The sequence below is a fragment of the Bubalus kerabau genome, chromosome 17 (assembly GCF_029407905.1).
Source record: "Bubalus kerabau isolate K-KA32 ecotype Philippines breed swamp buffalo chromosome 17, PCC_UOA_SB_1v2, whole genome shotgun sequence".
NCBI lineage: Eukaryota > Metazoa > Chordata > Mammalia > Artiodactyla > Bovidae > Bubalus > Bubalus kerabau.
The window spans coordinates 47,797,789-48,037,078 of NC_073640.1; the positions used below are offsets into that span (position 1 = coordinate 47,797,789).

General features: G+C 43.3%; 4 protein-coding genes, 2 non-coding genes and 2 pseudogenes across 15 annotated transcripts; 7 read left to right on the plus strand and 1 right to left on the minus strand.

The window, feature by feature from the left end:
- The first annotated feature begins 4,954 nt into the window (after positions 1-4,954).
- Positions 4,955-58,821, plus strand: LSM14A (LSM14A mRNA processing body assembly factor). Of its 7 annotated transcripts, XR_008704470.1 has the most exons (12): positions 4,956-5,254; positions 29,356-29,519; positions 31,767-31,896; positions 40,694-40,816; positions 45,172-45,348; positions 45,635-45,700; positions 49,870-50,052; positions 50,161-50,332; positions 51,452-51,683; positions 55,675-55,711; positions 56,673-56,729; positions 57,735-58,821. XR_008704470.1 is itself a non-coding variant. In XM_055553839.1 (11 exons), exons 1-10 carry the CDS (start codon positions 5,134-5,136, stop codon positions 55,699-55,701), a joined length of 1,395 nt encoding a protein of 464 aa, XP_055409814.1. In that variant the 5' UTR covers positions 4,956-5,133; the 3' UTR covers positions 55,702-55,711; positions 57,735-58,821. The 7 variants fall into 7 exon arrangements, 6 of the variants coding, with proteins under 6 accessions (XP_055409817.1, XP_055409819.1, XP_055409814.1 ...); XM_055553839.1 differs by lacking the exon at positions 56,673-56,729; XM_055553841.1 differs by lacking the exon at positions 55,675-55,711.
- LOC129632667 (uncharacterized) lies at positions 47,147-47,242 on the plus strand (annotated as a pseudogene).
- Positions 58,822-61,130: 2,309 nt separating the features above from the next.
- LOC129630624 (T-box transcription factor T-like) lies at positions 61,131-70,549 on the plus strand (annotated as a pseudogene).
- A 16,828-nt stretch (positions 70,550-87,377) lies between these two features.
- GARRE1 (granule associated Rac and RHOG effector 1) lies at positions 87,378-174,878 on the plus strand. 4 transcript variants are annotated; one of them, XM_055551891.1, is made up of 14 exons: positions 87,378-87,564; positions 119,396-120,683; positions 147,556-147,765; positions 151,951-152,091; positions 152,308-152,403; positions 152,528-152,689; positions 155,332-155,490; positions 158,230-158,327; positions 162,145-162,270; positions 163,388-164,421; positions 168,318-168,483; positions 169,220-169,357; positions 171,729-171,807; positions 172,298-174,878. In XM_055551891.1, exons 2-14 carry the CDS (start codon positions 120,189-120,191, stop codon positions 172,607-172,609), a joined length of 3,216 nt encoding a protein of 1,071 aa, XP_055407866.1. In that variant the 5' UTR covers positions 87,378-87,564; positions 119,396-120,188; the 3' UTR covers positions 172,610-174,878. The 4 variants fall into 4 exon arrangements, with proteins under 4 accessions (XP_055407866.1, XP_055407869.1, XP_055407868.1 ...); XM_055551894.1 differs by lacking the exon at positions 87,378-87,564 and adding an exon at positions 94,713-95,040; XM_055551893.1 differs by lacking the exon at positions 87,378-87,564 and adding an exon at positions 95,200-95,272.
- On the plus strand, positions 90,638-90,709 carry TRNAR-GCG (transfer RNA arginine (anticodon GCG)). The gene has a single exon. It is a non-coding gene; the product is annotated as a tRNA-Arg (tRNA).
- On the minus strand, positions 129,039-129,111 carry TRNAG-UCC (transfer RNA glycine (anticodon UCC)). Its single transcript has one exon. It is a non-coding gene; the product is annotated as a tRNA-Gly (tRNA).
- Positions 174,879-182,886: 8,008 nt separating the features above from the next.
- On the plus strand, positions 182,887-210,831 carry GPI (glucose-6-phosphate isomerase). Its single transcript, XM_055551895.1, has 18 exons — positions 182,887-183,080; positions 184,071-184,161; positions 184,497-184,565; positions 185,992-186,111; positions 192,632-192,715; positions 192,841-192,987; positions 193,723-193,794; positions 194,256-194,300; positions 195,653-195,706; positions 205,653-205,713; positions 206,366-206,409; positions 206,524-206,676; positions 207,506-207,635; positions 207,789-207,865; positions 209,726-209,854; positions 210,070-210,145; positions 210,239-210,305; positions 210,423-210,831. Exons 1-18 carry the CDS (start codon positions 182,959-182,961, stop codon positions 210,553-210,555), a joined length of 1,674 nt encoding a protein of 557 aa, XP_055407870.1. The 5' UTR covers positions 182,887-182,958; the 3' UTR covers positions 210,556-210,831.
- A 4,992-nt stretch (positions 210,832-215,823) lies between these two features.
- On the plus strand, positions 215,824-234,451 carry PDCD2L (programmed cell death 2 like). Its single transcript, XM_055551896.1, has 7 exons — positions 215,824-215,993; positions 216,108-216,274; positions 216,421-216,481; positions 217,353-217,726; positions 218,603-218,713; positions 224,601-224,749; positions 234,278-234,451. Exons 1-7 carry the CDS (start codon positions 215,886-215,888, stop codon positions 234,406-234,408), a joined length of 1,101 nt encoding a protein of 366 aa, XP_055407871.1. The 5' UTR covers positions 215,824-215,885; the 3' UTR covers positions 234,409-234,451.
- Positions 234,452-239,290: the final 4,839 nt, after the last annotated feature.

Below are 239,290 nucleotides of genomic sequence, written 5' to 3' on the forward strand. Positions count from 1 at the left end.
AGTATTCTCTTATGTGTAACTGATTCACTTTACTGTATACCTTAAATTAACAGGTTAGTTTTGCAAATCAACTATACGGAATTTTATATATATATATATATATACATAAATATATATATATATATACATTCTCTTATACACCTGTGTCCATTTGCCATGTAACTTTAAAGAGTCATAAAACGAGGAGACATATTTTTTATTATGATACAATTCACATACCATAAAATTCACTTTTTCAAGTGTATAAGTTAGAATTTTCATAATGTAGTGTAACTACCACCACTAATAATTCCAGACATTTTCATCACCCCACAGAGAAACTATTAGCAGTCACTCTCCTTTCCTAGACCCCAGCCATAACCCCTAGCCCCTAGCAACCACTAATTCATTAATCTATTTTATGTCTCTATGGGTTTTCCTACTCTGAGCATTTCATATCAATGGAATCATATGATATGTGGCTTTTGTGTCTGATTTCTTTCATTTAGCATAACAGTTTTAAGGTTCACCCATGTTGTAGCATGTACCAGTACTTCATTCCTTTCTATGGCTCTAATATCCTATTGAATGGGTATATGTATTTTGTTTACCCATGTATTAGTTAATAGACATTTAGGTTGTTTCCACTCTATTGTAAATAACACTGCTATAAACATCCACATATAAGTTTTTTGTAGGATACATATTTTCAGTTATCATGGTTATAGACCCAGGATTGGAACAGTGGCATCATATGGTAACTATGTTCAACTTTTCAAGGAACTGTCAAACTTTGCTGAACAGGATGCACTACTTAACATTCCCACCAGCACCGTATGAGGGGTCCAATTTTTCCACAACCTTACTAACATTTGTTCTTGTCCACCTTTATAATTACTAGCCATCCTAGAAGGTATGAATTGGCATCTCACTGTGGCTTTGATTTGCATTTCCCTAAAGATCAATGGTGTTAAACATCTTTTTCTGTGCTTTTTTTTGGTCATTTGTATATCTTCTTTGGAGAAATGTCTATACAAATCCTTTACATATTTTTTAACATTTACTTTTTATTGAAGTATAGTTGATTTACAATGTTGTGCTAATTTCAGCTGTATAACAAAGTGATACATACATATATATACATTCTTTTTTAATATTGTGTTCCATGATAGTTTACAAATTTTAATCTGGAAATTTGTTTTTCAATTGAATGTGTTATAATTTCTGTTAGTTGTAAGAGTTGTTTACATATTCTTTATATATCCTGAATCTCTTATCAGATCTATGATTTGCAAATAGTCTCTCCCATTCTGTGAATGTTTGAAGCACAAAAATTAATTTTTATGAAATCTAATTTACCTATTTTTCTTTGATTGTTTGAGCTTTTTGTGGCATAGCCAAGAAATCACTGCCTAATCCAGATCAAGAAGATTTACCCCAATGTTTTCTTCTACGACAGTCGTCTTCAACATTTTTGGCACCGTGGATCAGTTCCTGGAAGACAACTTTTCATAGACTAGGAAGGGGGAAGAGATGGTTTGGGGATGGTTCAAGTGCATTACATTTATTGTGCTCTTATTTCCAATCTAATGATGCCACTGATATGACAGGATGTACCCATCCACAATCCAGAGGTTGGGGACCCCTGTTCTAAGAATTTTATAGTTTTAGCTCTTATGTTAAGGTCTTTGATTTATTCTAATTTTTATCTATACTGTGAAAGTGATTTTGAATCTTGTTTGTCAAATGGAGATAGAATAAAGAGCCTTTCATATCAAACAGGAGACAAAGGAATGGTTAGAGGTGGGAGAGTGACATGTTATGTTCTGAGAAGCAATGAATTCAGCATGGCCAGAGCCTAAGGCATGTAGAGAATATGTTGGGAGTTGCAACAAATAACCGTGGGCACACCAAAAGCCAGTGAGGTGCAGGAACCTTGTTTCTCCCATATTCTCCATTACCCAATTCCCAGCGTCACAAAGCAAACACAAATATAAGTTAAAACAAAACAAAACAAAACAAAACAGTGTGCCAGCTAGAAACATAACTTTGGACAAGCCTCCCGTGTTTTTCATCTCCTCTTCCAACCTGACTGTCTCTCCAATGTAGAAATTCTAGACTTTCTATTGTTGAAAACATTAAATGGAGAGGTGTTTTGTTTTGTTTTTTTTTCTGTAGGCCAGCAGACATAATTGATGGCTCTTAAGCAGGGGAGCAACATGGGACTTGGGTTTTCAGAAACAATGGTAGTGAAAGGTGCTACTTTCTCAGTCTTTTTCTAGTACCGAAGTTAGAGATTCACATGCATAATACACTATGGGCTATCACACTGATCAGCTGCACTTATGCACAGTTCCTGGTGCCCAAGGGTGCAGGAAGCCATGAACTGCAAACATAAAATAGAATCAGCAAGATTGGTGATTGACTGGGTACAGCCAGATAAGGATTCTGATTTCAAGACTGGACACCTGAGTGAGTCCTGGGGCCAATGATAAGGACAGAGAGCATGGTTAAAGGGCAGGTTTATTTGGGGGAATGGAGTAGATGCATATATTTTTGAACATGTTGAGTTGGAAGTGCCTGAGGGACACCCAAGCATCTGTATCTAGTAAGTAGGTACTAGTGTGACCCTGGAAGTCAAGAGATTTGGAATGAAGATGTAAATTTGGGAATTAGTTAATATATGAAAAAGGATGAGATCACTCAGGAAGCATGGAAGATAATCTAGGTCCCAGGCCTGGAAGTGGGAGGAAATAAGAGTTCAGCTCCTTGGCAGGAATCTTGTACTGAAGCAGGTATTTCACTCTTCCTTTGAAGCTACTGTGAACCAGACCCAACACAGCTGTTAGTCTTCTGTACTGCTTCCCTCTCTGTTTCTTGCCAGGCTTCTCACCATTTGTTCACTCAGCTCACCAAACATCCTACCTACGCTCTGCTTTCATCCAACTTCATCCAACTTACTGAAAAGCTGCTCTGTTCCAGGCTCTGTTCTAGGTTCTGATCATATAGTAGTGACCAGAGTAACATCCCTATCTCAAAATGTTTAGATTCTAGTGAAGGGGATAGACAGACCCAATAAACATACTAGAGAGAGATGGGACTTCCTTGGTGGCTCAGCAGTAAAGAACCCACTTGCAGTGCAGGAGACATGGGTTCAATCCCTGGGTCAGGAAGATCCTCTGAAGAAGAAAATGGCAACTGACTCCATTATTCTTGCCTGGGAAATTTCATGGACAGAGGAGCCTGGTGAGCTATAGTTCACAGGGACACAAAAGATTGGACACACTGAGCGACTAAACAATTAGAGGAAGATAAACTATGAATAAAAAGAAAGCAGAGCAAGGGTATGTAGTGTAATTCAGGTGGTATCATTATAAACAGGACAATAAAGAGTCATCTGCAGAAGAACATTTGAGTAGAGATCTGAATGAAGCAGGCAAGTTTGAGGTGAAAAGGGGATGGCTAGAACAGAATGGTGAAGCAAGGAAACAAGGGACTAAATCATGTATGTCTCTATAGGGCAAAGTAAGGAGTCTAGCTAGCTCTCATTCTGTGTGACATGAGTTCACTGGGGAGAGGAGTATTGAGTAGAGGCGGGATACAATCTACCTTCGATCTTAGCAAGATCCCTCTGGCTGCTGTGTTGAGAATTAGGGGGACAAAAGCAGAGGTAGAAGGGTCTTCTAGGAGGATGTTTCAATAATTCTGGGTGGTTTGTTGTAGGGCAGGGGTGGAGATGGTGAGAAATGATCAGATTCAGGATATAGTCTATAGTTGAAAAGGACAGAATTTTGTAGTCAGAACAGATAAAGGCCTGAGCGTGAGAAGTCCCACTATTACAAGGATGAACTGTTGAGTGCCAAGATTAGGTTTAGGGGGGAAATCTTCAGACACACAAACTTGCCAATTAGGAATTCAACTAAAGATGCTAAAGAGGCTGTGGATGTCCCCTGACACATAAGTAAACAAACGATTTGGCAGCTATTAAGCCATCAGCCACTGCAGTCACCCCCAACTGTGAACCCTGAGGGGATTCAGGATGGAGAAAAGGTTTACTAACGTTAGATAGTTAAGGAAATGATTTCAATGAGCCCAGACTCTAACTTCTTCCCATACACAGAAAAGTGTTGAATTCATTAACTTGAGATGTATGGTTTTTCTTTAAGAGTAATGTTTTGATGTTAAACTACCTGGGTTTGTTGGTTTTGCTATTTTTCAAAAACTCCTATATATCCTGGCTTCTCCCTTACTTCTTCCGAGCAGTCCCTCAGAGCTGAGAGGCTATCTCCAGATTTAAGTCCCCACCAAACCCCCCCCCCCCTCCCCGGAAGAAAGCACAATTCTCACGCTTAGGTTGAGTGGTTTTTTTTTGTTTTTTTTTTTTTTTTAAGTTAACAATGCTATGGCTTAAATGAATCCCGAGTTCACAGAACTGAACAAAACTGCAGACAGCAGGGTTTGGTCTCTGTGCAATGGCACTGAAAGCAATGAGAACCATTTGAAAGGTCTGGACAGAATCCCACTTCTAGAAGCAGCGAAGGGGAGTAGAGGGGAGACTCGCTGGGTGACAGATGCTGTAATGATGGCTCCATGAGGGGAGCAGTTGCTTCCAGAGGAAAATGACCAGGTCTCAGAGGTGCTCACCAAGAGCTTCGAGGCACGTTGGAACTTTCTAGCTTGAAGGATCCGCTTTTGCAATGAAACCGGACTCAGGACAGGTTACAAAGGGTCTGGAAATGGTGTGGGCCACAGCGGAGCCAGCCCACAGTATCCTTACATTCCGAAGCCCTGGCCTCTCCCTGATCTCCTCTTAGGCCTCGGGGAACGACAGCGACAGACCAGGCCAAGCGGCACTGCTAGGACTGCCGAGGGAACGAAGGAGCCCTAAGCCACCGGCCGCCAGGCGAATCTCGCGAGACCTCGGCCTCCCCGTCCAGCATGCCCCGCGCCGCCGCCGCTGCAGCCGCCGCCGCCGCCGCGCCGCGGCTTGAGGGCGGGAGGCTGGGGGAGGGTAGCGGAGCCGGCGCTGCCGCCATGTTGGGTCTGAGGCGGCTGCTGTAGGCGCCGACGGAGCAAGTGGGCGAGCAGAACGGCCACAGCGGCGTGGGATCTGCCTCTCTGCGAGCGGCCGGGAGCGGCGGCGGCGGCGGCGCCATGAGCGGGGGCACCCCTTACATCGGCAGCAAGATCAGCCTTATCTCCAAGGCGGAGATCCGCTACGAGGGCATCCTCTACACTATCGACACCGAGAACTCTACCGTAGCTCTCGCCAAAGGTATGCCGGGGTGGGCCTCGGGGTGGGAAGCCGGGCCGAGCGTTCGGGGCTGCGCCGAGCTCTCGGCTCGCGACCTTCTGGCTCCCTCCCCGCTCCACCGTCCTCCTTGGGGTGCCGCTCCCCTCCCTCCGTCCGGGCCCCGGCGTCGCGGGCCGGGCCGGGCCGCGGCCTCCCCGGGGCTCTCAGGGTTCCGCCTTCGATCCGGTGACTAAGGACCGCGGCCGGGTCGGGCGGGGCAGCCCTGAAGTCCGAGAACGGGCCGAAGAACACGGAGATACGCGTCTTCCAACTCCAAAATTCGGTGGTTCTGTCTTCTTAACTACCAAACAAAGCCTGAGTATTCAAAGAATTTTTCCGCCCAGCCTGAGTTTAAAGCGCTGATTTGCTGATTTTCCAGCACCCATTTTCTCGCGTTTTTTATTTCAATTCGTTGCATATTCCTCAGGTGAACTTTAAGTAATGTGCCCCAAGTTTGGGTTTGTCCTGCGACGCAGACGGCCTCGAAATGCCATTGGTACCTGGAGCAGATCACATCCCTCTTGTCTCCTGTGTGGTATTTACCTGTTAAACCGGAATCCTTCTCCAAACCAGTTGTGCAACTATCTCTTTCAAATGTTTGCTGCTCTCCTTTCGGCCTTGTTTTTGGAAATCCGGTGGGAAGAAGGGTGCCAGCTTTTTCCGGGTCCCTTGTTCCCAGGGCAGATCTAAGTGGTCAGTGGGCGCTGACCGACCCCGGTGGAGGCACTCTGGGTCCGAGAGTTCTGGGGTCGGGGAGGAAGGTGTCCACCCCAAAGTACGTACCATCGCCCAGTCTTGTGGGTTTTGTTTCCGTTCACAAGTCTGGGTTTTTGTTCCGCCAGGAAACCAGGAAGAAAATAAACTGTAGCTCCTGATCTTAAACCTCTCAAGTTCTGGAACATATAGGAGAGGGAAGCAAGATAACTAAGGTCATTTTCGCAGCACATCTGGGAGAGTTATAGAAAGAATAGCATGGTAAGGAGAGAAGTCCGGCGATAGGAAGAAAATTTTCTAAATCTATTTTTAAGAAAAAGATTAGTCTTTGACCGATAGGAGAGGCATTTCGCGGTATCACGCAAGTATTTAAAGATACTTTTTGGATTCCCTGGTACATCCTTTTTAAAACACTCTTGTTGGGACAGATTTTCTATCTAGGTAGGGAGTCTTTAAATTATTTTCTCTTAATTTTCTTTCCTCTCCTCTCCCACCCGTCCCTCCACCCACCCGCGTGCATATTTAGCTGTATAGTTTTAATTTTTATGGTTTTGTGGAATTGTGAAAAGGGCCCTCTAAAGTTTTTGATGAGAGCCACATACAAGCTGAAAATAGTATTTCTCATTAAAGTGATTTAATAGTTTTTTTTTTTTAAAAAAGCATTGTTTGGCCCAATCTGACTGAAGATTTCTTGCCAGATTAGTGACTTCTCAGTGAGTTGACTGTGGTACCTTTACTTCTTACAAAGAAAATAACCTAAGCATTTTTAAGATTTCTAATGTATTCGTCTTTTTAAAAACAAAAACCTATAAGTACGTTCTTTTATGCAAGAACCTAAAAACATCTATATAGCAATGAAAAGGTTTTTTTAATCATTGATTTAATTTATGTCTGTTCTCATGGCTTTGATATGTAATCCCACGTACGTAATATATTCTTTTTTTCTAAAGAAATTTGAGTTGTTGATATAACAGAGGTTTGGGAATTGTGTTTGCAAAAATTGGAGTTACCAAATGTGGATATTATTCTACTTGGCAGTTTCTAATCTAAAACTGCTTTGTAACTGTGCAGTCAACAACCAGGCACTTATTTCAGATTTCAGAATTAGAAGTGGGATGTTTGGTGTTAAGATTTTAGAATTTATGTGATTTGCTGAGTAATTTGATATCTGAAATTCCACCTTTTTAAAAATTTGGATGAAGAGTGGCAGTCTACCCAATGAAACCAAAGGTTTATTCATGGATTTTAGACTACAGTGTGTCTAGAATACAGTATGTATTTGGATTTAGAGATCCTTGCTAACTCTTTTTAAACTATGAATTGAGTTATCTCTAACATTCTTAGAATTCTATTTAGGACGTAAATCCTTTTCCCCTTTAGAGAGAGGTGTTTTTTTTTTTTTCCCCTCAGTGTGAAATATAACCACACATGTTATAAAGATACGTGGATAAAAATGAAATATTTTTAAACAAAGGTTCTTTAACTACCACCCAGGGAAAGACTGGCTTTGCCAACATCCCACAAGCCTCCCACTCCTGCATCTTCCCATCAACAACTGCTGCCTTCTTAAGCTAGATATAAATGTTATTCTGACATTGATCGTTTTATCACTTAAGTTACATCTCTGAATGATAAGAGTTTTGTCCCTGTTTGAACTTTATATAAATGGAATCATGTTGCATATATTTATTTTGGCTTTTGTTGTGACATAGTATTCCGTCATGCATGTAACTTGTTTATTTCTCCAGTTGCTTTGGATATTCTGAAGCTATTCAAATTGTTTACAGTTTTGGGCAATTATGAACAATAACTTTGTGTTTGAGTTTACTGATACATGTTTATGTAATTTTCTTTATGCTCTGTACTTTGAATTGCAGGATCCTGGGGAGTATGTCTTTATTAGATCATGAAAAACTGTTTTCCAAAGTAGTTGTTTACTAATTTTTATTTCAGTTATTAGTAAAGTATATGAGAGTTATAGTTGTTCCACATCTCTCACCAACAGTAATACTTGTAACTGCCACTTTCATCAGGTGTTTTAGTTCTGTCCAATCTGGTAGGTATGTATTTGTACCTGGTTTTAATCTTCCTGATTACTAGTGAGGTAAACACCTTTTCATATCTTGGTCATTTGGATTTCATCTTCCATGAAGTGCCTTTGAAATCTTTTGCCCATTTTCCTGTTGAAATGCATGCTGCTGTTGTTTTTCTTGAGTTCAGTATCATAATATGAATCCTTTGCTGGATATATCTGTTGCAAGTATCTTTTCTCATTTAATGGTTTCTTTTGGTGTATAGAAGTTCTTCCTTCTATTGTAAATATGTTACCACTCTTTTCCATTGTGACTAATGTTTCTTGTCCTTTTTTTTTTCTTTTAAAGGAGCTTTTCCCTACCCAAGGATCATGGACTTACTTTGATTATCTTATCAAAACTTTTCTGTTTTGCCTTTTCACATTTAGGCCTATGATGCCCCTGTAATTGCTTTTGTGTATGTTGTGAGGTATTTAAATCTTTACATTTAGTAAGGAAGTCACTTGGCTTATATGGTCCAGATTATAATTTAGTTTCTTTACTTGGATATTACTTATAATTTAAATCCATCCGAAACTATAAAATACTCTTGATATTTTGGGCTAGCTCTGTTTAATGTAGTATATAATTAGGATGACCATATGGCCTGTTTTGCCCTGGTGGAAAGTCCTTGTTTGTGCCTGTTATTTTGGCGAAATTGTTAAAACATCCTTTTTCTCTCTTGAAAATCTTGCAGTTTGGATAATAAATTGTATGGTCCCACTGTATGTAGTCAAAAGCCCAATGCCAGAGGTACTGCCAAATAGGTGTTACCTTTTATTTTCTGCTAGAGATTTCACAGACTAGCTTTAGTTCTATAAAAGTGAAATTGAGATAGGTTTGATGAACTTTGATACATTGGAATCTTCTAAATCAATGTCAGGAAGTTTTAAGGGCAAGTAAGGAAGAATTTAATGTCAGTATAAGTATGTTAATAGATAATCTGGATTGTTGTTTGTTTCTTGAGGTCTTTATCACGGGTCTGAGTTTTTTTTCTTCTAGTACTGATCATGACCTACATGTAATCATCTTTGTTTATTTGCATGTGTTTACTGTCTGAGCCCCTGGGATGAACAGATATTTATTAAATGAATGAATAAATGAAAATTATTTAGCATTTTAGTTCATTAATCTTATAAAAGTCTCTTGGGGATATCTCTAAGTATTTGCAGTTGTATCGCTTTAAAATTAAAATACATAAAGTATGTTCCCTCCACCAACAGTAAGAAATTTTGGAGAATGGGAATATAAGAGAATAAAATCTTTTTTTTTTTTTTGGCTGTGCTGGGTCTTTTTGTGCACGGGCTTTCTCTAGTTGCTGTGAACAGTACTGCATGGGCTTCTCATTGCAGTAGCTTCTCTTGTTGCAGAGCACAGGCTCTAGGTGCATGGGCTTCAGTAGGTGCAGCTCACAGGCTCCAGAGCACAGGCTCAGTAGTTGTGGCATATGGGCTTGGTTGCTCTGTGACATGTGGAATCTTCCCAAACCAGGCAGATTCTTATCCACTGTACCACCAGAGAAGTCCAGGATAAAATCTTAAGACATGCATGATATAAATGACATTGTTGGGGAGACAGAGTTTTTCACCTTATGGCTCAAGCTTAATTATAATTTTCATTTAAAATTTAAAGAAGAATCAATTCAGAATGTTTGAGGGAGCTGCAAAGTGATGATGTGCATCAGTAGTTTGTAGGATACTTCCAATTGTATATGCACTTGTATTTGTGAATATGACACCCAAACACATAATAGATCCTGGATACCAAGAGATTCCTCACAGAATGGAAACTTTGTAAAGGCAAGGATTTTGTCTCATTCATTGCTCTGTCCTCAGCAGCTGGAATAGTGCCAGGCACAGAGCAGACCCTTGGCAAATATTTGAATAAATGAAAGGAAACATAGCTTTTGAAGGTTTCTCATTGTGGGAATCTCAAAGTTGGAGGAAACTTACATATCCTATAAGCATTATATATGTGGATTTTAAAAGTATTTAAGTAAAATAGACTCATTTCAGTTCAGTCACTCAGTCATGACTCTGCGACCCCATGGACTGCAGTATGCCAGTTACCTGTCCGTCACCAGCTCCTGGTGCTTGCTCAGACTAATGTCCATTGAGTTGGTGATGCCATCCAACCATCTTATCCTCTGTCGTCCCCTTCTTCTACCTTTAGTCTTTCCCAGAGTAAGGGTCTTTTCCAGTGAGTCAGTTCTTTGCATCAGGTGGTCAAAATAGACTAAATAGACAAAAGTGAGTAAAATTCTTATCTAACATGCATTTAGTTAACTGTACCTGGTTAATAAACCCTTAAAATGAAAATCATGTTGCCATTGAATTAGGAAAAGAGACTTTGTGAGGAAGAATGATTATATAAGCCAGCTGCTTTTAAAACAAACAGTTTGTTCTTAAAGAATCAAGTGATTGGTGGAGGAATATAAAAGTGGGTAAGTTGGTGGGTAAGTGGGTAATGGATTATATTGCCCATTGGCGTAGCTTACTCACCTCTTGATTGTTAATTATCCACATAGTCATAAACTCCAGAGAGAGTGGGAGAGCTTGTGTTGGATGAAATGCCTGTGAAGTGCTTTATTGATTTCTTGCCTTCTCTTTGATTTGGGGATCTGAATCTAGCAATTCACAAAATCACTACTTAGGAACAGCAAAGATCTAGTGAAACTTAATGCTGCAGTTTCTTTTGGTTGCCCTATTTAGTGAGATTGCCAGAACTTGGAGCCTTGGAAACAGTTTGTTGTTGTTGCATAGTCCTCAGAAATTCTTGGTAATTCTGAGAGTCTCAGGTCAGGTGCCAGAAACTAACTGTACATTTTCCAGTAGAGTAAGAAAAGCCATGGCTTTCTTTTTCTTTCTTTCTTTCTTTTTTTATATTTATTTCTTTTGTTTGGTTGCACCAGGATCTTCAGTCTTCTTTGCAGTCTGTGGGGTCTTTAGTTGTGGCATGTGGGATCTAGTTCCCTAACCACGAGTCAAACCCAGGCCCCCTGCATTGGGCGCTCAGGGAAGCCACTGGACCATCAGGAATGTCCCAAGACATGACTATCTGAATTGGAAGTAAAGAAAACAATATAAAGCCTGAGGAAAATAATAATAGAAGAAGAGAAATAGTTAGAGTAAAGAGATCTTACCTGTGTGACACATAGCAAGAGTTTTGTATTTAACTCAGTGCCAAAGTAGTAATAGCAGTAACTGTAGATGGTTTAACTTGAATTTATTACTCCATGATAGAAGGTGCTCTCTATAGGAGCAATTTACCTTTTATTTTCTCTGTGATACTTTAAAGTAGTACTTCAGTTAGCTATTTTAAAAACTGGATATCAATGAAGTAAAATTTTTAATGAATCAAGTGTGAGTTAGTCTGTGAAGTATTTTACTCACAAAGATTTATTCTAGTGTTGTGGAGTGTTTGTTTTTGGAAGCAAATGTGACCTAAAAGGCCAGTTGGAAAACTTAGTAGTGTCCGTGGACAAGTAATTTAATCTCAGCTTTAACTTCATATTTTAAGTAAGGATAGTGACGTGCATCTTTCAGAGTCATTCTCAGAATTAAATGAGATAATACCAGAAGTATTGTAATAACTAGTTTGTTACAGTGCTTACTAGAGTAGCTTTCTCATTGTTATTTCCAACCACTATCTCCATCTTTGTCTAGGCAACCCATCTCCCGGAGAAGGCAATGGTAACCCACTCCAGTACTCTTGCCTGGAAAATCCCATGGACGGAGGAGCCTGGTAGGCTGCAGTCCATGGGGTCGCTAGGAGTGGGACATGACTGAGCGACTTCACTTTCACTTTTCACTTTCATGCATTGGAGAAGGAAATGGCAACCCACTCCTGTGTTCTTGCCTGGAGACTCTCAGAGACGGGGGAGCCTGGTGGGCTGCTGTCTGGGGTCGCACAGAGTTGGACACGACTAAAGTGACTTAGCAGCAGCAGCAGTAGCAGCAGCAACCCATCTCCATCAGTCATTCAGATCTACTGTAGCCTACAGTCTGTTGATCTTACTACCTTTCATTGACCCACACACTCCTTATAACTTTACCCCCTGTTTTAATTCCATGAGGAGTTGTTACAGTCAGAATGGAGCTTATACTGTCAACCCTCTTCCTCCTCCCACTTTCTGTACAAACCTCACAGCCCTGATTATATCAGCATAGACATGCTGGCCAGTTTCACTGTACATTTATGTTCACTAAGCCCAGAAGTCATGGTTACTTCCCATATATTGTATGTCCTTAGTCCATTCATTCCGGTTTTGTACATGACCATTCCATTCCTTGTTTTCCTCAGACTTCTATCATCTCTTCCCCCATCTTCACTTTCAGCCTGTGAACCTTGCTTCTTCTTTATTTGAGGAGAGAATAGCAAACAGAAGAGAATTTTGCTCAACTTATCCCACATGTGCCCAGTAACCTGCATCTGTCCCAAACCTCTCCTTTTCTTTGTTTAGATAAAGTGTTCTCTCCTAAGGTCACCCATGCATTTGTGCAGTAGGTTTCATCCCCTCTTAATGATTCAAGGACATTGCTCCAACAGCCTCTCCTGCATATTCAGTTTCTCCTTCTCTACCAGACCTTTCCTGTCTACTCACAGATACGCTGTTATTTCACCCATGTTAAAAACAGCAGCAGCAACAACAACAAAAACACTGCTATTCGTAACGCAGTTACTCTTTTCTATCTACTGCCCCCTCTCTCTCCTTCCCTTTACACCAAAGCTCCTTGAAGAAGTTGTCTATGTCAAGGTTGCTGGAGATTTCCACATTGCCAACTTCAGTGGCTGGTTCTTATCCTCAGTCTACTTGACTGATCAGCAATGTACTGCTCAGTCGATCTCATCTGCTTCTAACCGTTTTTTCACTTGATGTGATCCTAGTTTTCTCTTAGACCTCACTGTCTCCTTTTTGATTCTTCAACTCCTAATCCTCTCATTGTTGGAGGATGCCAGGGCTTAGTTCACATCTTCACTCTCTTATTCTCTTTCTTTTTTCTTTTGTGTTGTTTACAGATTATTTCCTTGTTTTATCATGTGCACTCTTCTCTTGATTTCATTCTGAATTTCATGACTTCAGATGCTGTCTATAGATTATTGTCTCCATCCTGCACCCCTCCTGCAGACTCCTGATTTGTGTATCCATCGGCTTCCTTAATATTTCCACCTGGAGGGATGTCTGCTAGGCACCTCCCATTCAATATGTCCCAAACCTATTTCTTCATCTAGTCCTTTCCTTCTAATTGAATGACAATTTATTCTTTTAGTTGGTTAAGATAAAAAGATCTTTGAGTCATCCTTAAATTTATCTCACGTACTGTGATTCTGATCTTGTCAACTAATTCCAAGATATATGCAGAATTTTACTTCTTACCACCTCTGCTACTTTACTACTTTGCATTATTTCTGTCCAGTCTATTCAAAGACATTCAGGGGTTCCTGTTTCTTGTTTACCATGTTGACTTCTTAGTTGGTTCTTTTCCCCTCAGTTTTGCATAAGTGCATCTTTGTCATTAAAAAAAAAGGTGGGATGTGTGGGTGGCAAATTTTCTTAGTGAATCTATGTTGTTCTTGATTGCTTGATGACTGGCTATATTATTATGAATTCAGATTGTTTTTTCATATGGACATTTTGAATTATTGGATTATTGTATTCTAACATTCTGGTGTTGCTGATACCAATTTGATTCTCACTTTTCTCTCTGGAAGTTCTTGGAGTTTCGAAATGTTGCCACACTGGAGTGTGTTTTTCCTGAGTGTTTTCACTGGGCCTTGTAAATCTGAAGACTCAAGTTTCTTTAACCTAGTAAATTTGCTCTCTTTGTCCAACTCTCAGATTAGTTTCTCTTTCACTCCTGTGTTTTTTGTTTTATTTTTGAACTCCTATTGGATAAACTTATTTTTAATTAATTAATTTGCTTTTAAAAATATTTTTATATCTCTGTTGGTTCTATCTTTGGGAGATTAAAATACAAAACCAACCATAAGGAAGAATACCCAACAAAGCAGCTTAGAGGGTTGAGGCTAAATTTAGACTGCAAATTGGACATGCTTTTCCTTTTTCTTCCTGTTTATAAGTCTTAACTGAAACTAAATGAGAAGGCATTTTTTTAAAACACATAAACCCATAAAAGAGAAAGTAGAATTGGAAAGGGGACAACAGCAACAAAATTTTGAAGGGTGAAAAAAAAGTTTTTGTCTTTTGAGTTTGAATGTCTTAGCAGAATTCAGCTGCAGACTAAGGAGGCAGTGGGTAAAGCCAAGAAGTAAACCTGATTTGTACCCAAAGTCCTAAAAGTCTCAGGAATTGGCATCATCATATGCAGTGAAAACAAGGACTGTAGTAATTGGGTGAAGATAGAGGTCAGAACTGGAAGATTAACTTGAAATTTGTTTCAACAGTGGTCAGATTTCCAAAGCCTCTTTTGCATTTCCCACATCTGGATGGATAGCTACTTTTCTCCTATCCTGGTACTCTGGGGAGGTTAAACTAGAGATTCTGGAGAAACCTCAGCACATTTAGGAGCAGAGGTACCTACCACACCAAAGACAGCATGGAGCACAGGCAGCATAAGGGAAGCTTACACATGCCTGGGGCTTATTACATCCATTCAGGAGAATTGCTGAGTACCTTTTATGACTACATGTTAGACACTGTGCTATATGCTAGGAAACCAAAGAGCCAGAGACAAGGTTCTTGAGGACCCAGCAGCTAAGGTAGGGCCTGACAGAGAGTCACAGTTAGCCACAGGAAGAGGATGTCTAGGAAAAAGTGTCCAGTCCTAGGTCATGGAGAGTTTTGCAGTCTTTTGGGAAAGTGAACCAAAGTCACAAAGGAAAGAGAACCAACAGCTCTGGAAGGTCCCAATGAAAATGTGTCAAATAACAGACTCCAGCCCCTTCCTCCCCTTTTATTTTTCTTCCCCTGCTACATTTATCTTAGTTTATTCAGTTTGTCATTTGAATAGCACAATAACAAGTCTTGAGTTTTCTTGGTGGGTTGTAAAGTGAAAGTGAAAGTCGCTCAGGTGTGTCCAACTCTCTCTGACCCCATGGACTGTGCAGTCCATGGAATTCTCCAGGTCAGAATACTGGAGTGGGTAGCTGTTCCCTCCTCCAGGGGATCTTCCCAACCCAGAGATCAAACCCATGTCTCCTACATTGCAGGTGGATTCTTTACCAACTGAGCTATCAGGTGGATTGTAAGGATCCCTGGAAAGTTTTTAGCCAATGAAGTGATTTGTCAGAGTCCAGCTGTAGGATTTTGTGCTGACAGCATTGTGCAAAAATTGTGAGTGAGGGACAATTTGAGCTGACAGTATTGAATGATAGTACCTATAATGATTCCTATCCACCAAAATTAGGAAAGGAGCAAGAGGGAATCACATTTATCCTTCTAGATGCTACTTGAGCATCCTCACCCCTTCAAAGCCTTCCCCAGTTACCCTAGTCAGAAACTATATTGCATCTTCTGTGTTTGCAGTTTATCTTCTGTTTTTTTTGTGTGCTTAGCAAACTTTTCTTATTTTTCGCTATAGACTATTTTTCAACATCTTTCCCTCCTTGTGTCCTTTGTGCTTAACAAATTAACTGTTGATAATATGAAGGATTATTATTTCTGAAGTCTCCTTCATCAGAAAATGTGTGGTTGAACTTGACGTTTTATAGGAAAGGACACTATGATAAATGAAGATGGTATGTATTGAGGACATTTTATTTTCTCAGATTAGTAAGTATTAATAAGTAATAATAAGTATTAATAATTAATAAGTATTTACTTTTGCTGTCCTATGCTTTACAGAACTGTTTCAGGATCTCTCCTGTTGCCATTTCAAAAAAGTCCTATTTTTGTGTTTTGCATTACTGCTGCTGCTGTTTTGTATCACCATCTAAATTATCAAAGTGCCTTTTTGTTTTATAATTCTTTCTTCTTGGCACTCTTTCTAAATTCTTAGGCTACTCATTATTTTCTTGTACTCAATCTGAAATGCTAATGGTTGAACAAAGAAAGGTATGTCTTGAGTAAATCTGCACATATTAATAATCCACTGGGAGGAAGCAAGTGAAGTTGCAGGGTCTCAAATCTATAATCATGGAAGGTGACATTGGGCTGAAAGAAATGTAGAAGTCTTTCTTCCCCCAAAACTGTGAGAAAGAGGGGAGAAAATGAGTGAAGATAAGAAATGTATTAATGAAAAGGACGAGATTATTTGGAGTCATTTTAGTCAAAGAGGAGTTTACTTTCACTTTTAGAATTAAGTGATAAAGGAGTTGGTTTTAAGAATATGTTTGAAAAGGTGAGAGGAAAGTTATCTGGGCCATGAACTCGGTTATCTTAGAGTCACCAGTGACTGGCATGTGACGCTGAGGAGATTGAGAATACTGCAGAGAGGTCAATAGTAAAGTCACTGTTGGGGAGGACAGGTCTGAAGTACGTACAAGAAAGGATTACAGAGGCTGGAGACAGATGGTTTTATTTAGCGCAGTATTAGACCCTAACAGAAAGTAGTGTGGATACAGGTGAAGAATGGACCAAAGCAGAGACTACAAGGTGTGCCAAAAGTGGAGGTTTGCAGTTACAAGCTGTGACGTGATTTCAAAGAGCAGCCCTGTGGAATCTTATATTTTAAATCTCCCCACCCAAGTTAAAAAAAAAAACCTGGAGCCCACTTACCACTATCCTGCTCTCAGGGTCTGTGGGTACTGTGTTGTAGAAGAGATAGTTTGATAAATGAAGATCTTTTAATATTTAATTAAACCTTGTGTTAAACCCTTATATAACAGCTTATTCCAAATATGTAGTATCTCAAATAGTTTCAGCAAGAGTTTGTATAGCATACTGGATATGCACTAAGAACTGTACTTAAAGATAAATGTAAGGAAAATAGAAATACCAAGTAGAGCTTTTTGTTTGTTTGGTTTTAGATTTATTTCTTTTACCTTAGCTGTTGTGATGGGTCTTTGTTGTTACACATAGACTTTCTCTAGTTGCGATGAGCGGAGGCTATTCTCTTGTGGAGCATGGACTCTGAGCATATGGGCTTAGTTGCTCCATGGCATGTGGGATCTTCCCGGATCAGGGATTGAACTGGTGTCCCTTGCATTGTAAGGCAGATTCATAACCACTGGACCACCAGGGAAGCCCCCAAATGTAGCTTTTCAGCACTTCCCCCCAACCCCCATTTGATGCTTATATGCTGGGGTTTTTTTTTAATCCATGTGCTATACTTTCTGTTTTCCCATCCTATTGATGTCCAGCTGTTATTTCTTTTTGCTGTAAATAGTCATTTTCCCATTTTATTCTAAGTAGGTTTATTGTGTAGTTTAATTCAATTCCTTTGGTATTCAACAGTGCTCAGTAATTTTGGAAATAGCTTACTTAATAGCTTTTTCCACTCTGAAATTTATTCAAGAAATATTCAAATGTCAGCACTATTTAGGGCGCTGTGTTAGCTACTTGTGTTAATTGCAAGGATACAAATCTTTGTCCTGAAGATCTTTCGATTTTAAAAGAGGTCACTATATACGGTGGTAGAATGCTGTATGATTTTTAAAGGAAGAATATGTTACCAGCACCTGGCAATCACTGGTGGAGTTGTGTGATGGCTAGTGTTAGGTCACTTTGCCGGGGCCACTGTGAGCTTAGTTGTGCAGGCATTCCGACTTTTTGCGACCCCAGGGACTGTAGCCCGCCAGGCTCCTCTGTCCATGGGGATTCTCCAGGCAAGAATACTAGAGTGGGTTGCCATGCCCTCCTCCAGGGAATCTTCCCAACCCAGGGATCGAACCCAGGTCTCCCACATTGCGGATGGATTCTTTACCCTCTGAGCCATAAGGGAAGCCCACTCATAGCCAGGCCACAGTGCCCAGATATTTGGTCAGATATTCTGGATGTTTCTGAAGGTTTGTTTGTTTTTTTTTAAACCAGATTAATATTTAAATTATTGTACTTTAAGTAAAGCATCTTTGCTCCCCCATGATGTGGGATGTGGGTGGGCCTCATCCAGTCAGGTTGAAGGTCCTAATAGAACAAAGACTGACCTCCTCCGAGCCAGGAGGAAAGAATTCTACCACCAAACCACCTTTGGACTCAAACTGCAACTCTTCTCCAGGTCTCCAGCCTGCTGGCCTAATCTGTACATTTTGGATTTTCATATGAGCCAATTTCTTAAATCTCTCTGTGTCTATATATGTGCATTCTGTTGGTTCTGTTTCTCTGCAGAACTATGATGAATATAAGTAGTATCTAAGCTGAAATTTAGGATAGGTCACGTGTGGAGAGGCACTTTGGTGGAGGACAGAAAACGGTCTGTGTATGGAGAATGATGAGCTTGGTTTGAACTCACATTTGGTTAAGTGATTGGGACCAGGTCTTGCAATTGATACTTGAGAGGAGTTTTACTTTTAAGACTACTTCATAAATGTTATTATGGATTTCTATCTGAACTTAGTTTCCCAACTTATTTTTGGACATTTCTTGAATAATCAACCTTTTGTTTATTGCTCTCACATTTTAGTATTCAGAAGACTTGTTTTTCTTATTTATCAATCAGTATCAGAGTCTAATTTATAATTTTTAGTTTGTGTCCAAAAGTTAAGGCTTTTGGGAAATATTAGTGTTATTTTGATGGTCCCAGCTACATTTAACTATGGATATATTTATCATATTTAAACTTAACAAAGCTTTGGTATTTTATAATGGAGTTACTGTATTGGGAATTTGGTCACTACAGCTCTTCCCTCTTGTTGTGTACTTTGACTATATGTGTGGGTATTAAGGGTCTTCCCCTGGTGGCCAAGTGGTAAAGAACCCGCCTACTAATGCAGGAGAAATGAGTTCTAATTTTGCGTCGGGAAGATCCCCTGGAAAAGGAAAATGGCATCCCATTCTAGAATTCTTACCTAGGAAATCCTGTGGACAGAGGAGCCTGGCCGGCTGCAGTCCATAGGGACACAGTTCAGTGACTGAGTATGCACATACGTGGGTATTAATACACTGTGAACCAAGTTTGACATTAGTGTATGTTTGAGTTTGCCATGATGTAAAGATAGAGTGGCTCAGACGGTGAAGAGTCTGCCTACAACACGGGAGACCTGGGTTCGATCCCTGGGTCAGGAAGATCCCCTGGAGAAGGAAATGGCTACCCATTCCTGGAAAATCCCATGGATGGAGGAGCCTGGTAGGCTACAGTCCATGGGGTCACAAAGACACGACTGAGCAAATTCACTTCAGCTTCAGAGATAGAGATATTTTAGATAAATGATTTTGCCAGAACTTTGACCTTATTTCTTTTTTTATTAAAAAAAAAGTATCATCGGATGCATTTCTATTAATAAATCTTTGCTATTTGTAGCCAGAAGTAGGGAATTGATTATATTCTTTTAAGACTAATGCAGGAAAAAAAAAAAAAAGACTAATGCAGGAAAAAATACTTTCCCTACTTCCACTCTTTTGAAAGGTAGCCTAAAATGTGGACTTTTCTATTTTGGAAAATAAGAAAAACTAGAATACTTACTAAAGCAATGTAACAATGTGAAGTTAAGAGTATAGAGGACAACTACTCCTAGTTTCAGCATTATATTCCAACTATTACTGTCATTTTGTGTTTTCTCTTACTGCTGTATTTGTAGTGGGGCGTGTGTGTGTGTTTCGTTTTTGTTTTTTGCCTCACCTCAAGGCATGTGGGACCTTAGTTCCTGGGAGACCAGGAATGGAACCTATACCCCTGCAGTGGAAGTGCCGGACTGCCAGGGAAGTCCCTGTGTGTGTTATTGAAGTAAAATTCAAATAACATAAAATTAACCATCATAAAATGTATGATTTAATCTAGTCACAGTGTTGTGTAACCATCAGTTTAGTCGCTCAGTTGTCCAACTCTTTGAGACCCAATGGACTGCAGCACACCAGGCCTCCCTGTCCATTGCTAACTCCCAGAGTTTACTCAAATTCATGTCCATTGAGTTAGTGATGCGATCCAACCATCTCATCCTCTGTCGTCCCCTTCTTTTCCTGCCTTCAATCTTTCCCAGCATCAGGGTCTTTTCCAGAAGACAAGTCAGCTCTTCTCATCAGGTGGCCAAAGTATTGGAGCTTCAATATCAGTTCTTCCAATGAATATTCAGGGCTGATTTCCTTTAGGATTGAATAGTTTGATCTCCTTGCTGTCCAGGGGACTCGCAGGAGTCTTCTCCAACCCCATAGTTAAAAAGCATTAATTTTTCGGTGCTCAGCTTTATGGTCCAACTCTCACATCCATACATGACTACTGGAAAAATAATACCTTTGACTAGATGGACCTTTGTCGGCAAGGTAATGTCTCTGCTTTTTAGTATGCTGACTAGGTTGGTCATAGCTTTTCTTCCAAGGAGTAAGCATCTTTTAATTGCATGGCTGCAGTCACCATCTGCGGTGATTTTGGAGCCCAAGAAAATAAAGTCTGTCACTGTTTCCCCATCTATTTGCCATGAAGTGATGAGACCGGATTCCATGATCTTCATTTTTTGAATGTTTTAAGCCAGCTTTTTCACTTTCCTCTTTCACTTTCCTTAAGAGGCTCTTTAGTTCCTCTTCACTTTCTGCTGTAAGGGTGGTGTAATCTGTGTATCTGTAATCTGTGTATTGATATTTTTCCCTACAGTCTTGATTCCAGCTTGTGCTTCATCCAGTCCAGCGTTTCTCATGATGTACTCTGCATATAAGGTAAATAAACAAGGTGACAGTATACAGCCTTAACATACTCCTTTCCTAATTTGGAACCGGTCCATTGTTTCATGTCCAGTTCTAACTGTTGCTTCTTGACCTGCATACAGATTTCTCAGGAGGCAGGTCAGGTGGTCTGGTATTCCCATCTCTTGAAGAATTTTCCACAGTTTGTTGTGATCCACACAGTCAGGCTTTGGCATAGTCAATAAAGCAGAAGTAGATGTTTTTCTGGAATTCTCTTGCTTTTTCTGTGATCCAACGGATGTTGGCCTTTTCCTCTGCCTTTTCTAAATCATCTTGGACATCTGAAAGTTCATGGTTCATATACTGTTGAAGACTTGCTTGGAGAATTTTGAGCATTACTTTGCTAACATGTGAGATGAGTGCAATTATACTGTAGTCTGAGCACTCTTTGACATTGCCTTTCTTTGGGATTGGAATGAAAACTGACCTTTTCCAGTCCTGTGGCCACTGCTGAGTTTTCCAAATTTGCTGGCATATTGAGTGCAGCACTTTCACAACATCATCTTTTAGGATTTGAAATAGCTCAGCTGGAATTCCATCACTCCCACTAGCTTTGTTCATAGGAATGCTTCCTAAGACCCACTTGACTTCACATTCCAGGATGTCTGGCTGTAGGTGAGTGATCACTTCATCTTGGTTATCTGGGTCATGAAGATCTTTTTTTGTGTAGTTCTTCTGTGTTCTGCCCACAGTTTGAAGGACACTAACTTTAATTTCTCATTTCCCCTTCCCCAGCCCCTGGTGGCCACTAATCTGCTTTCTATTTCAGTGGATTTTCTGACTCCAGATAAATGGAATCATAATATGAGATCTTTTGTGATGGACTTCTTTTACTTACTGTGTTTTTAAGATTCATCATATTGTAGTGTATTTCAGAATTTAATTCCTTTTTATGGCTAAATAGTGTTCCATTATACCAGATACATTGGGGGCTTCCCTGGTTGCTCAGATGGTATAGAATGTGCCTGCAATGCAGGAGAGCTGGGTTCAACCCCTGGGTCAGGTAGGTCCCCTGGACAAGGAAATGGCACCCACTCCAGTATTCTTGCCTAGAGAACTCCATAGACAGAGGAGCCTGGTGATCTACAGTCCATGGGGTCACAAAGTGTTGGACACGACTGAGCGACAAACACACTCTGTATTCTTGCCGCTTCTTATTAATATCTCTGTTCCTGTTAGATCCATACCATTCCTGTCCTTTATTGTGCCCATCTTTGCATTAAATGTTGCCTTGTTATCTCTTATTTTCTTGAAGAGATCTCTAGTGTTTTCCTCTATTTCTTTGCATTGATTGCTGAGGAAGCCTTTCTTATCTCTTCTTGCTGTTCTTTTGAAATCTGTATTCAGATGGTTATATCTTTCCTTTTCTCCTTTGCCTTTTGCTTCTCTTTTCTCAGCTATTTGTAAGCCCTCTTCAGACAACCATTTTGCTTTTTTGCATTTCTTCTTCGTGGGGATGGTTTTGGTCACCGCCTCCTGTTGCTGCTGCTACTGCTAAGTCACTTCAGTCGTGTCCGACTCTGTGCGACCCCATAGACGGCAGCCCACCAGGCTTCCCCGTCCCTGGGATTCTCCAGGCAAGAACACTGGAGTGGGTTGCCATTTCCTTCTCCAATGCATGAAAGTGAAAAGTGAAAGTGAAGTCGCTCAGTTGTGTCCGACTTGTAGCGACCCCATGGACTGCAGCCTACCAGGCTCCTCCATCCATGGATTTTCCAGGCAAGAGTACTGGAGTGGGGTGCCATTGCCTTCTCCCACTGTGTTACAAACCTCCATCCCTAGTTCCTGGGTGATGCTCTGATATCACCCAGGAAATTCCAAGAGATTTAGGAGCTCTGTGTCAGAAACCAGGGTCAAAGACCAAACATTAGAACATAAGATGCCCTTACTACATTTATCTTTTAAGAAATTACAGAAATTTTGGAGCTCTGGTCAGAAGCTAGAGATGAGAACCTATTTATATGGGCTTCCTTGGTGGCTCAGATGGTAAAGCGCCTGTCTGCAATGCGGGAGACCTGGGTTTGATCCCTGGGTTGGGAAGATCCCCTGGAGAAAGAAATGGCAGCCCACTCCAGTAGTCTTGCTGGAAAACCCCATGGACAGAGGAGCCTGGTAGGCTACAGTCCATGGGGTCACTAAGAGTCGGACACGACTGAGTGACTTCACTTTCACTCTGGTGGCTCAGATGGTTAAAAATCTGCCTGCAGTGCAGGAGACCCATCTTCAATCCCTGGGTTGGGAAGGTCCCCTGGAGAAGAGAATGGCTACCCACTCCAGTATTCTTGCCTGGAGAATTCCATGTATAGAGGTTTAATCTCCTTGCAGTCCAAGGGACTTTCAGGAGTCTACTCCATGATAGCCAGCATCATCATGTTCAGTGGTGAAAGACAGAAAACATTCCCCTAGGAACAGAAACAGGACAAGGTTGTCCACTTCCACCACTGTTACACAGCAATGTATTAGAAGGCCTAGCCAGCACAGTTAGTCAGAGGGACTATACTGTCATGAAGTATAGTCCCTTTGATGTACTGTTTGATTCAGTCTGCCAGTATTTTGTTGAGGATTTTTGTGTCTGTATTCTTAAGAGATTTTCATGTAGTTTTCTTACGGTAACTTTGTCTAACCTTGGTATCAAGATAATGCTGGCCTCATAGCATGTGTCAGGAAATATTCCTTTTTCTTCTGTTTTTTGGAGGAGTTTGAATAGGATTGATGTTAATTCTTAAAATGTTTAGTAAAATTCAGCAGTGAAACTTGGTATCACCAGTGAAGTATGGTCCTGGTTCTTTGGAGGGTTTTGACTACCAGCCCAGTCTCTTGTTGTACTTGTTAAAGATCTGTTGAGATTTTCTGTTTCTTCTTGAGTCAGTTTTGGTTATTTGTATATTTCTGGAAATTTTTCTTTTTTGTCTAGATTATCTATTTTGTTGGCATACAGTTGTTCATAGTATTCTCCTATGAGTTTTTTAGTCTGTGTAAGATTGGTAGTAATGTTCTTGCTTTCATTTGACTTCAGTTATTTACATTTCCCCATCTTTTTCCTTTGTCTAGACTAGAATCCCAGGGACAGGGGAGCCTGGTGCGCTGCCGTCTGTGGGGTCGCACAGAGTTGGACACGACTGAAGCAACTTAGCAGCAGCAGACTAGCTAAAGTTTTGTCTATTTTGTTGATATTTTCAAAGAACCAACTTTTGGTTTTAATGATTCTGTGTCTCTGTTTGCTGTGTTGTTTATCTTGGGTTGAATTCAGTATTATTATTTCCTTCTTTCTGCTGGATTTGGGCTTAGTTTGCTCTTTTTCTGATTTCTTTCTTCTTTTTGTTCTTTCTTTGAGTGCACCGGGTTTTAGTTGCAGCACTCGGTTTCTTCGATCTTTAGTTGCGGCATGCAAACTCTTAGTTGTGGCCTATAGGTTATAGTTCCCTGACCAGGGATCAAACCTGGGCCCCCTGCATTGAGGGCACAGAGTCTTAGCCACTGGACCACAGGCAAATTCCTCTAGTTTCTTAATAGATGGTTTGAGATTTTTAAAATATAGCATTTATAATTATAAATTTCTTTCTTGAGTATGGCATTCTTTATATCACCTAATATTGGCAGGTGGTGTTTTCTTTTTCATTTGTCTTCAAGTTTTTTCTTTATTTTTTAATTGAAGGTTGATTGCTTTACAGAATTTTGTTGTTTTCTGTCAAACCTCAACATGAATCAGCCATACAAATTTTTTCTTAATTTCCCTAGTGGTATCTTTTTTGTCTTATTGGTTCTTTATGAGTCAGTTGTTTAATTTCCAAATACTTGTGATTTTCTAATTTCTCTTCTATTACTACTTTCTAGCCTCATTTCCATTTTAGTTGGAGTGGATACTTGATAAAATTCAATCCTTTTCATTTATTGAGAGTTGGTTTGGCCTAAAATTTGGTCTGTTGTGAAGAATGTTCTATGTGCAATGTAAAGTAATGTGCATTCTGCTGTTGTTGAGGGGGAGAAAAGATATTCTAAATCTTTTAAATGCCTTCTCCAGTGCTACTGAGGAAGTCAGTTTTGCCCTGCCCTTGAGGGTTAAAACAATGGTCAGCCTCTCTGGCTGGCTTCTCAGTGAATTTTTAGGTAGATCGTAGCACACAACCCTAAATTTTTGGAGGACAATATCCCTGTTCCCCACATGGCACTAGCAAGCTAGCCAGGAACATGGGCTACTGTCCCCATAGCTGCCTTTTACAGAGATGGGAGATGATGAATGGTAATAGCTAGCCACTCTGCAAAATGCCAGAATTCACCAAAAGTTAGCAACCTCTTTCTTCATTAGATGCTCACTTGGATTCTACAGGCATCTGATTAGACTCCATAATTCCAAAATGGTTTGTTCAGATCTTTTGCCAGCCCAGTAGTTGTTTGGGTGGGGGGACCATTCCTGGATCTTCTTACTCCACCATCTTGCATGATGCCCCTCATGCCTGTGTATTTATTTTAAATAGTTGTAATCTTTTGAAATTAATAGTTTTATAATCTGCCTCATGCATAGCATGTTTAATGTTGTATGTTTACCTAACTTTTTGATGTTACAAATAATATAGCAGTCTATTTTGGAAAAAAAAAAATGTGGACAGAGTTGTAGATTCTGAGTAAGAAATTACGTTTAATAAATCATGTTATATTTTGACCTTAAGTACCTTTTCACCATCACTTGCCCAGTAACTTCCAAACCGACCTTGTGCTTCCTTTTTCATTTTATCTTCCAAGTCACAGAAGGAAAAATACTGGAGAATGGTGGTTGCTAGGGGTAGGAGAAAAAGATGCGTTGTGGTTCAATGGGCAAAAAGTTTTCAATTAAGCAAGGTGATAAAGTTGTAGAGCTCTGCTGTAATTTTGTTTGTAATTAACAATACTGTGATGTACATTTAAAATTTTGTTAAGAGGGTAGCTCTCCTGTGGTGTATTCTTACCACAGTGAATCTGATGGGCTGGAGTCCATGGGGTTGCAAAAGAGTTGGACATGACTTAGCAACTAAACAACAGCAGTGTGATTAAGAAAAATCGGGAATTCCCTGGTAGTCCAGTGGTTAGGACTTGGCGCTTTCAATGCTGAGGCCTGGGTCCAATCAATGCTTAGAGAACTAAGATGCTGCAAGCCGGGTGATTCGACCAAAAAGAAAAAGAATTGAATTAATAGATAACATTAACAAAATTGCTGCTGAAGTATACCTAACAATGGAGTTGTCTGCCAGTTTGAAAGGGAAAAAAAGTAAGGTAGCATGATGGAAGAAAGTATAACAAAGAGCTGAGTCTGCTACTTGGAGGCAAGGAAAGGGTGCCTCAGGATCAGGAAGAACCACACAGAAAGGACTGGTTACTGAGCCAGGAGGAAACTTGGGGTGAGTGGGAATCATATACTGTTCCTACGTGGTTTTCTATGTTTAGCCACTGCTCCCTAAAATACAATAAATAAAATAAAATAGCACATTAAAATAAATTAGGGATGAAACAATGTGATTTCTGACTGTACTGACATAATTCCCTTATTAGCCAGTTGCACATGAGCTAATTCATGTATTAAAATTATTTGTAGCAGAATAGTACTGGTAATTTTCTACTTTTTCTGTTCTTGTCCTGCTTTCTCTTTCTGCTCTTAGCATCCAGGTTTCAGCCTTCACTACCTCTCATTTGTTCTGTTATCTTCCAGACATGTATACCCTTCTGATTGCTGTTCTAATTAAGTTATTCTTTATAATACTACAAGAACTGTCTTGAAAACATTAAATCTGATCAGATAGTCTCTATCATTAGAACCTGTTTCTCAAACTCTTAGTATGTGCAAATCATTCTTCATGGTGTCTGTTGCCATAATTTTTTGCTTTGACTCTCTTGCTGTATGATAGAGATTTTCTTCATACCATATTTTGTAAAGTATGCTTTTAATTTTCAACTCTATTGTGGGCTATTTTTAGGACTGCAGATAACAAATTTTTAAGCCAAAGTATGTGAATTTATCAACTTCCCCCAAACTTTTATTAGGTAACTCCTTACTGTAAAAGTTGAGAGTATTCATTTATGAATTTCCTTTCATGTTTCCTTTGCTTCTTATTTTCATCTCCCAATTTTTGTGAGAATAGAGTGTGAAATAGATACCATCTTAACAGCCCATGGACGGAGAAGCCTGGTAGGCTACAGTCCATGGGGTGGCAAAGAGTCAGACAGGACTGAGCAACATCACTTAACTTTTCTAACACTTTGTAACTTTGTAGTCTTTTTCAGAACTATTAAATTTACATTCTATCCTAGCACCTTCAGTGGTAAAGAATCCGCCTGCCTATGAAGGAGTCATGGGTTCTATCCCTGAGTGGGGAATGGAGTAGGAAATGGCAACCACTCCAGTATTCTTTCTTGGAAAATTATATGGACAAAGGAACCTGGCAGGCATGGGGTCGCAAAGCGCTGGACACAACTGAGTGACTGAACGTGCATGCACACTAGCACCTTGGTAAATTGTCACATACAGTAATGTGTTTAAATTATTTTATTGTCCATCTCTTTATTTTTTAATGCCATTGTCTCTGTGAGTTCTTTATTTTGATGTAGCAAAGGATAAGTCTGTATTGGCTTATAGTGCACTAAAGTTCTTTTTTTTTTTTTTTTTTTTTTTTCTGGAAATACAGTGAAACTTTCTCATCATATTTAGGTCCTTATGTCAGGAAATTTGTTATCTTTAGTTGCATTTTGTCTTACTTGTTCTGTTGTCTTTCTCATAGACTGTTCTTGTTGTTAGGTTTATTCTGCAGCTATATTTGTCTTACCTCTTTTTTCTTTCTTTAACTCTATGTGTTTTCAGTATGTGAGTTTTATTTTTCTTAAGAATATAAAGCAGTTCTTTCTGAAATTTTCTTGTTTCATCTTTCTTTTGGATATATGGATATCATTTGAATGGTTTTGTTATGCTTTGGATAGCCTAATAGAGCTTCTCTTTGGTTTTATAGATGGAAGACCTTTAACCCCACCCCACCTGCCGGCAGCTTCAGGATGAGCTGATTTGTTACCTTGGAGGTCTGGGACTTTATAAAACTTTGTATGGTGGTAATAGTGCTGGTGCTGAGTTTAGGAGTGAGATTGATCCACTTGTAATTTTCCTAGCTTTCTTTTTGGTTAAAGGACAGAATGTAAAACCATGTCTGTTACTTCTGCCCTGATACAGTATTGTTTGGCCACCAGAGAGGGAGGGGAGCTTCAGCTCTGACATTCTACATCTTTTCCTTTATCACATCTGTGTCCCCATCCATCAAGTTGGAGTATGCCTGGGAAAATTTCTCAGCATGCTATATATGGATACTGGAGTTGGCCTTCCAGAGTGGACTAACTCAAAAAATATCTGCATGATACTTTTTAATAAAGTTTTATGGCATAGGTTTGAGGTATTTTCTTGGTTTAGGGGTATTTTAACTTTTTAATTTTCTTTAGTTATAGTGCGGAATAGTCATCTGCAAACCTACAGATGCCATCATCTTTTCCTGAAAGTCTCATAAGTACCTCAAAAAATTTTTAGGATAAAAAAAGGCATTTAAGCTGAAATATGTATCTTCAGTCTAGCTATGGATAAGTTCTGCAGAAAAATATAAAACTTTGCACAGTGTTAAGGGATTTGCTTCCTCTATGATACTCTTTAAATGAATAATATCTGATATGGCAAACTTTCTTATTTGGAGCTTCTGTGGGGATGTCAACATTTTCAGAAGTCTCCTCAGATAGTGAACCTGAAACTGTAGTATTGATAAGAAACTCTTGAGGAATTGATTTAAAATATAGATATAGATTTCTGTATCCTCTTCACAGAAAATCTGAGTCAGTGGATTTCAGAATCTTTTTTTTTTTAGCTAGTTTACCCTGAAACAGCTGGTCACAGTTCAACTTTGAATAATGCCACCCTGAGTGTTAGAATAGTCAGATTTAATTACGAGGTAGATATTTTAGGTAACTAGGGCATTTCAGGCTGTCCCACGGAGCCGAGTAGATGACAGAGGCTTTACTTGGTTTCTAGAGGACGTACTACTAACCAAGGAAGATATTCTTTTCATTGTCTTATCTTAAACCTGAACCTCAATTTCCCAGACTTTGGGATTTTTGTAGATTGGGAAAATCTTCACTCAGTGAAGATTCACTATACACACACACACACACGCGTGCACGCGCGCGCGTGCGCAACATACAAGTTGCCAGTTTTTTTATTTTGCTAAATGGGGACATTAAAAATAAATCAACAATGAAAGGGCTTTTTTTTAGCACCTCTTACCACAACCACCAAAGATATAAGTCAGTGACAATGTAGAAAGAACACAATACTTTCTAATACAATATTCATAATACTGATAGTCTTTTAAATTGATTACATGTAACTCTATGCAAAACCCACTTTCTTTTCCACTTTTAAAAAAAATTTACTTTAGCAATAAATTAATGAATACTTTCTCATGGAAGGCGTTTAAGGACTGCTCCTTAGTACTGGAAACAGTGCACTGTAAGAGGTGCTACCTGAATACGGTGAGTAGACACCTGTCTCATATCCTCTGTTTTCTTACCAGTTCGCTCCTTTGGTACAGAAGACAGACCAACAGATCGTCCAATACCACCTCGAGATGAAGTCTTTGAATACATAATTTTCCGTGGGAGTGATATTAAAGACCTTACTGTTTGTGAGCCACCAAAACCACAATGTTCTTTGCCTCAGGACCCAGCTATTGTTCAGGTAACATTGTAAATCTGTCTTGGAGTACAAATAAATTTCATACACATAACTAGCCTTGGATTTTACCTCCTTGTTTTAGTCTTTTAAATTTTCTCTATTGAACATTCATGTAGCTTATTACCATTTTCTAGCTACCTAGATACCCAGAATACCTGGGTAATGTTCTCATCCAGGTTTCTCTCTTTAGATGATAAATCGGAACTAAAGAAAGTAAGAAATAGCTGAGGGATTTTTCTTTTTTTTTTTCTTTTTCTTTGGCTGCGCTACACAGCATGTGGAATCTTAGTTCCCATGTGGAAGCCTGGAATCTTAACCACTGGATCACCAGAGAAACCCAGGAATTAATTTTTATCATAAGAATTCTCTGACTGCAGCAACAAAGTAGCTAATGTTTATTGAGTTCTGAGTTTATGAGAAGCACTGTTAAAAGCACTGCACATATAATAAGGCAAACCTCACAACACTCTCTGAGCTTGGTACTATAGTTATTCTCTTTTTTATAAGTGAGGAAATTCAATTAGAGCCATAATTTGAACAGACCCAGGCATTCTGGCTCCAGAATCCAGGATCCATTCCACTATATTATTCACATATATTCTATTATTATATATTCTATTATTCATACGTGGTTCATTTTACAAACCAGGGTGATAGTGGCTACTCTTAGGTATGTTACTAGGTTTAATGAGAAAAATGCTGAATCACGTTATATGTTTGTATAGTGTACATGGAGTGTTATATAGTCAGCACAAACACAAAAGGATTTTAACATATACAGATATATTATTCGATTCTGTAATAAAGTATTAAAAAGAAGATCCTAAGGCTTCTCATTAAGAGAAATTTCAAAATTTGTGTATTAAAAACAGAAACGTGATGTCTAATAGATTGCAAATTATGAGTTAAAGAGGATGTTCATTATAGTACCCGTTTATATGTTAATTGGAAATACATAGAAACTCTGGATTTCTACTATAGCAGCAGCACAGGAGACAGGTTAACATAAGAGTATTTTTAGTTGTGGGCATAACTGATTAAAAGCTTTGTTGCCCCCATGTGACTTTCCTCCTGAATCCATTTTCTTTCCAACTTTTTTTCTATCAGAAGTCTTTGGTAATTTGCACTAAATTATGCTTGTTGGCTTTTTTAACTTACTCTTTTATGCTGAGAGTGATAAAAATCTTAGTTTTTCACAAAACTGATTGTTAAAAACACACTAAATGTATATGCATTATCGTGCAGGGAATGTACATTCCAGCTTTTAAAAGGATATACCTAATGAACGCTCCTAAAGAAAATATTAAGTGCTGTGTAAAATTAAAATGGGAGGTGGGGGGGAGAAAAAGTACCTTTTAACATTTATTTACTGTTTTTTCTGAATACAAAATAAGCTTTTTATTAAGAAATGGCTGGGTCCATGGTGGTCCAGTGGCTTAGACTTCACACTCCCAGGTCAGGGGGCTTGAGTTCGATCCCTGGTCAGGGAACTAGATCCTACATACCGCAATGAAGATCCTACATGCCACAACTGAAGATCCCTGAGAAAATGTAAACTTCTTAAATGAAGGGAGAAAAGACATGTTCTCGTGTAAATAGTTGCCTGCACTGAACAGGGGATCTTCTCCAGGCACTCTCCCCGACTCAGGGATCAAGTCTGGGTCTGGGTCTCCTGTGTTGCAGGCCGATTCTTTACTGTCTGAGCCACCAGGGAAGCCCCAGCATAATAATAACTATATTTAAAGTATAAATAGTAAATGATTTTGTATGGGATAGTTTGTTTCTGCATCTCTTTCCTGTAAATGTAATATTACACCTCTAACGATTGAAAAGAGTAAAATCAAAAGTGAAATATCTTATGTATGTCAGCACAAGACTGAAACTTAGTACTGTTGATACAACCAAATTTGATTTTTCTCATATTCTTTCTTTAAACAAAGTTCATTTACTTACTCAGGTAACTTTGGTTCTTTCCTAAATCTGCTCTAAAATGAAACCTAAAAGAGGAGTTCATTGTAGAAAAAAGTATTTATAAATCACATTAAGTATAATTGACAAATAAAATCAAATATTGCAGTCAGATTATTCAACTGTTATAACATTAAGTGCATGTTGCAAGTTGTTATAACTGCTTCTGTGTCTAGTAATTGTAATTTAATAGTTTTCTTTAAACTGTAAATATGCAAATTTATTTCCATTATGTACATATTGTTTAGAGCCTGATAAATTAACCCATAGTCTTTTCTTCAGTCTTCACTAGGTTCATCTACTTCTTCATTCCAGTCAGTGGGCTCCTATGGACCTTTTGGCAGGATGCCAACGTACAGTCAGTTCAGTCCAAGTTCATTAGTTGGGCAGCAGTTTGGGGCTGTTGGTGTTGGTATGTTGTGTTTTTTTCCTTTCTTTCTTTTTTTAATTTTCCTGTCTTTATCATAAAGATATATAAAACCTTCCACAAGTTTTCAGACATTGTTTGATTTTCCTTTTGTAACCTGTTATTTTGAAGATTTTGGTCCTTAATGATTAGTGGTTCTATAAAGGCCATCTCTTAGAATAGTAACTTTTTAAAATCTAGGTATATCCAATTACCAAATTTTATTGAATATTATTTTAAATTTACACAAGATATAGCCATTTAAAATAAACTTTTTTTTCCAATAGGATGGGTTTTCAGAAAGGGAAATGGAGATAATTCTGTTGTTAAGGAATAGTAAACAACACTGTGGGCTTCCCTGGTGTCTTAGTCGTAAAAGAGTCCACCTACAATGCAGGAGACATGTGTTCAATCCCTGGACTGGGAAGATCCCCTGGAGAAGGGAATGGCTACCCACTCCAGTATTCTTGCCTAGAGGATTTCATGGACAGAAGAGCCTGGCGTGCTACAGTCCTTCGCATAGAGTTGAACAGAACTGAGCAACTAACATACACAACACTATAAGAAAATATAGACAGGCTAGGCTAATAACAGTCCTACTTGTGACTAGAAGACAAAGGCTCTCATGTACAACTAGATATAATTAGGTGAACTTTTTTGTGTTTTTGTAGCTGTGCATTTTACCTTTTAAGTATACCTTTATTGATTTCATTGAAATAATCACTTATCAGTTTATTTCACTGAATCACAAATCCAGTTTTCAAGTTTATCTTGAAACTCATTAGTATATTAATAGATTTTATTAATTAAGTAAACTTCTACACTGATATTTTACACTCTTAAAAGAAGAAATACAACTCTTAGAAAACATGACTTAGGGTTTATAATTGGTAGTGGTATTGGTGGTGTTCATTTTGAAACTATTTTTTGTATGTATAATAGGATAAGGCATATGAATAATATATTGATGTTGATAAATGGTATTTTTACCTTGGAGAAGGGAGATACACATATTGAATGGGGAAAGGTAAAGAACAGTGTTGTGGTAGTGAATGTGAATTGGAGGTATAGGTGTGAACTCATTTTTTAAAAACTGATTATTTCCTGATTCTGTTCATAGAAAAGGCCTAGAAGCAATGATACCCAGTAGCAAAGGACATGTGTAGACCCAGTTCTTGCTTTCTAAATACTTTTCCCCACTAAATGGAATCTAGGCCCCTTTTAAAAAGAAGAAAAAGGAAACTTTTTTTTAAGTAAAATAACACTACCTAAGAAATATAAGGAATGGTGGATATAGAAAATCACCGTTGTTCATCTCTAGTGAAATAATTAGCAGGGATTAGCAGTGGATGCTAAAATCATTGGGTGAATGAGGTTGAAACAGGATATTAAAATAATCTTAAAGTATCATCACACAGTTTACTTGTTAATTATAAAGGGAGAAGATGTACCTTTATAATGGAGAAATCTGATGGTCAGTCACCATCTTAATTAATTCATCAAGTTTGGTATTGCCATAATTATTGATTATATGTCTTCTGGTGTGATGATACATGGGAGAGGTGTAAACAACTTTACTTCTGGGCATTCTTGCTAAAACTGCAGACTCTAACATTGAAGAAACTGACATACATTTTCAGAAGGTCAAGTTTTTCAAAGGATTCAGTGTTATGAAGAAGAGAGGGAGCAGGGCTGTTTTAGACTTGGGAAGACTGAAGAAACATAGCATCCAAATGTAATATATGGTCAGATCCCAAGTTTTAGGAAAAGCTGATAATAAAGAATGTTTTAGGGACTAGTGAGGAACTTTGAGTGAGGACTAAATGTAGGATGATGTTCATTTTCTTAGATGTGGTAATCGTATTGTGGTTAACCATATAGGAGAATATGTTTTAGGGAGATGACTTTAGTACTGAAGGGTGAAGAGTCAGATTGATTATGGCATATGTAGGTGAAAAGAGAAGTCTGTATATCACAGTATGAAGAAATGAAAAAAATGGGATAGGCGTGGTGAGAAGTTAGTAGTTGGTGAGCTAGGTGAGGAATATACTGATATTCAGTGTACTCCCTTTTTTTGACACAAGTTTGACATTTTTCAAGTTTATATATTTTTGTTGGGGGTGGTAGTTCTTTCATCTCTAATCAGAATTTAAATGTTTAATTACTTCTTGGATAGGTGAAATAACTTTGGTCTATGTACCTCCTAATCGTACTTAAGGAAAGATCAATGTTAACTTATCCATGTTAAATCAAGGTATACCCTATGTTAGTTATGACTATTAGAATCCTATTCTGAGGATTCAAAATAAGGGACAGTTGCAAATTATTTTATCCTTTTGAGATTCCTTTCACTAAGTTGAATAGTTAGCTAACGTCTGGATTGTTGTACTTACCTTCTACATTACTGTGAAGTTGCATGACAGTATTTATAAAAGTATTTGAAACAGGGTCTAACACAAAATGTCTGCATAGTAAATGCTGCTTTTGCTATTCCTCACATCCTGCTCCTCTGATCAGAGTATTTTGTGGTGGTGAAATACATTAATATATTCCTTATAAATACTTTTATCTAATTTTTATATTGGGGTTTGCTGGTTTAGTGTTCTTTGAATGTCAAAACATAGGTTTTACTTGTGTTTTCCATATGAATAGACTAGCTTTTGCAGTAGCAAATTATTTTTGATTGTTTGATTTCCATACTGGTAGAATTATTTGTGGAGTGGCTAATTAAAGAACTATGTATAGTATTTAGAAATAGTTAAATGAGGAGGAGGAAAACTGTAGCATTGATTAAGGTGGCAGATGTTCTTTAGAAACAGAATTAACTCAGATACAGTTTGTGTTGATACAAATTAAGCCAGATTTTAATCTAAGCCTCTTGTTTTCATTCTGTGCCTAGTATTCTGATGTAAAGAGGACGTTTAAATAAATTGGGATTACTCTACTGCTGTTTGGGGGAATTTTTTCCATTTTAATTTTCATATATTATCATCTTTTTATAGTTTTATTTGCAGTTTATATCATGAAGGATTAGTATCTTTAATATCTAAAGAGCTTCTGAAAATAAAGATCTACAACCCAACAGAAAAATAGATAAAGATTAGGAATTAACTTTGCCTTTTTTAGAAAAAAATACAGATGGCCTTTAAACATGGAAAGATGCTTAAATCTTGCTTATGGTGAGATAATTAAATCAGCACCACAACACCATTTCTCATTATCAATTTGACAGAAACCCAGAAATTTGCATATATTCTGTTTTGTCACAATTGTGAGGAAACAGATACTCTCATACTTTGAAAGGAATGATGCAGTGCATAGAATTAAAACGTTTTTTTAAGCTGACACTCAGATTATTCTTATGTGCAAAGATTAGGTCACTACTACCGTTAATTCATAGGCCTCTAGGAAAAATTAATTATCGCAATGAACTGAAGCAGCAAACAGCCATGGCGTGCTTTCTCTCACACTACTCTTGTGGGCAAGAGGAGGTATATTGCCTGAACAGTCAGGCAAATGAATACATTTTAGCTGCTTAAATAATCAAATCATATTGGACAGTGATTCTCTTAGGTCTCTAGTGTTTTGTACAGATTAATTTTTAATCACTGAGTTTAATGAACACTTAACTTGCTTATGAACTTTATAAAGTTAGTATAAACCAGGAGAGTGTTTCATGCATTAAGAATGACAGACTAAGGATTATTAAAGATCTACTTTGGAATTCCCTGGCAGTCCAGTAGTTAGGACTTTGTGTTTGCACTGCAGGGGACCCATCATGGTTGGGGGAAACTAAGATCCCATATGACGTGTGATGTGGCGAAAAATAAATAAAAGACCTACTTCAGTAATGTGTAAAGGAATTGAACATTCCGGTTAAAAGGCAGAGATCATCAAACTGAATTTTTAAAAAAAGACCCTGTTAGGTTCTAATGAGATGGATGAAACTGGAGCCTATTATACAGAGCGAAGTAAGTCAGAAAGAAAAACACCAATAGAGTATATTAACGCATATATATGAAATTTAGAAAGGTAGTAACGATGACCCTAAATGCGAGACAGCGAAAGAGACACAGACGTAAAGAACAGAGTTTTGGACTCTGTGGGAGAAGGCAAGGGTGGGATGATTTGAGAGAATACCATTGAAACATGTATATTATCATATGTGAAATAGATCGCCAGTCAGGTTCGATGCATGAAACGGTGCTCAGGGCTGGTGCAGTGGGATGACCCTGAGGGATGGGATGGGGAGGGAGGGAGGGTCAGGATAGGGAACACATGTACACCCATAGCTGATTCGTGTGAATGTATGTCAAAAACCACCACAATATTGTAAAGTAATTAGCCTCCAATTAAAATAAATTTTTTAAAAAGACCCTGTTATATGATAAGAAAAGTATGTTAGAAAAATTAACGTCAGACAACACTGCTTAAAGGTCAGAAGTACTGCCAAGGATACAGAAGGATTCTTTATAACAGTACAGTGGACAGTTCATCAGAAAGCTGTGACAATCCTAAATGTGTATGTGACTTTTATAAAGTAATACACCAACACCAACAATTGCAGAATATATATTCTTTTCATGGAGAAGGAAATGGCAACCCACTCTAGTATTCTTGCCTAGAGAATCCCATGGACAGAGGAGCCTGGTGGGCTGCCATCCATGGGGTCGCACAGAGTTGGACACGACTGAAGCGACTTAGCATGCATGCATGCGTTAGAGAAGGAAATGGCAACCCACTCTGTCCCTGGAGAGTCCCAGGGACAGAGGAGCCTGGTGGGCTGCTGTCTATGGGATCGCAGATTTGGACACGACTGAAGTGACTTAGCAGCAGCAGCAGATTCTTTTTAAGTAAGTATGGATCAATCAATGGGATAAATCAAATCTTGGTCTATAAAAGAAGTTACATTAAATTCAGAAAGATTGAAATCATGATATTTTCTTAAACCACAAAGAAGTTAAGTTTGGAGTTAATAATAAAGATAACTTGAAAAAATATACAAATAATTAGAAGTTGAACAAACATAAAAATCATTAATGAATTAAAGAAGAAATCACAGGAGAAATTAGAAGATATTTTAAAATATAATGATCATAAACCACAACATATCAAAATTTTTGAGTGGAGCTTAAGCATTGCTTAGCTCATACCTTTAAACACATATATAAGAAAACAAAAATATTTTAAAATCAGTGCTCTAAGCTACCAGTTTATTAAGAATGGTAAAACAAAAAAAGGAAAGAAAATTAGCCCAAAAGTACTAGAAAGAAGAAAAAAATTAAAACAGAAAGGAAATAGAAACTAAAAAAAAAAAAAAAAGTATGTCTATATATAATATCAATAAAGCCAGAAATTGGCTTTTAAAAAAACTTCATAAAATTAATAATCCTCTAGCAAAACTAAACAAGGGGGAGAAACTCAAATACTGATATCAAGAGTGAAAGAGTAGACATCACTGTAGATCCTAAAAGGATAATGTGAAGATACTGTGAACAACTTGATGTCAACAAACTTGTCATTTTAGATGAAATTGCCAAATTTCTTGAAACTTCAACTTGCCTAAACCAATACAAGAGAAAGTATAATCTCACTAGCACTCTGTTAAAGAAGTTGAAACTGTTAATTTAAAATCTTCCATAAAGAAAATTCTAGACTGTTTGCTTTACTGGTAAATTCTGCCATTTAGGGAAGAAATAATTTTACCAATCTTTCAAACTCTTTGAGAGAATAAAGGAGAAGAACACTTCCTAACCAGGTAATGAAGGCAAGATAAGATACCAAAATGTAAGTGAAATTATTACAAGAAAATAAAATTACAGCTAATTTCCATGAACATACATATAAAAATCCTCAGTGTAGTCTTATCAGTGGAAGTCAGCAATTCATAAGAAGGTTAGTACATAATGACAAAGTTTATCTCAGGAATGCAAAGATGTTATAACATTTGAAAATCATTGGTAATTTACCACATTAACAGAATGAAGCAGAAAAGCTGCAATCCCAAAAGATATAGAGGAAGTGTTCAATAAAATTTGATACTCATTTATCAACAAGTAAGGAATAGGAGGGAATTTACTCATTTGATCAGTGAAATGAAAAGCTTGCATACATAATAGTGGGATAATGAAAAGCTTGCATACATAATGTGGGATAATGAAGGCTGTTCCCTTAAGGTAAGGAATAAAGTAAAAGCAGAATTGTATCTTATTTCATGTAGTGTTCTTCTAGAGGTCCTAGTCAGTCCAACAAGGCAAGAAAAAAATAAAAGATTCAGAGATTGGAAAGGCAGAACTAAAAATGTCATTATCAGAAGGTGACATGATTCTGTGTATAGAAAATGCAAAGGAATATTAAAACCACTAGAATGAGTAAGTGAATTTAACATGGTAAGGGACACATGGTAAGCACACAAAAATCAACCAGATTTTTATATTCGGAATAGGCAGGTTGAAAAACTATGGCCTGTGGACCAAATCTTGCCAGCCTCCTGTTTTATTAGAATACAGCCATACCCATTTATTTGCATGTTGTGGCTACTTTTACACTACAGGTGCAGAGTTGTATAGTTGTAATAGATCATGTGGCCTGAAAAGCCTAGAATATTTTATTTACCATCTGACAAATTATAAAATTTGCTGATCTAGAACAGGTTATTGGTAAATGAAATATAAAATACAGTGCAGCTTATAATAGCATCAGTAACACCAGATACCCAGGAATGAATATAAAAAAAGATATTTAAAAGCCTCTGTACTAGTGGTTCTCAGTAGAGGGAAGTTCATTTCATCCCCGTCCCTCAGGAGACGTGTGATAATGTTTGATGACATTTTGGCTGTCACAACTTGGGTGCTACTACTATCCAGTGGACAGAGGCCAGGGTGCTACTTAACATCCTATCATGCACGGGACAGCCCTCAAAACAAAAGATTGTCTGGCCCACCGTGTCAGTAGTGCTGATGCTGGGAAACTGCTGTTCAATGAAAATGACAAAACATTGCTGAGAGAGATTACAAATCTACATAAATCCATGCTAAGGGGTTAAAAGATTCAGTATTTTTATGGTGACACTGTTCCTCCAAATTACAAATTTACAGGTTTAACATAATCTTAGTAAAAATCCCATCACACTTTAAAAAATAGAAATTAACACATTGATCCTAATATTTGTATGAAAATACAAACTATAATAACCAATACACTCTGGAAGAAAGAGGAAGTTTGAAGTATATGCTGTTTCAAGATTCAAGACAGGGAATGATCAGTACAACAATAGACAAACACAGGTAGAGAATAGAGGGTTTAGAAATAGACCTATTTAAGTGCTGACTTAAGACAAAGATGCCAGTGCAGTTCAGTGGAAAGGAGGAAATCTTTCCAACAGATAATGTTGCAGCAGCTGGGTATCTATTTGGAAAAAATTAACATTGATCCCTCCCTAACCCTATGCATAAAAGGTAATTTGAGATAAATCAGTAGCAGAATTGGCATGAAGGAGGTGGGTGTTGTACGACCAAGAACTCAGAAAAGAGATGGAGAATATAGAAGAGTTTTCTAACCAGAGGGCAAGGAGTAGGAGGTTGAGTCCGGTGAGAAAACAGCAGGGTGGAGGTTGAATACGCATCATCAGAGTAGTCTATATCTTGGTCATTACCTAGAAATGCTAGGGATGATGGACTCAGCATTCTACAGAACTATTGAGAGCACTAGTCTCAACATTTCTGGGCATGTTGTGGGAGATTATCCTAGGCCTCTCCTTAGCTGACTGGGGCCACAGCCTGAATGGATTACAACTCTTAAGGAATCCCATTCATTCTTACCGTCTGAGGTGCTGTGATAAGTTCTGCTGCCCCGTTTTAAGAGGGATATGAACAACTAGAATTCATTAAATTAGGGAGAAGTCAGAGGCAAGGCTTAAAGAATATGTGAAGGTAAGTAATGGTTGAAGGAACTAGAGTTGCTTAGCTTGAAAATAAGATGTGAGGGACATGTTCATAATGTTCAAGTAATTTAAAAGCAGGTAATTAAACTTCTGTTGTGGAGTAGACATGAAAACAATGAGGGAAGGGGTAGACAGATTGGCGGGCGGTGGGGGCGATTGCTTATAAACTAAAGCAGATAGAGGTGGGTAAGGAGGACTGTTGAAAACCTATGTAGATTAAATATTAAGAGATCACAGCATGTGGAAAGTGATTGATTCATAAATTCTGAGGAAATGTAGAGAAGATTGACATAACCTAATATAGCAAAGAATTGAGTCCTTTTGAGGGATTTTTTTCTTCTTCATATTATCTGAGCTTTTTGTGGTTGCTTTAGGCAGAACATAGCCCCACAATACTGTCCTGAGGAGAAACATTAAAATGGACTGGAGTCCATTGTCCATTGGAAATGCTGGAAAAGCTATTTGTAGACCTGTCTGCTGATTTGGCTATTTATACAGATACTTGGTTTTGAAATAATTGAACCTTCATGTTAGTGTTGAATATACCATTTCTGCTACTTCTCTATCTGATGTGCATTCTGCTGTCCTACCTGCATAACTGCTCAGGACAGTATTGCATATGTTACAAAAATCGTTTCCAAAGAAGCTGGAGTACATATGGGCTTGCTTTTATATGTATATACTGCCAAAATTTTCTCAAAATTATTTTTTGATTCAGTTTCATTAATTTCTAGTATTACTAACTTGCTCAAGTGTTATGGGGAAGGACAGTTATCATCACTAACATGTTATATTACTTTATATAATAGAAAGGTTTAAAAAAAATTTTTTTTATTTTCATTAAAATTTTTTTTCTTAAAGCCGGAAGCTCCTTGACATCCTTTGGAACAGAAGCATCAAGCAGCAGTGCCCTCTCCCAAAGTAGTGCGGTTGGTTCTGCCTTTACACAGGATTCAAGAGCTCTAAAAACACAGCTATCTCAAGGTAAGCTGTTTTTTCCTTCAAAAATTTCCATTCTAAATTTCTGTGGTGGTTTTTGTCTTTCTTTGAATGGAAGAGCTTTTGCAGCTTGTGAATCACGTGTATAATTTCTATTTAGCTCTTTTTAAATTGTCATCCAAATAAGTACATTATTGAATGACTTCCACTGTTCAGACTTTTCACAATTCTTAGATCATAAAATGAAAACGGTGAACACTGTTTGAATTTTTTTTTTTTCCTAACAAAGCGATTATATTACTTGTATATGGTGGTTGAGTCACTAAGTCATGTCTGACTCTTGTGATCCCATGGACTGAAACCCACCAGGCTTCTCCATCCATGGGATTTTCCAGGCAAGAATACTGGAGTGGGTTGCCATTTCCTTCTCTATGGGATCTTCCTGACCCAGGGATCTAACCCGAGTCTCCTGCATAGCGGGCAGATTCTTTACTGGCTGAGCAACCAGGGAAGCCATATATAATATGTACTTGTATACAATACTTAAATATTATAGGTTAGTCTCAGACTCACCACTGAGGATGAATTCTCTATGAATTTGAAATAGTAGCTGAGGAAACAAGCTGTTCCTTATGCTGTTGCATCTTTCCTAGCATCCTCATAATCTAGAACAGTGGCTTTCAGTTTGGCCACCTAGAACCAAATCATCTAATCTGGAATGCTTCTTTAAAATGTAGATCCTGAGAACTGATACATAAGAATCCTGGGAGCTTGGAGATCTGCATTTTAATAAACTTCTTAAAGGATCCTGTTTCATTTGTTTTTAATTTTGTTTTTCTACCAGCCAGTCTCATAACCTTCAGTGATTCTAAGATTCCTTTTCTTTATCTGCTGCTAAAGTAGATGATACTGGCCCATAGCTTTATATGGATATTTACTTTCAAATAAAACAATGTAAAGTCATTTCAGAAATACCCTGTAATCAGGACAATATTTTCAAAAACTCTTCAGGGTAAAATCAAGCCAGTGCTAAACATAATCCTGTGTATCTCACTTTAGATATTTTGAAATAGTTGTAGTTACTTTTATTCATATTAACTTAAAATAACTTAATTTTTAATTTGTTAACATTCTGAAGATTTCTTGTAAGTATTAATAAATTAGAAATAGACTAAGTGTACTGTATAGCACAGGGAACTATTTAATATCCTGTGATAAACCATAATAGAAAAAAAGCATGAAAAAAGAATGTGTGTGTATGTATATAACTGAATCATTTTGCTTTACAGTAGAAATTAAACAACTTTGCGAGTACTTCAATAAAATAAATCTTTAAAGAAAGAGTTACACTCAGCATAGGAAGAAAATAAAAATACTCAATTTCACTACCCAGAAATAACATATTTATTTGCAGATTTTAACATAAGATTTCCTTCTGAGAGAAAATATTTAATCTTTTTAAGCATTAATTTTCTGTGCTATAAAATAGGACTTACTGATAAAGTAACAGACTTATTGTAAGGGTTAATTTTTTTAAAATGTGTGTAGTGCCCTTCACATAATACCTGACAGGGAACGTGCTCAGTAGATGTTAGTGGTCTTAATTAATAACTAGCATTAACCTTAATATTGAAGCACCAGAAAGATTCTTATTAAAATCATAATAACTCTGCATCTCATTGCTACTCAGCATTGTTCTGGAACTTTTAGCTGTGTCAGGAAAAAGAAAGAAATATGAATACTAGAATTAGCATTATTTGTTGATGCTAACTTTCTTCTTGGAATTGAGAATTCACTGAAAAACCTAAAACTAATAAGGGACTTCAATTAGAGGTAAAATGTAGAGAATAAGTACAAAAATCAATAGATGTCCTAAAACCTAACCCACTGATTATTAATGGGGATAAAAGAAGATGTTCACAATGATGAGAAATAGAAATTATATAGAAAATATATAATAAATATGACCAGCCTCTGATGAAAGAAAGTGTAATAGAGAGACATAAAAGAAGTTACCTATAATCAGAAAAGCATATCTTATCTCTAAATACAAAGATTTAGTTTTAGAAAGACTTTACTTCTTATAATAACTTTACTGTACTTTGTAAGAGAACCTAATAAAATACATACACAGACTGTCTTAAAAGCATGCAAATATACCTAGACATGTTTTAAAAATAAAAGTAATGAGATAGGGCTTACCTCTTAATAAAGTATACATAAAATAAGCAGTGCAGGAATAAATTTAGAGATGAATGGAGCAAAAGTCAGAAATACATCCAAGTATAAATAAGTAATTAATATATGATAAGGATGCTATTTTTAAATTAATGGAGAAAGACTTGTTGTCCAGTAAATGATGTTGTTAACAGATAACTGTCTGATCATTTGGAAAGTTAACTCCAGAATTCTTCCCTCATACTTCAGAGTAAGTTTTAAATAGATTAAAATGTTTTTTAAAAAAAAAATTTACAAGAAACAGAGGAGGCCTGGGGTTCTGCATTTTAATTTCACCAACTAAATTTCTGAAATTTATCAAATTTTAACACCTAGAATTTTCTTGCAACTGGGAAGATAAGAATGAAGGTAACTAGAGGGAGTGTGTGTATAATAAGAGCTTTTGAGTTTTATGTTTGCATGTATGCTAAGTTGCTTCAGTTGTATCTAACTCTGCGACCCTATGGACTGTATAGCCTACCAGGCTCCTCTGTCTATGGGATTCTCCAGACAAGAAGACTAGAGTAGATTGCTATGCCCTTCTCTAGGGGATCTTCCCAACCTAGGGATTGAACCCCATGTCTCTTAAATCTCCTGCATTGGCAGGCGGGTTTTTTATCACTAGCACCACCTGAGAAGCCCCTATATAAGATCATTTAATGGACTATCATAAAATTACCTATAAACAGGGACTTCCCTGGTGGTCCAGTAGTTAAGCATCCGTATAACATTGCAGGGCACACAGGTTCAATCCCTGGTCAGGAAACTAGGATCCCACATGCTGTGGAGCAGCTAAGCCCTTGAGCTACAGGAGTCTGTGCCACAAGGTCCCACATGACACGTTGAAGATCCTGCATGCCTCAGCTAAGACCTGATGTGACTAAATAAACAGAGATTAAAGATAGAATTACCTAAATAACAAGCTTTTCAAAAAACATAACACTTGTTCAGTAAATAAATCACCTTTATTTTAACAAATAAATACTTCTATAAGGTGGTAAATAATTACAGAAATTTTTCTCTTAGGTCCAAACTTACATAAACTTGCACCATGATTTCCCATTATAATTAATGGGAAAATTACAGTGTTTCTGTTAATGGCAGACTGAACTGTGACATTAATGAAATGCTAGAAATAGTGACACACATTTGTTGTTGCATACTTTAGATAACCATGAACCAGGGGAGGATACTGATAAATAATCCCTGAAGCACCTGCTGCACAACAACCAGTGTGCTGTCAGCACTCAGCCAGGTCACCAGTTTGGAGCCTGTGCATAATAGCACAGGTAGATAGTAACATTTGCAGCATATTTGGGATTTTTTTTTCTTTTACATAAAAGTGAGCATAATTTTTTAAAGCAAAACCTATTTTGCTACAATATCATGGGATGTGAGAGCACCTTGAGCAGAGATTTACAGCAAATATAGGGGACAAAAGCATGATGGGAGCACCCAGTGTTACATTCTTCTGTTCATACTGTGACCAGGCTCTGACTTCATAAAAGGAAAAATGGAATTTGTAAGTACCAAACCCATATTAAGCCAAAACTTGCCTAGAGATCATTCAGATAGCAAAGATTGAGTATAGTTATTGTGTAATTATCTGAAGGTTTTATTTGTTGCTGGTCTTTTAGTATTAATTACCCAAGCCCCTAAGGTATTGAAGAACTTCATTGTACTTTCTAATTCTTTACTTCCTTTATAATACTTACAGATATAAGTGTATCACTTTAGATATATCTTCAGAAAACACTAAAAAAGTTAAAGCCTCTGAAAATGATGACTAAAGTGTCAGTATAATCTTGTGATTGTGGTTGTTAGGGAAAGCCTACATCTGATTTGCCTAAATGCTCTTTGATAATATTCATGGGGAATTTTGTTCCATCAGCAAAAGTTAAACCTTATTCTACTAAGTAGAAATACAGATTCAGTTTTCACAGTTTTTTGTTTGTTTGTGTGGGATTTATTTTTACTTTTCTTTTTCTTCTTTTTTTTTACAGTAGTTAAGTGAACAGCCCACTAAAGATAATTTTAAGTTCTGGTCTAATGAGTAGATGGATTCAAATTATGCAAAGGATTTGAATTGGTGGAAATAAAGCTCTAGATGTTTTTTTAGGGTCTAGATTATTTTGAAACCCCCAAAGGTTAGGGTAGTTTCTTATCTTTTGGTTACGTTTTAGGTCGTTCAAGCCCTCAGTTAGACCCTTTGAGAAAAAGCCCAACCATGGAACAAGCAGTACAGACCGCCTCGGCTCACTTACCTGCTCCAGCACCTGTTGGGAGAAGGAGCCCTGTATCAACCAGGCCTTTACCATCTACCAGCCAAAAACCAATAGAGAATCAAGAGCACAGGCGAGGTAGAACTTTAGCTGTTTACTATTTCTTGATTGACCGGTCAGCATCTTCCATTCAACTTATTTTCATTAAAAAGATATACTTTATGTGAAATGATCCTAGAAGGTTTAAACTGAACTTGAGAGAATGTTCGTTCAGTCTTTGAAATTCTACTCAAAGTAGTGATGGTGGTGGGGTTATATGGATTTTTGGTTTTGTTCTGGGTTTGTTTGTTTTTCCATTTCTGACTTTCCAGAAGTTTTTGATTATGTGTCCCAAGTTGACTGTCACTTTCTGTATATTCTATAGCTGAAGTACATAAAGTCTCAAGACCAGAAAATGAGCAACTCAGAAATGATAGCAAGAGACAAATAGGTAAGTTGTTACTTGGATCTGAAAGTCTAATCCTATGCTTTTCAATTAAACATTTGAAATGTATGATGTGTAATTACTATTTTTAAAAAAGAACAGCAAGGTTTGGTAGCTATACAGGAGTAGCACCGGAGAGTTTCATTGTGTTACCTTGATTATGGTGCTGGTGCTGTGGATCTGTGTATGTAGCAAGAGGTCATAAAACTGTACGTAAAGACATACCAAAAAATGAGTACATGCAAAACTATTGAGATCTGACTATGAGATCTTAGTGTAGTTAATTATATTGTGCCAGTGTCCTCGTTTTTCCCAGTTTTTGATAATGTACAATAGATAATCAAGATGTTACTGTTGGAGGGTAAGCTGGGTGATGGGCACTCTGTACTACTTTTTTCATTTTTTAATCTAATTATTTCAAAAGATTTTTTTTTAAATCATCATTACGTGGAATAAAACCTACTTGTTGGTAAGCAATTGTCTTTTAATATATTCTTAAATATCTGCTAGTGAGATTTGTGTACTTTTATTTTTATATTTTATATTGTTTAATGGCTTTCTCTTTTGTACTGTCTTTTGTATTTTTTTTATGTTTTTGTATTAGTTTCATGTTAGCATTATAAAATTGCTTTCTTTGTTTTTTATTTTCTTTGTTTTTCTTTGCTTTTAAAAATGGAATCGGGAATTCACTGATGGTCCATGGGTTAGAACTTGGCGCTTTCACTGCCATGGCCTGGATTCAGTCCCTCTTCTGGGAACTAAAATCCTACAAGCCACATGGCGCAGCCAAAAAGAAAAGAAAAAAGAATGGAATCATTGGAAACTATGTTCAATATCCTATGATAAACCATAATGGAAAAGAATATGAAAAAGACTATAATATATATATATATGTATATGAATCACTAGCAGAAATGAACATAGCATTGTAAATCAACTATACTTAAATAAAATAAATTTAAAAAAAAAATGAAATTATCTATACCTTAAAAATTTGAGTTTTCTCATTAAAATTAAGTCCTCCTTTTTTTTTTTAATTATTCAAGAAGTTTAACATTTTTTTATAATTATCAACTTAATACTTGTAAACTTGATCTTTTTGGTAATCTGTAACATACCCCAAATCCATCTATTTTTTTATTTTCATATTCATTAGCAGAGAATAAATTATGATTTAAAACTCTTCCAAGTTAAAAAAGAAAGGCATTGTGTGATCAACTTAATTACATAATAATTGGGAGATGATCTTTAAGTTTAGCAAGCTAGAAAACACTGTATTTCTTCTGTACATTTTCATATGTGTTTTTATTTATGCTGTGTGCCATAGAATTAACAGAGGTTAGGGTTTGGTTTTACTGTTTCACTTTTTTTTTAATTTGCAAAAATTAAAGAACTCTCTTCTCAAGATAAAATAATTGATATGCTTCCATCATTCAAAAATCATGTAAAGTAGTGTTCACTTTGGCAACACATACACTAATATTGGAACAATTAGCATGGCTTCTGCACAAGGATAACATGCAAATTCATGAAGATTTCATATTTTAATATAAAGGGAATGTGTGTGTCTATCTGAATCACTTTGCTATATACCAGAAACTAATAAAACATTGTGAATCAACTATACTTCAGTTACTAAAATAAATAGGGAATTCCCTGGCAGTCCAATGGTTAGGACTCTGCACTCTGACTGCCACAGACCCAAGTTCAATCCCTGCTCAGGGAACTGGTCCCACAAGCCATGTAGCACAGCCAAATAAGCAAGCAAATAAATAAATCATGTCAAACAATAAATAAATAAAAGTATCTTTAGCTACCTTTCAAAATTTAAAACATAAATATCATGCTGTACTTGCTGGCTTGTAGCCAAGACATTTTCAGTAGTAAAGCTGAATATTTAAACATCCTGCCTGTCCAGATTTAAGTGTCTGGCTAATACTGCTATGGGTTTTTGTGGTTTGTTTTCTCAAACTTGGACAATTGCAAAGTTTTATTTAGAGACTAGTGAGCACAGATGGTGACTGCAGCCATGAAATGAAAAGATGCTTACCCCTTGGAAGGAAAGTTATGACCAACCTAGATAGCATATTGAAAAGCAGAGACATTACTTTGCCAACAAAGGTCCATCTAGTCAAGGTTATGGTTTTTCCTGTGGTCATGTATGGATGTGAGAGTTGGACTGTGAAGAAAGCTGAGCGCCGAAGAATTGATGCTTTTGAACTGTGGTGTTGGAGAAGACTCTTGAGAGTCCCTTGGACTGCAAGGAGATCCAACCAGTCCATTCTGAAGGAGATCAGCCCTGGGATTTCTTTGGAAGGAATGATGCTAAAGCTGAAACTCCAGTACTTTGGCCACCTTGTGTGAAGAGCTGACTCATTGGAAATGACCCTGATGCTGGGAGGGATTGGGGGCAGGAGGAGAAGGGGATGACAGAGGATGAGATGGCTGGATGGCATCACTGACTCGATGGACATGAGTCTGAGTGAACTCCGGGAGTTGGTGATGGACAGGGAGGCCTGGCGTGCTGCGATTCATGGGGTCAGTCACAAAGAGTCGGACACGACTGAACAACTGAACTGAACTGAGCACAGAGATGTCTATTACTGTGTAGTCATTATGTGTTAAACATTTCACATAATTATAATCATTGAGTTCATCCTGCTTTATGCTCTATATTTTTCTGTTGAAAGTGAAAAAACTGAAAGTCACTCAGCCATGTCCAACTCTTTGTGACCCCGTGGACTATAGCCCACCAGACTCCTCTGTCCTTAGTATTTTCCAGGCAAGAATACTGAAATGGGTAGTCATTCCCTTCTCCAGGGGATCTTCCCAACCCAGGGATCAAACCCAGGTTTTCTGCACTGCAGGCAGAGTCTTTACCTTCTAAGCCACCAGGGGAGCCCATATTTTTCTGTTAACTCATCAAATACTATTCCGTGTTTCTCTTATAATTTTTTTTTTTCTTAATTGTTCCTCTTATTTAGATTCTCAAGTTTTCACTGTAATTTATGCTACTTTGGTATTGCTTTACCATGCCTCATAAATCTTGTTATTGTATTAAATTGTAGAGAAAGAATAGATACAGGAAGACTTGACTAATATGGATCTATTTAGAGAGAGACAGTAAAGGTGAAGCAGGAAGTGGTTGGAAGGGTTGAGATCTGGTGCTTCTTGTCTTTTGAGTTCTCTTGCAGTTTGTGCTAATGTGCTCATTTATTTTTCTCCCTATAAATCTTGGTTTCTATGATCCTTTGCATAAAAGGCTTCCTAAGTTTTGAGAACCCAGTATAAATTTGACACTTCATAGGTATTAGGGATATAAGCAGAACAAAGTAATGTAGTGCAGAAATCTCCCGAATTGTTTGATTGTATACTGTATCAGCCCTAACTTAAATGGTGGAGAATCTACCTGTAATGTGGGAGACCCAGGTTTAATCACTGGGTCGGGAAGATCCCCTCAAGAAGTAAATGGCAACCCACCCCAGTATTCTTGCCTGGAGAACCCCATGGACAGAGGAGCCTGGCAGACTACAGTCCATGGGGTCGCAAGAGCCAGACACGACTTAGCAACTAAACCACTACTACCATACTGTATCTGCAGCATGTTTGAATACAGACCCCATAGGAATAAATTTCATTAGGGACATTTATAAATTTCATATTTATAAATTTTATGTGCACTCTTCTCAGTCTAGGGAGGCTTCCCTGGTAGCTCAGCTGGTAAAGAATCCTCCAGCAGTGAAGGAGACCCCAGTTTGATTCCTGGGTCAGGAAAATCCACTGGGAAGGGATAGGCTTCCCACTCCAGCATTCTTGGGCTTCCCAGGTAGCTCAGCTGGTAAAGAATTTGCCTGCAGTGTGGGAGACCTGTGTTCGATCCTTGGGTTGGGAAGATCCCCTGGAGAAGGGAACAACTACCCACTCCATTATTCTGGCCTGGAGAATTCCATGATGGTATAGTCCACAGAGTTGGCTGTGACTGAGTGACTTTCACTTTCTTTCACTTTCTTCTCAGTCTACTATGTATTAAATATTTGTGAAACTTCATCTCTTTTTTATATTAAAAAATACAAATATAGTCAGGTACATAGAGACTTATAAGCATTTCTGTTGTTGACCATAAAGACCATAATAATAGCTTCTGCTTTAAACCAGCTTATTCTTTATTAATATAGTTCCAGGTGCTCCTTCAGCTCCAAGGAGAGGGCGTGGGGGTCATCGAGGTGGCAGAGGAAGATTTGGTATTCGACGAGATGGTCCAATGAAATTTGAGAAAGATTTTGACTTTGAAAGTGCAAATGCACAATTTAACAAGGAGGAAATTGACAGAGAGTTTCATAATAAACTTAAATTGAAAGGTGAGTTTTTATTTTTCTCCTCAGAGAATACTCTTTTCTGACCATGTGAATTATGGTTATTTAGGCCAAATCTTGACTTATATGGTATGTACTTTTTTTTTTTATTAGAAGATAAACTTGAGAAACAGGAGAAGCCTGTCAATGGTGAAGATAAAGGAGACTCAGGAGTTGATACTCAAAACAGTGAAGGAAATGCAGATGAAGAAGATCCACTTGGACCTAATTGCTATTATGACAAAACTAAATCCTTCTTTGATAATATTTCTTGTGATGATAATAGGTACAGTCTTTTAAGCTGCTCTTATGCAATTAGGAGGTTGAAGTGTGAAGTGATTCCAGATAAATTCACAAAGTGTCATGAATACTTAAAAGTCCCTAGGGACTTCCCTGATGGTCCAGTGGTTAAGGATCCATGCTTCCCACTGGGCACGGATTTGATCCCTGCTTGGAGAACTAAGATCCTACTTGCTGTGTGGTGCAACCCCCCAAAAAAATCTAATGACTACAATTTTTTAATGTTTTGATAAAAGAAAATAACTTATACTAAAAGTTTAAATGATATTACTTTTGGAAAAGAAGAAATAATCATATATTTTTGTTTGGGGATGCGTTCACATTCGAAAATTAGTAATTAAAATAGAAGCATTCATCTAACATCTAAACACCTTTTACTTTACCCCTCTACAGTGTAGTTCAGTTGAAGTTTGCTGATGTAGTAAAACTCTGCTCTATTGCAGTAAATATGAATCCAGAAAACTGGTTGATTAGAGGACTCAGCATAACAAAGTTGCAGAGTTTCTGCTGCCTGGCTCAGGCTGTCCTTCTGCTGCATTTTGGTGCCCCCCAGTGGTGGTTGTCCGCTTCAGTTTAAACGTGGATGGCGATGGTGCTGAATCTGATTGGGCTGTAGGCCAGCAGCAGTGATTCAGAAGCTTTAGGCATCAGGTCCAGAGGTTGGACCAGGAGCCTAGTAGGATCTTGGGAATCAACCCTTTATCTCCTCCCATACTGAGGCAGGGTTTCCTTTCCCTTTCTTCCTTTGAGGCTGATTGGAGGGTAGAGTCAACTGCCAGTCCATTTATTGAGGCTATTCAGTTTCTTTGTATCATCAGCTGCATTTGCAATAAACAATGCCAGTCATACTTTCACATGAAGTGTAACAGAATATAATAGGAACATATTGCTATGGACAGCTTGTGATGACTTAGATTAGATACTTTTGTGGGGTTTTTTGTTGTTGTTGTTTATGATTTTTTTGATGCTTAGAAATTATTTAGCCTCAATTTGGAAATTAAGTGCTACATAGTCTTGCTGGCAAATGTTCTTTAAAAGTTGATACACTACAAAAAAAAAAAAAAACAAAACTTGATATACTAAAGATTATTTGTCCTCATAATAGAGAACGGAGACCAACCTGGGCTGAAGAGAGAAGATTAAATGCAGAAACATTTGGAATCCCGCTTCGTCCAAACCGTGGCCGTGGAGGGTACAGAGGCAGAGGGGGTCTTGGTTTCCGTGGTGGCCGAGGGCGTGGCAGTGGCCGAGGCGGTGCCTTCCCCACTCCTCGAGGATTTCGTGGTGGATTCAGAGGAGGTCGTGGGGGCAGGGAGTTTGCAGATTTTGAGTATAGGGTAAGTGTTATTACATGCTTTGGGGTTGGCTTGCAGTTGGATGAAACTCAAAATGTTTTAAATTTTTATCTATTGGGAGTAAGTATTTCTAGGACATCTGTGTAACTTCCATTTGATTTTGCAGTGGAGGGTATACTTGATTATGATATTTATATAATTTTAAGGAACAGTAACTTCTTGGCTAATGGATCTAATTTTTTAAACTATTTTCAATTGGAGGAAGTGAGAGAAATATATTTTTATCTTCTGTTATAGAACCATTGTTTCAGATTTCATGGACTGGTGAAATTTCTTCCAAAAAACTATTAGAGACTGACTTAATTTCTTTTTCTTAAAAAGTTTTGTTGTTGAAGGCACAGGGGATCGCTAAAAGATATTACACAATACAAAAAAAGACCATATTATATCACCTTTATTTCATGTTACAAAGTATGCTTTAATACCAAAAGAATCTAGGAAGAACATATTCCAGAATGGAAGGCAAACCTGTGCATTTAATATAGCTAATGTAGTATTTTGTGTGTACAAATGAGGAAATGGGTAAAGAGATATTAAATAACTTGCCCAAGGTTAGCTAATAAGTGATGATGCTGGATCTTGAACCTAGTACATTTGTTCGTCAGTCCATGATCTTAATTAGTTTTGTGGAAAACTCAACTACATTTTCCCTGGTTTTTTATTTTACCATGGTCTTAAAAATATCATATTGGCATATGGAAACTGCTGCTTGCAATTTCTAATTTACAATTTTAGTTTCTGGTGTATAGCAAAGTCATTCAGTTATATATACACACACACATATACACAGTCTTTTTCATATTTTTTTCCATTATGGTTTATTATAGGATATTGAATATAGTTTTCTGTGCTATACAGTAGGACCTTGTATAAAAAAATATATGTATAATGTATTTAAAGGAGTCTCTAAGTCAATGTTACTATCCTAGTTATTGACTTTAGGGATAGTGGAGAGGAAAGTATATAATGAAAGAAAGGATGAAAATCCCATCATAAAGAAGTCTATTAGGAATTACAGAAAGCAGCTAGAAACTTAAAGACCCACTATCAGGAATTTCACTCTTATATATTTAAAACTGGTCATTGTTGAAGTCCCTCTTGAAGGATCATTAATTGTGGCGTTTGGATCTGTTCTGTTATTTTTAATGCCTTTGATACTGTGTCATCACAGCCAAGACTGCTGAAAATTAGCCTCAGATCATTAGGTCAGGACATCCAGCCATGGTAGATGCAGCCTGATGTATCTGCAGGACTTTTGACTTCCAAAATAGCCATTCCAACTTGGAGACTGTCTTAGGAACCACGGAATGCTTCTTACTTGCCACTATTACTCCTCTTGAGGTTGCCAGTGACCTTTTGCTTACCGAATTCAATAGCTTTTTCACAAATATTTGCCCTTCATTACTCTGCAATATTTGACACTGATAACTACCCACCCAACCTGGAATCTTCTTCCTGGGTATTTTTTTTCCCCCATAAATACTTTTGATATTTTTCTCATTATAAAAATTAAGTATGTTCCTCACCACATCCTATAAGGTACTTCATGATCTGCTTGCTTCTCCAGGTCAGAAGTCTAGTACTTTCTCTATATCTTGTTGCTGGTGGGACTGCAAGCTGTTTCTGTCATCCATTCCACCACAGATATACAGACGTTGTTCTTGTTTAATGCCAAGCTTATTCCTGTCTCACCTTTTTACCCATTCCTTCTGCCTGCAGTGTTCAGTTTGCTCTATCGAGTTCATGTTTGTACTCTTGTGTAGGCTTGATCTCTCTCTCTGTCTTCCTCCCTCTCTCCTCTCCTGCAGAGATTTCCCCCTCCCCTCTCTGAGCTGATCTATTCATAGCTTCTAATCAGTTTTTCAACTTGGACCTTGGACCTTGACCTACATATTTCTCTGTTTACTTGCATTGTGTCCTGTGATCAGCTTACACTTAACCTTCCTCAGAATGACCTCATCATCTTCTCACTTTCCCATCATATCAGTTTGGTGTTCTTTTGGTCACACTGGTGGTGGAGTATCCATGTCCACGTCACCACATTCATTCCTTTGAGCTATTTCTGCCAATTACCATAGTAACCCACTGATGGCTCTTCAGACCTTCAGCCTGTCTTTACCTCACTTGAAGCATATCAGCTACCTGTTGAAGAACCTATGGCAGCTCCTTGTTGAAGACCACATTGAGTCAGCTTGGTTTGAGAAAAGTGAAAGTGAAGTCGCTCAGTTGTGTCCGACTCTTTGCGACCCAGTGGACTGTAGCCCACCATGTGCCTCTGTCCAAGGGATTTTCCAGGCAAGAGTACTGGAGTGGGTTGCCATTTCCTTCTCCAGAGGATCTTCCCGACCCAGGGATCGAACCCAGGTGTCTCGCATTGTAAGCAAGGTGCTTTACCATCTGAGCCACCAGGGAAGTCCATGGTTTGAGAAAAAATACATTTAAATCAGACCGTGATCCTGATGAGAATGTTTGTAATCTTTGCCAGTATGGCATCGATATAAGTTGTTCAACCTATCAGGCCCTCAGTTTTGACATTTGTGGGTAGAGAGTTAAACAGATTTATTTCAGATACACTTTTTAAAGACCATTAAAGTCTCAAGAGTTGGAAAACATCTGAAAGATGTGACCTCCTGGCCAACCCAAACGCCTCTTCTGTTGGTATCCCCTGTAGGGACTGGGAACTTACTACTGTTTCTAAGAGCATCCATTCCACCTCAAGAGTGCTCTTAATTATTAGAATTTCACAGACACATGGAATTTGAATGAAAATCTTTTCCCCTCTATTGTCAACCTATTAGTTTAAATCTACATACAGAATACATACTCTTCTTCATGATGATTTTTCATATATTTGAAAAAAAAATAATAGCTGTCATGTTATCTTTAAGACTGGACCATTACTTCGCTTTATCTGAACAGTAACAACACACTGTGTGCATGGTATATCCGTTTATTAATGCCAGCCTTCTTTTTAAGGCCGAGTCTCACTGTTCAGCTCTCTTGAGCTTTTAATTAAAACTTCTATCATATATATTGCAGAATTAGAATGCATTTAGGGGTTGTCTGCATCAGTCTTTTTTTTTTTTTGGCTCTGCTGGGTCTTGGTTTCTGTGCATGGGCCTTCTCCACTTGTGGCAAGCAGGGGGCTGCTCCCTAGTTGTGGTGCTGTGATGTGCAGGTTTCTCATTGCCGTGGTTTCTCCTGTTGCAGAACCCAGACTATAGAGCACACGGACTTCAGTAGTTGCAGCTCACAGGCTTAGCTGTCCCGCAGCATGTGGGGTCTTCCCAGACAGGGACTGGACCCTTGTCCTCTGCATTGGCAGACATATTCTTAACCACTGGACCACCAGGGAAGTCCTGCATTTGTCTTTATCCATACTGGGATATCCCTGATGGATAGTTCAACCTCTGCTTGGGTGTTTCAAGGAGTGAAACCTGAGTGGACCTTAGGCTGATGATCAGAAGGTTCTAACATGACATTCACTGCTTGCTCTTTCTACCCTATGAGAGTCCCACTTGCTATACCCAGCCCCATTTCTTATCACCCTTTAAACTCTAATTCAAATAGGTTAACTCTTGATCATCTCTTAAACGGTTGCTTGATTACAACTAAACTTCATTCATTGACCAAATATATTGAATTTCTAGGATATGCCAAGCTCTGTGCTAGACATTGGTGGTAACAAAACACTTGGAGCCTTGATATTAGATTCCCGTGGAAAGACAGACAGAGCTGAAAGTCAGGGGTTTCCTTTCGGTCTTGCCCAAGGTTTGCTGTGTCCTTAAAAGTTTCTCTTCCTTCCACTTCTGATTTCTTTCTTTTCTGACCTCCCATGGCATCTGCTTCCGTCACCACACATTTTACGTATACCCGTATTCCCTGTTTCAGGTGTTTTGTTTTGTTCTGCATCACCAACTAGATGGGACCTCTTGGCATTAGTGAATATGTATTTTACTTTTCTTTCCACCAGAACGCCTATGCCAGCGTGGAGCCATAGTGAGCTTGAAGTAAGTACTTAGCGTGATTAGCGTGATTCCTTGATTAGGAATAAGTTACATCAGCCTTCAGTGAGGCTGAAGGTCCATCAGTGTGGGTACCCATTGATTGTTCATTCCAAAGTTAAATGATCCTTCTTCTGTCTACCACTAGATCCTAGACCTTCTCAGCAGCGTATTCGTTCCAAATCATACCGTCTGGCACCTTTAAAAGTGGAAATAGTGAGAGACCAGTATTACATAAAGGAGATCTATCTTCAAAGGATTAAACATGTTCTGAAACATCTAGTATTTCTCAGAGATGAAGTGCAATGACATTTGCAGCAGCCTTCATGTAGTGGGTTAGCTTTTTTCTTTATGCTTCACTGACATAAAAAATATAAGTAGGTATGGTTGTTTAATGCAAACGTGGGTAAAGATGGAATCATAGGTTTTTTGTTTTTTAAGGATTCCTCAGAAATACCAGTCAAACTAGAACCTCTCTCCCACCCTCCTCCCAGTAAATAGTTAGGAAGCCAGGAACCCAGAGGAGTTAACTTCCTTGATCTAGATACAAGCTAATCAAGCCAAAATTCACTCCTCGACTTCTGAGTTTTCCTTAAGGATAGTGTTAGAAACATAAACTTATGGTGAGTTTGGTCCTGTAGTGCTTTTTCTTTTCTTTACTTTTTGGGAGTGGAAGATGAGGCTGGGCATAATAAGAGAGTAGCCCACTATTATTTTATATGCTGCTGCTAGGGAAGTTGAGTCACCATGGTGGGTGAGATAGGTTGCCTTCCACTTGAGTCTTATGTTCTTCACAGAGGGTCCAGAGGCAAGTATCTGAAATGACTCAGCATAGTACTTTCTCTCTCCCTTGCCCCTTTTATTTTCTCCTTTCCTTCCTGCTACCTCTCTGTCTCCCCCTCCTTCTGCCTCCTTCCTCCCTCTTTTCTTCTGTTCCTTGCTTTCTTTTTTTTTTTTCACCTTTCAGAAAACCACAGCATTTCAACCCTAAAAGGTCTGGATTGATCATACAGCTTTCTGAAAGGTAAAAAAAAAATAAAAAATGGGGGCATGTGAAATTTGGCCTTGGTGGGGACAACAGGATCGTCTTCAGCAGCTTGCATTCTGCATCAACTAATCCCATGCTGTTTGTATTCTAACTTAATAACATTGTACAAATGGTTTTTCTATATGCAGATAAAGTTTTTCACAAAGTGTGTGTTTCTAACAGTCAGGGTAAGAATCGGCAGTAAAAATCAGGCACGTGGTAGCAGCTATTCCTGAGGAAAAGAGAAGCCATTCCCTTGGCTCTGTGTACAGGCCTTTGGTTTAGAATTAATCTCACTGGAAAACTAGAGGCTCCTTGAGAATTTTATTGCTTTCTTCTCCCTGGTTAGTTTTTAAAAAAAAAAAAATTCACAAACAGTGCTCTGGTTTTCAGAACTTAATTTCATATTTAAAATAATAATATTTAATATTTATTTAATCATATTTAATATTTCATATTTATTTCATATTTTCATAAAAGTTGTCCTTTTAAAATGTATTTTTCAAATCATTGGCTTTCTCCCCGCATGAAACTTCGAAGAAAAATGTTATTTTTCCAGCTGATATTTTATTGCTTAGTAAAGATATCAGAGACTTAGGTATTTTATTAATCTTCTTCCAGTATATGTTGTCAGTTGTATTTGATGAGTTTGACTACTATGTTCAAGGCTTAATTATTTTTTGAAATTATTAGGACAGCACCAAAGGTAGTAGGGCATACCTCTGTTTTAACCGGGGAGCCTTCTTGCTCGGACAGCACCACTGCTTTAACCTCTATTAACTGGAAAATACAGTTAGCAGTAATGAGCTACTGCGGAGTGTGTAAGGTGTCAAAAGTGTTTCCTGGAAATCAGTGAAACAAATTTATACGTGAAAGTTAAGAGGAGGGTGAATTTAAAGGTAATGAAAAATATACTTAAGCAAATTAGAGAGAAATACTTATTAATAAACCCCAGTAGTTTGAAACATGAGCTAATTTTTTTTTTTTTTTTTTCCTTTTTAGAAAGACAACAAAGTTGCTGCATAGTCTACAAACAAGTTTTTGGAAATAGATGGATTTCTAGTTCTTCGTGGTCCTGAGAATTGGTTTCAGTCTTTGAGAACAATGAAGACGTGAAGTTGCTGTATATTTGTCACCAGCACTGGGTTTTTGTTTGTTTGTTTTTCTGCTTAATTTCAGAGATACAATGCAGTTACTTTTGGGGGTGGGGGGAAGGCTCATCTTAAAAAATGAGCATTAATTATATTTGGAATAGCAGAAGGTTAAGTAATTTCTTATGTATAGTTAAACTAAAGCAGTACTCCAGTGAAACTTATAAGTATTTTTTCATCACTGAAAGGATTTTCTTATCACTAAATTGTATTTGGCGATTCCTGCAAGTTACCTGCAGATAGGGCCGTGATACTGTGTTTTGAGCCACAGAAGGGTGTGTGTGTGTATGTGTGTATGTGTCTGTCTGTATCTTTTCTTTGCTTTTTTCTTTTTTTTCTTTCTTTCTTTTTTGGAAATCCTGTAATATCCCTTTTGAGGTAGCTTATTTCATCAATTAATTAGGGTGCTGGATGGTAGAGACTTTTGTCAGTCAACTATGTACACACAGTAAATACTGTTTCTTAGGCAAAGGTAACTTTTTATAGAGTTGTAAAATTCCATTATATTCCATTGCCAAAGAAACATTAAGAACTTTGTATAGCTGTATAAAAAGCAACTAATTTTTTAAAGAATAAACATTTTAAAGTCAGCAAACATACTGTGTCCTTGCAGAAGTTGATGTGCTGAGGAGCAGAACTGTGGGTGGGTCTTTTTTCATAGCTTTTCAGGCTTAAGATTGTTGATTTGATTTTTTTTTTTTAATATTTGGAACATAAATGAAGATTTGATACATTCATTATCTAAAAAGGATAAATTACTCATGCTTGTTGTAAGAAGTTTATTTTGTAGCAAATGGCATATCACAGGATTTATCCAAATAATAGATATTTTCAGTATACAAATGTAAATAATCATAGATAAGAATGTATTAGCTGTATTTTCAAATAAGTATCCCCCCTTTTTTAAGACAATAAAACTAGGTGTCAATTAACCTGTTCTTCCTGATATGCCTGGAATTTTGTTGTGATACCTTGACTCATTCCATTATATTTCAAGAGGATTCAGAGTGTTAGAAATTATTTTGGCAACCTATGAGATACCATAACACTGGTCCTTCGGCCTGTGACCCACAGATGACTCAGTATAGAGTTCATTGCTAATGATAAATTATTAGTACATCTTTTTTCTATTTTAAGCTATAGTTGCGGGTGGGGGGGTGGAATCTGGCCACTTTTGTGTTTTATGAAGGCCATGGAATAAAGGGATCCAAAGATTTAAATATTTTTATCTATTTTGATTTTTGTTAACTTTCTCCTTAAAATAATCAGTAGTGGTAAAGATACAAAAAACTGCACTGTAGGAGAATTGAAATATTTAAAGGTGGTTGATATTTTTAATTTTAATTTTATATTTTTTGTATGGCTCTACAAGAAAATGTTTTGTGATTCAGTTTCAGTATCGAGGTCCAGCTCTCGGCAGCCATAGTGTAGATGATATCGTTTAATACTGTTTGCTTGCATGTTAACAACAGTCTTTTGGAGGACCCACCAATCATGATATTGAACACATTTCCGAGACATTCGGAACATCAAAGCAAGTGCTACGGCAATACCTGTGTAGACTGTCGGAGATATCCTGGGCTACTTTGAAGAAAAAAGAAAAACTGTAAATACCAATTCTACACGCTCTGAAAGTATGAATTCATGCATTTTGCCAAGCCCTCTGGGTCATTGACTAGGGCGTTTGGTACCCCAATAATAACTGGCAGCATGGCATACCTGCAGTGCACCTTACAATATTAAAGCAGATTTTTATTCTGAGACAGAATAAAATTATTCAATAAAAAATGTTCGTCAAAGTTCTTTCTCTTTAAACACTAATATTATCCTTACAATAGAAAGAAATACAGTATAAGGCATCTTTAACATGTAAGGGTTTATATTCCTTAAAATTAGCAAAATTAATTTCTCTTTTCCTAGGATTTATATATTGTCGTAGGTGTTTAGGTAAAGCTAGAAGCCTTCTCTCCCCCTCTTAGCATGCAGCCAGCTCCTTAGTTACAATCCATGACATGAGGAAATTAAGCCAGCCAGATACAGGCCAAACTGGCAACCTCAGGCTAGAATGCATACTCTATAGGCAGGCAGGTGCAAAAGAGGGAAAAGGGGAGGGCTGATTCCTCCGAACTTGTCTTTGGTGAGACCATTTCTCCCTCCAAAAGCACAACTGGATGTGAGGGCTAGCAAGAGAGGTCAGGAATGTTCATTCAGCTCACTGGCTCTTAATCTGGGGTGACCTGACATTGGGGAACATTTAGAAATGTGAAAGCAGATGTTCTGGTTATCACAATGAATGATTTGAGACACCACTGACATTGAAAGAGTAAGGGCCAGGATGGTGAATGTCCTGTGCTCTGCTGGAAGGTGCCCCTTAATCAGTTATCCAGTCCAGAGTGCAGCAGTGTCCTTTGTATCTAGAGAAATACTAAAGTCCCTCTGCGTGGAAAGGCAATGAGTGGGGAATCCCCCTGCCCCCAGATTTAAAAAAAAACTTCACTAAAGAATCTATATGATATGTGAAAGGAAAAGAACCTTACTTCCAGGAATACTGTTGGCATGTTGGAAACTGATTATCACATAGGAGTTACCAATTCATCCTCTTCTCCATCAGTCGTTCATAAATTGCCTACCAGAATCAGCTGAGGAGCGTTTTTTTAAAGTACAAATTCCCATGCCCCACACTTGGTGTGTCTGATTGTAAAGTTCTGCTGTGAAAACTGGCAACCTTAAATCCCACGGTACTTCTGATGAGCCAGGTTTAGAAAGCCAATTTTAAAACATCGCAGCTGGTTCATCTAATCTAGCCCCCTCTGTGTTAGGGGCCTTGGTGAGGTTTCCATATAGAACTATTTTTTTTAATCATTTCTCTATCATTCCAGATTCAGTATATCTAAATTGTGGCTCCATCATGAAGAGTGGGAAAGAACTAAGTGGTAGAGGGGGTGTGTGTCTGCAGGACAGAATCTAGGGGGAAACTGAAAGATGGAGACTTGTTTCTTCCAGTGTTCAGCTGCTTTGAGTACTGAGGCTCAGTTCCCAGCATGTAGGAAATGAGTGTGTGGTGGTGTTTCTGTGTGTCAGTTTTATGTGGCTTTCGTTCCTGTCTCCATGGGTTGTCCACCTGAAAGAAAAGCTGCTCTTTGCGCAAAACCCTGTGGTTGTAGCTCACATCTATCTAATCGTGTCTGGATTCAGTGTTGCAGGATCTCCCTGCCCTGTTAGTTCAGAGACTAAGCTGGTTTAAACCATGACAGTGGGGAGAGTGTCACAGTATAATGAAGGTGAGTGAACTTTCAGAGGAGCTCAAATGTCACCAATTTGCTTAATTCACCTGTTTTGACTGATTTTAGAAGATGACAGGTATTAGTACAATGGGAATCCAGCTTAGGGAAGTAGCACCATTAATCTCTGAATCTGGGTGTGCTAATGGGGCTTTGCACAGAGCAGGCTGCCCTAGCTTCTCCCAGGATAGACACTGGGACAACTTCTTGGCCTAGGAGCTAGTCAGGCAAGGGACCCAAAGGAGAGTGTACCTCTGAGCGGCAGTCTCAGAGACCAGCAGCCACCAGTCGGTCAGCTCCTGTGTACACTGGGAAGCTACAGATGGAGGACCCAGGCCCTGATCTTGGGGCTTCCCAGCCTCCTGAGGAGGACTGATGCAGAGGTTTGTATCCTGTTTTTCAGGGCCAGGGTTGGTAAAAGCAAGTTTGTGGTTTTTGAGACATTCATAAATTTGACCCCAAGAGCACGTAGTGAGACTTTGAATCTAATGTGGTTTCTGTTCTCCATGATGGTGCTGAGCTATGAGCCAGTGATATGGGTGTTCTTTAAATTCCAGCTTGGTTCCTATTTAACAGACTTGGCTGACTGATGAAAGTGTTTTCAGGTTTAGCTCATAAACATGTCAAAATCAACCTGAACACACTGGTGTCCATATTGTGGTTTGTAAAGAAAGCAGCCCTGTGAGGCCAAAGCACATTTCACTTCAGTAATAAGGCTTTCTTAGAGTGACTCATAGTCTAGGCGCACAGAAACAACTCAGAGAGGCCAGCAAGGAGCTCATGACCCAGAAAGTCTTGGGTTCACCTCCAGACTTGAAGAGCAGTTTGGGAGTGGAAGGGCAGAGAGGAGAGAATTCCAGCTTGAGGAAGTGGGAGAAGCCTGGGTCCAGGCGAGATTGAAATGAATTCCAATGAATGATTTACAGTTGTTGCAGGACAGAGGACAGGAACATGTTTACTGGATGTCTGGAGTGTGCTTCTGTAATCCTGGTTCTCATTTAATCCTGATAATCCTCTGGAGCTAGCCCTACACAGGATTGTTGATGAGAATGCAAATCCCTGCATTGCAGTCCAGGATTTTGCTTGTGCTGAAATTGTTTTGTAATTTTTTTTTTAATGGGTTAGTTGGGTGGCAGTTATCCCTTACTCCATTCCCCAGTGTTTAAGTTAATAGCATTTCTTTGTCCCCAAATGGAGCTTTGCAGATTGTGGTCTACAAAGGAATGAGGTGTAGTTTCATTTTTGTAAAAGTAATACATTGTAAAAAGGATATGAGCCATATGGAAGATGGTTTATAAAAAGATAAAAGAAGAAAGAAAATCTACAGTTCCACCATTCAGTGCTGACCATTGATAACACTATTTGGCTGTATATTCCAGGCAGCATTGTTCTGTACAGGCGTGTGCTTTTCACAAAAATAGATTGATAGTATTCATACTATTGTGAAACTTGTTTTTTTTTTTTGACGTCGTGTATTGAGTAGCACTGCTTTGTGTTAAAGTATGGTGTGTACACAGACAAGTACACGTATCATAATTACCTATATAAACACTACCCAGAAGCCCATGACAGCTCCTTCCAGTAGCTCCCACCCCCTCAAGGGTAACCACTAACCTAAATTTTAACAACGTAGATTGCTTTTGCTTGTGCCTGTTACTTATAATAATGGAATTATGCCATGTATACTCTTTTGTCCTTAGCTCAACATTGTATTTGTGAGATTCATCCATTTTGTTGTGCTTGGCTGTGCACTCTGCATTTTCGTTGCAATGTAATATTCCATTGTGTTATGAAACAATGGTTTTATCCATTCTACTGTTGATAGCATATTTGGGTCATTTCTAGCTTTTGGCTGTTAAAATAATGCTGGCACTGTTTTTTTCCTCCTCAAGAGAAGCTGAAGTTGGAGAGGGGGAGAGGAACCCTGACTTACACCACTTAAGGACTTGGACTGCTGTGAAGGATAGTAGTGTCCAGCTATGGTGCCACTCCACAAGTGCGCTCCTGCGAGGAATTTGTAACTTAAGAATAAAGTACCAGAAACCCTGGTGTGCTATAGATGTAGACATTGGTGTGTCCATTAGAGCAGATGCAGGGTTACTCCTCCTCTGCGGGCCTAGCCTTTGTTCCCCAAGGACACTGCTCTACCCACCACCCTTCCCAGTGGCAGCACCAGAGTAGTCCTTGCCCTGCAAACCAATGTTCAGGATGTGGACTCCATGTCCTTCCTCCCTCCCTTCCTGGTAAAACCCCTGCTTACTTTGTTGAGGCTTATGTGATCCTCTCACTCTCCTGGTTACCTGATAACTACTGTCTTAAAAAAAAAAATTATTCCTGTCTTTCTCTTCCTCTACACTTGCATTCTTCCAAGTGAATTCATCTGTGTGGTTTACCCATCTATGTTGGGAGTTCCCAGGATCATCATACTCAAGGACTGTCATTCTTTGGGCAAAATTAAAGAAAAAGCAAAATTAAAAAGGTGCAATGCAAAATTAAGGAAAAGGTATATGGGCAAAGTCTGGAGCAAACCAGGCTCAGACTTTCAGAGGGTGTCACAAAGGATGTATCAATACCTGATTCCCCAAGCAACAAATTGTTCCAACCTATATGGAATGTTTTTTTTATCAAGGAACCCCGCTCAGCAACTGAGGGCTCAGGGTTTTGATTGGGGTCTGGTTATGTAGGCACCTTCCGTGTGGCACATACTAAAATCCAAGACTCGAAAGCGTAAGTAAACACATTGATTGTGCAAACAGTTTAGGCATCTTGAGCCACTCTTATCCGTGTTGGGAACGATGGAAACCCTCCTCAAATCCTAGTTTCCAGGTGTCAACCAGGGCCGAACTTATAAGCCGTCTTTATAAAGGACAGTAGTTAGCCTTGCTGTGTTAACTCTTGTGGAGCCACCCCACACCCTAGTTCCTATTCCTTATCCTGAGACCTTTTCTTCTCATCTCCTCCCATCCAAACCTGTACACACACCTGGACCTTGTCCATCAGTCTCAACTGTGTCATCTCTGAATCATGGATTTAGACACCTCACACTTGGCTCTTCCAACTGACTTGCTCAAGAATTAATAATTACACACAGAGTGACCTAACCACTCCTTTGCTCAGTAACCGCTTTCAGCTTGGTTGGTGCAGACCTCCAGGTCAGGAGTCCTTCTACCTCGGTTGGATTCACTAGCTTCCATCTTTTGCTTTCCCGTTTCCCATTTCCAACTAGCCTAGACTCCTTGAACCATCATTCTCTTACAAACCTTAAACTCCTGTGCTCTTCTGAACTTTATGTGTTCTTGCCTAGAGAAACTTCAAGCCCAAAAACAGCCACCCGCCCACGTGGTCAATATTCACTGAGAGGGTTGTGTCCTGTGGAAGAGAATCACAGGTGAATGTGTTAGTACCACAATAAACCTGACTGCTCTCTCCTGGGCCCTCAACACTGCCAGTAAAACATGCTGCTGCTGCTGCTAAGTCGCTTCAGTCGTGTCTGACTCTATGCGACCCCAGAGACGGCAGCCCACCAGGCTCCCCCGTCCCTGGGATTCTCCAGGCAAGAACACTGGAGTAGGTTGCCATTTCCTTCTCCAATGCATGAAAGTGAAAAGTGAAAGTGAAGTCACTCAGTCGTGTCTGACTCACGACCCCATGGACTGGAGCCTACCAGGCTCTTCCGTCCATGGGATTTTCTAGGCAAAAGTACTGGAGTGGGGTGCCATTGCCTTCTCCGGTAAAACATATTACTATTCTGCAATTACCTCTCTAGTTAGCAAATGGTCCTGTTAAATACATTTCAGAAAACTAGAAGACTGCTGGATGGAAACTGCCTCAGGCACTTAAACCATACTCTACACTAAGCTCGTGTGCACCGAGCCTTATCCTGGTTGTCCTCTAAAAACAGAAAAGATCACGGATCAAAAAACTGCTTGTGTTCTGTCTCCCTCACTCCCACCATTCCCATTCCCAGACTTAACATTATTGAGTTACCTCTCTGCCTATATTCATCTTCCTTAAGGATCCTTCCCATTCACATTTAATTATTATGCCAGCATATTCTGTGGCATAAGTAAGTGAAGTCGTTCAGTTGTGTCCGACTCTTTGTGACCCCATGGACTGTAGCCTACCAGGCTCCTCTGTCCATGGGATTTTCCAGGCAATAGTACTGGAGTGGATTGCCATTTCCTTCTCTAGGGGATCTTCCCAACCCAGGGATCGAACCCGGGTCTTCCGCATTGTAGACAGACACTTGACCGTCTGAGCCAACAGGGAAGTCCTATTATATGGCATATTCATATGTTAATATTCATATGTTTATATATACAGGCATAATGGAGATATTGTGGGTTCAGATCCACACGCCAGTAAAGCAAATATTACAATAAAGTGAGACAAATATTTTTTCTTTCCTAGTATATATAAAGTTAGATTTACACTGTACTTTTGTCTATTAAATGTGCGGTGATAGCATTGTGCCTAAAAAACAATGTACATTACCTTTATTTTTAAAATAGTACTGTTGGAAAAATGGCCCTGATAGATTTTCTAGGTGCAGGGTTGCCACAGAACTTTCAATTTGTAGAAAAGGCAGTATCTGCAAAACAATAAACAAAGTATACATATAGTAACTATGTAGCATTTATTATGTTACAAGCTTCTTTGTTAAGAAAATTATCCTTGAATCCTACATCCTTCCAGTTCCTACTTAGAGCTCTTAACTGTCTGAGGCCTCATCTCCCTTTCACTTCTTAACCCACCTTGTTCCACTCCGGTGCACCACTAAAACAGTTCTTGGTCACTAATGATCTCCAGTGAGCCTTTCGACGTTTTCCTTTCTTACTTGCTTTGCAGAACCATTCCATACCGTCCACTTCTTCCTTCTGAAAATACTCTTGTCTTCCTGGCTGCCATACTCACCTGGTTTTCTTTCCACCCCTCTAGCTGTTGCTCCTCAGTCCCTAAATCTGATTCTACAGTCACCCCATTTTGAAATAATAGTGTTCCTCAGGGTTCGACTTTAGCTTTTTTTCTATTCTCCCTGCCACTCCCTGTCCTCCCTCCAACACACACACACACTACCACAAATTATTCAGTGGAGTTTCCCACATTTGGGGAAATCACAGGGGTAGCACATCCAGGAAAGCCTTACCCTGGGAAAACCACCTTTGTGATCCTGCTAGCTAAGGTCACTTGTTTTTTGGTGGGGGTGGGGGGGTGGTGGGAAGGGAGAGGGTGCTTATCTATATGGAGTTATTCTCATATTCACTTATCTAGCACTGATCTTTTCTAAGTCTGGATCTGACCCTTTTTTTTGGGGGGGAGGGGGGAGGTTGGCTGCTCCACTTGCAGAATCTTAGTTCCCCAACCAGGCTCACCACAGTAAAAGTACTGAGTCCTAACCACTGGACCACCAGGGACATCCCTGAGTCTCACTTCCTGATTTTGTCATTAAAGGTCTTATAGTAGCCTCTCGAATGTAACGTTTCCAAAACTAAAGTGATGGATTTTTTCCTTTTTGGCTGGCCACTCAGCTTTTGGGGTAGTAGTTCCCTGAGCCTTCAGCATTGACAGCACTGAGTCTTGACCACCAGACCACCAGGGAATTCCCATTCCCTCTGCTTTTCTTCCAGTGTTCTTGGTCTAGTATGTAGCAACACCATCTACTAACCCAACTGAGCTGCAAATGTGAAAGTCACCTTTGACACTCCATTTCCTACAGTTTTACACCAGCTTCATGCCTGTTAGCAAGTTCTATCAATTCTACTTTCTAAATACATCTAATGTCTCTTATTTTTAAAATGTTTTATGTTGATCAGAGATATGTGTAGACGTGTTTTAATTTAAATGCCTCAGAGGGCTTATAATGAAAGCCCTCAGTCATACTGTCATCCCTTCCTACGTAGGCTTTTGGTTTTAGTTTTACTGATTTTCTATGGAAAACAGAAAGCTATTCAAGAAATCTTTACCAAGCCTTTATATGCAAGGGGTATAGTTCATTGGCAGGGTAAGCAACAGTGAACAAAATAAAACAAGCCCTTCTTGGAGCTTGTGTTCTGGGAGGAGACAAATAATTAAATTTGTAGTCTGTTAAGAAGATGCTTAAGGGAAAATTCCCTGGCAGTCTAGTGGTTAGGACTCAGCGCACTTTCACTTCAGGGGCCCAGCTTCAATCCTTGGTCAATGACCTGGAATCCTGAAAACCAAATGGCATGACCAAAAAAGATGCTGAAACTCTATGGAGAAAAAACCACGAAGGGAGGACAAGATAGGGTGTATAGGTGGGAGGGGGGGGGGGGGTTGCTACTTCAATTTAAAATAGGTTAGGGAAGCTGACATTTGATAAATGACTCAAGAAGCTGATTGGATGTTCAAGCAGAGGAAATGTTAGCTGCAAAGACCCTGAAGCAAGAGTGAACCTATTATGGCTGGAGTAGTGAGGGAGGGGCTTCCCTGGTAGCTCAGCTGGTAAAGAATCCTCCTGTATTGCAGGAGATCCAGGTTCAATTCCTGGGTTGGGAAGATCCCCTGGAGAAGGGATAGGTTACACACTCCAGTATTAATGGGCTTCCCTGGTGGCTCAGATGGTAAAGAATCCTCCTGCAATGCAGGAGGCCTGGGTTTGATCCCTGGGTTGGGAAGATCCCCTGGAGGAGGGCATGGCAACCCACTCCAGTATTCTTGCCTGGAGAATCCCCATGGACAGAGGAGCCTGGCAGGCTACAGTCCATGGGGTCGAAAAGAGTTGGACACGATTGAGTGACTATGAACATCGAAGCACAGAGTAAGGGAGGAGAGGCTTGTGGGATATGAGGTTAGAGTCAGTGGAGTCTTGATAGGGAAGGAATAGTGGAGTCCACTCTAATCATTGACATTTGGTCCCAGATGGGAAGCAATTGTAGGGTTTTGAATAGAAAGAAGAGTGACAATCTGACTTACATTTAAAAAGCATTGGGAAATTCCCTGGTGGTCCAGTGGTTAGGAGTCAGCACTTTCGGTGCTGGGGCCTGGGTTCCTTGGGGAACTAAGATCCCACAAGCCATGTGGTGTGGCCAAAAAAAAGCACTTCTACTACAATGGTCAGTGAATCTCGTCCATGTGTATGTCTTTGGATTTTAAATAAATAAACAATAAAAACATCTGACTGCTGTGTTGAGAATAAATTAGTAGGAAGGCCATGTAGGAAACCAGCACAGTAACCCAGAGTGGTTCTCCCTGCCCTCTGACAGTTGGAACATGCGGCCTAGACTTCCAGTGGCAGAGATCTATAGTTTGGGGACCTGTTTGGTCTCCTCAGTGGACTGTTCCTCTGGTGGAGGCTTCACAATATCGCTTCTTTTTTTTATGTTATGGTTTTTTTGGCGGAGAGTTATGTGGCATCTTTTAGCTCCCCAACCAGGGATCAAACCCACACCCCCTGCATTGGAAGGTGAAGTCTTAACCCATGGACCACCAGGAAAGGCCCCGGCTGAGGCTTTAATGTATGCATTCAAACAGTTCAAAAATAACTTAAATAGAATTTCCAATTGCAATCTGCTTCCTTTTTCTCAGTGTCACTCAGGCCTTCAAGTTGCCCTCTTCACATGCAACCAGGTTGTTTCCAAGTTTTGCTAGTCCAAGCAGTGTTGGAATGAGTCATTTAACAAAAAGGTGAATGTATCTGTAAGATTAATAACCAAGATTCTGGATAATAGGAGACATGACTTCATAATTCTAATATTCCCGTGTCCTTTTTGATAGAGATTATAGCAATTTACATTCAGCTGGTTTTTCAGGATGTGTATTACCTTATATGGGCTTCCCTTGTGGCTCAGCTGGTAAAGAATCCGCCTGCAATGTGGGAGACCTGGGTTCAATCCCTGGATTGGGAAGATCCCCTGGAGAAGGGAAAGGCTACCCACTCCAGAATTCTGGCCTGGAGAATTCCATGGACTGTATAGTTCATGGGGTTGCAAAAAGACAGACACAACTGAGCCACTTTCACTTTGACTTTGACCACACAGACCTTTGTCGGCAATTCAAGTGGAATAAACTTCTCCCCCACCCCTTCCCTCGCCACCGCATCCCTCCACCCACCCGCACCCCCCAACCCCCGCCCAGATATCTCTCCTCGCCATCCACCTGGGTCTGGGACCCGGGAGGCCCCTCTTGTTGAAAAAGTGGCCGCCTACTGAGGTGAAGGTGGCTCTCCTCTCAAATAGCCAAGTCAGGGCTTGGGGGGTGGTGGGGAGGGGGCAGGTAAGAGGATGAGCTCCCCAACAACGAGAGCAGGGGAAGAGCCTGCAGTACCCCGTGGACCATCTGCTGAGCTGTAGAGAGCGAGTAGCAGGCAGGCAGCGAGAAGGTGGCCCCAGGGAGCGCGAGCTGTGCCTGGGCCTAGAGGAGAGCTAGCTGGGGCTGCGCTTCAAGGACCTTACCAACGAGATGATGGTGACCATGAGCTGCAGGAGGGTGTTCCCGGTACTGAAGGTGAACGTGTCCGGCCGGGACCCCAATGCTGTGTATTCCTTCCTGCTGGACTTCCAATCGCTTGAAGTACCTGAACCAAGAGCGGGTACCACGGGGCAAGCCTGAGCCACAGATGCCCAGCTGCGTCTACATCCACCCTGACTTTCCCAACTTCAGGGCACACGGGTTGAAGGTGCCTGTCTCCTTCAGCAAAGTCAAGTTCACCAACAAGCTCAATGGAGGGGACTAGATCGTGTTAAACACTGCTCCCCAGGAGACCCAGTTCATGGCAGTGAGCACTTACCAAAATGAGGAGCTAGCAGCTCTTAAAATTTACTACAGCCCATTTGCAAAAGCTTTCCTTGATGCAAGGGAAAGAAGTGATCACAAAGATATGATGGAAAAACCTGGAGCCAGATATGATGGAAAAACCAGCCATCTGAATGCTGGCTGATTCCTGGAACCAGCACCCTGTGTCACCTGCCACCCTCCACCCTCAGTTCAGCGCCCTCCCCTCACAGCCTTTCACGCACGGCTGTGAAAGGTACCTGGCCCTGAGGAACCACCATCCAGGAGACCCCTACCCCAGCCCTTACGCAGCAGAACAATTCTCGAACACTTCCTGACAATTCATCTGCATGTCCATGCTCCAACCCATGACAACTGTCCAGCCTTGGAATGCCTGCCCACACCAGCATGCTCCCCATGGGTCCCAATGCTGGTCCTCCTATGGGCTCCAGCCAGTACGCCAGCCTGTGGTCTGTGAACAACGGCACGGTCACCCTGGGCGCCCAGGTGTGCCCAGCGGGCTGAGAGCCCAGTTCTTTCCTAGGCTTCTCTGCTCACTGCCTCCCTCACCCACGTGGTCTCGGCACCCTCCTCCTAGGGGTTCCCGCTGTACAAAGGAGCTGCCACAGCCAGAGACATTGCCAACAGCCAGTAGGATGCCCCAGCCCGCCTCCTGGCCTTGTGGATGCCCGTGTTGCCTCCGTTGATGTGAACCAGAGCCTGTGTCTTTAAGGACACAATGACTCTGCTGTGGCAGCAAGTGTTCATTTGATTGGCAGTCTCCCGGGGCGAGGGAAGGAAACGAGGCCTGTTAACCCTCCCTTTAAATAAGAGGAAGATACATCTGCTGCTGCTGCTGCTGCTGCTGAGTCGCTTCAGTCGTGTCCGATTCTGTGTGACCCCAGAGACGGCAGCCCACCAGGCTCCCCCGTCCCTGGGATTCTCCAGGCAAGACCACTGGAGTGGATTGCCATTTCCTTCTCCAATGCATGAAAGTGAAAAATGAAATTGAAGTCGCTCAGTTGAGTCCGACTCCTAGCGACCCCATGGACTGTAGCCCACCAGGCTCCTCCGTCCATGGGATTTTCCAGGCAAGAGACATCTTCTGCTATTTACCTTATTTCATCCTCCGTGGCTGCAGTGCTGTCCTGGGTCCTTTATGTGCTGCAGGTGAATCCGGGTGTGAAAGCCATGCAGGCGGCCTCACTCACCAGGATTCACAGTAGCAGTGACTTTCTAGCAGCCAGAAACTCTGTTTTGCTTACAATGCGTAGATGACTCTGGCATATCAGAATTTGTAAACTCCCCCGTCATACTCCAATGAGATTAAAAAAACACACTTTTAATTCTCCTCCCTGTGGCTTTCAAGTAGTTTTTAGACTCCTTTTATGGCAGGGATCACAGTCAGAGTTCAGCTGTGAGAGAATCAAATCGTAGTTGGGGACAGCAGATTGTAGTTGAAAGGACACTGTCCAGCTCTGTCCACTAGAATGTGTTGAATTTGACCATATGTAGCTAATCTTTTGTATTGCTAAACCTACAACTGTTCATATTTTTCTTTTGCCAAACTAGCCAATCAGCAGAAAGCATCTTCTGTAAAATAAAACCAATGTAAAAAAAAAAAAAGTTAAATGGATTATCTTTTTTCTGAATTTCCACCAGTTTCTTAGGATCATCTATATTATATTATTTTTAAATTTTATTTATTTTTATTTTTGGCTGTGCTGGGTCCTGGTTCCTGTGCAGGCTTCTCTCGAGTTTCAGAGAGCAGGGTAGTCTTCACTGCACTGCACGGGCTTCTCTTGTTGCAGAGCACAGGCTGGAGGATGCACAGGCTTCAGTAGTTGCAACATGTAGGCTCAGTAGTTGAGACTTCCCAGTGGCTCAGTAGCTGTGGTGCATGGACTAAGTTGCTCTGTGGCATGTGGGATCTTCCTGGATCAGGGATCACCCACGGCTCCTGCATTGGCAGGCAGATTCTTTAGCACTGAGCCACCAGGGAAGCCCAGACCATCTCCATTTTAATTTGCTTCCTGACTGGACCTTGCCTTTTTTTAACTTCTGGATTGTTTTTCCTTTACATTTTTCACATTTAATATATACAGAAGGATATTTGACCTGTAACATGAATAAATGAACCTGTCACTTATTATTTTTAAAATATAAAAATATAAAAATCATTCTCAGCTCAATTGCTGACTGTTCATCTAACATGCAGCAGTGCTAAGTCTGATGCCAATTTAATTTTTTTTTTCCATGATAGGTGATGTGTTTTTTCCTCTTTGGGGGTTGGGGTGGTGGTGCAGGGCACAATTTGTGGGGGTACCCCAACCAGAGATTGAATCCAGGTCACAGAAGTGAAAGCACTGAATCCTAACCACTAGACCACCAGGGAATTCCCATGTAGACCCTTTTGACTTAAAGATTTGTATCTTTCCTTTAGCTCTTTCTCTTTCTACTTCTTAGATAATATCTTTGATGCCACCCACTCTGTTCTTTCACTAAATCTCCCTCTTACTCAAATGTAAAAGCTGTCAAGTCAAACTTTTGTGTTTCTTAGGTATTTTTACCAGGATTGTTAATCTTGGTAGTACACTTCCTGTAGTAGACTTTATCCAAATATCTGAGAATTCTTTCTTACCTCTCACTGGTAGGAAGCAGAAGAGTTGCCTTGGAGCTCTGGGTGTCACCAGGATTTGTCATCTGACAAATGCTCTAAGGTGTATCTTTATCGTGAAAGTTAGATCATAAAGAAGGCTGAGCACTGTAGAATTGATGCTTTCGAACTGTGGTGCTGGAGAAGACTCTTGAGAGTCCCTTGGACAGCAAGGACATCAAACCAGTCAATCCTAAAGGAAATCAACCCTGAATATTCATTGGAAGGTCTGATGCTGAAGCTGAAGCCCCAATACTTTGGATGTGAAGAACCAACTCATTGGAAAAGACCCTGATTCTGGAAAAGATTAAAGGCAGGAGGAGAAGGGGGCAATAGAGGATGAGATGGTTGGATGGCATCGTTGATTCAATGGACATGAGTTTGAGCAAATTCCAGGAGACAGTGAAGGACAGGGAAGCCTGGTGTGCTGGAGTCCATGGGGTTTCAAAGAGTCGGACACAACTGAGCAGCTGAACAACAATGAACAACAACAAATACTTCCAGGTGTATCTTTATTGTTGAGGTCTCTGAATTCCCAAGGGCTTCATTCAGCGGTGCCAGTGATTTCAGATCCACAAATACTCTGTACCTGCAGAAAAGAATCTTCCTTTGATTGTTTGTTTTTCCTAGGAGTGTGTTGTCTAATTGTAGGTCACTTTAAAAGCATTAAGAAACAAAATTGTTCACTGCTTGTTGTGCAGACACACCCTAGGTTAGTTTTCCTGTTTTCAAACCCCCTTCTCATGCTTGCCCTCTGTCTTACCTGCTGCTTCAGAGTCTGAAGCATTTCAGAGTTTCAGGCAAGCAGCTCCTCCTGCACAACAGCAACCCTGGGGTATGGTGTCCGCATTCTTTTGTTCCTCCCTGGGTCACCGTACTTCTTTCATCTGTTCTAATCAGTCCAGAAATTTGTTGAAACATACCTCACGGAATCCTCCCTGCCCCATTATATTTATATTCTAAATATTATTTTAGTCATTTACTGACTATTTAGTGTAGTCTTAAAGGTTGCTGTTGTTCAGTCGATAAGTCATATCCGACTCTTTGTGACCCCATGGACTACAACACACCAGGCTTCCCTGTCCTTTACCATCTCCTGGAGTCTCTTCAAACTCATGTCCATTGAGTTGGTGATGCCATCCAACTACCTCATTTCTGTTGCCCGCTTCTCCTCCTGCCCTCAATCTTTCCCAGCATCAGTCTTTTCCAATGAGTCAGTTCTTTGCAGCAGGTGGCCAAAGCATTGGAGCTTCAGCTTCAGCATCAGTCTTTCCAATGAATATGCAGAGTTGGTTTCCATTAGCATAGACTGGTTTGATGTCCTTGCTGTCAAAGGGACTCTCGAGAGTCTTCTCCAGCACCACAATTCGAAAGCATCAATTGTAGTCTTAAAGGAAAAAGAAGGTAAACGTTTGCAGTTGGTAACTCTGTCTGCCTCTACTCTAGTGTGAAACACTGTCAACTCTTGCCTGTATGACTTTAATAACCTCTTCGTTGGCCACCCTCCATCCATACTGTACCCCTGCCATTCATTTTCTATGCAGTAAGCAGGATGAGCTTTTGGGAATACAAGTCTGATTGCCAGATTATATCACATGTCTTAGAGAAGGCATCTAATATGAAGGCCTCAAGAGACTGTCCTACTGGAAATCATATCACTGCAGCCGAGGTCTCTAATGGATGTGATCATGGTGTCAAACAGCCAGACCCATGCTACTCGCAAGAGCCAGCAAATGAGCAGGGCTTCTGTCTCCCCAAGGTCTCAGTCCTGGTCTAGACCTCTGAGTCACAGATCTAAAAATAAGTTTCGGGGCTGAGAGCTAGCAGGGCAGGAGCACACCTCTGCTTCTGTGGCTAGCTGGTGTTTGGCAGGAGTGAGTCCACGTCCAGCACTGCTACTGCTCCAGACAGCCTGGAGATCTGGCTCAACTCTGGGAAGAACTAGGCATTGGAGCTGCTCAAAACCTGGCACTGGGTTTATCTGTAGCTGTGTATGATCAGAATCTCACGGCTGTCCTCTGCAAGTATCTAAAGGGCTTCTTGACAAAGCAAGAAATGTCAACCTTGTCCATATTTACTATAACCACTCCTGGGTATATTCCTGGGTCAGATGCCTCTCAATGTCTGATTTCCAGGACTGTCTTTTTTTTGTTGGGTTTTTTTTTTTTTTTTTTTTTTTTTTTTTTTGTACTGTGCAGTATGCAGGATCTTAGTTCTCCATGCCTAAGGGGATCAAACCCTTGCCTCCTGCAGTGAAAGCATGGATTCTTAACCACTGGACCACCAGGAAAGTCCCATCCCAGACAGTCAATGGGTTTGCTCTGCAGCTTTCATCATCCCAGGTTGTGACTTAACACTCAAAACATACCTCATGTCTGGGCCAGCTTACTTTTTCCTTCCAGCTGCTCCTTGGTTTAAATCTGGAAATCCTGGAGTCTTCAGACTTCCACTGAGCTGAGATAGACCACTATCCTGGTGTCTATTCCTAGTACTGTCAGAAGATAGCTGCTTTTTCTTTTCCCAGAAATAGAAAGGAGCTGTCAGACACGCTCATTTTTGCATTATTCCAGTTAAAACTTACCTTGTTCACACTTAAGAGGCTGGGAAGTATAGAATCAAGTGTTAGTGAGTGCAAGTAATGTCTGTAACAGCCAGCTACAGATGACTTGGCAATGCTGAGCCCACAGAGACCATTGGTGGAAAGGCTGGCAGTATCCCAAAACTGCTGGCATGAGCCCCCGTTTACCTAATGAACAGGCTGACATCTTTTCACAAGTTACCCTCTCTCTACCCCTGTGAGCAAATGGGCTGTGCACACAGTCTTCTGCTTTTCAAAACGGAAGAGGAAATTTTAAAAACTCAAAAAATTGGAAATAGTTGGGAACTTCTTAGTTTAATAAAAGATACAAAAAATGTACACCAGCGGGGATTTCCTTGGTGGTCCAGTGGCTAAGACTCCAAGCTCCCAGTGCAGGGGCCCTGCATTCAGTCCCTGGTCAGGGAACTAGATCCTGCGTGCTGCAACAAGATTCCACACACTGCAATGGAGATCAAAGATCCTTCGTGCTGCAACTCAGAGCAACCAAATAAAATATAAATGTATTTTTTTAATGTACATCAGCATTACATATAATAGTGAAAAGCTGAACACTCCTCCTGTGACTGGTATCCATTACCATCACTTATATTCAGCATTGCATTGGCTGTCCTAGCTAGAATGAAGAAGAAAGGTATTCATATAAAGATTGGGGGAAAGAGAAAATAATTATTTTTAACATGACACAGTGAGATATGCATAAAATCCAAACCTATCTACAAACTGCTCCCATAAGTGAATTATCAGCATCTGCAAAAATCACTTGTTTCTATGTAATTGGAAAATGAAAATTTAAAATATTATCATTTATAATAGTACTAAAAAACCAAATGTCTAGCATTCTAATGAAAGATGTGCAATACCTCTACACAGGAAACTACAAAACATTTCTGAGAAAAAATAAGGGCATGTTTTCAGAACCTTGGAGTGGGTGAAGAGGACATAAAAAGTGATAACCATGAAAGAGAAACTGGACTTCATTAAGACTAAAAACATGTTTTATCAAAAGATGTCAAAAGAGTGAAAATGAAAGCCACAGCCCAGGAGAAGATACTTGCTTTATGTAATATTAGTCCACCTGCCAATGCAGGAGACACAGATTCGATCCCTGGTCCAGGAAGATCCCACATGCTGTGGAGCAACTAAGCAGGTATACCACAGCTACTGAGACTGTGCTCCAGAGCCCGAGAGCCACAACTGCTGAGCCCACAGTGCCCTAGAGTCTATGCTCAGCAAGAGAAGCCATGACCATGAGAAGCCCTCACACCACAACCAGAGAGCAGCCCCCACTAACTAGAGAAAAGAATGAGCAGCAATGAAGACCCAGCAGAGCCCAAAAAAATAAAATTTGGGAAAGAAAAAAAAACCACAGTGAGGGACTTGCCTGGTGGTCCAGTAGTTAGGACTTAGCACTTTCACTGCTGGGGCCTGGGTTTAATCCCTGGTTGAGGAACTAAGATCTTGGAAGTTGTACGGCCAGCCAAAATAGAATTAAATGCACAATGAGATGCCATTCAAACCACCACAAGAGTGAATTAAACATTTACATATATGCTGCTGCTAAGTCGCTTCAGTCGTGTCCGACTCTGTGCGACCCCAGAGACGGCAGCCCACCAGGCTCCCCCGTCCCTAGGATTCTCCAGGCAAGAACACTGGAGTGGGTTGCCATTTCCTTCTCCAATGCATGAAAGTGAAAAGTGAAAGTGAAGTTGCTCAGTTGTGTCCAACTCTTAGCGACCCCATGGACTGCAGCCCACCAGGCTCCTCCATCCATGGGATTTTCCAGGCAAGAGTACTGGAGTGGGTTGCCATTGCCTTCTCCAATTTATATATATAAATATATGTATATTTAATTTATTTTTGGTTGTACTGGGTCTCCATTGCTGCTTCATGGCTGCTAGGGCTTTCTCTAGTTTCAGTGAGCTGGGGCTACCTTTTGTTGTGGTGCATAAACTCATTGTGGTGGCTTCTCTTGCTGTGGAGCACAGGTTCTAGGCACAAGGCCTCTGTAGTTGTGATTCAAGGGCTCAATAATTGCAGTGCACGGGCTTAGTTGCTCTACAGCATATGGAACCTTCCCAGACCAGAGATCGAACCTGTGTCCCCTGCATTGACAGGCAGATTCTTATCCACTCTATCACCAAGGAAGTCTGACATAAACTTTCTTTAAAAGATGTAATGTCAAGTGTTGGTGAGGACATGGAGAAACTGGGACTTTCACACTTTAATGGTAGAAGGGTAAATCAGTACAACCATTTTGAAAAACAAAGGAGCAGGATATGTTAAAACTAAATATGAAAAAATAAAAAGCTATATTTGTATATTTATGACCAGCAGTTTCACTGTTGGGTATATTCCCCATAGAAATTATTGGCTTATGTCCACCAAAAGACATGTAAGAATGTCATAGTACAAGTCATAATAGCCAAAACCTGGAAATAAATGTCTAACAACAGTAGAATGAACAAATAATGGTATACAATAGAATACAGTGAAAAAAATAAGAACTTGCTTTATGCAACATAAATCTCACAGATGGTATGAGTGAAAGAAACCAAATACAGAAAAGTATATACTGTACAGTTACATACATCTATATAAAGCTCATAAAAAAGCAAAACTAACTTATGATGATGGAGTTTAGTAGTTACATTTGGAGGAGGTAGGGCTTGCTAATGTATTTATATCTTGGCTAGAGTGATGGGTACAGAACATAAGTGAAAATTTGAACTGTGCTCTTAAGATTTGTGTACTTTATATAAATTAAATATCATTAAGATTTGTGTACTTTATATAAATTAAATATCATTATAAACACTAAACTTCCCTAGTGGTCCGGTGGCTAAGACTCTGCGCTCCCAATGCAGGGTACCTGGGTTCAATCCCTGATCAGAGAACTAGATCCCACATGTCACAACTAAGACCCAGCACAGCCAAATAAATAATTTTTTAAAATGCTATATGGAAGGGGACCTTAGATTCTCTCTATTGCTCTGCCCTCTGAGGTCAAATCAGACCCCTGAGTGCCTTGCTGACTCCCTCTGCTTCTGCCCTCACCGCCCCAGTGCTATGGAAACACAAATTTTTACAACTCTCCAGTGACTTCCAGTTTCTCTTAAGAAAGTGTTCCATCCTTCCCAAGCTGTCTTACATGATCTAGTCCCTGGAGAACTAGCCTTAGCTTTCCCTTAGTGCCAGATTCCAAAATGAGCCAAATTCCAAAGGCCTTTGCAGTTCCTTTCACCTGGAGGTCTCTTTCCCAACTAATTGTGTCTCATTCTTCAAATGTCAGTTTAAATATTACGTTTTCAGGGATGCCTTCCAGGTCCTTCCAGAATGTGTTAAGGTCTCCTTGACTACTTTTCTTCACCGCAATGTGTCCTCACTGTGCTTGAAGGTTTATTTTTATCTTCATCTTCAACATTTTTGCTTGTGGGGAAGGATTGCTTTTGTCTTATTTGCCACTCCATCCCCAGTACCCGGCACTGTGCCTGGCCTGTGGTAGGTGCTTAGAAACTTGTTGAATAAAGGAGCAAGTGACTTCACGAATGCCCGCCATTTGCTGTATGCAGCGCCAAGTGCTGCAGCTACAGTTGAATATGAGATGAATATCACCCAAGCTCACAGTTCAGGAGGGGCAAAACATAACTGCTTTGGGAGGTAAATACTATGACTGGGAAAACAGAGAGCTTTGGATTTCAGAGAAGGCTTCCTAGAGGCTTCCTTGAGGTCATGCTTTCAAACAACTTAAAGAGCCCCACAACTAGCGGCCTGTTCTGGGAGGGGACCAAGCTTGTGACAGATTCTGGACACATGGTTGTCTTGGATCTGCCTATACCTAGGCTCCCCAGGTGGTGCTAGTGGTAAAGAAGCTGCCTGCCAATGCAGGTTAGTTGTAACAGATGCAGGTTCGATCCCTGGGTCAGAAAGACCCCCTGGAGGAGGGCATAGCAACCCACTCCACTATTCATGCCTGGAAAATCCCATGGACAGAGGAGCCTGGTGGGCTACAGTCCATGGTGTCGCACAGAGCTGGACGTGACTGAAGCAACCTAGCAAGCACGCACGTGCCTGTGCAAAAGTGGAAACCGCTCAACATTGTCCATTTGATGAGATCACAGAATTTTTGAGAAGTAATCCCATTTCTTCTTACTGATCTAATAGGCTTTATGTGAGATAAAGTTTTACTTTCAGGGTTTCTCCATATATATTTAAGGCGAACTGGCTCCCTTTCAATAAGTCCAATCTCTTTTTCTGGATGGGTAGGAAGGCTGCATGGTTCAGGTTATGGAATCTAAGTTCCCCAACCAGGAATCAAACCCTGGCCCCAGCAGTGAAACAGCCAAGTCCCTAACCATCAGGGAATTCCCTCAATGATTCTTACAAGTCAAAGGTGGCTTTTAGTTTCATCAGCTTCTTCTGAGAGCCTCATTGTAATCTCAGAACTGGATAGAGCTTCCCAGACTCATTTGTTGCAGTGTAGAGTGAGCATAGTTCATTATTTTGCACTGTAACAGCAATGTTTCATGGTCGTGAAATCATTATAGGTTAAGAGCCAAATTTTAGTTTATAAACTCAGCCTTTTCTCAAATATTTCTAGTAACTTGGCTTCAAAGTGGTATTTGGTTCTGCCCAGTTTTGCCCCTAAATGGAAACATGAATATTTGGCAGCTGTGTGGGTTAAGGTTAAGGTTAGGCACAACACTGCTGAGCAGTGAGAAAAACCAAGAAAACCGGAGCTCTGGGCCCTCAGCCCATCTCCCTGTGGAGTGAGTGGGGGAAAAGCCCTTTGGCTGTTCAGCGCTCACACACGCTGCTCCCTGACCTAGCTGAATACCTGGTGCCCCACATTCCACACTGGAGGCATCCAGCTGTCTGATCATGGGAGTCTGGTGTGTGTGGTCCTACCATCCAGCACCTACATCAAACTTGAGTCCATCTCTTGGGTGGGACCCAGGCTCTGTGACCAGTGCCCAGGGTTGCTCAAGTCATCATTGGCACCAGAAACTCAGCTAGTGGCGGCTTTACTGTCCCTGCTTGCTAGAAATTGAAGACCCAATTGACATGCCCTAAATGAACTGTAACTGGAGGGTGTGTGTGCTTACTAAGCTGATTCAGCCGTGTCTGGCTCTTTGTGACCCCATGGACTGTACCAGCCAGTCTCCTTTGTCCATGAGATTCTCCAGGCAGGAATACTGGAGTGGGTTGCCATGCCCTCCTCCAGGGGATCTTCCCGACTTAGGGATCGAACCTGCGTGTCTTATGTCTCCTGCATTGACAGGCATGTTCTTTACCACTGGCACCACCTGGGAAGCTGCAACTAGAGGGCAACCACATGTAAAAAAAATCTGAATGGAGACCTAAACAAGTTCAGAGTTGTTGAGTTGGAAGACTTTGGCATTACATGTTGAAGAAATGAGGGGACTTCCCTGGTGGTCTAATGGATGTCTCCATACTCCCAACGTAGGGGCCTGGGTTTGATTCCTGGTCAGGGAACTAGGCAATGGCACCCCACTCCAGTACTCTTGCCTGGAAAATCCCATGGACGGAGGAGCCTGGTGGGCTGCAGTCCATGGGGTCGCTAGGAGTTGGACACGACTGAGCGACTTCACTTTCACTTTTCACTTTCATGCATTGGAGAAGGAAATGGCAACCCACTCCAGTGTTCTTGCCTGGAGAATCCTAGGGATGGGGGAGCCTGGTGGGCTGCCATCTCTGGGGTCGCACAGAGTTGGACACGACTGAAGCGACTTAGCAGCAGCAGCAGCAGCAGCAGGGAACTAGATCCCACATGCCATGACTAAGAGTTTGCATGCCACAACTAAAGATCCCGCGTGCTGCAACTAAGAGCCGGCAAAGCCAAATAGATAAATAAATAAAAATAAATATTGAAAAAAGAAAGAAAGAAATGGAGGAAACAACCTCCTTGAGCACCCTGAGGTGCTCCTTCCCACTGAGCCCAGAGGGAGCAGACAAGTTGCAGGGTGGGAGCTTGTAAGTTACTCCCAAGCATCAGGACTGTTGCCAAGGACAGCCATTCTAGTGGTCACAGTGCTCTTTTTGTTTTGACTAATAAATCCCCTCTTGTTTCAGTGACAATGAGCTGTGGTTATTACATCTTGATAAAAAGGAGAGTCTACCCGCATTCAGGACAGGGGACCGAGTTCTGGTTTCTTCAACCACAACTTCAACATCTGGGGGACTCAGGACCCTCAATCTTGGCCCCCTTGTAGATTTACAAATTTGGCCCCCTTGTAGATTTACAAACCACATGTATGAGGGAATTCTCATACATATAATTGCTCAGAACTCCCAAGTTTTCAAGTTTGAACTCATCATAAGGCCACAGAATCAACTCTGCAAATGACCCTCCTGCAGTTCTTGAAGCACATCTTTCTTGTTTATTCTTATATTTATTTATTGTTAATTGATTGATGATTGCTTTACAATATTGGTTTAATTTTTGCCATACATCAACATGAATGAGCTATAGGTGTACATATGTCCCCTCCCACTTGAACCTCTCTCCCACCTCCCACCCTTTCCCACCCCTCTAGGTTGTTACAGAGCCCCAGTTTGAGTTCCCTAAGTCTTACAGCAAATTCCTACTGGCTGTCTGTTTTACATATGGTAGTGTATATGCTTCCATGCTACTGAGACCACATCTTTCTGGATCAAGACCACAGCATGGATCTTCTGAGCTAGGGTGGTGCCCATCGGCAGGTCCACATACCAGAACCTGAGGAGAGACGGACCTTGGCTGTCAGCATCGAATGGACTGGAGCTGCCCCTGGTTTTCAGGATAACTTGACCTCAAGGCTGTGCAGACCTTCTATCTCCATCAGCATCTTGCCTGGTTTCCTCTTCAGCACATCTTTTCTTCCTTTCCTGGTCCTAAGTCCTTGGACCCCTGGAAGTCTATGAGTTCTGGAAAATATTCACTGCCATTGTGCAGACCTTCACAGCTGATGACTGTGGTGGGCATAGCCTCTAGGGTGGCCCCTAGGGCATTCAGCAGCTACCCCTCCCTCACCCCACGCACATCCAGCCACCTCTGCTTCACCAAGCCCAGGAGAGCCCTCAAGGAGTCCCCCAGCAGCTCCTCCTGCCTATGTAGTACCAGGCATCCTCTCCTGGCTGCAAGGGGAAGGGACTGGACTCCTGGGGTCCAGCCCACCCATCAGGGATCTCCTAGGCTCCTGGCCAGCCCCAGACACTCAGAATGATCAAAGGCAACCTGGGGTCTGAGAGATGGGGGTGAGACAAGATGGCTCAACCTGGCAAGGGCCTCTTGGCCACAGCCCAGTCATTTCCAGCCAGCAGGGGTGGGGGGCAGGGGGGATGGAGAAAGAACAGCAGGATGTTCAAATGATTATAGGGGAAAGGGAGGGGTGCCGAGTGACTTCCTCAGCGAGACAATCTGGAGACTGGGGGAGAAGTTTCCCTTTTGGCACATGACCCATGGAGCCCTCAGCCCCTTTCCTGCCTGGTCCACACCACCCAACAGACTGGGGCTGGCCTCGCCACAGCCTCTCTCTCTGTGCCCAGCAGTCAGCCAGTTGCTCTGTGCCCAGAACGTCTGGCCAACCCTCTTCAGACTGGCTCCCAAATCCATGGATTCTTGGATGCCAATACCATTCCTGGGGCTCACAGCCAATCTTGCAACTTTCACATTCTGCCCAAGGGAGACCAAGAAGGTGAAGGAGGAAAATTACTCTCCAAACTCAACCCCACAGCCCCTGCCCACTGTGCCCCCGTCCCCTACCCAACCACTGCCACCAAGAACACTTGGCTGTGAAAACTCCTTCCTTGCAGGATCTTCTTTCAGACATGCCCACTAAAACCAACATGTAAGAGCCCAGCCTGGAAACTCTGGCTTAGACTGCACAAACAGCTCACAAACCAACAGTAATAACTTTGACTGCTTAAGAAAATCAGTTCTCTAATCTCTTCTGAGCCCCTTTCTGTGGGATGCTCCTATTCTGCAGCTCTTCTGATGTTAGGAATGTGGAACCCTCAGGAAAGCTACACTGAGCAAATCAGCGTTGTTTTTCTCAACAAGAGGAGGCATCTCAGGTCAAGGCCAAGGTGCATCTCTGGCCCATCTCACTGATGCAGGGCTCTTCAGCCACTTGAGGGGCTCCTAACATCCTGTTCTTCTCACGCCTCCCAGAGAACAACCTCTGAAGCTCTCTTCCCTTCCATAGGGTATGGCTCCAACTCTACCTCTAAATCAATACACAGGAGGGTGAGTGGATTCAGGGAGAGGTCTTGTTTCCTGGCCTGGGCCTTTTTGACTTCCTGAGTGGCAAACTCAGGTGTTTGTCTGGTGGTCTCTGAGGCACCCATCCCCCTGTGCATGCTGAGGCTCTAACCATAGACCTCTCTGCAGAGCTGGAGGATCACAGCTTTGGTCCCCGAGGATGTGGGGGCTCCAGGAGGGTCCAGCCTCCACCTCTAGACTTGTGGGCTCCATCCTCTTTTCTTGGCACTCTGCTGCAACGGAGCTTGGAATAAAGGGGTGACATGAAGTGACTCTTGAGAGTCCCTCAGATAGCAAGGAGATCAAACCTGTCAATCCTAAAGGAAATTGACCCTGAATGTTCATTGGAAGGATGGATCCCGAAGCTGAAGCTCCAGTACTTTGGCCACCTGAAGCGAAAGCCGACTCACTGGAAAAAACCTGGATGCTGGGAAAGGTTGAAGGCAAAACGAGAAGGGGGTGGCAGAGGATGAGATGGTTAGATACTATAGCATTACCGACTCAAAGGACATGAATTTGAGCAAACTCCAGAAGACAGTGAAGGACAGAGGAGTCTGGCATGCTGCAGTCCATGAGGTCACAAAAAGTGGGACATAAAACTGAACGATAACAACAATGAAGTGATAAATGTCTCAAACCTGTGTGGTGGGTCCATGGGTGTTTTTTCCCTTTCTCTCTATATCTGTGTGTGTTGGACGAATGAAAATAAGTATCATACCCTCTAGGAGGTACGTATGATAGATAGGTGTGCTCACAAAGCAGAGTTGATATTTCCACAATACAAAATGTCTTCAGGTAAGCCTGGGAGATCCAAGATAGCCTGATGCTCAGAGCACCCCAGAGGCCACCAAAGGATCCCCACGATTGGTAGTGTCCATACCAATAAGAAGTGTAGGCATGGCTGAATGGGTCTCTGGAAACTCCTGGCGCAGGACTGAAGTCTAGAGAAAGGCCCAGATGGTGCCAGGCATGAGTGGTTTCCAGGCTGTTACTCTGGGACCGCGAGTGAAGTAAGAAACAGTGGCTGGGTGTGTGGGTCAGAGCTTACCGGAGGAGCCCCTTTAAAGCCCCATCCAGTATTTGCCAGGTGCCTTTAGGCATAACCACTGGAGGCTTTGGGGGTCTGTAGTAGAAGTTAGGAGGAAAATGGGAGCTAGGAGAACGTTCAAGCAAGAAATGGGCTTATCCTGAGACTGCAGGGGCCACATTTGGCTCACTCAGAAGCCAGGCACCATTGGGACTTCCCCGGAGGTCCAGTGGTTAAGATCCCTTGCTTCCACTACAGCCACCATCATCTCTGACTCCTTTTCCAGCCTACATAGGTGTGGTGACACCAGCACCCAGGGACACTTCCTCCAACTTTGCTGTCCTGCATCACATCCCCTCTCCTGTAGCTTGAGTTCCACAGCCCATTATGTCAGTAACACTGGCTCCTCTCTCTGTTACTCAGGACCCAGGTGGATCCTTGTTCGTCTTCTTCGCTTTTACCTGAAAACTGCTGCGACAAGTCACTTAAATAGGAAAGAAGGCTCTGTCCACCTGAAATAGGCCCTCAGTACAATTTAGAAATTCTACCACCTTTTTCCTTTCCGCTTTCAGACCTTTTTCACTCTCCTCATACCTCTGTCCCTAGGCTCCCCTCATGCTTTACTGCAGACTGAGGTAAGCCCATGGCCAAGCATTTTAGAACCCCTCCAGCCTTTTCAGAACCTCACAAGATGAATCACATCATCTTTCTACTGTATACTCAGCCTCTTTCTGTCAACCAGACTTTTCTCTCTGACACTGATACATGTTTAAGTTTCTCCACCTTAAAAAACAAACCATGGACTTCCTTGGTGGTCCAGTGGTAAAGAATCCATCTGCCAATGCAGGGGACACAGGTTCGATCCCTGGTCTGGGAAGATTCCACATGCCATGGGGCAGCCAAGCCCATGTTCCACAACTACTAAAGCCCACGCACCCTAGAGCCTGTGCTTTGCAAGAGAAGCCACCACAATGAGAAATCCATACACCACAACTAGAGAGTAGCCCCAGCTCACCACAAGAGAAAGCTACATGCAGTGATGAAGACCCAGCACAGCCATAAATAAATAAATATATTTCCTCAATCTACACTCACTTTTAGCTGCATTAGCCCCCTAAGGCCCAGTGACATCTCCAGCTCTCATCTAAGCTCCAGAGTTCCACCTCAACTGCCTACTCAGTGTGTCCTCTTTCACATGATATCATGCTCACAAGGGCACTCATGACCTTTTTACTCTCTTCCTCACTTCCAAATGTGGTCTTCAGGAGCTTCCCTGCACTGAGTGTTACCACTTCCATGGCTCATCCCAGAGACCCAGGAGAGCTTTAGGATTCCCTTCTCTTTCTGATCCTCCATGTCTAGTTCACCACTGACTGTATTCCCCGTTGGCACTCCCACAGTATGTGAATGACTTTCAGAGAGTCACGGACTCACTAAAGTAAGAAGGCGATCTATTGGAGTAAAGGAAGAAAATATTAGAACTTGAGACTTATCTTTCAAAACTTTTTATGTATGTTTCATAACATAAGCAGCATATTAGTAGTGTATCACATCTATATAAGTTGTAAGTAAATAAAGCTGCACAATATTCAAATGTTTTCAAGAACAAAAAAAATGTGCAGGTCCTGGTCTAAACGAGGATCACCTTTTGCAAAAAAAAAAAAAGGAAATAGACTCCTTACTGATCTCCACATCCATCCAACTAGCTTGGTAAAATATACATAAAATGCACCGTTTTAATCATGTTTAAGTGACCGCTTTGTGGCATTAAGTACATTCACACTGTTGTGCAATCACCACCACATCCATCTGCAGAACTTTCTCCTCTTCCCAACCCACAATTCTGTATGTATTTATTTATTGGCTGCACCATCCAGCGTGTGGGATCTTGTTATCCAAATAGGGAATGAACCCACACCCCCACATTGGAAGCATGGAGTCAACCCTAACTGGATCATTTAGGGAAGTCCCTCTCTGTACCCATTAATTACAAACTCTGAATGCTCGAATGCTCCCCTCCTCCCAGTCCCTGTCAACTACCATTCTACTCTCTGTCTCTATGAACTTGACTATTCTAGGTACCTCATTTAATTGGAATTATAGAATATTTGTCCTTTTGTGATTGGCTTCTTTCACTTAGCATAATGTCTTCAGTTTATCCTTTTGCAGCATGTGTCAGAATTCCCTTCCTTTTTAAGGCTAAATAATAGTCCATTGAATGGATATACCTCATTTTGTTTATCCAGTTCATGCATTGAGGGACATTGGGTTGCTTCCAGCTTTTTGACTTTTATGAATAATGTTGCTATTAACATGGGCATACAAATCTATGTCCACTCTTGCCTCTCCTCTCTAGTCCTTCTCCACAATATAGCCCAAGTAATCCTTTTAAACCCACAAGTATGGCCAAATCACCCCTTGCTCTCAAGTAAAATTTTCTCATCATCTTGGTTTCTTGAACACAAAGCCACTGAAAACACCTGCCGTTACTTCTGCAATAATATCCTTTCCTCCCTGCTTCTTCAAACCTCCCCACCTGAGGACCTTAACTCCTGCTTTTGTCCTGAGGGAAGAATCCTCTGGTCACTCTCCTTCACTAGGTCTGGGGACTCCCTCCCTCATCAACTTTCCTCTCCTAGCCCTTGTCTCATTTGGCACTGTATCATCAAGCGCATCTATAACAATTATTATGTTTCCATCGCTGGAGAATAAACGTATGAGGGAGAGGGCACTATCCAGTTCCTACAGCGCCTGCCAAGACCAGGCAGCTATTTCTCAGTAATTAATTTTAACAATAAATCTGTGTGGACTCAGCTGACCCCTCCCGCCCGGAGGCCAAGTCACAGTAGAGAAACTGGGTGGCTCTGGCCTCCGGTCCTCGAGCCCACCCTGGCTCTCCCGTCCTCGAGCCCACCCTGGCTCTCCCATTTGGAGGTCGGGACGGAGGTGCAGGGCCGCTCGCGTCCCCCGCTCGCGCAGCGCGTTGCGAGAGGGGGGTCGGCTCCCAGCCTCTGGGTCCTCAGCCACCCTGCGTCCGCCCGGGGCGGGGGCGGGGCCGGCTCGGAGACGTCACTTCCGGTGTACACAGCCGGTCCGGGCGGTGCGCAGGGGGCCGGGGCGCGTCGCAGGTGAGGAGCGGGCACGAGCAGGCGCTGCCTGGTTCTGGATGGCGGGCGGGCGGGCTCACCCACCGCGGGGCGGGAGGGCGGTGGGCCGCTGCCGGGGCTGGCGACTGGATGAGCTCGCGGGGCGTCGCTCCCGCTCGGGGCCTCAGGGCTCAGGGCCGTCGGCTCCCGCCCCTTGCCTGTCCGCTGTGGAGGACGCCGGGCTCAGGGGGAGCTGGCTGGGCGGACGGAAGCCTGGAGAGGCCTCGCGTTTCGTGCTTGGGACTGGGGGCGCGGCCGGGACCCCGCGGATACGGGACATGAGGGGCCGGGAGCGCTCCCTTGGGCTACCGGGGCCGGGGAGGTCGAGCTGGCCCCGGGACCCGCTCCCGGAAACCCCTCCGAGGAGTCCGCGGAGGGACCTCGGCCTATGGGTCTCGGGGTCCGTGGGGACTGCCTAGGGACGCGGCCCTCACGCCGCCCTGCGGCTGCCGGTCGGCTGAGCTCACCTTCCCCGCCGGGGCCGGGCCGGGCCGGGCCCCGAGGAACACGATTTTCCGGCCCCGCTGAGCCCGTTGGCGCAGTCGGGCCCGGGGAGGTTGCGCGGGGACCCCGAGAGGGCCGGGGCTGAGGATGAAGGATCTAAGCCCGAGGGGCGAGCGTAGGGTCAGGGGTGTGTCTTCCTGCTCTGCTCGGTGCGAGGAAAGACGCTTGCCTGGTTGGCATGATAAGAATTTTATTTATTCTCCTCACAAATTTTGCCAGATGGAATACTTAGCTTTGAGGGGAGAGGCCCTAATTTGAAAATAGCTTGTTTCCGCCCCTCACTCCCATTATAAAAGCAATTCATTCTCCTTTCTTCTCGCTCAAGACTACACAAAGTTTTGTGACAGTACTTTTTAAAGTGACTGTCATCATGCAACCTACCACTCAGTGATAGCCATTGCTAAGATTTTGTTGATACCAATAAATACATGTATTATCACTTTTATGGACTTCATAATATACCTTTGTATATCACAATTTAACCAAGTCCTACTAATGAACATATAAGGTGCTTCCATTTCGTCATGGGATAGATGATTCTGCCACAGGATTTGTCTGATGGTTCTTATAGCATAAGTTAACAAATAAGGTCAAAGGTAACATTCATTTTAAAAATGCATAGTATTATTTTTCTTTCGTTGACGCTTCCAGAATTATTCTCCATTCCAGTATTTATAACATACATCCATCTTTGCTTCTCATTTCATGGTTTTATTTTGTTTTTCTTTTAGCTATTTAATTTACTTAAAATAGAGTTTTGGTTTAAGATATGAAAAATTTCCCAAATACCTTCCCAATTTTATTGAATAAGCTATGATTGCCATTGTATCATGTTTTACACCAAAAGTTCTAAGTATGTGTTTGTAAAGGACTCCTTACAGACTTGATATTTAGATTTTGTGTATGCTTTTTCAAAATTCCATTCACAGTATCTTTTGTAAAAATTATTTTTCCTTAAAAGCCCAGGGAGTATTTAATGTTTGAATTTTTTTTTTTAATTTTTGTTTTTTGAGAAAGTTTAGTTACTACTGTTTCATTTGCTTTCTTATTGACAAGATAACAAACTCCATATGAAGAGTTCAGGTTTGTTGTGGCAACTTTTCCGTCTGGCATTTGAGATTCTAATCTTCCTCTATTTTTGCACACGAATACGTAGGTTAGCATTGGAGACCAAGATAGAAAAGTTCTCAGATTCCCTTGGCAAGCCTAGATTTTTCTATCTAAAATTATCCCTGGATTTTTGGAAGACAGCATGTTTTAAGCATCCTCTTTAAAATTTTTTAAACAAGTTGCACATGATTCAGCTGAAAATTTTGCTAAATGTTTATTCTGTTGCTAATCTGAAGCCTAATATACCAGGAGCTTTTTGTCACGGAAATCTAACAAGTCTATAGGAAAATTACTGTTTCTGAGAGTTAGTGGACTGGGACATCACATGAGTTGAGTGTCCACTCTCTTCCCTCCTGTGACTTTCTGCTTAGTGGAAAATGATGACCTTCCAAGGTGGACAGAGAATGTTGGTTTGAATAAGGAATTGCTTTTTTGGAGTTACAGAAAAAGTGAGATCCCATTTTCTCTTAGTATAAGTTCACTGAAAGCCTGGATGTGTCAGGGGTTGTGCTTCAAATGTCTTTATTTATACTGAGTCCATTCTCCTGATGGTCCCTTAATGGATAGACACAGTGGCTGCTGCTTTCTCATTTCCCTTGACCATAAGTATTTGGCATGGTGAGCCACACTTTCTTGCTGTTGTGAACCTCCTCTTGGTTGGCCTTCTTGATGCTATCTTAACTTTGTGACTGTGCTTTCTCATTTGTCTTTGCTTCTCTTCTTCTTCCCACATCTGCCTGGGAGCATTTTGTATTTTTGTTGTTGTTCAGTCACTAAGTTGTGTCTGACTCTTTGCGACCCCATGGACCGTAGCACACCAGGCTTCTCTGTCCTTTATGGTCTCCCAGAGTTTGCTCAGATTCTTGTCCATTGAGTCAGTGATGCTATTTAATCATCTCGTCCTCTACTGCCCCCTTCTCCTTTTGCCTTCAGTCTTTCCCAGCATCAGGGTTTAGGCATTTTCTAAGGCTTAGCTTAATACCTCTACCTCTGTCCCTCAGCGCACGCTCCTTCTCACTCATCCCGTATGTGACTTCTAGGTAGAGACCCATTTCATCCCTTCACCCTGTTTCCACTTGGTGACCCCAACTCAGACTTTGCTGCAAGTAATTTCTTTCTCTCCCTCTAACTGACCCCTGCACATGTTCCTGAGGCCATACTTTCTTCAGGTGAGGGAGCCCTTCACTGCTTCCCAAGGTGGCTTGTCCTTTGTGACTCTCAAGTCCTTACCAGTTGACTTATTACAACTCTTCTCCTTGCTTGATTTGGGTTGTATTTGCCATTTGCTTTCTATTCCTTACAGTTTGATGTAAACTTGTACCTTTGCTCTAAGAGACTTCAGACATAATATGATCCTACTCTGAATTAGAAAAGCGAGACCCAGTGAATTTAGTCATGAATTTAGTTAGCTCACGTTTACCGAGTATTTACAGTGTAGGCTTCCCTGGTCGCTCAGACGGTAAAGCATCTGCCTGCGATGCAGGAGACCCAGGTTCGATTCCTGGGTTGGGAATATCCCCTGGAGAAGGAAATGGCAATCCACTCCAGCACTCTTGCCTGGAAAATCCCATGGACAGAGGAGCCTGATAAGCTACAGTCCATGGGGTCGCAAAGAGTCAGACACGACTGAGCGACTTCGCTTCACTTCACAGTGTAGGCCAGTTACTGTACTGGAAGATTGGAATACAGAGCTGGAAGGAATGGCCTAGGTAAGAAAACCAGATAAGCAATTTCATCAAGTATCGCAAGTGCCTAGAAGCAGGAGACAGGTTTTAGAGATCTTGTCTGTCATATTCACTGCTGCTGTCTCCACAGCCTGAAGCACAGTGTTTCCAGAGGGATTATTTGTTGATTGAATCAATGATCATCTGAGATTGAAATCAGAATGAATGTTACATCAATTATCTATAGAAAAAATACAAGGCAAGAAAAGTTTGTAAATGTAGGTTTGAGAATTTCAGGGAAAACTTTCAAGTTCAATGAGAATGACCCAGCTATAACCCTTAGAAGGCATGATTGGAATGTGTTTGTGGCCAGATGCTTAAACTCAATGTTGTATCCTCAGAAGAAAGACTGGGACTCTGGAAGGAGAAGTTTCGGAAGATATCTTTGGAAATTGGGTTGGTGGGTCCAAGACAAGAATCGACTTATGTGTTTGTAGTACCGTCGGGGGACCCTGGTTGCAGGAGCTGTGTGCAGTCCTCCTCTGGGCCTTTGCACTTCCAAACAGATGGGTACATCTCTGTTGATACCTCTAGTGGACTCTAGTAGGAAGAATCTTTCCTTTGCTGCCATGATCCAAAAACCCTTTGATTAGAACATGACTTTACATGGAGATTGCCTGTTGAGAGTGTTCTTCATCCTGACTGTTTGGTCAGATTCTGGTCTGTTTCCCCATCCGAGAAATGGGGTAATAATAACACCTTCCTCTTTGGCCCCCGGTAAGTGCTCAGTATTAGCTCTTTTCAGTATTTATGGAGTTTGTAACTGGCCTTCAGGGCTTCCCTGATAGCTCAGTTGGTAAAGAATCTGCCTGCAATGCAGGAGACCCTGGTTCGATTCCTGGGTCGGGAAGATCTGGTGCAGATGGGATAGGCTACCCACTCCAGTATTCTTGGACTTCCCTTGTGACTCAGCTGGTAAAGAATCTGCCTGCAGTGTGGAAGACCTGGGTTCAATCCCTGGATTGGAAAGGTCCCTGGAGAAGGGAAAGGCTACCCACTCCAGCATTCTGGCCTGGAGAATTCCATGGACTGTATAGTGTATGGAGTCACAAAGAATTGGACATGACTGAGCAACTTTGACTTTCACTTCTGTGGTTAATACATCAGTCATCTTTGAGCTTAGATAGCCTGAATCAGTCCCCCTGAACCTACTTGTTCCTGAGTGCACTGACAAAGCTGAGAGCCAGAAGGTGGGAAGTCATGACAGATGTGCTCTTCCCAGACTGCTTATTCAAAGAATTCAGCCTCAGTTGTCAAGGAAGACTTCTAGGGGAAGCTGGTCTTGAGCTGAATACTGTGGGAAGTAGTGAGTTCATCTCCACCAGAAGGGGAGCGGGCTTTTAGGCAGGATCATGACAGCTACAGAGGTGTGGAGCTGAGCGACCTTGAGGTATGTGACTTGAAGGAGATTTAGGGTGAAGGGTGGATAGACCTGAATAGGGGAGTAGAGGGAAATGAGACTGGCAAGTGGGGCCAGCTTTTGAAGATATAGTTCATAACAGTCTCTAGCTTTTGCATCCAGTGTTGTGTCTATCCCTTAGCCTCACTGTGCCAGCCAGGTGTCATGTGAAGTGCTTTGCATATATTACCTTGTTTGCTCCTCATAATAATCCTGTGATGTAGGTATTTAATGTTAAAGAGAAATGACATGTCAGATATCACCTACAGGATCTCTGCCCCTCGATTCAGCCTGCGTGTTGCTATAAGGCTAACCCTTGGTATCTGCTATGCACTTAAAAGCCTTTTGTGGCTCCTGTTTCCTAATAAAGTCCAAGGTCACAAGATTTTCTGACTTCATAAAAACATCTTGGGTTAAAGTGTGAAAATATCTATGTCCTAGTAGTGAATCAAAACAGCATAGGTGCAGAATGCATCAAGCACAGAGAAATATCATCTCAGTGAAAAAGGCAAGATGCAAGACAATGTGTATATGTGCCCATTTGTGTAAAAAAAAGAGAGAGAGGGTACTCATGAAACAGATTTCTAAGAGCAGGAAGACAGTTCTTGAATGATAGAAAAGGAACAGTGATTGCCATTGGAATGAGGCTCCAGAAATTGAGGTTGGTAGACTGACCTCGCTTTTTCTTGCATACTCTTTTGTACAATATGATTTTTTCAATGATGTATTGTCAATTAAAAATTAGTAGGGGGACTTCCCTGGCAGTCCATTGGTTAAGATTTTGTACTTCCACTGTAAGGCTTCCCAGGTGGCTTAGTGGTAGAGAACCCGACTGCCAGTGCAGGAGACACAAGAGATGCGGGTTTGATGCCTAGGTCGAGAAGAGTCCCTGGAGTAGGAAATGGCAACCTATTCCCAGTATTCTTGCCTGAAAAATTCCATGGACAGAGGAGCCTGGCAGGCTACAGTCCATGGGGCTGCAAAGAATTGGACACAGCTGAGTGACTGAGCATGCACGCACGCTTCCAACGTAGGGGGCACAGGTTCTATCCTTGGTCCAAGAACTAAGATCCTACAGGCTGCATGGCACAGCCAAAAGAAAAAAAAAAAAGAATTAAAAGCTAAATGTCCGTTGTACACAGCAGTCATTTAGACAGGGAATGTAGCGTAGAGGTTAAGGGCAAGGACTGTATCCAGACTGCTTGAGTTTGCATCCTGCCTCTACTACTTAATTAGTCACTAACCTCTAAGCCTCTCTTTACCTCAATTTACCCTTTCTGAAAAGGGCGAAAGTAATAGTGCCTACCTCCTGGTGTTATAGTGAGGCTTAAAGGAGTTGTTATTTGTGAAGTCCTTAGAACAGTTCCTGACAGGTGTGGGTTTCTGGTGGTGGTGGTCGTGGTGTGGCCCTGTGTTGTGCACCAAAGTGATTGTGAAGATCTGTCCAGTCTGGCTCTGTGTGTCCACAATTCATCTGCAAAGGCTCCATGGGAACTAAAGGGGCCGGAGATGGTTTCATCGAAACAGTGGATCTTAAATATTGGTAACTTCTAGGAAAAGTGAAAGGAGAGACAAGGACACAAAGTGGCTTGTTCTGGGGGTGATATGTGTCTGAGGTGGACTGAGGCAGAGAAATGAGGCAGGAAAGAGCTTTGAGGGAGCCTGAAATTGGGGTATATTAATGCCATGGCCAGTCACTGTTCTTAATATATATAAAATAATGATATGATTTATGATAATGACAGTTTGGGCTTGATGAAATGTGGTAGCTCTACCTTGATCTTTCACATGATTGTGGGGTGTTCCTGTGTAATTTTTTTTAATGAACCCCTTAATGCAGTACATGTGGGTTAGTTCCAGGTTGGTGCTTGTAGTCAGTGCTGCCAGTGGGCATCCTGGATATAGGCCTCTACATTTCCTGGGTCTGTTTCTAGGATTCATTCCTAGATGGTGTTGATTTTTTTTTCTTTTTTAAACTATTTTGACTGTGTTCCTTGTGTCTAGGCCACCATCAGATATATGCTTTTTCAAATTGGTAGTTGCAGAAAATCATAATGTGAAAGATTGATTTTGAGTGTGCAATTAAAGCTAGGTAGGTATTACCTGAAAAAAATTCAGATTTTCTTAACTGAAAATGATTTGGGGATTAGGTGCCAGTGAGATGGTCATTATGACTGGCGAACCTACAAATAACCTCAGTCTTCTGCTACCCAACTCCCAGATCCCAGAGGGGGATGTGTGTGCCTGAGAACAGGTAGAGGAAGCTGGCTTGGCTCCCAGCCTTGAGAGCTGCAGTCTGGTAACCTAGGCAGGGAGAGGGGAAAGTGGTTCCTCTCACCAGGGACAAGGATCTGTCGTCTTTTTTTTTTTTTTTTCATTTATTTATCTGTATTTTTGGCTGCACTGGGTCTTTGTTGCTGTGTGCAGCCTTCTCTAGCTGAGGCGAACTGGGGCTACTCTCTGTTGTGGTGTGAGGGCTTCTCGTTGTGGTGCCTTCTCTTGTTACGGAACATGGGCTCGAGGCTCAGGGGCTCTAGTAGTTGTGGCTTGTGGGCCCTAGAGCACAGGTTCAGTAATTGGTGCTCAGGCTTCATTGTTCCACAGCATGTGGAATCTTCCCGGACTAGGAATTGAACCTGTGTCCCAACACTGACAGGCGGACTTCTCTTCACTGCGCAACCAGGGAAGTCCTCAAGGACCTATCTTGTTCCCCATCTTAAGGTAGGAGAGAAGGCACCTATGCTTAAGTTGCTTTGTGATGTACTTTATAATGCAAGGTGATTCGTTCCTTAGCACTGCCCCTGTTCTTTCTCTAGTTTGGGGCTGAAAGAGGAGGGAGTGGTCAGCAGGGAAGTGGGAGGGCCTGGTTTCCTTCCCCTCTGGAGAACACAGGGCAGCACCGCTTTCAGTTTCTTGCCAGGACTTTGGGAGTTGAGGCCAGAGCTGCAAGAAGGTAAAAAATATTTATGAAAGTTATTATAACTATGTGGGGGTGGGGGTGAAGGGGAGTTTGTATTTTTAATGATAGCAGGCCAGAATGAAGTATTTTAAAAAAAAGATAAAATGCTGCCCTCTGACTGGTCTGTGGCCTGTTTCAAAGCAGTAGCTTCCATTTATTGAGTGCTGTCCTTTATGGACTGAATCCTCACTGAAGTCCTGAAGAAACTGAGGCACAGGAGTTCAGTAATTTGCATAAGATCTTGGGTTAGTAAATATCATTTATTCAGCTGATAGTTACTAAGAGCAGGATTTCATATCCAGGTCAATCTGTCTCCCAAAGCCATAACTGTTTCCATGAAATCGCTCAATGTTGGAGCATCTTACCCCGCAAATTAAGAATATGAGCCACTGCAGTCCTCCTCCAAGGGCTGTCTTGCCTGCTTCGGAAAGAAGTGGGGGTGAGATGAGGAGGAGGCTCCTTGAATGTCCTCACTGCTAAATATTTGACTTGCTGGAATGTTTGCGGAGAAGAATGAGGTCCTGAGCTATAACTCTGATTTACTGGGGTTTTTTGAGAGACGGGAAGGCTTGCTGGGTGTAAAAACTGGAGGCTTTGTTCCCAGTCCAAAGGATGGAACTTCTATTATATCCATCGATAAAATTTTTCATGGGTACCTTAAATTTTCAGAAATTATCCTGAATCTGAAGTGTATTTATCTAAAATTTATATAGTTCCACTCTGTAGTAAGAGAAATAGTTTCCATATTACAGTTTGATTTACACATTTGTACGTAAGCTTCTTGATAAATACTTGTTTTTCCCCATTGGAGGTTAATTTTGGATAGGTTCCACAGTGCAAGTTGTTAAGAATGAGTAGCGCTATAGAACTTTAAGTTTTCTTAAATGACTTTCTAATGGATACATAAATTTGGAAACTTTGGACTAGACTTAACCAGAGCTGAGTAGATCAAAGCCTTTTCGTGTTCTAACACACTGAAACAAAAACTGAAGGTTTTTAATAGGTCTAGGTTAAAAAAATATATTTTTTAACAAATCGGATTTGAAAAATTACATCAGTATTTTGTAACTTTTAATTTAATGATTTACTTTAAAGTTATTGTCTCTCCTTGATTTATGGTCGAATTTCCATCAGCAGCGTAGTTTGTTGTCATGAATGTCTTCATAGTGCTTGGGTGCATTTTAATTGGTTCAAGACCATTTCAGTTTATAGATTAAAAACTTTGTTTTCCTGAGTAAACTTTTTCAGATGTTTAGGAGCCAACTTTGTTCACCTTTTGGAGATGTGGGGTAGTTTTTTACAGATAAACCTCTTGGCAAGACTCTGACTTCCCTTGCACACCCTGCCCCCCCCCCCCCCCCCCCCCCCCCCCGCCCATTTCCTTTTCTTTTGGAGATTTCTGTTCAATAGAGATTTTTTTTTTTTTTGACTCAGAGCATTTCTCTAATATAATTCAAAAGTTCTAATATTTGTTTGTTTCTTTGGTCCTACCTCGCGGCTCACAGGGACCCGCACCATGGGCAGTGGCAGCAGAGTCCTCACTGCTGGACCACCAGGGTCCTGGCCTGTTTTGTTTTTAACCTGTGTTATTCTGAAGCTAAATTTCAACTCTGTTGCCTTTGTGGTTAGAAAATTTGTTTTTTCTACTGTAACTGAAATTATCAGTTATTCATAGATTACTGAGTATAAACGCTTTTTGACAATCTGCTAATGCTAACTTGCTTTGTTTTTGTGGAGGATGTCATATTTTGTGATGATAAATTGTTTTAGAGCAGGTGTCAGCACAAGGGGCAGTCAGGTGTCACCCCGTGGAAGCAGTGTTACGCCCTTAGACCAGAATCCCCTTGACACCAGCCCTGTTGACCTTGGCATCCTAGGTGCCTAGAGTATTCAGGCACAACTTACAGGGTTGAGCCATGCTAGAGGACACAGGTGTAGAAGTATCTTTAACTATGATAGATTCTAGCTATGATTAGAAATTTTTAGAATTATATGAATAGAATTTTTATTTAATTAAATTTTTTCTGCCTGCTTGAGTTTTCATACCTCAGTATGATTTTAATTTTTTTTTTGTTTTGGCTGCTCCAAGCTGCATATTTAGTAGGGTTTTTTCCTGTCTACTAGCGTTTTCATACCTCAGTATAGGAAAGCTTGGACTGCAGATTTTGTCAACAAGTCAGTTATTTAGTAACTTTTTGTTTTGTTTTGGCTGTACAAAGCTGTATATTTAGTAGGGTTTTTTTTCCTGTCTACTTGAGTTTTCATACAGGAAAGCATGGGCTTTAGATTTTGTCAGCCAGTCAGTTATTTAGTAACTTTTTGTTTTGTTTTGTTTTGGTTTCACCACTGAGCATGCAGTATCTTAGTGCCCCAACCAAGGATCTAGAACCAGTGCCCCCTGCAGTGGAAGCACAGAGCCTTAACCACTGGGCAACCAAGGAAGTCCCTGTCTTAATAGCAGTTTTAGTAGCCACTTCTTGACCAGGAAAAATATAGTTTAATCTTGGCATCCTTAAAAATTTTTTCATTGACTTTTTTTTAAAACTCTGATATAACTTCAATGTTTCAGGAGTTGTTGCACGATTCTTTAAACTAACATGGGTTGTATTTCTTGGAAACTTTCTGTATAAACTAGGGCCCAATTTTGCATGTAATTTTCTTTGGGAGCAGTCTCCCGGGCACAGGAGTAGTCTGGGCTTGGTGGACCCCTAAGTGTCACTTCCTTTCCCCTGGTGTTGGCTCTCCATGTCTCCCTTTCCGTTTCCATGTTTTAATGATACCCTCCCTGCTCAGTGATTTGTGTTCAGGAAGCTAGGCAGTGATTACTTTTGTTTCTGCTTTGTGAATTTCCTCCCCCACTTCCTATTTTTACTGAGCAACTACAGGAAGTGAGGCGTCTCCTGGCTGGCAGCTGCTAAGTCCTGATTTTAGGTGGCAGAGAGCAAGGCTTTAGGGCTTAAAAAAAAAAAAAAAATTAGTTAATTTATTTATGCTTATTCTTTGACCTTACCACATGGCATGTGGAACTTCCCTGACCAGGAGTTGAAACTGTTCCCTGCAATGGAAGCACGGGGTCTTAACCCCTGGACCATCAGGGAAGTCCAAGGCTTTTAGGGCTTTTAAAAAAATAAAGAAAGCATTTTCTTTATTTTTTTAAGCTTGTTTTTTGGCCGCATCTTGAGGCATGCGGGATCTTAGTTCCCAGACCAGGAATCTAACCTGCATCCCCTGCAGTGGAAGTGCAAAGTCTTGACCACTAGATCACCAGAGAAGTCCCTTAAAGCATGTTCCACCTTTGTCCACAGGAATCATAGAAACACACTCTTATGATTGGGTGATTGGGTTGAGATGATGACATGTCCTCCTCAGCCTGGGGTTGAGGAAAACTGGGTACTCCTCAACTGGAGGGCAGAGCTTTTGGAAAGTGGTTAAGGGTTTTTTCCAGTAATAACACTGGGACATAGTAGCCCTGTGGAGAAGCAGCTGTTGTGGGTGGACAGTGTGGCAGGAGCCAAGGGTGAGTGGAAGGGACCTGTTGCAAGTGAGGCTGGAGGGGGTGATTCTGGACTGGGGGCAGGGGGCCTCAATTGGCAGGTTTGCAGTGAAGTGAGGAGTCCCATATGCTCTGGGATCTTTGACAAGGCCTCAGCCTCTACAGTGCTCTCCTTCCTCCCAAGTCCCAGCATTTGATTTCTCAACCAGGTATTTAGCATTTACTGCCTCTCTTCCAGTGATACCTTAAATGTATCTACTGTGGCTTAACTTCTGGGAGAAGTTTGTATCATCTTCCCAGAAAGAAATAACTTATACATTAGGTACCTGAACATGGAAGGACTTGTTTAGCAGGGTTGCTCAGTAGCAGTACTGTTGACCTTTTGGGTGGATTATTCTTTGTCTTTAGGTGGACAGGGGGCTGTCCTGGGCATTGCAGGATGTTTAGCAGCATTCCTGGCCTTACCCACTAGCACTTTCTCAGTTGTAACAACCAAAAAATGTTTCCAGACATTGCAGAATGTCCCCTGGGTGGATGTCTGTGTTTGTGAGTGAGTGAGAGTGTGTTTGTATGTTTGTATGTATAGCCTTGTCTTCACTTGTTGAGAGCCACTATGCTAAAGATTGAGTGCTGACTTACTAAATTTTGTGAAATGGGATAAAATAGAATGTTTGGTCCCTTGGGATTGGGGCTATTAGTTTTATTCCAGTATCTGATATTCTTACGCATTTTTAGCTTGCTACTTAGATTTTGCTATTGTCTATTTATTATGCTTTCACTGAAAGGTCTTGGGGCCTGAGCATCTGGAGGCTTGGCTTCTAGTCCTCATAGAAGATACTCTTTATTGGCCTTAAATGCTTGCTCCTGAAGACTAGTTCTTTGGAAGCTGAACAGTGTAAGGGAGAGAGCAAGAGGCATTTAGGATGTAACAGAAACAGTAGCCAACATTTATGCAGTGCTTGTGCAGACCAGCTGACCAGGATTGAACTGTGAACTGTGGGGAGCACAATTGGCAGGATGAATGCTGTAAGAGACTGTAAGGAAAGGGAACAGGATAGGGACCACCTGGGCTAACACATGTAGGGTTGATATCAAGGCAGTAAATATACAGGAGGGAGACCAAGGGATGGAAGGATGACTAGGATGTCTTGTGAGTCTAGTCCCAGGAGTGTTGAATTTGGGTCATCAGCAATGCATATGGGTATGATCTCCTAAAGAGAAACAACTTTTCTCTTTTTTCATCTCTCCTGCTCAACTTCCTGCCGGTTCCTGTCAAGAATCCTATAGCATGAAACCATCTCCTAAGGATAATAAACAATGTCTCAGTCTAGATAATTGACAGAGGTAGAGTAATGTAGTGATGGAGAACCCTGCTGCTAGTGGCAGGCCCCCCTGGGTGAAAACCAGCTCTTTGGGGACTATTTACCTCACCAATGTAGCAGGACCCCAAAGACCTCACTCAGCTTCTTGTCTTACCTCACAGGGTAATTAGGTAACAAGTGTGAAGTGTGTAGCACAGTGCTTGCTACTTAGTGTCCATTCAGTTAAGGTCAGTTGTTTTTCTTTTACAGTTCTAATGAATCTAAATGAAATTATGTATCCAAAGCTCTGGGTGTAATGCTTGACACATTGTAGTCACTTAATGATCAGTTTTATTGAGGAGAACTTGGGTAAACATGCCATTTTGTCAGCTTTTTTTTTTCTTTTTCAAGTGGACTCTTTTATCTAGCACTTAGCTTACTGCCTTTGTGGCTATGAATGCTGTATAGAAATAGCCATTAAATACATACTGAGGATGAACTAATTATTCAGCAAATAGCTGTTGAATGTTTACGAGGTGCTTAGCACCCTTGAATGTCTTGAATGCACTCAGTGATCTTTGTTGGAGGTGGCAGAGAAGCACAGGGGAAGCTGGCAGTTGTGATGCAGTACATCACTGTGCAGCAAAGATGATGCTACGACAGGGCTGAAAACAGGATGTTATGGTTGCACATGCATTTGCTCCTAACCTCAGGCTTTGTCAAGGTGTCTTCCCAAAGGAAGTGATGTGTCAGACATCCAGAAGGAGTGAAAGTAAGCCAGGAGAGCTTTCCATGCAGAAGGAGCCCAGTGGGTAGATGGTGAGAGGAAAAACGGCACAGGTGCGAACTAGGCAGAAATGGGGTGGGGGAGGTGGGAGAAAGATGGGAAGGTAATGGAGAGCCGTAATCGGTTTTAAGCAGGAGAGTGGTGTGATTAATCACACAGCAACCAGAGAGGAGCAGTCCAGGCATTTGGAAGATCACTCACGAGGCTCCTCTATAATTCAGGCAGGAGATAAAGATAGAACTTTGGATTGGCAATGAAAATAGAAAAGACTTGTAAAATGTTAAGAGAACAGAACGAACATGACTAAATGATTAATTGAATGTAACTCCAGGTTTCTGGCTTGTTCATGTAGGTTAATAGTGATGCCATTCACCAAGACAGGGAAGGAATATGGAAAGACTGGGGAGAGTTGGTTCTGGACATTTGATTCAAAGACCTGTGCACTAGGCCGTTGAATATTTGGAATATGGAGCACAAGAGAAAGACGGGCTCGAGAGATGGATTTGGGGATCCTCCCAGTGAGAATTTGTTGATCTTAGGAACAGACAGGGCATAACAGAGCTCTGTGGAACCACAGCATTTCAGCTCTGTCAGTGACTCAGAGAGGTGACTGAGAATGGCCAGAGGGGCAGGAGGAGAGCACGGAGAACTAGCATCTTTGTCTATCACTCATTTTAATGTGACAGCAGAAGGTGAGCCAAAAAAAGTAGAGTCCTAAGGAGAGAGCGAGAGAGACCTAAGAACTGGGTCTTCTGGACATTTTCTCTTGTCTGAATAGATACTTTACATTTGTGAATGTTGGGAATAAAATTCTTCAAAGCATTTTTCTGGAATGCATTTCTAAATATGGCTTGTGTCATTCTGACTGACCAAAAAAAAAAAAAAAAATCACCATGGAAATGGTTGGACTTGGAACTTCATGGACAATAACTTCACTTACCTCCCTAATTTCCTGTGAGTGTCCCCACATTATCAAGAGTGGGTATTTAGATTTACATTGTTGTGGACTGGAGAGGACAGAGATTTTTCTGTCTGTTTTCTCTGAAGGAGTTGTTTTTGGAGTCATCATCTTTATGTTAAATAACAGCTTTATTAAAATGTAAGTTACACTCCATCAGTTCACTCACTTAAAGTGTATCATTCAATGATTTTTAGTATATTCATAGTTATTACAACTACCACCACAATTTCAGAATGTTTTCATCACTCCACAAAGGCTGGAAAAAAAAAAAGAAACCCTGTGCTCATTAGCAGTCATTCGTTGTTTTTCCCAGTCACCCTAGCCCTAGGCAACCATTAATCAAACTTTCTGTTTCAGTGGATTTGCCTGTTCTGGACACTGCATATTAATGGGATCATGCAATTTGTGAACTTTTTCTGGCTTCTTTCACTTAGTGTAATGTTTTTAAGACTCATCCATGCTGTTTTATGTATCAGTACTTCATTTCTGGGTTTGTTTTTTTTTTTTTTTTTTGGCTGTTTGGCATGGCTGGTGGGATCTTAGTTCCCCAACCAGGGGTTGAAAACCAGGCCCCAGCAGTGAAAGCACCAAAATCCTAACTGCTGGACCACCAGGGAATTCTCATGCTTCGTTCCTTTCATGCCTGAAGAATATTATTCCTTTGCATGGCTATATGCCACTAAGTCGTTACACATTTGGGTTGTTTCTGCTTTGCACTATTATGAATAATACTGCTCTGGACCTTCATGTACAGGTTTTTGTGTAGACATATGTCTTTCATTTTTCTTGGGTATATACATAGTTGTGGAATTATTTGGTCTTATGGTAATTCTATGTTTAATCTTTTGAGGTACTGCCAGACTGTTTTCCAAAGTGTCTGCACCATTTTATATTCCCATAGATTCTAGCTTCTTCACATCCTTGCCAACACTTGTGTTGACTGTATTTTTATCATAGTCATCCTAGCTGTGAAGTGATATCTCATGGCTTTGATTTGCATTTCCCTGATAGCTAATGATGTTAACCATTTTTCCATTGCTTGTTGGTAATTTGTATATCTTCTTCAAAGGGTTCATCTATTTTTGATCATCGGTTTGGACAAGGTAGATGAAGTTGTAAAACCTGATACTGTAAAAGAACAGAAATGAGGGAAAAGCATGCGTGTGTGTGTGTGTGTGGTAAAAGATGCTATAAACAGAAAAAGATGAAGGACGGGCTCCCCAGAGAAATAACTAGCACTCTTTACCCATCTCAGGCATGAGCTTGAGAAACAGGGTGCTTGATGATCCTGTTATGTAGCTGTGACTTTACTTCCAAAGTAAAGCCTCTACCATGGTCTCTACCTTCCGCACATCACTTTGTCTTAAGACTACAGGTATTGCAACCACTGCCAAGTTTCTGTAGATCTATGGTCTGACAAGTAGAGAGGTTGCCACATGGATTAATAGTTTCGTCTATATTGAAGTGTGTATCAGAATTTGCTTCCTTCTTAAATTGAATAATATTCCATTATATATATGATTATACCACATTTTGTGTATCCATTCATCCATTGATGGACATTTGGCTTGTTTCAGCCTTTTTGCTATTATGCATAATTCTGCTATAAACATTGGTATACAAATATCTGTTTGAGTTCCTGCTTTCATTTTTTTTCTGTATATACCCAGGAGTAGAATTGTTGGATCATATGGTAATTAGTTATTAATGTACGTTTAATTTTTTGAGGAACTGCCATCCTGTTTTCCAAAGCGACTATACCATTTTACATTTCTACCAGCAATGAACAGGGCTTCAGCTTCTATATCCTTGCCAACATGTTGTTTTCTGTGTTATTTTTTCTTTTTATAGTAGTCTTTCTAATGCATATGAACTGGTATTCATTTTGGTTTTGCTTTGCATTTCCCTAATGATTGGTGATGTTGAGTATTCGTTCATGTGTTTATTGATCATTTGTTTATTTCTTTGACAAATGTCTATTCACGTCCTTTGCCCATTTGACAATTGTTTTGTTTGCGTGTATGTTTTTGAGTTGTATGAGTTCTTTTTATATTCTGGATTTTAATTCCTTTTCAGATATATGGTTTACAAATATTTTCTCACATTCTTTGGGTTATCTTTTTACCCAAAGTTATCTCTGCCAGTTGTGTCCTTTGATGTAGAGAAGTTTTAATTTTGATGAAGTAAAATTAGTCTAGTTTTTCTTTTGTTGCCTGTGCTTTTGATGTCATATGCAAGAAATAATTGCCAAGTTCAAACTCACTGATTTTTATATATTTAGGGAATTTTACTCCAAAAGAGTTTTTCTTTCAATTCTTAGATTCTACCACTTTTGGCCATTAATAGAGCTTAATTTTCAGGTTGACTTCGAGTCCTAGGACATGGGCTGGTAGTATTAAATGGGTTCCCTAATTTCTGGCCAGATAAGAATTCCTGGGCTTATCTTTTAGTTTTTGACCCTAGATCTAGAATCAGCAATTCCTTTCTTTTTTAAAAAAATCATTTATTATTTATCTCTGGTTGCATTAGGTCTTCATTGCTACGCATGGGCTTTTCTCTAGTTGCTGGCCAGTGGGGGCTACTCTTCATCGGAGTGCAGGGGCTTCTCATGCAATGGCTTCTCTTGTGGCGCACAGGCTCTAGGCACATGGGCTTCAGTAGTTGTGGCCCACGGGCCTGGGTGCCCCATGGCATGTGAAATCTTCCTGGACCAGGGATCCAATGTGTGTCCCCTGCATTGGCATCCACTGTACCACCAGGAAGTCCCAAGAATCAGCCGTTTCTATAAGGAGTTCTCATTCTAGTTCGTGGGAGGAAATGGTATTAAGGGAGATAATTGCAACTGGGATATGAATTTAGGTCTTTTCAGTAAAGTAAATGTGTACTTTTTAGAAAGAAAAAGATAAATCATGATTCAAATTTAATAGAAGGATTAAAAGACTTTTATTTCTTTGGTTTTATATTTGTCTCTCTTCTCCTTTGTTGACCAGAGAGATATGGTCAAGATCCTGTTTTAATTTGAAATAACCCTTCTCTGTACCACTAATAGGAGTTGGCTGATTCAGTGGCCAGGAGTGAGAAATATGGAGGAGACCAGGTAGATGAAGCTATTTCCCACTCCTGACTGTTCCTGCTGATTCAAAGCTGGACATTTATCCAGATCTTCCTGGAGGAGGGCTCTGCTTTTCCACCTGCCTTTGGCTTTACGTGTTCTGTGAAATGTCTAGCTCTGCTCTGGTTTATCTTGTCGTACAGTTTCCTCTGCTTCCTCTCTGTCTTCTAGAAAGTGATCAGCACTTAAATAGACTGTATCTCTCAGCTGTTCTTATCACTGTTATGTTGATTCCCTTGTGAATATCTTTACTGTTATGTCTTTGGGATTTGAGCAGTGTGGGCAGGTAAGTACATGTGCCTGTTTTATTTAGCCTGTCATCTTGAAATGAAGCTACTTTGTGCCATACCGTTTCTGACAATGCGTGCTGAGTGCTGCATGCGTGCTAAGTCACTTCAGTGGTGTCTGACTCTGTGTGACCCTGTGGACTGTAGCCTGCCAGGTTTCTCTGTCCATGAGATTCTCCAGGCAAGAATACTGGAGTGGAATGCCATGCCCTCCTCCAGGGGATCTTTCCAACCCGGGGATCGAACCTGAGTCTCTTCTGTCTCCTGCACTGGCAGGAGGGTTCTTTATCACAAGTGCCACCTGGGAAGCCCCATTTCTGACAGTAGGACTGTTTTTCACTCCTTTTTCTCTATTGGCTTAATGACTGAAATGGATTTTAAATTGTTCTCTGTGTTCACAGATAATAGCTCTCACATCATTGAAACGTGACGCCAGCCACCCTAGAATACAGAGATTTCCACTCAGTTAAGGAATTGGGTGACTTTATAAGACCTTTCTTGTCAGTAACTTTTTCTCAGACAAGCAGAATAATAAGGCCTACTTATTTTCACTTATTGGAATGATGATAATAGGATCATCAAACATTTAATGGTTAATAGGTGCCAGACATTATTCTACATGCTTTCTATGTATAAACTCATTTAACTCAATAACAGTAGTTATGGTTATTATCCCTATTTTACAGACGATGAAACTGAGGCACAGAGAGGTTAAGGAACTTGCCCAAGGTCACATAGCTGGTTAGTGGCAGAGCCAGGATCCCACCCAGTTAGTCTGCCCCAAGGCCACTGTTTTCCACTACATTCTCTGAAGGAAAGGTCTTCATGTTTTCTCTGGATGACCACTTTTTTTAAATGTTATCAGTTATGGGTATAAGAAAACCCTTTTTAAAAAAATTTGTTTATTTTTAATTGGAGGATTATTGCTATACAATATTGTTTTGGTTTCTGCCATAAGGAAAACCCTTTTATACTTAGCTTTTGTCTAGTTTCAGCCTGTTCTTTGTTATTGGTTGAATTACAAATTGCTGCTGACTTTGATTACAGAAAGGAATGTTTTAAAAGATGTAGTTAGGTCTGAGTTCAATTTTAATTTATTGAGAGTTTTTGCAGATTATTGTAGTGTTGAAAAGATGTGACATCTACTAAAATGTCCTTTCCTACTATGTGTTTGAGAGTCTTAGGCAGCATTAAAACTTATGACTACAACACAAATCTTACAAGTCTTGGCTGCAGCTAACTTCTGAGGTCTTTCACAATGCATATTTATTTCCATGTAGCATGAATAGTGGATTCATAAATGGTGAATATTTTCCCAGTGAAAATTCTTTTCAAGAAAATACGGAGCAGAAATGTCCTTAAATGGATTGAACATATTTTAGCCCTTCAGGGAGATAAATAGAGGGGGAAAGCTTTCAAAAAACAGCAAGACAAGCACTGAGAATACTTTAAAAAAGGAAGGGATGTATCCCCATGCTTACATACATGTTTGTGTGCATTTTAACCTTCTTTTGGCTTTACTGGGTCTTTGTTGCTGCATGTGGCCTTTCTCTATTTGTGATGTACAGGGGCTACTCTTTGATACTGTACATGGGTTTTTCATTGCAGTGGCTTCTCTTGTTGTGGAGCACAGGCTCTAGGCGCCCGGGCTTTAGTAGTTGTGGCACACGAGCTTAGTTGCTCCATGGCATGTGGAATCTTCCTGGACTAGGGATCGAACCTATGTCTGTTGCATTGGCAGTTGGATTCTTATTCACAGTGTCAACAGGGAAGTTCCTTTTTAATTTACAGAAATGTTTGATCTTGTGCAACAGTAGAACAGATAACACAATGAACCTCATGCGTGCCTATCACCGAGCTTCCAGCAACATTTTGTGAAGGGCTCTTATGATGACTGCCATGATGATGACTCCTGAGATGCGTGTCACCACCTTCTTTGCATATTGCTTCTGGCAAAGTCCCATTGCAAATGATAGGACTTGAATGGTATTTCAATTCCATGATACTTCCTTGAATTCAACACTGTCTAGTTTTGATTACAGCAAAGATCAGCACAGGAACACCAGATCTATTAAGAATAAGTAGAAGCCAATTTTTATTTTCTTAATGGTCTTGTTTGTTCTGTCTCGTGAAGAACCCCAACCTTAACTGTGACTAAAATGGTTTTGTTAGAAGCAGTTATGATATAAGCAGACGTTTTCATTGAATTGTCCAGCCAGCCCCTTGATTCTAATATATAGAATCATTTATCACATGGAGGTGGAAGTCCCTTTCTGGGTTTTTGAATGAATAGGAATGTTGATGAAATACACAAGTCGCCGTAAGTAGTGTTTATATAGTCTGCATCTTCAGATGTCCTCATCCTTGTGACTTTCAGTAGGTTTTCAGCTGACCAGTTTTGTTCTCAAATTATAGTATATGTCTAGAACCACTTGAGAATCTTGTAAAAAATGCATATATTTTTCTGCTCCTAATCCCAAAGATAGATTCTTTAGATTTGGATTGTACCCCAGGAATCAGCATATTAACAGTCATTCCATTAAGAGGGATATTCTAATTCTAATGTCAGAGAAGGAAGTCCTTAAGCTATGGTTGGCTTTTTCCTTTCAACCTAGTCCAGCGAGGTTAATGTTAATATGGGATCTTATCAAAAATTGCTTAAAATTTTCCATTCTTTTTTTTTTTTGCCATTCTTAATAACATGTTCAATGGGCATTATAACCACTCCTTGAACACTGATGTGACATATAGACAGCCTTATGCTAATACAGATGCATCTTTGGTCTTTTTTTTTCTCTTGGCTGGGCTGGGGCTTTGTTGCTGCACATGGGCTTTCTCTAGTTATGATGGGCAGGGACTGCTTTCTAGTTGTGGTGAGCAGGCTTTTCTCATTGCGGTGGTTTCTCTTGTTGGGGAGCAGGGGCTCTAGGGCGCATGGCTTCAGTAGTTTCTGTGCATGGGCTTAGTTGCTCCTCGGCATGTGGGATCTTCCTGAACCAGGGATCGAACCCGTGTCCCCTGCCTTGGCACGTGGAGTCTTAACCTCTGGACTACTAGGGAAGTCCTGCACCTTTGGTCTTTAACAATTCAATTATGATGCTCATGACCTGAGGACCACACCTCAAGAATATAGGCACACAGGCTGTGATATGGATTCAGAGGGTCCAATATGGAGATTCCCTGGTGCTTCAGTGATTAGGGACCCCGTGCTTCCCCTGTAGGGGACACAGGTTCAATCTTGGTCGGGGAACTAAGATCCCACAAGCCAAATGGCATGGCCAACGAACAACCAACAAACAAAAAGTAAGCAAAAATAAAAAATCACTAAGGGTCCAGTATGTATTTCTCTCTGGTTCCCTGGAATGTGTTAACTTGAGCCTTTGTCCTCCCCTGTTTGGTATCTGCTGGACCAACCCTAGATGCAGTTTTGATGATGTCACCTGCTGCCTCCAGCTCTATGTAGCCTTCTTCTGTAGGGAAGGGAAGGGAAGCACGGAGAGTGTGAACGGCAGGTGGTTCTTCACCTGGGACTCCAAATCCAAAACTGAAGGAAAACTCTGGTGTTTTGGATACATGTTTGACTATGGAGTGTTTTGTCATCAGTTTCTAAAAGGCATCTGTGACCTTTCCCTCCCCACCTCCTTCTACTCCCCCACTCTGCATACATACACACAACAGAGAGCCGTGTCCTAGAGCAGCCTATGTGAGAGTCACCTGGCCTCTAGACAGCAGTTGTAGGGACACCAAATTGCAAAACAGTCTCTACTCTGTGGAATCAGAATTGCTCTTGATCATCTGGTAAAAACTGCAAGCCACAGCTGTGCTGGGTGGCCAACTGTGGCCAGCTGTATTGCTTAACTAATATTCCATGTGTCCCCCTACATTTCCCAGTTTATCTTGCAGTTACATTAGCACATGTGACTAATTCTGACCAAAGGGAAGTGACGTGTGCCACTTACGTTGGGAAGTGATGTGTGCCACTTACACTGGGGGGCAGTGAAGAGTGGTATGGGTTTCTTTTCTTGTGCGAAGGTGACTGTGGAAAGTACAAGTTCCAGTGATGTCCCTACAAGCTGAAGGGCTGCCAGACCCTCATTGAATGTTATGTGAGCAAGAAATAAATCATCTTAGGTTAGGCCACTCCTTTCAGGATTTGTTCCTGTAGCATAGCTTAACAAGGATAGTGCTGAGTAGAACACTTCCATATGCATTTAGAGTTCTGGCAATAAAGATGTAGGTACTGTGCAGTCTAGTGCAGGACATTTAGTACCTTGAGATCTTTTTCCTTCATCTGAATTGAAAGGTATCCCTGGAAAACTTTTTTTTTTTTGGTTGTGGCATGCAGCATCTTAGTTCCCCGACCAGGGATCGAACCCATGCCCCCTGCATTGGGAGCTTGGAATCTTTTTTTTTAATGTAGATTTTGTCACCTTAAAAAATTATTTATTTATTTATTTTTGGTTGTCCTGAGACTTTGTTGCTGCGCGGGCTTTTCTCTAGTTGTGGAGAGTGGGAGCTGCTCTCCAGCTGTGATACACAGGCTTCTCATGACAGTGGCTTCTCTTGTTGAGGAGCACAGGCTCTAGGGCACATGGGCTTAGCAGTTGTGTCTCCTGGGCTCTAGAGCACAGGCTCAGTAGTTGTGGTGCAGAGGCTTTGTTGCTCCAAGGCGTGTGGGATCTTCCTGGATCAAGGATCAAACCCACATCTCCTGCATTGGCATGTGGATTCTTTATCACAGCCACCAGGGAAGTCCTGAGCTTGGAGTCTTAATCACTGGACTGCAAGGGAAGTCCCCCAAACTTATTTTTTATTATGTACCTTTTGCTGTTAAATGAGAAGTTACATAGGGAAAATAACAGCCTTGTTGAGATATAATTCACATACCATATGTGTTATAGTATATTCAGAGTTGTTCAACAGTCAAACTGTCTAACTTCAAAGCCTTGTTATTACCCTGAAAAGAAACCCTGTACTCATTAGCAGTGACTCTCCATTCCATAAATCTACTTGTTTCTGTGGATCTTCCTATTCTAGGCATTACATATCAGTCAGGGTATATAATACATAGCTTCTTGTGTCTGGCTTCTCTTGCACTTAGTACAGTGTTTTCAAAATCTGTCCATGTTTTATAATAGCATGTATCAGTACTTCATTCCTTTATATGTGCATAATACATATTTAATGTTCCATTGTATATGCCACATTTTGTTTATTCATGCATCAGTTGATAAGAGATTTGTGTTGTTTCTCTTTTTTTTTTTGATTATTTTGAATAATTCTGCTGTGAACATCAATGTGTAGGTTTTTGTGTGAATTTATGTTTTTCCTCTCTTGAATATATACATTGGAGTGGAATTGCTGGGTCATGTGGTAACACTGTAGTTATTTTGAGGAGCTGCCAAACTGTTTCCCAAAGTGCTATACTTTTTACAATCCTACAAGGAATGTATGAGGGTTCCAGTTTCTCTACATTCTCACCAACACTTGTTATTGTGTGTCTTTTTGATTGAAGTAATCATCTTTGATGAAGCAGCTATATGCAAACCAGTCAGTGAGATATTAATGTATATTTTAACTTGTTAAGTTGTTCTTTAAGCAGTTGTAATATCTACTGGCATTTTTATAAAAATATTCACCATGAACTTAGCACTAAAATAAAAAGTGTAATGAATAATAACAATTTCTCTGCTTGTTTAGTGTTTACAAATTTTATTTTTAAAATAATGGATTCTAGAAGGGGGAAAAAGGGAGTAGGTGATTCTCCAAATGTAATTGTTGTCTCTCTTTTTAAAAAATTAATTTATTTCTTGGCTCTGCTGGGTCTCCGTGGCTTTTCTTGGATTTTCTCTATTTGTGGCAAGTCGGGGATCTCTAGTTGTGATGCTCGGGCTTCTCATTGTGGTGGCTTCTCCTGTTGTGGAGCACAGGCTCTAGGCACGTGGGCTTAAGCAGTTGTGGCACACAGACTCCGTATTTGCAGCTCACGGGCCCTAGAGCATGGATTCAGTATTTGTGGTGCATGGGCTTATTTGCTTTGCAGCATGGGAATTTTCCTGGACCAGGAATCAAACTTGTGTCCCCTGCACTGTAAATGGATTCTTACCCACTGCACCACCAGGCAAGTCTATACTTGTTCTCTTAAAGCATAAATTTGTCTCTATAAATTATGTACTTCTAATTTGTCAGATGGATTATACCTTAAATATATAAGCTTGAGCCTTTTAAAATCACAATGAAATCCTGAAAGGTTGTCCATAATGAAGTAGTTGAATTGTTACATTAAATATATCCTGGGGTTCACTACTTAAAGGAGCTTCTATGTATCTTTTAAGATGGTCAGTAACCCTCTGATTATTTGTTTCATAGATTGATGTTTTTGTTTATTTTTAAGAAGAGGAGTACCCCATTATGTTGGAAATACAAGTGTTTGAAGTAGTATTATGTACATAGTTGATCCTCACATAGATGCTCACAAATCTCAGATCCTGTGTTTGCAGATTAGCTTAGTGGCTACAATTTATTTGCAACATAAAATAAATACTTGCAGAGCTCTTGTGGTCAGTTGTAGACATGTGCAAAGTGGCAAAAAATTTGAATTGCCCAACATGCACACCCCCAGATGGGGTTGAACAGGGTGACGGTCTGCCTTCTCATTTCAGCTCTCAGACTATAAACAAGTATTCTTTTCATAGTCTCTTTAGTGCCACGTTTTTTGCATTTTTATACTTTGTGTTGGCAGTTTCACTGTTTAAAATGGCCCCTAAGTATATTGCTGAAGTGCTCTCTAGTGTTCCTAAGTCCAGGAAGGCTGTGATGTACCTAACAGAGAAAATCCATGTGTTTGATGAGCTTGATTAGGTATGAGTTACAGTGCTATTGCCTGTGAGTTCAGTGTTAATGAATGAACAATATATGTTAACTAAGGTATCTGTAAATAGAAACATAAGACAAGGTTATATGTTAATTGGTTGGTGACAATGTTTTCACCAGACATTTATGGGATCTTAACTTTGCATGTATGTCTTCTAAGAGCACTGATTTAATATTTGCTAGTTCAATGTTCATAGCAACCTTACATAACTACAGAGTCAACTGTACGTAGTGAGTTGTTCTCTTGTTGCTTTCAAGAGTCTCTCTTTAGCTTTCGGCATTGCATTATAATGTGTCTACACTGAATTCTTTTTTTAGTTTATCCTACTTGGAGTTTGTTGAGCTTCATAAATGTATAGATTCATGTGCTTTTCATCAAATTTGAGAAATTTGGGAACTTTATTTCTTCAAATTCAGACTTAAATTGAAGAAAGTAGGGAAAAACCATTAGACCATTCAGGTATGGTCTAAATCAAATTCCTTATAATTATACTGTGGAAGTGACAAGTAGATTCAAGGGATTAGATCTGATAGACAGAGTGCCTGAAGAACTATGGACATAGGTTTGTGACATTGTACAGGAGGCAGTGATCAAGACCATCCCCAAGAAAAATAAATGCAAAACAGTTGTCTGAGGAGGCCTTACAAATAGCTGAAAAAAGAAGAGAAGCTAAAGGCAAAGGAGAAAAGGAAAGATATACCCATTTGAATGCAGAGTTCCAAAGAATAGCAAGGAGAGATAAGAAAGCCTTCCTCAGTGATCAATGCAAAGAAATAGAAGAAAACAATAGAATAGGAAAGACTAGAGATCTCTTCAAGAAAATTAGAGACACCAAGGGAACAAACATTTCATGCAAAAATGGGCACAATAAAGGACAGAAATGGTATGGACCTAACAGAAGCAGAAGATAGTAAGAAGAGGTGGCAAGAATACACAGAAGTATATAAAAAAGACCTTCATGACCCAGATAATCACAATGGTGTGATCACCCACCTAGAGCCAGACATCCTGGAATGGGAAGTCAAGTGGGTCTTAGGAAGCATCATTACAAAGAAAGCCAGTGGAGGTGATGGGATTCCAGTTGAGCTATTTCAAATCCTAAAAGATGATGCTGTGAAAGTGCTGCACTCAATATGCCAGCAAATTTGGAAAACTCATCAGTAGCCACAGGACTGGAAAAGGTGAGTTTTCATTCCAATCCCAAAGAAAAGCAATGCCAAAGAATGCTCAAACTACCGCACAATTGCACTCATCTCACACGCTAGCAAAGTAATGCTCAAAATTCTCCAAGCCAAGCTTCAACAGTATGTGAACTGTGAACTTGCAGATGTTCAAGCCGGATTTAGAAAAGGCAGAGGAACCAGAGATCACATTGCCAGCATCCATTAGGTCATAGAAAAAGCAAGAGAGTTCCAACAAAACATCTGCTTTATTGACTACGCCAAAGCCTTTGACTGTGTGGATCACAACAAACTGTGGAAAATTCTGAAAGAGATGGGAATACACGACCACCTTACCTCCTTCCTGAGAAATCTGTGTATGCAGGTCAAGAAGTAACAGTTAGAACTAACTGGTCATGGAACAACGGACTGGTGTCAAATCGGGAAAGGAGTACATCAAGGCTATATATTGTCACCCTGCTTATTTAACTTATATGCAGAGTACATCATGAGAAACACTGGGCTGGATGAAGCACAAGCTGGAATCAAGATTCCCAGGAGAAATATCAATAACCTCATACATGCAGATGACACCACCCTTATGGCAGAAAGTGAAGAAGAACTAAAGAGCCTCTTGATGAAAGTGAAACAGGAGAGTGAAAAAGCTGGCTTAAAACTCAACATTCAGAAAACTAAGATCATGGCATCCGCTCCCATCACTTTGTGGCAAATAGATGGGGAAACCATGGAAACAGTGAGAGATTTTATTTGGGGGCTCCAAAATCACTTCAGACAGTGACTGCAACCATGAAATTAAAAGATGCTTGCTCCTTGGAAGAAAAGCTATGACCAACCTAGACAGCATATTGAAAAGCAGAGCCATTACTTTGCCAACAAAGGTCTATCTAGTCAAAACTATGGTTTTTCCAGTAGTCCTGTCTGGATGTGAGAGTTGGACTATAAAGAAAGCTGAGCACCGAAGAATTGATACTTTTGAACTGTGATGTTGGAGAAGACTCTTGAGAGTCCCTTGGACTGCAAGGAGATCAAATCAGTCAATCCTAAAGGAAATCAGTCCTGAATATTCGTTGGAAGGACTGATGCTGAAGCTGAAACTCCAATATTTTGGCCACCTGATGCAAAGAACTTATTGGAAAAGACCCTGATGCAGGGAAAGATTGAAGGCAGGAGGAGAAGGGCATGACAGGATGAGATGGTTGGATGGCATCACCGACTTGATGGACATGAGTTTGAGCAAGCTCTGGGAGTTGGTGATGGACAGGGAAGCCTGCAGTCCACAGAGTCGCAGAGAGTCAGACACGACTGAGCGCCTGAACTGAACTGATTTCTTCAAATATTTTTTTTTGTGCCTTTCTCCCTCTCTTCTTCTGTGATGCTGGTATTCTTGGTGGTGTCCCACAGTCTCTGAGACTTTTTTCTTCCTGTTTCTCAGTCTAGATAATCTTAATTGGTTAATCTTTAATTTCACTGATTCCTGTTTACATCTGCTGTTGAGCCCTTAATTTTTTTATATCAGTTATTATATTTTTCAACTCCAGAATTTGTTTGGTTCTGTTTTTTTTTTAGTATCTCTTTTATTAGTATTCTGAATTTGCTGAGACATCATTCTCATATTTTTCTTTAATTCTTTTTTCCTTTTTAATGATTTTTTTTAAACTTGAAGTATAGTTGTGCAACCATCACTACCATCTAATTCTAGAATGTCTTTATCATCTCAAAAAAAAAAAAAAAAAGCTGTATTAATTGATAACCACTCCCCATTACCTTCCTCTCCTTAGGTCCTGGCAACTACTGATCTACTTTTTTCTGTCTCTCTGCATTTGATTTATATGACTGTTTCGTGTCAGTGGAATCTCAGATTATCTGGCCTTCTATCTCTGGCTTCTTTCTCTTACCATAATGTCTTCGAGGTTCAGTCACACTGTAGCATTTATCAGTGTGCTCAGTCACTGAGTTGTGGCCAACTCTTTGCAACCCCATGAACTGTAGCCTGCCAGGGTCCTCTGTCCATGGAATTTTCCAGGCAAGAATACTGGAGTGGGTTGCCATTTCCTTCTCTAAGCATTTATCAATGTTTCATTCATTTTTTATGGTTGAATAATATCCATTGTATGGCTGTACTACATTTTGTTTATTCATTCTTCAGTTGATAGACTTGGGTTGTTCCACTTTTGGGCTATTGTGAATAATGATGCTATGGACATTCATGTGTAATTTTTTTTTTTTTTTAATGAACTGATGTTTTTCAGTATTCTTGGGTATATGCTTAAGAGTGGAATTGCCTGGTCTCAGTGGCAACTCTCTGTTTAACGTTTTGAGGCACTGCCAAACTGTTTTTCGCAGTTGCAGCATCATTTCACATTCTCACCAGCAACTTAGGAGGGTTCCGGTTTCTCCACATTCTCACCCACACTTATTTTCTGTTTTGTTTTTTGCTTGTTTTTACTGTAGTCATGCTAGCATGTGTGAAGTGATATCTTACTGTGATTTATTTGTTTTTCCCTAGTGACTATCCATGTTGGGCATTATTTCATTTGGTTATTGGCTAGTTGTATGTCTTTCAGGAAGCATCTGTTCATATAATTTGCCCACATTTTACTAGGTTATTTGTCTTTTTAAAAAAAAAATTTAAAGTTCTTATTATATTCTGGATACTAGACCCTTAACAGATACATGATTTTCCATTATTTTTGCCCATGCTGTGGGTTGTATTTTCACCTTGGTAGTAACCTTTGATACACAAATATTTTTAGTTTTGATGAAGTCCAGTTTATCTATTTTTTCTTTTATTGTTTGTGTTTTAAGATGTCATGTCCAAGAAACCATCACCTAATCTAAGATCACAAAAATTTGCACCTATATTTTCTTTTAAGAGCTTTAAAATTTTTAGTTCTAACATTGAGGTCTTTGATCCATTTTGAGTTGCTTTTTGTTTATAATATAAGAGAGGGGTTCTTATTCATATTTTTTTTTTTTTTGCATGAGGATATCTAGTTGTCCCATTATCATTTATTGAAAAGACTGTTCTTTCTCAACTGAATGGTTTTGCACCCTTGTCTAAAATTAGCTGAGCATAGGTGTCTAGATTTATTCCAAACTCTCAATCGCATTCCATTTACATATATGTCTTTCCTTATGCTAGAGCTCTGCTGCCTTTATTACTGTAGCTTTACACCTAGGTTTCCAAATTAGGAAGTGTGAGTCCTCTGACGTCTTGTTTTCAGTACTTGGTAGGTCTTGGGTCTCTTGCACTTCCGTATGCATTTTAGGATCAACTTGCCTATTTCTGTGGAAAAGGTTCAAATTTTGATAGAGACTGCATTGAATTTGCAGATGAATTTGGTGAAGTAGTATATTTAAGCATTACCAGTTTTATTTACAAAAACTTTGAAAGCATGTAAAGGGGAAAAAGTTTAATGTTTATGATGTTTATTAAAAAATTAAGTGAGTGTGTGGGCCTTACTTGACCTTCTTGAATCATCTGGCAGAGGAATGGGGGTGGACTCTCAGAGCGAGGAGCACCAGTGTGCAACACACAACAAAGAAGGCTGTTCCTTAGGACTTTTCAAGACTCACTGTGGCCAGTTCAAGGTGATAGTTTTCCTTCACAGAGCACAGTTTCTATGTGAGCAGCCTTCGATCCTTCAGCACTCCTGCTGAGTGTTTCTCTTGTCCTTCTGAATTTGTACAGCCACATTGGTAACAGTGGAACACTTGAGTAGGGATAGATATGATTGCCTTATTGTATGTAATTAATTTGAAAAATGAACATTTGGGAACATATTTCTTACATATAGCTGTTTGATATCTCATTTCTTGAAAAGTTTATGAGAGTTTTTAAGAGTCAAAATTCTCTTGAACACAGAGCTACAAATGGTGCTAGTTTAATTGGATTTATATGCTAGCTGGGTTAGGCTTGTACTTTTAGAGTATGTGTTTGTATTCACAACACTTTTCTCATCTCTTGCTCTTATAACCTGTCTACCTTCCTGGGTTCCTAATGAAATTGTAGAATCATAAAGAAGGCATGGTAATTGGCTATAATGAATGAAAAGGTGGTGGTTGTTTAGTCACTCAATCATGTCTGATTCTGTGACCCCATGAACTGCAGCACACCAGGCTTCCGTGTCCTCCACTGTCTCCTGAAATTTGCTCAAACTCATGTGCATTGAATCGGTGATGTCATGGTATGACATATTTATTTTTATCTACCATAAAAGCAAAGTGGAAAGAAAGAAAATCTAGTTATCAATAAGTAGTTCAGTTCAGTCGCTCAGTCGTGTCTGACTCTTTGCAATCCCATGAATCGCAGCACGCCAGGCCTCCCTGTCCATCACCAACTCCCGGAGTTCACTCAGACTCACGTCCATCAAGTCAGTGATGCCATCCAGCTATCTCATCCTCTGTCGTCCCCTTCTCCTCCTGCCCCCGATCCCTCCCAGCATCAGAGTCTTTTCCAATGAGTCAATTCTTCGCATGAGGTAGCCAAAGTACTGGAGTTTCAGCTTTAGCATCATTCCCTCTAAAGAAATCCCAGGGCTGATCTCCTTCAGAATGGACTGGTTGGATCTCCTTGCAGTCCAAGGGACTCTCAAGAGTCTTCTCCAACACCACAGTTCAAAAGCATCAATTCTTCGGCGCTCAGCCTTCTTCACAGTCCAACTCTCACATCCATACATGACCACTGGAAAAACCATAACCTTGACTAGATGGACCTTTGTTGGCAAAGTAATGTCCCTGCTTTTGAATATGCTATCTAGGTTGGTCATAACTTTCCTTCCAAGGAGTAAACGTCTTTTAATTTCATGGCTGCAGTCACCATCTGCAGTGATTTTGGAGCCCAGAAAAATAAAGGCTGACACTGTTTCCACTGTTTCCCCATCTATTTCCCATAAAGTGATGGGACCAGATGCCATGATCTTCGTTTTCTGAATGTTGAGCTTTAAGCCAACTTTTTCACTCTCCTCTTGCACTTTTCATCAAGAGGCTCTTTAGTTCCTCTTCACTTTCTGCCATAAGGGTGGTGTCATCTGCATATCTGAGGTTATTGATATTTCTCCCGGCAATCTTGATTCCAGCTTGTGCTTCTTCCAGCCCAGCATTTCTCATGATGTACTCTGCATAGAAGTTAAATAAGCAGGGTGACAATATACAGCCTTGACGTACCAAGCTATATACAGACATCATGTAGACTACATATGTCATTCAATAAAATATATTTGAACTATTTTTGTTTGAGAGAGCAGATCATTAAGGCAAGTGTAAACCTAACGAGCTGTGGAGGAAGAATCACACTGCTTCACTATTGTAGGTTCAGAAATGACAACCAGAGATATTTAGACCTTGCTTTTTGCACCTATCCAGAGCCAGGGGTTGTGTAGAAGCCTCCCCAGGGTGTAGGAACTAGCACAGCCTCCTAGACTTTCCTTTGATCATCTAGAGGGGAAATTGGTACTGGATGAGGATGAGAAGCAAACCTGCCAGCCACTCACTTCTCCAGGCTCTGTCTTTCTGATGCTGCACTTCGGCCAACCTGGGTATCCTGAACAGACCTAAAGTCATCCTGCTTCAGGGTCTTTGCTGTGGTAGTCCTTTCACCTGATGAGCCCTGGCCATCACTCTTGCACTTATCAAAACCTGGCGTACAATCATGGCCTACCTCCTTAAGGTAGAGTAACATTTTCTTCATAACAACCTTGATTTCTCAGTGTTTTGCTCATCACTCCATTTCCCAATCCCCCTTAAGGTTTTGTGAGTGCTGTACTTGTCAACAGTCCCAGTCCGGTACTCTCCTAATCCTCTTGTGGATTTGTGAGCTCTTTGAGGAAAAAACAAGGGAATGCCAAACACAAACATTAGTCCAGGCCCCGCGAGATGTGTCACTTGTCAGCATGAACTTTGAAGCGGTTTGTGTGGAATCAAACTTTTTTGTTGTGTTATTTTTGTACTACAACTTGAGGAATTTTCTAACCATCATCATATCGTAGTTCTACTCTTTTATAACGTTTCTTATTCATTTGGAGCCCATCTTTGTGGATGATAGCATTTCAGGAGTTAATGTTCCAGAATTACTCACTGTCCTATAACTCTCCTAATTCTATCTTATTTTCCCCCCTCACAGGAAATGACTTAGAAGCCTTACAAGTACATCTGTGCATTCTTGCTTCAGACTTTACAATTGAGGGCCAACCCAGTCTGGAAGCACCTCTTATTAATGTTACAAGGAAACCGCTACCTCAGCAAACAAAAGGAAAGAAGAAGACTTATAATAACAAATGCCATTTTTTTGAAGAAAAAAAATTTGTTTTCAGAAAATATTAAAGGAAATTTGGAAATTTTTCGCATTTAGAAGAAGCTTTACAGGTAAATGGATTTGGCAGGCAGGCTCTGTCAAAATTCTTCAGATTTGATCTTCCTTCCTAAGGACTTAGTGTGAAGTGATTCTGTACTGCTTTTTAAATTGCTGTTGATCAGCTTGTGGGTTTTTGGGTTCTAACTTTTCTGGTATATTGAAGATACATTATATTACATTTTTTAAAGTTAAGTTATTTTTCTGCCATTGTAAATACAAGTATCAAAATATTCTTGCAAAGCAGTTCTCAGTAAACATTTTTCTCAGCAACCATATCTTTTTATTAAGAGGGTGGAATGCTAACAGTTCTTATATAGCATTTTGGACACACTTATTTTTTGTCAGAGGTCCTGCCTCCTCTGAAAATATTAACTATATAAACTTCTTGTCCTTTTCACGTCGACATTGGATCACATGGTCACCTGCCTCATGGAAATGCCTTTTTTAAAACTTAGATTTGCAGAACTCCACTATTTTTATACCTAGCCACGGTTTTAGGAAGAAAAAAAAAGGAATTGGAACCCTGACCCTCTCCCGGTCACTGGGACGGTCCCCTTCCCGCATGTATTGCTGCAGTGCCCAGGACAGTAAAATGGACTACAAGCGGCGCTTCCTGCTTGGCGGGTCCAAGCAGAAGGTGCAGCAGCACCAGCAGTACCCAATGCCCGAGCTGGGCCGAGCACTGAGTGCTCCCCTGGCATCTACGGCCACTACCACCCCGCTGGGCAGTCTGACCGCTGCAGGCAGCTGCCACCACGCCATGCCCCACTCCACTCCCATTGCCGACATCCAGCAGGGCATCTCCAAGTACCTGGACGCCCTCAACGTCTTCTGCCGTGCCAGTACTTTCCTCACAGATCTCTTCAGCACTGTGTTCAGGAACTCTCACTACTCCAAGGCAGCCATGCAGCTCAAAGATGTGCAGGAGCACGTCATGGAAGCAGCCAGTCGGCTGACTTCAGCCATCAAGCCCGAGATTGCCAAGATGCTGATGGAACTTAGTGCTGGAGCTGCGAACTTGACAGATCAGAAGGAATTCAGTCTCCAGGACATTGAGGTAGAGTATCTTCTCTGTCATACTTGGGTTGTAAAGTGTATTCCAGAGGTAAGTGAGAATGTTGTTTTTGTTTTTTCTCAAATCACTGAAATGATGGTCTTCGTCCTCTTTCCATTGATACTCTGTTCTTGTGAAAAAAAATTTTTTTTGCATGCCAGGTTTTGAATTGCTTTCATTTAAAATTAAGTAGGATAAAAGATTATTAAATGAATCAGCCTAGATTTTCTTTAAATTTTCAACTTGGAACTTAACTTCCAAGTAACATGCTGTTAAAGTACACAGTGATGTGATGTGACGTGATAGTCACTCGGTCGTGTCCGACTCTTGCGACCCCATGGATTGTAGACTGCCAGGCTCCTCTGTCCGTGGGATCTCCCAGGCAAGGATACTGGAGTGGGTTGCCATTCCCTTCTCCAGGGGATAAAGTACACAGTAGGGACTGAGAATTCTAAATGTGATTATAAAGATTTATTTGTGAATTGTCATTATATAGACCCGTTGGTTTAATGTAGCAAGTTCTACACATGTTTACAGGATAAAGGTATTTTTCCAGTTCTGAATTTACAGTTGTTCATATTAGGATACATTTGATTCTTATTCAGGACATTTCTTAGGTCTTTGGTAGTCAAAATGAAATATTCTCCCTTTTTCAGGGCTTTAGATTATAAAATTGGAATATGAATTTCTTTCAGAACAAAGGTGATGTTTTTCCTTCCTTCATTTAGAAAATAATTGTTAAACTGTCATCTGGTAAATTCGCTTCACTGCTAGATTTTTAAAATTATTTTTAGTTGCTCCGAGAGTTCTTCTGAGTTTGATTTTTCCGTGTGTCCTTGTACATTTTAGCAACACATCAGAGGTTAGGTTTCTGAATGCTAGGAGGGAGAATGTTTTTTCAGCATCCCGGGGTTGTATTTGATTTTCGGAAATCACCAGTCTTCTGAACCAAATCTGATGATTGCAGTGGCTGAATAAGCTAATTTATAATGTTGCGGGTTTGGGGGGAACAAAAGCTAAGCTATTAAGTGTTATGACTCACTTTTATTGCGTTTAAAAGGCATATTGTGATTTGGAAAGCATATCCAAGAGGAATTTTTCTGTTTTATTTTTGGCTGTGCTGGGTCTTCATTGCTGCACAGGTTTTCTCCAGCTGTGGCGAGTGGGGGCTGCTCTCTAGTTGCAGTGCGCTGGCTTCTCATTTCAGTGTCTTCTCTTGTCGTGGAGCGTGGGCTCTAGGCGTGTGGGCTAAGTAGTTGTGGCACATGGACTTAGTTACTCCACGGCATGCGAGATCTTTCTGGACCTAGGGATCAAACGCATGTCTCCTGCATTGTGGATGCTTAACCACTGAACCACTGGGAAAGTCCTCCAAGAGGAATTTAAAATTATTTTTGAGAAGAAATAATAGTCTTGGTTTAAATCAGGCATTAGGCATCTTCAGATTTTTTCTGTAGAGGGCAAATAGTAAATTATAGGCTGCGTGGGCCACATTTGTCTCTGTCACTAATTCTTTGTTTTTTGGGTTTTTTAAAAATAACCCTTTAAAAATGTGATAACCAGTTTTCCCTTTTAGACTTGTCTATTGGACTCGATTTGGCCTATTGCTGAATCTGCTGGTATAAATGTATACGTGTGTAATATCTTCCTTGGGTCATTCTGTTTTGAACCTATCCAAATATATTTTTATTTTCTGATTTTTTTCCTATGGTCATGGCATATATTCAGAGAAAGCATGATTTTGAAGTGTTTTTAAAAGTGGCTTGGCAAAGTTTAAAGTATTTTTTAATATTATACATGTAAATCATATATAAAGCATATTTTTAAAAAAATTGTACTTCTCAAAAGAAACTCAAGCAGTAAAATTTAACACTACTGCTCGACTCTCCCATCTCATTCCTTTTCCCAGAAGAGACCACTGTTAACTGGGTTGGTGTGTGCCATTCCAGACTACTGTGTATACATGCACAGATACACAGCTGTGACTTTTGTTTGTTTTATGTGAAGAACCAAGTTCAGCTCCCCGTGAGCTTAATTGCTGCTGGGCAGAGATGTGGCAAGAGAGCACTTAGAGACTCTGCCTTGTCTGAAACAGTTGAACAGGCCCAGACTGTTACAGCTATCATCCTAGAATGGCACAACCATCATTAGCTTTATTTAGAATTTCAGTCAAGAGTGGTTTGAAAAATGAGGCCAAAGCCTCTTATTTTAACATGAACAGTACTGAGCTGTTCTTCAGGCCGTGCCTCCAAGTGCTGGAGGAGACAGAGCTAGGCCTCCAGGGCCACTTCCCCTCTGACCCAATGGGCCAGTGCCCTTGTTCCCCAGGACAGGACAACTAGAGAAGGATGAACTAACCCTGAGGACTTGGAGTTCAGTAATCCACTGGGTGCAGTGGCACTTAGCCGGTCCCTTCTGCTTTTCTGGGACCAGTGTGGACCATCTGAGCTGAGAAAGGGAAGTATTTCTTGATGTGGTTTGGAATTTTGGCTTGACTTTCCCCATTGAAATGTGATTAGGATAGCTGGAACACTACTATGTTTTTGTGTATAATGGGCTAAACAGGCTTTCAGAGTCTAAACTGGAAACTAAGTGCTGTTGATAGGTTTTAGAATCTATGCTTGTATTCTGGGTTTCAAACTGCTGACTTAAAAGTAAATCCTAAAATGTGATTGCCAAATGTAGGCCTGCAGACTTAACATTTTGCTCTTTCCACAGAACAGTATTTGTTGTTTCTGGAATTTATGTACTGCCGTGGTCCCTCTCTCTCAGGATATTCACCAGTTCAAATGGAATAGTTAGGCATTTTTTCCCCTTTGTTGGCTTTTAAAGATTTTATCAGCAAGGCCCAGAGACGCTCTTTAGCATTCATCCTTGGGGAAAGAATCTGTGGTCTAACATCAATGAACTTGACTGACTAGGCAAGGACCTGTGCTTGGCAGCTGAGTCTAGGACTGTGGTTGAAGAAAGCCCTGAATTCAGTGCTCAAATGCTTGACCGTTTCAAACCTGAGATAGAGTACTAGTTCCACTGTCCCACCCCTTGAGGGGGCGAAAACATGCTTCTGATGCTCCCTGAGTTAAAGTCAGGTTTGGGATATGCTCACTGATTGACAGACCCTGCTGCCTGTGTCTAGGACCTGCAGTTGCTGACTGTGTGCTCTGGGGCAGGCAGGGTGTACATGAGTCCTGTCCTGTCTGTATTCATTAGTGACTCTGCCCCTTACTTCAGGTGGTTCACCCTCATAATCTCACTGTTAGAGAAGTAAGTTGTGAGTATTAACTAGTGCTCTTGACACTGCTTATTATGGGGCATAGAATCAGAAAATGTGGGTTTAGAAAATGACTCTGCTTCTTATTATCTGTGTGATGTCAAGCAAATCTTCTAACATCTGTAAGCCTCAGTTTGCCCATCTGTAAAATGGAATTACCACCCACCTTCACAAGAGTTCTTGTGAAGATCAGAAGCAATCAGTGTGTGAAATACTGTACCAAGTTGGTTGTCATCCCATGTTATTATTGCTTCCAGCATGGCCTGAAAGGTGCTATTAGCCCTTCTCTGGAGTACAGAGCACAATTATGTACAGAGCCAGCATCAGAAAGGAATGTACAGCAGGTTGTTCTTCTCACCAGGACACTTTTAGGTGGAAAAAGTTGCCACTCCTAGGACATTTGCTTTATTTGTTTCTTTCCTGGTTCCTTAGGCAGGCCACCTCCCTTTCCCTTCTGCGTTATTGTCTCTTTGGGTGTTATAAGATCACAATAGTATTACCTTGCTTGATGTAAAAACTGTTAGGATCTTTTCAGCATAAAAGCCCTTAGGGACCTCTTCTACCAGTAGTCACTGCTCTATTACCTTGTAACTAGAATTCCCAGGTGGTGCAGTGGTAAAGAACCCACTTTGCCAGCGCAGGAGACGCAAGAGATGCAGATTCGATCCCTGGGTTGGGAAGATCCCCTGGAGTAGGAAAGGGCTAGCCACTCCAGTATTCTTGCCTGGAAAATTCCATGGACAGAGGAGCCTGTCGGGCTACAGTCCATGGGGTTGCAAAAGAGTCAGATATGACTGAGCAACTGAGCATGCATAGAATGGGGACACTCAGGGAAGGGAATGGAGAGGGATGTGGGACACTTGCAGTAGCTAGGAATTTTTGAACAAGCCAGTTGACAGTTCAGGTGGGATTTCCTCCCCCCTCTGGATTTATAGAAAATGTAGAGTTTACTTTGTATATGAACTGGAATGTTGTCTAAAATGAGAAATATGATCTTAATCAAGTGCTCCATGGGGATTCCTTTGTGTAAGTCTCGAACTATCCAGCCAAAACGAATTCAGGAAAAATATGGTTTCCCGCATTGAATTTGTTCATCATATAAAGCTTTGACATCCCACAGCATTTTTTACAGATAGACCACATGAGACCTGCTGTCTTTATCTTTTCGAGTCTAGGGGCATCTCCATTGGTGTGTTAATTCCAATGTTCCTGTTAAAGGCCAGGCTACATGAGTTGTGGCTGTGAGTTCTCTTTGGTTTTGTCTACCTCAGTTTTATTTGTCCTAAAAATTTGGTATCCTAACTGATACTGAGCCTTAGACTCATTTGCAAGCAAAACATGTAGTTCATATTAAAGAAGTATAGGCAATCCCCTAACTAGGTTTTCTATTTATTAGAAAGTCACAAATGTTAACTTCTTTTTACAAACATCTGTCACTCGTTTTAAATGAAATTACTTTTTCAGTGCAAATATATAAGTGAAAGAAGGAAACTGACTTGTAGTTCATGTGTTCATTACACAGGTATTTATATTGCACACTTTCTTTGTGCCAGGCACAGAGGAAGCAGCGGCGAACAAGACAGAAGTGCCTCCTTTCATGCAGATGGATGAGGACTGTGATCTTAGACACTTGGTTAGAAAAGGCATCAGTGAGAATGTGATATTTGAGAAAGAAACTGGGGGAGATGAAAAAGCAGGCCTTGATGATAGCCAGGAAAAGAGGGTTCTGGGGAGAGGGAACAAAGCTCCTGAGGCAGGAGCAAACCTGAGTGTGTGAAGAGCAGTGAGGGTCTGTCGTGGCTGAAACAGTGAGTGAAACGGACACGAGGGGTGAGGTCAGACAGGTAAAGAGGTCATCCTCTGCAGGGAGGATGAGAGAAGGGCAGCAAGACGAAGTGATGACACCTCTCGCTTTGCTTTCTTCACCACTTGGGAGCTCTGGGGCTCTGGTTTCACAATGGGGCCTCAGCATTGATACGGGGTTCCCAAGAGTTGTATGCCTTTAAAGGGACATATTTTATATCTTCCAGCATTTTTAGTAACTTTCCAAGTACAGTATCCCTCAGCATCTGCAGGAGGTTGGTTCTAGAACCCCCTGTACAGAAATCTGAAGATTCTCAAGTCCCTTATATGAAATGGCATAATATTTATATAGAACCTACACACATTCCCATGTGTAAATTAAATAATCTCTAGATTATTTATAAAACTTAATACACTTTAAATGCAGTGTTAATAGTTGTTAAATTCAGTGTAAATGCTATCTAATAGTTGCCTGCATGGCAGATTCAAGTTTTGCTTTTTGGAACTTTCTGGAGTATTTTCCCCTGAATATTTTTGACCTGTAGTTGGTTGAATCTGCACACGTGGAACTTGCAAATCAGAGGACCCCCTGTATCACCATATTATAAATAGACTTTAAATCAAGTCTTTATGTTATTGCACCTTGGCTTTCAGTTCTGTGCATTGACAGATATCTTTTCTATACTGTGTACCTATGAATCTGATTGAAATAATTTATTTGTGATCACTGACTGACTCTTAAGGACCTTTATTCAGGCATTTTAACATTTATTTTGGATAGATGTATGCCAGAAATGCTGCAGAGCAATGGTAATGGAAAATATTAGAAGCTGGTTTCAAAATGTGATTTTCATTAACCCTAATGGAATTAAATTTGCATAGTGTTTTTTTTTTTCTTTTTTTTTTGCCTAAAGGTAAAATTCAGTGTTACTTCTTTCTTGTTTCGTTTAGTTGACCTTTCATAACAGATTATGGAGTAAATGTTTCCTAACTATATATGCCAAATGAAAATTCAAATTTCTGGTATTAATCAGAAACTCAAATTCATTTTATAAAAAAATTATATAAATCCAGTTTTCAGGCTGTTAATTTCTGTCACTCTTCTTGGCTGTTCTTTTAACCAACTGAATCTGTTATCTAAATTGTCTTCAGATTTTAACTATTAGGAGAAGCTGTAATTAATTAGTCAGTTGAAATTTGGGTGATTGTGCAAAATTTCACTGTGAACAACAAATAAGATTTCCTGCCTTCCCAGCCCATCTTTATGGGTAGAAGCCCCTGGGGCCAGAGGATATCAGCCACTCTGGAGGGACTGGACCCTTTGATTTATTAAGAAGTGCTGTGCACAAAAGAGACACAGATGTAAAGAACAGACTTTTGGACCATGTGGGAGAAGGTGAGAGTGGGATGATTTGAGAGATAGCATTGAAACATGTATATTATCATATGTGAAACAGATCGTCAGTCCAGGTTCGATGCATGAGACGGGGTGCTCAGGGCTGGTGCACTGGGATGACCCTGAGGGATGGGATGGGAAGAGGTGGGAGGGGGGTTCAGGGGGGTCCACACATATACACCCATGGTGGATTCATGTGAATGTATGGCAAAAACCACCACAATATTGTAAAGTAATTAGCCTTCAATTAAAAAAAAAAAGAAAACTCAGTGCCAACAAGAATAAATAAAAGGACGGAAAAAGATGGAAAAAAAAAAAAAAGTGCAGCCCACTCATTATTCTGAAAATTGCTAATTAAAAGGAGAAAAATGAGGAATTAAGCAAATTTCCTGCTTCTCCACTACAGACATTTTTCAGGGTAACCAAATGTAGCCCTAGTGGATGAGGGAAGTTTTCTTCTATTTAGAAGACTCTGAGTACTCTCCTGTGTAGAAAAGATGATACGATTAGAAAACTCACCATTTTGCAGACCATAATGAATTAATTGACTCAGGTGGTGGTCAACAATGTAAGATAAAATCATTTGATAAAAGGCTGCTGGAGAGGAATCAGGCTTTTCTCAGCCAAATCCATTGGTCAACCTCAGCATCACTGAATCAGAGGCAGCCATGTGGTTGTGTCTCCTAATGAGAACTATACAGCACTCCCAGAATGCAGTCTTGTACTTATCCGTCTTTCTGCCGTATCCTGGGGTGGGAAGGACCTTGAAATAATCTAATCAAGCCTCTAGAAGGAATTACCACTCTACAGGAAATGTGGGGTGTGGTGGCACAAGTTATATAACACCACAAGGGAGCAGTCACAATCAGACAAATCCAGAAAATGGCATATTTTATAGGCAGTTGACCTGATTGGTTCAGCAAGTCTAGTAGCATGAAGAAAAATTCAGTAGAGAATTAAGAGATACAAATTAAAAGAGAATTGAGATAAAACAACCAAATAAAATGAGTTTTTTGGAGTTGAAATTCAAACCAAAAAATAAAAAAGATTTTTTTTGGCTATACCACATAGCTGATGGGATTTTAGTTCCTCAACCCCGGGTCCTCAGCAGTGAAAGCATGGAGTCCTAAGGACTGGACCACCAGGGAATTCCCCCCAAAAAGACATTTTTAAAAATAAGTTGGGAACTTTGAACATGTATTGGGTCCTGGTTGATTGGGATTTGCTCCAAAACATTCCAGCAGAATAAGGTAGAGTTGGGGAGAAGGATGAAAAAAAACACGGCAAAATGTTTTGAGTTGTTGAAGCTTTTTGATGGGTACATGGGGTGGGGGGTTGTTATACTCTGTTTTTGTGTGCCTGGAAAATCCCAGGGACGGGGGAGCCTGGTGGGCTGCCGTCTATGGGGTCGCACAGAGTCGGACACGACTGAAGTGACTTAGCAGTAGACGTTTTCCAAGTTTAAAAAAAAGGGAGAGAGAAACTTATGACCACATGACAGGAGTAATGTATCAGGAACACCCAATAAATAATTCCATTTCATGGAGTGATTTGTTCATACAAAGTGGTCTTCTAACAGGAACGGAAGTATTTAGGAAAACTCCTGTGTTCTGTCTACTCATAGAATACTCCTCTGGCACTCTGGTCCTAAGTTTGTTGTTGGGGGGTTTTCCTATACAAAGCAATTTGGGATCAGTTCTAACACATTTATATATAAATATATATACATACGTATATATATTTAAATATATATCTCTTTCTTTCTTTATTCATTTGGCTGCACTGGGTCTTAGTTGCCACATTTGGAATCTTTGATCTTCACTGCAGCATGTGGAATCTTTTTTAGTTGCAGCTTGCAAACTCTTAGTTGCGGGCATGTGGGATCTAGTTCCCTGACCAGGAATCGAACCTGGGACCTTTGCATTGGAAGCACAAAGTTTTAGCCACCAAACCACCAGGGAAGCCCCAGTTCTAACACTTTTTCCTGGAGTTAGCATCAGATCCCACAGTTAATGGCTCAGTCCCACAAGATTCCCCCTACCCCCTCACTTAGATACCAGTTACAAGTCCAGGGAGTTACCTGTGTTTCTTAACAACTGGCTATAAATCAAAAGATTTCCATGACCCCTTCCACAGATTTGATTAATTTGTTAGAACAGCTCACAGAACTCAGAAAAAAACATTTCTGAGAAATGTTTTTTCATCTCAGAAAAAAACTCAATTATAAAAGGATGTAACTTAAGAACAGCCAGATGAAAGATATGCATAAGGCAGAGTTTGTGGTAAGTGGTGTGAGCTTCCATGCCCTTTCCAGGCCTGCTACCCTCCCAGCACCTGCACATGGTCTTTATTCCAGAATCTTTCTGAACCCCATCCTTTGGGCGTTTCCAAACCTTCATTTCACAGGTGTGGTTGATTCAGTTTTGGTTGTTGGTGATTGATTCTCTCTCCAGCCTCTTCCCTCCTCCAGAGGGGTTGGGCTGAAAGTTTCAAACTTGGTTCCCCTGGCAACCAGCCCCTATCCTTAGGGACTTTCCAAAAGTCACCTCGTTAACACAAACTCAGGTATGGTTGAAAGATGTTTATTATGAATAACAAAAGATACTTTCTCTCTCTTATTCACTTAGAAAATTCCAAGGGTTTTAGGAGCTGTGTGCCAGGAACCATGGGAAAAGACCAAAATACATATTTATTATTAATCACAGTATCACAGAGAGTATTATTGAGTAAGGTATAGTGATGAGAAAAAAGGCAAGTGCTTTTCAGAAAAAAATGAAGGAAATAAAAGTGAATCAAGGAAGAAAATGATGAGAATAGAGGAAAGATACCTCTGAAGGCAGGACCCCAGCAGCAAGGAGGAGTCGAGGAAAGAATGCTGTGCTTGCAATTTTGGTGACTAAAATGGCAGTGTTGCTTTCTTTTAGGAGACTATAATTTAATATTTCATAGTTACTAAAAAGTCATAGTTACTAAAAAGACAAGATGGCAGAGGAATAGGAAGGGGAGACCACTTTCTCCCCCACAAATTCATCAAAAGATCATTTGAATGCAGAGCAACTTCCACAAAACAACTTCTGAACACTGGCAGAGGACACCACACACCCAGAAAGATAGCCCGTTCTCTTCGAAAGGAGGTAGGACAAAATATAAAAGACAAAAAGAGAGATGAGTTAGGGATGAAGCCCTGTCCTGGGGAGGGAATGGTGAAGGAGGAGAAGTTTCCACACAGTAGGAAACCCTCTCACAGGCAGGTCTGTGGGGAGTTTTGGAATCTCAGGAGGCAACGTAACTGGGAGAAAAAAAAAAAAAGAAAACCACAGAATACAAGTCTAACCACTACTGCAGAAAAGAGAACTTTCCTGGAAAGGCTCTAACCTAACAACCTAACCTGGCCTGGCCTGCTCACAGAACAAAGGATTGAACAATACCAAAGGAGAGCTAGCTGTGTACCGGCCCCTCCCCGCCCGGAGGCAGAGAGGCAGGCTTGGGACAGCCAGAGCCGGAAAGTAAGGGGCTGCTACAGTCTCAACCCCAGAGATACATCTTCTGCCAGGAGGGTCACAGCCTGAGATCAGCTCTCTAGAGGAGACACATGCGGTGCACTCAGGAAACCAGGTGGCCGGGACTGGGGAGGTGATTAAGACACTTACCTGGGACAGTATGCTTGACAAGCACTTAGTCATCTGAGCTGCTTAGATCTGGGAAGGGCGCAAAACACACACCCAACCCACAGAGACTGAGCCAGAACTGTGTCTGAGTGTCTCCTGTGGAGATACAGGTACTTTTTGAAGGTCATCATTATCTTCATTACCTCCACCATAGTTTGGCCTCAGGTCAAGCAACAGGGAGGGAACACAGCGCCTTCCTGCTGCTCTCCCATCAGGAAGAGCAGTGGCCTGCCGCAGGGGCTCTGGGTGCAGCAGACCTGGGTAATGGCGTAAGCCCTCTTGGAGGAGGTTGCTATTAACCCCACCATAGAACCACCAGAATTTCCACAGGACTGGGGAAACCGACTCTCGGAGGGTACAAACAAAACCTTGTGCACACCAGGATCCAGGAGAAAGGAGCAGTGACCCCACAAGAAACTGACCCAGACATGCCCATGAGTGTCCAAGAATCTCTGGCGGAAGCGTGGGTTGGTGGTGACCTGCTGCTGGGTCGGAGGCACTGAGTGTAGCAGGGCATGGATGGGACCTTTGAAGGTCATCATTATCTTCATTACCTCCACCGTAGTTTGGCCTCAGGTCAAACAACAGGGAGGGAACATAGCCCTGCCCATCAACAGAAAATTGGATTAAAGATTTACTGAGCATGGCCCCGCCCACCAGTACAAGACCCAGTTTCCCCTCAGTCAGTCTCTCCCTTCAGGAAGCTTCCATAAGCCTCTTATCCTTATCCATCAGAGAGCAGACAGAATGAAAACCACAATCACAGAAAACTAACCAAACTGATCACATGGACCACAGCCTTGTCTAACTCAATGTAACTATGAGCCATGCCATGTAAGGCCACCCAAGATGGACGGGTCATGGACAGGTCACGTTTCTGACAAAACGTGGTCCACTGGAGAAGAGAATGGCAAGCCACTTCAGTATTCTTGCCTTGAGAACCCCATGAATAGTATGAAAAGGCAAAAAGGTATGACATTGAAAGATGAACTCACCAGGTTGGTAGGTGCCCAATATGCTACTGGAGAAAGAATGGAGAAATAACTCCAGAAAGAATGAAGAGATGGAACCAAGGCAAAAACAACACCTAGTTGTGGATGTGACGGGTGATGAAAGTAAAGTCCAATGCTGTAAAGAGCAATATTGCATAGGAACCTGGAATGTTAGGTCCATGTATCAAGGCAAATTGGAAGTGGTCAAACAGGAGATGGCAGAGTGAACATTGACATTTTAGGAATCAATGTACTAAAATGGGATGGAATGGGTGAATTTAATTCAGATGACCATTATTTATATCTATTATTGTGGGCAAGAATCCCTTAGAAGAAATGGAGTAGCCATCATAGTCAACAAAAGAGTTGAAAATACAGTACTTGGATGCAATCTCAAAAACGGTAGAATGATCTCTGTTCATTTCCAAGGCAAACCATTCAATATCACAGTAATCCAAGTCTATGCCCCAACCAGTAATGCCGAAAAAAACTGAAGTTGAACGGTTCTGTGAAGACCTACAAGATCTTCCTAGAACTAACACCCAAAAAAGATGTCCTTCTCATCATAGGGGACTGGAATGCAAAAGTAGGAAGTCAAGAAACACTTGGAGTAACAAGAAAATTTGGCCTTGGAGTACAGAATGAAGCAGGGCAAAGGCTAATAGAGTTCTGCCAAGAGAACGCACTGGTCATAGCAAACACCCTCTTCCCAAACACAAGAGAAGACTCTACACATGAACATCACCAGATGGTCAATACTGAAATCAGATTGATTATATTCTTTGCAGCCAAAGATGGAGAAGCTCTATACAGTTAGTAGAAACAAGACCAGACCAGGAGACTCTACACATGGACATCACCAGATGGTCAACACCGAAATCAGATTGATTATATTCTTTGCAGCCAAAGATGTAGAAGCTCTATACAGTCAGCAAAAACAAGACAAGGAGCCAACTGTGACTCAGATCATGAACTCCTTATTGCCAAATTCAGACTTAAATTGAAGAAAGTAGGGAAAACCACTAGACCATACAGGTATGACCTAAATCAAATCCCTTATGATTATACAGTGGAAGTAAGAAATAGATTTAAGGGCCTAGATCTGATAGATACAGTGCCTGATGAACTATGGAATGAGGTTCGAGACATTGTACAGGAGACAGGGATCAAGACCATCCCCATGGAAAAGAAATGCAAAAAAGGCAAAATGGCTGTCTGGGGAGGCCTTACAAATAGCCGTGAAAAGAAGAGAAGGGAAAAGCAAAGGAGAAAAGGAAAGATATAAGCATCTGAATGCAGAGTTCCAAAGAATAGCAAGAAGAGATAAGAAAGCCTTCTTCAGCGATCAATGCAAAGAAATAGAGGAAAACAACAGAATGGGAAAGACTAGAGATCTCTTCAAGAAAATTAGAGATACCAAGGGAACATTTCATGCAAAGATGGGCACAATAAAGGACAGAAATGGTATGGACCTAACAGAAGCAGAAGATATTAAGAAGAGATGGCAAGAATACACAGAAGAACTGTACAAAAAAGATCTTCACGACCCAGATAATCAGGATGGTGTGATCACTGACCTAGAGCCAGACATCCTGGAATGTGAAGTCAAGTGGGCCTTAGAAAGCATCACTATGAAAAAAAAAAAAAAAAAAAAAGCATCACTACGAACAAAGTTAGTGGAGGTGATGGAATTTCAGTTGAGTTATTTCAAATCCTGAAAGATGATGCTGTGAAAGTGCTGTACTCAATATGCCAGCAAATTTGGAAAACTCATCAGTGGCCACAGGACTGGACAAGGTCAGTTTTCATTCCAATCCCAAAGAAAGGCAATGCCAAAGAATGCTCAAACTACCGCACAATTGCACTCATCTCACACGCTAGTAAAGTAATGCTCAAAATTCTCCAAGCCAGGCTTCAGCAATATGTGAACCGTGAACTTCCTGATGTTCAAGCTGGTTTTAGAAAAGGCAGAGGAACCAGAGATCAAATTGCCAATATCCGCTGGATCATGGAAAAAGCAAGAGAGTTCCAGAAAAACATCTATTTCTGCTCTTATTGACTATGCCAAAGCCTTTGACTGTGTGGATCACAATAAACTGTGGAAAATTCTTCAAGAGATGGGAATACCAGACCACCTGATCTGCTTCTTGAGAAATCTGTATGCAGGTCAGGAAGCAACAGTTAGAACTGGACATGGAACAACAGATTTGTTCCAAATAGGAAAAGCAGTTCATCAAGGCTATATATTGTCACCCTGCTTATTTAACTTCTATGCAGAGTACATCATGAGAAATGCTGGACTGGAAGAAACACAAGCTGGAATCAAGATTGCCGGGAGAAATATCAATAACCTCAGATATGCAGATGACATCACCCTTACGGCAGAAAGTGAAGAGGAACTCAAAAGCCTCTTGATGAAAGTGAAAGTGGAGAGTGAAAAAGTTGGCTTAAAGCTCAACATTCAGAAAACGAAGATCATGGCATCCGGTCCCATCCCTTCATGGGAAGTAGATGGAGAAACAGTGGAAACAGTGTCAGACTTTATTTTTCTGGGCTCCAAAATCACTGCAGATGGTGACTGCAGCCATGAAATTAAAAGATGCTTACTCCTTGGAAGGAAAGTTATGACCAACCTAGATAGCATATTCAAAAGCAGAGACATTACTTTGCCAACAAAGGTCCGTCTAGTGAAGGCTATGGTTTTTCCAGTGGTCATGTATGGATGTGAGAGTTGGACTGTGAAGAAAGCTGAGTGCCAAAGAATTGATGCCTTTGAACTGTGGTGTTGGAGAAGACTCTTGAGAGTCCCTTGGACTGCAAGGAGATCCAACCAGTCCATTCTGAAGGAGATCAGCCCTGGGATTTCTTTGGAAGGAATGATGCTAAAGCTGAAACTCCAGTACTTTGGCCACCTCATGCGAAGAGTTGACTCATTGGAAAAGACTCTGATGCTGGGAGGGATCGGGGGCAGGAGGAGAAGGGGACGACAGAGGATGAGATGGCTGGATGGCATCACTGACTCGATGGACCTGAGTCTGAGTGAACTCCGGGAGTTGGTGATGGACAGGGAGGCCTGGCGTGCTGCGATTCATGGGGTCGCAAAGAGTCAGACATGACTGAGCGACTGAACTGAACTGTGGCTCAGATCATGAACTCCTTATTGCCAAATTCAGACTTAAATTGATGAAAGTAGGAAAAACCACTACACCATTCAGGTATGACCTAAATCAAATCCCTTATGATTATACAGTGAAAGTGAGAAATAGATTCAAGGGATTAGAACTGATAGAGTGCCTGAAGAACTATGGATGGAGGTTCATGACATTGTACAGGAGACAGTGATCAACACCATCCCCAAGAAAAATAAATGCTAAAAGGTAAAATGGTTGTCTGAAGAGGCCTTACAAATAGCTGTGAAGAGAAGAGAAGTGAAAGGCAAAGGAGAAAAGGAAAGATATACCCATTTGAATGCAGAGTTCCAAAGAATAGCAAGGAGAGATAAGAAAGCCTTCCTCAGTGATCAATGCAAAGAAATAGAGGAAAACAATAGAATGGGAAAGACTAGAGATCTCTTCAAGAAAATTAGAGACACCAAGGGAACATTTCATGCAAAGATGGGCACAATAAAGGACAGAAATGGTGTGGACCTAAAAGAAGCAGAAGATATTAAGAAGAGGTGGCAAGAATACACAGGAGAAGTATACAAAAAAGACCTTCATGACCCAGATAATCACAATGGTGTGATCACCCACCTAGAGCCAGACATTCTGGAATGGGAAGTCAAGTGGGCCTTAGGAAGCATCACTACAAAGAAAGCCAGTGGAGGTGATGGAATTCCAGTTGAGCTATTTCAAATCCTAAAAGATGATGTTGTGAAAGTGCTGCACTGAATGTGCCAGTAAATTTGGAAAACTCATCAGTAGCCACAGGACTGGACAAGGTCAATTTTCATTCCAACCCCAAAGAAAGGCAATGCCAAAGAATGTTCAAACTACCGCACAATTGCACTCATCTCACATGCTAGTAAAGTAATGCTCAAAATTCTCCAAGCCAAGCTTCAACAGTACATGAACTGTGAACTTCCAAATGTTCAAGCTGGATTTAGAAAAGGTAGAGGAACCAGAGATCAAATTGCCAACATCCATTGGATCATCGAAAAAGCAAGAGAGTTCCAGAAAAACATCTATTTCTGCTTTATTGACTATGCCAAAGCCTTTGACTGTGTGGATCACAACAAACTGTGGAAAAGTCCTTAAGAGATGGGAATACTAGACCACCTGACCTACCTTTTGAGAAATCTGTATGCAGGTCAGGAAGCAACGGTTAGAACTGGACATGGAACAATAGACTTGTTCCAAATCGGGAAAGGAGTACATCAAGGCTGTATATTGTCACCCTGCTTATTTAACTTATATGCAGAGTACATCATGAGACACTTTGGGCTGGATGAAGCACAAACTGGAATAAAGATTGCTGACAGAACTATCAGTAACCTCAGATAATGCAGAATACACCACCGTTAATGGCAGAAAGCCAAGAAGAACTAAAGAGCCTCTTGATGAAAGTGAAAGAGGAGAGTGAAAAAGTTGGTTTAAAACTCGACATTCAGAAAACTAGGATCATGGCATCTGGTCCCATCACTTCATGACAAATAGATGGGGGAACAATGGAAACAGTGACAGACTTTATTTTGGGGGGCTCCAAAATCACTGCAGATGGTGACTGCAGCCATTAAAAGATGCTTGCTCCTTGGAAGAAATGCTTTGACCAACCTAGACAGCATATTAAAAAGCAGAGACATTACTTTGCCAACAAAGGTCCATCTAGTCAAAGCTATGAGTTTTCCAGTGGTCATGTATGAATGTGAGAGTTGGACTATAAAGAAAGCTGAGCACCGAAGAATTGATGCTTTTGAACTGTGGTGTTTTGTTGGAGAAGACTCTTGAGAGTCCCTAGGACTGCAAGGAGATCCAACCAGTCCATCCTAAAGGAAATCAGTCCTGAATATTCATTGGAAGGACTGATGCTGAAGCTGAAACTCCAGTACCTTGGCCACCTGATGCCAAGAACTGACTCATTTGAAAAGTCCGTGATGCTGGGAAAGACTGAAGGCAGGAGGAGAAGGGGACAACAGAGGATGAGATGATTGGGTGGCATCACTGACTCAATGGACATGAGTTTGAGTAAATTCTGGCAGTTTGTGATGGACAGGGTGGCCTGGTTTGAACTGAGGTGAGTGTTTGAACTGAACTGAAATGAGTACTGTTCATGTTCCCATTTTATTGATGAGATGGGTGTGGAGTGGTTAAACAACTTTTTAAAAGTTTCATGGCAGATTCAGACTTTAGACACAGACAATCTGATTCTGTAGAGTACTAATTCTTGACTGTAGCTCTGTACTGCCTCTCAGCAAAACAATGGATTGACCCCATGAACTGAAGAAAGTTAGCTCTCTTTCTCTCTGGTCATGACTGGATACAGGGGCTCACACAGTGCTAAACAGACCCGGACTGTCGCCATGCCAGAGTTACCAACACCTCTTCTCTCCCGGGTTCTGACAAAAGTTCTGGAACTCAATCTGATTGGCTTGACTTGGGTCACTTGCCTGTCCTTGGGCCCGGTGGGCAAAAAGGTTAAACTAACACACCGACTGGTCAGGCCTGACTATGTGTCCACTTTTGGTCCTGGGGTACCTCCAGGCTGAGAGCGCAGGCGGAGCAGTTCCTTGATGGCTGCTTCCAAAGCCACGGGACTAGATGTTGGAGAGGCCACGCTGCAGGTTCCAGGTGGAGCATGTCAGAGGATGTGATGGGGAACATATTTATGACCCTGGAAACACCTGCTGAATTGTTTTTTTTTCAGGATTTTAGTAGTTTATTATGTCTTCTATGAAGCCTTCAGTTATGTGTCTTAGTAAAATTTCATAATTTCCATTCTAGTGGCTGTGTATATTTTTAGCATTCTTAACTAATCTTTATTTAGTTGCTACCGTGAATGAAATCTTATCTATTTATTTTTTGGCTATGCTGGCTCTTTGTTAGTGTGCGGGCTTTTCTCTAGTTGTGAGTTGGGGCTACTCTCTAGTTGTGGTATGCGGGCTTCTCGTTGCAGTGGTTTCTCTTGTCGTGGAGTATGGGCTCTAGGGTTCTCGAGTTCAGTAGTTGGGGTGTGTGGGCTTGATTGTAGTGGTGCTTGGGCATGTGAGATCTTCCTGGACCCAGGGATTGAACCAGTGTCTTCTGCATTGGAAGGCAGATTCTTTACCACTGAGCCACCAGGGAAGCCCAGGATGAAATTTAATTTGAAAGTTTTTTTCTGTAACATAGGAACACCCTTGATTTTTTTATTTAATTTTTGTCTTATCTCCTGCTCTGTGGCTGGACTCAATAATTCTGATGTTTCATTTGGTTTATTTGGGGTTTTTTGGTATATGTGATCATGTCATCTATATATATCTTCTCCCTTCCAGTAGTTATATATCTTGTTGCATTGAGCATAGGTTTTACTTTTACTTTTTGGCCACGCCACATGGCTTGTCAAATCTTCTCTGACCAGGGACTGAACCCAGTACGTGGCAGTGAAAGCCCAGAAATCCTAACCACCAGACCACCAGGGAACTCTCTGTCTATCAGCATAGATTTTAATATATAAAACAATGAGCTTTAAGAATGAGCATCTTTTTTTTTTTTTTTTTTAAGAATGAGCATCTTTGTTTTGGTCCTCATATTAATGAGAATTCTTTGGATGTATTACTGTTGATTATTAGTTTTAATAAATTAGTTTTATTTTGTATGTGATGCATACTTATGGCAAAAAATACAAACATTTCTGAATGCCATAAGTTCACTTTTCCAAAGGTCATGCTTCTGTCTTCCAACTCCATCCCAGTCCCAGGTAGAACAACTATTAACTGTTTCTTGTATCTGGGCAGAAAACCACAAGTAGATACACATACACAAACATACAGGGAAAATACACCTTTCTAGGCCCTTATATATACCCTTAATTCCCTCAATAGCATACTTGTTAGTTACAATATTGGTTCTCGGTTTGAAAGAATAAGCCTACAGTTCCAAAGCATGACATGTTATACCTGATTCTTCATTCTGGGCAAGTGTGTCACTCACAGAAAGGCCTTGCATGGTTTACAGCCTTTCTTTCTCCAGAAGAGTCATTATCTCCCCCTGGCCTGTTGGGGATATCACCCTCAAAGTAAGCTCGAGGTTGCAGCTGGTGTCCGTGGGTTGGCTGCAGAAGAGCTGTCCAGGGAAAGAAAGCAGGAAGAGTTCAGGGGTAATAACATTTGCACATGGATGCTGCCATGATGTCTTGCCCTCAGCTCTTCAGTCAACATGCTGCTCTTGGACTAGATTGGTGTTTTTATGTGGAGAGTAACAACTGCTTTTTTTCTTCTTTCAACAAATATGTACAGAAAGATTGCTGTGTGCCAGGCATTGAGAATGTGACTGGGAGCAAAACAAAAGACCCCATCCACATTCAGCTTAACTCCTAGGTAGGGAAACAGACAAAAAATAAATGGCCCATACAAACATAATGTCAGGTAGTGAGAGGCACTATGAAGAAAAAGAATGAAGAAGAAAGACCTCTCTGAGGATGAAACACTGAGCAATGTCTGTCTGAGAGATAGAAGGATGCTCCAGGTAGGATAGTGGTTCATTTGCAAATAGGGTCAGAGTGGGCCTCCTTCAAAGGACACTTGACATTGTCTAAAAGTCCAGTGCGTAGGACTTGGTGCTTTCACTGCTGGGCCCTGGGTTTGATCCGTGGTTGGGGAATTAAGGTTCCACAATGTGGAATTTTGCATGGTACAGCCAAAAAAATAAATAACCAACTCTGGAGGGTTTTTTGTTTGCTTTTGTTTTTTTTAGGAATATCGTTCTTGGAAATAGGACTAGACTTCCCAACCTCCCTTAGCTAGGAGTGGTCACTTGAGTAAGTTCTGATTCATGAAGATGTAACTGGAGGTTTTGGAGGAGACTGTGAGGAAGTTTCCTTAGAGGGAAAAAGGGTGCTCCCTTTTCCTTGCTCCCCCCAGTTTTTTACTGTCTAGAATGCAGGAAAAATGGCTGAAGGTCATTTAATTATTTAGAACTGTGAGGTTATATAAGTATGTAAGTCTTGTGTGAGGATGAAGAGCAGAAAGATGGGAACTGGGCTCCCTGTGATACCCAGGAACCTCATCCTAGCTCTGGACTGCCAAACCCTAGATTTATTTTCACCTTTGTTGTTCACATGGCTAAGTTGTGTTGGACTCTCTGCAGCCCAATGGAGTGCAGCACACCAGGCTTCTCTGTCCTCCACTATCTCTGGGAGTTTGCTCAAATTCATGTCCATTGAATCAGTGTTGCTATTTAACCATCTCTTCCTCTTTTGCCCGCTTCTCCTCCTGCCCTCAGTCTTGCCCAGCATCAGGGTCTTTTCCAGTGAGTTTGTTCTTCGCATCTTGTGGTCAAAGTATTGGAGCTTTGGCTTCAGCAACAGTCCTTCCAATGAATATTCAGGGCTGATTTCCTTTAAGATTGGCTGGTTTGATCTCCTTGCTGATTTTCATCATAGAAAGAAGTAAACATGGATCTTATGTAAGCCACTGCATTTGTTGTTGTTGTGTGTAGATAAATCCTAATTGAAAGGAAGCAGGAAGATCGGGTAAGAGGCTTTTACAGTAATCCAAGCAGGAGATGACTGTAGCTTGGAATAGAATGGTAGCAGAGGGGGTGACTAGAAGCAGTTTACTCTTTTTTAGTGTGGTAAACTATACATAGCATAAATGTTGCCATCTTAACAGTTTTGAAGCATACAGTGGCATTAAGTACATTAATATTTTTTGCGGCCATCGACCACTGTCCACCTCCAAAACTTCATCTTCCCAAGCTGAATCTCTGCCCACTGAGCAATAACTGCCCCTCCTTCGTCTACCGTAATTGACATGGACTTAGTTCCTGTCACTGGCCTTTCACTGTTTCATGTCCTGGATGATAGTTTATAATTATACTTATTAGTTATATAAAGATGTATAGTAGTGTAGCTAAAATATAAAACTTCCTATGTGTGTTGCATGGTAATAAATTTTGATATATTTTATTTTGGAAAGCAGACTGTAAAACAACATATGAAAGTGAAAGTTGCTCAGTTGTGTCCGACCCTTTGCGACCCAATGGACTATACAGTCCATGGAATTCTCCAGGTCAGAATACTGGAGTGGGTAGCCTTTCCCTTGTCTGGGGATCTTCCCAAACCAAGGATTGAACCCAGGACTCCCGCATTGCAGGGGGATTCTTTACCAGCTCAGCCACCGGAAAAACCCAAGAATACTGGAATGGGTAGCCTATCCCTTCTCCAGCAGATCTTCCCAATCCCAGGAATTGAACTGGGGTTTCCTGCATTGCAGGCAGATTCTTTACCAACTAGCTATCAGGGAAACCCCAAAACAACATATAAAATGATCTAATTTGGAAAAAAAAGAAAGTTTCAAATGTAGGCTGTTTTATAGGCTGTTTTGCAACAGCAAAACATGTAATCAGTGGTTATATCTATTTAGTAATATCTGACACTGTTTCTTTATTGAGCTGATCTTTTCCTCTTAATTTATTTGCAGTGAATATGTATTACTGGTATAAAAGTTTCTGTGAATCACAGTGCTTGAAGCAGTTTAGAAACTATGTCTAATGATATTGTTACCAGCAGTAAAGCAGCGTGTCAGGGGCAGAATGTAATCTTGTCTGAATGATTAACATTTGCTGTTGGCTCATCCATCCTTGGGCATGTGTTAGCTTTCTCTCCTCCCTAGTTCTTTCTCCTGTACATAGCATGGCAGCTTCTTTGTGCTCTGGGTTGATACCAACTGCAAAGAGATTATTGTTTTGTTAATTGCTTTAAAAAACAAAAAGTTTAAATACTCACTGTTAATCAGTTTTTAGGTCAGACTATACATCTTAGTTTCAGTGAGCTTGGTTTTTACATTTTCATACTGTAATTTAATCTCCATTAAGTACTTTCCATAGTCCAGGCATGGTCTGCTGCATTCTCTATTTCTCTGGAGACACATTTAGGTTCTTATATCACATTCCGGTCTGTTGGTTAGGTCATTATGTAATAACTGTGGAATTATCATAAGGACAAAAGATTGAGAACACTTGGAACCAACTGTAATGTTTAAGGTACAAGTAAGTTTTGAAGAGAAAGAAATGATTGAATGACCTAGGAATTTCTAATAAAAGCCGCCAATCCGGATTGACTTCATTTCATTCATTCTTGACTTTTAAACTGATGAGAAATAAATACCAGAACCCAAATGTTTGACACTATGGCATATGCAGCATTTCTACTTGTTCTTCACTTTGCAGGGATATGAGAAAGACGATTTGTTCAGTGAGTTTGAGTAGAAAATGAATTTAGACATTGTGTATATCGATGTGAAGATCACAGGGTGTGTCACAGATGGGGTGGACTTGGGCAGTCTGTAATTTCAACATGTGGGGCTATAGTAAGGGCTGAGTAAGGCCATGGCCCTGGAAGAGGAGTAACTAAAAATTTGAAAATATTCTAGGAAGGTAGAATTGACTTTGGTGGTGTAGAAGGGGTGGTCTTTTGGGGGCTCAAAACAGGGTGACCTAAAACTAAAATCTGTTTTAATTAATAAAATAGAAAGATCACTGAAAAGAAAAGGTTTCCTGGTTTTATCCATAAAGATAACCCCCTATATAGGTCCATTTATAGAGACATGGGAAAGTGAACATGTACCTTTTTCTTCTGTCATCAGCAATTCCCAGAAAATAAGGTTTTATTTCAGTAGATGCTCAATGGCTGTTTACAATCCAGAATGCTTCATGGATATTTGGAAGCAGTAGTGGCAAGGTCACTTATTGTCTATATTCAGGAGTTGGGCTTTTATGAGGAATTTAAGTCATACCAAAATATTCCTCTCTCTCTCTCTCTCTCTTTTCTTCCTTCTTTTTTTAAAGCTGTGCTGCTGCATGATGTGTGGCATCTTAGTTCCCCAACCAGGGATCAAACCCACACTTCCTGCAGTGGAAGTAGAGAGTCCCAACCACTAGACTGCCAGGGAAGTCCCCAAGATGTTTCTCTTAATGCAACTCTGATAATAGCCTTATATTGCCCCCAATTCCATCCAGTTGGGATGCCTTGAGATGAATGTGTGTGTGTGTGTGTGTGTGTGTGTGTGTGTGTTTTAATTCAGATGCCAAGGGTAAGATTAAGTCTGATTGCTTTCTTCATAATTTTTGAATGAGACTGATGGGCTGAAGGCCCAAATAGATGTTTTGGGGCTTGGAATTCCTTAAGAGGTAAGAGAAGTTGTTCCTTTTCCCAAGCTCCATGTGCCCTCTCCCATTTTATTGCTGTTTGCAGCCAGTCTTAGCTGTTGTCTGCTAGGCAAATCATGAACTTCAAGACTCACGCCACCCCAAAGTGCCAGAGGCACTTGTAAAATTTGTTGCAGTCCCTTTCCCACTATCAGAGAAGACTGAGCCATGCCTCTCAGTCTTTGTTCATCAGGGTTCCTGCACAGCGGTCCCCTCCCCTTCGTGATATCCTTAGCTACTGTTGTGACTACCTCCTGGATCTTGTCATATGAAAATAGCACAGTCTGGTGGTTAGAACAGTTTTTGGAGTTAGACTCAGTGTCAGATCTCTACTGCACCACTTATTACCTGCTTGACATTGGAGCAAGGTTCTTTCTCTCTCTCAGCCTCGGTATAGTTATCTGTAAAATGGATGAATTGCTCTCACCCCACAGCTTTGCTTCACTTCATTTAAAGTTCTTGGTATGGGTTAAACATTCAGTAAATGGTAGCTCTTGATTGACATGGACTTCTGGAGCTCCAGTGACTTTTAATCTCACTGACCACTCATTTGTCCTTCAGCTTGCTACACATGTTCTGCATCTTCATGGGATCCCATAATCCAGAAAATGGTCTCCTTGTGGAAGAGAAAGTTGAGACCCCCCCTTGTCCGGTGGTTAAGACTCTGCACTTCCAATGCAGGGGCCATGGGTTCAGTTCCTGGTCGGGGAACTAAATTCCCACATGCTGCTCTGCCAATATATAAGTAAATAGATGCAACTTTAAAAATAAAATTAAAGAGAAAGTAACTGTCCTAGGCCCTTGGGTCACATGCTTTCAGATTCATAACTTTAGAGTCTCTATTGCTTTCCAGGTTTCTCAGGAAGACCCCAAGGACTGGCACATCCCTGGGTCAGGGAGGATGGAGCCTGTGACAGGAAGGAAACTGGGCTAAGACAGGAGATATTGTAGAGAAAAGGTGGGCAGAGGCAGGCTGGAGGTTGAGCTCTGTCCTCCCTCCAGAGAATACACTTGTTACTTAGGTACACTTGTAGAATACATATTCTTTAGATAGCTTTTCCAAGATCCAGGGTAACCGTCGTTTTGATTGGCTTTTTAGTGAATTGTTTACAACACAAATATTTTATTACAACCATAATTTGGGCTCCATACCTCATAAGTAGGGGGAGGGAGATGCTGAGGTCTTGTTTTTGCCACTTCTTATACATAAGGAAGAAATTTAAGTTAGACCTCTCATCCAGGGTCAAGCATGTGAGAAGTGGTGGTGGCAACACTCCGAATGTCCCCCTTCTAAAACTGACCACCATCTCTCCCCATTCACTCCTGCAGCAGCGACGTCCTCTTTCCACCATTCTGCCCTCAACAGCAAGAGGACCCTCCCCAGCCCCCAGCTTGCCATCAGCAGCATTATCAGAGTGTCCTCTTCTGGGCCCAGGACGCTCAGGCCTTCAGAGGCCGTTCTAGAACTTCCCTTCAGAAGGGATGGATGGAGTACTCCCACTGTTCCTGTGCTCTTGTCCTCAGAGAGCCTTTTCCTTCCCACCTTGCCCCTCAGTGTTCCTTCTCCAGTAGCCCCTGCCTTTGCGCATCTACTTACTGTCCTCCACCGTTAGAAGGTAACCCTCAGAAGGACAGTGACTTGTTCACTGTATTTCTTGTAGTATCCTCTAGCTTTTTTTGTGCTTTGTACATACCACACACTTACATATTACACATTTGTTGAAAGAATGAATGACTCAGTTGTATCTGTCAGAAGCTGAAAGAATGTGAGCCCAGAGCGGATGGCACAGGGCACGTCACTGCTCCCTCCTCCCCTCTCAGCTGCAGCCTGCCAAGAGGCCAAGGAAGGAGGAGGAGGAAGAGTTTGTGTGCCTGGGGACTCGGATTCAGGCCTCCTCTGGGTTTGCTCTGTGTGGAGTTTCAGAACACCGCGTCATTCTGGCCTGAGCCGGTTAAGGGTGAGCGTCTGCCATGGGTCTGGTTTCAGTGTTGCCGGCACACAGCTGTCTCCAGGCGTGTAGATCTTGTTGAGGGCAAGGTGCACGCTGGCTAAGGGCATAGACACTTGAGTCAAGTGAGCCCTCTGCCAAATTCAGTTTGTGTCCCCTCAAAAAAGTTTCATAACCTTTCTGTGCCTTAGTCTTATTGTTTGTGAAATGGGAATGACCTCACATGGTTGTTCCTAGGATTGAATGACAGCATCCATGCGAAATCTTTAGCGCAAGTGAGGTGCATGCTGAGTGTTCAAGCTGGCTGATACTGTGTACAGTGCTAATTAAATCCTGTTTTTTCTGTTTGTGTCACAAGTTCCAGGTTGCTAGGTCTGTTTACTCTGCGTGGCTCACTCTGCCCATCTCTGATGAGAAAGAGCTTTGAGGGAGTAAGTGGAAACCCAGGAGGTTTGGGTGGGAATTCAGCCTGTTTTTCTGATTGTTCCCTGTAGACAGAGGATGCTATGATGTGAGATGTCTGTGTTTGTTTTAGTTTTGTCCTGGTGATTTCCACAGGGGAAAATAATTCAGAGGGAGTAAGTGTCACCACTGGGAACTTGCCTGACTCTCTTTCTCCAGGAGGAAGAACTCTGCCTCGTGCGGGTAGGAAAGGGCAGCATCTGAACTGTGCGCTGGGAGGTGAGAGCTCCAAGGAGGGGCCTTATTTCTGCCCGCCTCACAGGACAGTACCAGGCCAAAGTGTGGGCACTGGGGTTGAGTTGTAGTTGCTTGTAACCGCAGTGGGAACCGTCACCATGCCCCCGGGCAGTGCCCAATGCTGGTGACTGGTGGGCCCACTTTGCTGTCCTCCAGTGGGATAAATTACAAACTCAGTAAGTAATTTTTTGTTAGTAAACCACTCTATAGGCCGATGAAATATGAAATACTTTCCATTAAAAATGTTTTGCGGGACTTCCCTGGCAGCCTTGTGGTTTAATACTCTGTGCTTCCAATGCAAGGGTCATAGGTTCAGTCCCTGGTTGGGAAACTAAGATCCCACATGCCACATGGCATGGCCAATTTTTTGAATGTTATTAGGCATGTAAAAAAGTTACAATAAAGTTTTGTTGTTATTGTCAAATTTGGTATGGATAAAACTGTAAAAGATTAGGGAAAATGTCAGTAATCTGAAAAGTGTCTGTTCAAGTTGCTTTGCAAGTAGCAAATTCTTATCTCCTTTAAAGAAAAAAGAAATAGGAAATTGTAGAGAATACCTTGTAGCTGCAGTTAACACAAGAAAGCAAACAGAGAACAACAAACAGTACGGAGAATAGCTTTTGCCAGTGCCAGAGGTTGGCAGATAAAGGCACATTTGTATCTTTTGGTGGTGGTATGTTGTAGGAGAAGGCAGTGGCACCCCACTCCAGTACTCTTGCCTGGAAAATCCCATGGATGGAGGAACCTGATAGGCTGCAGTCCATGGGGTCGCTAAGAGTCAGACACAACTGAGTGACTTCACTTTGACTTTTCACTTTCATGCACTGGAGAAGGAAATGGCAACCCACTCCAGTGTTCTTGCCTGGAGAATCCCAGGGACGGGGCAGCCTGGTGGGCTGCCGTGTCTGGGGTCACGCAGAGTCGGACACGACTGAAGCGACTTAGCAGCAGCAGCAGCAGCATGTTGTATGTTTTTAGTACACATATTTTTATAATTATATATTAATAGTATACATTAACATAGCATTATGTATTTAGTAGCTTATAAAGTAAATTTTCTGCTTTAATGGACTATTGTATTAATCAATCAGCTATACTAATATGTATTAGGCAAGTGGTTTTCTCCTGATCTGACACATGGATGTACCAGTATGTTTTGTTAACTCTGAGAAGACAGGTCTGTCAGCTTTGTTTCATAAGACTGGAAATATGACATACAGCTATGGTAATAACTATGTAATTACTATGTTAATAACACTGTTACTAAAACAACCTGTATCTTTGGATTCCATTTCCAATGGAATATGTTCTTATAGTCAAACTGACCGTTCAGGTTTCTAATCATCTGGCTTTTCTTCTGCCTTCTGAATACTGTGTGGAGAGAACTGGAATTGTGGCTTGCTGTGATTCCACTGGAGCTCACAGACAGTCAGGGTTGGTGTGAACAAGAATCCAGATGAGGAGAGTAGAGGACGGGAGTGAGGGAGGCGAGGTGGGAAGTGGGGAGGTCCATTCAAACTTTGAGGCTGGTAACTTGGTTATAATGTTTTGACTTCTAGGCACCGGACCACCCAGGTCCAAATGTGAGAACAAAGGCAGATCCTTCTAAATAAAGCATGGTGACTTTGTAACTTCCGTGTGATTTCAGAATTCCAGTTAATTGTTACCTCTACTCAAATTGATAGTTGAGAAGTTATTGCAGTAATGCAGTAGCAACCCACAACCTGAAAGTCCCTGACTCTCTTGTCTTCACAGGTGTTGGGACGATGCTTCTTGACAGTGGTGCAGGTCCATTTCCAGTTTTTGACCCAGGCGTTACAGAAGGTACAGCCCGTGGCTCACTCTTGCTTTACTGAAGTTGTTGTGCCAGAAAAAAAGAACAGCAGCAGTGGCGGCGGCTTATCTGGCACGGGCCACACATCCGAACTGGAGGAAGCTGTGCGGTCCTGGCGAGGGGCTGCTGAGGTAATCCTGACTCCCGGGAGATGAGTGCCCTTTGTTCACATAGGAGAGGCTCCAGAGGGCCTTTGCCTGTTGGTTCTTTAAAAGGGCCTTTTTATTTAGAAGTGTGAGTTTTCAACTGCTGTCATTAGATTGTTGATTCATTTAACCGTGAATGCCTTTGTAAGTGCTCACTCTACACCAGGCATGCACCAGGTACTGGCAAGACAGCCTCTACTCACAGCCTCCTAGGAGAAAGGGCTTTACAAAAGCAGGGTTGAGGAGAGGCCTTTGACAAGAAGTGCAGCAAAGTTTCTAGGAAAGGGACCAGGGCGAAGAGGCTGGAGGGCAAGTGGAGTAAGCAGTCAGCTAGGTAGCTAGGTGGGGATGTAGTCAGCAATGACACTTCTTGTTGGTATTTTAATACTCCTTTGTTTCTGAGGCCGGAAGAAAAGCCTTGCAAGTCAGCATTTTAACTAGAATTTACTGTTCCATTTCACAGAGTAAAAGAGAATTTATATTATAATATTTAGTTTGACTCATAACCTCAATTAAATTGGCAAACTATTTGATTTTGTTTTAGAAATCTCTAATCAAATTTGTAAACATCTTTCAACATTTTAACATTATATGTTCTGTTGTTTACTTAGTTCAGTATTATGATGTTCCGTTGCATTGTTATTTATTCTCAATTTCTTTTCGCTGTGTTGGTCCCTTTCATTTTAAAGATTCTCCTCTGCTTTCTTGGTGTTTATCGGAGCAGCCTTGCAGTGCTAACTGGGGGCTGAGTGCAGGAGTGGTACCTGCTGACTTCATTGCAGGTGGCTGGGCAGTGGGGTCCACACCTTTGTATTCTCACCCTACGGCCCTCTGTGCCCTCCTGGCTGCAGTCTCCTGATCACGCTGCTCACACTCTACACCCTTTGTACCTGACTCAAGGTCTTCTCTACCCAACCTGTGGGTATCATTCATGCTGAGAGCCCAGCCCAAGTGAGCAGCCTTCTGGTGCTCCTGTGACCTGGCCTTGACCTTTTCCTTCACCCACTTCTGTCTGCCCTGGCTTTCTGCCTTCCTTACTTTGCTTTCAACCAGTGACCCTGCCCCCTACACATTGAGAAAACAGAATGTACCTAGCAGCAGCCCCTCTTCTCCATTTCCACCCAGATGACACACCTCTCCCATTCAGACCCTCTCCTGTTCCTTCCTCTTGGTTCCAGCAGAGGAGGCGCCCTCCCGGCCTGTGCAGAGTCTGCCTCTCTCCACCCTGCCCCCGCCCTCAGGGCTTCTGTGCTGGGACCCTAGGTTTTGTCTCCCACCTCCTCAGCATGTTCCCACCAGTACACAAATAGGCTTACAAATAAATATCCTCCATGCTCTGCCCTGTTTCTCTGCTCTTTTCATAGCCAGCTTCTTGGAAGAATTGTTTGCCTCACCTTTGATTCACGCTAAAAAAAATTACTATTATCAGATATTTCAAGCATATAGGAAATGTCACATACATAACCATCTATCTTCCTTTTAGCTTTGTCAAGTGAATCTTCACTTTTTGCCACACTTGCTTCATACTTTTTATTTTTAACAGAAAATGCAGTTGAGTTCCCTTTATACTTCTCCACTGTCTTATTCATATTCCTTTCTCTCTAGAGATAACCTCTTTTGATTTTGGAGTGTGACTCCTATGCATATTTTTATAGTTTTATTCTGTATGTATGTATCCATATGTGTATTGTTTTGCACAATATGAAGCTTTATATATAACGGGCATCATTCAGCTCACTAAAATCTGGCTTCCACTTCTCCACCAGAACATGCCTTGTCTTGTCAAGGTCACTGGTGCCTTCGGTGTTGCCAGAAACATTGGCAGAAATCCAAGGATCCCATTGACTCCATTTAGCAGCTCACAGCGACTTGGGCCCTGGAAATCCTCTCTCCTTATGAAGAACCAGCTGCTCTTAGTTACCCTCTTACCTCCTAGGATAGCCTCCCCAACCACTTTGCTATCTTCTCTTCAATATAACTTATGATTGTGAGTTCCTCAAGGCTCAGGTCTACGTGTCCTTTTCCCTGAAGGGCCTCCATTTAGTCTTGGAACTTTAGAAACCGCTTGTGTGCTGGGGCCATGGAGCGTGTGTGCCCAGTGCCCTTCTGTGTGGTCTCAGGCCCCTGTGTTCAGCTGCTGTCCTCCTCAGGTCTTCAGATGGCTCAGCCCTTGGCCTTCCCACATACACCTGTTCCTCTTCAAAGCGTCCCTACGCTAGCAAGTAGCGCCCTCTCACACTGGGTCCCTTGTGCAAGAAACCTGACATTTATCCTCCAGTTTGTCTGTCACAACTGCATCCAGTCCACACGAAAGCCCCGCAGACCCTGCCTCCAGAATACTATTGTAGACCTGTCCCTTCATTCTGTGTCCACCATCACTGACTTATTTCAGGGGATCATTACTCTCCCCTGACATCTTCAGAGGCTGGGCCTGCTTCTCCCTTTCCTGTCTTGCTGTCCCTCATCTCTCTCTCTTTCCTTAGGGTAAGGGGTAGACCTGTCCCATGACCTGCCTAGTCACACATAGTCTGGCTCCTGCCTCCCCACCAGCCGCCTCTGGTCACTCTCCCCGCTCCCTGGGTTCTAGTTCCTGTGCCTACATCTCTGCCTGTCCGCTCCACTCCCTGACCCTGCACTGCTGTTGACTGCCTCCTCCTCTTTAAATGCAGGCTAGATGATGATTTCTCAGTTTCTTGGGTGCTCCCTGTCACAGTTCTTTATTTCCCTTGGGATGTGTTTTTCCATTTTATATTTTTTAAATGTTTTATTTGCTTGCCTTTTCAACCTATGAAGCTGTCAGCTCCAAGATTATAGGGACCAGGATTGGTGCTCCACTGTCTATCCAGTGACTCCTCTTAACGTAAGACCTCCTTGTGAGGTCTTACATATTTTGACTAAATGAAGAGTTCTAGAAAGAGAGTCAAATGGTTTTAAACTGTGGGACTATTAGGGTACAGGGAGTGATTGGTCTTCATATAGAATTTGTGAAGCTTTGGAAATCTATGACATTACAGCTGCTTAATTTCCTTTAGTCTTGCAATGTTGGTAAATGTTATAACTCCATTAACCTAGAAGAACAAAAATTAACTGTTTAAAAATGTTATTTGTTGCACAAGTATTATTGCAATAAAAATAGATGTTGAAAAAATTGAAAGACAGTTCATCCTGAATCCTTCCTTACATCTAATAAGTCGAATATATATTTTTCTATATTCTCTAGTCCTGATCCATATGTATAGATAACTAGCATTTCATCACAAGACACAGATGAGTCTTCTGTTTTTCTGTCTTATGTCCTTATGTCTTCTTGTTTTTCTGTCTTATATATTTATTCTTGTTGTTTAGTTGCTAAGTCATGTCCAGCCCTTTGTGACTCCATGACTGTAGCCCACCAGGCTTGTCTGTCCATGGAATTTCCCAGTCAAGAATACTGCAGTGGATTGCCATTTCCTTCTCTAGGGGATCTTCCCAACCCAGGAACTGAACCTGTGTCTCCTGCTTAGTAAAGGCAGATTCTTTACCACTGAGCCACCTGGGAGGTTCAATGTACTCTTCATAAACATATATTTAATGACTAAACAATAAGTATTTCATTTTTCTGTGAGGATTTCAAAAGTTCTGTTTTTCCTTTAATGTTACAATGTAGTTTTTTTCCTACTGGTGAGGTTTATTTACTTTGGTGTATAGGACCACTCAACCAAATAGATATATTTTTTAATTTTGGAAACTTCAAGGGCCAATATACTATGATATCTATCTTTTTAAAGCAGAGAAACTTAAAATGTGATTAATATAACAGGTAGGTAAGTCTTTTTCGTTTTTTTTTTTTTTTTTTTTTATTGTGCCGTGAGGCTTGTGGGATCTTCGTTCCCAGACCAGGGGTTGAACCCAGGCCCTCAGCAGTGACAGTGTCAAATCCTAACCACTGGACCACCAGGGAATTCCCAGGGGTTTCTTAAATAAGGTAGTGCTATGTCAGGTTTGTTTTCTCATCAGTGCTTGGTTTAGTCTTTCAGAATTTCTGGCTGCTCTCCTTACAATAGAGATAATCCAGAATGACTAATGCTTAAATAGTTTCTTGCTTTATTTTAATGGTTTCTTTTTTTTTTTTAAATTTTGCTAGTATCTGTAACATCTTTGTTTACCTACCAGTCATTATTTCTGTTGCAGGCAACATCTAGACTGAGAGAAAGAGGCTGTGATGGCCGCCTGGCAGGAATTGAAGTTCAGCAGCTCTTCTGTTCTCAAAGTGCAGCAATTCCCGAGCACCAGCTGAAAGAACTGAACATAAAAATTGACAGTGCTCTGCAAGTACGTTTTTCAAAACTAGCACATTAATATCTGAGGAATGAAAACAAGGGGAGGAGTTAAAGTTTTGATGTTGAACCAGTTGGAAAGAGTAATAGGATAGTAGTTAGCCTCATGTCTTTTAATAATTATAGAAATTTACGATTTCTATTTTCACTGGACTTTGTCAGTTTAGAATCTACTATGTAATCTTGATTCCTAAAAACAATTTCTTTGCAGGCATATAAAATAGCTCTGGAAAGCTTAGGTCACTGTGAATACGCAATGAAAGCTGGTTTCCACCTGAATCCAAAGGCAATAGAAGCCAGTTTGCAGGTACGTTACTCTGCCTGGTGGTTCCGGTGAGCTGTGGTGTGGCAGTCACGCCGTCCGCATGAGCCAGTCGTCTTGAGAGCTGAGCCGTGGGTCACCTCTCTTGTCCTCTCTGACCATTTTCTAGGGCTGCTGCAGCGAGGCAGAGGCGCAGCAGACGGGGCGGAGGCAGACCCCGCCGCAGCCCATGCAGTGTGAGCTCCCCACTGTGCCCGTGCAGATAGGATCAAGCTTCCTGAAGGGGGTCTCCTTCAATGAGTCGGCCGCCGACAACCTGAAACTCAAGACGGTAGCTTCCCACGGGGTTCCTCCAACCCGGCTGTGAACTTGAAATTAGAGTTCTTAAGGACACCTGACGGCTTGTAAAGAATCTGGATTAAAAAGCAAAACTGAAGTGAAGACAGGAGGCATTGACCTTCCTCAGTAAACTGTTGTCTAAAAGCAGACTAGAGTGACGTTCCTCCACACACACATTTGATAGGTCTTGATTGAGCAACCGTTAGTACCAGGCTAGGAGGTTTGACAGCCCCCTAGGTTGTGATAGTAACCCAGCACGAGGGGGCCTCAGCTAGAGGATTAGGGATGTGACCCTTGAGAAGAGGACTTACTGCAGAGAAAGACCTGAAGAATATGTGTGGGGGTGAGGCTGGGGCTGTGAAACAGCCAGGAAGTAAGAGCCGTTCTAAGAGCTGAAGGCCTTCCTTAGAGCTGAAGCGGGGTGTCCTCTGGCTATCTAGTACAGTCCCTAGTAGGATTTGGATTTAATTGTCCTGAAATGAGGGCTGGGCTCTTCTAGTTTGTAAAAGTTGTCCAGGTGATTCTAACGTGTAGTCAGACCTGAGAGTGTAGAACAAGGGGAGACATGGCACTGACCAAGGCTGGAGAAGCAGCCCAGGGAGATGGAAAGCCCCCAGTTTGAGGCTGGTGCCCCACCCTGGTAGGTCACGTGATTAGGTTGGCATTTCTGAAAGATCTCCCTGGCTTCAGGATAGACTTTTGGCTGGAAGGAGAGCAGCACTGAAGGCTTTTGGCCATGGCCCCATCTGGTGATGATGGGAGGCAAGTGGAAGGATTCAGGAGCAACCTGCTGCTGCTGCTGCTGCTGCTGCTAAGTCGCTTCAGTCGTGTCCGACTCTGTGCGACCCCAGAGACGGGGCAGCCCATTAGGCTGCCCCGTCCCTGGGATTCTCCAAGCAAAAACACTGGAGTGGGTTGCCATTTCCTTCTCCAATGCATGAAAGTGAAAAGTCAAAGTGAAGGTGCTCAGTCGTGTCCGACTCCTAGCGACCCCATGGACTGCAGCTTACCAGGCTCCTCCATCCATGGGATTTTCCAGGCAAGAGTACTGGAGTGGGGTGCCATCGCCTTCTCCGCAGGAGCAACCTAGAGGTTGTAATAAGCAGGACTCCATGATTAACTGGCTATGAGGGGGGGGAAGGGAGATGAGGCCCAAGTTTCTGGCTTGGATAGCAGTTTTGGTGCTGCTTATTAAGGCTTGGCGATAGTTGTCAAAAATACATTTTTGTACATGATTTTAAGATTGCTTTTGGAATGTCCAAGTGGAGCCATCCAGCAGGCAATTGGATGTATGGGTCTAGAGCTCTGAGGTGGGATCAGGCCTGGGTCCTCACAGACAGATGGTCTCTGGAGCCAGAAGAGAGGCTGGGGGAATCCAGGAAGTGTGTGGAAGGGGTTCAAGGAAACTTTGGCATTTAAGAGAGTGGCCGTGACTATTTTATAGTCACAGGGCCATACATGAACTTCTTCAGGCATGTCCTGTATCTGCCACTGTGGACTCGCCTTATGGTACCTTGATCGGAGTACACTGTTGCTGTGAAGTCCAGCTTGTTGGGAGAGTTCTGGATCATCGGTTTGTTGTGAGAGAATGTAATGCAGGAGTAGCCAGATGGAAGAGACGCCTGGGGCAAGGCCTGGGGAAGGGACTTGGCAGCTCCCTGTTCTCTCCAGGCAGCACAGTCCCAGCACCTCCCTGTGTTCTCCAGCCCAGAAGCTCCTAGGGTAACTTTTGTAAAGAGACTTTCGCCAAGTTAATTTCATTTATGATTTTGTTCAGAGTGTATAAAATAAAAGGTTTTGAAAGTACACTATAAAAATGTTGTTTATGGTTATGCTCTTGGGACGGGCTCTCACTTCCTGGCTGTCTCACAGCCCCAGCCTCACCCCCACACTTATTCGTCAGGTCTTTCTCTACTTTAAGTCCTCTTCTCAAGGGTCACATTCCTTAATCCTCTAGCTGAGGCCCCCTTGTCCTGTGTTACTATCAGAACCTAGGAGGCTCTTATGGTTAATGTTTCAGTGAAATAAATAAGAGGAGAAATCTTGCCCTAGTAGTGAAGTAATTAGCACCGTTTGTGGAGCGTCCTGTGTGCCAGGCATGTGTCAAATGTTTCCCATGTATCCTCTTAGTTAATGCTCACCCATGAGGTGGGCACAGCCCTTTCCCCCACTTGACAGAGGAACTGGAGCCCAAGGCCGCACAGCTAGAAAGTTGCAGACTGGAATTGGAGCTTATGCTGACCACTTTTTCATCCAGAATAAGAATGAAGTTTTCTGGTATTTACTTGTATCAAATGATTTCCTTTCCTTCCTTATTCAGAGGGATTCAGAACTTCAAAATACCTTAGCCAATTTGCATCAGTAGATTGCTAAATAATGCTGTGTTTTGTGCTAAAATAGAAATCACATGTGTATTAATGCACATGTATCCATATCTAGCCAGTCACAGGTTTGAGAAAATCTTTGAAGGTAATTGATGGGAATTACTTAAGAAATCAAAATGAAGTGACTTGGGAGAAAATAAAATTCTGTTCTCTTGAGGGCTATTTTGTACTTATAAATGCATTTCTGTAAATTTTGGAACCTTGTATGGCTTTATTTTGAGGTGTGAACTCTCTTTTTATCAATCTGTAGCATACGATGTTACAGCTGATCAAGGAGGCAGGCTGCTATAATGGAATGACACCCAGGGACGACTTTCCTGTGACTGAAGTCCTAAACCAGGTGTGCCCATCCACGTGGCGGGGTGCCTGCAAGACTGCCGTGCAGCTGCTGTTTGGCCAAGCTGGACTGGTGAGTGAACACTTGTGAAGGACAGGGGAGAGTAGAGGAAGACATTTTAAGCATGTGAGCATGTGGTGTGGGCTCATGTGTGAAAACTGGATAATATAAACAGCCCTTTGGTTGCTGCAGAGTTTAGACAAGATGGGAAAGGAAGAGCATCATTAAAAGGTCTTTTTTTGTCCTTTACTAGATTGATGTTATGTATTTGCAGGGGACCTAGTTGCAAAATGGTGTCTCAGGCTTTCCAGATTTTAAGGAAACCATTACATTAGTGATGATTTGGTAGGCCCTTTCACCTGGCCTGACTCTCCAGGGCTACAGTGGGTGTCTTTCTGTTGCTCAAACACAGCAGCCTTCTTCCTGTCTCAGGTTTTGCTCTTGATGTTCCTTTTCCCTGAGAATACTCCTCTCAGATCTTCATGTGACTCTCTCTTTCTCATTTTCCTTATGTCACCTCAAACATCACCTCCTCCGATGGTATAAGTATTGCCCCATCCAGTCACTTTGTATCCCAGCTCTCTGTATATCTCCTTTTATACAATAAAAATAACAACAGCAACTCCAAACTAAGTTTGATCTCTTCACCTTTGGTGAGAATAACTTTTGCCAAATTTGGGTGGGGTCAGGAAATCAACATCTAGGTGTCTTTAATTTTTGTTTTTTTTTTTCACTATTTATTTGGTTGCACCGGGTCTTTTGTGACACTCAGGATCTTTAGTTGCTGCATGTAGGATCTGGTTCCCTGAGCAGAGCTCAGACCCGGGCCCCCTGTATTGGGATTGTGGAGTCTTAGCCACTGGACCACCAGGGATGTAACAACATCTAGGTTTTTGTCAGGCACCTTTGATCTGTGAACCTAATGTATTTATCCTATGTTCTAGCATGAAAGATTGCTTTTTGAAGTGTTGTAGATCCTCCTCCAGGGGATCTTCCTGACCCTTCGAGGAAGACATGGCAACCCACTCCAGTATTCTTGCCTGGAGAATCCCATGGACAGAGGAGCCTGGCAGGCTACAGCCCAGCGGGTCACACAGAGTCTGACACGACTAAAGCAACTTAGCACACATGCATAGCATTTTAGAGATTAAAGGAAGCTAATTAGAGATCAAGATAATTAAAGAACTGTTTCTACTCTGATTCCTACTTTATTCATAAAAGGAGCTGCTGGGAGGATGCAGTCCTTCTGTTTGGTGTGGGTGAGCGCTCCAGTGGCCCAGCTCAGGGTAGTACTTGCTTTGTAGAGGGCCAGGTGGGGCCTGTCCACAGTGTTGAGTTACATTTCCCTTAAAATCTGTTCCATAGTATAGGAACTCCTGAGAAAAAGAGTAAACTGGAGACCCCTGGAGCCCACTGCTTTGAGTAGATTGATCCATATTCCCAAAGACCATTTTAAGCAGCAGCAGCAGCAGCAGCAGCAGGGGAACCATGTCAATAAGTTCTCCAGAAAGGAGTATGTAAAATAAGGCAGGAAGACCCAAAGGTGGTTTTGAGAAAACATCAGTTAAAAAAAAATGTTCCATGTTATTCAGAATAAAAACTTCTTCCTAGTTCTCTGCTCCTTGATCCCAGGGCACCTTTGTGTGTGACTGATGAAAAACTTCAGATTATTGTTCTGGGGATGGGAGGAGAGAGGAAACACCTGCTTGTTCCAACAATGGCTATTACTTGGACAGGAAGTCTCTAAAGGACGCTGCAGACCAGCTGTGGGAACTCTCTTACAGCTGTGGAAATCGGCTCCATTAGATGCTGAATTTGGAATCCTAATAAGCAACTCTGCACAGCTTTGCCCTTCCTAAAACATTACAGATTTGTTTTTAAAGTGTTTTATGATTATTTTCTTAAATTTCTTTTAGTTATTTGAAAATACATTCATCACTTTGTTACACCCTTTGAATTACAAAGGATACTATATCATCTGTGTAATATTAAAGACTCTCCTCAGGACTTCCCTGGTAGTCCAGTGGTTGAAACTGCACTTCCAATCTAGGGGCCATGGGTTCAATCCCTGGTCAGGGAACTAAGATCCCACATGCTGCATGGCACAGCCAAAAAAACGAAAAACAAAAAGCTGAAGAAAGAAACAACTCTCTTCGAGGGAGTTCCCTGGTGGTCTAGTGGTTAATACTCCATGCTTTCGTAGCTGTGGCCCGGATTCAGTCCCTGGTTGGGGAACTGAGGCCCCACAAGTGCACAGTGTGACCAAAAACAAAACGAGAGAAAATCACTGAGAAAGGATTGGTTCTGCATTTTTCCTGAAGTAATTCTGTTCTTATTGATGGTTGAGGATAAAGTGGCCTTAACAAAAAGCCTCACCATCTTCTGGCTCATATTTGGTCATTACACGTAGGCTGCTCTAAAAGCATTGGTTTGATTTTTAATGACATTTTTACTTCTTTCAAGTGCGTCAAGTGAAAAAATACTTAGATGAAGGAAACAAAGTAATTCCTAATTAACGTATTTACAGCTTGGAAGAAGTACTAAAAATGATTGTGAAGTTCAGTACATCCTGCACCTAGAATGCAGTTTCTGTTTTTTTGAAGTATTACTGTTTTCAGTCATCTTTATTACTTGCTGTTGTCTCCATGGGATCCTGACTGGCCTGTGTGTTTCTGTGTTGCCAGATAGTTTGCTGTCTTACCAGAATAGTTCTTACCAGAGTCACTCAGCATTGATAGGCTCATGCATTTGATTTGTTTATGATCCATTTTTCTCTTTGAAAGCTGATTGTTGTTTTTGTTTCTCTCTTAGGTGGTAGTTGACACAGCACAGATTGAAAATAAAGAAGCCTATGCCCCCCAAATCAGTTTAGAAGGATCCAGAATTGTGGTTCAAGTCCCATCCACATGGTAACAGAACTCTTACACTAACACAGGCCTAAGCTTTGATTGATGTTTGCACATCTTTGAAAAGATTGCATTGCTTGTGACAAATTTGTTACTGAGTCCACAGCTTTTGAACAGAGTATATCATTTTCTCTAAGTCACCCAGCATTTCTCTGAAGCGGAGTATAAAACATAGAATTTCTTTTCCTTTGTTCCAGCAACAACCCTGCTGACCTAGAGGTCATGTCAATACATACCCAGTGTCATTGAAAATCAGGAGGCAGACTGAGCTATTTCATTTTTAATTATTTGCTTATATTTATAAACTTATAATGAAGTATTCTTAATTTATTCACACAAAAGCCCTTACAAATCAGTAAGAAATGGGCAAAGCACATAGACAGGTAAATCAGAGGAGACATGGTCAACGAAGAGATGAAGAACATGTATAACCTCACCTAACAAAGAAAGGAAGGCAAAGCGGAAAATACAATGTCATTTTGCCCATCATGTTATTAAATTGTTTTAGAATAACAGTACTAGGTTTGGTCCAGACTGTACAAAAACCGGCACAGATGTTGTTGAATAAATCACACAGCCTTTCTGGAGGACAGTTTCATTTGTCAGAAGCCTAAAATAAGGGCTGTGACCTCAGCAGTTCCACATCTAGGGATTTATCCTTGTGATGTGCCTACAGATTCAGTACAGTTTTATTAGTAAATAGGAAAAATTAAACATATATTAGAAGACTTTTGCTATTAAAATCATGGGCAGAATGAGTATTTAACTATATAGAAAATATTTGAAGTAATTAGGTAGGAAGAGATAGTAAGGAATAGTGACACTATTTGGGCCCGTGTGGACTAACGTGGTATTTGGGTAATGCATTTGAATTCTATTTAAACCATTTCTTCTTGAAATGCAAAGGGGGTCCAGTGGAGATTCTGCTTAAAGTTTTAGAATTTGTTAATATATCAAGTGTGAAAGCAAAAGTGTTAAGTCACTCAGTCATTTCCAACTGTTTGTGACCCCAGGAGCCCAGCAGGCTCCTCTGTCCATAGAATTTTTCAGGCAAGAATATTGGAGTGGGTTGCCATTCCCTTTTCCAGGGGATCTTCCTGACCCAGGTATCAAACCCGGTCTCCTGCATTGCAGACAGATTCTTCACCATCCGAATGGTTGGTGATTCACGTCATGTCCCAGAATCTCCCTTCTGTGAGTTTCTCCACAGATTTCTAAATTTGATTATTAGTTAATTTATATTCATGTCTTCATTCCTATCAAACAGTAGATTTTTTTTTTCTGGACTCAGCTTGCAGGATCGTAGTTCCCTAACCAGGGATTGAACTCGGGCCCGCAGTAGTGAGAGTGTGGAGTCCTAACCACTGAACTGGCAAGGAATTCCCCAAGCAGTAGATTAAAAGCTCACGTTTTTGTAAGAGTTTTGTGTTCTTGAAATTGTTTTCTAATTCAGGTTCTTATTGAAAAATATTAAACTTAACTAGGATTCTCATTTTAAAGAAAATATTTCCAACTCTTGGATAATTGGGTGGATATAAACAGCTAGTACTAAAATGGTTTACACTGCAGTTTACTTCTAGAACTCTCCCTTTATGATTGATTTCCTTTGTAATTCATTGCCCATCCTTGAAAGACCTCACAGACTGCTCCCTCTGCTGGCTACTTTTGGTAAAAATGGCACAGTTTTCATGTTTTTGTTTCAAGTTATAAAATATGTGCTTGTTGAGAAGAACTCAAAAAGAAGTAATTGCTTTACTCCAACTTAGAGAAAATGAAATTATTAGCAAAACTAGTCAAGAATTTATTATTTGCTTTGCTTTTAGCATAATGAAGTATCTAGATTCTTTTTTCCCCCCAAAAGTAGTATCTTACTTAGATTTTTAAACTGTCATATTTAAGCTGTTACCCATTCTTTCTTTCATCAAATATTTACTGAGTACCTAATATGTGACAGACACTATTCTAGGCTCTGGGAATTAAATCAGAAGCAAGACAGACAGGGTCCCTGCCCTTAATAGAGCTGGCTTTGTAATGGCGTGGGAGTTGGGGAGGGGACTGCTAATAAGCGTAGGAGTTAAGTTCAAGCACTGGCAAGCGTACAAGGGGAATAAGAGTAGAGTGACATCATCTGTTAGAGAATAACAGGTAGAGATGGCAAGAGGAAGCTATTTTGGATGAGGAGGTCAGTCATGAAGGGTCTCTTTAAGGATGTGACATTTGAGAGGAGCCTGCCACACAGAGAGCAGATGGGGAAAGCATCGCAGGCAGAAGGAACAGCAAATGCAGAGACCTGAGGAGTGCACTGGTGTGACTGGAGGTATGCTGGGTGGGGGTGAAGACAGGAGTCGTGGAAGCCAGGACTTGCAGGGTCCCCGGGGGACTAGGGTTTTATCTAAGAACAGGTAGAAGGTTTTAAGCCAATCAGGGTAATTTGTCAAAAAGAATAGGTTTAGTTTCTTCAGGGGATTTTACTGATCAGTTCTCAAGACTGATGAATAACATAAAAATACCATTCTGTTGATTTTAAGAAAGAAATTATTAGTATCACCGGAAACCATAGTACTCCTTTCTGCATGACCAGAAAATGCTTGCTTAGTGGGCGGACATGTGACCAGCCAGATCACAAGCAGAAGTTGGCTTGAGAACATAGAGCAAGTATGTCCTGGTGATCAGCGATTCCAGGCTGAGAGAATCTGGTGTGTGGACCTCAGCCAGGTCCACTGGCCAGGATTCTCTCCTAGGAGCCCAGGGTCTCGTCGGGTACTGGCAGAGCTTGCCTTGTTGCTTGCTTTCTCCAGGGTTTCTGAGACTGGCCAGCTCACACCCTCACATAAATTTCTTCTCAAGCCAAAGTCACATTGGGGAGTGCTGCTGCCTCCTTAGGATGGCTTTGGCAAGTGTTATTTAGCCGAAGTGTTATTTAGCCTACCATTTAGCCCCCAGAGCACTCGGTAACAGACAGCATCTTCCTGGTTCTCCCTCTCAGAAAACGCCTCTTGGTGGAGGTGCCCGGGGTGGGCAGTGGGGACCTGAATGCCAGCAGGAAGGCTTTAAGGATGCCACTGGAGGGTTTTGCACAGGGGAGTGGTGTGTTCAGATTTGTGCTAGAGCAGGCTCACTCTCTTGCTGTGTGGAGGAAAGTCAGGGCTGAAGCTGGTGTAGGACAGTGAAAGGGCGTTAGGACACCTGGAAGCTCTCAAAGGGGAGCAGTGAGGCAAAGGCAACAGCATCAGAGATCCTGAGATGTGAGCAGATCCAACATATTCAGGGCATATGAGAAGCCTCGTAGTTGGGACACTGTAAAGAGAGGTGACAGTGAAGAGGACTGTGTCCAGAGAGGCAGGAGGCCCAGGTCACAGAGTCTGGAGGGCTGAGCTGAGGGGTTTGGATTTTATTTCAGCCACAATAGGATGCCACTGGAGGGTTTTGCACAGGGGAGTGGTGTGTTCAGATTTGTGCTAGAGGAGGCTCACTCTCTTGCTGTGTGGAAGAAAGTCAGGGCTGAAGCTGGTGTAGGACAATGAAAGGGCGTTAGGGCACCTGGAAGGCAGCCCCTGCACTGAACTCTTCTCTTCCTGCTAAACAGATTCTAGACAGACAGAAATCTGCCGAGACGCCAAGCCCTGTTGTATTTCTTCCCCCTCCTATTGCAGAGCAGCAAGTCCCAGTGTTAGCCCTGTCATCCTCTAAATATTCTTATGATTACTAAATTTTTCTTTGGTGCCAAAAGTTGTAGCCTTTTGTATAAGGCCCACTTGAAAATTGGAACTCTGTTGTGGAGAAGGGCAGCCTAGACTCACGCAACTTGGTTGGTGCCTAGGTGCCTGAAAGAAGACCCGGCTACCATGTCCCTGCTGCAGAGAAGCCTAGATCCCGAGAAGACGCTGGGCCTGGTGGACGTGCTCTACACTGCAGTGCTGGACCTCACCCGCTGGAGGGCAGGGAGGTGGGTGTCCCTGCCGAGGAGCAGTGTGACCACTTACAGGGTCATGTGAGCTCATGTCACTCATAGTGTGTGAGTAAATAAGGCAAGAAGGGGAACTTTGGGGCAGCTTGTTATTTGGGAATAATTTCAAGCTTATAGAAAAGTTGCAGGAATAGAACAGAGAATTGCCCTTTATTTACCCAGACTCCCCAGTTTGTGAGCACTTTTGCCTTCATTTGTTGTATCATTTCAGAGTTAAGTCCATCAAGAGCATTTTAACCAAGCTCACATTCTCCCTATGAACTCAGAGCAGAAAGGTGTTTAGAAAATTTACTTATATCTTGCATGAAATTTATTTATATCTGAAAGTACTGACAGTTGCAAGATTATCTATTTGTGAATAAACTTTAGAACTGGTAGAGACCTTGAACATTTAGCCACAGGCCGTCTGCATGTCTTCATTCCTGAGCACACAGAGGCGCGGAACAGCAAGGTGACTTAACCAGGGTCACTGCAGCCGTCACCTGCCCAGCTCCCACCCCATGCCCTTTCCATCTCTAGGACTTTCTTTCAGTACTAGAAAAAAGTATGCAGGAAACTTTGGAAGTAACAACCCTCTGTTCTTGGCACTGTCTGTGAGTTACCTTCAGAGACAAGCTGGGCTGCCTAGTGTCCCTGGGACCTGCCCACTCACCCCTCTCTGCTGTGTGGATTAGTCTGTTGACCCTCTGCTGGATCTGCCAGGCTCCCCTGTCATCCAGGCACACAGCCGACCTCTGCCAAATGCATCTCCCACGCTAGATTAGGCGTGCTTTGCTCTCCTGCGTTGCAGTCAGAGGATTTCACTCAAAAATCCTCATGCCAGAATCCTCATGTTTTCATGGCCCTGTGTTAGACATGGTGAAAGTGAAAGTGTTAGTTGCTCAGTTGGATATGGTAGATGTTTTATAATAAATATAGATAGTGCTTAAATTACATACTCTTAAAAATTTTGGGTGTTTATGAAATAAATGAACCCAATTCCAAACAAAGAGGTCTTTTTATTCTTAAAGTCTTTCTTGAACACCAAAGCAATCCCATTTTATTGTCCAATTTGTATACTTGTCTTTTTTTTTTTTTTTAATTTCTCTGTCAATAGGGAACAAGCTTTACCCTGCATACAGATCCAGCTTCAGAGGGAGATCTGTGATTTTGGAAATCAGGCTGACTTGCCTTCTGGGAATGGGAACAAGTCTTCAGGTGGCCTGCAAAAGACATTCTCCAAGCTGACCTCCCGGTTCACCAAGAAAGCTTCGTGTCCCAGCTCGAGCAGCAACACGAGTTATTCCATTCCAAATACCCCTTCCAAAAACATCTTCATAGCCGGGTGTTCAGAAGAGAAGGCCAAAATGCCCACTAATATGGATTCAAGGCTACAAAGCATTTTGAACATTGGTAATTTCCCTAGGACTGCAGACCCTTCACAGTCAGCTCAGAATTCCAGTAATCACATGGCCAATGGTTTTCTCCTGGAGAGGCGTGACAACTTCCTGCAAGGGGATGATGGCAAGGACGAGAAGGGTATGAATTTGCCAACCGATCAGGAAATGCAGGAGGTGATCGATTTTCTCTCGGGCTTTAACATGGGCCAGTCACACCAGGGCTCCCCGCTGGTGACACGGCGTAACTCTGCTGCCACAGCCATGGTGACTGAGCAGAAGGCAGGAGCCATGCAGCCACAGCAGCCATCACTGCCAGTGCCCCCACCATCGCGGCCACCCCAGGCTGGGGCGCACACACCTCTGACACCCCAGCCGGGCCTGGCACCTCAGCAGCAGTCCCCAAAGCAACAGCAGCCCCAGGTCCAGTACTACCAACACTTGCTGCAACCTGTCGGACCACAGCAGCCCCCGCCCCAGCCCCGGGCCCCTGGGAAATGGGTACCCGGCTCATCCCAGCAGCCAGCGCAACCTGTCGGAGCTGGTCTATCTCCCCTTGGCCAGTGGCCTGGCATATCTGATCTCAGTTCTGACTTGTACAGCTTGGGTCTGGTGAGCAGCTGTTTGGATGATGTGATGTCGGAGGTTTTGGGACAAAAGGCACAGGGACCTAGAAATAACACCTGGCCAAACCGTGACCAAAGCGATGGAGTCTTTGGGATGTTGGGAGAGATTCTGCCTTTTGATCCTGCAGGTATGTGAGCCCCCTCCCCACCTTGGGGTTTTAACTTAAATAGTATCACCAAGGACTTTATAGGGCCTGCCATGGCCTTCCGTGTGGGAGGCAGTGACTTAATCCCCTTTAAAGACCCTTTCTCACTGTCTGATGGCAAGTGTGGGGCAGCTCCAGCAAAGGGAGGAAGCAGTAGTTAGAATGAGTCTGAGAAGGTAAGTGGAACTATTTTCTTACTTTGTAGACGACAGAATTGAGGCTAAGAGAAGCTGAATGACTCAAAGTCCCATTAGTCAAGAGGGCTCCAATCTGAGCCCTCCCATTCAGGGCAGCCAAAATGGCCCTTCGTGGGCTTCTTTTTTCCTAATTACATATTCTGTTCTGTGATTCTCTTTTGCTTAAAGTCTAGAACCCATGAAAGGTGGTAAAGCACCCTCCTACCTTCATAGAATTTGGCTTTTCCTGGCCTACACAGTGTGAAAGTTCCCCAGAGTTATCTCAGGAAATTAGAAAAAGAATTTAGAAACAAAACAAAAATAAACTAGGAGGAGTTAAAGATAAAAGTTGTTCTACACCTGAAACTAAAATGATATTGTAAATTAGCTATACTTCAATTTCAAAAAAGGATAAAAGCTAAAGCTAAATAAATTTGAAAGAAAAATATAGTAAACATTATAAATCTACAAGACTGGCCTTTAGAAAACCAATAAAATAGAGAAGCCAATTTATTGTAATCCTGATTAAGACAGAGCAAAGAAAAACAAGATTAGGAAAGAGAAAGGTAGCTACAGATACAGGAGAGATTCAGAGAAGGCAGTAGCAACCAACTCCAATACCCTTGCCTGGTAAATCCCATGGATGGAGGAGCCTGGTAGGCTACATACAGTCCTTGGGGTTGCTAGGAGTCGGACACGACTGAGCGACTTCACTTTCACTTTTAACTTTACTGCATTGGAGAAGGAAATGGCAACCCACTCCAGTGTTCTTGCCTGGAGAATCCCAGGGATGGGGGAGCCTGGTGGGCTGCCGTCTATGGGGTTGCACAGAGTTGGACACGACTGAAGCGACTTAGCAGCAGCATAGGAGAGATTAAAAGAACTTTAAGGGTTTCCCTGGTGGTTCAGTGGTAAAGAATCCACCTGCCAGTGCAGGCGACACAGGTTCAATCCCTGATCTGGGAAGATCCCATGTGCCACGGAGCAACTAAGCCTGTGTGCCACAACTTCTGAGCCTGTGCTCCAGAGCCTGGGAGCCTCAACTACTGAGCCTGTGCACCGTAGAACCCGTGCTCTGCATCAAGAGAAGCCACTGCAATGAGAAACTGTGCATCACGGCTAGAGGGTAACCCTCACTTGTCACAACTAGAGAAAAACCTGCACGGCAACAAAGACCAAATAAATAAATAAACTTAAAAAAAAAAAAAAAGACATTATCACATATGATGTGATGACACCATACTAGAAAACTGAATGGAAAATAGAATCTTTTCTAACAAAACATACGTGATCAGAATTGCACCAAGTAGTGGAAAACCTACCCAGTCTATTCCAGGAAAAGAGATTGGAAAGGGAGTTATGAAGCCAACATGATTTTACTGTAAAAATGTAACTTTCTATGAATGTAGATAGATGCAAGAATATGTAGCAGTATATCAAAGGAGTTATATCTGGTTCACTTCAGTAGTACAAGATAGTTCAGTCTAAGGAACTCAGCTCCTGTACAGTAATCTTGTTATTTCACCCAGTAAATGAGAAGAATTCATACAGCAGAAGATGCCATCAAGACATTTGGTAAAAGACACCAGCAGTTCTTAAGTAAACTCAAAACATGAATAGAAGGAAATGTCTTGAATATGGAAAAGATTATCTACCAGTAGCCAGTAGCAAGTAGTACTTTGTACAGTGAAACAAAGTCATTCCAGTTAAATCAGGACCCAAACAGTGTGGCAAATGATACTACCAATACCATGTGACTTTGTCTTGAACTTTCTGGCAAATGTAGCAAGACAAAAACAAAGGAAATAAGTGGTATAATATGCGTTAGAAAAGAGATTTAAAAAGCACATCTCTTGGGACTTCTTCCCTGGTGATGCAGTGGCTAAGACTCCGAGCTCCCAATGCAAGGGGTGCAGGTTCGATCCCTGGTCAGGGAACTAGACCCCACATGCTGCATACAAGATACAAGATAAATATATATAAATTGATTGCTTTTTACTCTAATTTAGCAAATGCAAGTGAAAAATAACCGCCACAAGAGATTTCTGACCAAGTGAACCCAGCATTATCTAAAATTAAAGGAAAGAAATTTTTTCTTATGTCTTCTCAGAATTCTTCATACTGCTGCGTGTGCTCTTTTGTTCTTGCTCCCCTTGTGTGGGTGGATGTGGGGCCCCTACCTTGGGGAAGGTCTAATGGTTCCATGCTGCTATGGAAGAGCAAGCTCCTCTGGCCACCACCAGTGGGGGCTGCTGTGGTACATTTTTTCAATCGTTGAGAAACAGTGTGTACATTTTTTGACAGTCCTATAATTAAATCCAGAGTATTAATGGTGTTTGGCATAACTTTATCATCTTTAATCTCTCCTGGGGCCCAAACAGCCTGTATGTCATTAACCTAGGAATCCTACTAGCTTTTCCTTCTGTATATCCCTTTCTTACCTTCAAGTCCTTCATGTAGCTTCCTGCAGATGCCACCCCATCAGCATAAGGTCTGCGTGGCTCTTTTTGCAAGGTAAGGACATTCTGGAAGGATGAATTCCAGAAGGCGCCCTTTCAGGCAGGGGCAGCTAGAACCGAGTGCCGCCTCTGCACAGGCGCACGCAACCCCTGCGCGCCCTCTTGTGGCCATCTTCGTGCAGTGCACACATGGTGGCTCCCAGAGAGAGCACTCTAAGGATTGAGCCCTGGTATCTTTCCCACCTTGAAGCTAGAAAGTATTCACTCATGAGTCATATTCAGTTTGTGACCTACAGACATTTTCCTACTGTGTCTTTTTGTTTGACTTTCTCTAAATGTCTTCTGTGCTGTTTTTCTTCCACTGGTACTGGCCTGCACATCCTTACTCAGTTCTGTCCAATATGTTTCCATCCACTTCTTCATACTTAAATTTCACCTTATTCACTATCACTCGTACGATCTTCAAGCTGAATTAGCAGGTCTGCCTTCAGTATCCAGGAGAATATTGGATCAGACTTGAGCCCAAGGGGGAAGACCGGGTATTCTCTTATCTGGCTGACCCTAATGCTTTGATAACTTGCAGGTTATCTCTTAGTTGAAGTCATCATCTGATCCTCTTAGTTGTTAAGTATGTAGCTCCAGACATTGGAAATTTTTGAAGTAACTAGTATTTGTCCAGTACTCTTGCCTGGAAAATCCCATGGATGGAGGAGCCTGGTCGGCTGCAGTCCATGGGATCGCTAGGAGTCGGACGCGACTGAGCGACTTCACTTTCACTTTTCACTTTCATGCATTGGAGAAGGAAATGGCAACCCACTCCAGTGTTCTTGCCTGGAGAATCCCAGGGACGGGGGAGCCTGGTGGGCTGCCGTCTCTGGGGTCGCACAGAGTCGGACACAACTGAAGTGACTTAGCAGCAGCAGCAGCAGTATTTGTCTTTCAAATTGGCTAAAGCAGACCTTTTTATTCTCTTTGTGCACATTCAGCTTGCCCTGCTCTAGGCAAACCCCTTCTCACAGTCCCTATGCACACACCATTCCCCATCTTCAGACCTGTGTGCTGAAAGCCCCATCTCACCACAGTAGGCTTCTGAGCAAATTCTACAGCCCACTCTGGGCCGCACGCCTGGCAGCCCCTCACCACTTGTCACTGTGTTTGTCAACAGGACACCCTCAGAAAGTAGGGAAGGAAACAAGAGGCCAGTTTGGCCCCCAACCCTGTTTATTACTCTGTCTTAACACAGTGGGTTCAGATCCCGAGTTTGCACGCTATGTGGCAGGAGTGAGCCAAGCAATGCAGCAGAAACGGCAAGTCCAACATGGTCGCCGCCCAGGCAATCCCCGGGGCCACTGGCCACCCATGGATGATGCCCATCGGACCTGGCCTTTCCCAGAGTTCTTTGCAGAAGGGTGAGTGCTGGGTGTGTGGGCGGGAAGCTGAGTTTGGGGTCTGGGTGTTCTGCAGGGGACCTTGGTGTATACTCTTAACAGGCCATTCATTTCTAGGCCCCCACGTGAGAGAATGGCACATGGTCAGATCTTAGGGGTCAGAGTTCCGTGACTGACTAGGATGCCAAGTGGCATGTGGTGTCCCTGTGCGTACACCGTTTGATGATTTCTGAGACGGGCTCTTCTGCCCTGGACAGAGATCTTATTTGGTGGTGTTTGGGACATAATTGCATGTTCAACACAGTCTTTAGCTGAAATGAGCATGGTGATGAAACCTGTGTCATTTATGGAATGTGATCCTTATAGCCTACCAAAAAAAAAAAAGCAAAGGTGTACAGTTCAGATTCTGATGTATTGAGAGAACTGTGGATTTTCATCATAAAGACCTTTGGGGGAGTGATTTTTTTTTTTTTTAACACCTTATTGCTCCCTGATTAATAACTCCACACAGCTAAAGACCATCTCAGCTTTTTGTTTGCTCAAACATGAATTGCATATATACACCACAGCTTCTGAGGCATTTTTAAAGGAAGGAGAGAGACAAGGGACCACTATTGGGTTGTGAGATAAGAGCAGGGAAAAGACTGTTCCCTTAGGGCTGGGGTGGGGGTGGGGGTGGGCCTGGCCTCAGGCTGTCTAGCTGGGGTCCAGGCTTGGTGCCTGACGCCTGGGACCAGTTTCTCTCTTTGGCTTTCAGGGATGGCCTGCACAGCGGCTGGGCGGGGGCTCAGGGAGACTCAGCCAGCTCAAGTGATGAGACATCCTCTGCCAATGGGGACAGCTTGTTCTCCATGTTTTCAGGGCCTGACCTCGTTGCTGCTGTCAAGCAGAGAAGGTATGATGAAATATTTAAACCAAAGAACGGGGGTGCATGGATGTCATCCATAGCTTAGTCTTCTACAAAGCTCAGTAGCCCCATTGTTTCCAGGTACCCACGTTGAGAGAGGGAGAGGACCTCTTCCAGTACTGTCTTGCTGAAGCTTGGGTGGTGATATAAAGTTGGGCTGAGTTTTTACTGGGAGAACAGTCTCATGCTCATGGTAGCCCAAAACACCCGTATGACAAGCTAGGAAGTATTACGGAGAGCAGGGTCTGCTGAGGCTGGTCTGCACCTTACAGGGGACAGGCCTTTCCGTGGGAGGAGCAGGGCCAGGACAGCCAAGTTCTGATCAACTCACCAACAGGCTTTGCAACCCCAGACATGGGCCTGGTCCTTTCTTACCCTCAGTTTCTTTATCAAAGGTGGAACTGGATAAAAATAACCTCTCAATGGTATTTCAAAGTTGAAAAAAAGTTACAGAGTATATTTGGAGCTAAAGTTTTCAAGTGTAAGTGTTAGTTGCTCAGTTGTGTCTAATTCTTTGCAACTCCCATGGACTGAAGCTCTTTAGGCTCCTCTGTCCATGGAATTCTCCAGGCGAGAATACTGGAGTGGGTTGACATTCCCTTCTCCAGGGGATTTTCCTGCCCCAGGGATCAAACCCAGTTCTCCTCCATTGCAGGCAGATTCTCTAACATCTGAGCCACCAAAGGCATTATGTTTTCAAAAGTAGTCACAAAAATGAAAATGGACCCTGAAAGAAGAATTTGTTTAGAAAGAAATGGAGAGACCGTTGTGGGTGTGAGGAAGCAGAGGCCTGCCCGGTCAAAAGGACATGAGCAGGAATAGAAAGCACATGGGGTCGCCTGGGCGTCAGAAGTCATGCCCTCGTGTGATAGGACCAGGGTCCGTTGGATAACAGTGGGGAGCAGGTAGATGAAGATGGAAGGGCACCTGTGTCACGCAGACTAGGATGCACAGAGGAGCCACTGTGGTGTTGGCAGTGACTGCTGATCCAGGTTGGGGCGCATTCTCATGCCCGGCCCTGGGCTTGGCATTCACATACATTTCCTCATTTAATTATCACAAACAGTGTTTGTTTACTAGGGCTATCATATCAAAGAACAACAGACTAGGGAAATATTTAACAGCAGGGATTTTTCTCCTAGTTCTCGAGGCCAGAAGCCTGAGATCAAGATGTCAGCAAGGTTGCTGTCTTCTGAGGCCTGTCTCCTTGCCTTGCAGCTGGCCCTCTTTCCCGTGTCTTACATGGTCTTCTATGTACCTCTCTATCCTGATCTTATTTTCTTATAAGGACAGCAGTCATGTTGGATTGGAGCCCACCCTAATGACTTCATTTTAACTTAGTTGTTTAAACAACTTATCTCTAAATGCAGTCACACTCTGAGGTACTGGGAGTTGGGGCTTTCACATATGAATTTGGGTGGGGGAGGGACACCTTCCTTTATTCAGTAGCTCCTGTCATGTACCAGGCACTGGTGATAGAGCAGCAACAAATCAAAGTCCCCTTCTTCATGAAACTGATATTCTACTGAAGAAAGGCTGATAAAAAAATCCAGTATGTTGGTTTGGATTAGGTTCTATAAAGAAAAATAAAGCAGGGTATGAGGGCAGAGAATGCAGGGGACAGGTGGATTTCCTGTGTTCCAAATGAGAGTCAGGGAGGCTTCTGATGAGCAGAAAGCTGAACAAAATGATGGAGGAAGTGGCAGTGGGGTGTGGGAGAGAGAAGACTCAAGGGTGAGATGCAGGGTTTTGGCCTGAGCGTCTGTGTGGAACAGCGGGTGTCATGGACCCTGATGTGGAGGACTGCAGGAGTGGGACTGAGCCTTGAGGAGAAGTGCAGACTGGAAATTAGAGAGGCTGACTAGAGGTCCAGCTAGTCACCACCTCAGCAAAGGCCGCTGCTGCGTACTGGAACACTGGTAGACTGATTTACCTGGCTGGCTGCCTGCTACATCTGCTTTTTTCCTTCTACTTAATAACAATTTTTTTTCACGTTAGTGGTAAAAGTAACAGCTGTTTTTTTTTTTTTTTTTAAAGTCATCTGTCTCCAGTGCATGGTAAACAGTCAGTCTGTATCTGTTGACTAACTTAACAAAAGGCTGGAGCTGGCGGACTCAGCAGCTGAAGCGGCAGTGCCAGTCCTCATGCCCGCCGCCCCCCACCCCCAGCCCAGCCCTGTCACGGCCTCCAGAAGGGTACCACACCATGGTGACCCACCTTCGCCCCCTGCACACAGTGGGCCCAAGGCCTCCCCACCCAGAACCAGTGCCTAGAGACACCCATACCAAGCAGCTAGGTGTGCCCTGGAGGGAAGCCGGGGGTGGCAGGCAGCCACGGCCTGAGTTCTGGGTTCTTTCAGGAAGCACAGCAGTGGTGAGCAGGAGACCAGCACGCTGCCCTCACCGCCTCTTCTCACCACAGTGGAGGACGTGAACCAGGTATGTGGGCCCTGCTCTGGCCACAGAGGGCTGGCTTCATGGGTACCGTGGGCAGGGTTCCAAACCCTTAAGTTTTAAGAGTTGTGTGGGGGGTTCTTTGTGGTGAACAACTCTCTTCTATGGTTTTTGTCTAAATGATCAGCCAGCCATCTCAGCAGACTCGAGCCACGTGCAGAGGAAGTTCTGGGGCTGTGCTGTCCAGAATGATGGCCATTAGCCCATGTGGCTACTTAAGTTGAAATTACTTCAATGTAAAGATTGAGTCCTTAGTTGCACCGTCCATGTGTGGTGAGCAGCTGCTGTACTGGGTGGCACGGACAGAGCACATCTGTGGTCGCACGCTCCGCTGGACGGTGCTGCTCCAGGACTGTGGGGAGGGCTGGGGCTCGCACCATTTCCTCAGTGGGAATAAGGACTAGAGACTGGGGGAGGTGGGAAAGGAGGATCAGTTGCCAGAAATGCCAGTAAAATGCCCTCTTCTGTCTCTCAGGATAACAAAACCAAAACGTGGCCGCCCAAAGCCCCCTGGCAGCACCCTTCCCCGCTGCCCGGCACCCTGCCTGGCCCAAGCGCACCACTCTATGCAGTCGCCAGCCCCGGCAGCCAGTGGAGCGACACCATGCAGATGCTGCAGTCCCCGGTGTGGGCTGCCACCAGTGACTGCAGTGCCGCCGCCTCCTTCGCCTACGTGCAGACCCCGCCGCAGCCCCCGCCCCCACCAGCACACAAGGCAGCCCCCAAGGGCTTCAAGGCCTTCCCTGGGAAGGCTGAGCGCAGACCGGCCTACTTGCCCCAGTACTGACCCCAGGCCTGCCTGCCCGCCCGCCCAGAGCTTTTGGGGCCAGGGGCCCCAGCCCAGGGCTGACTGGCTGGCAACAGCCCCCCAGAGGACCAGTGCACCCCTGTCCCAGGCAGGGATCCTTGGGGATGGAGGTGGTTGGCAGCTCCAAGCCTTTAAGGCCTGGCTTCTCAAAACTCTGGAGGCATCAGACACCTGGAGGGCCAGATGAAGATGGCGTTTTCTGACTCTCCTCAGGGAGATGCTGGGGGATGTTCGAGGTTAATAAGCACCTCTGGTGATTCTGATGCAGGTGGCCCACTGGCCACACTTTGAGAAACACAGCTCTCAAGTTTGTAGACCCCACTGCATGTGTTGGGAAGGCGTTGGGGCTGAAGGCTGAGAGCAAAACTGACCATTCTTCTGAAACCTTCTCTTTCTCTCCTTAACACATTGAGTGATGACCACACCAATCACTGTATTTTATAGCTATTTTTCATATAGGTTTTTAGTTAAAATATCTCCTGCCTAAAATGCATTGAATATTTTAAGATAACAAATAGAGTGGCTGGAGGTTTTTCAACACTATATTTAAGCTTCTTCTATGAACTGGGCAAAGGATAGCATATTTGTGATGAGAAGCAATCACCTGGGTTTTCTGTAGATGGACAGCCCCTCGCCACCCCCAGCAGCACCCAAGGGGTGTGACCTTTACCGGATTTACAAAAGCAGGATCATAGCCCTGGTGGTGCGTGGAGATGAGCCTGCTGGCTGCTGTCCGTGTGCGGGATAAAGCTACACCTTCTGCCCTCATATCTTTCCACACATGGCCAGAGGCTTCGATAAGGTTTCCGAGCGTGGGGGTGTGGTCAGGGGGGGCTGCAAAGAGACACTTGAAATTGCAGTAACATTGTGAGCTGGCTCAAGACAAACCAATTAAGATGTAGATAGGAATTAATTTAAAAGTTTTTCTTTAAAGAAAAAAATAAACCACCTCATTTTCAGTTAACATGTGCTGTTAAATAGATAACATCCTGTGGATTTAGGGATATTTTTCCAGCCAGAATGGATCCAGAAGAATTGAATGGTGCTTAAATTGAGAAATAATAAATATATCTATATAGACTAGACATATCCCACTGTATATTAATTGAGGTTACAGAAGTTCTTTATATAAAACTTATTTAAATTTTTCATATTTCATCTTTGAAAAAGTCTAATTGAGAAAAATCCATAATATTTTCTGGTATGAAAGTTTGACAGTATTAATATTTTTTTTTATATTTTCTTAAATCATTATACCATTTTAATATATGTTAACTACTAATAAATGGTTTATTCTTTCTAACTCCATATAAGCTTTTCCAGCAGAGATTGTAATAACACAGTTATGTTCTCATTTTTCTATGAATATAAGTAAATTTATATTTAAAAATACCAAAAAGAATATATATATATATATGTATGTAGACACACTAATTATAGAGGACCCTTAGGGTGTCTGAGCCCAGCCATCTGAACCTTTAGTACTGTGGTGCCAGGCTGTCTCCAGGCCTCGGGTGTTGTCTTTTGTGCTGAGTGGGGATGTCAGTGCTGCCTGTAGTCATGATCCTCTCACCGTGGGTTCTGAACATTCACCTCACCATGTTTACAGAGAACTGTTTTGTACATAGACTCTTCAGGCACGTGCTCTGCACCGACCCTGGTGGCTCTTGTCCGTGTTGGCTGTCACTGTGTATGCACTACGTCTGTTATCTGTGGCTGTTTCCTTGTAAGATAGTTTTCTTCTCTCCTTCAGTGATGTGTCTCCAGTACCCCGTGTTTCGAGTTCTATTATACTGAAGTACCCTTGTTTTAATAGTGCCTCCCCAAAGACCTCACCCTGGACAGAGGTCAGTCCTTTATGCTCCAGCGCAGATGACATCAACATTGCTAACTGTCACTTTCCAGTCTGTTTTTCTCTATTAAGGAAGACATTTTGTAATTGCGTCTCCATGGGCTGTGAGACTGTGTGAAGCTGTTTGTGTAGTCTCCTTGTGGGTGCTGTGTTCTCAGCACCGCCTTGCTTTGAACACTGGTAATTCCAGGTGCTGCGCTTGGCAGAGGGGTCTCGCCAAACGCATGTGTGTGCGTGTGTGAGTGTGTGTGTCCTTTGTGTGGCCAGGCGTGGCTGCCTTGCTCGTGTGACTAGTTACAACGCTTCCAAACTGGAACTCTACATTTTGTATCTTACTTTTAAAGCTCCTATAAGTAAAATAACTATTGGCTTTATTAAAATATACCTTTAATAATTTTTGGATCTCTGTCTAAAATGAACTGCAGCAGATAATCATGTCAGAAGCCCTGTCTGATTCATTACTTTGAAAAGCTGCACACGAATAGGTTTTTAGGTCAGCCTGTCCTCTGATTCTGAGCCCTTGCAAGGGTAATACCTCTGGGGGTATTAGGATAAGCTGGGGTGGGGGGGTGCTGGCGTACAGGAAGTGGGACAACCTACCCCATCTCTCCTGTTGGCTTCCCTGAGGCCAAAGCTGAAAGGGCCTCTCTGTGGTCAGAACCACTATTGTGGTGAAGGAGGCCACCTGAAGAATGCAGACTCTCCTTGGGTTGTGGTCTGCCAACACACACATTCCACCAAGTGTGGGCACTTGTGAGCTGCCCAGCCAGCCTTTCCAAGAGGCAGACCCAGGGATGAGGTCTCCCCTAACTCAGCCAGACACCCGCCATGTAGCAGACCCTCCCTCATAGGTACAAGAAGGACCAGTTGCACTGGATGGTGCCATCCTGCTGTGGAGAAGGAAAGATTGTACAGTAGGAGCCACAAAAGGAGGGGGGAGTTACAGGGGAGCTGCAACTCATTTTCACTTACAGCAAGACAGCATGTGATTGAAACTTTTTCCATGAACTTAAGAAAATGGAGTAAATGAGTGTAAATATATAACCTACCAGTACAAGTACCACTCTGGCTTCTTTCTGCTGAGACTCCCAGAAGCTGAGCATGGGGACATTAAATACACCTCAAGACAAGGTTACTTAGTAACAGCCATGTTGTATGAATATTGCTAAGGAAGACACTGAAAGTTCCTATTAAAATGCTGCTGCTGCTAAGTCGCTTCAGTCGTGTCCGACTCTGTGTGACCCCAGAGATGGCAGCCCACCAGGCTCCCCCGTCCCTGGGATTCTCCAGGCAAGAACACTGGAGTGGGTTGCCGTTTCCTTCTCCAATGCATGAAAGTGAAAAGTGCAAGTGAAGTCGCTGAATCATGTCTGACTCCTAGCAACCCCATGGACTGCAGCCTGCCAGATTCCTCTGTCCATGGGATTTTCCAGGCAAGAGTACTGGAGTGGGGTGCCGTTGCTAGCCAGAACATTTTGTAAATGTTAAACATTTATAACATAAAATGTAAACATTTTATAAATTGTAAACACATTTTATTCATATGTGTTCCTATTTAACATTAGTACCCAGTGCTGTTCTCCAGGCAAGAATACTGGAATGGGGTTGCTGTGCCCTCCTCCAGGGGATCTTCCTGACCCAGGGATTGAATCCAAGTCTCTTCCATCTCCTGCATTGGCAGGTGGGTTCTTTATCACTAGCACCACCTGGGAAGCCCACATTCTTGCCTGGAGAATCCCATAGACAGAGGAGCCTGTAGGTCTACAGAGGGTTGAAAAGAGTCAGACAACTGAAGTGACTTAGCACACCCCCACACACATGGTCCTGTTCACTGAATTCTAATTGACAACAGTGGTGGGGACAGGAGCCCTGTAAACCCAGCTCCGTCCTGAATGGGTGGGGATGGAAGCAGACAGATGTTCACCAGGGCCTCAAGAAGGTCCCTGGGGGCTTTGGCTCAGCTGAGAAATGGAGGAGGACACACAGGCAGGTCCTTATGAGGCTGGTGACCCTCCTTTTCCATCTCGGGTTCCTGGGAGAGTGGGCATCCAGCTCTGGGAGTGTAGCTGAAACTCTGCATCCCAGCCATGGTGCTGGGAAAGGACGGCCCACTGTGCGACCCTTCTCGTGATCTGCTTCCTGATGCAGATCCAAGAAATAAATCCTGCCAAAGGTTAGCTCCTTGATTCCCAAAAAGACGTGTGTGGACAAGTGACTGTCAGGGTCTCAACCACATGTGCCTGGGAGTCTGAGGAACCTCTGGGGCTAGGCTCTTAGAAGTAACACAAATAGATGGCCTTAGGATCCACAGGGGCTGGCTGACTGGGCCCAGGCCTCTGCTTGTCTGTGAGGGGGGCTGTATGTGGTGAGGAGGAAGGATTGTTTCCCGAGTGTCATGTTCATTTCAACATTTACTATCGTCGCACTCCTTGCTAGGATAGGAGCTAGGCTGCATAGAAAATGAAGTCTCTGCCTATAAACTCCAGAGAAGGCAATGGCACCCCACTCCAGAACACTTGCCTGGAGAATCCCATGGGCGGGGGAGCCTGGTAGGCTGCAGTCCATGGGGTCGGTAAGAGTCGGACACGACTAAGCCACTTCACTTTCATGCATTGGAGAAGGCAATGGCAACCCACTCCAGTGTTCTTGCCTGGAGAATCCCAGGGACCGGGGAGCCTGGTGGGCTGCCGTCTATGGGGTTGCAGAGTCGGACACGACTGAAGTGACTTAGCAGCAGCAGCAGCCCATAAACTCAGTCTTTGAGGGAAGACAACTCCCTCTTTCCCGTTCTCGGTAAGAGATACATATTCAAGCACTCAATGCTCAGGCAGAAATCCTAGAAGACGTTTTTGATCTTCTTTACTCTCCTCTTTCACTTAATTAGCAAGTCCTACAAGCGCTACTGTGGTCTTCCCTGGTAGTTCAGCTGGTAAAGAATTCGCCTGCAATGCAGGAGACTCCAGTTCGATTCCTGGGTCGGGAAATTCCCCTGGAAAGGGAAATGCTATCCACTCCAGTATTCTCGGGCTTCCCTGGTGGCTTAAGACAGTAAAGAATCTGCCTGCAATGCAGGAGACCCCGGTTCAGTTCCTGGATAGGGCAGATTCCCCTGGAGGAGGGCACGGCAACCCACTCCAGTGTTCTTGCCTGGAGAATCCCATGGACAGAAGAGCCTGGAGGGCTGTAGTCTGTAGGGTCACAAAGAGTCGGACACGACTGAGCGACAAAGCACAGCACAGCACAGCACAGCACAAGTGCTTCTGCAAGCATATTTAAATTCCACAAAGTTCTTACATCTCCACTGCCATCAACCTGGTCCTCCCCATCTCCTGCCTTTCCTTCTCAGGCCTAACGTCTCCTGGACACCCCTGCTACCTCGAGGAAGCCTACCTACGGTGCCCACGTGCCTGGGCCTTTCCATCAGTTCTGTGCGGCCAGAGCTCAGCCTCTACCCGGCCTTGTTTAGTACTCCGCTATAATGTGTCTTTGCACATGTCCCTCTCGCCAGAATCAAAGCTTCAGTAGAGCAAGGAGTAAGTCTTGTTCATGGCCACAAGTGCAGGGTGCAGAACACCGCGAAGCAACTCCAGATAATACAGAGGAAAAGAGGTGCCGCTAAGGCCAGAGGCAAATTCTAATACAAAACCAAAACACAGAACTAGACTTGAATCGGTTTTCACATCGGGCTAAAAGAATACGCAATGACCAGGGTTTGTACTAGAGCCGCAAAGAAGGGCTGTTTAGCTCTTTACCAAGTACAGAGTTTTCTCTCAGGGTGAAAACCCACGGCCATGTGCGGAGGGGAAATTTTTTTTAAAAACGTAACTGGATTCACCAGGAAAATCTGGCGACATCCCAAAGCGATAGAACTAAGCTGAGCAGGCAAGCACCGCGAGCACGGAACACGAGCCCTGAGCCTCCTGGGGGCGCTAACTCAGCCCTCCGGGTTTCTCTTACCCTGCGCACGCGCAGTCTGCCCCGACCCGGAGTCTGCGCACTTTCGCGCACATGTCCATCCCAGACGTGCGGGTAGAGGCGTCTGCAAGTTCTTAGGTCAGGAGCCGGCGGCCGTCTGAGCGCCGGACATGCGCACACGTGCTCCCTCGGACGTGCGAGCCCACACGCAGACGCGTGCGCACCCCCGCCCCCTCGCTACCTGCGCTGGTCCCGCCTTCCCTGTGCTTAGACGCGTGCGCACCGTCCCTCTGGAGGGTGTGGCGGGTGTCAGGGGGATTCGTGGAGTTCCGGAGAACCGTGACTCCTCACCCTTTCCAGGTCACCGTGACTCAGCATCCTCGGTGGGTGCGCCGCCTCGGAGCAGCTCGCGAAAATCCATCGGCGTGTATCGCCCCACACCCGACCTCCTTCACACTCGAGCCCCAGAACTGCTGCTACCCTGTCCCGGAACCTCCCTTTGCCCTTGTCCTGGTGTTCTGGTCTCCATGCCCTGCCTGACTCCTGTCCAACGGCCCTGAATTGAGGCCTGACTTAGGTCCACCCTTCAATCCACCCCTCTCTCTCGGTTCATAGCATTTTGCCGAGGGCATTTGAAAGTGCCTGGCACTGGAGCGGTCTATTGAACTTTGAGAGCCAGGTTTTCTTTTGATGGTGGTTGTCAGCCCCAGGTCTGGATGCATAGAACCCTCTGAGAGAGCCACTTCTGAACACTGATACTGTGCGGTTTGCAGACAGGGCTTGGCTCAGCATGCGGAGCCAATTACGGGGATGGTGGTAGAAAACAGGTTTAACTTTTATCTATATATGGTTTAGTCACCAAGTCGTGTTCCGACTCTTACCCCATGGGCTGTAGTCCACCAGGCTTCTCCGTCCATGGAGGCAAGAATACTGGAGTGGGTTGCCATTTCCTTCTCCGGGGGATCTTCCCGACCCAGGAATCAAACCCAGGTCTCCTGCATTGCAGGCAGATTCTTTGCCGACTGAGTTATGAGGGAAGCCACTTTATCAATATAAATATAAAATTACCTTAATATTTTTCCAAACTGCAGACTTCACTCCACTCCCCAAGGTTTGATTAGAGAGGCTACCTCCACACCCCAGTGTCTGATCGTTGCCCCCCCCACCCCCCACCACACACACACACACACACACACACACACACACACACACATACACTGCACCTTTCCTGGTAAGAATCTCCCTACTGCCTTACTTAGAGGCTCAGATCCAGTCCAAGGGGAGCAGTGTTGATCCAGTGGTTGTATTCTACCTCTGCCTCTGCCTATGCTGCTGTCCTTGCCTTTGGAAATGTCATTCTTGGACATTTCCACTTGTAAAATTCTACCCTGTCAATCAGATTTACAGGCTTAATTGATGTTCAACTAGAAGGGGCGGGGGAGGGGTGATGGAGAGGGCCTGAAAGAATTGCCTGCTTCTCCTCGTTCCCTATACCCTTTTCCTAAGGTTGAAGAGTCCGGAAGTGGCCCAGGACAGGGCCAGGGCAGGCTTGTGATTAAGAACAGGGTTCAAGACTGGGGCAACCTTGAACTGATTCTCTTCTTAGTTTAGCAGAATGGCTATTTTTAGTTTTTTTAGTTTGTCTGTTACGTGGAGAGGATAATGGGATATCCCTCATGGGGTGCTATGAGAGTTATGTGGCAGAGAATTTAGCACAGAGCTCTGCATGCAGTAAACTAGCCGGAGTAGGAAAGTAACCATACTTTCCTGCTAATATAGAAAATCCACATAACTGGAATTTCAACGTACAATGTTAAAGTATTACGGGGAGATCTGAGAATAGGTGGGAGATCTGGAATAATTGAAGCTGCTGGGAATCACAGAGGCCAAACTGCTGGAGGTGTACATTATAGAATATTAAAAAGAAGATGAAACCTTTAAAAGGTAATCATTGGAGGCCTTGCCTCCTTCCTCTTTAGGACCTAAGCTGCTCCTGTGGGTTTCAGGTGGATGGAAGTGGACATTGGGGAGGATAGTGTGGCAGGGGGCAGGTGAACACCCATAAAATCTTTGGAAAGATTGGGAGTTGTAAATGACAGCTTAGCTTAGAACAACGTCAAGATGAGGGGAAATCAGTGGTTCGTGCTGCAGCTGCATACCGAGGAGGCCTGGCCCCAGGAACTTAGGTGATGCGGTTCACTCCACCATCTCTCTGGAGGTCCTTCTCTTCGTGGTCTGTCCTTTCTGACAGGCAGCTTAACACTACAAAAAAACTTGAGTTTTTCCTACTGGCTTTGGGTCCCTGTTTGGCTGTCTTGGGCTTCCCCTGGTGGCTCAGATGGTAAAGAATCTGCCTGCAATGCGGGAGACCCAGGTTCAATCCCTGGGTTAAGATCCCCTGGAGAAGGGAATGGCTACCCACTCCAGCATTCTTGCCTGGAGAATTCCATGGACAGAGGAGCCTGGCGGGCTACAGTACACAGAATTGCAGACAGCCAGACACAACTGAGTGACTTTCACTTCTGACTACTTAGGTCATGTGTTCATCTCTGGCTTAAGTCATATGTTCATCTCTGATTCAGTCAAGGAGGCAGAGGAAGAAGCCCAAGGGTGAGAGGCAGTGGCTTTGAATCAAGACAACAGATAAACAGACGTCTGCTGTGATCACTGAAAAGAGCCTGCTTGAGAAAAAGGGAGGCAGTGGCTCCTACTGTCGAGAGTCGTCAAAGGAATCATAGAGCAAGTGGATGATATGGGTAATAGCTACTGAGACCGGGCCTTCCTGTTGGATGGAGTTCTGTTCTGAAACACAGGATTGAGGGTTGAGAGTGCCGTTCTGTGCAGATAGCTGCTTGGATGGGAACTCTGTGATTGGAGGGTTTCTCAGAAACTAGTGGAACAGATGCTGTTCAGCACTGTCAGGGTTCTGCTGGATATGGGAAGCCCATTTAAACCTCAGAGTTGACAGATGACCCAAAACTCTGGACAAATAAGGGCCATGTGGCAGGGCTGTTCCCTGCAAAGTCCTGTGACCATCTCTTCAATTTCTGACCCCTTTCTTTTCCTTCTTTATCTTTAGGAACTCAAATAATTCTGGGCAGAGAGAGAAAGGCCAGAAGTGGCAGTGACAGCATGGTGCTGGGAGGTAGGTCAGAGGAGGATCTAAGCCTAGGACTGCAGCAGGACAGGGCACACTCCTGGATGGATGGCATTTCTGGGGGAACTGGGCGATGGAGAAGCTCAGTTTGAGTGCACAGTCCTTGGACCTGTTCTCTCTGACTACATTTACTTTGTCTTATCCACACTCTCCTCTATGCTCATGACTTCAAATGCTATCTATTCACTCACGCCTCCCAAGTTTTTCCTCTTGCCTGAACCATCCCTCCTCGTACTCCAGACATGAACACCCAACGCAACACCTCCACTTAGATCTCTAATAGGTTTTGAAAACTTGTCAAAAATAATATAACGATCTTCCCCCTGAAACTGGCATTTCTCCAAGATGTAATGGCAATTCCATTTTCCCAGGAATTTGGGTAAAAAACCAGACGTTATCATTGACTGTTCTTTTTCTTTCTCTTAATTCTTCACTCAATATATATAGATCACCAGGCCCAACTCCTCCTACCTTGACACCTTCATTCCTGGTCTGCATTCTTACCATAGCATCCTATCTGTTGTCCTTACTTTCATGCCTACTGAATTGTTGGTCTGATCCTTTGGTAAACATGTCAGATGATGCCCCCCCACCCCACCCTTTGTTTAAACCTTTCAATGGTTTCCCATCTCTGTGGGAATAAAACTCAAAGTTCTCACAATGACTTCTTGCTTTCCTTCCCTCTCTGACCTCCTCTTTCACTCTCCCCTCATTCACTCTGCTCTAGCCACACTCACCTTTTGCTGTTGCTAAAATATCAGCGTGCTTTCCTCAGGAATTTTGCAGTTGCTCTTCCTTTTCCTGAACACTTCTCCCCCAGATACCCAAGTGGCTTGCTTTCTCACCTTCTTCAGGCTTTTGCTCAAATGTCACCTTCTTAGTGAGTTTTGCCTTGACCATTCTATTCAGAACTGCATCTTCTATCTCCAGCACCCTTTTCAGTTTTCCTTTTCTCAGTAGCACTTACCAGCATCTGATAAGCCATATATTTTACTTTTCACCTAAGCGTCCTGAACACCTGGAACGCTGCCTGTAACACAGAAGGTGTTGGAGGGAGTTGTGTTAAGTGAATGAATGAATGAACGAATGAACTAATGAAGCAGGCAGGAGCTCGGCCTCTGTTCCCCAATCAATTCCAGGCAAAGGCTGGCAGAGTAGCAGCAGTCCAAGTGGCTGCCAGTTAGCAAGGAGAGAAGAGCTGAGGTCCCGGATCCTCGGCTGTGGGCTTGGTTGCCCCCGGGGCGCGGACGGAGGAACGGGACGGGGCGGGGCCAGGGGCGGGGCGGGGCCGGGCGCCTGCGCCATAAAGCTCGCTGCGCTCCGGGGCTCTCCGCCTGTCGTGCGCCGCTCTCCACGCTTCCTCCTTGGCTCTCGCCTGGGTCCCTGTTCCCAGCCACTCACGCCATGGCCGCGCTCACCCAGAACCCGGAGTTCAAGAAACTGAAGACATGGTACGAGCAGCACGGTTCTGACCTCAACTTGCGCCGCCTTTTCGAAGGAGACAGGGACCGCTTTAACCGCTTCAGGTGCGTGCGCGGGACGGGAACGGGGGCGCGGACGTGCCGCACCGGGAGGCGGCTCGCGGGGCCGTGCGGTGCAGGGCCAGGGCCCGGAGGGCGGGGCGGCGGTCCCCGGTTAAGGGGGTGGGGGTCGGCCGTGGATCCGGGCCTGGGCCCAGGCCGCACTTCGTCCTTGACGCCTCCTTGAAGCAGGTTTCCGGGTGCTCGCTGGAGGTCTCGGGGCCCCGGCAGCTTCATCTGGAAGAGTTCCCCATTCCCCCCGCCCCCCGCTTCCCTTCCAGGGGGACATCTCTCTTCCCTCCCCTACCCGCCCACCAGTCTCGGCCGGCTGAAGCAGCCCATTCTTCCGCGGTTGTGAGCAAGGGCCCTCGCTGACGCAGCAGGCGCGGAAGGGCTGCTCCCCACTTCATGCGGTCCTGGCTTAGAATGGACCATCCGCAGGGTGTGGTCAGGGTGGGACAGGCCCCTGGGATTTGCGGAGAGTCGTGGTGGAACGCTGGAGAGGTGGGGCTGTGATTCCTGCCCTGGAGGCTAGATCCGGAGACCCGTGAACAGGGGTAAAAGAGGAAATCTTGGGGGTTGGGAATGGCCAACCCATTGGTGCAGGTATTGGGCAGAGGATATCTGTGGCGCTAGATTTGAGGTCCCTGATGGCCAGCCCTGTCCTCCGGGGCCTTCCCTGAGTAGGTTGGGTCTCAGGAGCCCTGGGCCAGAATGATCACTCCCTGGCCAAGATGGTGGCAGCGCTCCCAACTCTGTCTTCCCATCCCCCAGCTCAGTTTTAGGGGAGCAAGGGCCCCTCACCCAGCGTCTGCAACTTGCACTGTGCTGCTCCTGCTGCAGGTCAGCCCAGTGGGCGGGCAGGTGACAGAAGACACGACTGTGCTGGCCAGCTGAGGCTTGTTTGGATTTGGCATGGGGAGGATGTTTTTTCTGGAAGCATCTTGTTAGGGAGCAGACGGGGTGTGGTGGGCAGCTTCTGCTATCTTTCTGCAGCTTGAACCTCAACACCAACCATGGGCATATTCTGGTGGACTACTCCAAGAACCTGGTGACGGAGACTGTGATGCAGATGCTGGTGGACGTGGTAATGTTCTGCTTCAGAAGGCTTGACCAGTGACCCATGATGTGGCAGGCGAGCAGGGCTCCTGGCGCCCCCAGATTCCTGAGCATGTTTACTTCCTTCTCTTAGTAGATCTCAGTCACTGCCTCTGTGCCCCTGCCCTGGCTTAGGGTCTCACTGGCATCCCAGGGGACCCAGTGCCCAGATGTCTGAGCAGACCCTTCCCAGGCAGTGGGGGAGGGCGCCAGGCTGCAGCCATCCGTCAGTCCCACTGGGGATCTGCACCAAGCCTTTTGCTTGGGGGCTTGAACTCTTGACCGTCGTGGGTGGGACCAGGTCTCAGTGTCTTCTCTTCTCAGGCTAAGTCCAGGGGTGTGGAGGCTGCCCGGGAGCGAATGTTTACCGGTGAGAAGATCAACTTCACTGAGGTGAGCTGGCCAGTGGACAGCAGGCTCTGCAAACCCTCCACAGCCTCTTGGTTCCCTTTGGGTGTGTCTGACTGTTAGCAGCATCGCCTTGTGTCATACTCCTCCTCTTAGGCAATGCTTTTGCTTAACGAGGGACCTGAAGGTCTGTTTCCTCAAGCAAGTTGCAGGGCCCGACACACCCCATGGTGTGTCTTCCCCCAGCCTGCAGTCTAGGTCTGGTGAGCGTGGATGGCTTCCGGTGTCTATGTCTGCCTGGGGACAGCAGCTCTCAAGCCTGCAGGGAGAGGGCATCCCAAGGCATGGTTAGAGAAATTGACTCTGATCTGTTCTTGCTGCAGGTTTTATTAGTGAAAAGCAGACTCCTGTCAAAATCAATCTCCTCAGTGGTAGGAGTCAACAGGAAGCTATGGCAGGGCCAGGTCTGGGCCACCCTGTTCCTGAATCGCTGTGAAAGCCTTGGAGGCATAAGAATCACTGAGCATGCAGAGCGTCAAACTCATAATGTTACTAGTCTCCTTTTACACACGGGGAACCTGAAACTCAGAGATCAAGTCACTTATCTAATGTCATTATCTAAGTGGCAGATTCAGGATTCAGACACATCCTGTCTTTCACTGCTGGGCAGTCTGAGGGAGGCTGCAATCAAAGAGGGCCTCCTGGAGGGGTCATTTCATTGCCTACAGAACATGGCTCAGAAGTGAGGTTGGACAGGGTGAGGGTGGTGTCACATGAAGCCCTCCACCTTAGCGATCCGCTCCCTGGGTTGGAGTCCTAAGATCATCCCTTCCTGTCCTCCAGAGTCTCAGATGTGTTTGTTTCATGGCCTCTGCTGCCCGAAGCTCGATGGGACTGTTGTTCTCACTTGATAAGGCCAGCTGCCTGGCGCTTATCTCAGACTTGGGATCTGTTTTGGTTTCCGGTGGTGGGTGTGATGGAACACTTGGTGAGGGAAGGTTGAGTTGCTTGCTTTGCTCCACATTCAAGGGGCCGGGACACTTTTCAAAAGGTGCCAACAAGCACCATGAACTTTTTACCAGGAAGATGAGACTGGGCTTCGTGAGCATTGGTCCTCTGCAGCCACTTACTGCTTGTGTCTGGCCTGTGTTGCCACCAGTCTGCCTTTGCTCACTCCATTCAGCTTTCCTCGACTTTTCATGCCCTGAACATCCGCGGGTCATCGGGGCCTGTCCTAGGCCCATTCTGGTCTCTCCCCTTGTGACTGTCCGCACATACAGCAAGGGGCACTTGCCTTGCTTCTCCCCTCCCCCGGATCCTGGGGGTGGTCACTACTTCCGTGAACACACAGTGGGTTCTCTGTATGAGCCCAGACACTTAACAGACCTTAGGGCCTGGATGTCCATTGGGTGCAGCTGGGTGTGTGGCTGCACCGGGGCGAGGGCCTTCACACGCTGACTCTCGCCCCCAGGATCGGGCTGTGCTGCACGTGGCCCTTCGGAACCGATCAAATGCACCCATTTTGGTGGATGGTAAGGATGTGATGCCAGAGGTCAACAGAGTCCTGGAGAAGATGAAGTCTTTCTGCCAGGTATGGGTGGACTTCTCGCTAGCCATGTGTGTGTTTGTATTTGGGAATCTAGGGGTCCCGATGGGCTGCCCTTCCACTCTCCTTGGAGAGGACCCCAGCTCTCAATAACCTGAGGTGGGGGCAGTGTGTGTGATTGCTGGCCATGGGGGTCTCTGCTAAGGCACGGATCCCCTAACCCTGTTCTCGGGGAAACCACTACTAGCAGCCATGGAGCAGCCTCCTTCTTGAACTGTAACACCTGTGGGCTCACGGTGACAATCTGGCCAGGACAGAGATCTGAAAAGAAAAGTGAGGCCTCTGGAGGGTGGAATAGTCGGGGAAAGTCTTGCTTTTTGTAACCTCTTAAGTCATGGATCCTTATTTCCTGGTCTAGAACTAGATAAAATTTAAAACTTAGGATTTTCTTGACCACACCCCTGCCAGATTTCCGGAGGCAGTCTTTATTTACTGTTAAATCTTGCACAGGTTTCCCGTGCGTGCACTAGCCTGTCTGTCGTCTCTTCTTTGAAGCACACATACCCACACATGTACACACACATGCAGCTTGTCCCTGCTTCAGCATTAATGCACGGAACTGTGCCTCCTTTTCCTCTGTGGGTGTTGGGGTTGCCTCAGAGACCTTCTGTAGAGTTCCCCATATATATTGCCATTGCCTTAGTGTCTACGCCAGCGATGGTTCTGCAAGAGTTTGTGGATGTCCTTAAGCCTATAGAGCAAGCGTGATATCTGTGGGCTGGACTGTTTGGGCAGGCCTGTGCATGTCTGTGCGTGGATGATGCGTGCTCTCGGAGTGATAATCTAAGCTTTGGTCAGCTTTTCCCTGGGGGCAGTGTCCACCATGTGTGGCTGGTCAAAGTCTGGTCACTTTGGGTGAGAGCCATCTTTTGACTGAAATAGTGGGAGGTGATCTGGGCATCCATTCTAGAGGCAAAGGCAGCCAAGTAGGACTTCACATGGTGAGGAAGGCTTGGGATCCTGATTGGAATCTGAATTCCAGAATGTCCTTTCATAGTGGTTGGTGCTGGTGATGAGCTTTGGGTGGAGGGGAGCGCATTTCCCCCCTTCATGGATCACAGCCTTGTTGTGGTCAAGAGGCTTTTGTAACTCAGTGAAGCTATGAGCCATGCCATGCAGGGCCACCCAAGTCAGACAGGTCATAGTGAAGGCAAGAGGAGAAGGAGGTGGCAGAGGATGAGATGGCTAGATAGCATCACCAACTCAATGGACACGAATCTGAGCAAACTCCAGGAGACAGTGGGGGACAGAGGAGCCTGGCATGCTGCAGTCTGTGGGGTCGCAGAATGGGACACAATTTAGTGACTGAACAACAACAGCAAAGGGTGTTTCCAGCTATCAGGTGTGAGCGCAAGAACGGCTGTGCTCTGTATGAAGCCTGGTGCTCTGTTTGGTCAACCTTGGTGTGCAAAGGCATGCCAGGTGGAAAGTGTGTGGCACTGGTTGTCTGGGAAGCTGGTTGCAGGAGAACCCTCCCTTACAGCTGGCTGCTGGAGTCCCTGACTCAGACTGATGGGTATTTATAGTACGAAAAAGCTGCTGAATAGCAGCATTTCCCTGGCGAGGAACACTCCCCAGGGCTGTGCTCGCAAAAGTTCACCAAGATTGGGTGAGAATGTTCACTGTGACCTTGATTGTCATGGCAGAACCTAAAATCAGCCTGCTCTTATTTATCAAAGGACTGACCAGTAAAATCAGTGTGTGTTCATATACTGTAGTCCTGGGCACCATTAGGAATTAGGGACCTACAGCTGCGTTGACCTGCTCTTCTGTTCAGGATATACTGTGAAGTCAAAAAGGGAAGTTACAGAACTGGTGGGTTTCCTTAGACACCATCTGGTCAAATAAAGAGTATGTGTGGTTCTAGTAAAGATACACAAAGTTTCTGTTCTTGGATGTCGTATTATAACAGAACTGATGATGAGATTGAGGGTTGAAAAGCTGAGTAATTTATTTTCCTTTCTGTGTTGATGGAAAAGTGCTCATGGCAGTTGATTATTATTGAAAAGAAATAAAGTTACCAGGTCTTACTGGTTTTGGGAAAGCCATGTGTATTAGTTTGCTATCACTGAGTGACAGATTACTCCAGAATTTAGCAGCTGAAAACAACAGTCAACATTGCGGTTGATTGGTTCTGGCTCCAGTCTTAACAAGGTTTTAGTCAAGGTTTTGGCCCAACATCACATTCATCTGAGGGCTTGATGGGGGCTGGAAGATCTTCTCCCAGGATGTTTCACCAGCAGTTATTGCTAACTTCTGGGAGGCTTTAGTTCCTCATCTTGTGAACCTCTCCACAGGCTATTTGAGTGTACTCATTATATTGAATATTTGCATGGTTACACCCTGGCTGCTTTTATACTTTTTAGAAACCTGTGAAAGGTGAATATAGTAGTATCTTTTACAGATAGCTTAAAAAAAAAAACGTATAGATATTAGCAGGTCCGTAAGTATTTCTATTCCCTTCTGAAATCTAACATTGTTTCTCTATAATAAAGAAAAAGTTTAAAAGGAAAAAGACCATGAACGTTCTATGAGTGAAAAAAAATAACTCCACAGTGTTATTTCGTAAGCTTGTTAGTATAGTTTTGTACTCTTAGGGGCTTTTGATCAGTGTTCTTGTCTCCAAAAGCATTCTTGAAAAGTATCTGTATTTTACTTACACACACCATGTAGTTGTTTCCTGATGATGATATATTCAGCATGGAGCTTTAAGCTCCATTTTATCCCAACATGGATGTATGGAAAGCAGCTGCTTTGGGAAGAAAGTATGAAAGTAAGGTTGAAATGCATGAAGTAAGGTATGGGCTTCCCTGTTGGGTCAGTGGTAAAGAATCCATCTGCCAGTGCAGAAGACATGGGTTTGATCCTGGGTCAGGAAGATCCCCTGGAGGAGAAAATGGCATCTGAAAAGTTAGCGACTATACAACAGCAGCATGACAAGGTAGCTGATTTTTCCCAGAGCGATTGCTCCAACAGAAAGCAAGGCAGAGTGCCTCAAGGCCTTTTATTACCTTGAGTTAGCATTAGAAGTTACTCTTTCTTTTCTGTAATACCCGGTTGGTTGTACCAGTCAACTCTGATGAAAGTGGGACGGGACTACACAAGATCATGAATGCAGTGCCAGGAGGTGAGGATCTCTGGGAACCATCTGGATGTTGGTTACCAGTCTGCCTTCTGGCTCCCAGTAATTCATCCTCTTCCTTCCACATGCAAAATAAAATACCCCATTCTCTTTCTCTTAATGCCATTATCAGATTACAATGTCAGTTAGAAGTCAAGAACTTCATCATCTAAATTAGGTTCAGATATATCTGTATTTTCTTTAACATAACTCAAATGCAATTCCTTTCGATCTGAAGATATGTGAATTAAATAGACAAGTTATTTTCCCCTCACACACTCAACATACAGGTGAGATAGGCACAGGATACCTATATAGGATAATTCCTTTGCAGAAAGGGAGGAAAGTGAGAGGCACATAGGAATCATTGATCCAAAGCAGTTCTTTTTTATTTATTTTAATTGGAAAATAATTACTTTACAGTTTTGTGATGGCCTCTGCCATACATCAACATGAATCAGCCATAGGCATACATGTGTCCCTTCCCTCTTGAACCCTATCCCTCCAGGTTGTCACAGAGCATCAGGTCCAGAGCAGTTATGAAATTCACCAGATGCTTAGTTAGGACTCAAGGCTTCATTCCTCAAGGCTTTTGGCTTTGCTCTCAGTTATCTTTTTTACATGAAAGGTAGTTTGTGTTTGTAACTGCCTAGTTTTTTCAGTCTGCTTACTGCCTATAGAAATGTGGGTTTTGAGGGGAACTTCCTTGCTGGTCCAGTGGTGAAGACTCCACACTGCCACTGCAGGGGGCACAGGTTCGATCCCTGGTTGGGGAACTAAGACCCCACATGCCATGCAATGTGGCTAAAAAAAAAAGTTTAAAAGAAATGTGGGCTTTAAAAAATATTATTAGCTGTGCCACACAGCTTGTGGGATCTTAGTTCCCTGACGAGGGATTGAGCCCAGGCCCTGGCAATGAAAACACCAAGTCCTAACCACTGGACAGCCAGAGAATTACCTGAAATGTGGATTTTTAAAGATTTTTTTCCTTTTATACCATCGCTGTCCCTTTCAGTCCAAACTGGTAATATTTCTGACAGTTCAATTATCTTTAAAACTTTGTTGGTCTCCTATGAAGTTTACTGGGGTGGGGAGAGGGGTTGGTCACTTCATTAGACAAAAGCTACATTCACAAACTTCTTCAAGATAATTTCTACCATTACTTCTCAGACCACAAAGATAGTACTCTTAAAGTTTTTGGAACCCTCATCTTCAGCCAGAATATTCTCTGTTACCACCTTAATTCTCACTGAGATCTTAACAGAAGTTTTACAGCTACATAATCTGTTTTACCTTTTGAGATTTTTGTTACAGTACCTTGGATGTGATCTTTGCCACATCCATCTCTTAATTTTGGAATCACTGCCTAGAGAGGCTGGGAATTTTCAAACCCTACAGTTCCTGGCTTCTTTTTGTTTAAAAGTTCTACATTAAGTGTATTTCTCTCTGCTTGCATTTTATTGTAAGCACTAAGAAGCCAGGCAATTTGTAACAGCCTGAAAACTCTGTAGCTAGGTCATCCAGATCATAATAGATACATCTTTTACTTTCCCCACTTAAAAAAATTATTTACTTATTTTTGGCTGCACTGGGTCCTTATTACTACGTGTGCGTTTTCTCTAGTTGCAGTGAGGGGAGGCTTGTCTTGTGGAGCACAGGCTCTAGGTGCTTGGGCTTAGTAGTTTTGGCACACAGGCTTAGTTACCCCATGGCATGTGGAATCCTCTCTGACCAAGGACCGAACCCAGTGTCCCCTGCATTGGCAGGCAGATTCTTAATGACTGGACTACCAGAGAAGCCCTACTTCACCCTCCCCCGATTAATGCAGTCAACACTTATTAAATCTTCTTTCACTATATAACAAGGATTTTCTTGCAATTCCCGATAATGTTTTCCTCCTGTTTCTTTAAATCTACATCAGCAACCCCCTCGAGGACTTTTAAATCTCTGCTAACAGTCTCTTCCAGGCTTTTATTAACTCTCCTGAGGGCTCTTTTAGCTTTTACCCATATTTCTAAATTTTTTTATGGTAATACCCTACTTCTAGTGCCAAAATCTGCATTAGTTATTTATTATATAACAGATTGCATCAAAACTTGATTTAAAATAGCAGTAAATATTCACCATCTTGAAGTTTCTATGGAGGCTTCCCAGGTGGCGCTAGTGGTAAAGAACCCACCTGCCAGGGTAGGAAAGTAAGAGCCATGGGTTGGATCCCTAGGTTGGGAAGATCCCCTGGAGGAGGGCACGGCAACCCATTCCAGTATTCTTGCCTAGAGAATCCCATGGGCAGCGGAGCCTGGTGGGCTATAGTCCATAGGGTCGCAAAGAGTCTCACATGACTGAAGTAACTTAGCACACACGCACGCACGCACACACAGTGTCTATGGGTCAGAAACTCAAGCTTAACTGGTTGGTCTTGGTTTTCAGGGGAAGCGGGGAGGTCTCTCTTGAGGGTTGTACTCAAGATGTTGGCCAGGGCTGTAGTTATCTGAAGGGTTCTGGAGGGTTCTCTTCCAAGGTGGTTCCTACTCGTGGGTGGTAAGTTGGCACTGGCTTTTGTAAGAAGGCCACCATTCCTCACCACAGTGGCTTCTTCACACAACCATGTCTTCTTTTAACGTCGTACATGGTTTCCCCAAAGTGAGTGATCTAAGAGAGCGAGGCAGAAGCTGCACGGTCTGTCATGACCCGGCTTCTGAAGTCCTGCTCCATCACTTTTGCAGTATTCCGGTGGGTTCACAGCCCTATACTGGAGAAGGAAATGGCAACCCACTCCAGTACTCTTGCCTGGAAAATCCCACGGACGGTGGAACCTGGTAGGCTACAGTCCATGAGGTCGCAAAGAGTCGGACACGACTGAGCGACTTCACTTTCACTTTTCACGTTCACAGCCCTATGCAGCACAGGGGGCTCACGACACCCACACCTCTGTAGGGCTCACTCTGCACCCACACCTCTAGAGTGTGTGGCTGCCGAGGCAGGACTCCCTAGGAGCACGTGGAGGCTGGCTGCGTGTCTGTCGTTCTGTCCCTGGCTCAGACTGGTCATGGTACTTGGCATTTCACATCTCTTGGCCTCTGTCATGTTAGGTTCTGCTGGAAGTTCATGCTGCTTTTGCAAATTCTGATAACATTGCTGGTTATAAGATGGGGATATCGCCCCTCCCTCCTACCCTTAATCGTGATGGACGAGGGTCTAGTTGATGATGAGGGTCTAGTCCCTGCCTGAGTGTGGCAGGAATGTGACACTATGGTCTCAGTAGGCCTCTCTGAGGGCCTGGAAGTTGGAACTAAGGTGTAAGGATGCAGAAGTAATGATGCTTTTGAACAGCGGTTTATACTCCGGGGTTTGGGCTGATGACATCTCCCTGCTCTGTGCCAGCGTGTCCGGAGTGGTGAATGGAAAGGGTACTCGGGCAAGGCCATCACGGACGTCATCAACATCGGCATTGGCGGCTCTGACCTGGTAAGGAGAGGGCTGCCTTGGGATAGAGGAGGGGGTCCCATCCGGCCTGGGTTCCCCCAGAGATGGGACCTGGCTGTTCTCACCACTTGTGGAATCTTGTTTTCTGATGCTCCATCTCCCCACAGGGACCCCTCATGGTGACTGAAGCCCTCAAGCCCTACTCTTCAGAAGGTCCCCGGGTCTGGTTTGTCTCCAACATTGACGGGACTCACATTGCCAAAACGCTGGCCACCCTGAACCCCGAGTCCTCTCTCTTTATCATTGCCTCCAAGGTACGAGCTTCAGCCCCGGCCTGTCTCCCAGCCTTTTTGCGCTGGGGTGGGAGCAGGGGTTGGGGGGAGTGGGTGCTTTGCCGCTGCCCTGCACACTGGACCCTCCCGCCTGCTCTGAATGAGCTGTGCTCTGTGGCTCAGGTGGGCACAGCTTCCCTCAGACCGTTCCTTATCTGGTGGCCAACACAGTTCACCCGATGAAAGCCCACACTGGTCCACGTGTGCCTCTATCTGAAGCACTCACTTGGCTGAATCTGGGCTCAGCCCAGGACCATTCCTGTCTCTCTCAGAGATTTGTCCCTAACGTCTGCTCCTTTCTCATCCCAGAGCCAGGCCCAGATAACGTAAGCATTTTGCTTTTTTGTCATTTATATCCTGTTTATTCATGTCCATGCACATTAAATATTATGGATAATTCCATCTGGGTTTTGAGATACAGCCAGGTCTGGGCTGAAGGAGCCCCAGGCCACAGCGTCTCTCCTGGCGGATGTTCTGACCTTTGACCTGTGGTTCCTCTGAAGTTCTGGAATCACAAAATGACGCTGCTGCTTCTAGGCCTCTGCCCCAGATACACAGTAATTAGGGCTTTGAGGACATGCGGGCGGAGGTGATGTGGAGCAACTCACCGACCCGCACGCGCTGCTCCGTGTGATAACTGGGCATCCATGTGGCCTCCGCTGCTGAGCTCGGCTCAGGACTGTATCAGCTGAGGACCAACTGCTGTACTCTCTGCAGACCTTCACCACCCAGGAGACCATCACGAACGCAGAGACAGCGAAGGAGTGGTTTCTCCTGTCGGCCAAGGACGTGAGTGCTCATGGGCAGTGGGCAGGCGGGGAAGGACAGAGTGGGTCTGCCCAGCCCTGTAGCCCTGTTTCCCCTGAAGTTGGCAGCAGGAGGCAGCCTTTCTGGTTAAGATACTTGGCTTTGCCAGCCCAGACAAGCCCAAGGTGCAGACCCTGCTCTAACTTCTGAGGTCCCTTTCCTTAAGGCTACTGGCCCTGTGGAGCCTCTCTACCCCTGGCCCTGCCAAGTTTACAGGGGAGGCATCCTGGGCCTCGTGTACCCATGAGGTAGGATGGGCCAGCCAGCTTCTGACCCCTCTGCCTATTCTGCCTTGATTTGGGCCTCCTTCAGCAGCCTCAGAATCGAGTACTGGGGGCGGTGGGCCCCACCCAGGGCCTGGGTTTCTCCAGAGGCAGGAGGGTCACTGTCCCTGGGGGTGGTCCCCAGGGTGAGTATGGTCTAACTTGGCTTATCTCTTGCAGCCTTCTGCAGTCGCGAAACACTTTGTTGCCCTGTCTACCAACACTGTAAGTGCCCACAGGGGTTCCTGTACCACCACCCTGGGTTGGGGCCCTGGCCAGGTCAGGGTCATGGCCTTTCCAAGTACATGAGCTGACATGTGCTGACAGCGTCAGGGATCTTGGCTCAGCCAAGAAGGATTGCTTGCCTATGGGGGATGTGAATTGCAAGCCATACTTGCCACTTTGAACTGCTGCTGCTCCATGAGGGGCTTGCAGTCAGAGGGATCACATTAACCCCACCCGTTCCCCGGGGCCTGACTGATAACCACAACATTCCACATGTGTGACCTCCCTTGGCCTCTGCCACTGGCCTCTCCCTAGACGAGATGTGCCAGGTACGGGTCGGGTGGTGGTTGTTCAGTCGCCAAGTCATGTCCAACTCTTGCGACCCCATGGACTGTGGCATACCAGGCTTATTTCTCACGTAAGGATGTTAGTTAAGCCCAGTGAAGGGATGTGAGTTTGCCCAGTGATTGTATGAGTCAGTGATGTAAAGATTAGAACGTGGTTACCCATGTGCCAGCTCCTCCTGGCCCCAGGTTGTGCAAGGTAGGGGTGGGGGCAGGCCTGTGGGAGTTGGGGCTTTGCTCCCGGAATCAGAAGGAAGGCAAACCTGGTTGAACACTGGCTTTGTGGTGGGCCTTGTGTTGGGCGGTCTGAACTGGAACCACACCCAGGTTCTCTGGACTCCCACTCCTTCCGTGCCACCCCCACCCATGCCTCCAGTGCTCACCTGCCTATGAGAGGAGACAGAAGGACATCTTAGGGCTGGCCAAACAGCACAGCTGTCCGCCTCTTGCAGGTAGAGCTGGTCAGTAGGGCGTCTCCTGTGAGGTCTAGGGAGGGGGCTGCTGACCCTGTCTTTGTAGAGGATAGAATAAGATTGGTCATCCCCTGAAGGCTTCCTGGGGTTCAGTCACCATCCCAGTATCGGAAGGGCTGGGCAGGTGTCCAGGTTGTCTGTTCCCTGGCCTGGGAGGTGGCCCCTGCCTGTGCTCGGGTTCCAGCCTGGGGCCCGGTTTCCCAGATGTCCCGGGGATTGGGTCTGGGCGGTGGCTCTTGCAGAGCAGCGTGGGGGCCAGGACCTTGCAGTGAGTGTGCAGCTCCCCTTCAGCAGGAGGGCTTGGCCAGTACCAGGCCACCGATGTGCTGGGTGTGAGCTGGCCGGACATCTGATTCTGGGGTGGGCGTCTCCTGGTGCTGCCCTGGGCTCACAGGTGGCTCCAGCCTCACCCTAGTGAGGGCTCTGTGGAAGGTGTGTTGCTCCTGAAGCTTGGACAGCATGACTCCTCATGCCTGCAGGTTCTCATGCAGCTAATCCCGGCTTCTTCTTTCTCTCTCCCTTTGCCCCTTTTTAGGCCAAAGTGAAGGAGTTTGGAATTGATCCTCAAAACATGTTCGAGTTCTGGGATGTAAGTAATGGCACATGCCTGTGGTGGGTGAATTATGTCCTTTGCTAAGTCAAGCCACAGATGAGGGGCCCATGGAGTCAGGTCAACGTTTATTGAGCACCTGCTGTATGCCTGGCTTTGGGACAGGCCAGGAGGTCCTCAGGGAGCAGGAGCAGCTTCGCTCAGTCAGGATATGGCCCCCCTCCCAGCGAGGGGGGCTTTCAGGGCCAGGGTGACACCCCCCTGGGTGCCTGCAGTAGCACCCACAGTGGGGTAACCGGAGCCACCCCCATCCCCCTCGGTGAGCTGAGGTTGTGAGTTATTCTCAGTGATGACCTTTCTCTGAACCACAGCCTCAGTCTGTAAAGGCCAAGGGGCAGGGCAAGGCAGGAGTGTGACTGGGCACGCCTGGAAAGGAGCTGCAGGGGCAGCTGGAGGTGGCAGAGAGGAGGTGCCAGGCCTGGGGCCGGGTGGGGCCCCGCTGGGCAGCTTGTAGAGCCAGCACTGCTGGGGGGCAGAGCTGTGGGCCAGTCTAGCCGCGGGTGGTCCCACAGGCTCATCTCTGCTGAAGCCACCGTGGGTGCCAAGCAGTGAGCCAGAGTTGTCTCTGCGGCTGGCCTGAGTGCAGCCGTGGTGTAGGAAAGGCTCTGGCGGCAGAATGCAGGCAGGCTTGGGATGCAGGGATGCAGTGCAGGGAGTGGTGTGGGTGCAGTGGGTGTGACTCGAACACATGACCTTGGCAGGTGTACCTAAGAGAGCATCCTCTAATCGAGGGATTTCCCCCTGGGGCCGATTCCAAGCCTTTATACCGCAAGCTCTCTGCTGAGTGGCAGCGTCCGAAGATGTAACCTCCTTTGAAAGCTGTAAAGGCCTTGGAGTCTGGGAGAGAATTTAGCCCTCGTACCCTAAGATGTCTCTTGTGTGTAATGAGTTAACTTCTTTCCAGAATGGGACTAGTTATGTACCATCCTTGGAAGAATTGAGAAGAGTCACTCAGATCCTTGTCTGCGTCTCATGGCTCAGATGAGGAGCCCCGGTCGAGAGGGACTGTGCAGCTGCTAACAAATGCATGCATGCCTGAGACAGGAAGGGGCGCCTTCCTCCTGCATGCATGCCTGAGACAGGAAGGGGCGCCATCCTCCTGCATGCATGCCTGAGACAGGAAGGGGCGCCATCCTCCTCCTCCTCCCTGGGATCTCGAGCCTGAGCAGGTGGTGGTCAGGGCCGTGCGGGGGCTCCCGTGAGCCAAGGAGTCCGGCAGAGCGGGGCTGTGTCCCAGCCTGGGTTTTCACTGCCTGTAACCACCCAGTCTGAAGAGATGAGTTGAAGTGTGGCTTAAACAGAGACCTGGGTCTCCCAGGTAAGGCCTAGGAACACAGGAACATGGAGCTAGGACTGGCTAGTGAGGTCCAAGTGCCTCGAGTGGGCACAGTAGAGGTCTCAGGCCAGGCCAGACATACCTGGAGGGACCTGCATGTATATTGCTGAATTGAGAAGGTGACATCTGAGGAGCCAGGGACAGGTGAAGTTTCTGGACCTAGGTCTCTCAGGTGAGAGAGAATCATCAGAATAGATACAGGGATACTGTGCTGGCGCTGAGGTAAGATCGGAAGAATTCAGTCTGGCGTAAGTGGTGAGGACTGCTCAGCTGTGTCCAGGGGGTGCAGCCATGGTCCAGGGTCCATGGGGCATCCTTGAGTGTCGGGCTTAGGCAGAGGTGAGGTGGTAAACTGGGGGGACTGTCAGGGCTCAGCCAGAGTCAGCACATATTGGGGAGCTCATTTTGGCTGTTGCTGTCTGAAGAGAAGCCAGGACAGGTGCACATGATGTCTAAAGAGGCAGCCCCAGGATGGGTAAAGGTACAGGGGAGATTCTGGAAGAATTCAGATGTTTATTCTGTCAAGTGGCATCTGAGAAGCCAAAATTATGGACAGGTACTTAGACCTGGATCTGTGAGCTCAGGATGGGTATATATAGTGGGATCTCTCTGACTGAGAGTGAGCCTCAGGTACTGGATGGCTGATCACTCAAGCGAGGCTGTTAGAACTCAGACGAGACAAACATGGAAAAGTCCCCTGAGCCAGGTGAGCCTCTGGGTTCTCAGCGTCCTGACCCAGTGAGACAGGCAGAGCTCAGGGTGTTGTCGGGGCCTCTGGGGTCGCATGACCAGCCCAGGACGTGTCAGTGGCATTGGGGTCTGGCTGGGGTAGGGTTTGAGGTGCGCAGATGAGGGAATGGTAGGAAGGTACCTGGTTATCAAAGGTAAGGACTGGGGAGTTGGGACAGGTGAAGACAGGTGAACTGCTGAGGAGCTGCGTCACTAAGATGTGGTGTGAGAGGCTAATGGTAGACAAAGGTCTCTAAAAGTGTCAGAGGCACAAGTCACTCAGGCCCTGTTTGGCACCAGCGGACTCTCACCAGGCTTCCCTCAGGCCACGACAAGCAGCCAGGAATCTGTCAGGTCTCCGGAAAAAGTCTGTTCAGGTTAGGTTTGTACAGAGGGGTCTGCTAGGGGTCATCTGTAAAGCTACATCTGTTTGAGGTCTCAGAAGCTAGAATCAGACAAGGTGTATATAACTCGGTCTCTTGGGGAGACCTGAGGAACTGAGATTAGACAACATCTGGGCAGAAGTGGGTTGGTCAGATAAGGACACTGGAGCCAAAGATAGTCAGAGACAGAGCTGAGTCTGACAGGTGGGCTTAGAAATCCACGATTGGGTCCAGGTCAGAACTATGTCCTCAGTTGTTGTCCGAGCAGTTCTGGTGATGCTCAGGGCAATGGCCCAGGGGCCCCTGAGAAAAGATTGAAAACCTGGAGTCAGGCAAGGAGATGGAGCACTGCATCCATCCATCTGGAAGGTTCGGGAATTCTTTGTCTGTCTCAGGTGCAGAGCAGGTATGTCAGGTAAGGTTGAAGGAGTTGAGGTGAGAGACAGACTTGTACTCCTGGTTCCTGAACAGGTGAGGTCTGAGCTGTTGAGGTTAGTCCCTGGTTTGTACTCTGAATCTGAGGAGCTGAGGTTCAGTGCAGATAGATAGAACTGAGTTTTTCGGTTAAGTCTGTAAGCCAGAGGCAAGCTGGAAGTAGGCTGAAAAGCCACGTTTGGGTTCATTAAATTCTGTCCCATAGTTGAGGTCAGGAACAAGTAGGTAGATCTGTCAAGTGAGGCCTGAGGAGCACAGAGTTAGGCTTATCTAGAAAGAACTGGATTTCTTAGATGATCTCTGAGAATATACAGTGAAGACAGGTGGATAGAGGGAGGTGTCTCAGGTGAGATCTCAGGAGCTGGAATTGGGCCCAGATGAATAGAGCTGGATCTCCCAGGTAAGGTCAAGATAGGTAGGTAGAACTGCTTCTTGGCAGATGTCTCATGATGATGAGTTGTGCCCGGATGCAGGTATGTGGAATTGAGTTTCTCAGGTAAGATCTCTGGAGTCTGCATAGGGGACAGGTTTTATTCTTGGATCTCACAGGGTGAGTTAAGCACAGGTGAGTAGAATAGAGTTTGTCAGGTAAAGTCTGTGGAACAAGTTCAGGAAACTGGGTCTGTCCAGTGAAATCTCAAAAGTCACAGGTAAGTCCAGGAAAGAACCGAATGTCTTAGATGACCTCTGGCAAGCTGAACTGGGGCAGAGTTAGCCTGTCAGGAGCAGCCTCAGGAGCCAGGAACAAGCACAGGTAGCCAGAGGTGGCTCACCATGTGCAGCTGAAAGACCCAAGGTCATGCACAGGTAGGTAGAGGCAAGGTTGTCCAGCTGCAGGCTCAGGAGCCAGGGTCAATCTCAGGTCGGTAGAACTGACTCAGGTCGGTAGAACTGACTGGTCACATGTCAAGAAGAACCAGAGTCAAGCACAGGTAAGCAGAGCTGGTCCACTGGGTACAGTGTGTAAGGTGCCAGAGTCATTAACAAGTAGACAGAATTGGTCTGCTGGGCATGGTCTGAGGATCCGGGTCATATACAGGTAGGCCAAGCTGGTCTGCCAGATATGGACTGAAGGTCCAGGGGAGTGTACAGGTAGGCAGAACTGTTTTGTTCTGTTGGGTATGGTCTGAGGACTCAGAGTTGAGCACAGGTAAGTAGAGTTGGTCTGCTAGGTACAGTACAAGGAGCCAGGTCATGTACAGGTGGGCGGAACTGGTTCATTAGGTATGATCTGAGGACTCAGGGTCAACTACAGGTAGGCTGAGCTGGTCCGTAATGTGTGGTCTGAGGACCCAGGGTCATGTGCAGGTAGGAAGAGCTATCTGCTCAGTATGGTTTGGGGACTGAGGTCAAGCACAGGTAGGCAAAGCCTGTGCTAGGTACATTGTAAGAAGCCAGGGTCAGGTACAGGTGGGCAGAACTGTCCGTTGGGTAGGGTCTCAGGACCTGGAATCAAGCGCAGGTAGGCAGCAGGTCTGAGGAGATCGAGTCGCGCACAGGTAAGCAGCGCTGGTTTGCACAAGGAGCCAGGGTCAAGAACAGGTAGGTAGATGTGGTCTAGGTGTGTGGTTGGGTATGGTCCAGTGATCCAGGGCCAAGCACAGGTAGGTAGAACTCGTCCACTAAGTATAGTCCAGGGATTAAGAGTCAAGCACAGGTGAGAGCACAGGTCCAGCACAAGGAGCCAGGGCTGAGAACAGGTAGGTAGAGGTGGCCCACACGGTGCGGCCTGAGGAACCAGGGGCATACAGGTAGGCAGAGCCTGGTCTGTTTGGAATGGTCTGAGGATCCAGGGTCAAGCACAGGTAGGCAGAGTTGGTCTGCCAGGTATGGTCTGAGAGTCCAGAATTGTGTACAGGTGAGCAGAGCTGGTCCACCAAGTGTGGTCTGAGGATCCAGGGTCATGTACAGGTAGGCAGAACTGTCCGCTAGATATGGCCTGAGGACTCAAGCACAGGTAGGCCCACACGGTGTATTACAAGGAGCCAGGGTCAGGTGCACAGGTGAGCAGAGCTGGCCCACGAGGTACAGCACAAGGGCTCAGGGTCACGTACAGGTAGGCAGAACTGGTCCGTCAGGTATGGTCTGCCCAGGGTTGTGTGCAGGTAGGCAGAGGTGTCTGGTTAGATGTGGTCTGAGGAGCCTGGGCCAGAGGCAGGCAGGCAAAGTTGGTCTGCTGGGTACAGCATAGGAAGCTGGTGTCACGTACAGGTAGGCAGAACTGTCCTCTGGGTATGGTCTGAGGACCCGGAATCAAGCACAGGTAGGCAGAGCTAATCCACTAGGTAAGATCTGAGGAGATGGAGTCACTTGCAGGTAAGCTGAGCTGGTTTGCACAAGGAGCCAGGGTCAATTTAGGGAGATAGAGCTGGCCCGCTTGGTACAGCCTCAGAACCCAGGGTCACGTACAGGTAGGCAAAGCTGGTCTATAAGATGTGGTCTGAGGAGCCAGGGTCATGGTCAGGTGGGTAGACCTGGTCTGCTAGGTATGGTCTGAGGATCCAGGGTTAAGCCCAGGTAAGCAGAGCTGGTCCACTTGGTAGCACAAGGAGCCAGGGTCATGTACAGGTGGGTGGAACTGGTTCATAATGTATGGTCTGAGGAGCCAGGGTCAAGCACAGGTAGGCAAAGCTGGGCTGTCAGGTGTGATCTGAAGGTCCAGGTAGTATCCAGGTAGGCAGAACTGGTCCATTAGGTATAGCACATGAAACCTGGTTCCCTAGATACGGTCTGACAATCCAGGGTCATGTACAGGTAGGCAGAGCTGGCTCAGCAAGTGTGTTCTGAGGGGCCTGGGTCAGAGGCAAATCTGGTTGGTAGGTATGGCAAAAGGAGCCAGGGTGAAGTACAGGTAGGTAGAGGTGGCCCACCAGGTGCGGACTCAGGGTTATGTCAGGTAGGCAGAGCTGGTCCACAAGACGTGGTCTGATGAACCAGGGTCAAGTACAGGTAAGCCGAACTGGTCTACCAAATGCCATCTGAGGCCCCAGGGTCACACATAGGTAGGCAGAGCTCATGGGCCAGGTATAGACAGAATCCAGGGTAAGGTTCGTGTAGGCTGAGGTGGTCTACTAAGTAGTCTGAGGAGACAGGGTCACATTCAGGCAGGCAGAATTGTGGTCGGTATGACCTGAGGACTCCGAGTTAAACCCAGGTAAGCAGAACTGGTTCACAAGGCACAGCACGGGGAGCCAGGGTCATGTACAGGTGGGTAAAGTTGGTCTGCCAGGTATGGTCTGGAGGTCCAGGATCATGTACAGGTAGGCAGAGCTAGTCCATTAGGTACTGCACATGAAGCCAGGGTCATATACATGCAGGCAGAGCTGGTCCCCTAGGTATGGTCTGATCTAGGGTCACGTACATGTATGCAGAGCTGGTCCGCTAGGTATGATCAGAGGATCCAGGGTCATGTACAGGTAGGCAGAGCTGGCCCAGCAAGTGTGTTCTCAGGAGCCCAGGTCAGAGGCAGGAAGGCAAAGCTGGTCTGCCAGGTGTAGTCTTGAGAAGGCCTAAGGATCAGGGTCACATGGGCAGAGGTATGTAAACATGATCTTAGGTGGGTTTTTGCCCCAGGGTTCAGGTATAAGTTGGCATCCCTGGACTTGTTAGATGAAATGAATGGGGCAAGATCTAGCCCAGAAATACATAATTGGTGTGATTGGTAAGGCCTGAGAAGGTGACTCAGACACAGGTGGGACCCCCAACGGTAGGATCGATCAGGACACTTAAGTGGGTAGCGTGGACTGTCATCGAGGGAAAGCCAGAGTGATCGTAGGTATATATACCTAGGTCTGCCTGGGGAGGTCTGTGGAGCCCTTGGGTTCAGGTAGGAGAGGTAGCATATGCTGAGCCATGTCAGCCACCTGTCCTTAGCACCCTGGTCCAGTGTGATGGGCAGTGTTGTGGAGGCCAGGGGATCTGTAACCAGTCTGGGGTGTAGTCTGTCACACTGGGGACTGGTTGGCAGGGTCTGAACTAACCAAGTATGGAAAGAGATTGGATTATACTTGGTTGGAGAAGGTGAGGTCTGAGGCTCGTGAGGCTCAGAACTTAGAACTGACTGAGGTGCTACATCTTTAAGGTGTGTTCTGCACTCACTGCAGGTAAAGGTGAGGTCTAGCGATCTGTGTCTGCAGCTTGATGTTTCAGAGGCTCAAATCAGATACTGGCTTTGCTGGGCTCTTCCCAAAACAAAAGTCAGGTCTGAGACCCTGCCCTCAGCCAAGGTCAGCAGCCTGGAATCTGTCAGTCTGAGCCCTGGCCGTCTATTCAGTCCAGTTTCTGGGTTTAAGTCTATTGGGTGAGATCTGAGAGCCTCTGTCAGGCATAGTGTGGTCTGTGGGACTGTGACTGTCAGGTCAGGTTCCCCCAAACCCAGAGCCTTTCTAAATAAAGAACCCCATCATACTCATCTTTATTACCCAAGCTGAAACGTCTGATCCTCTCACTCTTGATCCTCTCATTCTGCCAATTCATCCTGTTTAATCGAACATCCTGAATCAGTGCTATACATCCGCACCACCCGCTTCCAGGGAAACCTCACTCTTTGGACGACCACTGGGGCTCCCGTGTGGTTTCCTGCTTCCCTTCTCACCTCACCTACAGACTTCTTGGTTCTCCATCCTTGCGTCTCCGCTTCTGCCCACCAGTTTATCACTCCTTCCTTCATCTTCAAAATTGTGCTGCCCGTTTTCCTGCCAGCCTTTCTCAGTGGGCTTTCAGGAGAGAATTAAATCCTAATGCCCCAGGGCAGCCATTGGATATAATGAATTAGCTGGATATAATGAATTAGTACCTCTCTTTTGCATCTGGAAGGATGCTAGCCTTGGGTCAACCTTGGGAGTATGGAGAAACTAAGTCATTCAAAGCATTTTCTGTGGGGCTTAATTCTCTCACTGTTGAGAAAGGCTGTTCTTGCTACAGAAGCTTTGCATATGCTGTTCTGGCTCCCGGAATCCTCCTCCCTCTGTGCTTCCCTGAGTAATACTTGCCCATTCTCCACATCCAGGCTGAAGCACCTTCAGAGTCCTTTCATTATTGGTTTCAGTATTGTATTCCTGTCTTCTAAGCACTTTTATCTCATTTTCACATTTATTGGCACGGTTGTTTCATTTATATCTTTCACCCCCATGGATTGTTGGCATTGCCTATGCTAGGAACTTGGTGGGTACTCCGTAAATAGTTGTTAGGAAGATGTGATTGGAGCTCTGAGGATTCCACTGATGATACAAAGTGGAATCTGCAGTGTGGCATGGGAGGACACAGTGTGGATGGTAGGTCTCGGTCTGTCTTGGGCTGAGGCGGAAGATCAGTCAAGCCCAGGTATGAGCTGCTGGGCCTGTCAGTGTCCCCGGAAGCAGGGCTGGCACAGGTAGGAGCTGTGTGTCAGTACAGCCTGGGAGTCGGGGATGGGCTCAGGTACAAGGCACTGGATCTCCTGTCAGAAGAGTCAAGGCCAGACCCAGGTATAAGGCATTGGGTCTGAGGAGCAGGGCCACAGTCAGGTAGGAGGTGCTGGGTTTTTCGTTGTTCAGGGAAGCATGGGCACAGGTAGAAGGTGCTGGGTCTGTTAGTGTTTACAGAGGCTGGACACAGGTATGAGTCACTGGTTCTGTTGATGTCCTAGGAGGCATGACCAGACACAGGTATGGGATTCTGATTTGTCAGTGTCCAAGGAGGTGGGCTCGGCACTGGATCTGCTGGTATCTGAGGAGGCCAGACCTGGCTCAACTATGAGGCCCTGGGTCTGTAGGTGTCTGGTGAGGCCAGACCTGTGCAGGTATGAGGCCCTGGATCTGTTGGCATCTGAGGAGGCCAGACCTGGCTCAACTATGAGGCCCTGGATCTGTCGGTGTCTGGTGAGGCCAGACCTGTGCAGGTATGAGGCCCTGGGTCTGTCAGTGTCTGAGGAGGCCGGACCTCTGCAGGTATGAGGCCCAGGTCTGTCCGTGTCTGAGGAGGCTGGACCTGTGCAGGTATGAGGCCTTGGGTCTGTTGCATCTGAGGAGGCTGGAGCTGGTTCAGGTATGAGGCCTGGGTCTCTCGGTGTCTGAGGAGGCCAGACCTGTGCAGGTATGAGGCCTGGGTCTGTCGGTGTCTAGGGAGGCCGGCCGGACCTGGTGCAGCTATGAAGCCCGGGTCTGTCGGTGTCTGAGGAGGCTGGGGCTGGTTCAGGTATGAGGCCTGGGTCTGTCGGTGTCTGGGGGTGCCAAACCTGTGCAGGTATGAGGCCTGGGTCTGTCAGTGTTTGGTGAGGCCAGACCTGGTACAGGTATGGAGGCCTGGATCTGTTTGTTTGGTGAGGCCGATCCTGTGCAGGTATGAGGCCCGGGTCTGTCGGTGTCTTGAGGAGGCTGGAGCTGGTTCAGGTATGAGGCCTGGGTCTGTCGGTGTCTGGGGAGGCCGGACCTGTGCAGGTATGAGGCCCGGGTCTGTCAGTGTCTGGGGAGGGCAGACCTTGCTCAGGTATGAGGCCTGGGTCTGTCGGTGTCTGGGGAGGCCAGACCTGTGCAGGTATGAGGCCCGGGTCTGTCAGTGTCTGGGGAGGGCAGACCTTGCTCAGGTATGAGGCCTGGGTCTGTCGGTGTCTGGGGAGGCCGGACCTGTGCAGGTATGAGGCCCGGGTCTGTCGGTGTCTTGAGGAGGCTGGAGCTGGTTCAGGTATGAGGCCAGGGTCTGTCGGTGTCTGGGGAGGCCGGACCTGTGCAGGTATGAGGCCCAGGTCTGTCGGTGTCTGGGGAGGGCAGACCTTGCTCAGGTATGAGGCCTGGGTCTGGCAGTGTCTGGGGAGGCCGGACCAGCCACAGTAAGGTCTCGGGTCGAGTCTGTGGCTCTGGCCAGTCCATGTGTAGTTAGTGCTGTTGGTCAGCCCAACAGCTGCCAGCACCCGGCTTGCTGTCTTGCTTCTCAGAGGTGGGTCGGGCCAGGCCCTTGGAACTGCACCTGTAGAAGAGCATGGCTCCTGGGGACAAGTTTCCTGGCAGGAGGGAGGGGGGGCGGGGTGTGCCAACCTCTCCTCAGTGCCTTTTCCTGTCTCTTCTAGTGGGTGGGAGGCCGCTACTCGCTGTGGTCAGCCATCGGACTCTCCATTGCCCTGCACGTGGGTGAGTGTGTGTGTTTTATGTCTCTGTCTTGGGAGACGATGCTGCAGTCTGAGGTAGGGGTGGGGCTCATGTCCCCAGATGCCCTCTTGTTCCCTCAGGCTGCTGGCCTCTGTGCCCTTGATGGGACCCTTTATCCCAGGTCAGACTGGAAAGGCCGAGTGACCCTTGGGATTTGCAGGTTGGCCTTTCTCCCTGCCCCTCACAACTGTGGTCTGGCTCATTCCCCATGCCAGGTGGAGTTACAGCTGCCTTTGAGCTCAGGACTGATTCTGATTAGACAGGCTTTCCACAGGCCTTCGTCCTCCCAGATCCTGTTGCTTCTGGCTCCCCCTCCAGCCTTCCCCTGGTTCTAGAAGAAGCTGTGTTCATGGCCTGGAGGCACAGTTCAGTTCAGTTCAGTTGCTCAGTTGTGTCCGACTCCATGAATCAGAGCACACCAGGCCTCCCTGTCCATCACCAACTCCTGGAGTTCACTCAGACTCACATTCATCGAGTCAGTGATGCTATCCAGCCATCTCATCCTCTGTCGTCCCCTTCTCCTCCTGCCCCCAATCCCTCCCAGCATCAGAGTCTTTTCCAATGAGTCAACTCTTCGCATGAGGTGGAGGCACAGGGCACGATCATTTCTGTTGACGCTGCTTTTGTGTTGCAGGATTTGACAACTTCGAGCAGCTGCTCTCAGGAGCTCACTGGATGGTAAGTGCTGAGGCCCAAGTTCTCCAGCAGGCGCCGGCCAGAGACATGTTGGTTGGTGCAGCTCCCTCCCCCTCAGCAGCTGCTGAGCCCCTGTCCACCCTGGTCTCCTTGCAGGACCAGCACTTCCGCACAACACCCCTGGAGAAGAACGCCCCCGTGCTGCTGGCTCTGCTGGGCATATGGTACATCAACTGCTTTGGGTGTGAGACGCACGCCATGCTGCCCTATGACCAGTACCTGCACCGCTTTGCTGCCTACTTCCAGCAGGTACCAGCTGCCAAGCCAGGCCTTGGGTCAGGGGCCCCCCCTTAGCCCAGGTTACTTCTCCTCCTAGGGCCTTTCCCCGTTAGCCTCAGGCATGTCCAAGGCCCACCTGTGCTCCCCCTCTCATGGTGAATCTCCGTAACCAGGATCCATGTCAGTCAAGTTGGGCTACCATGGGAGGGGCATGACTGGCTGTCATGGCGTTGTGGCTGGTCAGGCTCTGGCGTGACTCAGGGCATATGCCTCACCCGGGTCACTTCTTTCTTGGACATCACCTGTTAGGCTGGGGCCACAGCCTGGGACCCCCGTAGTTTGCACTGCCTTTGTCTCCCTCCAGAAAAGCAAGTTTACACCCAGTCTGTGGTGCCTCTTTGGGCTCCTCACAGCCCTCTGCCCCTGGAATCTCCACAGCCCCCTTGAAGCAGCAGATTCTGTGACCGGAGGAGGGGCCGAGGCCCCCCAAGACCAGAGTCTGGTTTCGGGGATGGCCCTCAAATGCAGTACAGCCTGGACCCCAGCCTGCCTTAAGAAATCACTTAAAGATTTTGTGATTAGTTTCTGCTCTTAGGAAGGTCCTCCCTGTACTGCCATACCTGCCTTCCCCTGGTCGTGGGTCCTCCCTGGACCTCCATTCCTACCTTCTCCTGGTCATGGGTCAAAGGCAAAAAGATTGTGATCTCTGCCCTCCCAGGTGAGGATGTAAAAGGATCGTGCCTTTGGATATCGCACGGGGCAGGGCAGGCACGCCTGGTGCGTCCCAGGCAGGTTTTGGGGATGGTTTGTGAAGAGTAAGACTTGCAGATCGAGGGCTGGGTTTCTGGCCCTGTTCCAGGGTGACATGGAGTCCAATGGGAAGTACATCACCAAGTCCGGCACCCGTGTGAACTACCAGACGGGCCCCATTGTGTGGGGGGAGCCAGGGACCAATGGCCAGCACGCCTTCTACCAGCTCATCCACCAAGGTAGGGCCCGTCTGGCCTGCGCAGGAGTGCTACTGGGGATGGGGAGGGCCTGCCGGCAGAGCCCCCTCCATCAGATGAGGGTTCTCCTGGAGACCATATGGGTGGCTCCCATGGTAGGGGTAGGGACCTGAGTGACTGCCGTACCCTTCACAGGTACCAAGATGATACCCTGCGACTTCCTCATCCCGGTCCAGAGCCAGCACCCCATAAGGAAGGGTTTGCATCACAAGGTAAAAACACTCTTCCCGACCCTCTTCAGCTATCTTAGGTTCACATCACACCCAGACCTCTTAAGACTGATGCGTTAGTCAGCAGCGACTAGTTTTCTGTTCCTGTCACCACAAGCTTAGTGGCTTAAAAACAACACTCATTTATTGTCTTGGTTTCTTTGGGCCCCAGTCCATCACGCTTGCTGGGTCGCTGCTCAGGGCTCAGGCTGAAGTCAGGGTGTCCGCAGGGCCTGTGTTCCTTTTTGGAGGCTCTCGGGGGCAGCCGTTTCGTCATTCATTCAGTTTGTTGGCAGAATCCATTTCCCTATCAGTTGATTCGCTCAGTCGTGTCCGATTCTTTGTGACCCCCATTGACTGTAGCACACGAGGCTTCCCTGTCTCTCAACAACTCCCGGAGCTTGCTCAAACTCTTGTCCATCAAGTTGGTAATGCCATCCAACCATCTCATCCTGTCATCCCCTTCTCCTGCGTTCAATCTTTCCCAGCATCAGGGTCTTTTCCAAGAAGTCAGTTCTTCACATCAGGTCACCAATGTATGAATTTCAGCTTCAGCATCAGTCCTTCCAATGAATATTCAGGATTTATTTCCTTTAAGATTGACTGGTTTGATCTCCTTGCAGTCCAAGGGACTCTCAAGAGTTTTCTCTAACACCACAGTTCAAAAGCATCAGTTCTTCAGTGCTCAGCTTTCTTTATAGTCCAACTCTCACATCCACACATGAGTACTGGAAAAACCATAGCTTTGACTAGATGGACTTTTGTCAACAAAGTAATGTCTTTGGTTTTTAATATGCTCTCTAGGTTGGTCATAGCTTTTCTTCCAAGGAGCAAGCGTCTTTTAATTTCATGGCTGCAGTCACCATCTGCAGTGATTGTGGAGCCCCCCAAAATAAAATCCTCACTGTTTCCACAGTTTCCCCATCTATTTGCCATGAAGTGACAGGACCAGATGCCATGATCTTTGTTTTTGGAATGTTGAGTTTTACCATTTCCCTATGGTTGTAGGACCAAGGTCCGGTTTCTTTGCTCACAGCTGGGAGCCATGCTCAACTTCTAGAAACCCTTTTGGCTCTTGGTCTCAGAACCAGCAGGGGTGGGCTGAGTCCCTCTGATGCTTTAGTTCTGTCCTGCCTCTTCAGTTGCATGTCAGAGGATGACTCACTTGCTTTCCCCTTCTGTTATTTTTAAGGGCCATGTGATTACATTGGGCCCACCCAGATAATCTCCTTATCTTAAGGTCTGTAACCTTAGCTCCAAATCCCTCTCTCTACCAAATCCCTTTTGCCATGCTGTGTACACAGGGATTAACAGCAGGGGGCAAAGATCAGGGATTCAAGATCTTGTCTGCCATGGCAGCAAGGGGAAAACCACCCCACTCCGGACAAGAGTCCTTAAAGAGGACTGCTCCTGCCTTATCTCGGGTGTGCAGAGTAGCACAGGTTACTTACTGTGGGCACAAGCTTTGGATTCGGTGTCCTGGGTTTGAATTCTGTCTTCCCCTCTGTGCCTCTGGCTGGGATTCAGTGCTGTTGACTTGAAGAAACTGAGGCTCAGCTAGAAAAGAGAGATGATGCCTCTGCCCGTCATGGTCTTAAAAGATAGACCATGGTAAAGTTCTTAAAAGGGCCCTCAGCAAGTAGTACAGTCCCTGAAGGGTACTTATTGTCGTTAGCTAGTTTCTGGTGTCCTTGGATGTGCTCTGTTGTCCCCGCTTGTTCCAAATAAGCTCTAGAGTCGGAGGCAATCGGGCTGACCCCAACTGTTGAGACTAACCCCGACTGGGCAGTGCCAGGCAGTCTCATCTGTCTGCCTGAAGCTCACACAGTGCTTCACGATGGTACTTGATGTCTCTCTCATCAGATCCTCCTGGCCAACTTCTTGGCCCAGACTGAGGCCCTGATGAGAGGGAAGTCGACAGAGGAGGCCCGGAAGGAGCTACAGGCTACTGGAAGGAGTCCAGAGGACTTTGAGAAGCTGTTGCCCCACAAGGTCAGTGCTTCTCTTAGAGTGGGCTTTGGGGTGGCATCCTGGAATTGGAAGGATAAAGTCATGTGGCCGTGGCCGGGGAGCACTGTCCTGTCCTGCACAGTAGGGGGCACTGTCCTTACGGACATGCCCACCCCAGCCTTGGGCAGGGTGTGCTTCCCTTCTGAAGAGTTGGGGACCACGACTAACTGGGGGACATTCGTGGGTGTTTTCTGAAGGTCTTTGAAGGAAATCGCCCGACCAACTCTATAGTGTTCACCAAACTCACGCCATTCATTCTTGGAGCCTTGATTGGTGAGTAAGCGGGGACGGTCTCAGCTTGGGGTAGGTCTGAGTGGGCTGGGGGAACCCTAACATGCTTCCCTCAACATGTACCCCCCTCCACAGCCATGTATGAGCACAAGATCTTCGTTCAGGGCATCATCTGGGACATCAACAGCTTTGACCAGTGGGGGTGAGTTGCTGGCTCAAGGGCAGGGTAGGGAATGCCTACCAAAAGTTAGTTGGCTTGTGGATTTCCCTAGTAATGCTGGAAGCCTCCTCATACCCTTCTTTCTCCTCTCCCTGGCAGAGTGGAGCTGGGAAAGCAGCTGGCTAAGAAAATTGAACCTGAGCTTGATGGGAGCAGCCCAGTGACTTCTCATGATTCTTCCACCAATGGGCTGATCAACTTCATCAAGCAGGAGCGCGAGGCCAGAAGCTAATAAACTCGTGCCCAGCAGCAGTCCCTGTTGTGACTGGTCCTTCTTGTCTGCCTGCCCAGAGTCTGCACTGCACGGTCCTGCCCAGAGCACCCTCTGGTTTTGGGCTTGGACCACGAGCCCTTTGGGGGAAGCTGGTCTGGAATTGCAACCCCTGCCCTCTCAGTGTCCACACCCTCTCTGTTCTACAGTTGGCTGAAGTGTTTCAGTGCAACTGATTTTTCTCATCTATGTTTATTGTTCGTGTACCAGGAAGAAAAATAAAGATGTCACAGAGGAGGTCATGGGCTTAGCCTCTTTGTCGTGAGATGGGCTCTCTGCAGAAGTCAAGGTGCCCGGTAGGAAGAGTGGTTGCCTTGACTGAGGCTTGACTGTAATTGGTGAGCAGATCCACACTGGAAGATGGTCCCTTGAGAAGAGAGTGGGTGCAGCGGAGCACTGTCCATGTCTCAAGGGCAGCTTGGCCTCTGCAGCTGGATCTCTTCTCTGTCTTCTTACACTGCTCACCTCTGTGGCTTTGGAGGGACTGTATCCTTCCATTTGCTGAACGGTTTTTAAAACCACAGTGAGATTTTGTCTCTTTTGGGTGGATTCCTGGCCCAGATCAAGAGTGACTGCTAACTCCTGGCCAGGTGCTCAAGTAATTCTTTCCTTTTATAAGGTAGACATTGAAAAAAAAGGAATTTTGAACAAACTGCTCTTTTATCTTCTATTTAAGGTACTTCTGTTCAAGATTAAATAATACTTCTGGCCAACTTAGCTGAAAAGGAATTTCATTTAAAGAATTGATAGGACTTTCCATGTCCAGTGGTTAAAAATCTGCCTGCCAATGCAGGGGACATGGGTTCAGTCCCTGGTCCAGGAAGATTCCACATGCCATGGGGCAACTAGGCCCATGCACCACAACTACTGAGTCTAAACTCGAGAGCCCAGGAGCCACAACTACTGAGCCTGAGCGCCCTAGAGCCTGTGTCCAACAGCAGAAACCACCTCAGTAAGAAGCCTGTGCATCACTAAAGAGTAGCCCCAGCTCACTGCAACTGGAGAAAGACTTGGAGTGGCAACGAAGATCCAGCAGAGCCAAAAATGAAGTGAAGTAAAGTGCAAGTCGCTCAGTCATGTCCGACTCTTTGTGACCCCATGGACTATACAGTCCATGGAATTCTCCAGGCCAGAATACTGGAGTGAGTAGCCTTTCCCTTCTCCAGGGTATCTTTCCAACCCAGGGATTGAACCCAGGTGCCTGCATTGCAGGCAGATTCTTCACCAGCTGAGCCACAAGGGAAGCCCAAAATAAGCCAAAAATAAGATTTTTTAAAAAAATGAGCAGAACCAATGGGCAGGCTAGAGGCTGAGCTTTCCAGACGTACACCCTAGACTATGACACACTTCGCCTCCTAAGGCCCTGCTGCCCTCGACCCTGTCATCATGGTGGCCTTGACCCCATCTTCTGGGCTGCCTGGATTTGAGTTGTCCTGTGAAGAGCTGACTCATTGGAAAAGACTGATGCTGGGAGGAATTGGGGGCAGGAGGAGAAGGGGATGACAGAGGATGAGACGGCTGGATGGCATCACCGACTCGATGAATGTGAGTTGGAGTGAACTCCGGGAGTTGGTGATGGACAGGGAGGCCTGGTGTGCTGCGATTCATGGGGTCGCAAAGAGTCAGACACGACTTGAGCGACTGAACTGAACTAGGTTGGTCATATTCCTTCCTCCAAACAGGGAGAAGTCAGGACAAACCACCCATGAAAGGGAGGAATACCCTGATTGTAGAGTGACCATATAGGTGCAAATGTCCACCTAAAATAATAGAAATTGTCACCACTTCTCATCTTCCTATTGGTGAAATGAGATTCTTTTTTTATTCCCAGAGTGAATGTCCACTTCTCTCCCCACTTTTGCAGAAGTGATAGAGGCTCTTCAACACTCAAGCTCTGTTGAAACCCCTGCTGACCCACCTCCTTTCTTAATACAGCTGATGAAAAGTGAGCTATAGCCCCAGCAAAGGCACTTTCTCTCTTACAAAAGAGCAAGCACACACAAAACACTTGGAGAGAGGAAAATTCTGGTGGCAGACTGTCTCAGGCTGACTTGGTTTCGCACAAAGGATCTTGTAGCAGTGAGACCCCTGAGTTCTAGGCCAGCTGCCGTCTCATGTCAGGAGGAAGAGGACCTGGAAAACACCAGTTGGCCACATGTCCCTCGGCCCTACCTGGTTTTTTGCTCATCACTGCCACTGTCATCTCACAGCGTCCACTCTGTGGCTGCCAGTTGTTGCGAGTCTTGAATAGTATATGAGTTCTCCAGAGGAGCAGAACCAATAGGATGTGTCTGTATATTTCTATATAGGTGAACGAGGAGATTTCTTATGAGAGGAGGCTTACATGATTATGGAGGGTGAGAAATCCCACAATATGCTGTCTACAAGCTGGAGACTCAGGAAAACCAGGGGCATAATTCAGTTTGACCCTGAAGGCATGAAAATGAAGAGGCCACTGATGTTAAGGTCCAGAGTCTGAAGGCTTGAGAGCCAGGAGCTCTGATGTGCAAGGGCAGAAGAAGATGGTTGTCCTGGCTCAAGAAGGAGAGAAAACTCATCTTTTCTCCATCGTTTTGTTCTTTTTGAGCTCTCAGTAGACTGGAGAATGCCCACTCACATTATAGAGGGCAGATCTTTATTCAGTCTACCAATTCAAGCGCTATTCTCTTCTGAAGCACCTTCACGGACAGAGAAAATATGTTTTTACCAGCTATCTGGCCATTCTTTAGCCCGGTTAAGTTGACATGTAAAATTAACCATCACAAACAGCTCTTTGGGTGAGACTGAAACTGTTCAACATCTTCATTTTGTATTTCCTCAAATACCAACTGTATCATCATTTGATGATTTCTGTGAGTTTGTCAGGAGGCCCAAACCCTACAAAATCATGAATTAAGTCAGACACTTCCAAGTCTCACACATGCAAGGACTCTTCCCAAGGACTTTACAATAATGCCAGTGTTAGATTGCTTTTAAATTGCTTCTGGAATTCTGGAATGCGGTAGTAATTCACATATTAAAAATTCCTCTTAAGTAATAAGCCTTCATGCTGTGATCACACGTTGATGGAGAGGCTGTAATAGGTAGTGTTATGATATAATCAGATGACATTGGAGAGAGCTCAGTAACTGGCAACCATCAATTTGATGAGAAAAAGTTTACCTTTTCCAGAAAGTGGCCTTTTGCTGGAGGAGATCTTGCTATGTTAGCAAGAATAAGAATACTTAAAAAAAATTTTTTTGGGGGGAGCATGTGGATCTTAGTTCCCTGACCAGGGATTGGACTCGTGCCTCCTGCAGTAGAAGCACAGAGTCTTAACCGCTGGACCACCAGAGAAATCCCCAGAAAGAATTTTGAAGTTTGTTTCTTATTGCAGTAATTTAGAAATGTATCCTGGGAAACATTTAGCTAAAATAACAAGTATCTACCAAGTCATCCAACCATTTTGGATAGACCTGATGAGAACAGCAAGACTGGACTTCACAGTACCTGTAAAGCCATCAGATTGGCAGTAATAAACTAGGAGTAAACCAGGTTTCAGCTCCAAGTTCTCACTAGGGCTGGAGTCAAACAAAAGGAGGCACCTGTGTCTTTATTTTTTTAACACACCATGGTAAAAAGCCTGAAATAGTACTTCTGCAACATGCTTTTTTTAAGTCCAATTTATTGAGGTGTAATTTACATAGAGTAAAATTCATCTTCCTTTGGTGTACAGTTCTGACAATTCTATGCAGTCATGTAGCCAGCACAAGTGAGATCTATAGCATTTTCATCACCCCAAGTTCTGGACCCTTGTGTGGTCAATCTCTGCTGCCTGAACCCAAATTCTGGCAAGCATCGATTTGACTACAAAGTTACCTGTTCCAGAATGTGGCCTTTTGTATCTAGCTTCTTTCACTTAGCACTACCTTTTTAAAATTCCCCTGGGTGTGCCACAGGCATCTTAAAATTTTTATTATGGAAAAACTCGAACATAAAAAATTCAAATAGCATAACAGACCACCCTGTGCCTCACACCAAACTCGAACAATTATCAATCCAGGGCCAATTTTATTTCATCTACGAACCCCTACCATCACGTACCAACCCCCAGATATATCATTTCATCTACAGTATAGGCATTTCGATGTGTCTAAAAAACGTGGGCTTCCCTGGTGGCTCAGATAATAAAGAATCTGCCTGCAATGCAGGAGACTGGGCTTTGATCCCTGGGTCAGGAAGATCCCCTGGAGAAGGAAATGGCAACCCACTGCAATATTCTTCCCTGGACAGTTCCATGGACAGAGGAGCCTGGTGGGCTACAGTTCATGGGTCGCAAAGAGACACAACTGAAGGACTAATACTTTATACATTTTTTTCTCTAAAAATTTAGGACTCTCTTTTTTTTCTTTTTTCCGGGGGTGGGGTGGGGTGGGGTTTGTTTAGGAGAGTGCTATTCCCCTCCAAATTTTGGGGGGGCTGCTCCTTGGGCAAGTGGAATTTACCAGGGATCGAACCCCGCCCACTACATTGGAAGCTCGGAGTCAGAGCCACCAGACCGCCAGGGAAGTCCCCCCTGATTTTAGATAAAACTTCTCGGCAAGATACCTCACGGTAGATGGTACCTACTTCCTTTCGCGGCGCATTACCAGGGGGAAAAAAAAAACATCTGGAATCCAGGATATTGAACTTCAGTTCAGTCGCTCAGTCGTATCCGACTCTTTGCGACCCCATGAATCGCAGCACGCCAGGCCTCCCTGTCCATCACCAACTCCCAGAGTTCACTCAAACTCACGTCCATTGAGTCGGTGATGCCATCTAGCCATCTCATCCTCTGTCATCCCCTTCTCCTCCTGCCCCTAATCCCTCCCAGCATCAGAGTCTTTTCCAATGAGTCAACTCTTCGCATGAGGTGCCAAAGTTTTGGAGTTTCAGCTTTAGCATCATTCCTTCCAAAGAACACCCAGGACCGATCTCCTTGCAGTCCAAGGGACTCTGAAGAGTCTTCTCCAACACCACAGTTCAAGAGCATCAATTCTTCGGCGCTCAGCTTTCTTCACAGTCCAACTCTCACATCCATACATGACCACTGGAAAAACCATAGCCTTGACTAGACGGACCTTTGTTGGCAGTGTAATGTCTCTACTTTTGAATATGCTATCCAGGTTGGTCATATTAGAACTCCAAATTACATCGCCCAAAAGGTCTAGGAGGGGCGGGGCTGTCCCACAGGAGTCAGCGAAGCGCATGCGCAGAGAGGCGCACCCTTTCGGCTGCCGTAGCCCTCCTCTTCACGTGTTCTCCCTGTCGTCATGGCGGCTGTTCAGAAGCCCGTACTGCTCGGGCTTCGAGATGCTGCAGTGCACGGCCGTCTCACGGGGCCGAGCGCCTGGACCGCAAGCAAGCTGGGCGGCGTTCCGGTGAGGTGGGGCGCGGGAGCCGGGGTCGGCTGGAGCTGGTGTTGGGCTACGGGGTGAGGGAGTGGGCGAGGTCCCTGGACAAAGTCAGGGTCTGAGCGCCTTTCTTGTCCTCAGGACGCCCTGCCCGCTGTGGCAGCCCCGAGGCCGGTGTGTGAACTGTGCCGGCAGCCGCTTGCTCTCGTGGTGCAGGTGTACTGCCCGCTGGAAGGCTCCCCTTTTCATCGACTCCTGCAAGTGTTCGCTTGCCCTCGCCCTGAGTGCGGTAGCGGCGGGGCGCGCAGGTAGGCGGGGAAGTAGCGGAGCTGCCCACGGGATTTATGCCGAGTGGGCGGGAGCGGCGGCCGCGCCAGCTGCACCGGGAGGGGACTGGCCAGCCCTCCGGCAGTTGGCGATGCAGTCCTCACCGCGGTTTTTCTTTACTATGAAGTTGGAAGGTGTTCCGCTCCCAGTGCCTGCAGATGAGAGAGAAAGAGACTCAGGACGCTCAGGTAACGCAGTTGTGACTATCATATTGTTGTTGTTTAGTCGCTAAATCGTGTCTCTTTGCGACCCCATGGACTGCCTGCAAAGATAGGACTGCAGAACAAAATCCAGCTTTTCTTTCCCAATAAATGTTGCTTTATATATTCTCTTGAGTTCTTAATGTGTGCGAAGCATTGTGCTAGCAATAATAGGAATAAAAAGGTGGTGTTTGCCTATATTTCTTGGGGTTCAATTGCAGATAATAGAAAAGCGTTTTGACTTTTTGTAGCTGAGACTGATTTAAAGTTAAGTTTTTCCTTATCTTACTAGATAGGCTGGAGGAAATTACTCCAGGAGTGACCAGCAGAACTATACTCCTCAGAACTGTCCTGTCAGGGAGCTGCCATGACACCTCTCATGCAGTCTGGAAGCCCAGATGTATTCTGATGAAGTTGCCCTTGTCAGAACTGTTGACTCCAGAGCCTTGCTCTGTCTCCATCTACATACCAGCTGCCTTTTGCTTCATGGTCACTCTTTCTACTTCATTCTGTCAAGTTTGTCTCTCTAGTGTTCCTTATGAGCAGACCCCCTGACCGTATCTAGAACCCTAGCTGCTTAGGAGTCTGGGAAATGTAGTTCTTTCTTACCAGCTTCTGTAGTATATGAAGCACAACTGAAAGCGGTGTTGAAGAAACCACCATAGTATATCTGCCACAGTGCCCCTGAAAAGGAAACACAACATTCCTCACCTCCAACATGCTTTTGAGTAAACCATGAGGTGCTGGAGTGGGAGGGGCAGATGTTAAGTAAGGTTCCTTCAGGAAGGTGAAGGATTAGGTGGCTCAGGAAGCCAAGGGAACAGTGTGCTTGAACCTCATTCGCTGGGTATTTTTCCAGAAACAGGAAAATGGCCTCACAGCTGAGGATTGGTGTGAAGGTGCAGATGACTGGGGAAGTGACAGTGAGGAAGCGTCTCCACTGCAGCCTATCTCGGATTTTGGAAATGATTCGAGCAATGCCAAGGACAGAGACTGGACCTCCCAGCTCCAGGACCTCCGCCTGCAGGATATTGTCCCAGGTGTTGCTCCTCCTGCACCTCCTGGGGAAGGGCCGGCCTTGCTTCCTACGGTGCCGCAGTTCCTGCCCTATTACATCTGTGTCGTCAATGAGGATGACTACACGGACTTCGTCAGTCTGGACCATGCTCAGAGCCTTCTGAGGGAGTATCAGCAGAGAGAAGGAGTTGATATGGAACAGTTGCTTTCCCAAAGGTGAGTGTGTGTGCTGTTGAGTTTGAGAGGTGGTTTGATCAGGAGGCTTCCAGAGTGGGTACTCTTTGGTTTTATCCTCAAAACTGGGGATACTTTTTCAGGCAGAACTTTTTCAGGTCCGACACACCTACAGGCGTGTTGGTGTTTGAAAATACTCCATAACGGAGAAAGACATGACAAGAGCCAGTGGGTATATGACTTTTTATTTTGTTTATTTATTTGTTTTATTTTTGGCCGCCCTGAGTCTTCGTTGCTGTACACAGGCTTTCTCTAGTTGCGACGAGTCGGGGCTACTCTGTACTTGGAACGTGCAGGCTTCTCATTGCAGTGGCTTCTCTTATTGCGGAGCCGGGACTCTAGAGTCTGGGCTCAGTAGTTGTGGTGCATGGGCTTAGTTGTCGTGAGATACGGGGGAATCTTCCTGGACCATGGATTGAACCAGCATCCCCTGCACTGCAGGGCGGATTCTTAACCATGGGACCACCAGGGGAGCCCCATGATGACTTTTTACATTGCAAATAATTATCCAGTGTTGAAAATGGCTAAGAAGCAGGGCTTGGGAGAAAGTTGGGCAGGGGGTTACTGTTATTCGTTATAAAGTGTTAAATTTTTAAGTTATGTACGTATATTTTACTGTGGTAAAGTTTTTAAAAATTGTGTACTCTTTTCTTTTTTAAAAACTCATTTATTTATTTAGGCCGCCCAGAGCAGCTTGTGGGATTTTAGTTCTGCAACCAGGGATTCAATCTGGGCCCTCAGCAGTGAGAATGTGGAGTCCTAACTAGTGGACTATCTGGGAATTCCCTGTCTACTGTTCTAAATACAGTAATTCTCTGAATGTAGACACACAAAAGTGTTTTCTGCTTTTCTTTTTAGTCTGTCTAGTGATGGTGATGAAAAATATGAGAAGACTGTAATTAAAAGTGGGGATAAGATGTTTTACAAATTCATGAAGAGAATTGCTGCTTGTCAGGAGCAGATTTTAAGGTAAAGGCACATTTCCTTTTATTGTTTTTCTTGGTGATAAAAGTAATGTGCGTTAGTTAGGAAAACACAGAAAAGTAGAACAAGAAAACCAAAATCCACAATATTCCCCAAACCAAGAAGCTAAGATTTTAGTGTATTAAGTTTAGTTATTTTTTACGTATCTGGATGTATATGTGTAAGTAGGTATTGTGTGTATTCTTTTATTGTTGTGAATTGGGGTCATGGAATATAGCTATTCTCTTTTCATAAACATTCGTTGGTATTGAGGGTTTCCCTATGTATTAAAAATTCTTCCAAGTGATTTTCTTATGTTTTATTTTATTATTATTTTTTTTGCCTCCCTCCCCGCCCCCTCTTCTGTTTTAAATTTAAATATTCAATAGGTAAAACACATTTTTAAGACTCAAAAACATAGAAGTATGTACATATGCATATATGTATAAATATAATGGAATAATTCCTTTCCTACTATTCATATCTACTCAGGTCATCACTGTTGTTAGTTCCTGTGTGTGCTTATGTAATTTCTTTATGAATGTCAAAGCAAATGTTACATGTTACTTTGCTTTTTTTTTTTAATCACAGGAAAGCATTCAAGAAACATTCTGTTTCCTGGTTTTTCAACTGTGCTATTATCTATTATTGTATCTTTTCAGAACATTAAGAACTATATTAAAAAAAAAAAGTTACTGTTGTCCCATGTCCATTTTACTTGTTGATGGACTTTTAGTGAGCAAGTATTTCTCTAGGATGCATTTCCTGAAGTGGCATAATTAAGCAGAAGGGTTTATGCAATTGTGGTTTTAATTGCTAGCACCCAGTTTTCTCCCATTGGATTTTTAATTCCAGCTGGCAATATATGATCTTTAATTCCTACTGGCAACCTATAAGTGCCTGTTTTCCGATGGCCTTGCCAGCAGGGTGAGGTTCATGCTTTTGTATTTCTGTCAATTCACGGTGAAAACGGGCATCTTGGTATAATTTTACCTGATTTTTTTCTTATGAATATCTTCCTCTGTGTTGTGGAATTACTTCTGTTGGGTGGGCCAAAAGTTTGTTCAGATTTTTCTGTAACATCTTACAGAAACCTTTTTGGCCTCCCTATTGTCTATTCATAACCTTTACCCATTTTTCCATAAGTTCTTGTTCCTTTTGATTTTTAGGAACTTTTTCTATATTAGAGAGATTGTGATGATTAATTTTACATGATTAAAATCATCATGATTTATTTTCTGGGCCTGTTTGTTTTTTGACTTTGCTTGTGGCAGTATTGTTGGGTGTTTGATTGTTTCCATCTGGTTTGTTTCAGTTTTGCACAGATCAGTGCTGCAGTGTGCATCCTGTTCACAACTCCTGGAATGTCGTAGTGATTTCTGTCTAAGCTAGTTCTAGGAGTGAAATTGAGGATTGAAATTTTGAAGTTTAAAGGTTCTTGATATATATTGTTCGACTGTAGTTTTTACTCCCAAGTACAAAGTCAGACTTTACTCTTGATTCTTGGCATCCTAATTTTATTGATGATAATTCACTTTATTTCTCCTTACTTTAATTAGGCATGACAACTAGAGATGCTGTGTTGAAAACATGCCCAAATTATGAAACCTTCAAGCCCCTCAGTAGTGGCAGTAATTCTTAGGTGGAGACCACCCTTTGGGAGGGGCCTCTTCACTGATGAGACTCAATGCTCACACTGATCCTCTCCTCCTACAGGGCTGAGTTATTGTGTGCTGGGCTTGGAGTTGGTCCAATAACAACCGCTCTTGGTGCTGGCCACAAGAGTACCTGGTCTGGTCAGAGGAGACAGGACACTATATGCTATGATAGGTGCCCAACGGAGATGTGAACAAGTGTGCCAGCAACCCAGAGGAGGGACCAGGGGCCTTTGCCTGTTCATCAGGAAAGGCACCATGCGGGAGACACACGTGGAGCCCCTAGCCCATACCCTGTAGGATAAAGGCCAAGGATGCTTTGCGTCACAGAAGTAACTGATGAAGGAAAACGATAGCCAAGTGCATCATGGCGGGATAGGGGCAAGCCAGTGGGCTGGACACCATGGTGTCTGAAGTGAGAACAGCTTGGTTCTTGCCTCCCACAGCTCCACACCTTGACCTCCTTTAGGACACACACCCTTGTTGTCCTCCTTGACAGACTGGGTACTCCCCAGACTTGGTGTCTAGAACTGGCATGGATTAGGTATGTTTTCAATCCATTTCTTACTAAAGAATTTGTATTTTATTCTGTAGCCAGTGGATGCCAGGGGAGTGATACAATCACTCGAGATTCAAGGAATCCAGGTGAGAGATGGTATAAGGTTTTGGATCAAGGCAGAGGATGTGGGAAACAGGGAATGAGTTTGGGAGATATTTGTATAATGGCAGTTCTTGGTGACCCTTGGATATGAGAGTAAAAGATTGGAAGGCAACAAAGTGGTTTTGAGCTTCTGGCTTGTGAAATTGGATGAGTGTTGATGCAGTGCTAGAGATGGGGATTTCGGAGGGTGTTATTTGGGGAGTGGAGTCTTGATTGTTCTTAGACTATAGAGTGTGTCTTTGTCAATTTGATTTACATCTTTGAAACTAAATCTTTGTTATAGTAGTTTTGGTTTTATTTCCCTTGCACATTCTACTTTACAAGTTTCTTATACCGAAGCCATAATACTTTGTAATGAGTAACAACTGCCCAGAGGATGTTGAATAAGAGATTTTGGAAGTTCAGGGCCTGGGTTTTTGATTTCTAGTTGAAGGTCCATGGGCAATTCACTTAACCTTTCTTATCCTTAGTGCCTTGTCTCCAAAATGAGGATGATACTACAACTACCTATTTCATAGGATCCCTCTGGGAACTAAATGAGGTGATGATGAAAATACTCTGTACAACATCCATAAATACTGTTTGTTGTTTGAAACCCACTATGCTGTTTTGGGGAAGCAGAGATCTATAAGGATCTCTTAATAGTATTGGTGTACTTATGTATTCATAATCTTTGGCAGTGAGGACAGTGTATTATTCTCATGCAAAGCATAGTGCTTACATATAGTAGGTATTTGTGATACCGGTACATTTTCAAACATGGTAGGGATGAAAAGAACCTTGGTTTTGGTCTTAGAAGACTTGGCCTTGGGGCAGATGACTATTTACTCTTCTGTAAAATGGGCCTAATGCCTACTTCGTAGGATGTTTGGAAGGATTCAGTGAGCACGTTCATTCATTCAGCTAATATTTACTGAGTCTACGCCAGATGTTAGGTGCTGTTACAGATGCTGCAGGTACAACAGAAAATGACACAAAGTCCTTGTTTTTATAGATTTTACCTTCTAGTGAGAGAGTTTAAAAATAAAAAGATACATTGTGTGATTTTCACAAGTGATAAATGAGGAAAATAAAACATAACTATTCTAAATAGGATGTCACAGAGGCTCTCAGAGGAAATGACATATCCAGCAGGTTATAGTATATAAAAATGACAACACAGGGAAAACGTGGAAAAATGGGTCTAGATACAGTGGTCAGAGTAAAATCACATGGTCTCTCTATCCTAATACCTGGTTACAGTGAATATAAAAAGTAAAAATCAGCCAAAAATAAAGTAGAAAAAAACAAACTTTAAAAAGAAAATCCCTTCCATCTGCATTGAAATAAGGAAAGAAATTTAATACCATAAAACTCAAAAGTGGCAATCCAGGATGTGATATCACTAAAAGTCGAATACAGTTCTGGGTGCTTCACATGTATTTATTTATATAGTTAACTTTCTTTTCACAGAGGAAGGTACATTTCTGTACCATTAGTGTGAGTTCTAGCCATTCAACCTTCTTCTCTCACTTCTTGAAAATACACTGATAAGTCCACAGCATCCTGAGAATTGTGGTAATAATGTTGAATCTGGAAAGAAGCAAACAGGAGAAGAATCTGTATCTTCTGCTGTAGGGCTTTTGGCCACACAACTGGGTGTGGTGCGGATTAAGATACAGGGAATTAGGAATTGTCTCTCAGAAGCAAAAGTTGGGTTCCATGATACGATACAGAAATAATAAAGAAGTCAAGGGCAATTTCTTGCCCATTAGAGTGGGATCCCCCAACATGTAAGACATTTTACACTATCTCAGTAAAAATGAAGCCCAGGTGTTCTAGTAGATTGCATTGAGTCTTACAGAACTCTACCCCCACCCCGATTCACCTACAGAAGAGTACAAGAAATGAAAAATGTGTTTGGAGAAGGGGAAAAGAACAGACCTCTGATGTGAGATTGACAGGAAGTCAGTAAGAAAACCCACACATTGTTTTGGAACAAACAGGTGGTCTAAACAGAGTTGCCCTCTTGAGGCATGAACTAGCTGAAAAGTGGCAGGCCACCCATGTAATCATACTGTTGGCAGTAAAATTAGAGAAATGAATAGTGCATACAAAAATGCGCCAAGAACCATATCTGGAAGAAAAGATAATCTGAGGAACACATAATTCCCAGCAGAGTTTTCAGGATACAGACAAACTTTGTAAGACAATGTGTTCACTAAAACCAAGAGCTCAAAGTTGAGAAAATAAGATGCCAAGGGAAGTTGAATTGCTAAAGAAATCAAGCCACACATTGCATATCTAATAAATTTAGAAATAGTCAACTTGGCTGCAGATCAAAGTACTGATGTGAAGAGAGTTTCAAAAATCTCATGAATGCTGAACAAAAAGACAAAGTAATTAGAAGGTGCTATCTTGGAAGGTCGGAGAAGGCAATGGCACCCCACTCCAGTACTCTTGCCTGGAAAATCCCATGGATGGAGGACGCTGGTGGGCCGCAGTCCATGGGGTCGCTAAGAGCTGGACACGACTGAGCGACTTTACTTTCACTTTTTACTTTCATACATTGGAGAAGGAAATGGCAACCCACTCCGGTGTTCTTGCCTGGAGAATCCCAGGGACGGGGGAGCCTGGTGGGCTGCCGTCTATGAGGTCGCACAGAGTCGGACACGACTGAAGCAACTTAGCAGCAGCAGCAGCATCTTGGAAGGTGGATAAATATAACTGCTATAAAAATAACAGGTGTCCAAAGAAGAGAACTCAACAAATGGATCCAAAACAATACTCAAAGATAAAATAGGATATTTTCCCCAAAATGAAATAACTGAATCTGCAGATATTAAAGTACATTGATGACAAGAGTGGTTGAAGTGAGAGACTTAATCTGGTGGTGGTTTTAAAAATATTGTCCATCAGGGTCCTATTGTATGGCACAGGGAACTGTAATCAGTATCCTGTGATAAACCATAATGGAAAAGAAAGAAAAAGAGTATTTATATGTACAACTGAGTCACTTTGCTGTACAGCAGAAGTTAAACACCCATTGTAAATCAGCTATACTTCAATGAAAATTTTAAAAGCATAAAGTGTGTCCGAAAAGTTCATCATTTTGGCTATGGCTTTCCATGTATTTATTTTCTTTATGGGTTAGTTTTTTCTGCTTCTTTGCATATCTAGTAACTTAAAAAAATATTTACTGGAAACTATATGTTGGAGGACAATAGATACTGAAGTTGATACTCATCCCTTAGGGGTGCACACCCCTTCTTCTGTAAGGCCAGAACTGTGGGGAGCTGAGTCTCAATCCACAATTGAGCAGAGTCTGGGCTTTGTTGCAGTTTTAGTTAAATTCAGTTCAATATTAGCTTTAGTGCCTTCATCTAGACTTTAAATCAAGCATTGATAAGAATTCAGATGTCTTGCTATCATTTCCAGCCTTGCAGCTAGTTTTCTGGGCCTTTGGATTTTCTTTGCTATCTGGTTTTGCTCTGGATATTCTCCAAGAAAGAAACAAAATTGATAAAGTGTAGTCTTGGATGTTAACATGTGACTTGTATGTGGCCCTAATTCAGCATTCTTTTTCTTTTTATTCTAGGTACTCCTGGAGTGGAGAACCACTGTTTTTGACCTGCCCTACATCAGAAGTCACTGAGCTCCCACCCTGCAGCCACTGTGGAGCCCGAAGGATATTTGAGTTTCAGCTTATGCCAGCACTGGTCAGCATGCTCAGAAGTGCTAATTTAGGTAAAAGGCCCTTTATTTATTTGAGTTTGTGGGTTTCTGGCACTAATTTGGGATTAGTTTTTAAAATGAAAGCCTAGTGTTTCATCTTTGTTTCCTTATAAAATATAAGCATTACAGAAAATTTGGGAAATCAGAATTATTTTTAGGAGACATATTTGTTGCTTCCATTCGGGGCTAGTATAAATAAAGTTGCTTTGAACATTTGTGTACAGGCCTTTGTATGGACATAGGCTTTTGGGTTAAGTATCTAGGTCTTGTTCATTTCAGTCTCACAAGTGTGTAGCGACATCGCATGGTTTTCATTTGCGTTTCTCTAATAACTAATGATTTTGAGCATCATTTTCATGTGCTGATTTATCACTATATGTTTTCTCTGGTGAAGTGTCTGTTCTAATCATTTTCTCTTTCTAAAAATTGGGTTGTTTGTCTTCTTACTGAATTCTGAGAGTTTTGTATGTATTCTGGATACAAGTCCTTCATCTGGTATATAATGTACAAGTATTTTCTCTAAGTCTAGCTTGCCAATTTTTATTTTTGGGTTTTTTTCTTTTTTTTTTTTAGTGTAGACTTTATTCTTTAGAAGCTTTCAATTTACAGAGAAATTGCGAAATAAGTACCTAGAATTCCCATATACCTCACGTCCAGTTTCCCCTTTATTAAAATAAATTTATACTAATACAGTACTTTTGTTATAATTAATAAGCCAATATTAATACATTATTAACTAAAGTCCATAGTTTATTTAGATTTCCTTAGTTTTTACCTAATACCCAAAAGCCCATCCAGGAGATCACTTAGTGTGTCTCTTGCCTGTGATGAAAATTCAGACATCCTCATTTTTTCGTAAGCAAGATTTTTTTTAAAGAAATATTTATTTATTTATTTGGCTGCACCGGGTCTTTGTTGCAGCATGTGGGATTTTTAGCTGTAGAATGTGGGATCTAGTTCCCTGACCAGGGATCAGACCTGCACCCCCTGCATTGTGAGTGTGGAGTCTTAGCCACTGGACCACCAGAGACATCCCAGGACTTCCTCATTTTTGATGACTTTGACAATTTGTGGGAGTACTGGTCACTTGTTTTGTAAGATGCCCCTCTTGGAATTCATCTGATTTTTTTTCTCATAATTAGAATGAGACTACAGATTATTGAGAAGAAAATCATGGGGTGTGGGGTAAAGTGCCATTTTCTTCATGTCACTCATCCTATCAAGGGTGCCTCTTTAAACATTGATGGTTGATGTTGGCTGGTATTTTAGGTTTGTCCACTTGAAAACAGTGCCTTTTTCCCCCCCTTCCATAAAGTACTGACTTGTCTTTTTATCCTCTAAACTGTCCTTTTAAAAACAGTTTTTAATTTTGAAGCACAATTTATCAATCTTTTCTTATATGAATTATGATTGTGATATCTTGTCTAAGAAATGATTGCTTAGCCCAAGGACACAAGTTTTGTTTCTAGTTTTACATTTAGATTTATGTCCGTTTTGAGTTAAATTTTATATATGGTATGAGGTATGGTTCAAGTTCCTTCTTTTCCATGTGAATATCCAGTTGTTTCAGCACCACTTATTGATAAGAGTCTTCTTTCTCTGCTCAAGTATCTTTTACCTTTGTTGAATATTGGTTGTCCATATATGTGTTAATTTGTTTCTGTACTCTTTATTCTGCATTCTGTTCCATTAATCTGTTTTTCTGTTTTGACACCACTGCCACACTATCTTGACCACTGTAGCTTTGTAAGATTTGTTGTTGTTGTTTAGTCACTACGTCATGTTTGACCCTTTGCGACCCCATGGACTGCAGCATGTCAGGCTCCCATGTCCTTCACTGTCTCCCAGAGTTTGCTCAGATTCATGTCCGTTGAGTCCATGATGTTATCTGACCATCTCACCCTCTGCTGCTCCCTTCTGCTTTTGCCTTCACTCTTTCCCAGCATCAGGGTCTTTTCCAGTGAGTCGATTTTTCTTATCACGTGGCCAAAGTGTTGGATTTGTAACTTGGTTGTATCAGTCTTTCAGCTTTATTCTTCCTTTTCAAAAATATTTTGACTCTTCCAGATCATTTGCATTTCTGTGGGTTTTTTTAAAATTGCATTTTATTTCTTAATTCTTTAACTGAGCTGTCCAATAAGTTAGCCATTCTATATGTGCATGCTCAGTCACTCAGTCATGTTTGACTCTTGGCAACCCCATGGATTGCAGCCTGCCAGGCTCCTCTGTCCTTGGGATTCTGCAGGCAAGAATACTGGAGTGGGTTGCTATTTCCTCAACTTCTTAAAAAAAGTATAAGACTTTCTGGGATTTTGTTAGGTATTGCGTTGGTTCTCTGGATCAGATCGAGGAGAATTGATGTCTTAACAATGTTGAGTCTTCCAATCCATGTGCCTAGTATGTCTCTCTATTTATTTAGGTTCTCTTTTTTCTTGCAATAGAGTCTTATACTTTTCAGTGTAGAGTCTTGCATATCTTTTTTCAGTTTTGTCTCTATGTGTTAAATGCTTTTTTATGCTATTGTAAATGGCATTTTAAAAATTTAAGTTTCTGATGTTTGCTGCTAGTATTAATATGTTTAAATATAATTGATATTTTGAAAAAATGTGTTATAAAATACACATACTTAAAAATTGACCATTTTAGCCATTTCTTTAAGTGTATAATTTAGTGATATTAAATATATTCACAGTCTTATGTAACTGTCACTACTATTTTATTCCCAGAACTTTTTTGTTATTCCAAACAAAAAAATCAATCTGTAGTCATTAACTACTCTGCTGCTGCTGCTAAGTCACTTCAGTCGTGTCCGACTCTGTGTGACCCCATAGACGGCAGCCCACCAGGCTCCCCTGTCCCTGGGATTCTCCAGGCAAGAACACTGTAGTGGGTTGCCATTTCCTTCTCTAGTGCAGGAAAGTGAAAAGTAAAAGTGAAGTCGCTCAGTCGTGTCTGACTCTTAGCGACCCCATGGACTGCAGCCTACCAGGGTCCTCCGTCCATGGGATTTTCCAGGCAAGAGTACTGGAGAGGGGTGCCATTGCCTTCTCCGATTAACTACTCTGCTGTTGCTGCTGCTAAGTCGCTTCAGTCGTGTCCAACTCTGTGCAACCCCATAGATGGCAGCCCACCAGGCTCCCCCGTTCCTGGGATTCTCCAGGCAAGAACACTGGAGTGGGTTGCCATTTCCTTCTCCAATGAATGAAAGTGAAAAGTGAAAGGGTACCCCTCCCCTAAAAGAATGAGCCCCACCCCCGCCCCAGCTTATTTTCTCTTCCCCTAGTTGCTGGTAACCTCTATTCTGTCTGTTTCTGTCTCTGAATTTGCCTATTCTAGATACCTGACATAAGTGGAATCATATGATATTCATCCTTTTGTGTCTGGCTCATTTCATTTATCATAATGTTTTCAGGGCTCATGTTGTAGCATGTATCAAAATTTCTTTCCTTTTTATAGTTCTTTCATGATATACAGATTTCACTGTATAATACAGATTTTAAAAATTTTTTAACTTGGTGGTGGGGCTTTCCATCTTTTGGCTACTATGAGTAATGCTGCTGGGAACATTGGTATACAGATACATTTGAGTCACTGTTTTTAGTTTTTTTGGGTATATCCTCTGAATGGCATCCCTGGGTCTTCATTTCTTTATTTTTTTGGCTGCACTGTGCAGCATGTGGGATCTTAGTTCCCCGCCCAGGGATGGAACCTGTGCCCCCTGCAGCGGAAACATGGAATCCTGACCACTGGACTACCAGGGAAGTCCCTAACCATGTCATCTTAAGAGCTGTAAACACATATGTTGAAAACAAAGAAAAATCTCAAATCAGTGACCTAATTGTTTACCTTAAGGAACTAGAAAAAGAAGACCAACCAACCAAAACTCACAGAAGAAAGGAAAGAATAAAGGCTAGGGCAGAGCCTTGAAGGATAATATAAAAACAACAGAAAACTGTTCAGAACCAAGTTTTTTGCTGTGGATTCGTTAGGATTTTCTACATATAATATCAGATCATCTGTATTTCCTAATATATATTTTATGGGGCTTCCCAGGTGGTGCTAGTGGTTAAGAACCCACCTGCCAATGCAGGAGACCTAGAGACTTGGGTTCAATCCCTGGGTCGGGAAGATCCCCTGGAGAAGGGCATGGCGACCCACTCCAGTATCCTTGCTTAGTTGTAAAGAGTCAGACACCACTGAGATGACTTAGTGCTTCATATACATATATATATATATATGTACACATATATACATGTACATAGATATACACATATACATATTACTATTTTCTAAATACAGGTATTTTACATGGACTAGTGACTGATTACATTTGATTTTTATAACCACTTAGTATTCATATGTGTATTTAAAGTACGTTTTAGAACAGACATGAAAATACTTACTGAATTCACAAAACATGTTTATCCATTGTACAGTATTTTAAAGGTTATTGTGATTTAATTTTAGGAGCAGAAATTTTGTCTGTTAAGATTATGAGCTAACCAAGGCACACGTTTGGCGCAATCATACACAGTTGAGGAATAATGGCTTCTGCCTCTTTGCACAGCTGCCATAGTCACTCATGTATAATGAGCGAGTCACTCATGATGATGGGCTTTCTTATGTCAACGTTATCTTTTTCCAGTTTATCAATAATTACCTAAGAAGCATCATGTACATTTTTTCTTTTATTTCAGTACAATCAGTAAATCTTTCCTCTGTGGTGATGGAAGTGTTCTTAACATGAACACACTTCGTCATGTGACATCATTGTCACATGGGCTACTTCTCGTACACCATCAAAAGCAAGGAAAATTGTTTGCTTTTTATATTCCCAACTTAAATTTATATTTCAATTTAACCTGATTTCTTAGGACCATTTTACATATTCTTTGAATTGCATTAAACCCATAAGAAAGTGAAACTGAAAGTTGCTCAGTTGTGTCTGACTCTTTGCAACCCCAGGGACTATACAGTCCTTGGAATTCTCCAAGCCAGAACACTGGAGTGGGTAGCCTTTCCCTTCTCCAGGGAATCTTCTCAACCCGGGGATCGAACCCAGGTCTCCTGCATTGCAGGCGGATTCTTTACTAGCTGAGCTACCAGGGAAGCCCTAAAAACACATAAGAAGAGATCACTGTTTATCTTTACCTACATCATTAGCTATATGGACATTATAATAACATGTAAATTTTACTACATTGAAAAGCATTTCAGGGTTTGATCTTAGTATAATTTTTCAAAGAGGTAACTTATTTCTAAGACAAAATATAGCAACAACTAAAATAACTTGGGAGACTACTATTTCAGTTTCTTTCAATTTGTTACTTTCAGGGGCTTCCCTCCTGGTCCATTGGTTAAAACTCCCCACTTCCGTTGCAGGGAGTGCAAGTTCAGTCCTAAGTCAAGGAAGTTCCACTAGTCCTGAGGTGCCACCAAAAAAAAAAAAAAAAAAAAGAAAAATCATCACTTTCTAGTAACCATCTTAGGAACTGATGAGTTCTACATATTTTTTAAACAATTCTTATTTGAAAACATCAAGATGAAAAACTGTTTGTGCTCAGATTCTGTTATCATTATTCTAATAACAATATTTGAGTTGTAGATAATTTGATTTTGTTCTGTTAGTGTGGAAATGTAAGTACAGAGACAAAAACAAGCATTCTTGGAAAAAAGATCAGATCAATAGAGATAATTTTACTTCCTCCTTTCTGATTTGGATGCCTTTTATTTCTTTTTCTTGTCCCATTGCTTTGTATAGATCTTCTTCATTGAATATAAGTTGCACAAGTGGGCATCCTTGTCTTGTTCCTGGTCTTAGGGGAATAGCTTTTAGTTTTTCACCATTGAGTATTATGTTAACTGTGAGTGTTTCATGTATATGGCCTTTTTCAGATTGAAGAATTTACCTTCTGTTCCTCATTTACTGAGTGATTTTTATCACTACAGGGTATTGAATTTTATCAAATGCTTTTTTCTGCATCAGTTGAGATATCATAATTCTATTGATTCTATTAATGTGGCATATTACACTGATTTTGGTATGTTTAAACATCTTTTCATTCTTGGGATAAATCTCATTGACTCATAGGATATAAACCTTTTTATAAGGTCCCCTTTTTTGGTTTGTTTTTATGAGTTTAGTATCTTCTTTCATATCTTTGGGATGTGTTCTATTTTTTAAATTTTTACTTGTTTCCTGCATTTTCTATTTTCTGCAGTTTACCTTTTTTTCTCTGCTTGTTTTGATCCCTGAGTTTTCTATTGGAGATTTTCTGTAAATATCTGGTAAACCTTGGAAATCACCATTATTAGCACATGTGTAGGATCATTCCAGTCATCATTCTTGACATAAATGCAGACAGAAAGTTAAAATAGATGTATGACTAGAAATTTTTTTTCTAAAAAGGAAAAGATTTAGTAATACTAAAGTACTAGAATAAATTCATGAAAATTTAACATAAGAAAAATTAAGTGTAAGTGAAGGAGCTGCTGGACTTTTTAGGTAATGGGTTCTTTATTAAAAGAGGCCCTAGTTTCTAAAAGATCCTCTGAAATTAAGAAAATTATATTCATTCCATATTTCCATTTTAAATAGTTTGTATTTGACCCTTTAATAGATAAGGAAATGTTTACCCTACTCCATCTCCACATATTTTAGTATCAGTTTTGCTTTATTAAGGTTATCAGTCTGTATTCTGGAAACATAATTCTCATAGCTGTTTAGCCTGTGAATTCTTTATGCTGTTCTCTCCTAGTTGGATTCCACCATGTAATTGCCTCAAAGAGGGCTCGCAGGTATGAGCTCTAACTAGTCTGCCTTTCTAGTTGAAGGACAACTTATATGTAAAGTTATTAAGCCCCACTTTCTTTCTTCAAAAGTTGGTAAACCCCATGCTGTCACCTTCTAATAGTGAGGGCCCCACTAGCCCTTTTATCTGGTACCTCCTGTCATCTCCCATGGCTGGACCTCACTAGAAGTACGTTTTTCTGAAAATCCCTGAGATCTTTCACGATCATATAGATATCTTTTGGCATTGAATGTTGCTTTGTGGAAGTCTAAGGGTGCACTGATGCCCCTCCACCCTTTGTAACTAACACTGACACCATAGAACTTTCTTTATCCATGAAGTCCAGTCAGTGAACTAACAGGTCTTGCAGTCCCATTGTTCTGTAATTCTTATTTACTTATTTTAGCTGCACTAGGTCTTAGGTATGGCATGAAAGAGCTTCGATTTTTGTTGTGGCATGCAGGACCATTAGCTGCATCATGAGAACTTTTAGTTGAGGCATGTGGAATCTAGTTCCCTGACCAGGGATTGAACCCTGGCCTCCTGTTGAGAGGGCAGAGTCTTAGCCACTGAACCATCAGGGAAGTCCCATACAGTTTTGTTTGTCATGGGATTGGATGGGTCTTCGGACCTGCATATTTAGTTTTTCTTCTGTTTTGTTTCTTTCTTTTTAAGTTGGCCATGCCGTGCGGCTTGCAGGATCTCAGTTCCCCAGCCAGGGGTTGAACCCACACCCTCAGCAGTGAAAGTGAGGAGTTCTAACCACCAGCCTACCAGAGAATTCCCCTGAATGTCTTTTCTGTTGAGTTTGTAGCTTTTCTGTAGAAGCAACACCAGTTGGTTGGGTCACCTTTCTCTTCTCAACTCCACGATAACATCTTTTCTCTTTCCCTCTGCATTCATTGAACTTCTTGGAAGCCTTTCCTTTCTACCTGTAACTAGATTTCACCTGTCTTTTCTGTTTCTTGTGGTTGCTGCTATTTTTTCATTACATGTGTAATGGGACTGTTTTGATCTCCATATGCCTCTTTCTCCTCCCCACCCTTCAGTCCCCACTGTGGGAGGTCTCTGGGTTCATGTATAATACTCAGCTATTTCATATTTTATTCTGATTCTTTGCATCTCCTTCTTTCCTCTCCTGCTGGTTACTATTACTGAGGCTGCAGCCTTCTCATGCCCTCTACAAACTGCCTGTTATGCATTTTAGTTGGGAATTTTCTCAAATTCACCAGGTTATTTCTTCAAAATCAGCTCTATTTTACCCTTTTTTGGGACTGTCTTTGACTTTCTTTCCATTATCACCACCTACATTTAATATATATATATTTATTTATATATTTATTTATTTGGCTGCTCCAGGTCTTAGTTGCAGCATGAAGAATCTTCTATCTTTTTGTTGTGGTATGCAGCATGCTATCTCTTTAGTTGTAACATGTGGGATCTAGTTCCCCGACCAGAAATCGAACCCAGGCCCTCTGCACTGGGAGCACGGAGTCTTTAGCACTGGACCACCAGGGAAGGCCCAACTGCCTACATTTTTTTTTTTTTAATTTTTATTTATTTATTTATTTTTGGCTTTGCTGGGTCTTTGTCGCTGCATGGGCTTTTCTCTAGTTGTGCCAAGTGGGAGCTCCTCTCTAGTTGCAGTATACAGGGCTTCTTTGGCAGTGGCTTCTCCAGTTGCGCAGCATGGGCTCTAGGGTGCTCGGGCATCAGTAGCTGCAGCACATGGGCTTCAGTAGCTGTGGCTCCCACACTCTAGAGCACAGGCTCAATAACTGCCTCACCAGCTTAGTTGCTCTGCAGCATGTGGGATCTTCCTGACCTGGGGATTGGACCCGTGTCCCCTGCATTGGCAGGCAGATTCTTTACCACTGAGCCACCAGGGAGGCCCTGCCTACATTTTTCCTTTGCTGCTCCAAACCAGTTGCTCAACTCATCCTGTTGACTCCTGTTTTCCTATTCTGATATCAACAGGCTTTCTTATTACTCACGTTCTCTTGATGCCATTCTCCTGGCTCCATGCATTGATACATTTCTATATTCTTACCTATTTTCTGCTTTTTGCCTTTATCCTTTCTTGGACGTAGTGTTCTGTTAGTATGACATTTTAAAATGATCTTCAATGTCAAATAGTCTGGATTTGGCCACATCACGCAGGATGCAAGATCTTAGTTCCTCAACCAGGGATTGAACCTGTGCCCCCTGCAGTGGAAGCACAGAGTTTTAACCACTGGACCACCTGGGAAGTACCATATTTTAAAAGTATATTTTGCTTATCTGTTTTTTTTTTTTTTAATCAGCAGTCACTTTCTATAGGAATACTGTGACTGTATTGTGACTGAGTGCTAATGAGCACTGTTTTTGCCTTAAGTAATTATTTTTTCAGCTTGTAAGGTAAAACCACTGCCTATGGCAACATCAGTTATCTTGATATTGAGCAATCCTTCTCCTTCCTATTAGCTTCTTCTGCTTAACCTTTTTGCTTTACAGATAACACTCAAGATATGCCAGGCTCTGTTCCAAGTATCTTATTTGTACTAGCTTATTTACTCCACACAGCAATCTTATCATCATGATAAATACATAATAATATCATAGAGGTGAAATCACTAGGTGGTAGAGCTGGGTTTGAACCCAAGCAGCCTTGTTCCAGTATCTGGGCTATATTGACTAAGCAAACTGAATATTGAGTGTATCTCCTAACACTTTCTCTTTATTGGAATCCTGATTATGTTGTATTTTTCAGATCTTTCTGTGGAATTCGGAACCATTCTAATTTACACATGTGAGAAGAGTTGCTGGCCTCAAAATGATCAGGCGCCCATGGAAGAATTTTGTATTATCCAAGAGGACCCAGATGAATTATTATTTAAGTAGTGCATTTCCTTTTATTTATATAAATTAAACTTTAATGTTTAAATTGTCTTTTTACCTCATTTTGACTCAGAGTTTATTAGCTCTTGTTTCTGTTTGCTTTTTGGCACCTGTGATGGGTCTGGAGCCAGGATTTAGAACCTCTCGTTTATGGGCTGGTTAGCCCTTCAGGGTCAGTGACCTGTGTCCACAGAGGCAGCTCAGAACGTGGCTCCTCTGTAGCCCACGGGCAGGTGATCTTATGGAAGACCCTGACGAGTTCTTGGAGGGAGAGGCAGCTGTAGCGCTGTGAGCAGCAGCTAGCCATATATTACCCTGCAGCCTCTGCACTTTTGCTGTCCCTGAATGCTGACAGAGCATACTGCTGGGACTGTTCCAGCTGCTTGAGGCTTCTGCCCTGTGACATGAACTGTTGAAGCCTACCACACTTTCCCACCCTCATCTACTTCCACCTCTTGCCCCTTTGTCTCTTCTGGACATTGTCCCTCCACCCAGCTGTCCACCACTCATCTCCCCTTTCTCCATTTAGATTTTATGTTTTTGACTGCTTCCTTGCCCTCTCCCTGCTTCCCAAGGTGGGGAGAGGTACCTGGGGAAAGTGGCTGGCCGTGTAGAAGAAAGCAAGGGTGTTGGTTATAGATATTTCAGGAACACTGGGTTTGTAGGGCTGAGGCCGGGTGTGGACCTGCAGAGAGAGGTTTTTTGTTTGTTTTTATTTATTTATTTATGACTGTGCTGGATTCATTGCTGCAAGGACTTTCTCTGGTTGCACCAAGCAGGGGCTGCTCTGTGGTTGTGGTGCACGGGCTTCTCGTTGTGCCGGCTTTTCTTGTAGAGCACAGGCTCTGGGGCACGTGTGGGCTTCAGTAGTTGCATCTCCCGGGCTCTAGAGCACAGGCTCAGTAGTTGTGGTGCATGGGCTTAGTTGCTCCATGGCAACTAAGATGTGGATCTTGCCGGATCAGGGATTGAACCCATGTCTCCTGCATTGGCAGGCGGGGTTTTTTTTTTTTTTTTTTTTTTACCACTGAGCCACCAGGGAAGCCCTGCAGAGAGAGGTTTTGATTCCTCCTCTCTGTCATATTGGAGAAGCCATCACCAGTTCCCTTGTGGCACTTCTGTTGTGGGCAGATAATCCCTCAGACTTCAGACCACTCACTCCAATTAGAGCAGAATACAGACTGCTCATATCAGGTACATCAGACTACATCACTTTGGATTTATTTAAATGGCCAGAGAGTACCCTCCTTTGATGAGATGATGGGGTATAATTGTTGCTTTAAACAGTTGATACAGCCATTTTCAGATATGACTTAGGTGTCATGTTTCTTTTAGGTGGAGACAATTTGTGCTTCCAACCAAATGCGTTCTTGAATCTAGTTATACATGTTTGTATCAGATCTTATCTAAATAGAGTACAGATCGCAGAGGCATCCCCATCATCCAATAGAAATAATGTTTGTAACATAATTGTTAAGGAAGCAAGAAATGAGAAAACAAGTCCAGTGTGAACCCACTTAAATGCTGTGTCAAAGATCTAGATCTGAAAATAGAAATACCAGCAAGGCCCTGAGGAGTAGGATTAGCTGTGCAGTTCTGTGGGCAGGAGAGAAGCAAAGGAAGGTGGCTCTATCCACTGCGTGTCTTGAGGGAGAAGGAAGGTGAACATCCTGTGCAGGATGTCTGTTTATGAGAGGCAGGCCAATGGTAGGGAAGGGACGTCAGCAGCGTACTATGCGAGGGTGTGCCCCCCCGCCCCTCGACCAACCCAAGCCATGGTTGGGTTCCCTGGCCCTTCCTTTACCTTATGGTTCAGAACCACAGCCTGAGTGCTCCTCACAGACCAAGCTTGGTGGGTGCTTGGTCAACCAATCAACTGATGAAAAAGAGCAGAGAAGTCAAAAGCAATTTTCTTCTGTTTTCCATTGTCAACCAACAAAACAAAGAAGAAAAGAGTGTATTTGGCATTATAAGAATTGCAATTTGGGGCTTTAGTCATGGTCCAGTGGTTAAGACTCTGCCTTGCAATACAAGAGACACCTGTTTGACCCCTGGACCAGGAAGATCCCACACGTTTCAGAGCAAGGACGCCCATGTGCCACAACTACTGAGCCCACGTTCTGCAGCTCCTGAAGTCCACACACACCCTAGAGCCCATGCCCTCCCACAAGAGAAGCCATCACAATGCGAAGCCCATGCATTACAACAAAGAGTAGCTCCCACTCACTGCAACTAGAGAAAGCCCATGTGCAGCAATAAAGACCCAGTGCAGCCCCCAAAAATAAATAAATCAATAAATCTTAAAGAAATTACAGTTCGGAAGACACAGATTTGAGTATAATGGAAAGAGTGTTCCAGGGAAGAGAATCAGGGGCTTATGAAGACAAATGCCATGAGGCTGTACTCTGACACAAGAAAGGAAATAGTTGTCCTTTAGGGATGATGGTCACGAGTTGTTTTAAGGTAAGGGTCTGATAGATAGGCTGTCATGAGTTATATTTGGATAAGGGTAATAAGCATTGAATTTCTGGCAGATGTTTTGAATGCTTTCATTAGGACAGTGAGTGGTCAGAAGGTCAGACTTCACTGCCGTGCTGTGCTTAGTCACTCAGTGGTGTCTGATTCTCTGTGACCCCAAGGACTGCAGCCCGCCAGGCTCCTCTGACCATGGGGATTCTCCAGGCAAGAACACTGGATGGAGTGGGTTGCCATTTCCTTCTCCAGGGGATCTTCCCAACCCAGGGATTGAGCCCAGGTCTCCCACATTGCAGGAGGAGTCTTTACCGTCCGAGCCACTAGGGAAGCCCTTGGGGTCCAGAAGATATAGACACTACAGACAGATAAGGGGGTCTTATGGAAGCCTTGCATAAGTTACACTTTATCGGTGGCCTTCCAGCTCCATTTTAGAGAGCTCTCTTAGCAATAATGACTCTATTTGGATTTTCCTTTTACACCATCTTTTCCTTTTTTCTTCTAATAATTTTTTCCGATTTTAAAGTTCACATTTTCTTTGAGGAGCATGAGCATCTGGGAAATACAGGAAAGTTTAGAGAAGAAATAAAAATGGTCCACAATTCCAGCATACATAAATACACAAAAATACTAACCACGGTTATTTTCTTGCCATTTGAGAAAATTTTTTAACAAAATTTAATCACTTACATGGTTTTATATCTCTTTCATTTAACATTATGTTGTGTTTCCCCCATCAGTATTCTCCCAGGACATACTTTGTAATTGAAACCGAGTCTCCCCGCTTCCTGAAACCAAGTTCCCTTACTGAGTTTATGATAAATCTCTCCACAACTTTACTCCCTTTCTTAACCTCCTCTGATCTCAGTCCTATGCTAACGAAACACTAATCAACCAGAGTCAGATGACTAAAATTGCTGTTGTTGATAACCTCATTAATGTAGTAAACTTGCTATTATAGATGTCATTGTGAAAGGTTGTTGTTGAATCATGTGAAGACTCCGGGATTCTTGGCGCCCGGAGGAGAAGAATTCAATCTGGGGCCAGAGACGACGCTTGATTGCTCAGAGCTTTTGTGTAATAAAGTTTTATTAAAGTATAAAGGAGATAGAGAAAGCTTCTGACATAGGCATCAGAAGGGGGCAGAAAGAGTACCCCCTAGTGTTAGCAATGAAGTTATATACTCTCCAGTGAATCCAAAGAATGTCTGGAGGTTGTAAAGACCTCACCAGACCTACTCCCATAATTTACATTTTAAGATAACAGAATTAAGCCAGAAGGTTTAATCCAGAGACTGTCCTCAGGCAGGATGCATTATTATTATATAATCCTAAGGAATGTAGAGAAGGAAAAAAAAGTTTGTCCTTTCTTTCTCCTTGAGAATTCCAGACCCCTCTCTCCTTGGGGACCTCTAGACTTCTTATCAACCTGCCTAGGAAATGACTCTCTCAATTGTTAAGGTACAAACTCAGGTTGTTTCTCCAGAGGAAGGTGAGCTAACAGATCCCTGAGGCATGGACCACGTGGCCAGAGAATTGTAAACCAGAGACATATCCTACAGAGAAGGCAATGGCACCCCACTCCAATACTCTTGCCAGGAGAATCCCATGGACGGAGGAGCCTGGTGGGCTGCAGTCCATGGGGTCCCTAAGAATTGGACACGACTGAGCGACTTCATTTTCACTTTTCACTTTCATGCATTGGAGAAGGAAATGGCAACCCATTCCAGTGTTCTTGCCTGGAGAATCCCAGGGATGGGGGAGCCTGGTGGGCTGCCGTCTATGGGGTCACACAGAGTCGGAAACGACTGAAGTGACTTAGCAGACATATCTTAACTCCCCAAACTACTATTTAAAAATGTCACAAGATGATGATTAATCCCTCTTTGTTCTTCCCCTTAAAAAAATCCCCTAACTCAAAGACCAAGTTGAAGGGACCTGAGGCTTGCCTCCCACTTCCTTGCTTGACACCCTGCAATAAGTCAGTTCAGTTCAGTTCAGTTCAGTCGCTCAGTCGTGTCCGACTCTGCGACCCCATGAATCACAGCACACCAGGCCTCCCTGTCCATCACCAACTCCTGGAGTTTACCCACTCATGTCCATCAAGTCAGTGATGCCATCCAGCCATCTCATCCTCTGTCGTCCCCTCTTTTGGCTCCATCCCTTCATTCTTTCTGGAGTTATTTCTCCACTCATCTCCAGTAGCATACTGGGCACCTACCGACCTGGGGAGTTCCTCTTTCAGTATCCTATCATTTTGCCTTTTCATACTGTTCATGGCTTAGTCTCATTGAGTTAGACAAGGCTGTGGTCCGTGTGATCAGATTGACTAGCTTTCTGTGATTATGGTTTCAGTGTATCTGCCCTCTGATGCCCTCTTGCAACACCTACCGTCTTACTTGGGTTTCTCTTAC

Excerpts from the sequence above, each read along its gene's own strand:
- LSM14A (XM_055553839.1), top strand. The coding sequence starts at position 5,134 with ATGAGCGGGGGCACCCCTTACATCGGCAGCAAGATCAGCCTTATCTCC. Across the intron at positions 40,817-45,171 it reads AAAAACACAGCTATCTCAAG|GTCGTTCAAGCCCTCAGTTA; the intron begins GTAAGCTGTTTT and ends GTTACGTTTTAG. Across the intron at positions 50,053-50,160 it reads TAATAAACTTAAATTGAAAG|AAGATAAACTTGAGAAACAG; the intron begins GTGAGTTTTTAT and ends TTTTTTTATTAG.
- GARRE1 (XM_055551891.1), top strand. The coding sequence starts at position 120,189 with ATGTATTGCTGCAGTGCCCAGGACAGTAAAATGGACTACAAGCGGCGC. Across the intron at positions 152,092-152,307 it reads AAATTGACAGTGCTCTGCAA|GCATATAAAATAGCTCTGGA; the intron begins GTACGTTTTTCA and ends ATTTCTTTGCAG. Across the intron at positions 152,404-152,527 it reads CAATAGAAGCCAGTTTGCAG|GGCTGCTGCAGCGAGGCAGA; the intron begins GTACGTTACTCT and ends ACCATTTTCTAG.
- GPI (XM_055551895.1), top strand. The coding sequence starts at position 182,959 with ATGGCCGCGCTCACCCAGAACCCGGAGTTCAAGAAACTGAAGACATGG. Across the intron at positions 192,716-192,840 it reads GCATTGGCGGCTCTGACCTG|GGACCCCTCATGGTGACTGA; the intron begins GTAAGGAGAGGG and ends ATCTCCCCACAG. Across the intron at positions 209,855-210,069 it reads AGAAGCTGTTGCCCCACAAG|GTCTTTGAAGGAAATCGCCC; the intron begins GTCAGTGCTTCT and ends TGTTTTCTGAAG.
- PDCD2L (XM_055551896.1), top strand. The coding sequence starts at position 215,886 with ATGGCGGCTGTTCAGAAGCCCGTACTGCTCGGGCTTCGAGATGCTGCA. Across the intron at positions 217,727-218,602 it reads GAACAGTTGCTTTCCCAAAG|TCTGTCTAGTGATGGTGATG; the intron begins GTGAGTGTGTGT and ends TTTTCTTTTTAG. Across the intron at positions 218,714-224,600 it reads TGTCAGGAGCAGATTTTAAG|GTACTCCTGGAGTGGAGAAC; the intron begins GTAAAGGCACAT and ends TTTTTATTCTAG.